At 31.7% G+C, this 288,358-nt stretch overlaps 2 protein-coding genes across 8 annotated transcripts; one reads left to right on the top strand and one right to left on the bottom strand.

The window, feature by feature from the left end:
• Positions 1 to 78,997: 78,997 nt before the first annotated feature.
• Positions 78,998 to 263,030, bottom strand: LOC129002360 (RING finger protein nhl-1-like). 7 transcript variants are annotated; one of them, XM_054430098.1, is made up of 20 exons: positions 262,862 to 263,030; positions 168,563 to 168,655; positions 115,950 to 116,094; positions 114,353 to 114,631; positions 112,452 to 113,780; positions 111,408 to 111,552; positions 102,629 to 102,920; positions 101,760 to 101,858; positions 100,306 to 100,410; positions 97,715 to 97,994; positions 91,028 to 91,229; positions 88,490 to 88,723; positions 87,553 to 87,719; positions 87,096 to 87,236; positions 85,605 to 85,745; positions 84,642 to 84,746; positions 83,646 to 83,758; positions 82,833 to 82,878; positions 81,320 to 81,534; positions 78,998 to 80,236 (listed from the first exon to the last, which is right to left on the bottom strand). In XM_054430098.1, the coding sequence occupies exons 3-20, from the start codon at positions 116,082 to 116,084 to the stop codon at positions 79,456 to 79,458; spliced, it is 4,809 nt and encodes a 1,602-aa protein (XP_054286073.1). In that variant the 5' UTR covers positions 116,085 to 116,094; positions 168,563 to 168,655; positions 262,862 to 263,030; the 3' UTR covers positions 78,998 to 79,455. The 7 variants fall into 7 exon arrangements, with proteins under 7 accessions (XP_054286073.1, XP_054286077.1, XP_054286076.1 ...); XM_054430102.1 differs by lacking the exon at positions 100,306 to 100,410; XM_054430101.1 differs by lacking the exon at positions 101,760 to 101,858.
• LOC129003729 (uncharacterized) lies at positions 220,728 to 221,375 on the top strand. The gene has a single exon (XM_054432025.1). The coding sequence runs from the start codon at positions 220,728 to 220,730 to the stop codon at positions 221,373 to 221,375; it is 648 nt and encodes a 215-aa protein (XP_054288000.1).
• Positions 263,031 to 288,358: the final 25,328 nt, after the last annotated feature.

Here is a 288,358-nt window from a genome sequence, read left to right as displayed (position 1 = left end):
CAACTTAAATAATAACATCTACCATGAGTCACTTTTTAACAACAAAACTAGCTCATGGTGGTATCCCTGTTTTTTATTTTACTTTATTGACGATCAGCTAATATGCATCATTAAAGTTATGAGGTTTAGTGTTATTGATAATTTATTGTAAATAAATCGTTATAGTTTTTCGTATGCTCAAACTGAGTTTGCAAAAGCACCATGTTGAAACATATTTACAATGACATACATAATAACATGAATGTTAATAACACTATAACTCATAAATAACTATGCAAGTATGCATATCAGCTGATTGGCAATTAAATAAGGAATTAAGGGATACCTTTTTGGTACTTTTTTTAATACAAGGATGTGAACCTTATGTATCAGTGTCTTAGGGTACCTGTAATTCAGGCTGCGTTAAAATAAATATGTATATTTACTGTCTAATAAATGTTTACAGTATAAATTTGCATATATCGTATAGTGTTAGAAGGCATATTTTAATTATTTTATTCATATAGCATTTTAATTTACCAATAAACATTTAATATGCACGGTGGATTGTATGACATGTGATCTGTACATTTTTAGTCTACTGTACCATTACACACCGTATACAATAACTGATATGGCATTTTGCTTTATAAGGGTACATTTTTCATTTTAATTTTTAAATGGTTGTAAACCTTAAATGCTAAACAAAATGTGAGTAAATGAAAAAGGATACCAATAGCTAATTGATGTTATCGTTCATTACAAAACTTTGTTAACGCTAAAGACTGAAAGATTCCCAGTTGTTTGTTTTTTATTCCTGCGGAATATTTTGCAGGTAATTAATCATCAGTTGTTTTATGTAATTAATAGCGATCATACAAGTAACTTTCATACAAGCCAAACAATGACACATTTTTGACAGTTTTTGCAGACACCATACATACCACTTCAATAAGAGCTTATTTACTAAATAGATATTTTACTAGAAACTAGACTAGTCCTATGTTTGCTAGTTGAGTTGTTCACACTTTCGAGTTTACTAACCAAAACTTAGTTTCAGAAGCATAATACGATAATACAATAACAATTGGATTAGGTCATTACTGAATTTGGAAAAATATAATTACAAGAATTGGAAAAAAGGGTTTAATTAATAGTTTTTATTCCACATATTCAATTTTCATTTTAAAAACCAAATACAGGGAAAAGATAAAACTCATATTAAATTTATATACAGCCAAACATAGAAACGTTTCTCAGAATGAAACAGCACCAGCTAGCCAGAGGTGAGGCTTGGGTTCTTTTATTTACACAGGAAACCCTTCACACGCAAAGCTGTCTCTCCTTCCTTCCCAATGTTCACCAGTCTTTCATCTGATGATCTTACTTGATTTATTTCCAAGAAATATTTACGTATCAATAATTATTCGTCTACTACATCGCTGCTTTAAAAGGCATACTAGTCATAAACCAAACCCACTCTTAGGACAAGGCATGCGTCAAAAGATTTATTATATCTGACAGTAGAGGATCATCTTGGAAAGTAGGTATGACACGAAAGTGAAACGAGGATCAGGCATCCTAGTTTTTTTCTGGAGTAGCAGAGGGTGTTGTGGTTATAGTAAATTACTAGCTGTTGCTTGGAAAAAGTAATTTCTCTAGGTTGTAACTGTAATGTGTCCGGAAATCACAAACAGAAGAATATATAAATTGAAGAATTAATGGCAATTAAAAATCAGAAAACACATTTTTACCACAGATAATTATATTCTTCTTTGTAATAATTGTAGTTGGCCTATATAGTTCTAGGATACTAACATACTCGGATTGCATACTATTGTATTATGTCACATATTCTGTAATGCATAGTGTGTCCATTGTACTCATTACAAGTTCAGGATTGAATAGTATACTAGTACAGACGTATACATTTGATAATTACACACTGAATAAACACACGCTGATGTTTTGCCAAAAATATCTTAAAATTATTTTGTTTCCATTTAAAACCGTTAACTTTATTCTAATGATATTTGATAGTGAATGATCTTTGTCATAGCCAAACATAAAATCCAAATAAAGTAGAATTATTATTAAAATATTATAATATAATGTTTTAAAATATATTGATATCAATCGTACAGCTCTTCTAATAATAGTTAAATAAATTTGGTTGTGTCGAAAAATCTGAATGTCAAGCACAAAAAAAAAACATAAAAAACTATCCATAGTCCAAATAACCCCTGCTGAACATTTTTATGTGGATTTCTCTCAAAGGCAATGTCTTTGTCTGTTAAGGAAAACTCAAAGCCTTTTACGTAATTGGCTTTTGTTAGTAAGCGCTTAGAAGTAAGGTCCGCATAAGCTTTGTTACTTCTGAACTCTGAGTTATTCAACGTATTGATCCCTTCCTTTGTATCAAAGCAAATCTTTATATAACTCAAACAGTGCTACCATCTTTAGAAATCTCAACCAAGACGTGTTATGATAGCATATATTTCAATTAAATTAATTAATTGATTTGTCTTAGATCAATGACTAGAGTCGACTAAAGACTAAAGTTTGTTTTGAAATCTGAAGATGGCTCAGTAAGAAAATGTTGCGAATAGTTATTTTTATTGTAATCAAATAATAACTTTTACCGAGGGAAACAAAGCAGCAAATTCCCGCTTTGCTACCAACTCAAGAAGATTAAACCGAAGTTCTTCAACAAGAAAGTTCCAAAAGCCGAACAAGCTAACCTTGGAATAGGCCAATTGACGTGTTTTAAATAAAACATTTCCACATAAAAGTTTCATTTTATAATATCCACTAAAAGAAAATTTTCAGAAGTCATTAGTCTTATTGGAAAACGTCTTAAAACCCAATTCTTTGAACAATATTATAGTTTTATTTTAACCATTCCAGTCTGAAAATTATTACAAAGCTGCTGAAGGATAGTTAAATAAAAAGGATAAAATACACCTGATTGTCACCTCGTGATCCAAGGTCTGTCCTACTGGATTAAGTCTGGTGTGCCTCCATGCCCGTGTACGAGTCGTAAAACCGGAAAACCATGATAAACAAAAATGTTGTGATTTTGTGTTGTGGACTTTCAATGCACCCTTCAGGGACGATAAGTTATTAGTTCTTATGCGTATCTGACGATGACGTTCGTACCAAAATCCGCATATTCTAGTAGGAAAAACCTTCGACCACAAGGCGAAAATCAGGTATTTCAAACTTTTAATTTAATTGTCAATCAATTGGTCCGGAAACACCACAAAAAAATCTCTTAAAATGATTTTCACACTAATCAGCAAATTTACAACAGTTTAAAAGTATTATATTGATTACTGTATTAAGAAATTTCAATGAAGTACTTGAAAAAAGAATAATTATTATTCACTGCCCCAAGATGTTTCAATAGATGATCGTAAATGTATGAAATTATATCAACTTAAAATGAAGTGTACAAAATAAAATCTCAGAAGTTGAGTACTTTTGGAAAAACATTTATTTTCTAACTACAATAAACCTACTAGCAGAAAAATTCGTAATCATAACCAAAGTGCATGCAGAAAAAGTGCTTACCCTACTACACGTGGAAGCACTAATTGCCATGAGGGGATTATTATAAAGTGCGCAATCTTAATGAGCTTATACTAAATTTGAATACAGGTTTACTTCCTACCTACCTAGGTTACGTATATCAACTCAAATCTTTGATGAGACACTTACAAAAGCTATGCTATTTAATTGCGAACATGTAACACATAGATGTAGTTTAAATTGACGGATAAAATGAATAAAGATTGAAAATGCAGAAATTAATAAGATTTTTGTATATATTCCATCGCTGTAGACCAATGGTTGTTGTACATTTGCACATACAAACTATAACTTATAAATAATCTTGGAAGAATCCGGTTAGTATGTAATATAATATTTTTTTAAGTTATCCTATAACAATGTTACAATAGAAAAATACTACAACAAGTTCAGTTATGTACCTGATGATTTATTTACATATCTATAATAGTTTTAAGTTGTTCAAAGAATACATAGTTAACGATTAACAAATATTAGTATTATTATGCATTTAATGTTCAAACATAATATTTGTTTAACATTATATGCATAATAATACTAATATTTGTAAATCGGTAAGTATGTATTTTTGGAACAACGTAAAACTATTATAGACATGTAAATTTATAATTAGGTCCATAACTGAAGTTTTTGTAGTATGTTTCTATTGTACCATTGATTCGACCACAATTTGAAAAGAATATTAACCAACCACTAATAAAAAAGAAATCAATATCCAAGTGTGGTTAAATACAAATTAACCTTAAAATTATATATTTTACTTAATACACTTATTTGTAAAAATACATTCAACTATAACAGAATGAGTAGACAAAATGTGTGTCATATTGATCGTATAAATTACCTAGAATTGTGTAAATGCAGACTACAAGTATTAACCTAGATATTATACAAATTATATTCCAAAGACAAAATCTACGCCTTGTTTACAAAACGGTTTACAAACAAAATCCGTTTTAGATAGCCTAGTTTAATATTACAAGAGTTATGTTTAACACAAGTAAAATGGGATACTTTCATCTTAAAGAAACCAAAACATTTTGATTAAAAACGTGTAATAAATACTGGCTGTGGGGAGAGGTGTTATTTAGATTATTTTGGCAGTATTTAAGTATTTATTCGGATATCAAAAATTTACTTATTTGGACATTCAAGTAAAACCCCTAATATTAGGCTTAAGATTTGTTGCGGGTTCTTTATAAGTGAAAATACAAATCTATTAATTTCCAAAAAGGCCCTTTTTAAATCTTCCTATTTACGTAGACTTGTGTTATGCAGTTGACGCAAATTTTTGCATTAAAACTTAACAACACGGGTAACGGACCAATGAGGTTAAAGGATTGAGATTGAAGAAATAAAATTGTAATGCTTCGAAAGTCAACCTAATCAGCTGTTCAGACCAATTTAATTAACTGTTAACGATCAGTGAAATTAGTGTTTGATACGATGAGTCGCTGCATCACTTCCCTTAAAGCTTAAATGAAACATACGTATGCATCATGTGGATGTATACAAATTAATTAAAACTGTTAACATACCTTGTGAATCTTCTTTCGATCATATAACAAAGAATGAAGGATTTAATACAAAGTAAATATCAGCATTGTATTAAGCTACACAGCATAGAGTTCACAAAGACTTAGACACAATAAGTCTTTGAAGGCAGCGGATTGTCAACTTCATGCAAATGTATCTCAAAGCAACACGGTATTGCAAAGCTAACTTATCTTTTGAATGTGGTGGCTTCATAACACAACCAGTATTGATCCAACTTTGCCCTTAAGTATCTGAGGAAAAATTGTACTAAAACTATACTAACAGTTGACTAATCCTTTCTCTTATATTGTAACTTTTGTTGTAGGACACTTACCTGTTGCTTTATGATATATGCAAATATATACAAGGCGATTGGTAGTCGTTGTCAAAGATTTTATGGCATTGTTATAACCAAAAATTGCGATATAAATGCCATAACAGTCATTATCAACTTTTTTCAAAAATACTTCGTATTGAAATCACCTCTTTTAAAATATAAGGCAATTTTCAACTGATGTTTACAATATGCAAAATATACGAGTATACCAATAATGAAAATTTATAATATTAGGAGGCATTAAGGCCCTTTACTTTTTTCTGAAATCAAGATAAATATAGCCACTCTCAAGTGTATGTTTTTTCGTACAATATAATTGAGTGAAGGAATTTAACGTGATCTTTGGTTCCAAGGAAATGTTTTATTTTACCAACTCGAATAATACATTAAACTCATTACCATTGCAATCCTTTAAGGGAACTTGAAAAACCAATATTTAATGTATAGCTAGGATACAGTATGATAAATCGAAGGTTCATTACTCATTTTAAATTAACAATACCTGCTACCCGTGCAATAATATATAAGCAGTATATAGCAAAAGAAATACGACAACATTAAAATCCACACTTAATAATTTAATTAATAAATAGCAACTATTGCAGGATTTAAATATAACTTTTGTAAAGAGTTGAAATTATTTTCTTAAAATCTTATGATTTGATAAAATTTAACATGGCTCTTGTAAAATAAAGGGTATTTAAAGAGAGAATTTATATTTGAAAACAATATTTATAAACGCAAATGTACTTTGCAAACAATTATTCTCTTGGTTCACAGGAAATATATTTTTCTAAGCCCAGAATGGATACACAAAATTGAAACAAGTTTAATTAATTTGTTCATACCTCTCTTGCACGGAATTTCCAGTTAGCTTATAAAGTGGGCCTCTACTTACATGTCGGAGTCGTTTATTTAAAATTGCTCGCCACTTTGAATGATTTGTGTCTCATACAATCTTGTACAAAAACAAATGCAATGTTAAAAGTAAATTATATAGCACTGAAATTATTTTATGTATAAAACCAGGTGTTTTTCTGATAAACTTAAACATCACTAATAAGAATAAAAATATCCCTGTGGAAAAACAAAATTTGATAAAGTAGTTATTTTAAAGTTAGAGCAATAGGTATAAAATACAATGTGGTTCTTTTAAAATCTCTGAATTGAAATTTCACTGCAATAAAATGTAAATAATGTGAAACCATAACACATACCCCCTTAGGGAGTATGTTTAATCCATGGTGAAACACTGTACAATTTTTCTTAAATACAGTCTTAGCAAAATGTATCAATTTTGTTGTTAACTGGGCTTACAGAGTTATTTGGAACACAGTGCACTCTTCATTTTAGTTGGATATTCCAGAAAACCATAACTTTGCATTAAAATGATTTAAGCTACAAAATCTATTGTTAGACGTATGATTATGATTTTTGTTAATAAAATGCTGTTAATACATTTCTCCAATGATTTTGCTGCCTGTCACTCTACCAATTAAACTACCGACTTAATAACTATATAAATATTATAAACATGTAATTAACTATATAATAAACGTTCTTCAATGAAACACAATCAGATAACTATTGGAGTTTATGGAAAAATTTACTGGTTTTTCATTGTATTATTTTAGTTCAAACATGCAAATGTTAAACTTTAACATGATATATTTATAATTATTAAATTACAATTTATTGATAAAGAAAATTAGTTTTTCCTATTTATCGGATGTTTTCAAATATGTTTTATTAAATCAAGCGTTTATTGCATCCTAACGGTAGTTATAATGCATACTCAAGTGTAAACTAAATAAGTAATACCATAGACTAACCAACACTAAGGGAGTATGTTTTATCTATGGTAATACATATTGTATTACATATTTTATTATTATTACCTACATATTTTATGTCTTATTACATATTTTAAGTAATACAAATCAGAGATGTTGATAACGAAGTGATGATGAATCTAAATAACAGTCTTCAAAGGGTTGAGATGTATATATATCTCCTTCTTAACATGTTTCCATAAAATATACTCTATCGCCATGGATCTTATGTAAACGATTTTGGGTACTCAAATCATTGATTTCTAAAAATCCATTTAATAAAGTCCACGAGTAAACAACTGATAAAATTATATTCATGGTTTCTTGTTAAACTGTGTCCTGTGGGTGTGTTTAGCATCAGTTTACTGTCCCCAATGTAACACATACATCAAACCGTCAAAAAAGTTTCCTCTCACAAGTGGGCTGTCATATCACACAACTCAAGTGCACTTAAAAGGCTCATTCAGATTTCCACGTATCTGTGGTTGGCAACATTTTACATTTTTAGTCTTTATGTAAACGTATATATAAAAGTTATCATAAAACGTTCCCCGTTATATATGGAAAATTTAATTTAAATTACTTAAAGGAAATTATTACTTGTGCAAACTGTTCTGCTTTTGGTAACAATGGAACAGTAAATATATTTAGCGAAGCGTGGCAAAAGAGGCAACGTAGTGAAACAAGGTTAATTAATATGTTCGTGTCTTCACTCTTGCACGGAATTTTCAGTTTTGCTATTAAAGGGTTCTCCATCTAAACTTTGAAGTAGTTTGGTTAAAACTCATTGCAACTTTAGATTGTTTGTTTTTTCTACTTTTACTCACATCAAACTGTCAGTATTTTTATATATTTTAAAATCAAACATATGTTGTTTTTTAAACATTCGTATATACGTTTTGATAGAATATAGCCAACAAAACTAAAGTTGCCCTTGTTACTGAACAGGGCACGCCTGTTCCTTTTGGACTTTTGATATGAAATGTAATTAATACGAGTATAATTATTCTTCACAATTTGTCTTGAAATTGCTCTGTTATCAAACTGTAAACTGTGTGATATAATAACAATGGTAAATAGCGTTGAAACCAAGCCAACAAATACAATAACTATATATAACAGCTATCTAGAAAAAGTCACACCCTTCATTTCAGCTGCAACTTTTGGCTAAATCCTTCTGAACTACAATAGTTCAATAACAATAATAACTGTACAAAACAGCACGTGTTTTAGTTATTAAAATAAAGTTCTAATAAATAATTATAGCACCTATCATAATGTAAACAGTGATGCCAAATCTACATAACCCCACCACACCAACCGTTAAGTTATGTGTATCGTACTTGGGTTTGCTGTTAAGTGGTAGGTCATAAAGTGATAATCGTTTAGAAAATGAATGTTTAAAGGTTTCATAGTATTTTCATCCTGATGTAAAGTGCATAAAAAACCTCTTTCCTATGCAAGGCTACGATCAATTATTTACTTGTCAATTAAATTTTAAAGCAAAATTATAAACTGAGTTTCTCGGACTTTAAGTTTGTTAACAATTGGATAAAAAAGGAATAACTAAAGCCAATGATATTTCCTGTCAACAATTGGAAAGCTTTAATTATTGAATGAACTATTCTTTAGAACACCCCATTATTAAAAAGAAAAATCTTTATGTATGTTGTTTAAATCTGATAAGGTAAATATGAATAACACAAAGGGACGTGACTACTGATAGGGACTGACGGATTTTGAATAAATCATCCCTTAGTCTGAGTGGCAGGTAAACAGCAAGTATATAATTCACGCTGCAGACTTTCCTATACAACCAATAAATAACTGAACATTCCTACTTACAAACATTGTCTTACTTACAATATTTACTGCCAAAAATATTATTTCATCTATTGGTAAAGAATTGATTATTCAGGCATTTATTCTAAAATATGGAGGTTATTTCATATTTTTTACAAGTATACCGATATCCAGGAAAGACACAATATATTAAATGTAAAGACATTTCATAGCTAGCTAAAATAAAATGCAATGAATAAAAAAGTTGTAAAAATACTATAAAAGCATCACGCAGAAGAAAAAAACTTGTTATACAGATTATTTATATTTTGTAGATTCAGGTTAGAAAATATCGGGGTTTCGTATCAGTTGGTCTATAAACAAGTGCGGATTATGATTTAGATTTATACACAAGGTTTTGTTTGTGTGATATAAAACACATAAAAGTGGTTTATTTTTTAAACAAGCGTGATTTTCCGTATGCCCAAAAAGATTGTAGCAATGTTAATCAATCACGATGTGACGAATATTTTCATCAGAATATTACAATAACAATGGTAGGATCATCATGAACAAATCAGATCGTTTATAAAACCAAAAATAAATATTAGACAAGAACATTTCCTGAAGTTATATTTATTTTACATTGTAATTAACTATTATCTGTAGAATACATTTCCACTTATAAATTTTTTGACTATTTGGAAGGGGTTTTTTTATATGGCGGTGAAATGTTTAGCTAAAATTTGCCAACAAAAACTATACAGATAGGTCGTGTTTGGTTCTCCATTGTGTATGCTCTACCATACTTATATGTGTACTAGCGGAAGAGGAAGAAAGAAGAGGTGAATTGTTAATGAGCAAATCAAGAGCTGGATTATCCCCTTTGCAGACTAACTCACTTACATTGTAATATTGTAAACATATCACAACGGTTTGTATAACCTAGAATTTATCTGTATACGCTATAAAATACAGAAAAATGAAATTTTGTAGCTAGATAAAGTGTTCTGCAAAAAATTTAGACCAGAAAAAAATATTTATTTATTTTCGTAAATTATTACGATAAAAAAAGTTGTGTAGTATTGTTACTTCAAAGGCACGAATACAGATTTCTACCGTTACCTATATTAAAGTTGATATAGTTAATAAATTGCAAAACCATACAACGGTTTGATATATATATTATAGGTAGGATATATATTAATAGCATATCTTCACATTTACACTATATGCAATAATTTTGTGCATATACAGATTTTTTGAAGGTTTAAAGGTTTATTATCGATATATAAGGGAAATATTCTTGATTGGCGTATCCAACTAAATATGGGACAGCTACCAAAAGTATTATCCAAAGTAGCGTTTAAAAGGAGTTGGAATAGGCCCTACCAAAGTCTTAGTAAAATTTCTCACCATCTGGCAAAGGCATTTAGATGAATTTGACAGAGTTAATTCAAATGAACACTATCTTGCTCGCTCGGACATGAATCTTTTCTGCCGGGAATTTGTTACCTATTGTTTTTTAATGGTAGCCTAGTACAGATTTAAGAAAATGTATAATTTCAAATAGAGTAAGACAGTGATCAGCACATCGATAAAAGGCATGCAGGAAAGCATATTTGACTGAATATGTATGATAAAGAGGGAGATTGTCATGAAAATGTAAATCTGATTTATAGTCGGTGAAAGATACGTAATTATTAGTAATTTATTTAATTAGTTTTGGAGTAAAAAATATACACAATGTATGAATTCCTACCCATTTCTCTTATCATGATGATTAATATTAGAATGCTGTCTCAAATGCCATATTATAATTTTATAATTATATTTCATTATACTTAAGTATTAGCGCTATTCATTTTGTTTACTTAAGTTTATTAAGCTATTTAAAACTTTGCTAAATATACACCAATTACTGACACAGCCAATAAAAAAATATTAAAATTCAATAATTAGCATTTTGAATACGGCATGCCAACAGAAATAGCTTATGATATAGCTGTCTTAAATTTTTTAAATAAATTGTTCCCATTTGGACGCATTTCTACGCCGAAAGCATCCAAATTACAAGCTATTAAAAATAATGAGAAAATTATTTAACGTTACACCATGGTTAATTATTGTGAAACCATATCCTCCATGTAAGATTGAAATAGCGTATCTTACATCAGTATTACAATCCCCAATGTAGCATATACGTCAAACCGTCTCAGTAAAAGGGTTTCTTCCAAGTGGGCTGTCATATCACACAACTCAAGTGCACTTATGTGGTTCTGCCAGCTTACTTGTAGTTGGCAGATAACATTTTGTGGGTGTTGGAGGCTACTTTTTACGTGATAATGTATGAGGGAGTCCCATGAAAAGGGTATGAAAGGGTTCGTTTGATTTCACTAACTGGTCCATTTTTGCGCTGAAAGCCTTGAAACTGTAGTGAATATATAAAATAGGTTATGAAAAATATTACGTCGATTGTTGAGGTTATTGGCTCCTTGCTAAACTGACTTGGAATCTAGGTTTCTTGCATTTGCAACGTACTTGTAATGTATACTACGGGAAATATTGTAAACTAACTAAAATACAACGAACATTACGTGTTAAAGTACAATTACCAGTGTAGTTTTTTACTTTTTTAATACTGTTAAGTTTTATCCAATAACTAAAGAGGTGGTGGGGACCACCGGCCATCTTTGATTTTCTTCCCATAACAGCAATGTTAATGGTTAAAGCATATTACGGCAATTGTTTATTAAGATGAATGTTGCAAAATATCTCATTTAAAGCTATTGAAACCGTGGATGTGATTTGGTATTTATTTTTTAATCTTAATTAATATTATTTTGTTAAACTACATAATATATACATTGACTTAAACTGAGCTTTTTAACCTCTAAAACAAAAGTTTAAAAAATCGGAAAAGCAATTCACACGGAAATATATTTAATAATCAAATAAAATGTTCTGCTCGGTAATCAAGCTTACAGTACATGATTAATATGCTTCAACGTGAACGTATGTTTTTGCTGATTGGCGCTAAGACAACCACTGTTTAATCTGGCATCTGACGGTCAACAACAATGCAAAACTATTGACTCCTGCCGAATCTTAATATTCATTACAATATTGTATAAGAACATCTATAGTTTTCCCTTTTTTGCTTATTTACATACATATTTTAATGCGATCGACGAACTTACTTATTAAGATAATTTAGGTAACATAAATGTGAAAAAAAGAAAATATTGCCAGTTTTTTCGCTAGGTAGAAAAAGAGAGGTAAAAATTTGGCCAGAGGAAACCTTGAATTCTGTTATTTATTCTTGAGACCCTTCATAAGCAAAGTAGCCCCCGCTCTTCATTCGATGTACGCCAATCTTTTATGGAACGATGCTACATTTTCTCTCAAATTGAAAACTTGTCTCATAATATTTTGTGGAAGTTTCCTTTGTCACGATTTTCATCCATTGTTTTATGCAGCAATTAAAAATTTAAATCATAACTAATACAGTTAATATTTTTCAAATACATTACAAATAATATCTCTTTTTATCTTGAGGTTTTTTATTATTTTATAATTTCAGCGTTTAGTCCTTAGCAAAGATTAAATTTAGTGGTATTTAAATAAGGATGCATTTTAGCCAAAGTGTATATGATGTACGATAACAGGTGTACAGCTGTAAAGTGCTTGTTTAAACAAAAAAATGTTGATAGTAGTAATCAAAATTCATGTTTGTAGTCGAAAGAATACGGTATTAAAAACGTAAAATGAATAATGTTTGCAAAAATCAATCAACATTAATACTTTGTCAGGTTTGAGTATTTTTGTATAACCAAGCATAGTTTTTTTTTTACTCCAATAGTTGACGTTTTTAACAATATATCAGTTAACATATCTCGGTTGTTGTTAATTTAATCGTCGATAGAGTGCAGGTAGGACACCAAAAGGTTTTGCACCCGAAATTTGTATTAATGTTTTTTTCAGTCTGTTTGATGCTATAAGTGAGTTTGTTAATGATTGCGATGCCAATCTGGGAAGAGAAAGAGCTCAAACTCAACACTATGCTCTTGAATTCAGTAAAATTCTTTGTACCTAGTCCCATATATCTATATTCTATCCATTGTAATTTGCAAATCATTCTCACTGCCTTTCCCTACAGTTAGAATACTCCTTCCAGTCTGTAGACTGAACAGTTGCCCACCATTTACAAATGTAGTGTATGTAAAAGGAAAATGTGGCATTGGAAGCCCTTTAGTATACTACCGTAATCCTAAAAACTGCTGACCAAAATATTTTAAAATACGTAACCTAAAAATGCCTACAGTTTAAAATAATAAAATGGCGAGCATATGTTGTTAAATATTATATGTATTGCAGCCTAGTTTATATTAAATTCATACACCCAAAAATTAAAACGTATTCTTAAAAAGTTTGTAGTATAAATTTATTTTTCTATAGATTAAGTAAATGTAAATTTAATTTAATTTAATTTTTAGCCAGTACTAAACATGGAAACCGTCGTAATTTTATATAGTGACAAATTTAAATTATTACTAAGCTTAGTATATAATTATCTAAATGAGGAATGCATAAAATTGTATCTAAACGTTAAATAGAGGTTTATAAATCAAAATATCTACTAAATATTTCCATTGAGGATAACTGTACTCATACCCGTAAAAATTCCAATAGAAATTTCCCAAAAGACTTGTAAATTTTATTAGTGATACAAAAAATACAAAAAACAAATACATATCAATGGGTCTTCAAGCAAACATTTTTTTGAATCATTTAATAGGTTAGTATTATATCATAAAGGTCTATTAATTCATAGCTTCAGCCTTAATTTGGTAATATTGGAAAATGTAAAATGTCCGCCTGTTAAGAGATTTAACACAAACATGATGTTGTTACTCAATGAATTATTAAAATGCAATCACTGCATGAATTGGATATAAGATAAATAAGTAATAATATAAGTGAGGTCTACTGTTGTATTTACTTCGGAAAATAAAGCCGTTTAGGCCCTTAGAGTTGGTTGGACCTTTAAGAACAACAGATCCGATTACGCAAATAACTTCCTGCTGCGAGCAAATCTTAGCTTATGACTCAAGATATAATCACAGCAAAAGCAAGTTCACTGAACTTTCTAGAGAAGGGTTTGAAATATCTCTTATGTAATAAGCTTGTAGCTTAATATAATCCTTTTAGTTATCAAATCACAGCAAAAGCAAGTTCACTGAACATTCTAGAGAAGGGTTTGAAATAACTCGTATGTAATAAGCTTGTAACTTAATATAATCCTTTTAGTTATCATTTAAAAAATATAAATTGTAAAAGATTGCATTTATATTTCATGTGTAAAAATATGTCGGATTGGATTGTTAATGTCTTTGAATCAATTACTTAGTCTTTATTTAAATCGCAGAGAGTAATTTTGTTTTGCAACTCCAACCACCATTAGTACAGTTATAATTGTAATGAATTGTAATTTTTTTTTTCTGAAAACTCTTTTACATTTTAATGCACGCCTCTGCTTTGGTCGAACAGGAACAAGAATGGTATCAAGATACTCAACATTCTTAGTTCAAGTAAAAAAGTAACATTTACCTCAAAATGATCAACGATAATGGAAGCAATCGTTTTACTTCGCCTTTTTAACAATTAAAAATGGTAGTTAAAATTTCAAATAATAATAGTTCATACGAAGTTCAAATATTGAGCGTCTAATTAATTGCACTATGGATTATAATATATTGAGACTTTATGACAAAACTCCCGTATGTATTTAAACCAAGACCATACTTAAATCATGTATTAGTTTTATTATCTATTTGTTTAAGTACCATTTAATATGTGGATGATTGATTAATTAATAAATGAAGATTATATCCACACTAAACACCCATAAGGCTTTTGCTTTGTTCAAATATGTCTTCGATACCTCGCAATTTAAAATATGAACAATATTTCATGCATATTACTTTTCCTACAAATGAATAAGCGGCATTTTAAACAATTAGAAATCTATTTAGGTAGCTTTAAAAGAATAAGTAATTACTTATATTTTTTATTTATTTGTTTTTGTGTGTTAAAAAAAAAAAAAAAAAAACATCTTCTACTGATATATTCAATTGTATTGATGCTAGAAATAACGCTATGTACATGGATCATTTAAGGGAATCAACTACCGAACATGCAACCTAAATCTTTAGTATACATGTATAAAAGATATCTACCGTAAAAGGACCCTAAGTCCATCAATCTATTTAGCTTTAAAAAGATAATTACTTATCGTTTTAATTTATTTGTTTTTGTATCTTTCAAATAAAAAATACATCTCCTACTGATATGTTCAAATTGTATTTATGCTAGAAATAACGCTATGTACATGGATCATTTAAGGGTAACTACTTAACATGCAACCTAAATCTTTAGTATACACGCATGAAATATATCTACCGTAAAAGGACTCTAATTTATCATTATATAGTCCAAGGTTTTCATAAATACATTCTTGATGATATTGCTTTAAAAATTAATGTCCAACCAATAAGATTAAGACTAAAGGACTACCATGTAAGAACCATACTAAGGACAACAGTGCTCAGGAATTGGTGAGCCTGTGGTTCAGCTGAATTGTGAAAGCTATTTATTTATTTATTTATTCATACCAACGGTCAAACCAATACATAAATATGACAAAAATTAATGAGACTTAAGTTAATAAGAGACATTTTTAGAAGCAATTTCAGCCAATTTGAAGTAATGCAGTATCAGCTATGCAGTGATGTCGGGGGTTCGTGGCACTTAACATTAAAATCTATTGCTGTTTTCTCTAGATAAACTATTGCTTTACGTGAATTGCTTACGTGATTCGACATACTTAAAAAAAAAATACCTCAGTCGCAACAAACCTGTAAGGGAAGATTATATTTTTTTATTTGATTTAAAATAAAATATTTTTGTGGACAAGTCACGGAGAAAAGTGCTCTTTGGTCAAAATGTTAATAGTAAAGATTAGAATAATTATTTTTTCCATTAATTTTAATCACCATAGCCACAGTCCACCACCACAGTCGAGATAATTTTAAAATACAATATGAGCCACGTTGAGAATGTTTGATGATAATTAGAAAATCTATTAGACGTTGATTAGGAAAACGATTACGAACTGTAATTGTGTCTCACAAAGCTATGTATTTATTTCTAAAGAAATATAAATATGAATAGTAAAACGTGTTTTGTATATATTTTTCGTTCATGCTTTTATATCCTAAAAATGTAATGGTTTACAATGAGTGACATACACTTGAAAAGGGTAGCAAAGCAGTAGACAGAATAACCTATAGGTAGAATTAATTATCACTGAACACCAACTACAATAGACGTTTAAACAGCCTGAGTTGACTCTAGTTGTGCAATTTAGTATTCACCAACTAGAAATCTAGCTTTGATGTTGTCTGAGTATTGCTATGGAACTAATTGTTTATAATTAAGTCTAGTTTTTAGTCAATTATACAGTATTTTATGTTTAATTTTCTCTTTAAAGTAGGAAAAAAAACACTCATAGTGTATGTCTAAGATAAACTTTTATAGATATTAAATTGTTCATAATTATTATACACACATGTATTTGACTTAATTATATTACCTTTTAAGAATTGTTTTTCATTACAAAAGATGAAGACGAGTGTGACCTGCGCCTGTACACAGTTATTGATGACCCTAGCTGTACTGTCATCTGCAGGTGTGGCTAGCCATATATTATGCTACCCGGAGTGAATATACTTATCGTTAAACAATATAACCCTTAAAGATTCCATACCCAAAAATATTTTACTTAGTAATCAGAATCAAGAGTAACACATTTTTTATTTTATTTGGAGACAATATTTACTAATTCACAAGTCAAAAGAATTTTTTCATCAAATATAAATGATTATACTGAGCCATGTCAGAGAATGACACCCGATCTTATGTATATTATTTGGATAGCAGCTAAGTGGATTCCGTTAACGTTTTTATAGATAAGTCAAAACAACAAAAAAAATGTAACCCTTCCCCTCTCTGTGCCAAGCTTCTGGTTTCTAATATTTCCTCTACGCTTGCGATTATAATCAAAGAATATCAAGGAGCATTCCTTAATTGTATTAGTTTAAATTTGTCTAGTTTTCACAATATGAAGACGAGAAGAGAAGCTTAAACGTTTAACACCAAATGCAGGTCCGGTTTGGAGGATTTATTTAGATAAAGAACTTTGTGAAATCAAATAAATATATATCTGCATGTCGTTCTACAGCAACAGATTGCAAACTAGAGAAAAGCTTTTAAAAAAATTATTTACTTGAGCATTTCAACATACTGTAAGCATTTCAGGGTTTCATTTGTAGGATATTTTTTGTTTATCGGTATAATTAGATTTATTTTAACGTTAATTGTACACTTTCTGCTCAAGTCCCAAAAATATATTCTCACTGATTTGGAATTGGAGTAATCAATGGTCCGTAAAGAGTACATTCCAATGTTAACTTTGGTTAAGTGTTTCAAATTGAGATTAATTAAACTGTCTTTTTTGATCCCAGGCTAACGTTCTAGTGTAATTTTCCAGCATAAAATTATTTTTATCTTGTCCATACAACTACTAAATAACTTCTTGATCAGCATTGTACGTGTTATTAAATTAACGGGAAGTAAATAAAAGATACGTCTAATAACACTTAACACATATATTTACGCTCATACTGTTAACTTACAAGACGGTAAATATACATAAAATATGATAAGGGGTAATCGATTTCGCCTATTGGGTCTGATGATGAATTATTGGGTGCAATCGAAATCAATCATTACTTACCATATATGTATATTTACCGTCTTGTGAGTTAACAGTATGAGCGTAAATATATGTGTTAAGTGTTATTAGACGTATCTTTTATTTACTTCCCGTTAATTTAATAACACGTACAATGCTGATCAAGAAGTTATTTAGTAGTTGTATGGACAAGATAAAAATAATTTTATGCTGGAAAATTACACTAGAACGTTAGCCTGTGATCAAAAAAGACAGTTTATAAGCGTAAATATATGTTTTCAGTGTTATATACGTATCCTTTATTTACTTTCCATAAATCTACCAAATAAGCCATACCTTGTGTCTGTTGGAAGGCTATTGGAACAAAATAAAACCTTGTGCAAAATCGAAATAGTCGTAGTGGAATAGTTTGTGGTGGTTTATTCGTGTCAACTTGTTATAAAAATAGGTTGATAGGTAAGGTAAGGTTAAGTTAATTCCTGGTTTGTGGATTGTGTATAAAGGCCTTTTCTGTACACTAATTGGCCAACTGGCCAAAATATCAGTGACTTGGAATTTTTTACCAACTAATTGACCAACTAAAAAAAAAAGTTTGGGAACAGTAAAAATTTACCTAGGCCTGGATCAGATTTTATCCTGATACTAAATTAGAAACTAAGACCGGCCTTTACCCGTCAAAAAGCTCCTAGCCTATGGCTCGAAAAACTGTCTCAATCTACTCCGAAATCACTCCTGTTAGGCTCGGCTTACATGAAATACCAAAACTTAGCATGACTTCCACTTTGCCTGATACTGTTACCAACAGCACCTATGAAAGGACCAATGGATGGATGGACAATGGATGGTATTTCAACTCTATAGTTTTCCGTAAAATTAAAATGACTCTCTTCACCATTAAAGTTTGATTTTTTGCACGTAAACAATTAATATTTTGTACATTTTTAGTTAGAGTCACGGTTGAATTTGACTGTTGTGTCAGTAACTATTGTATTAAATGGAAACAACTGACCAGCAATATATTAGGCTGCCAACAAGAAACACGTTTTGTGTCATTGTTTGAGATTTATAAACCAAAATCATAAGTTCAGTAATAAGGGACTTCATGTAAATTTTACATAATTTATTTCAGCCAAGATAGTCTTTCAAACATATTAGGCTATGTCCTCGTTGTTGTGATTTTTTGGGCAATTGATATAACTGGTCCTTTTCTGCAATCAATTTGTCCTGGTGCTGCATAGAATTTTTCTCAAACCTTAAAGAATATGCGTATTTGAAATAGAGTGGGAAATACACATTTACAGCATAACGAATCAAAATATTTGACTTACAAAAAAGTATTTATAAAACATTTCCAAATGCTGTATACAAGTGTAAAGGCTATTGGAAATATTAAAAACTCAATAAAGCTAATTAATTACCAATACAATTTACTAGCAGTTATTTAAGAAATTCAAAGCTTTCGAAAACACATGGAACTGTTAACTGATCATTTTACAACTACATTGAACAGGATATTTACCAATTTAAACAGCAGGATGATAAAATAACGGCAGGTGTTCTCACTGTAGGCCTATTGGTAGCAGGTGTTTAACTCAGTCACGTTTTGAGAGTTAATCTTAAATCATGAATAAACTGAGCGTATAGCTATTATTACCTTCTTGGATGATTAATCTGCCTGAAATATTTGTTCTACTAAATAAAACACTGACATATTAATGTATTACACTAGTTTGAAATTTTCCACTAGGACACAAATGCTTGCAAAAAGTATTTTTCATAAATATAAGTTGATGTGAAAGGTTTGAATTTTCTAACGGATTTATTTAAAAAAAATATTATTTCGTTTCTACACTTTTGGTCTTCCTGTATATATATATATATATACATATTAATTTTTTTTTACATAATCCTTTATATAAATATTTAGTAAGAAAAGAGAAAGTAGGATCTTTTGATATTTAACTGGTGAATATTGGGGAGAAAGGAGAACAGCTTTGCGTGTGAAGGGTTCCCGGGTAAATAATCTCCAAGCCTCACTTCTGGCTATCTGCTGTTGTTTTATTCTGAGAAACTTGTCTCTCCAATACCTAATTAAAATAAACAAAAATAATTTTAGATTCATAATTTGACGCAAAATATTACAACTGTCTGTGAACAACGGACGAAGAAAAATATAATAATTTTTAATTGACCAGTTTATTGTAGTTAGTCATGTAGTTTTATTATTTTTTACGTAGGTAAAACGTATTTCCTCCTGTTTAATAGCATAAAAAGGTTATGGATGTTTAAAAACCTTAACCACAACAAATATTCCGGTGTACAAATATTACTCAAATATTACAAGATTACATTAATTATTTTTACCCATTACAAGATTTCACGAGGAATGGGCACCACTCTTATGTTGCGGATATTTAGTTAATTTCAATAAAACGATATGTATATAAACACTTTTCCAACGAATTTAATTAATAATTAGGTCAAATATTTCATATTGAGTATCATTTTTAATGGATAATTGTTAGTATCTATGACTGTTTGGAGAACAATAAAACAGAACCATGTTTATTACTAAACAACACCCATTAAACACTTTATTATTCTTATTTTAAATTTGTTGTAGATAAATGAATATTTAGTCTGCATGGTTGATAATGTATTCTTAATTACCCGAAGTCAATTAATAACCGGTGATCCTTTTCAAAGACATAAAAACTGGATCAATTTTCATTGTTAGTGTCAACAAAGTTAGCTATTGAATGATAACATCAATTAGCCATTAGTTTCCGTTTCCGTTCACCTCTTTTTTTCTTTTTACGAGTTAAATCTATATCAAAAGCGTCGAAAATAGTTTTATAGCAACGTAAATCTAATTTTAATACAAATATACAATTTTATTACCACATTATTAGTTTAGTTAGTGTTATTCAAGAAACCAAACTGTATTATCGGATTTAATATCAGTTCAAATCACGATAGAATATTGATTGGATGTATCGATATATGAATATTTTAGGGCAAATGGTCCTTCAAGCAAGTTTTTGTGCTGTGCTATGGCGGTTAAAAATTAGGTTTAGTTCAGTTAGTTTAGTTAAAAAAGTGATAAAAAAAGTCTGATAACATTCATAAAAACAAAAGTTGATTAGCTGTGTAATTATTTAAGAGATACATTTACAGAAACATAAATTTATAGTCGTAACCTCCTGTTTAAAGTTTAGAAGAAGGTAAATTTGTAAATGGTACCTACCTTATTGGTATCATAAACTTAACTTATCTAAACTAACCTATCCTAAAAGCTGCTGCTCAATGTAAAATAGTGACGGACGCCTCTCTTCTCGATAAAACAAATAACAGATTTTTATATCTAATAAATGTTTTATCCAATAATATATCGTAGGGGTACTCCATCCAGTATGCAGCTCAATAGCGTATTAATTAACAATGATAAGCTTAAAACTGCAAGTGAAAACTTAAAATCTAACCGTTTGAAAACCTCTTGGATTGGCTTTGAACACCATGCAAATATATGAATATTTGAATAAACCAGCAAATATACTATTTCCTTGTATAGTATAAGTTAGTAGATTTATGTTTTTACCTACAACATGATAAGGAGAGCAAGACTCAACAGAAAATATTTGTTTACGTTTCTCTAAACAGGGTTCACTTCCATTACATTTTTTTGTTGTTCTTATACTTTTTTAAATATATAGAGATATGCAATTTGTATATCCACCTCAAAAAATGTCAATACGATAGCTGTGTTTTTAGTCACCATAAAAAATTATGTTTGGTAAACACATATTTTGAGGCTTACGAAACTAAGTTGTACCGGCAGTGAAAATATGTTTCCCCCTTAAGCTCTACAGCTATCACTTGTGAACAGGTACAAAACGGAGGGTCATCGTACAACCAAGCTGGAAATTTTAACTGTTAGACTCTTGGATTATTTAAGTAAATAAAGTGTTTTAACTGACTTTGTTCAAACGTTTACATTTAATAAAAATAAAATAATTTCATAACCAATAAATAAGCTTTTAAACCTTAGTAGACTTAAAAAAAAATTCCACTATCGTAGGCTCAGGTTATATTTAAGGACAGTACTGTAAGTGAGTGATGCCAATGTATATACACCTGCAAAGGGAAACCGAACGATGGTGAAGGCAAATAAAACAATCCTTTATATCCCGAGGCGCTGAACGCAGTTGTCACAACGTTTACCATTGTGAGTTTGTTCTTAAGGCCCGTTTTGCCAGAAGCGTCTCGTGCGTCTGACGCTCAGCGTCTATCGCTCCGCGTCAATCGCTGCCCACTGCTTTGCATTGTTTTAGGTTAGTCTATTTTGCCAGAAGCGTCTATCGCTACAGCCGCCAGCGTCTGTAACTGAGACGCAAGCGTCTGACGCGGACCACTGCTCCTGGAGCAGACGGAGACGCAGTCGCTAGCGATTATTACTGGAATAAGCACGTGTTTAGTTGTTGACTTAACTTTTGTTTCTTAAAAAAAGTTGGGTTTTCAAGTTTAGTGACATGTCACAAACAAAGTGGGGATTCAATAGTGAAGAAGATGAAAACCCGATTGAAGCCATTTCAGTACACGACTGTTAAGTCAATTGTTAATTGATTTTCAATTAACAATTTAAAATATCCTTCTTCAGGCCTCTTTAAAAACATAGTACGCACTTCTTCCCTAGGTTTACACAACATTTCTAATATCTCATCATCGTCTAATCCCTCAGCTAACCAATACTTTACTATTTGCTTTTTACAGGTCATTTTCAGAAACACTCCTTTTGCCACCAAAGTAAACCACTCACTGATCAAATAATCGCAAGGAACAGACGCTTCTGGCAAAATAGGCCTGAGCGATAGACGCTGAGCGATTATCGCTCTAGCGATCATCGCTGAGCGTCGGACGCACCAGACGCTTCTGGCAAAACGGGCCTTTATTCAACCTAAATAAACTAGGCCTACACTTTGCCACGTTAAAGTGACCAAGACCTTACGTTGGTTTAAGGGAGTAACTGTGAATATTGTGGGAGGAACAATGCCAGGGGGTGAGGAAATGTATGGTCAGGACTGATTATTTCTAAAAAGTATATGTGATTATTTTTAAACGTTTAATAGATTGTGAAAATTGTTAAAATATACGGATTTAGTAGTAAATCTCTTCAGACAAATCCCCATATGCTAAAAAAATTACGTACACAATTTGTACTACACGGTAAATGTATACAATTGATGTTAAAAGAGAGGGGCGATGTCTACTTGTACCGGCGTCTAGTTGTACCTGCTGCATTTTGGTGACAGACGTCTAGTTGTACCTCGTCAAAAGCTGTAGGTACTACTTGACGATGGTGCGTACGTCTAGTTGTACGTACGACTAGTTGTCTCTACGTCTAGTTGTATCTCTTAAAAATCTACAGGTACAACTAGTCGGGTACGCCACCGTCTACTTGTACCTCATACGTCTGCGTCTATTTGTACCTACGACTACTTATACCTACGACTACTTGTACCTACGACTACTTGTACCTACGATTAGTTGTACCTACGCCTACTTGTACCTACGTCTAGTTGTACCTACGGCTAGTTGTATCTTCCCTTTAACTTGTCACCAGTTTAAGGGATTTATTTTATTTCTTTAAAAATCATACAATCTTACAACAATTTTTTATAAACAACTTGCTACAAAAGCCAGGAAAATTTGGCTTGTCTGCAGCTCATTGAGAAAAAACCCCTGTTCTTGATAACAATGTAGGCTACTTGTGTCCCTTTGGTCAGTCCTTATCCATATTATACTTTGGCTCTCCTTATTTCTTGTCAAGATCTGCTATCACTGTTTTTTCCACTAAAACTCTACCTTTCTGTAGAAAACTAACCTTAACTAGCTTAAACAACAACTACTATTATCTTAAATAAATAAATTCAGAGTTTACAAAAACAAGTAATTGAGTATAATGAAGTGTTTTTGTATGGTATTAGTCACGAAGATAAAATCGACCCGTGGTACGATTGCTATTTTTCACCAAACTATACAAAACTGAGAAAATATATCCTACTAATATTGTAAATGAGAAAGTTTGGATGTATGTATGGATGGATGTATGTTTGTGACAAGTAAACGCGAAAAATACTGGTCGGATTGGGCCTGAAATTTGGTATGATGATAGCTCACATTCCCGATTAACATAGACGCATTCTTAAAGTCCTTTCGGGCTCCGCCCCAGTGGCTCTGGAGTTTCCCATGTTAACCTTATGAGTAATCGTATTTAAAAGGAATAACAGAATTTTGTCAGCTGTTTCAACCACACAAGTTGGTTCTATGATATTGAATAGCATTTAAAAGTTACAAGGTTTACCAACAGGGTGCAGTACTATTATTTCTTTACATTTATGACAACAGCTATCCTATTAAGGCCATAAAGGCATAATTTTGTTTTTAAAAGGCTTATGTGTAACTATTTTATCAACAGATGTAAAGATCAAAATGTTTCTATTTCGTGTTCTCTTCCCGTTACAAAGCACGGCACAATAGCTAGTCAATAATATAGGCAAGCATGTTTCTTTAAAACCTTTTTATCAGATCGTTAACATCACAGAGAAAAATATCCGCATATCGGTGGAAATGTATTTTCCTGTCGATCTACAGAATGCCTTTATAAATTAAAATAGGCTAAAAAGACATAAAAAAGAATTACAAATTTTTTAAAACTAACATGGGTTTAACGGGTTGCTATGCTGGTGACAAAATAACAACTAATTATGAAAATAAAATCAAAACAAATGGAAAATATTCCAATCACATGTATTATTTACAGTGTATGTTAAATAGAGAAGTCTGTACATTGCATAGTTTTTGTCGAGTTTTCAACCGCTGGACCTCAACTTCATTGTACACTTCATTGTTCATTGTTCACTGGGAAATCCATTGTAAACTATAAGAAATGCACACTAATCAATGCAAATACTTTAAGGTTATGTGAAAAAATATTTAAAGGAATCAGCAAAAATAGTAATACATAATTGCTAGGCAGCGGTCTATTGCAATTCATTAAGGATATACTGCTTGTATATTTAATGATATATATAAATATTTTAATTAAATAAGCGATTTTTGGTACTAGGGCTGGAAAATGTTAATTACAACTATAGCTGTCATTTCGACCCTGGACAGCAATGCGTAGCTTTCAGCCTCCAATTAACGTCTACTTAATTAAAACTACTAAAACATCGTAGTGCGGTGAAAAATATTTGCAAATCATACTCAATTGACTCGGAACACTGCAGTCCTGATTTAATTAAGGGTATTATTAAAAAGTACTCGTGCAGTAATCAATTAAACAGGGTAACGAATTGAAGGATAGATACAACTATACTATAAGGACGCAAAATACGCGTAGGTACAACTAGACGTAGGGACCACTAGTCGTAGGGACTACTAGTCGTAGGGACAACTGGTCGCATCCGTACAAGCTAGGTGATACTACTTGTCGGTGGGATACACGTCTAGTTGTACCTACGTCTACTTGTACCTACGTCTAGTTGTACCTCCTAAAAATCTGCAGGTACAACTAGTCGGGTGAGCCACCGTCTACTTGTACCTACGTCTAGTTGTACCTAGGCCTCGAGGTACAAGTAATGTTTGATTTTACTTTCAAATTTTGTTTTTATTATCCCTAGAGTGACTGGGTTTTACTCATGCCACATTGACTATTTATGTGAGCGATGTGCGCATAACATTGAACATGAAGCAGTAACTCATAATAGATAACCACTTATTGTGCCACTTACCTCCAGTTAGACGTAGGTACAACTAGACGGCGGGACAACGAGACGCGGTCCCAAAAGAGAGAGCGATGCGTCATGCCAATCTGTATGATTGGTTGAAAATATAAACTTTCGTGATTGTTTATTTTATGTGCTTACCATCTTGTTTTTTTTTACAACAAATAAATTAAGCTATTTATAAATACAGGGTGTTTTTAAAAGAATACCGGGATTTCAAACGGTCGTTGCTCAGGGACTATTTAAGATAATTACACGATTTTAACGTCAAATTGAAGGGAAAAGAATAATGTTTTTTCCTCATTCTTTCATACAATGCCGAATGATTTAACAACATTCAGATTTTCAACAATCTTATATGAGCGTAAAACTGGCAAAGTCTGTACGCTTAGGGCAATCGACATGTTTATCTGATGTCTTAACTGAATCTTTTTCGGCACAAAGACTCTATCTTTTACAGATAACAACATAAAGTGACCAATTTAGGCTTTTTAAACTGAAGACTTCGTCGGGCGATAGATTTTTTTGGGCTTATGATGCAGAAATGTCGGATTTCTTCGACTATGTCATTGTTTGTTTTTTAGCCGGCCGGGTGAATGTCTTTTCAAAACACTTCGGTGCCACGAAACTCATTAAACCAGCTTCAAGTTTCTTTATCATCAAGTTGATTTAAATTTAGTTTAATTTTGCAATGGATATAACCTCTGCGAACTACAGATTACAATCTGTACCTTCTGTTGCGCCGTAAACGTCGTACTGGCGACTGGCATCAGGCATATGAGCCACAATAGCGGCCTATCACGCCTAAACTGTTTTACGCATACCAAGGTCAAATGTTCCTCCCTTGCTGCACGGGAAACAAAACTTAGTTATTTTAACTTCAATTTGACGTATAAAACGTTAAGTTACCTTGAATAGTATCCAAGCAATTACCATTTAAAATCCCGGCATTCTTTTAAAAACACCCTGTAATATGAATAAATGAAGATAATTAGTTACTTTTTACAATCACACAATATTTAACCAGTTTTTTAAATCGGGTAAGGTTTTGAAAAAAAGGGGTTTATTTAAGATTTGCAAAGGATAAACTGAAGTAGAAACAGTTAACAAATCATTGCTAGTTTTAAAACAGGATGTAATTTGAAATTTATTTTCCATTCTAATAAAAAGGTTACAAAATGTTTTAAATAGTATACTTTACTAATGTACACCATTCTTTGATATTTTCGTTAACAAGAATGAAATCTAATCCTAAAGCTTGTTTACCTTAAGGATATGGTCGTTAAGGTACGTTAATGTAATCATGTCAATGTCATTAGTGTCTTAACATGCAGCGCTGTTAACCCATAAATTATATTCTGTCCCTTACCATCCCTTACCATATAATCAGAGTTTGTTGTTTAGTAAATTATATTTAAAAAGAATAATTAATCATTGTCACAATTGAATAAGCACGTGAAAAAATATCATAAATATACAATAGATCTTCAATAATTTATGATAATTTTTTATTTTCATATATTGTTGGATTATGATACGTAGTACATTTTGATATTGTTATATAAATTGATATAAAAGCAGTATTTCTCACTATACGTAATCATTTAACGTATAATAGCGCATTAACGTACTATTACAGTAATTGAGTTATTACAATTATATTATTTATATTTTATGTATACTATTCGTTATCTTAGGTTCTACAAGAATTGTTAGGAGAGAAATCGCAAAATTAAAACTTTTGAAGGAATAAAAAGAGAACCCCCAATTTTCACTTGTTAAAACCCTGTACTCGTAGTCCACCTATGCGGGTTGGAGATCTTGCTTGAATGAACGTAGGTTTACAAGTTCGATTAATAAAAATTGGACTATTTTACATGAGTCTTAGTGCAAACGGATTAACAAATAATATACATAAAATGAATTTGAACACTTGGGGTTTTTATCCTCTGGTATTATTAAAACGAGGGATAAAATTGGTCCCGGGTCCAGGCCTTAACATGAGACCTACGGTAATAGCTTATCTCATATATAGGAAATGTTCTAATAAACGATACAGATATGATGTTTAAGCCTATGAAAAACTGGTAACATCGTGTTTGGCCTCCCCCGCTGAGCCTTGAATTTGAAGATCAGGACTGGACAAACAAATAATAATCTTACCGTATGCGTGTTTGAAGATAACTTATCAGGAATGATAATTAAAAGTCTTTAGTATGTTATTTAGATTTACATAATTTATCAAATGTCTTGATATTCATTAAAATGTGTTAGCTGTTAGACAATGTATGTGTGTGAGAGAAGTGCGAAAACCTACTGATGCCTGCATGTGCCACCACTTAACGAAGTTTAATTAAGTTTCAACCAGTAAAACAGAACAGTGGAAATTTGCTAACTGCATCGGTTGATGGACATTGCGCTTGTTATTTTGAAGCAAATACGTTTTAAATCATTTCTTATAATATAGTTTTGTAAACCACTTACTATAGTTAAAGTAAAATATTAATGATAACACATTTGGTTCTTTTAATCGTCTATTAAATGCAGTTACAACAGCGTGGTTGGTCTTAAATTAGTAATAATATGCAGTCTATTGTAACCCCTGATGACCCTTATCTAGGTGAACCGGTGTCTAATATTTAAAAACCTTGTCGATTACAGTATCAACTTCTTATCATAACCTTGGTTTAAACACACATACATTATTGTTATTATGGTTGGCATATACATTTGATCTACAAGCTTATCATGTATGTAATGACAAAATAAAGACAAAATAAACAAACTAGTAAGAAACAACCATGAACGGTGGTCAGTTATAATATAGCCTCGAAAAGAGATATTTATCAAAACATTGTGAAAAATGTAGCAGTAAACGAAATTTAAGGTGATAAAGAGGCACAGCCCTGCAAATACCCTGAGGTAATAATCCAGCTAAGCCGATAACGGGCAAGTGGATTTGCTCATTAAGAATTAACTTTAAATCCCACTTCCCTTATCACCCACAATCTTTGACGTTTTTGCTTGACAGCATCTACCTTTGCATTTTGTGTATTGTTTGAAACTGGAGATAAGCTTGAAATATCGTAATTATATGTTACTACAGTTGCAATGAAGAATATTTTTTTTTTCAAACAACTAACAATTTTAAACTTATGTCTGTTTTTAGCACTAATACAATCTTTTTTCACCAATTATAAGTTTAACACATTCACATGGTAAAATGTGTTTTTTATTGCAAATTGTGTATAAGGTTAAATGAAATATAACACTTTAAGTCTGTATTTCGTTTTGGTAAAATTAAACCATCTCTTATTCCATTCAATGAATTAACAGTCATTAATTGGTTAATTTAAAATTGAACTCTCCTTACAGTTTAGATTTTTTGAATGATATTGCTCATATCATTATTGTAGCATACAGAAAGATTTGGGTCACAACAATTGGTATGTATACAACCTAATACGTAGTGTATGCGATTCAATCTACAAAACAAAAATTAAAAATGACTTAAACTGCTTTTAGTTGATTTGTATAGCAATAAAATTATCTATAATATTTTTTAGTACCATTCAATAATTCCATATATATTAAATCTTTTAATGTATATTTTTATAACTATTAAATAGAGCCTTGCAAAACTAAATAAATCTTGGCTTATTAATTTATTTCAAAGAGCATGAAGTAATATACAGTTCGGAAAAAACTTTCCTTTGACTGATTGATAGAGTGGTTTTTAAATATAACTTTTTAATTATCTCTTCATCAAGAAGTCCTTTCTCTTTCTAAATATGATTCCAAATAAGTTAAGCTAAAAATCACCATGCTGGAACTCTTGCCTTGAATGAATAGCGAATAATTAATGATTTATGTTACTATAAAATATCATAAATAGTTAGATCAATACAAATAAACTAAAAGCAGTTTAAGTTTTTTTTTTTTTTTTTTGCAATTTTATTCACGCAAGTACGTTTTACTTAACAAATAATCCAATTCAAACATGTCTTGGAAAATGTTGTAGAATTTTTTTAATAACGAATGAGAAAAAAATCTATAAATGCAATATAAACATCACACAATTATATTCTAATTCAATTTTAAATTTCCATAGTATAATGTGACCAGTTTGGCATAAATCCGATCTTAACACTACAATTATTTGTGTATAGGGCGGCTTGAAACTGGGCCCTTGATGAGAAAATGTTTACGCAGTTACCACTAGGCCAGATTCCGTTCATGTAAGGCTGAGTGAAACAAAGCTAGCTAAAATTTTAGGTTAGTTATTCCATCGTGCAAACAATATACCATGTTTGGATTTATGAACAAATTTCACCAGAACAGAGGATACTACTTTTAAAAGCTAATTTGTGTATGGTTAAATCTGATTGGCTTAGTATTCCTCATTATTAAGACCTTGCTGTAGAGAAACGTCCTAAAAACATGTAGATGATTTTACCAGCGAAACTACGAGTATATCAATGATGGACGGGTGACAGGTGAAATTTGTGGTTGAGTTTGATGGATGTGCTTAGAATTAATGAACCGCCCATCCACATACCTAGCAGTGATTTTAATTGTAATAAAACCCCATAAAACTTGGAAGCTAGGTAAATTACCTAATATTACATATTTTGGGTATGTTTCTAATTCAATTATTTTAGTTCAATAAGCACAATTGTTCTGAATATTTTAAAATTCGGTTGTTTTAAATGTCCCAATCTTTATGTGATAGGATGCTGGGTTTTAATCCCGAATCGTTTTTCACAGATTCATTTGATAATTGGTAATATTTGATCTCGAGACTTTGGGAACCGAGGTCCCTTTTGGTTTTAAAAGTGTAGGATTTATCCAACCAATTAAATAAATTCAATTTTTAAACGTTTTATGGCATTCTTTTTGTCCTCAAATTTTGAAAGTACGCCCACTTCTTACTTGGAGATTCATTTAAATTTTATTCTTCTCAATAACCAGTGGTATTACAATAACAGTATTTAAACACTTACAGATCACTCACTTTAAGTAATGTAAAGTCAAAAACGTTTTACTATTTAAGGTGACAGGGAATTGACACAAGAAGAGCCATTAAAACTAATGACATTATTACACTGGGAGAGGACTTGAGAGTCCCAGGCCAGTTTATTACTTAAAAGTGATAAGTTGTGGATGATGTTTTTGAGTTTGAATTTATTTTTTTATATGACAACAAATATTTATATATATATACAATTAACACTGACCTAAATACATTAGTGTGCACACCTTAGAACTTATAATTAAATCAAAATGTCAATATCAGAAATATCTAAAGGTTAAACGAAAATATACATAATACCCAGCGCATGCTTAGTTTTAGTTGGAGTATTAAATATTGGTATTTTACGCCTCTACATTACGTATAAATTGCAAACATTACATATCAGATTATTGTACTATGAGATCGATTTAAACACACAACATCAGGTCTGATAAGACAGCTTTTCACACATGTTATTACATTCAAAAGAGGACCAATGAAGTAACTTTCTCATAAATAAACTTCAATTTAAAAATATAAATAATAAATATTAGATACAACCATAAATGTTGATTAGTAAAATAAATAAATAAATAAATTGCTCATAAAACCCTTTGAATTTTAAAATATAAATAATAAATATTTGATACAACCATAATTGTTGATTAGTAAAATAATTAGGCCTAAACTTATTTCCATACAAAAATGCAAATTATGTAAAATGTTTCGGGATTCTGCATGTTTTAACGTACAACATAATATTGCGAACACAAGGTAATTATTTCGCAAAGTAGTGGCCTTATAGCCTTTTTTACAGCTTATCTGGCTAATAGTGAATAAGCCGTGTGCCACGAGTGCAGTGGTAGAAGAAACTTTAATGCATATTACAACTGACAGTCTCCCCTCCAGCCTGATATTAGCTCCATATTAGCTGACATCAGTATACAACTTGATCCTATGCTTTTGGTTTGAAAGTGTAGGATGATATTTTTGGACGACGACGAATTTTGTAACTGTAGAGTTTCATCCACTTGTGAATGAAGTGTCAATCCCTCCTGGGGTCATGACTTCTGGACATATTTTTGTAAATTATATATTTCATTAAAGTCAATATTTTGTAGCCCCAGAGCGGATCCTATGACTAAATCATTATGACCTTCGCCAACCAGCTCCAAATATGTGTAACTGGTGTAAATTACTTTTTACAAAACATACCAACCTAAAGCACATTCAGGGTATCATAGAACTATTAGTTCAACAACAAATATTTACCGTAATTAAAACCATGAAAGGCGTTTATAAAAAAATATTGTTTTTATAAATAAATATGTAAATCAAGTCATATAATTTTTCATTTCCGATTTACGATACATGATTGACTTTTAATAATCTCAGACAATTAAAAAGGGATGTTATAAACCAGGAAGAAGAATGGCCAAACTCTTTTGTCAGTGCCATCTTGTTTGTTTTTTTGTTTTTTTAAGAGGTTGACGGCCTCTTTTAACATTGCATTTGCCCGTCCAGCAAAGCAAGGGGTGAGCCGGTACAGTTCAAAGGTGAACTGTACTGATAAATGTTTGTGGCAGTGACCGGGATCCGAACCCACGACACTTCTGCCTTGGGCCCAAAGTCCGTGACGCTACCAACTGAGCCACCGACTCACCAGAAATAATCGTAATTGTAATTTTATAATTGTAATTATTATTGAAACCTACAAATAAACTAAATAAAATTCCGAAAAAAAAACAAAAATGGCATGCCAAAGTATAATAATAACAAGCAAAAGATTGCGAGCCAAATTAAAATATAATTTAAGAGGAAGCGTGTTACCGAAATGGAAGTGGTAGTGAGAGACAAAGCCCGGGCTGACAAAGGCTACATTATCTGTTTGAGGGAGTCTTTTGTCCCGCTCCTGTTGAAGTCAACTATGATATTTGGGCTGATGGTTTTGTTTTATGATTATTACACTCTTCCCAAAGAGAAATAGTTGTGAATGAGTATGACGTAAACCTTGAATTGATATTCAACTTAATTTTACAGGATTTACAAATATTGATTTTTTTTTACAAAGCCATGACTTGTTACTAAATAATGACAATGTTTGCCTTTTCTTACATTTACGATAACGCATAATTAATTGTCCTAAACATTAGGACTGACGTTTTGAGGTACTTTTAAAATGCCCTGCATCATTAATCAAATACGCACTTTTAATTACTATTCTACAATAAATTCAAAGCTTTATGTTTCTTCGTTTTTATGCAGCCTTTTAAACAATAGTTTACAAGTCACAACCGTAAACGACACTCGCACATACGTTACTCTTGTTTTCGTAAAATAACCATATTAAGTAATATAAGACTAAGTACGTGCACAGAGAAGTCTGTGGTACAGAAAACTGTTAAAATGATCAGTTTTTCTTTGAAATTTTTAAAAATATAATGCTGTTATAATATTATAGTATTTGTTATGTAGTCTACATATTAATAAGTGCCCAATGCAACTTAAAAATACAATCAACGAAATCTAAACTAAACGCCCTTCTTAAAACAAAAGGTATTGTGACAATCAACTAAACGCTTTCCAAATAATTTTAGTTAAGTAATGTTGTCGATAATGTTTTACTCATTAAGGAAAAGGGTATTTGACAATTCATTAGAAGTAAGGACATTGTAAACCTCATATATTTCATTAAGTAAAGCCTCAAGTGACAGTTTATTTTCTTTAAACTGACAGGTAGCGTCAGTTAACTGTTAGGCTTAAATATAAAGAATAATTCATATATTTTTATTCATATCATTTTCAATACTAACGATTATCGCATATTAAATTTCACGAAGCAAAAAATCATTAAAGGCTCATTTAGTTCCGATATAGTTAGTTGTTGTAAAACAAAATATAATCTATCTATCCTTCAATAACATAATTTTATTAGTCATTTAAGTACAAATATACTCTTATATTATTTTGATTGGTGCTTAATCTCAACCATTTAAACAAATTCACGGGAAAAGAGTATTCAAAAAAGAAAATGAAGTTAAAAAGTAAAAGTAGGTTAAGCACATAATCTATAGTTTGTGACCAAAAATGAAGCAAAATTAAAATTCAATTTTTTTATTTTGATTCGTTATGCAACGTACATTATGCATCGTATGGATGGAAAAATCGTAAAACTATGTAATAATTAAATGTTTGATATATTGTGACATTTGAATTTTCAAGGTTGTGACTAATATATTTTGTTGCATCAATTAAAGATTTCATTACAGATATGGTCAATTAAATATTACGAAGACAAATTAATTATTAATAAAAAAACTGTCAATGTTATTGGAACTGTTCTACACATTACCATAACATACAGTATAATTCATTGGTTAAACGCTACAACGCATTCAAAATATGGCTTCATTCGTTATTATATATAAAAGAAAGTATCTAGAGGAAGGATAATTTATTTTACACTCGTCCCAAAGCTGATGAAGACAGAATCAACACAAAAGACTCCCTACGATAGTGGCTATCCATTTTACGCAACAAATTGTTATTGATGACAGCTAATAACTCTACTGTAGTGCGACATCAACAATTGAATATCATTGTCAGTAATAGCATATCGATTTTTAAACAAATTTTAGCGAATCGTGTTTTATAATTCATCGAAGTCAAAACTGACTTGTGAATCTCAACACTTGTTGTCAAAACTTTTTACATTTTTTTACAAACGTGATAGGAAAGTTAACATCTTGACAATTTTGTCAATGCCATGTTTAAACATGTTGTTTTAGTAAATAATTTACAATTTTTTTGCAACTTAACAGAAAACGTTTGTGAGTAGGCCTACAATTATCTTTTATTTCTCTCAGGATAAATAATTTAATTGTGTAGAATCGTTGAAGTATTTGGTCTGTTTGACGTGCTCAAAGAAAGCTCTATTTCACTTCACTACATTCATTTTTCAAATAAAATAGATCAATTCAATTCAATTGATTTATTCAATACAAACACAAAGACAAAGGGCATTTTAACACTAACACTACATAAGCCTCATAAAGGCTTGTCCGTAGCATAATAAAACAACAAAATTGACGATAAAATTTAAAATAAATTGAATGGTACATTAAAAGATAGTAAACTAAGTTGTAGACTGTTTGTTCAGTATTTTGTATAAGTGATGTAATATTATTTGTCAGGCAACTTAGCGCTGCTTTATTTCAATTGTCTATTGTTATCCTTTCCACAGAGATAGAGAGATGTCCCGTTATTCTGTCACATTACTTGCTTAAAGGGGTCTAAGTATTCCCACTTAGGTGAACTAGAATATAGCAACAGTTGTATTGGTCGAGACGGTCATGTGACCACTGGACGCGTCCATTCCCGATACCCACAAGCGTCAGTCTTCGGCGAAGCTCCATCAAGTCTCTATTTTTAGTCAGTTAATTCGGGACAGTTCCCTATTAACAGTGTATTATCATTGGGCCCCCATATTCTTAATTTCTTATAGTGTATTTAACTGTGTATTAACTCTCTGAAAAGTAATAGCTCTTATTCAACGTGGACCTCTTGTGCGGCTTCCGCGAACGCCTGTGAATATTACATTAAAATGTTCTTCAGCCCATATAAACTAACACGTATCGTTTCGACATCAGAAAAGTGTTCAGGTTGGACATTGAAGCCCTGCACTTCCCTTCACACGTCTGGCCATTGTATCACCATCGTCTTCCCCAACAGCTAATGGCGTGGGTATCGGCCACGTTGTCTTCATTCAAACTTCCCGTCTCCACAACTCATGGTTGGTGAAGTCATATTATAAAGGCAGTTAAACTAATGCCTTTCCCAATAATTCATCGTATCTCATTTGCTAAGACACTCCAATTATCCATAAATATTTCACAGTTTATTTAATTTTTATTACAATTCGCTTACTAATTTTGAAGTGTTTAAAATACCATTTTCCCACAAAACACTGTGGATTTTGAATAAATGATTTGACGTATGTGGTATGAAAACAGCGCATGTATAATAGATGTATAATAGATGTCAGTTTTTCCTCTAGCCTGATAGTAGACTTAAATACATAAAATACAACCTTTTATTAAACTGATGAAACGAGATAGATTTGTTAATACATATGTTTAGTGTCTTTAGGTTAAGGTAAAAAAACAGCTTTTATTTAACAGTATACAGTACACAGTAGAGTACAGTATACAGTACAGTAAATATTGGAAGGAGAAATATCCTTCTTTAAAAAATTAAAAAAAAAAAACTATTTAATCTGAGAAAAGAGGGAAAAGTGTGAAATGATTGGCAATTTTAGAATTTTAAACAATACATTAATTGAAACTTAGATTGTGGACTCTTGAAATGGAGCTTTTATTGTTGATGTATCAACAATAATTATATATATATATTGTAATAATAAGTAATAAACAATACCCCTCTAGAATATAGGCCTATAAATTACTCAGCTTTTGTACATATCAAATTCTACAGTAATACTACAGCAGTACAGTGACTAATTTGATGATTAAAGAAGAAGGAACGAAAACTAAAGCCCAGCTGACGACAGCCGGATTTTGCCACCAATATTGCAGTCACGTGACCAATGCCCGCGCCAAAGTGGCCTACGTCAATATTAAACGTACGGCACGTGGAACACATTTCAAAGGAACTTTCTACAAACCACACAAATTATACTTGCCTGTAATAGTTTCTTTGCCATTTCTTCTGACACAAAAGATAGTAATGCGGTTCTGAATTGAGTCTAAAATCTGCCGTGGATAATAATTCTACCTCTGTCATTAATCATATAGGCTACAATAAATTTTTTACTCCTTGGTTTCAAAGGTAAACAAAATATTTATGTGAGATGGTGGAAAAATATTTAGATTGCTGTTGCACACAAGTAATGTTAATAGTGTTTTGAAGTATATTAAAGACGATATTGAACAAAATTTAAAGGTTATTAATTCAAATAAGTGACTTATTATCAAACAAATAAAATTTCTTCTCAGCAAATTTATTCACTCAAAACTCAATATATTCAATAGAGAAGAGGAAAACTTGCTTTGGGCACACTGGTGGTTAGCCTGCAGTATGATAATCATACATTGATCAGACTACATACTAAAAATAACCCTCGACTCTGCTGCACCCAAACCTTGATTTGTTTACCGTTAAGGAATTTAGGTGAGGTTAACATATGACCATATAGCTCGTTCCGTTTCTGGCTTTACATTCCTTTATGATCTAAAATGTATTACGGCCAAGGGCGAGCAAGGTTTTGTAAGAATGTAAGAATGCAGTAGACATGTTTTTTTCCAAAAATTTTCCAATTATATGGTGATGTTTGGTAAAATAAAAAAAAACATAAATTTGTTACAAATATCTAACATTATAGTGTTTCCTAGCCCAATTAGGATTGATTGGATTAGAAGTTGCTTATGAATGAAGACTAAAAGCATTGCTTACACACTTTTGAAACAACCCAAAGCTGATAAAGTGTGTTTTTATTCAATAGACCTTTAATTCTGAAAACTATTTTGGTGGGGTATTGATAGGGATCAAGTTCACTGTTTGGACCGTTTGTTAAATTACAGTTATGCTTTTACTTGATGATATAAAGATCCAAACTGGTTTTAAATCATTTTAGCGAATTTCCATATAGGGAATAAGCTATTACCGTAGGTATCATGGTAAGACCTGGGCTTGGGACCGATTTCCTTTTTTTGTTTTGAGGTTCCCATAGGCCAAAAACACCATTCGTTCAAATTAGTATATATACTCGTATAAGTGTGTGAGTTTGTTAGTGCGATAACTCGAGCAAAAATGATCCTATTTTTATGAAATTTTGGACAAAAGTGGTAAACCTTCAAACGATTTCACGAACCAGCATGGTCGTATTATGGGAACGGGGGTTTATGGGGGTTTTATGGGACAAACATAGTTTTGTTTTCATTCATGACCCCACAAACATAACAATTTGCATTTCCTATACAAGCTATTTTTAAAATCTAACAAAAATAAATAATCGAATAGTTTGAATAGTGAATAGTCACGGAGAAATTTAAAAAAAACTGAACATTTTAAATTCCTGTGTTAAAGGAGTAGAACTAGCTAATCCTCAGGTAACTCATTGATAATCGTAAGAATGAAATGTTATTAATACGACTCAAACATTAATAATCAATTTTAAGATGGTTCATAAAGAAGTATGTCTCGACATTTTGGAATGTCTATCTCATTTATCGCAGTAGCCAATCGTTTTAATATATTGGAACCTTTTCTCATTCTACATCGAGTTCTGGAAAAATTTAGTATCTTAAATTGTAATCGATCTTAATTTTATTTATTGCATAAGTACTTGCAATCATTGACGTGGAAACAGAATACCAAACTAAATTTAGTCGTTGTATAATAAGTTCTTATTTACAGTTTTTAGTAACAACAACATTTGTGGTGTATGATTTAATCATACAATTATCATTACATGAACTTTATTGTTGACATGATTAATTTGCTAACAGATGTAACTATGTTACTCAAACAGTCTCCTAGATGTATTGTCAGCCTTAGTAACATGTCCTGCGGATGGTGTTAACTAAGTGATGGCCGGTAAGGACAAACTAGTAGAAATGCAAAGAGATATATTAACTGACACCTTCGATTTAACTAAATTCATGGGATTACAAGGATATCTGTATGTGTGTTGGTATAGATTCCAATCCACGACTGTTTAACCTCCTGGGACTTATTTATGTCCATAAAACTCCCTAGGGTTTTGGTTGGGTTTAGAAGAATGTTTTAGAATTAGTTATTTATTGTACTCCACGTTTACGACAAAATACAAAAAAAACTTACACTTACACTTACAAAATACAATAATTTTCCAAACAGCTGATTGAATTTAACCGAAGTGATGAGGAATAAACTAATAGGTCTGTGTGAAACCAATGATAGACGTATCTATATCTTTCTACAACGGACTTAAGGTGCCACTTTTTTTCTATTCTGAAAATTCATAACGTTCCTAATGGTAGCTGTAATGAGTAATCATGATTATTAAAAATTGCTATTTATCAAAATACGAAATTGCTGCTCGAGAACAGTAGATGGCCGCACGAAGCAGCACAGTACGGCTTTACATTTCCAGAGCGGCAATGACCGATTGTGCTTGTAATACAAACATAGGTTTTCCGTTAGGTTATACCATTCAGGTCATGTTGGATTGTTTTATTTTATGTAATTTGCTTATCTGACGTTAGTGTTTAAAGAAGGGCCAAAAGTGAAATTGGCTGATTTAGCGAGGAGGACTGAATAAAGTGGAAATGAAATATTTAATAATGTGGATTTGTAATAATTTCCATGCAATGACTGGAAAAATGCATTTAACATAAACTGCATGTGTCTAAAGCTGCCACTGCATTATATCTACTGAATGACAACTTTTTATTTACCATGGAACATTAACACTTGTTATTCTCTTTTACCAACATCACCTCAATAGAATGCACTATTACAAAAAGTACTGTGCTATATCTTGTATAACAAAATGAAAATGTATATTTTCATAGTAGCAAAGTATGATACTTTTAGAAATTAACAATAGGTTAAACTTATCGCATTATTTGCTGCAATAACCGATCCATACCCCAACAATACACTATACATTATCTGCACAAAGTAGTTATCCATTATCTTACGTAATGGTACATTCACTGCAGGTGTCTCAATCAATTACGTATCTTTTGTTGAAGGCGCACTCAATTACTACACAAAAGCATCCCAGCGTTTCAAGACTAACAATCGTGTTTCGGATTAGGCTTTACGAAACCATGAATTCTAGTTTTATTGTTTATGTATCAAGTTTGTTTTTACCTGATAAATCAATAATACAGGTTTTAGCAGTAAGCATTACGATTTTGAAAAATCACAAATTGTTTATATAAAAAATATAATGTTAACTTATCTCTTACGTACCTGAGCGTGATGGTGAATAGCTACTTAAATGAGGCTATAATCGTTCGTAATAATTTAATTAACAAATACCACCAATAAATGGAGCTTAGTGTCTGAAATCAGACAGTTTTTTTATTAAATGGAGTAAGTGATATACACTAGAAAGACCTACACATGATTACGTACAGACATATTGAGACAGCGTTTATTTTGAACATTTCAAATAACGAGAGCGGCAGGTGAACATGCTATGTATAATTCAACTTCAGTCTTTCCTCTAGACTGAATATTTGCAATGGCTAGCCCCAGCGTTTGCACTTTTTATATTTAATAACTTTATGTTTGCATAAAATAACATTTAAAGTAATCAAAAAAATAAATACATTCTCTAGTAGTTTCACCACAAACGCCCGTCTCCCAGAACTAACGGTAGAAACAATGACAACGGTGTTTTGTTGAGAAAAAATATTTTCATCCTACCATTGCAAATTTTCTCTAAAATAAGATTTACTACCAATAACAACTTTTCAAATTAGAGAAATGTCTAAAATCCAAACTGTATTGGTTTAGGAACATAAATGCTACTAAACCAAACCGTTTGAAAATAATAAATTATCACAATACATACTTCAACGGAAAAAGTTGTTTGTTGAAACTCTAATGGACCAAAATGCAATAGAATTCTTGAAAATTATGCACTAAGACATACTTCTAATTTACTCTAAATCTATTAATCAATTGTATTTTAAATCAATTAAAATTGTTTCTAAATCCTTTAGGAATCCACCCTTTGATTAAATAATTTAGTTTGTAATAATAGTTATCTTACTTAAATTTACATACAAACTATACATCAAATATAAAAAAAATCTTTTAACGCAAGATACACTACCCACAACATTGTTGTATCTCGCCACTATAAGCCTAAAGTGTTATCTACTGAGATATTGAGCTTTTAGCCGTCATCAATATCACTAATCCTGAGACGGGAAATTGTATCATCCAGGAAATCTTGGGTCTCACTCAGCCAAGCTGTCTCAATCAAAACTGTCTTCGATCAGTCCTTCATCTTGTTTTTTTTCTGTCTCTCAATTTTACAACATCACAAATAAAATTTGTATTTGGTCTATAAGTTACTTCATTTCAAGCTATCTAAAATCTTACCATGATTTTGTATGCTTGATATATATTTACAACGCTATGATTACAAAGCACAATTATGTCTAATTACTTAACAAATAGCTTAGGCTAAGCAATGTTACATAGTATACTCATCATCATTCATACTTGGCTTAAAATACTAAAAATCGTATGGTCCCCATTTTAAACCACCAAAACATAAATAAATGCATGAGCAAACGCATGTAATGCAAACAAAGAGTAAATGCATTACTCTGTTTGCTGATTACAACACTCTTATGATAATTAGAATAAAATAATTTTAATGTTTGCAATATTAGTTGAGGAATTTTAAGCTGGGAACACAGATGGAACTGTTTGAAATAACGGAGGTTCCATTCTTATGGGTTTTTTAATGTGTTAAAAGATTTTTTTCCAATTTCAACCTTAAAAACAAAACATTTTGCAATTTTCTAGAAGCTATGTTGTAGAGCTCAAAAACTAATAACTTATTATTTTTAGGTTGTATGCCTACTGGGTGAAATTCCAAAACCCCCGTTTAATATTTCTATGTCATTCTAAGGTAGAATAAGTCAAATGTTGTCATCCTCTGGTTTGGATCACTGGCCCAGTATTGCGGGGTGTTTCACAACCCACACAAAATAATAAAGGATCACAAAATAAAATAAAATAACTCTTGTACTTTACATATATTGGATAATGTTGCAACGTTTTTTTGCGATTATAAAATTAATTAAAGTAGAAAAAAGTGTGTGAGACGAATTCAAACATAATTTAAGAGGAAGAGTGTTACCGAAATGGAAGTGGTAGTGAGAGACAAAGCCCGGGCTGACAATGGCTACATTATCTGTTTGAGGGAGTCTTTTGTCCCGGTCCTGTTGAAGTCAACGATGATATTTTGGCTGATGGTTTTGTTTTATGATTATCACACTCCTACGCAAACTGAGCTAACTATTTTTGCAGCCTAAAAAAAAACATGGGCGAATAAGTAGCGTAGGTCATAAGTGTGTAATTGCTAGTACATTTTAACATTACTAAATAAAACAAATTATTAAATGTGAGGTTAGTAATAATGAACATAAAAATAATGTAAATTTATTGTAAGTGCATTTTAAACTCATGTTCAAACTTTTAGTCATCAGTGTGATCATATGAAGTATGAAAACAATGCAAGGGATTTTTTAATTCAACTAATTTTTTTTACTATATGGTTTAGGCCTACAATAGACCAATAATTTATTTAATTCTATATTTTTTCTTATTTATTTTATAATACCATGAAAATATTTAAGGAAATAACTTCAATTTAAAAAATGCATAATTTGTTATTACTATGAAATATCATACATCGGCTGTTTTTGTGCCCTGTTACACGTATTTTTTCGGTCATAACCTCTGTTTTTAAAATTATAAAGTTAGTTTGATGAAATAAACAATACAAAGTTTTATGGATACTGCAATTTTACAATCCCTTCGAAGTAAAATTTGCCACACCCTAGCCATGGATTCCATTTGCATATATACAAAAAAGTCATTTTAGAGTATGTGAATGTTTTATAATATATTTGAAAGGGAAGTACAAATATGTTAACACAAAATAAATCATATTTTCAGGTTATTAATTTATAGTTATATAAGTTGTTTACAGTTTAAGAATAGATATATTCAAGTAAAATTCATAATCCACATGTTTTACTAAATATTTTTTTTTTATATGGGTATATACAATGTGAGCAATATAACAATACAGGAATCAACATTTAATATTAGTATGATAACTAAAATAATTAATTAGGAAATTGTGGCCGAATCTTAATCCATCAATATTACGAAATAACACCATACATATCATCTTGATATGATGTATCACATTTTAATAACATATAGAAATATTCTAGATTTGTTTGTGATGATTTTAAAGCGTTATAAAGTGTATAAAGAGTGTATATGTGTAGTATTAGCTGTTCACAATACTGACACTCATCTTACATAAGTAACCTGTCATACCTTAGACATCCAGATTTTAGCTGGTGAGATGGCAAACATTAATGCATACACAATATTTGTTTGTTTGAATTTAGTTTACTGATATACATAATAATTTCAATGTTCTTGTATCGTACTTTACAAAGGTCTTATATGCAGGTCTTAGTAAGGTAGTAAGGTCTTAGTTTATTACAGTTGAAATTGGTCTAAATACAAAAACTAAAAAAAATTCTAGGTTAATTTAATTATAAACAAACATCATTATATATGTTTTATAGAATCATTAGAATGAATTTAAATATAACCTAGCATTTTTATTGAGTATTATAATAAAAAGAAAACACCTTAAAATATTATTATGGAATATAAAACTATTTTAAATGTACAACAATCATAATGCGCACAGTTTAGGTTGTGGTATAACGAATAAAAAATGCTTGAAGATAACTTAAGATAGGATGTTCTGGTTTAAATTCACTTACTATTCCATAATCCATATTCCCATCGATAGCTACGCAGAGGTCTGTTCTGTTTCTCCGTTAAAACGTTTCAAATTATAATAATGGGTATTTTCTTGTCACAATTTTGAATTAAAATCCATGCATGTTTTAAAAATCTTAAAAATTCTAATATTATCGTTAAATTGAGGCAGAGACGGAGTGTACAATTAAATGATACCCAAAGTGTAGCTTTGTTACTAATAAAGATCAGCTGTTTCATTAGTTAGAACCATTTATCAAAAGCCCAAGGACCGAGGACAGCTGGGTTTAGAATCAAGCCCTCAAAATATACTTGATATTTTAGGATTGAATTCCCAACTGACTACTTGTCAATAATTATAACTAATGATGCAATAGCTCAATAAAAACTGCTTCACACTGAGAGTTGTCTTTTTACACGAATATTTAATTTACAACTTTTTTACTATACTTTTTGTAAGCTGTAAGAGTTAGCATAAATGCTAACTATTTTAAACCCCATAAATTATATTAACTTTGTCATTGGTGGCGATGGAAAGTTATTTAACAGGTTTACCAAGAAAGACCTACCTGAAATTGTCCTGCTAAATAAAACTCTTCAGTTTTAAATAAATTAAGATGTTGACTATTATAACCTGTAACAAAAAAAACCCTTTGTAGTAGGATACGCCTTTTTAAACTGGCATAAAAACTATTGGGTGCCAGATAAGTAAAACTATATTTTACAGTTCTTGGTATGCTGAATAGTAATACCAGAGAATGGTTTAAAATATGGTGTTTATTTATTCTACAGTAAGATAGTACTTTATGTAGCCTTAATGTATCAAAGTTAAAATTCTAACAACAATAAGAAAGTTGTGTTCCAAGTTCGTAGTTTTGTTCTATAATCTTGCTGTATTGTAAGTTATTATAATACTAATATTTTTTTTTTTACTGTAAATTATTGTATGATAAATATCATTATCCTGCCAAAAACCTTGGGGACCAGCTGGTCTAGTAGTAGAGCGCGGGATTCCGGTTCCCGATGCCAAAAGTTTAAATCCCACAATCACTTGTAGATTATATTTAAGTGATAATGTAAAAATTTTTATGCTAGGCCAAGAACGTGACCTTGAGAAGTTCCGTATTTCTCATCTTTCTTTTGAGCATCTTTTCATAGAAGAATGTCCCCCATACCGACTGAAGCGCTAACATCTAAAAAAGTGAATATCGGAATATAAGACAATTTTTGCAAAAAAATCCCCTATTCTCAAGTAAAACCATCCCCATACGTAAAGTTAATGAAACACGTACACATAACAAAACACAAACCTCATCATGCGTATACATTCATGTATGGTAATATAAACATTGCTACTCTGCATCCTCCAACATGTCTCTGACTGCGAGCGAGATTATTGTACAAGATATTCTAGAAGACGGTGAAACATGATTTGACAAATATCTGAACTTACCAACTTGTTCTCTCGAAACACCTATTATCGAATAAAGCATTAGATACAAAATTTAAACTTTTGCATTAGGAACTTTTTAAGAATTTAGTTTGCTTTCATTGATAGTTCTCATATTTTCAACAAAGTGTATAGGATTATAAAATAATTTGAACCAGTTTATAGATTTGATTGTAACGAAAAAAATTTACGAGAGTTGTTTTAGTAAAAATATTAATCCATTACCAAGAATTTGTGATACATCATAAATCACGTATATAGGATGGAAAAAGGTCCTAGGACATTAGTTATTTGTAATAATAATGAAAATAGACGTACACAACTTTGTACTAAAATAATTTTAACACATTATTCAGTGATGCGCTATAGGCTGATATGTACATCAAATTAAAGGCATTTAACATAATACAATTTCGCAAATTTGAACTCAAACGGAAACCCAGTAAAAAATGCAAGCCGTTCAAAGGTTCCTTGAATTAGTCATTTTCAGAATATGTTTATGTATTATGAGCTATTGAGGCTTTATAAAGATAATCTTATAGTTATAGTATCAACCAATTTACAAAATTGCAAGATACAATTAATTGATGTTATTGTTATACAAGATCTATATTCGAAATAATAATGTTACCAATATTTTGACTTATACCTCCTGTTATACTCCTGTTGGAGTAACCAATTCACAATTTTATGACCACCAAAATTTAGTTCATATTTAATTTGTATCGCATTCATACCACTCCGTGAATCAGGAATACCTGAGAACAACATAATATAAAGGGTTTTTGTATTTAACGCATAGGTATATTAAATTATAGCCTTTGTCTTTGTTGTGAAATGCCGTACATTTCCTAAGTATTACAATCCCCAATGTAATATATACGTCAAACCGTCTCAGTAAAAGGGTTTCTCCTACAAGTGTGCTGTCATATCACACAACTCAAGTGCACTTATGTGGTTCTGTCTGTTTACTTGTATCTGGCCGATAATATTTTTTCTAAGTCCTAAATTATTTCAATTATATAGGGACTGATATTATTGTTTGACCAAATTGGAGGGAAACTTGTTAACCCATAACTTTCCTAATTATTAAATATTTTTTGCCCTACTTTTGTAAAACATAGCCGATAAGATAAATATAATTTTCTATTTGTATTTTATTTCGGAAGTTTCTCCTCTTGATTCCAGTTGTTAGAGTAATTGTATTAGTTATATATACATAAGGTAGAATATAATAACCATATAAATATGGTACTTTGACATGAAGATTTTCTTCCATACCCAATAGCCTCATAGTTTGTGGATTTTAACGAAATTACATGTCACTTGTAAAAGGCTCTGGCAGTTTTATCAGTTTTAAGTCATACACCTGTGGAAAAAATGCAGCCTACTTGACCATAAATTATAAAAATAATAAATTATAGTAGAAACCAAAATTATTATTTAAGATTTATAGTTATTTTATATTTATATTACTCGTAATTTATATAGGCACAACATAAGCTATAATGTCTATTACTGAGATTGAAATCAAGTTAAGAATGCGTAAAATATTTCATTAACGGAATAGCTTAAGAGAATTATCGTTTGCGCTATTGTTTACGTAAACCGCACATATTTGACATGTCGCATACCATCCGCCACACTCTTATGTATAGGAGGTATTTTTCTCGCCATTTGCATTTTAAGTTGAAGCCAAGCTTGGTTCAATTTCAACTCTTTTAAGGAAAAGTGGTCCAAACCAATTAGAGTTTTGTGGATGTGCCAGGAATTGAACCCGTCCTTCCTCCAGCGAACTCCAAGACGCTAGTCACTAGGCTAGCAACACGCCATGCTCCCATTGGTATGACCACCATATTTGGTCTTCTGTCAACTGGTGGTGAACGGTCTAACACCATAGAACCTCATAGCATGTGCATGTACATGTGTGTACTAACAACAACATTTAACCCGTTATTTAATTTTCAAAAGTACCATTTAAACACGGCCATGTTTTGTTTAACGCATAGAGAAATTATAATAATATAACACCACAGAGTGGTCTGTGAGGGACAAGCTGTAGTGACGAAAATAAATGTTACCACTTTGTCTACGTCCAGCCTCCGTTAGTTTATACTGTAGATCATAAACTATATTGTTGTGTTATACAGACAAATAATATTTATGTTTTAGTTTTTTTTATTTGGCTTTGTTTAGTGCTGTATATGACATAACGTATATTTAATAACTAAGCACAAAATCAATAACCGAAACCACTCCACTCCGTATTATTTAACTTAAAAAATGTTAAATATATTTAATTTAGTATTACAATATTAAATTAAATATAGAATATATGTATATTTACAGGAAAATATAGCTAATCAATCGGCGTCACTGGTTCAATATTCAGTTATCAATATAACTTTCCACTGTATAATAACTTTCCAATATAAGCGTCACTGTGTTTCTTTTGACAAACCCTTCGAAATAAGGGGTCAATCAATAGGGGTTGATATTTAAAAAACAGAGTTCCCCCCAACCCTGTTAAGGGGGGTGAAAAATATTTTTTTTTTGTAAAAATTTGCGAAACCTTTGTTAAAAATCAATGCCACAAACAGAATATTTCTATCTACTTTGGTTTAAAAAATACAGATTTGTTTCCATATTTGTGAAATTGGTATTTTTCACATAGATCAATTTTTGGAATACCTGCCATTTTGGCTAGTGGTTACATATCCACCTTTGGTTTGCATCATTGTGTTTCTTTTGACAAACCCTCCGAAATAAGGGGTTGAGAATTGAAAGATAAGTCACTCCCTACCCCTAACCTGTTGGAGGGTAAAAAACAATTTTTGATGTAACAAAATTGCTTATTCTTTTTTAAAAGCAATTTCATAAACATAATATTTCAATCTATTTCGGTTTAAAAATACAAATTCGTTTTAATACTTAGTTTATACACTGTATATCCCTTCTAACAATAATTTAGAACTGAGTCGAAATAAAGTGAGGCATAGATATTAACACGAAAGGGATAATATGGAAATATCCATTATTGTATCTCTTAAAAAACAAATTTCAACATTATGACCTACTAACCATACATTTATAGAGAATGATTATATCAATTGCATGTGTCACGTTGTGAAAACTCTGAAGTTTAATTTATAACAGCATTCAGAAATATTAATTTTTAAAGTTATACACCTGATTATTGAATCCACTGAACTTCATTCGGTGTTTCAAATAATTTGGTATGCTTTAGAAAATGTCTTGATTTTAAATGGTAATTTTAGTGTGCTTTACTATGGTGGGATAAAAAACGTTTAAGTTAGGTATATTTTAATAACAACCGCTTCCTACGGTTATTCCCAAAATTAGTACTAAATTAGTTGCAACCAAGCTTATACGATTCTTGACGTTGCATCTACAAATTTTGTGAAATAGCTTTTATAATTAAGGAAATATAATCAGTGGTTAACTCAAACAGTAAAGGTTAAGCAGTATACAATAGAACGTTTATGTTTTAACAAAAATCAAGGAAAGTTCTTGAAGCTGACTTGTGTCAACGTACTAATTGACTTGAATTTGCTTTTAGTCAATTCTCACAAATACTTTACTGCTGGACCATTACCTAACTTTAACATTACTTGTATTTATTTGCATCTCAATAATTATTGGTTGCTGTATGTGCAATTACTGTATATCAGGTTTAACAGCTACCATCCCCAGTAAATTGTATTAATTTTAATTGTTTATCCCTAACGTTCCTCATAAGGCAAATATGACTTACTTCGTTATCAGTGACAGCATACTGAAGAAAATTCTGATTCATAGGAATAATTAAGTGAACAAATATCTTCATAGTATCATTATACAGAAGAACACTTGAACAAGATAAAGCCAGCAAAACTAAATAGGTAAACAATGTTCAGTTTTGTGATTCAGAAATTTATCTCTCTATTCTTCTTTGCATTGAGAACTACAATTTTTTTATTATTTAATTAGCATATGTATATAATTGAAAGTGTGGAAATGGTATAGTCATGTTCTTTTGAATAAAACCTGAGGGATCCAAGTTAGATTTATACTGAGCTATTGCGGATAATCATGAAATCAATTTAAACATCAATAGCACGAATTGATTTGAAATAGTAACATGGTAAACATTTTATCTAAATTTTATAAGATAGCATTAAATAAAACAATAATTTATTCGGAGACTCTAAAGCATAATGCTATTAAGACTTAAAGCTGATGATTTAAAGCGTTATTATGAATCTTAGTGTTAGTTCAACCAAATATAATTTCCAACTCAGAAACTTTTGAAATGGTATCAAGAAAGACCATTAATTCTTGGCTCATCCATCAAAACTAGCTCGCTCGCAATGCTTGATAGGTTTAAAATAGCAAACTACGATATCGAAACCATCATTAAAGTGTTATTTTTGGTCTTTTTAATATAAGATAAATATTTCAAAAAAAAAAAACATTGAATAATACAGTTAAAAAAAATTATAAAATTTATTCATCTTATTTCCTAAAGGAACACCTTCCCATACAGCATCTTTCAATCTGACTTTCAGTCAGAGATATGAAGAGTACATATTAACAATGTTTATATTTTACTAATTACCTTTTTTGTTGCCTTCGTTCTAAAACCAAAGGGTGTTTGTATTTATTTCACTATGTACATTTCGCCAGCTTATGTTGAACCTTCAAGGGTTTTCTATTTTCATATCATATACACTACGAATTGTCTTACAAAAATTATTTACGATCGTCACTGGCCTCGTTGTTGAGCCAAACGGGCGACGTACTGACAGACCCACAAAGAAGTCATTGGCATTTTCTCCTCCGTTTCATTTATTGCCCTCCTGAATCTCACCCTGAATTTATTGCCCTTCTGACTCTTTAGCTCCTAAATACCCTTGTACTCATAATTAATGTATATTCATGCTGTGGTTTGTGTTTAAAATCAAATTTTTAATAACTTACACCTAAGGAATGCGATGTTTAGGTAGGCTCGGGCTCAATAATGATCAGTACAACCCAATTAAGATGGCAGGGTCTAAAAACAAAACCATTTTTAATAAATGGTATGGTTATGGCAATTTAATCATATACCTGTGTTATGCAACTACTGTAAAAACATTTTTTAGTGAAGATTGGTATCTTGGCAAGCTAATAGGAAATGCATTCAGGAACTTATTTTTCATTGTTTTATTTAATTTTTAAGACCGCACTGCTTGGAAAAAGCCTTTTTGTTTACATTTTGATTGTGGGTAAATGAGAAACCAAATTTGCATCGTAATGGAATCCTTGCACGTGTAAAGAGTTGATTTTTTAATGGAATTCTGTGCAATCTTGTGAAATGGAATTGTTGGTAGTGAATTGTTTCTCAAAACAATAATCTTAAGACAATATCACAAATATCATATTATAATATTTCTTGCATAACAGGTCACACAGTTTAACTGCATAAATATTCAAAGAAATGTTTTCGTATATTTTTCATAGAATATAATTAATTTTTAATGGGTTTTATTAAATACCTCGTTACTCTATATAATAATTTTACCAATAAGTTTTACAAGTTTATTCAGAACCTTGTGGGGTTTCAAAAATAAATATGAAATAAAATATAGCTAAGTTCTAAACATTTTATTTTTTTTATTTATTGTTCACAAATATCACAAATGTTTTTTAAATAACCAAAATTAAGAGTTCATTTTGCTAGAAACTAATGCTTGGATGTAACATAGTCTAACCATTTATGCTTCCCACCCCGCCACTTAAGTGCTCTAGAGGTCCAGGATATGACAGGTTACTTATGAGAGGCGAGCATCAACGTTTTCAGTGGGTAGAACACCTTTCAACATTTTGTTATCATTTTAAAATAAGCCTCATATTTTCAAAGTTTTAACTTCACGCATTTAGGAAAAATACATAGCTAAAAGAAATGTAATATCTGTGTAAAATTGTATTTAACATATACCCATTCAGGGCTTTAATGCTTTAATAAGTTAAAACATAGTTAAAATATACTCGGTTATTTTTACGAGTTGTTGATATAAAAATAATAATTGTATGGACCCATTATATTTAACATATCATCCTTGTATGTATACAACCTTGTAGGACATTGTGTTTATACAAACGTATAGCAACAAACATATGGCTATTTATGATTTCCAAATGACGTTGACGTCTGTGTTTTAAATTTGCAGGAGACAGCTGTTTCACGGTGATATCCCATTTAATTAATACTTGAGTCATAGAATTTTGTTGATGTCTTGGATTTTTAAAATAAATTTATATACTAGTGTAATTTCATGCAGAAATATATTTTTGTTAAACCTAAGCATAGTGTTGTTAAAATGTTTGCTAAGTAATATTTAATTATTATGTATTTATTGTAAGGTGTTTCCATCTCGAGTTAAAACAAATGATTTTAACGTCTACAATTTAAAAAAGGGAGGGCATTACAATAGAGGTTATAAACTTTTGAAAAAACTTGTATTAAGTTTTGCCTTATTTGTTAGGCTTAATTGTAGTATGTTCAGATACGCTAAGAGCCCTTTAAGTGAAACTTTAGGACTAAAACATTACATTTTATTCTTTGTTAAAACACATCATGCTGCTAAATGAAATGTTGTAGCAACAAAGGTTTTCAAAACAATTAAATAGCTATATTACTTGCAGTCTTGTCAATTAAGTCTCATTAAACGCATCTTTAATATAATAACTTTGTCTTGTGGAAAAATAAGTTCTTAAGTTTTTAATACATTGATGCTGTGTGAGATTAGTTCACTGTAAACCTTACCGTATACACGTTTTTTATTTTTCTAAAAGACATAAAATGTACAAGAAGCGACTTTAAGATAAACTAGTTGTCATTCTTAAACGTTCTAGATTTCATGAATGTGAGTATTTATAATAATAAATAAGTAATTTATAATATAAAAGTGTTTTTCTGCAACAAAAGATCAGGTAAATATGTAATATGCTATCAAAATGTTGCTTAAATTTGAACCTACTTTATAAAACTATTAATATCATTCTCATTATTTTCACAAAACACACTATACGTCTAATGTAATTTTCTATTTATTAGAATTTATCCTGCATGATTTCTATGGACGGTAAAGGGGTTTTCTAAATGAGGTAAAACGTTGATTCAGTTATTTCCGTCTACTAACGAAAATACCAATAAAACCGTTTAGTACACTATCTATATCCATACATATAACACGATGGAAATGCAACCCATATTTTGCTAACATGGCAAATACAGATATTTTTTTGAGTTTTACTTACTGTTAAATCACAACAAGTTATTGACTGTAATCGTTGATTTCTTTATTTCTGAACACCTTTTAGCGTCAAATACAAACATGTGAAGCGCTAGATAACCTAGTAAGATACATGCACAAAGCGTTGTCTCTGACATAAATCTAGTAGAACAGATTGTAATGTCAGTAACAGTTGTCCCCTTCTGATCTGGAACACTCGCGTTAATTTCGCTTAAGGCAAGATATATTAAATTTGTAAATAAAATACTTTCATTACTGGATCATTTTTGTAAGTTACTGCGTTGAAATATATATAAAAAAAATATTTAAAATGAATCAAAAAGCTGAAAGGGAATCTAATATAATATTAATAATCAGATATTTCGTTGAATTTATTTGTTATTTACAAACACCATTAAAATGGTATAGAACTTTGTTATGTTTTTGTTATTGAAATCCTAATTGTTTTCCTCCAAGAAGCTACAATGATGGCATTTAACATAGTTGCTACTAAAAATCGCTATTATAATTGCGTAGAACAGCTGTAACTGTTATTACGGGTTTCAAACACTTATTTTTTGTCATTACTATCTTCATTGCTGTCCGCATACACGTAGGTGGTAATGTAGGTAATATAGAATATGTATTGGCCTGGATATATTTTTGGTTTTTTAGCGAATGTCCCATATAGGGAATAAGCTATTACCGTAGTACTCATGGTAAGACCTGGACCCGAGGCCGATTTAATTTTTCGTTTTAAGGTCCCTAGAGGCCAAAAACACCATCCGTTCAAATTCATATATATATATTGTTGTAAACTTGTTCACTTATGAGGGCTACTAAGTAATTAATAAATAATATATAGAATAACATGAGTACCCTTTTTTATATTCATTTTTATTTAAGGCTGCATTCCAGTAAAAAATGGAAGCTGATTGAAATCTTTAGAAATCAGAAATAACTTGCTATTTTATATTCAATTGGCTGCCATATTTTATTGTGTTAAGATAGAGACCTGTAGTTTGCGTTTTTAGTTTTCTTTTATTATGACCTTTAAAATGAGGGGCCACTCGATGGGGCTTATCTTTTAAAATTTTTGAGTTTCCCCCAAAATCCCCCATTTTGGGTTTGGGAACCAAAGTGCTATTAGGCTTAAATAGTACTTTATAACATGCCAAAAAGGTGTGTAGAGTTTAGTTTTCCTAGTGTGAGCAGTTACAAAATTTACAGGGGGTCTCCAGACTTGGAAAGCTGTAAGTTAAATTTAATTTCTGAGAAATTCAATTGGCTGCCATTTTTTACTGGATTGAGATAGAGACCTCTAGTTTGCGTTGTTGGTTTTCTTTTACCAGGACCTTTAAAATGAAGGGTCACTCGATGCGTCTTTGTGTTTGAAATCTTTGAGTTTCCACCAAAATCCCCCATTTTGGGGATGTACACCAAGTGGCGGTTATGATCAAAAATTTATTCATAACATGCCATAATGGTTTGCCGAGTTTAGTTTTTCTAGTATGGGCCGTTAAAAAATAACTAATGGGAACAAGGGAGGTTTTATGGGGTAAAAATAGGTTTTTCCAATTTTTGACCCTAAAATCCAAAATTTCACAATTTCTTTCCAAACCATTTTGTAGAGCTTAAAAAAACAAATAATTTAGTATATTGAAGCATTGTTGTGCGCCTAATGGTTATGGAGAAAATTCCAAGAAATTGTAAATTTAAAATTCTCATGTTATTTTTATGGAGAATAAGTCAACTGTTGTAGTTTGCTTATTTATGAACATGTTTTGATTGAATTTGGAAAATTCATTCATTTCTTACTAAACTATTAACATTTTACAACAAAAAGCACTTTTTTACCCTCCCTGTTGCAGCAAACCTAAGTACTTGTTGAAATAATTCTATTAAATAAGTATTAACTGTGATATTTTTTAAGGAGGTATTTTAGTGTAAATACAATCAGGCAAATGGAAATTCGCTTAGTCTGCAGGTTTGCTGAGGCGGGGGTATTTTTATTTTGTTTACATATATTTTGTCATCCCTGAAGATAGTAAATATATCGTTACGGTTTTATAATTTGTGTTTTTTTAATGGTGTTAAGTAATTTCATTTTAATCCGAATTTAAACAGGTCCTGTAGCCTGCAAACTCTTTTTTCTGAGTTTAAACTGTAAACCGTATGATGTGCATAGGACATATATTTACTATATACATTACTCAATATATTATGAATGACAGTCTTAGGAATGTAAAGGTATCGTAAATTGAGGATAGCTTAGTGATAGTACAACAATCTATCTTGTAGTGACTACATATGAATAGTCAATCTAAATAATAATAGCTGATTTAAATTCCAAATAGATTTATACTATTTATATCTGAATATTATTTGCTCAGTATCTCTTACCTAGTAGAATAAGAACATATTTCATACTAAGTCAATGCTGCTTGTTACTAACAGATTATAGAAGGTTTAAATTGAAGTATGAAATGTACTCTAAGTTTGTAAACACCACTATCAGAATAATAAAAATATTAGATATTCTTCAGTTTGTAAACACCACTATCAGAATAATAAAAATATTAGATATTCGTAAACTATTAAAGAAAAGATTTTATAACTCTAAAACGCAAGAAACTCACACTAGTTCATTGTTCAATATGCTGCATTGCATTTGTTAAAACATTGTAGACTACATTGCAAAGCACGCTGTAGGTTGACCAAACCGACACTAATATCTGCACCTGACAGAGTTGTGCAGAAAAACAACTATTACAAATACCTTTGACTGCAACTGAGTCATGTCAATACAATATATTATTGTACAATAAGTTGTTGTCTGAACACTTTCATGTATAGTTGTGTATGTGGGCCCTATACGTGAGCAGAATATGTGAATGTATCGGATCGGTTACGTTTATTACATCAGATGACAAAGAAGAAGAAACTAGTAAAGTAGCTATAGCCTATAACCAAGCGTCCTAGAATTTAAAGGTAGGACATTTAAAAGTATGTTTATGTACATTTTAGAATCCATTATTAATATTTAAAGATAAAACTACATTTTAAACCTGGGTGATGTAAGAAAATATAAGCTAATTACTGAACTGATTAATAGTACTTTAGGTTCTCTGCGAATTTATTAAACTCATTCTATGTCTTAACAATATTATTTTATAAGAGGTATAATCATGTTAGGTAATCAAGAGTATATTAGTTTTTATGTCTTTTCTAGTTCTAATCGTTACGTTTTATTAACGGTAAACAATGTTTTAGAAAAAAATTAAAACATATGTTTAAGTACTAGACATTTTTCTACAGGGATGATATCAAAGATATTCTGTTGTCTCCAAAGAAGGATTCAAAGACTATCAAAGGAAGGAATACAGTTAGTTTTGAACTGATTCAGTTATACTATTTATATCTTATTTTTACGACATAAATGGTATTGTAATATATAAATAATAAAGGTATTATATCATTATAATGCTGATGAGAAAAATATGTTTACTTTGTATTACATTGATACTGTTAAACAGCACGTGTTTTCATTTAATGTTTCTTTAAATATAACTAATAATAATGATTTAAATACCTGATTCTTACAATCCAAATGTTCTCTTCTACAACTAATTAAAACCTGCTAAGAGGTCAGCATCAGGTGAGTACAAGGATGATATTACTTCATATGAAGTTCGTCAGGATTAGCAGTTTTTTTCACACATACGTACACACCAACAAACACATAGCGCGCGCACACACATACGGCAATGAAACATTTAGTAATTTACTAGTTGTGGAAGACAACATTTGGACTACCATAATCAGGTATTTAAACCATTCTTATCATTTATTCTACGCAATCTGGAGGCTACTTACACTACAAGGAAATAAATATAACGATAACATACAAAATAGCTTATCTGTACTGTTTCACCTCAGTTGTAAATCATAGTTAGTTGGCTAAGTCCAGTATTCACGTAGGTATGGCCATGAACAAATTACCAGTAATTCTGAAAGCTATACTATGTATATATTTTACTTCATAACTATATCAACGTATGAACTAGAGATAGATATCATAAACAAACATGGAGGAAAACAAAGGGTAAGTGATAATATCAGAGTATATAACACTGAGAGAATCATAACAGCCAACAACAATGTGTCTATATTATACGCTCCAAGGATCTTATTCTTGCCATTTCTACCTCTTGCGTTATAATGTCAAGAGTATTATGTTTATTTGAAAATAAATACAGTACTGCAACTACTCATCATATGAATTAGAACTATACTAATTAACTAAAATATTGGATTATTTTAATGATTTGTTTTTGTATAATTGTTTACCTATGCATGTTTTTTTATATGATTTAGCTTGAAGTTTACTATTATATAATTCACTGGAAATTATTAGAAGAGAATAGTTTCGTATATTTATAATCAGAAAGTAATGTCTTTAACAATCTTTGTCCATAGTTTAGCAATATAACTTTGTTGCTATGATAACAATCTTATCTTACTAATATTATAAATCTGAAAGTTTGTGAGTTTGTGTGTTTGTGTGTTGCTCAATCACGCATTAACTACTGGACGGATTGGGCTGAAATTTGGCATGATGATAGCTCACATTCCCGATTAGCATTTAGGCATATTCTTATCTCAAAAATCCTTTCGGGCTCCACCCCAGTGGCTCTGTAGTTCCCCATGTTGAGTACTTATATTTAAATGGAATTAAAGAATCTTAACAGCTGGTTCAAATAAACAATTTGATTCTGTGATGTTTAATAGCATTAAAAAGTTACATTGGTTTACCAACAGAGTGCAGCACTATTACTTTTTAAATTTATGAAAACAGCTAATTTGCAACCAAAAGGTGAGTGAGCGTAGCGAACGAGCTAAGCCTGAAGGCAAGTGAGCGCAGCAAACGAGCTCCAACCTAAAGGTAAGTTAGCGTAGCAAACGAACTTCAACCAGGGCGTGATTGAGCGATGCGAATGAGCTCATCTTGAAAATGAACGAGCATTTGACATAAAACCACATTAGGACAGGACGACGTCTGTCGGTCCAAAAGGTTGTGTTTTTTCTATGGTTTATGTACAGTGGTAGAACATTAGGGCTATGGTAGATGTGTGCTACACTATAGGATACCTTATAAATTAAAAGACCAAATTTTCTTAAACCGCGTCCTCTCCCATAATTGTAATAAGTTTTTTATACATGCTAACCCCGTACAAAGGACGGGTACTCTGCTAGTATCATATACATCATATCATATACATAGTATCATAAATAATGTATACAAATCTGTTAGAAACATTGAAATTATTTCATTGTTTTATCTATAATGTCAATGAATAAACTAGAATCGTTAAGAAAATAATTATATCTTCCTTTCGCTATCACTTCAAATAAATAGAATTAAACTCTTCTAAGAGTATTGCAATAACGTTGAGCCAGAAGCGATGCTAATATTTTCTTATTTATTCTGGGAACTTTTCACACGCAAAGCTGTTCTTGATTCTCAGTAAATGTTCACCATTCTTTCACTGAACTATTTTAAATATAAACTTACCTTTACTTTTGTACCTCTAAGCCAATTTAAAATTTTAGTCTCTACACAAAGCTACGTTATATATGAAGTAAAAAGTTTTCTGATTTGTAAATATACTTGATATATTCATTAATTCGGTATTATCTATTTAATATTATTTTATGAATATAGGAAACATTTTTTGTATTATCTAAATTGATCGGGAATAATTCTTGTTTTTGTTTAATCCTAGAAATCCCTTCACAATCGTAGCCGTTTCACCATTTCATTTGATGAACTCTGCCTCATTATTCTTAATTTACTCTCACTTACTTTGATTCGCTAGTTACCATTTTACTGATCTCTATGTATGGGTTTAAGTTCCTTCTTAAAATCAAACTTACTTTTTATCTTTATTAAAATTTTAAATATTTTATATGAAGATAACATGTGGTTAATCTTATAGACCTTCGTTTCTTTTAAGGTAACATAGATTTAGATGACTTTTCTACATCATTCTTCAAAAAGATCTTGCAAGTAAGTACAGTTTCAAATTATACCCCGATTACTCAACAAATATAAAAACATTTACAAACACAGCATTTACTAGTGGAAACATCCACAATTCTGTTCTCTTATAACGCTTTTACAACCATTATGATTTTAGACTTAGACACTGAAACCAATATCGTAAACAAGTAAATCGTCGATGCCAAAACTGCACAAATCATAAAACAACTTCTGAAATCTGAAATCATCATATTACAGTGGCTTGAATATACTTAGTTTATTAAATTAAATATTTTTTTATTTATCATAAAACCTTTTATAAAATTTTAAACATACAAAATATTATCATTGCAATTTGTGCACTAGTTTGACGAGTATTTTTACAATCATTAACAATTATATAATAAAACCTTATTAATAAGTAATCTAAATTATTAGGAATTGCACTGTTTAAGTATTATGTAAATTAAGGAGTTTACTTTCTCATGTAAAGGTATATATATACCATACTGCAACATATTAGAAAAGTAAAATGATAACACTAGAACAAGAATTCATAATCTTATCCGTGAGTCGATTAAGTAACTTCCTTCCTTATATGAGCAAATCTTAGACCATTGATCCGAAATTTGAAATCAAAATTGCTAGTTTACAGAATATCATATTGTAAATAATTGCAAGAATTCAGCTTCCAATGTGGTGTTAATGGCCTGTTTTTAATTATCAATCCCCATGTGCATCTGGTGGTTCCGACTACAGCAATTATTTTAGGTTTGGTTGTATCGAGTTTTCAAGAAAATACAGACACGAAAATGGGTTTTTTAAGTAAGCAGCAATAATTATTATTTAAGCAGTTCAATTATTTGAAAGGTTTGTTTTGTTTGGTCTCTATGAATCATAAAAATCAAATAAACTTATAACATAAAACCAGAGGTAAGGTTATGCAGTTAGTTACAATATTATCAAATTATCAGAAAAATGCAAATCAAAGGGAAAAGTTGTAAAGCCATTTTTTTTTTAACGATGTAAGACGTTGGCTTAGGTTAATTGGCGTAACATGTTTTCATCGAAAAAAAACCTATAGGCCTATTTACACATCGTGCTACATAATATTTATAATTTATTATAATTACAAATATTTAATATTTGTAAATTTATAATAGCATTACGATCTTTCCAGACATGATGATATGATTTGATAACTAAAAATAAGATTAAATATGCCTATATATGTATCCCTAAACACTTTGTTATAGATTTTGTTACTTTTTGAATGAAAGTTATTTGAAATTGTAGGTACTTTTTTCGTATATTCCTCTACATATCGGAACCCTGAAATACACGTTTAAATTACTGTACGGATATTAAAATACGAGTTTTAAATTGTTAATACACACTTAACACTATTAAATCATCTTGAAATGTACGGTTTTAAATAAACATTTCCACATTAAAAAAAATGCCTTTACAAATTTTATTAAAAACTTTCTTATAAACTTATCAAACTTAGTATAATATCATTATAATACACAAGAAAGGTAGAGCACCAAAACCTTCTATCAGTGACCCTAAATGTATCTGGCTTGGCGTGAGCTTCAGTCCTGAAGACCAATAAAAAATAAATAAATAAAACTTATTTGTTTATAAAGCAAAATGTTATGTTTAGTTTTTGTCCGTCCAAGGGATTTATTTTACAAATAAATAAAACAACTCATCTGTAAGAAAAGAGTAAATCTTTATAATCATTTTAAAACAACATAGGCCTACTCTTTATTTTCAATGGAAAACTAGCTTTCAGTTTGTATTTATGTGTATTTTTCAAACAACTATAATAATGAACACTTCTGTAAATAATTGATAAATTACTACCATATATGAAAACACTTTGTTTCAGTAAAAAAAAAACAAAAACAATTTGATTTAATTTTAAAGACGTTTTAAAGACTATAGGCAGTTCTGTTGTGTCCACCGTGCAAACTGATGGTTTGTCCCATGTATTAATGGGGTCGGCCTATTGTCTTTTAAATGTATTTACATTGTGTTTTAGTTGTGAACTTTATGTGTTGAACTGTATTTACGTCTTCATCAAGACTTCCGTCGAATTGAAGACAAACTTTCAATTTGATGTTGACAAGATTTTTTTTATGGGTCTCAGACCCGAAACTAGTCATACCTTGACTAGTTTAATACTGAAGACGAACTAAGGTATGTAACCTATTACATACAAGTAATAAAACCAATCCACATTTATGTGAAGCTCGTACGGGTGGGAATTTGCATTATCCGCAGAAAACTTTAGGCATACAAGGCCTTTTAGGCTCCGGTAGATTTTAGTTTTTTTTTTATCCATGGTCACGACTAGAAAGTTAAATTATTTGATTATCTCAACAGTCAAATGCTACAAACGAATACTAAGATTAGTCTTACACCTAATACCTAACTAATTACAAGTTTCAACTTCACTCTCACCTTAATTAAGACTTGCTGACACCGTATCTGGAATGAGATCTGATACTTGCCAAGTTTGTAATTTTGCTTCTTGTTTGACATTTAACAACGGAAACTCCAAACTAATCTTAACATCCATGTTAGAACTCTTGTTCACTAATTACATACGCATATGTGTTTTTTAATATGTTGAAGACATGGAATGCTCGTTATGTATTTTAACTATGTAGTTACAATGACTACATGTACGAAGAATTATTGCTGCAGGAATCAGAAATTGGTTAGTTATTATCTGTATCCTTCTTCCGTCAGAGTAGTTTTATTGCGAGGTAGTACAGATATTTAATTGTTTGTTTATTTAATAATTTCCTTGATATTAAAGGCTTCGTTTTCCTGGTTCTCTCTTATTTTTAAATTTTTGTATTGACTCCTAAGAAATCGGTGACTATAACATGCTAAACTATTTAAAAACAATGTAAAAGTTATTAAAATGAATATTAATGTCATTTAAACCCACTTTTGCCGATAAAAAAACTTTATAAACATAGATTTAATTTATCAATATTTTATAAACACTTATGCATGACACTGTGGTTTTAAAATTTAAGTTTAGGTGTCAAAAATTTGAATTTAGAATTTTTTCATTACGCTGTCTTAGGGAATAAGAACCTACCACACCGTGTTTATTCCTTTATTGTTTATACGTTATGTAAAAAAGTACATTCACGTAAGAAGATAAATTATATTTTACTTTCTTTCTACCTTTGTAAACTATAATATTTTCAGAAACTTGATTATACTCTATACACTATTTTCAATGGTATTTATAAAAATAAACAATAGTAGTGAGCATTCTGGTATATTTTATGGAATGCCTTTAAAAAGGACTACTCGATGAAAAGTGAAGGCAGCAGGTGTCAAAGTAAAACGAATTAGAGTAAGAAAAATATATGACCAGAACTTTCAACCTCTGCTGGTTTTCCACTAACATAGACTTAAGGGATTGTAATCTGTTACTTACTAAATAAATAGAGCAGCAATGCTTTTCTCAAAGTTCTTACATATTATAATCAATCTTACTAATTATAATTTTTTCAGTTATTAAAGTTTATGATTTCGAATGTTATACAACCGATTAAAAATGTTTAACAACTCAATTGCCCAGTGAATTGCCAGTTAAACTAGTTATTAGAATTAGTCTACATTCATATTGTACGTAGTATCAGAATCACATTAATATGCAAAATAAAACTTATGTTTTCAATTTACTGTTGAATGATTGCAGTGATATGTATTGTGTTTCGTTCTTAATATCTACTCTAATCCCACAGTATTCAATTTAAAATCAAATTTAAAATACAAAAGCCCACTAAACTCGTACATCGGTTTATTCGGTGAATGGTTTATTTTAATGGAAACATAATTTCATTCAATATGCCTATTCCTTAAACCGGGCACAAAACTGTCATCCTGGATGATTCCAGATTTAAATTAGTTGTCAATAGCTAAAACTCATGTCGCATTCAACAAATAGCCACAATCGTTTATACGTCTGTTTATTTAAATTTTGTAAAACAAATTTGTGAATTAAATTAATTTTTCGTTCTAATGCTACTATTTATTTAAAGAATTCATACATTTTCTAAAATTGAATTTCAAGACTAAGTATCAGTGCTATATCTCCAGTGCTTATGTTGAAGAAGTAGAATAAAAGTTTACATCCAAAATAATTTATCATAAAGCATTAATATGTTTGTTATGCTTTATACAATGTTCGTAATAGGTGGTTCTAATCAATACAAGGCGCCTGATAAGCTCAAATATCAATTGTAGTTGGTTCTTATGAAATTTCATGTAATATGATTTAGTCCTAAAAAACTTGTCCCTTGGTGTTTTCTACAAAACTGAATAACCTTTTAATCATTTCCTATTAACTTAACCTTGGTTTTTAATGGGAAAATTTTCAAAGTATGATATTGTTTAAATTTGATTTGTCGTTACCATTACGTAAAAACAACTCATGTATGTTATCCAAAGATTTATTGAATGAATACTTAAAAATGTTAAATATTAAAAACGAACTTTGTGTCTTGCATTGATGGGATTGTTTGACTAGATTCAAAGAAATACTAATTCTAATTTCATTTTTAACTCGTTAATTAAAATTAATATTTCAATTAACAACTGTCACACTGTTATTTACCTGCTATTTATGAACGGAGCACACCTTCTTCCGCTGCCACAGGTCAGGAGGCTCAACAACATGTAGGACAGTTGTCGGTGGACACGGTCATTCCAGAGGGTGAGGATAATTGGACCTGTATGTCACATTTCGTCCAGGATATTCTAAGCGCAAAAAATATGGAGGTTGACCGCGATGCAGTCTAGGTCATAAAGAAATTAAATGCCAGCAACGGTGCGAGCCCTGAGGGCTTAGGTCACACGTTGACCTGACCTGAAGTAATGTGACAAACAATCCCAGGTCTGTGTCAAACGGAGGAGAGTAGAGGGGCTTTTTTTAGTGAAAAGTCTGATAAGCTCAGGAGTCTCACACTACAGGCTGGCTATCTGTGAGCGTAACAAAATTTTTACCTCATCTAAAAAAAAATAAAAAAAATAAAAAAAACTTGTATTTACCTATTACATATAAATCTTTACATTTATTGCATTACGTCTGAACAAAAAATATACGGAAAGGAAATGTTTAGGAAAGTAAAATTATTTTAATTGATACTGACCATGGATTACTAAAATAATAAATGCACAATTTTATGGTGTATATGATTTGTTCTAAATTGAATTGTATTTATGCACTTCAAAAACTTATTTTGTATGTTTAAAATTATTCGAATGATATAAAATTTAGCTGTTTAATAACAGCAATGAATCCCATACCTACTAAAATGATACATAAGGAATCGCTCTTCTTTTGAACTATTACAACTAAACTTAACATCTTTTGAACTTTTCTTTTCCTTTAAACTATTTGAATACCTTTAATACTTCATAAAATGTGCAAAACTTATTAGTTTTAATTTATTATGAAATGCATATATTGTCTTACGTAGTACAACCGTTATTTTCATATTCCCGAATATGTTGATGTATTAGCCTACTGAATATTGTATGGGTTCTATCTATGTTGTACGAACAACAATGTAGCAGTTAACTCTCGAAATTGTATTGATGTAATATTTTGAAACCCTGTACAAGATGCAGTGAGTATTACTGATTGTTTATTCATGTATGGTAGTCACGTGGTCACCCAGCTGATACTACTGTATTGACCTTGCACCGCGTGACATGAAACGTAAAACTGACGTGCGTCCATGGCTGAATAAAAACTGTTTGCTTACAGCTAGAGTATTTTTACAGTTATATGTTCTAAATCGTTTCATGTTGTATGTTTAACTACTAATATTATCGTTTTGATCAACTTGAATAAAGAATGTCCTAACATCTTTGCCTTATAGGTCAGCAATACAGGTTATGCAAAGGTTTTTATGAATGAATAATATATTTTAATAAAAAGTAAATAAGTGGGTATACGAGTGTTATTACAGTTATATGGCAAACAGTTATATCAGACTATTACATCGTTATAGATTTATAACGTTTCAATTGTGATTTTATTTTATTTTTTAATAAACATTTGATAAAACTATTATATTGACTAATAACATTTTACTGACACATTTATATATTAATAGTTTAACATTTTAAAGCGAAATTTATTGTACTAGTCTATAAGTCAAAAATGTTTTCAACCTAATAAATAACTGCATATAGGTTATCTATAAGTAATATTCTGAGAAAAAAATTAACACTGTATGTTGTGCTACCTAAAATTAAATGAAAATTTTCATCACTATTTTTACTATCAGGAAACACCGAAAACCTAGGATCTGTGCCAAAGAAATACAGTAAATTATTTAGTGAGGCGAAGAAAACCGTGAGTCAGGACTTCCTTATTGCCACAATTTCCGGAGATGGTTTTCTCTAGAACATCTGTACTGATATCACCAACTCTAATGTTGCTCCTAGGTCTACTTTTATTGAATTTGCTTTGTAATGCTATCACTGCTATGCTAATGAAAAACATCAATGACAATAAACGCTTGTTTTACGCTGTTTAAGCTTAATACTTGCTATGAGGGTGAATAATATTGGTACACGTGTTTTGAATGTAGCTAGTATAAATATGAAAATTCATCTATTAAGAAACTCTTAACAATTTGACATAGGACTACTGATGAACGATGCTTTTTAGCTAAATATAATTCAGAAAGTGTTTAAAAGTAACAATAAACCTTGGATTTTTAGCATATAAAACTAATTGATTTGTAATAACGAGTTAGTAATTATGAGAGACGTATCAAACATGACGGGTTTTATCATCGGTACAATCAGATCACTCTTATTGAGTACCTATATAAGTAAAAAGTGTTTTCCTACCACTGGATGGAAATGATCACATTGCAACACCTGTAAACAGTACGAAAATAGCTTATTTATGCTCTAGAGCAGGAATGTATCATTCCCAATCGCTGATCAGCTGGTTTCACTGTTAGCATTTCTTCACCAACCACAACAATGGATCAGTTAAGTTAACAACCTGTAAGCAAGTAAAAAAACATAAAATAAAAAATAACCTAAATAATATAACCTTAACATTTTTATCAACTAAATAGTTAATGCGCGTGTTATAACACTCGGCTAAAACTTAGTGTGATAATCTACAGTTCTCGAGCGGCAATGACGTACTTTGCGCTCTACAAAAATAGCTATTGAATCCACTCATGGGCAATCGGTACCCAGTCGTCGTTATTTTAGAAAACTCTCACGCAGTAATAAATAAACCTTAATACGCTGGAACAATCATAGTTAACATTGTGCCTGTCCAGACCATGAGTGTAGAGCGAGGACTTCGATAATTCCACCGTTGTGAATAAAGGTGGTACAATAATAAAGTACGAACATATTGACTTAGTAGATGTGGTATATTAGTAGATGGTTGTTCACAATGTGTATTTAGTTTAAACAAATTATGCAAGCCACAGTAAAAGAGCTGTCTATTACTTCAGATCAGAACTAACCGTTCGTATTGTGGATGTTGTTTTCAACGGCACATAAACATTTATTGTAGCTGTTTATGGCTTTTGTTGTGTGTCAGCAATAAAAGTTTGTGTTTATTTACATACCAGAAGGTTTTTTAAGACCTTCATTCACCGTTATAGCTTAGTTTGGTCAGTATGCGCATTTTAATAGTAATTACATGTTTATAGATGTGCATATAAATAAATTAAAATATCATGGACATATATGCAATGGAGGGTTATCAATACAATGCTTTGGTTTCCGAAAATACACATACATTGACAAAACATAAATCTAAAAATAATCAATTTCTGTTAAGTTCTATCACCTAATAATTTTATTTAGCCTTTACTTAGAACAGCTGATGATTTAAAAAATGATTCATACTGTACAAATAAACATAATTGATTTCTGTTCTTCTTGAAAACATGACTTTTATTTTCTCTCTCTTAATTTTTTCATTAATTTACTCAAACACTCCACATTATTATTGGAGGTCCTTATATCCAAGATATTACTTAAGCGATTTGGAATTACTTTCTTCCACTAAAACTCTTCATACATCAATATTTCCTCATTTTACCCATTGTTTTCTGTGCCTTTGAACTCTTACCTAACTGAACTTTTATTTCCATATTGAAACTGTTAACTCTCTCATTTACACTTTTTGAATTTTTTACATTTATCTCATCATCTTTGTACAATGGCATCTCCAAATAGTGATTTTAAAATTGAAACTCATACACGACTCACATCTTTTATTAAAGTTCGTATGAACAAAATAAAAAACATCATAGATCAACTTGTTGAACAAGAAGAAACATTAGCATTTGTGCAACACGAAGCCTTGAAGACTCTTATGCAAGAAGCCCAGAAGAAGAAAGAAGACTTTTATTCTTATTTTCAGCGAATTGTAAGTACATCAAGTGAAGATGATTTGGATAATGAAACTTTAAGTCAAGATGAAGATCAAATCAATGACCTATTCATCCACATTACAAGCTATATAAAATCACTGCTTCCTGAAAGTGGCTCTAGCCCGGATTCGCCCAAGGTTGGCTGCAGCCCAGCTCAGTCTCAGGTACGTTTACCTAAATTTGAACTTTCAAAATTTGATGGAGATCTAACTAATTGGACATCATTCATACATTTATATGACTCCACTATCCACACCAATGACTTTGTCTAGTGTAATAAAATTTCAATACCTTTTGAGTGTATTGGACAAAGAGCCACTAAATTTGATTCGAAGTCTCCAAATTACTGGACCCAATTATGCAGAAGCATACAATTTGTTGAGAGAAAGATACCACAATGACAGGCGTCTACAACTTTTACATTTAAATCAACTGCTAGATCTACCTAACATTTCTAGTTCAAACATCACTGGTGTAAGAGATTTTGTCAATCGTTTCAATGAAAACACTCAAGCTTTATCAGCACTGAACTATGATGTCCAAGACTCTAACTTGTTGTTGTCCGTAGTCTTATTAAGAAAGTTGGATCTTAATCTTCGTCACAAATTAGAATCAGTTTGTAACAAATTTAATACATCAGATCATTCACTGCCTACTTCAAAACAGATAATTACTTTCCTTAATAATAAATGCACTTATTTTGAGGATGCTATGCTGTCCCAAAACATGACCAGTAATGAACAACAAATGACACCCAAATATTCCTTGAACACTAACAAAAGGTTCCCACTTCAGAGAACTACTGCAATGAATGTAACCAAACCAAACTCATCAAGTCCAGCTCAACCTCCAAAAAAACTGTAATGAATGTAACCAACTCAAACTCATCAAGTCCAGCTCAACCTCCGAGAACAACTGTAATGAATGTAACCAACTCAAACTCATCAAGTCCAGCTCAACCTCCGAGAACAACTGTAATGAATGTAACCAACTCAAACTCATCAAGTCCAGCTCAACCTCCGAGAACCACTGCAATGAATGTAACCAACTCAAACTCATCAAGTCCAGCTCAACCTCCGAGAACAACTGTAATGAATGTAACCAACTCAAACTCATCAAGTCCAGCTCAACCTCCGAGAACAACTGTAATGAATGTAACCAACTCAAACTCATCAAGTCCAGCTCAACCTCCGAGAACCACTGCAATGAATGTAACCAACTCAAACTCATCAAGTCCAGCTCAACCTCCGAGAACCACTGCAATGAATGTAACCAACTCAAACTCATCAAGTCCAGCTCAACCTCCGAGAACAACTGTAATGAATGTAACCAACCCAAACTCATCAAGTCCAGCTCCACCTCCGAGAACAACTGTAATGAATGTAACCAACTCAAACTCATCAAGTCCAGCTCAACCTCCGAGAACCACTGCAATGAATGTAACCAACTCAAACTCATCAAGTCCAGCTCAACCTCCGAGAACCACTGCAATGAATGTAACCAACTCAAACTCATCAAGTCCAGCTCAACCTCCGAGAACAACTGTAATGAATGTAACCAACTCAAACTCATCAAGTCCAGCTCAACCTCCGAGAACCACTGCAATGAATGTGACCAAACCAAACCCATCAAGTGAGTTTCAAACCAAAGGCATCCAGCTTATACAACCTGAAACAAAACTCATCACGAGGTTGGTGGCAAACACTATGCCTAAGTTCGCAAACTCGAAAATTATAAATACCACAGTGACAGTGACAAAACCTCAACCGATGAATACAGACACAACAGTGAGCTCAACTACATTGACAAGTGACAGTGCTACTATCCATCCTACCAACACTGCTGTCATACCAAGTGACCGTGCTGTTATAAACCCCACTAATAAAACTGTCACCCATCCTACTGACCGGGTTGCTATCCAAACGATAGACAGTGCTGCCGTTAACCCAACCCACAGTGCAACCAATACAGTTAAGACAGTCAAGCAATCCAGTCAAGTGGTTGTATCTTCCGATGGAGCTCTGACCAATAGCTATTCTTCATCACAAACCACAGAGGAAGGGCTCATCCTCCAATCTCATCTTGTTGAGTTATTGAAACAAGAGTGCTTTGAATTGAAGAAATGTGTTATGAACTGTCAAGACTTGTTCAATTCTGTTACTCCTCATCTGTTCAATTCTGTTCAATTCGGCCTACAACAAATTTTGTGTTAATGTGTTTTGTTCTAAACTAGGCTAACTGTTGAAGTGAGGACATTTCAAGGCCGGGAGTATGTTAAGTTCTATCACCTAATAATTTTCTTTAGCCTTTATTTAGAACAGCTGATGATTTAAAAAATGATTCATACTGTACAAATAAACATAATTGATTTCTGTTCTTCTTGAAAACATGACTTTTATTTTCTCTCTCTTAATTTTTTCATTAATTTACTCAAACACTCCACAATTTCTTCAAAACAAGTCAAATTATGTTTATTTTAGTGCAAGTACGACGTTGTTTTAAGTTCAATTACATTGTTCCTATATCCATCAAACAAATTGTGCATTTTTGGAAACACACGGTAGTTTGACTAATTATGGTTCACAGCAAGTTTATATAAATATAGCTATATATTGTTTTCCACTTTATATATTCTTTTCTCAACATAAATTTTATTACAGACACATTATTATTATCAATTCGATAACATTTTAACTATCCACACATTTGTTATCCCTCAGTTCTGGCCAAACTACAGTGAAATACACTTATAGGCTAACTCACTTCTTGTATCAAAGCGTGTGCGTATTACATTGCATTAGTACAAACTATCAGTGGGTGGACGTAGACAAAGTGGTTACATTTATTTTCCTCACTTCAGTTACAGGTTCAGTTGTTCCTCACAGTTCACTCTTCACCGATATATGGTTGCGTTATGTGTTATTGTTAGTGCGTAAGTGGATGCACCAGTGACTTTTTGTACTAAAATTACAAACACTTTCAGCGATAGCGGTCCAAATCTTTTAAATTTTGTATAGATTAGCCAGAAATCTAACCCAGTCCTCTGATGCCATTTTAGTAAGGCATAGTAAGCCACATAGCTCTATCGTTAGTATTGTAAACTTGTAAGTTAATTTATGCATTTAATTATTCGTTGGCAATACTTATCTACTTACTACTACCTTTGACTATTAATACAACTTTCAGTATCCAATAGTCAATGCTACTACTGATTATTATTGATGATTATATTCAAAATTTCACTATTATTATCATAACAAAAATTCACGAGTCCCTCTCTCTTCCAATACAATCATGTGTGTCTCTGATACAAGTAAACAGACAGAACTACATGTGACATAAGTGACAGTGCACTCGAGCTGTGACATAACAGTTGTCTTGACAGGAGAAACCTTTTATTCAAACGGTTTTATGTGTAAGTTAAAATTTAAAATGTGAACCAATGAAATTACTTCAAGAATGCAATGGAACAAGCTGTTGTATCTATTTTTATAAGACCTACGAATAAAAATATCTATTCTACTTAAAATAAATATATGTTTTTGTTTTGTATGGATCCATATCAATTATATATTATTTTTCAACATAAAATACTAGAATGAAAACAGCATGTTTTACTACGTTTAGAGTTAAGCAAAGATAAAACATTCACTACCTAATCAATTATCGCTTGAGCCACCACTAAAACAAAAAAAATTCAATAAAAACTTTCTGGAACTAAAATTTTTATTGGATATGAGATTGAACTAGACATGGGCTGGAACTCATTGAAACAAACACCAGAAGTTGTTTCTCTTCCTCTTTCCATAAAATACAGTATTCCCTTAAAAAGTCATAACTGAATGACGTATCCATCAAGACTACGAACCTCCATTGAATATAGCAAATTTGACACTTAAACATATATACAAAAACTACAGCAATGCTTATAGTTATGTTATAGTGCCACATGACAAATTATATTATTTAAGAACTGTTTATCCATTTCAACACCGCCTCGGTCGATTCATAAGATTTGCTGAGCAGGGTTGATTTTCGTTGTGCTCGGGTAGTTCGATCCAGAGGACTCTTTGAGAGAGCTCATTGTTCGACACTGTACTCTTACCACAGTGCTCTGCCTCGCCTTCATCGTCTGGGAAACAGCCTGCCCAGTTACATCGACCTGCTTCAGTTCTCCGAGAATCGTCTTAGGAAAGAGCTAACCAACTTATCTACTCGTCAGAGGAGCATGTGCATGTTTGATTTTTTTGTATTAGCTTTTCGTTAGGAGTGTGGCGATGACTTAGTGTTGGGGCCGTCGACTCCCCTCACTTCCGAGCCAGTGAGTGCAATGTTTCTGTGTGGTTCAAGAGTGTGTGGTAGTGTTGGGGCCGTCGACTCCCCTCACTTCCGAGCCAGTGAGTGCAATGTTTCTGTGTGGTTCAAGAGTGTGTGGTAGTGTTGGGGCCGTCGACTCCCCTCACTTCTGTGCATTACTTTTTAATATTTATTAATATTTATGGTATATATTGTTGTTGCCTTTATTGTTAAGTTTTTTTTTCTTCAGAGTTTACCGTACCCTTTGTACATTGTTCGCTTCTGTAAATTTGCTGATTTTGCCGCCATACTATGTATTTATTTTGTAGTGTTTCATAATTTTGGGTTTGCTTACATTTAGTCTCTACTTCGTTAATATTTATAGTATTATTGTTCCTGCATGTTAACTAGTTTTTATTGCCACTTGCTGTGATATTTATCATATATTTATTTTCTCAAACTTTGTTTTGTTAATTGAGTGTAGGTATAGGAGATAGTTGTAATGGTCGCATGTATTATTATGTAATCTTTTTTTAGCCATCTGTAGTATATAATTGCAATGTAAAATGTAAAATGGTGTTTGCCGTATACAAAAATAAATAAATAAATAAACACCAATCCATTAATACTAAGTGTTGCTGGCTGCTTATTGCCCAGATGTCTTTTCAGTATTTCTCTAGATAATATTCAATACAAACGATGACCACCATTGAATCGCCCAAAAATTATTATTTAAATTGAAAAAATGCAGTGAAAGATTTAGTTCATTGTTACTCTAAAGATTAGTAAAACAACAAAAAACCTCCTTCAAAATATATGGAGTAAATTGTAAGTATTCATGGATTTAGTATCCTATACAATTTGTTGGGTAAAAATGTGTCTAGAACCCTGCAACTCAATTCTACGTTGATTATACTGATGTATTCTGAAATAATATTTTCAGAACCACAATAGCACGATTAGGCCGAATCAAATACAGACAAGATATTATATTTTATATGTTTAAGCAATTGTTATCAGGAGCATTGATACAATACATCGCGCAAATGCAAGTAGATCTAGAATCAACATCAGAGGCTGAGATGTCAGATGTTTAGGAGAAAACCATCTCCGGAAATTGTGGCAATAAAGAAGTTCTGACTCACGATTTTCTTTGCCTCAATAAATAATTTACTGTATTTCTTTGAGAAAGGTGTTAGTTTTTCTGTGTTTTCAACAAAAAAGGAAAATGGCAAAATAAAAAAAAATATAACATATTGGCGTTTAGGTATTATAATACTTCTTAGACCCGGATCATTACTTGAATATAATTTATGGCTTGTAATTAAAGGCATGCATTATGTGTCGGTGCTAGTCCCAAAAGTGACTACTGTAATACAGTACTACGAAACTAGGTAGGTTGGTGACTAGGAAGCCTCAAAATGATATTTTATACAAATAACTAACAAATAATTATTCATAGTAAACGTCATAAGGTCTAGTAATTATTTTAAATGTTTTCATAGCATTTATTACAATTGTGTTGTGAGTTTGCTGTTTGGACGATTAAATTTCAAAATAGAATACAGACTTACGTTTAGTGGAACAAAAACATTGTTGGTTTGAGGCAAGAAAACATTTATTTAAAACAAGTTAAGTATTGTTTTGGACGGATAAGTCCAATACAGGCTAAAACCACAAGTTGTTACGGATAGTCATTTACACTATTCGTATAAAGTTGAAAGATGAAAGCGAGCGTTCTTCTCTTAGCTCGTCATATTTGATTTAGAGAGCGGGTGTTAATTTTTAAGTTCAAATTATTCCAAAACTGTTTATTATGACCCCAAAAGCTATTGTCTGCACGTAACTTAAAGACACAGAAATACGTGTCGTCGCTTCAAATTAGTTACGTTACAAAAAAAATAAAAAATCCTTTATCAACAAAACAAGGTACCTTGAATAAAAAGAGTAAAAGCGAAAAAAACAAGAGAAAAATAAACAGAAGGAGAACATGATAATTTTAATCATTTTAGTTAAACTTTAGATATTATACCCTAATCTAAGAAAAAATTTTGGCATTCGACAAAGAACACGGCAAGTATATTGTGTTTTCATGTCACGTGATGGAAGGTCAATACAGTAGTATCAGCTGGGTGACCACGTGACTACAATACATGAAGATACAATCAGTAATACTCACTGAAACCTATTCAGTGAGTAAAAAAAAAAACCTCACTACACTACAGAACTCACTTCCGATGAAAGATTTATAACACTGCGAAATAGTTTAGTAATTTTAATTTATGCATATTTGTCGTAATGTTTATTTTAAGCTATGATCTACAGCATTTTGCATTAACTCCTCACTAAATAAACTGATGGAAGAGTTTGCTAGTCTGATAAAATTTTAGTTTGATTTTTAGTGTTTTGTAAAAGAATTTTTTAGCTATAAGAAAAATAAGTATCTCCAATCTTTTTCTCAACTGGTCAGTTAAAAATAAATAATTTTTCTTTTCTTATTTAACTTTTTTTAACTAGTAGATTACATAAATTTAGAAATCGAATATAATTACAATTGCATTGCTAATTCATTTGCTTGTTTGGAATGAAAGGTTTTTTTTGTTTATTTGGTGGATAGGATGATAGGATTATGAGCACCTATATCCTAATTATTTTAAAAAAAATCTATTCGAAAAAAGTTTTTCATATGGAAATGTAAACAAGCATTGCGTAGTTTGAAGAATTCTAAATTCTAAATAAAAGTATACAATTATTTAACTGATTGAAATTAGAATAATGGGAAGGAAAGATTTGATCGTAGCGTAGGACAACCAGTGCATGAATAATCAGTTCGGTCAAAACTACTATATATGGTCAAAGATATAGTACAAAAAAAATAGATCTCTTCTGTTGTACATCCTATGAACACTTTATAATCTCTAAATATGTGTTTGACTAGAATCATTAATATTAAATCAAATTAAGTGCCACTAAAACTATGTTGGAGCAATAATCACTTTAGTTTGTACAGCTTCCTAAGTCATGTACAGAACATTTGTATCTTCAAATGATTCAAAATGATAAAAGTTGCCTAGTATATCACCATAAATCTTGAACACCATATGGCTACCCTCTCTCATTATGATACGGTAGTAATTACTTTCATAAATCAAAAATATTTGTTTAACAGAAATTTACAGTGATAATATGACAATGTGATCCATGACTACTTTCCACCGACGAATGTCACTACTATTTTTTGTTTCTGTGTTCAAGTTGTTTTTGTATAGTATGTGTTTTGTCATGTCACTGTTCCGACGTCCCCAGTGAAACTGTTTGCCACGCACTGCTTCTAACTCCTACCGTGGAGAAATTTAGGTTCTGTGGTGTGACGGTAAACTTAGTAATCTGCTGGCGTTCAGTTTAATTTTCTTGGATGATTTTCTATGGATTTCCGTCGTCCAGGGTACAGGTGAGAGGGCGTGGTTAAAATGTAATCCATTTATTATAAAAGTACAACGTTCATAAGTAATATATGTCTAACAACAATAAATAAAAATGTGATATTAGCTCTTCATATAATTAAAACATAATTTAATATCGAAATAACTTATTAAACACTTTAATCCTAATTATAGTTGAATATTATTATTTTAGGCAAGAGACAGACCTTCGTCACCCATTACACGGCCACCAACCTGCAGAGTGACGGCTTCGGTCCAGAAAGAGCTTTTTATCACGGACACGAGTCCTGGATGGATCACTCTCAAGCAATCGGGTTGCAAGGTGGGAGGCCACGTTGACTAACCCTCCCATACCAGCCAGGGAGGAACTGGCTCCTGGCGGAGGCCTTCATTACACGGTGTGGAAGACCCTAAATCGAATCAGGGTCGAGGTACCAAAATGCAAGACAAACATGCAGAAATGGGGTCTCTTACCGGACGAAGAAAGCATCTTGTGTGCGTGTGGTGCTGTTCAGGATCCTGGCCATATGCTGATCTATCCACGGCTAGACCAGTCTTGTACATTAGATGATCTTTTACAAGCGAATGACAAATCCATATCGGTAGCTAATTTTTGGAAAAGCGAAGTCTGATTTCCGGACACCGAAAGTGAGTAAGTAAGTATTTTAGGTAAATCTCAGAAAATGTACTCATTGTTGGGTCGTTTGTAAACAAATTAATTAACTGAATAAAGATTGAGTTTTTGAAATTTTTATAAACACATTAAAATCTAACTTTCAAAATATTAGTTGCAGTAATAATCAAATGTATGGACTATATTGAGAAAAATAAGTGTAACTATTCATCATAGAATTCTTATATTCTATTACAAATTAAACTTTTAAAATTGCCTTTTCAAGTACGATAATCAAGCTTCAAAGTGTTTTAATCAAGCTTCAAGTACGATACGTGTACAATGGTTTTGAACATATATTATTTAGTTGCTATGCTCACAAAACACAAACAAATATTTTTAGAAAGTAAATGAAAGATGACAAGGACCTTAATCCTTAAAGTCAAAGTAATGGGAAAGACTTGCAGAGGTTGAAAGTTCAGGTCATATATTTTTCTTACTGTAATTCGTTTTTCTCTGACACCTGCTTTTCCCACTTCTCTTCTAGTAGTGTAATGTGAAAATATTGTGTGAAATCTACATAAAAATTCCCTGATATTTCTTTCAATACTTATTCTACCCTTTGGTACTTTCAACACTAGCCTAAAATAAAGTTTATTAATATCTGTAAACGCCTTACAGTAGTTATTGTATGAAGAAACACTGTTTGGCTACGTTATGAATGTTAATATTGCGAATTTATTCTTGTGAACAGGTTTTGCTTTGAACAGACCTATTTAATAATCAAATCAAAATATTTTTACTCGTCATCTGTACATGATTGGTAGGTGTACATCGAATAGTGTCAATATATTACATTTAAAATATTTGTAATATAAAGTTGTATAATCAAACAAAATTAATAATAATAATCTCGAAATACCAAACCATACTTAAGTTACGGAATTAATTTTTAAGCATTTAATAGTTTTAAGCTAAATAAATTCACTAAATTAAATCCACTAAATTAATTTACCAGCAGCTTTGGTAAGTCCTCAAGGGAGTAAATAGCCCTTTCAGTCAAGAAATTTTTAATTTACGTTTAAAGGAATTTAAATTGTTGTTATTCTTTATATCACTTTGTATGTATTTCATAAATATTGATCCATTGCAGGTTGTTTTCTTTTCAAAACATCTTTATCCATGTTGATCAGTCTGGACTTAATTCCCATTTCTTGTATTGTAAGAGTGCGTTTAAATGTTTAAAGTTACTTGCTGAGAAATAGATTTTACGTAGATGATTAAATAAAAAAAAATTGCCCATAAACTGTTCTTAATAGTTTATTAATTTTTGTATAATTTATGAATTTCCATTGAATATGAACATACAGAGTGTCCCACGAAGAATTTTGAGTGTATATACTGGCCCCTTCATGCACCGAAAGCTTTGAAAATATATGCTATTGTATCTAATATTTTTTTCATAAAATGGTGCAATTCAGTATTATTTTTTATAGATTTTCTTCCAACAATAAACCACTTTCTTGGATTGATACCTCATTTGTTTAATACTTTGCAGTTTTGACACTTATTGTTGTTGACCAACTGATTAGATGAAGAATACGGATCAAGTGATAATTTAACCTAACCCTTTCTGCTGGAGTTTTGTAGCAACCGAAGTTCGAAGAAGAATTTTAATGTTGTTAAAAGTCACATATGATAAAAAAGTGAAGTTTTATGCGTGGAATTGTTTTTGGTAACGTTACTGAAGCAGTTCACCGAATAAGGGTTGCATACTTAGGATTAGTTACATATTATAGTTATTCTGTATACATAGAATCTTATAATACAATAGAAAGAATCCCTTAAATTTTAACCAAACGGTCATGCAATAATGTATAAGTAAATGAACAGAGTACACCTAGGTATCTAAATAGTTACACTAACTTGTAGATAACTAAGTTAAGTTGATTTCACCGTATGTTTAAGTACATACATAAGCTGAGTAGATGTCACCATATGTTAAAGTAGATATCAAAATTTTAACCTAACGAGCATGTCATATCTTCACTTATTACAAAACATATGCGTATGTAATTAGTGAACAAGAGTTCTAACATGGATGTTAAGATTAGTTTGGAGTTTCCGTTGTTAAATGTCAAACAAGAACAAAATTACAAACTTGGCAAGTATCAGATCTCATTCCAGATACGGTGTCAGCAAGTCTTAATTAAGGTGTGAGTGAAGTTGAAACTTTTAATTAGTTAGGTATTAGGTGTAAGACTAATCTTAGTATTCGTTTGTAGCATTTGACTGTTGAGATACAGATATAATTCAAGTTTAAAGCCTTTTGTAAGCATTATACAAAAAGAAAGTCGTGAATAATAATACATAAGGAGAAAAAACATTATCCGGTGTAAAACCGCCATCGTGTTGTGAAATATGAGGACAAGCTATTATTTATAAAACATAGGCTATGCAAATTATGAATATATTATTTGTATAATAAAATCAGTTCAAGTCCGAGAAATATTCATTAAAAATATCGTGGAAGGTAATAATTTGGCACGTTTGTAATTACTTTAATTGCTACATAATCTGTAAAATTTATTTCAAGTTGTATTTTTCATAATCCCTTTACTGACTAGACTTACGTAATGGAGTAAGATGAAGTGGAGTTCAGGCTGGATGGACTGTTGTTAGAATAATTATTGCTGGATACACCATGAATGGAAACAAAACTTAACGATGTTCCAACTTTTAAAGCAGTGTTAACGTTGGTCAACGTGTAAAACACTGGTTAAGTAAAAGTACATCAGACTCGCTATGGTTCGTGGTCGTGGTCGTGGTCGTGTTCGAGGTCTTGTTCTTAGTCTGGTTGGTGGTCTTGTTATGGGTCTTGTACTTCGTCTTTTTCGTGGTCTTGTTTGGGGTCTTGTTCGGGGTCTTGGATTTATTTGAATTTATTAGGAAATTGAGTTTATTAGGTTAAACTGAGTTTTTTTTTGTTTTTAAATCTCAGCGCAAGGTCGCAAAATATTCTTGAAAAAATATTGTGGAAGGTAATATTTTGAAAATTTAACGATGTTTCAACTTTTTAGCAGTGTTAACGTTGGTTTAACGTGTAGATCACTGGTTAGGTAAACCTCCATCCACACGCTTTAGTTAGTATATCTTTGTAAGCAATCGAGATTATGTTTATGAATTGTTATTAAGATTGTTTGTTAATTGATTGTTGTAGTCCTGGTCTAAATATCGCGTGGCGAAAATAAATAATATAACAGTAGTTGGTTGAACAGTAATATGAAAGCAAATTGTAAACAGTACACATGGTGCGGTACTAAGGCACAATTTGGGGAGCCCATATTGACTCCTGGAGTAGGACGAACATATGTATACTACACCATTGGGGATGAGAAGCAACCTATGGCAGTGCCTACTTGTCGGGAGCGCACCCGAGTTCTCCTGCAAATAGCGTGTGATTTTGAAAACATATGTCGGGATTGATGTGGATTGGAAATGTTTATGGAGTTGGACAGTAGTATAGGAAATGTTTATAGGGATGTATAGGCAAAGGTCAGGATTTTTAAAAAAGTGGCTAAAAATGACCTTTGTGTTTTGGACGTTCTTTATACCAAGAAAAACTTTCGGGCATAGCAAAAAAAAAAACTGTAAAAGTAGAGTCTCTTTCTCCTATTGCCATAATATTAAAATTTGCATAGTTATCAGGTAGTGACATCAGTTTTGATAAAATTTCAAATCATATTATCAACCTTTATGTGGTTCGACGTGTCAATTATTCTAAATTATTTGAGTTTGTAGCTCGCAAACAATATCACGGAATGAAAAACAACTCGAAATATTAAAATGCCGCAGATTGAATAAAACGCTTTTTTCTTTCGTTAGAATGGAATGATTGTTGTAGGCAAAACCTACCATTATTGGATGTTGGTGGTTTTGTGATTAAATCTGGACAGTTAAAAACCACTGTGGAATCTGAATTCTTTTATTTAATCAGTGGTTTGCTTCATGTACAAATATTTTATTTAAAATACTTAGTTATATTCGGATCTTTTCCATGTAATTTTATTAAATTCCAATGGTTACCTGTGGTTTATTTCATTTTCAAAATAATATAAAGCATATCTATATCAACCTTTATCCTCAAATATCTGGGTGTAATAGAAGCAAACAATATCAACAGATTAAAACAATTTATTGTCAGTATCCAATACACGTGCTAACAACACATTCAATATCACTTAATTTCTATGTTATAAAATTATCAACAAAACAAATAGTATTTCGATTTCTGGTAACAATCATCTACCTATTTTAGAAAAAATAGTAAAGATGCTATAGAAACCTTTTGTAAATTGAAAACTCTACAATCATAGCGGTTCTGTTATTTAGTAACAAGATATGTTAAGTTTTCTAATGATTCTACATAGGCGTAGGGTTTTGTATCTTAAGGGGTTTACCAATTAGAATTAATAGTATAAATGCACAGAGTTTTGATAAATATCTATTACAGGCTTTACAGAAATTGAAGAGAACCAATCCAAGCTATCAATAAGTAGTGACCTATGGTCAACTATACATAACAAAAGAAAATACATTGTTTTGACTATAAAACAATATTTGAAAATGGTAACTTAAATTATAGACAAACGACGGGACAAAAGAGGTCGACGAGGGAGAAGACCACTGGAGCCGCTGGAGCTGGGTCTACGTCCGAAAACTGGAGCTGGAACACTAGTGATCGAACTTTGCTCGTAAGAAATAGTACGTCGAAGAACATCAGGTTTGCCAGTATTACCAGCTGATCTTTGTAAGAAACTTGTTGAAGGACTACTAGATCGTTTGAAAGATGGATTTTGATATTCTATATCACAAGGAACTCTTCCTTCGTAGGATATCGATCTTCCAAAATAAGGAGGACGCGAAGAAAATGTATGATCACGACTGGAACATGGCACAATAGAACCTAACGCAGATGGAGTAAAGGTAGATTGAGATGGTGTAATTAGTTTTCTATCAGATGCAGCTGGAAAATGAGATCCATACTCCACATTGTTTCTTGAGTACTCCTCAAAAGACGATGCTCTGGAAATGTACGCTGATCTTTCTAAGGAAGTGGAAGATGGAGTTTCCCTATTTAAAGGTCTTCTGAAGCTGATTTCGTGTTCGCTTGAATTTGAAATGGGTTCTTCTAAGGATGACGATCTAAAATAGTTGGTCAACAAACTCGAAGAGGAGTTTGGATCAATGGAAGAATATCTCGGTGATTGCTCACGGGACAGTTCAGGGGACACTAAGTTTTCTTCGAATGATATCGATCGAGTGAATCTTTTGGGGGAGTGAAAGTTAGATGTGGGTCTCTCTAGGTCTACCTCGTACTTTGATGATGATTGGTTTGGAGTGGAGATCTGCCTTCTGAAAACAAGACCAATAATAAATAAAACTGAAATTAAATAGTAGTTTTGTAACAAAAATCAGCAAGCCTGGACCATTAATACGTGGGTATTTAATGGTGGAAAGCTAAAAGTTACTTCTAAAAAGTAAAACGTTTTAATTAATTTATTTCAAATCATTTTACAATCTAAATACTAAACACACCAATTTGAACAACGTTTTGTGCGTTCTACTGTATATCACCTCAGGGCTCAAACAAATGTATTTAAAGTATTCGTATTCTAAAATATACTTTCTTACTATACTCTACTGTAACAAATTTCTTGCTTTCCATCTCTTTAGGTGGCATTGACTGAATATTTCAATGCATTCTTTCTATGAGAGGGGATTTATAGAGTTTTATTGAGAAATATATTTAATTGTTGTGTGCTCCTTGTCTTTGTCTTCTTTGGCCAGTGGTACTTTAAGGAGGTGGTTTGGTATGAAATTAAATGCTGCAGTTTTGTGGGAATGTGGGTGGTTTGAGTTAACATGAATAACTTGATCGGTGTGATTTGGTTTCTTGTAAATGTTAAATTAGTGGTGCTGGTTATGCTTCATGATGGTTATATCGAGATAATTTATTGTTCAATAATTACTATACTTGTCGCGAAATACAAGTAGGTCTACCAAAGTGTATGTTTTGTCTTTCGTGTTTTTACTTGTGTTTAAAATGTATCATAACAATTTTACAAGAACAAAGTTGTTCATATATCTATTATGAAACAACCTCTATGAAGAAGTGTTGAAGATGGCTTTATAAAGCCAAAACAGACGTACAATAAGTGCAATACTGGATTGCTTCAAGACAGTTAGTCTTATATTTAATATTTAAAAGCAAATCCTGGCCAGCTAACCACAAAGTATTTATTAAGATATTATGTTTTGGTATCTAAACAAATATTGCTTGAATTCGTATAGTTTTTTTTTTCAAATAGTTTCAAATATATTTTCTTATGTCTGTTTCCTTGTTCCTTATCTCGTGATGTTCAAATGCATCATAACATGACTAGGCGATGAAAAGATTTCCACGCCTAGGAGGAAAGCATTTTACTAATCAATTACCTTAGAAGACCTGAAGGCGGTGATTCTCGCGGTCGCACACCAGAATGTTCCCATTGGACATCACTGCGACTCCCTCCAGTCCCTTGAACTCCCCGTCTCCCGAGCCCCAACACCCGAACGCCCTCAGGAAGCTGCCGTCCGGGTTGAAGATCTGGATGCGGTTGTTGCCTGAGTCCCCGACGATTATGTACCCTTGGTCGTCGACCGCCACGCCTCTAAAAAAATCAAAATATTCAAAACATTAAGTTTTATCATTATAAAAGGATTCTTTTGATTTAAGGTACTTGTTTGTAACTTATCATTTAAACAAAATTTGTTTTATTATGTCTTACTTCTAGTTATGTTAAGTGAAAAGCTTAAACATTATAAGCGATTTTTTATATGAAAAGGTGGGTATTGGTACAGTTTTGTACCTCACAGTTTTTCATTTCTCTATTCCTATCCTCTATTTCATATAATTTCTCTATTTTTCATTTCAATGGAATATTGAAATTTAATTGAAGTAATTCTAAGATATATTATATATAGGTTGAAAACGATTCTGCGACAGTGGATTTTATGTGTAGAATATTTATAAAACTACACCTGAAATTTTTGATGTTGTAAAATAATACAATGATGTAATATATTATATTGATCATACGTTATGTGTTACGTTACGGCACACAACAGAACAAAAACTGTAAAAAGTTCTTAACAAAGCTAAGTTAGTAAATTTACATTGCCAACACATCATACGATTCAAAATTACAAAAAAAAGGGTAATATATACAAGTGTAGCATCACATATTTTTTAGTGGCGAACAAAGAGCAGATGAACAAATCGACGAAATGCAATTTAAGGTTTTATGAGCACCCTTAAGAGTTCTGGTGACGTATTAAAGTCTATTGTTATTCTTTTAAATCATAGTTTTACATAGACAAAATTGTATAACGACTTTATTAGCTAATAATAAACAAAACTACTAAGTGCACATTTTAGAGGAATGTTGGTATAAGGACTGACGAAACATATGATGAAAATCTGAAAGTAGGTACACACGAAACTTAAATATATACAGCGTAACTAAAATTTGAAATAAATAGTACATTTCTTTGTTTATGGAATTGACTTGTTACATATTTATTTATTTATTTTAACGGACATCCCAATTTTACCTTAAACCCAGGTTCATAAAAGGATTTCCAGGGAAAAAATAAAACATTATTTTTTTCAAACTACTATTTCATATATCGCATATGCCATATCAAACACCTTAATAATCCTAGTTTTTATTATAGATTAAAATTAAAAGGTGGTGTATTATCTTATATTTTCAATTGAACTGAGTAGGCCACACTAAAGGGTCGAACGCATTTTTAGTCTTAAATTAACTTGAAACCTTCGGTAATTCATTGGATAAACTTTTTCAGGGGAAATACCGGGCTCAAACCAAACAAAATTTTCATAATATCGCCAAACCATGGAAAGCGAAAGGATTGTTTCATTAAAAGCCCGACATTTCAGACTTACGGTCGGCTTGGCGGGTGTCGGGTCCTTGGAAGGAGGGAGTGCATTTCTGAAATAGGATTTTGGGTGAAGGTAAGTTAGTGACATGCAATCGTTTTCTATATATTCTAAGTAAAATAATATAATTGCAAAACAAATGTATAATAATATATTGTGGAAAATTACCTAACAGACTCGAATAATCTTTATCACTCTGATTTTACATAATGATAAATTATTTAGCTATTCTGAGTTATTATTCCATGTAAATAAAAAATTATAAAAAACGAGCACACACTATAAATGTGAATGTCGCTGGACCCATCTTGAGTACATAACAAGGCTATTTCGATTAAGTGGCAAACGAATAACACATATTTATAAAGCATAAATAATTTGCTTTCAATAAATAATCTAGGTCTTCGTAAAAAGTCATATCTCATAAAGCTTTTAAAGTAATATTAAACAGAATTTTTCATTATTTATGATATTTAAGATTATAGTTACTAAGCTAAATAGTGTTACAAGGATTTATGTTTTATCTATGGTGTTACTTAATCATAGTGTGTTGGTGCAAAAACTTTGAATTAAATAACATGTAGTATACTCCCATTGTAAATAGGGTATTTGATATGATTTGAAAAAAAAGCTCTACAAACTCAACCTCCTCAATTGCATAAGTAAACTTCTAAACTGATAAGAATTAAAATTAATACGTTAATCTAAGTAAATTAAATTAACATCTGTTTGTTAATTAATTATTTGATCAAACTAAATGCACTCTGGCAAACAATAGATGAACCCTTTAAAAGTAATTATAACGCGTTATCAACAAACCTTGGGAACTTGAACTGCCCATTTTCCGACCCTTCAGTGCCGAAAGAATTTAGAACTCGGCCGTTTACGTCGAAAACTTGAATGCGATGGTTGTTGGAATCACTTACAATCACCTGTTGACAAAAAACATCAAATTTGTTAGTTTATGTTGCTCTAACATACATAAGGGACTGGCTGATTTAATATCTTGGTCTCACTGGGTGGATTTGGATTTAGTTGCCTATAAGAATATGAGTTTTAACTATGCAAATGACGATTTCATGATTTAAGGCCTTTAGAAACTGCCTATATTTGTAGGCCTTCTTACCTACAAAACAGACTAATAATAGGCCCACATATTAGGGATTATACAGGTTTCTGCGCTAAATGTCATACAATAACTATAAGTTATACATCTCTTAAAATTATATAGCATTACGTCATGATCAAGATAGTATTTATTAGGTAACTGTTCACCTCTTTGAGTAAACACATTACAATGAAATGTTATCACGCAGTATTTGTCAACAGATGCCCCTAAAGCTAAACAAAAGTACTGCAGGTATATGGGGCAGAACATTAAACGAGTGTCCAATATTTCATTTGTGTATAAAGCACAAAACTCTATGGGTTGCGGATGTTGCTTTCAACAGCCAATGAACATTTGCCATGGCTTTATGGCTTTTATTGTAATGTGAGCAATAATATTTGGTGTTCATTTACATATCAGAGTAATGAAACGGTATAGCTCTTTTTTATTTGTTAGCTCTCAACAATTCCTTTTTGCTGAAAGTATTTATCTGCAAGAGAAATAAATAAAGAATTATTTTTGTGCAATGATTTTAGGAGGGCGATGCAATATTTAAGTTTTTGAAACCCAGCAGCCTGCTTTAATTTAAATTCTCAACCCAGTCTGACCCTGTCAACGAGGTCGGGTACATAACGGATTTTGATCTTATTTCATATTTTATTTATCTAACTGAATAATACGAGTACGTTATTTTAATGCTACTTTACCTTGTTAGTGTTGGAAACTGCGATGTAGTGAGGATGTTCTAGTTGTCCTTGTTTACTGCCATGAGAACCAAACTTGCCTACAAAAGTGCCATCAGACTGGAACACCTGAGCAGGGATCGGATGTCAACAGAAAAAGTGATGTAGGTAGGTACTTATTTATTGTTTAATGTAGAACAAATATTCTATTGCCATTGTAACAAATGTAACCACTCGTATCAAGCAAATATCGTGACAAATGATCAAGTTTTTTCGCACGTTACGAGAATACATAAATGTATATATGAACCTGATCAGGATTATACAAATTACCCAAACTGTGTCAGGATATGTGAAGCTATACTTGCAAAATACAAAATTAAAATATAGATCACAAGAAATGGAAAGAAAAATACGTATTCCCTTTCGAAAGCAATACAATACAATACAATACACGTTTTGAAGATATTTAATCTTAATAATATTTTTTCTTAAAACTTCAAACAATCCAGAATTAAGATATTTTAACTATTTTATTTTGTATCATCGAGAAATTTTTTTTTCGTTAATGTTTGTCAATTTTTATTGATTGTTTGAAATCTACTTAGGAGCTCTAGACTAACTAAAAAAGCATATAGATTGGGCTGAATTAGTAGATTCAACACCACAGCACAATATAGTTCTAATATAACTAATAATATTGCAATTTTTTATAGTTTTGTAAATTTTATGTATATACTTTGTGTTTCCAGCGTAATGTTGTGATGAAGCTTAACAAATAATAAATTTATAATGAAGCTTATACATCCAGACACTTTCTTACGTTTAACGTTTTTCTTAGTAGAGCATTAAAGGCATATAAGTCATGTGTTCTACATGAAAACCAGGTTAAAACTAAGAGTAATAAGCTTAATTCATTCATCATTATCACAAGAGTGCAAATTAACGAAAGTATTAAAATACAGATAAAAGGTTTGTGAATTTTACCTGTACTCTGTGGTTTTCTTTATCACAAACATAAATGAAGCCGAGAGCGTCTGTGGTGATGCCCCATGGATAGTTGAATCTCCCATCAGCTGTGCCTTGGGATCCGAATGATCTTAGAAATCTTCCTGACGGATCCATCACCTGAAAAATATAAAAGCTGTGTCAACTGAGTATAGAATAAGTTAATACTTGGACTAACGGCTATTAAATTTCAACGCTAGGAAATATTTTAGTTTGTTTATATGTGTTGCTAAAAAGTCTAAGATTAGCTATGTATTTTAGAATACTATATTACTTTTAGAGATTATTATATTTCAGGGCTTAGCAAATCACTTTTCTCCCTACATATACCCCAATAATTACCGGTTATTTATTAAAAACATTAAATCAATGTGGTAAGAAGTAATTCTAATCAACAAGGATTTAAAACGATTGTGTATCATCTTTCATCTTGTGTATCATTTTTGTAAAACCGATTTTCTGTTAGCTTACTATTTCCATTGCACTGTCTTTTCCAACGATAAAATATTATTGTTTGCTATGTACAAAATAGTTAAATTATTTACTTCGAGTTTTTTTTTTATTCTTAAAAGGCTAAGAGTTTAAAAGGATTCGCCTGGTATTACCAGGAGTATACCAGTACCATTTGAATAAAAAGAGTATATTATTTTTTTCTTTTAATTTTGAATCTTGTGAAAATTAATTTTATTTTAGGATAGTTTAAAATAAAACTGCATTGAACAATGAACAAATTACTGTTTCTTGCATTCTATTCGACTGTAACAACAAAAATGTATTTCTTAATTTATACACCCATAATAATCCGTGTATATCTATATATTAATAGGCAAGCATGTTTCTTTAAAACCTTTTTTCTCAGCTCGTGTGTATCGTAGGGAAAATCTACGCATACCGTTAGAAAGCTATTTTCCTGTAGGTGTGCAGAATCCCTTTATAAATTAAAATAGGCTCAAAAATAAGCACAAAAAATGAATTTGAAATTTTAAAAAATTAACATGGGTCTTATGGGTTGCTATGGTGATGACGAAATAACAACGAAATATAAATAGAAAATCAAAACAAATGGAAGACATTCCAATCACATGTTTTATTTACAGTGTGTGGTGAAAATAGAGAAGTTTGCACAAAACATACTTTTGGTCGATTTTTCGACCCCGGGGCGTGCTCTCGTATATTATTAATATATTATTAATATTATTAATATATATATATATATATATATATATATATATATATATATATATTAAAATATTTGAAATATTGCTCAATTGAAACACAGTAACCTAAATACACACGATATCAAAGCCAAACGAAATAAAGAGGCTTGCAAACGGTAACCACTGGGTGACAGGTTCAATGTGTTTGGTCGCTAGACCAGTTCCCGCCAAATAGTCTGGCTACCGCGGGTTATTGGATGCCAACCAGCTTGTCAACATCTGTTCTGGTTGAAATGTTTAATGATCAGCCCACCTGTATGCGGTGGTTGTATCGGTCTGCAATGATGAACTGGCCGATCCTATTGACCGCCACCCCAGCCAAGCAATCAAACTCTCCCTCTGCGTTCCCGTACGATCCAAACTCCTTGGAGAATATTCCGTTGGAGTCAAAAACCTGCAAAAAATCGTGTATTTTTGTATTGCATTTGTGCATTGTTTAAACAATCAATAAACAACATTTGTAATACCATGTAACACAAAGTCCAACTATGTAACAGAAACTAGCCATCACCAAAATGCTCCACAAAAAAGTTAAAAAATATATTTAATTGTAAATGTAATTTTTTTCAAAGTAGTGAAAACATGTGATTTTTTATTTTATTGGCTGGATTGGAAATGTGCATTTTGAAAACATAACACATTACCATAAATGTTATACATATATTACGTATGAAAGTTATTGTTGACTTGTGTTATACATTAGAGCTAACCTGAACTCTGTGGTTGGAAGAGTCCGCGACTACGATGGAGTTGTCTGGAGCCACGGCAATACCTCGTGGCCAAGTGAAACATCCAGGCTCGCTCCCCCGACTCCCTACCTTGAACAGCATCCGCCGCTTTTGCAGGTACTGGTTCTTAGTACCGACTGCTGCGAAACCTGCAAACATCACAATCCAAACATAACATGGCTCATCAAATATGCATTGAAATCTCCAGAAATCACTGGTGATAAATGTTTCGTTTCGTGTTTCCGTGCAATGCGTTTGTTATTTATTAGCTACCACGAATACTATACAAGGCTCAGTATGGATCATAAACATAAACAAATGACGTTATTGGCCCGAAAGGAAACAAAACCTACTAACCCAACCTAAACTAACCTAACCTATACTAATAGCATTAATTAACATATGTTTTTTTATTTCGGGCCAAACTAGTTAATTGTGTAACTAGTGGGCGAAGATGCACCTTGCTACACACTAGAGAAGTGTTTACGCATGAGTCCTAGGCGAGTATGGATATTTTTCCTACGGTTACTATAAATCATATAAATAATTTGTAGATAATTTCAAACACTGTACAGCACGTTTTTAAGTTGGGTTAATCCAAACATTGGACGAAATGGGAAATGCCGCACAAGCTGAGCGTAGTCGTAATATCTTCAAGTGTTGCCAACTCATTTGAAAGCGTCCATGTACTACTTGCATAATAAAAGTACGCTGTTTTATGTTGTTTGGTTGGAATACTGGTGTGCACCAACGTAAAACCTGTGCGCCAAAGTAAAAAAACGGTGTGCCAAAGTAAGGCTTTCTGTACTATCATCTGTGCAAGGAAGCCCACTTTGTCGGGTGACTGTAGTAGGAAAACGTAGTTTGCTTTTTGTTTATGATCCATATCAGTTCTTTTGAATTCAGTTTGAGATCTCACCGGCCGGAGCCATAACTTGAGTAGGAGAGGTGGGGGAGCCTGGCAGGTTTTTTTGATCGTCTGCAGAGCTGTCTTCTGAGTTGGTCCTGAGAGGGAGCCCAAGACTGAGTCGTCTAGAGGCTGTACCGCTGCTGGTGTCTTTGCCATCCTTGCCTCTGTTGCCGTACTTGTTCTTGAGGTACCTTGCCCATGAACTGAGGGCGGCGCCGTCCTTCTCACCACTGCTGGCTCCAGCTAAAACATACAGTAGATGATGTAAAAAATGAAAACTGACTCAAATAACAACCAATTTGAATATTATTCATTATTTTGTTCTTGCGAACATTAAGTATGAACTAACTAGAAAAATATTTTTGGAGTTTCAAGGTTCGGAATTTGGTTCTTTCGACACATGAGGCATTACAAGGTTTATATGGGCTTACAGGTACTTAAAGTAAAGTTTGTTTATCAATCTTTCTATTTACTGCCATACTTAGAAAACCAGGATATCGTTATCCAGATTCCGAGGAGTCATCACGTATGACAACACGTTCTTTTTATCTTTAAGACGCAATACAAATCCAAATCAATAAGTGTAAATATTAAGTCTAACAAATATATTCGTTTTAATATTGAAATTGAGCTAAGAATTCATAGTAGAGTTTGACGTCAGCCACGTGGCTAACTGAGACCTTCTAGTGCCTTTTGTAAGTAGGCCTAAGGGCGAACAATTTGGCTGCATTCTCCAATCGACAATGAGGTTCACACTGAAAGCTACTAAGGATTGTTAACAAAAAATTAATTAATAACGCCATTTGTGAATACTTACAAATTAATTTATGATCAAATTTAAGTTTTACGTATTTTTAGGAAATATTTTAAAACTTTTTTTAACGTAGGTTACAAATATACTTTTTACGTTATTTAATACCGAAAAGTCTCCGTGTCTCAACAATATTCAAAGTTATTGTGTTGATCTCTTGATAATTATTTTACAAGTTGTTTCATATTAAAAGTTAAAACTAATATGTAAACATGATGAAAATTGCCTTGTTGGTTAAATGGTCTTTGTAAAAAAAAATAATAATAAAATAATAAAAAATAAAAAAACTTTAATAAATAAATCATAGTGAATAATGTTTGGCAGAAAAAATAACAATTTCAACCAAGACAAATTTTGAGCAGAGAGGTTACATGTTTTAAAAGTGGTGCATTGCAGCCATGGTTTGAGGATCTTCCAGCATAACAGATAATTTTGAGACAAGCTAGAAGTTAACCTAGCTCAGCTAAGCTAGGAAATTAACCTAGTTTTTAATACTCTATTAGTAAAGATATTTTAAACTTTTTCAGACGAGATAGTTCTGGACCAAGGTAGGAAAATTGTAAAATTGAATTACTAATATAAAAAACAAGGTAAAAGAGGAAGCCCGTCCTCTTTGAAACACCCTTATAAAACTTTCATTAAAATTCGTAGTAATAAATCTATGGTAGTGTTTGCTTCAACAAAACCTCAAACTAACCTACACACAGTTTGTCACTTATACAGGGTGTCACACGAGAGGTGTCTCAAATTGATTACGGAAAAACGGCTTAACGTACAAGGATGAAATAAAATTATTTTCCGCTAAATCGACCCCAAAGGAATAACGTAAAAATATTTTTAACTTTTTCCCAATACAGGGTGTGCCGAAGACTGAGGGTCCCTAATTCGTATCTCGGAATTTTCAAATGTAAACATATGTCATGCTATACATAATTTTAAAGTTATTTGATAGACAAACATTTTGGCAAAAACAGAAATTAATTATCTTTTTCCGTTTCAAAATGGCAGCAGTTGTTTAAAAAAATATTTAACATTTTTTAATACTCTGTGTGTCCTATACCAATGCATTTAGCCCTTCTCCGGTTGAATTTTCTTACTCGTTATGAAATTAGCTTTACTTTGATATGCTACAAGTAACGGTTTTTTGAAATAATGAAAATAAAAATCAAATTATTTTAGAAAATTTGAAAATAATTATTGTTAAAAATTTTCAAATAGCAACATACATCAAGTGGCACATCATTTTATAGGGTTTTTATTTCCTAACAACTTTGTAATTTACACTTCGTATCTCTTTTAGTTTTTGCGTTAATAACAAAAAACCTAATTTTCCTATATCAAATGCATGTTATTTGGGTTTGGCGTGGTTTAACACTTAATGAAATGGGGCCTTTAGTGTTAAACCGAGTACTTAAGTTTACTGCGACAGGGGAGGGAAAAGGGTTTTTGATAGAATGTTATTAGTAGAGGGCGAAATAAATAAATTTGTCAAATCTTAATAAATCGGTCAATGAGACTCTCGGAATAGCTATTACCCTATAGGGAAATTTGCTAACAATAGATTTTGACTATCAAACAGCTATTGTATCTGTACTCATTTTCACAATTTCGGTTGTGTTTACCTAAAAAAAACACCTTTTCATTTATTTTTGAACTCCCACAGTCAAAATTATCGTCAAAACTCATATTCACTTCAGCTGGTCATATTTGCTTCAGCTGCTGTTGGCTTTACCTACCTGTGGAAGAAGGGCGTTCGGGCGAGTTCTCTCGTGACTTGAGAGTGTGAGTTGAACGACTCCTGGCCAGGTCACTTCCACTCTGGCCATATCCCTTGGCCGCCATGTATGCTGCAGGTGACGTCGTCTCGTCCGGGTCCTCGTCTTCGTCAGCTCCGAAGTTGTGAGAACTCTTGCTGCGAGCTAGACGGGTCTTGCGGTCCTGCCCAACAACGGGATGTTATACTAATGTAGTATATAAATATGCCGGGACACAAGAGAAAATAGATTTGATACAAAAGAAAACAATTTATTTAGCTCCATAACTTTGGTTATCAACTTACTAACGTTAAACCACATCAACAAAATGGAGAAACCACTTTTAACAAAGCTTAAGAAATGGTCTGTAAATTTTGTTATAGAAAATTACTTAATTCTGAACAAACACGCTTAATCATTGAAGCCCTACGGATTTGAAGGAAAAAATTAAACGAAAACTTATCTACTGTGACTTTAATAGCTATAAAAAGTTGACAGTGAAAATAAAACAATTCTACGTTAAACAAAGTATATCTGACTCTTCAGCAAAGAATACATCAATAGACATGGTTTAGCCCCTGAGCTGAATGATGACTATAATATAATTGTACAATTACCTCGTCACAGCTCCGTAGTTTCCGTATATATTTAGGCCGTTTCGGCATCAAAATGCCATCCTCAGATACATACATCCACCGGATTTGGCGTCGTCAAACTTGAAACACACACGTAACACGATAACAAACATTTAAAACATTTAAAACATAAAAAACGAAAGACAGGCCTGTCGCGCACATGATGAGTACGTGTACGGAAGCTGACTGGACAACTGCTAGTTCGTTCCAGCCGTTGTGGTATTATCTCTTGGACTTTGATCCCTTGGCTTGCTTCGTTTGATGATGTTATTGAAAATAGTGTGAGATTTAAATTGTAGTTGGTCATTTAGTATGGATTCATCGTTGTTTTTTATTTTATGGGCTTTATAAATCTCATATTCCTCAAGGGTGTCTAGTCTATTTCCATTAATACAGGCGTGCAGAATTTCTAAGCCATTGTCCAAATCAAGTAAGTCGTGATTATTGTCAACCAGGTGTTGTGCAAAAGTGGATTTTTGTTTGTCAGTTTTTCCGTTAGGGCGATGTTCTTTGTACCTGATGCTAAAGGAACGTCCTGTTTTTCCAATGTACGTACTCGGACAACTAGCGCATTTTATTTTATATACACCTGATTGGTCAGCTTTATTTTTATTAATCTTAGGTTTTAACTTATTTATAACTTTATTGCTGGTTCTGAAAGCTAGTTTAATTCCATGCTTTTTCAACTCATTCTTTAGGCAGTGTTGCAGGGGATGAGAATAATTTACGCAGACGAATTTCTTGTTTTGCTGGGTTAGATTCTGATTTGGAGTTTGTTTATTTTTGTACTTCTTTACTAAGCTATCGACCATTTTAATGTCATACCCATTAGATAGAGCGATTTGCTTGATGATTTTGAGTTCTCTATTGTAGTTCTGTTCTGTCATTGGGACATTTAATAGGCGATATAGGTACCATGCTATTGTAGGCGGCTAGTTTATGTGATACGGGGTGGTAAGAAGTGCTGTGGATGGTTTGGTTTGATGTAGTAGGCTTTCTATATATGCTAAAATCTAATCTGTTATCAATCTTTTCTATTGTGATGTCCAGGAAATTTATTTTACTTGATTGCTCAGTTTCCATAGTAAACTTCAAATTAGGCGCTATATTGTTGAGGAATTTGTGCAAAAGGTCGAGCTGTCTTGTGTTACCCTTGAAAATAAGGATGGTATCATCAACATAACGGTGATATTCCATTATCTTGTTTTTCTGCTTGTTTAGGTCTGAGAATATATACTTATTTTCAATATAGTTCAAATATACGTTGGCAAGTAAACTTGATAAAGGAGAGCCCATTGCTAGGCCAGTTGGTTGGTTGTAATATTTATCATTGAATTTGAAATAATTTTGTCTGAGTATTTCTTTTAACAAAGTTAGTAGTTCAGTAATCGCTTCAGGTAGTAAACTCGAATCTTTGTTGAGGTGGTCTTTGACTATGTCTAGAGTTTGGTCGACAGGGACATTAGTAAAGAGATTGACTATGTCGAATGAAACTAGTAAATCATGAGGGTTTACTTGTACATTTTGGCTTTGTTGATAAAATCATAGGTGTTGATTAGGCTGTAATTATTATGTAGAACTATTTGTTTGCTTAATATATATTCAAGTTTCTTAGTGAGTTTGTATGTTGGGGCTGACGTGTAATCGACCAGTGGTCTTATTGGGCTGCCTTCCTTATGCACTTTAGGCAACCCTCGTAACATTGGTGCATTGGGGTTCATTACACAAAGGCGTTTTATTTCCTCCTCGCTGAAAAGAACTTTGCTACTGTTTATAAGTTTCCTAATTGTCTTCTGGTAATTGTTAGTAGGGTCTTTTTTCAATTCCATTACACCATTACTCTGGATAAAATCGTTGACTTTGTTATTATAATCATCTATGTACATTAGTACAGCTGTATTGCCCTTATCAGCTTTGCATAACAAAGCATTGTTTAAACATAGCTTCTCCTTAATACTACTTAGAGCTAATGTCTCCTTCTTATGTAAATTAATTGAATGTGAGGTTGATTTTGAGTTCTCATGTATCCTATTTAATTTATTAGTCACTATTACACGAGCGGAATTGCGGTTATCTTCATCTTGGATGGCTTTAATTGCACATTCAGCATTAATAAAATCGTCAAACTGTGCTTTTTTGCCTACTTTGGGGAGGTTATACTTTAATCCTTTCTCTAACACAGAAACTTCATCATTGTCTAGTACTATATCGGTGTTATTTATTAATCTAGGGTAGAATTCAAACTCATGTAAGATTGCTGTTTCTTTGTGTTTTTGTTCATTTATTAAGCTTGAAAACTTTTTTTGTAGAGTGGACTTTTTAGACTTCATAATTTTAGTGATAGAAAGCTCAATTTTATCCAACATTTCTTCGAAAATAATGTTGTGTGTGCAGTTTGAAAACTCTAGGTATTTTCTAAGCATGAGCCTATTTAACATATCCTTCTTCCGATATAAAAACTTTATTTCATTTTTAATCCATAACTTTTCTGCCTGTTCTAAAGTTTTCTTGGCTGATAAGGATTTGTTTCTAACCTTTATTTGGACGTAGTTAGGTTTTAATCCATAACGAAGGCAGTCCTTATTAAACTTTATGTTCTGAACCGTGTTGTGTAGTTTCAGTTTGATGTTCTTGTATTGTGTGGCTAATGTTGCTTGACTAGCATATGAATCAATAGACATGGTTTAGCCCCTGAGCTGAATGATGACTATAATATAATTGTACAATTACCTCGTCACAGCTCCGTAGTTTCCGTATATATTACGGCCGTTTCGGCATCAAAATGCCATCCTCAGATACATACATCCACCGGATTTGGCGTCGTCAAACTTGAAACACACACGTAACACGATAACAAACATTTAAAACATTTAAAACATAAAAAACGAAAGACAGGCCTGTCGCGCACATGATGAGTACGTGTACGGAAGCTGACTGGACAACTGCTAGTTCGTTCCAGCCGTTGCGGTATTATCTCTTGGACTTTGATCCCTTGGCTTGCTTCGTTTGATGATGTTATTGAAAATAGTGTGAGATTTAAATTGTAGTTGGTCATTTAGTATGGATTCATCGTTGTTTTTTTATTTTATGGGCTTTATAAATCTCATATTCCTCAAGGGTGTCTAGTCTATTTCCATTAATACAGGCGTGCAGAATTTCTAAGCCATTGTCCAAATCAAGTAAGTCGTGATTATTGTCAACCAGGTGTTGTGCAAAAGTGGATTTTTGTTTGTCAGTTTTTCCGTTAGGGCGATGTTCTTTGTACCTGATGCTAAAGGAACGTCCTGTTTTTCCAATGTACGTACTCGGACAACTAGCGCATTTTATTTTATATACACCTGATTGGTCAGCTTTATTTTTATTAATCTTAGGTTTTAACTTATTTATAACTTTATTGCTGGTTCTGAAAGCTAGTTTAATTCCATGCTTTTTCAACTCATTCTTTAGGCAGTGTTGCAGGGGATGAGAATAATTTACGCAGACGAATTTCTTGTTTTGCTGGGTTAGATTCTGATTTGGAGTTTGTTTATTTTTGTACTTCTTTACTAAGCTATCGACCATTTTAATGTCATACCCATTAGATAGAGCGATTTGCTTGATGATTTTGAGTTCTCTATTGTAGTTCTGTTCTGTCAATTTACTGTGTTAGAGAAAGGATTAAAGTATAACCTCCCCAAAGTAGGCAAAAAAGCACAGTTTGACGATTTTATTAATGCTGAATGTGCAATTAAAGCCATCCAAGATGAAGATAACCGCAATTCCGCTCGTGTAATAGTGACTAATAAATTAAATAGGATACATGAGAACTCAAAATCAACCTCACATTCAATTAATTTACATAAGAAGGAGACATTAGCTCTAAGTAGTATTAAGGAGAAGCTATGTTTAAACAATGCTTTGTTATGCAAAGCTGATAAGGGCAATACAGCTGTACTAATGTACATAGATGATTATAATAACAAAGTCAACGATTTTATCCAGAGTAATGGTGTAATAGAATTGAAAAAAGACCCTACTAACAATTACCAGAAGACAATTAGGAAACTTATAAACAGTAGCAAAGTTCTTTTCAGCGAGGAGGAAATAAAACGCCTTCGTGTAATGAACCCCAATGCACCAATGTTACGAGGGTTGCCTAAAGTGCATAAGGAAGGCACCCCAATAAGACCACTGGTCGATTACACGTCAGCCCCAACATACAAACTCACTAAGAAACTTGAATATATATTAAGCAAACAAATAGTTCTACATAATAATTACAGCCTAATCAACACCTATGATTTTATCAACAAAGCCAAAAATGTACAAGTAAACCCTCATGATTTACTAGTTTCATTCGACATAGTCAATCTCTTTACTAATGTCCCTGTCGACCAAACTCTAGACATAGTCAAAGACCACCTCAACAAAGATTCGAGTTTACTACCTGAAGCGATTACTGAACTACTAACTTTGTTAAAAGAAATACTCAGACAAAATTATTTCAAATTCAATGATAAATATTACAACCAACCAACTGGCCTAGCAATGGGCTCTCCTTTATCAAGTTTACTTGCCAACGTATATTTGAACCATATTGAAAATAAGTATATATTCTCAGACCTAAACAAGCAGAAAAACAAGATAATGGAATATCACCCTTATGTTGATGATACCATCCTTATTTTCAAGGGTAACACAAGACAGCTCGACCTTTTGCACAAATTCCTCAACAATATAGCGCCTAATTTGAAGTTTACTATGGAAACTGAGCAATCAAGTAAAATAAATTTCCTGGACATCACAATAGAAAAGATTGATAACAGATTAGATTTTAGCATATATAGAAAGCCTACTACATCAAACCAAACCATCCACAGCACTTCTTACCACCCCGTATCACATAAACTAGCCGCCTACAATAGCATGGTACCTATATCGCCTATTAAATGTCCCAATGACAGAACAGAACTACAATAGAGAACTCAAAATCATCAAGCAAATCGCTCTATCTAATGGGTATGACATTAAAATGGTCGATAGCTTAGTAAAGAAGTACAAAAATAAACAAACTCCAAATCAGAATCTAACCCAGCAAAACAAGAAATTCGTCTGCGTAAATTATTCTCATCCCCTGCAACACTGCCTAAAGAATGAGTTGAAAAAGCATGGAATTAAACTAGCTTTCAGAACCAGCAATAAAGTTATAAATAAGTTAAAACCTAAGATTAATAAAAATAAAGCTGACCAATCAGGTGTATATAAAATAAAATGCGCTAGTTGTCCGAGTACGTACATTGGAAAAACAGGACGTTCCTTTAGCATCAGGTACAAAGAACATCGCCCTAACGGAAAAACTGACAAACAAAAATCCACTTTTGCACAACACCTGGTTGACAATAATCACGACTTACTTGATTTGGACAATGGCTTAGAAATTCTGCACGCCTGTATTAATGGAAATAGACTAGACACCCTTGAGGAATATGAGATTTATAAAGCCCATAAAATAAAAAACAACGATGAATCCATACTAAATGACCAACTACAATTTAAATCTCACACTATTTTCAATAACATCATCAAACGAAGCAAGCCAAGGGATCAAAGTCCAAGAGATAATACCGCAACGGCTGGAACGAACTAGCAGTTGTCCAGTCAGCTTCCGTACACGTACTCATCATGTGCGCGACAGGCCTGTCTTTCGTTTTTTATGTTTTAAATGTTTTAAATGTTTGTTATCGTGTTACGTGTGTTTTTCAAGTTTGACGACGCCAAATCCGGTGGATGTATGTATCTGAGGATGGCATTTTGATGCCGAAACGGCCGTAATATATACGGAAACTACGGAGCTGTGACGAGGTAATTGTACAATTATATTATAGTAAAGAATACATTCTTCGCAGAGTGATAAATCGATCAATTAAACATTTTCTCACAACCCCTTTTTACAACCTTTTGGATCCATTATGTACCTTTGAGCCAATTCGCTTTAATAGTTTGACAGGCAAACCTAACACAAAACAGACAATAAATCAACTCGGATCTTAATTACCTTGAGGGCGGAGTATCTGGACCTAGCCGTGCTTGGGTATCTGGAGTCATCGGTGCCAGCAGAAGAGAACTTCCTTTCTGGCGCTTCCTCCTCCGGACTGACGGCGGCCGTGCTCTTACTCTTGTTCAGGAATCGGCTCTGGAACCCCCCAGGACCGTACCTGGAGGAGGTAGGTTCCTCCTCGGCTGTGGTGGTGGACGTTCGGGAACGCCAGCTGGGAGTGGTACTGGAGGAGTCGTCCTTGTTACCGTATCTTGACTGATAAGAGCTATCCCCATACCTGGAAATACGATATGTATGTTTACCATGGTGAATTTCATACACATTTCACAGGCAGTACGTCGTACGGTTTTACTTAGCAGTTCATAAAGTATTTTTCTAACTAAATCACCTTTCATAGTTAGATCTCTTTTATAGAGCTAGTTTAGTACTCACCTTGGCGTAACTTAAAGGCATACACATTCCTTGAGCTCAAAGTAGGCTTGAAGCTTATTCTTTTACTACTTCCGTAGTTTCTTGACGTACAAAATTATTACAAAATTAGTACAAAATTAGCTTTATATTTTTCTGAGCAAAAATCTTTGAAGCTCTTAAATAAATATACTAGGCGTATTGAAAATTCAAAATATATATTTAGCTATCCTTTTTATTAACTATAAGAGGTCAAAAGGTTAAACTATCTTTCAATTTAGTAAATAAGCAAAACAAGGTATTACGGTTGTACAGTATTTGGAAAATTATTCATAAAATATTTAAAACTTTTAAAACCATTTTATACGCAAACATTTGTCACTAAATAATGCTCTTAAAGTAAACAAACCTGAATACCTAATAATAAATTGTTTGGTTTAATTCAATGTTTTTGAAAATACCGATGAGTACTGAAGGTTTAGTGACTAACATGAGGGTGTAAGGGTGATGCTAATATCTTATTTGTTGTAGGTTTGGGTTATCCGTAGGTGATTTATATGCAGATAGGGTAGCTGGCTGTCTGTTTATATGACTTCCAAGGAGTGATGCATGGTCTTGGAGCGTGTACTGCATAAACATCCCTTGGGGAACAATACACAAGACAAAGTAAGGCTCATCTTCTTGTGAGACTATCAAGGGCTGAAGAAACCATAAAACGGTGTTTTTACTACAAAGTTCCAGCTATATACTTAACGTGTCCCGTCAATTTAGGTATTTATTTGTTAACAATAGTGTATGAATCCCGTTTGAGATATGGAAGTTAAGGGCTTAAAAATGTAATGGAGTTGTCTATTAAAGTATAATCATATGTAAAAGGCCTATTACCAAAGTTTGTTATACTTTATGTTATAACCAGTGTCTATTCGAATGTTTAAGACTCATATGTTAAAACTCTTTATTGAAATAATTATATTATTAATTGAATACAAGTGATGTACACTGTCTTAAAATGTATTTAAATTTAATTTAAACCATCAACTAAATATTAATTCTAAAAGACAATTAAGTAAAACACAATTATTAGGGTTTGTTTATGTTTGTCAATAGGCCTACCAACAAAACTATATTTACTGATTCCCATGTTGATTAAATTATGTTACAATTCGGATTTAAAATATTAGTTTCACGATCTATTGATTAGTAGTATAAATCACCATTTACCAGTTTTATGGAAATTGAATAGAAAACATTTATTCTTTTACTTTTACTTTGTACATTTTGACGTGAGTGGAATTATAATCAACTGTTTCCAAACATGTCTGACATCATATGTAAAATAATAGAGGCGTAAATATAGCAAAAATGTATTTAAAGTCAATAATTAATGATTTTGGGAGAATACATGCTATGTTATACCAAGTTTAGGGACCAGACTCAAATTTACTGTTTTACTTTATCATTAAGAAAGTAATATTAATCCAATAGCAATAAACCTAGTATGTATCTAATGTCTTCTAAGCTGATAATTTAACAGTAAAACCTGTTTGGTTACGAGGGAAATGAACACATACACTTATACAAAAGTAAACTTGGGTTCGCTAAGGTGTAACATCTACCATACACCTTTTTAAGATTGTAGTGGTACAAATTATAACCCAATACAAACAATATTCAACATCAATTAGGTCATGAAACCAACCTAAAACACAACACATAACTACTTTACAAAACCAATTAGGTATATAAAATATATATTTTAAATGTTATTGATATTGTGTGAAATCGGACAGGTTTTTTTTAAATGACTTATCACACAAACGTAACAGTTTTCGAGTATACGACTATTTGAACAAAAGGTCACTTGCTTCTGGGGACACCAATAAAAACAACTACAATAAACCTGAACTAAACCTTTACGTGAACGCTACAGTAATGCAGTTGGAACATTCTTAACCAACATTCTTGGTTAATGTTAGGAGCATCAAAAATGCTTAGAATATATACTTATAGTAGAAGATTAATATAGGGGGTTACACTAGACAATAAAGATCTACATTTTTCAGTTTTTAACACATTGGGGAAAACTACCAAATAAATTTATTCAAAAGGGATCGTTGGTCACGATATCCACAAGGGTTTCAGAATCTACTAAATACACTTTACACAAGGGACTAAGTTACCTCGACCCGGTTGATTCAGGATCAGGGTCTCTGGATCTAGTAAGATAAGAATGAGGGTCGTCCCTATCTCTAGCGTAAGATGTTCTGTAGCTGGGCTGGCCATACCTAACAAGATATACTCACCTTAGACAAACTAAAACTTCCAAAAATTTTTTTCTTTGATTGAACAGTGTATACTAACACATATATAAATATAATTGATAAATTTAACCAATTGTTTCGTATTCATTTATATTATTTTTGACGTTACAAATGTTGACGTTTTTAGTTTTGTAACTGGGCATGTTTGCTGTGCACTGTGAAATGTGAATTCATAAAAATAATCATTATTGTTTACTCCACTTATATTTCTAAAAATTTTAGTGCTGCAATTAATGTTTGTTGCTATAATATCTATACTTAATCAAATGCAAATGTCGCTTAGTTGCACGTCCAAACAATCAACAAAGCAATTACCGACCAACCACTTTAATTTATTTTCTTGTTTTAATTGGATTCGCAGTGGGTTCGTAAAATGTGCAGTAACTCTTTTTTTGTAAATGGCTATGTTTCAATACATCTTAGCATGATTGTTTTTAGTATTTGGCTAAGCAAGAATATTCCGATCTTGGCTACATTGTAGAATGTTCGTTACAACTGTGTATCCCAAAACATCTACCTTTTACACTAGTCATATAAAATCTTAATAGTTATAAAGATCGACTGTGTAGAACTTAAACCATTATTTTTTTGGTTGGTAAACCATTGAGTGGAAGTTAAATATAGCTTTCCCTGTTTTGCAAGTAATATAAAAATAAATGGCATGTTTTTTCTTCTTCCTTTTTGTTTTCTCCTTGCGTATTTTCGTATAAGCAACGTGATGTTGGTATATACAAGCTGAGACATATAATTGCTACAGTATAACTCTCATGAAAACCTTATACATGACATTTAATTCGTGGTTTGTGAGAGGATGCGTCACATACTCCTCATGTTTCTTAAATTATGTTTTTACGTTTACATCTTTCTGTACGGTTTCAGTTATTAACATTTCTTTGTTAATGACACTTCCTGTTCATTAATGTAGGTCACATGTGCAAGTTTCATGTAGGTTCATACGCGGTAGAATGATGTAATGCTATAGGGAATATTTTGTCCATAGCACATAGTCTTGAAAGTGCCCCGACATGATGTCAGATGAAAGATCATTTTCTTGCAGTTTTAATGCGTATGTTTTATTCCTGCGTAATTGTCATCTTCCATGCTCCATTGTTCTTTGTTGTAAAATAATATCTTTCGTGTGGTTTACTTTTATGTATGCGTTTCAATATTTTTGAGTGGAAATATTGTCCTCAGGAATATTTTGTATCCAATAAAGCCATGTGAATAATATTTTTATGACGTTTCTTGGTACATGTGTTTATGAGTTTTTCTCCATGTAAACTGTTGCAAGAAGTCGACGTAATTAGAGGTACCTGTTTCCTGTAACCTCTTGCTCTTGACTTTCTCTTCTCTTTAGTATGCTCGCAGGAGCCTGGGACGATTCTCTCGTAAGATAAGACTGGTCTCCCCATCTGTAAATCCAAACTTATACGTTTAAAATGTCACTTACATCTCAGCTGACCCACGACTTTCATTAGGTGTGGTGTTGGTGGAAGCAATAAAGGTTTCTATGCATATATCAGTTCTTTACTTTGTGGAATCCATTTTTAGTGTATATCGTGCATTCTTATAGTATATTTTTGCTGTGTATAATTATATAAATTTTTGAATATTTTCGTCATGTAAATCACCAGTGAAGGCTTAATTTTCTTTTACATCTCTAGACAATAATAGATTGAATCCAACTAAATATCTTGTTTTGTTGTAAGACTAAAGCAAAGCCTTTAATACTGCTTAAAATGAGGCCTTGTTTTGCCCATTCCATTTCCTTATTTAAACCTGCATTTTCCAGTCAAGCATGGCCTTCGTTCTGTTTGTAGGACTTTTAATAAAGTAAGAGAAATGCACGCCTTCTCCCTTAGTGAAAATTACCGAAACATGGATTGTTGGCTTCAGCCTATGACATTGCAGCCTAGATCTGCACATGGTTGCTAAGATGATAAATAAAAAAAATGCTCAACCTAAATGTAAACATGCTTTTAATACCACATATTTTTTATGAAATATTTTTAAAGTTTGTAGTAGTCATTTAATATTTTCCCTATATTGGAGTAGCTTTACCTATGGCAAAACCAGTTGTTAAAATAAAGATCAATACATTATAATGGTAAGAATACCCTTTGGGAGGGAACACTATAATGTGGTAGAAACTATAAAAACTATGTACTCACTACGAGCCTACCTTGAAGTGTAACCTTCATCTTTGCTACTCCTCCTCGTGCTAGTACCGCTCCCGGAATCCCTTGCCTGTTGAGATCTTGCCAGAAGAGGACCAATGTCTGTCTTCTCCATGGGCTTAGCCACCGTCTTCGTCTTATCGTCTGATTCCTCTTCGGACTCTGACTCTTCACTTTCAGAACTCTCCTCGCTGCTTTCCTCTTCCTCATCCTCTTCTACCTTGGCTGCCGGAGTCGGAGCTGTAGGAGTTGTTGGGGTCGATGGAGTGCTGGAGGTCCCAACACTTGCCCTGTTAGCTGTTCAACATAACATAACTTGTAAAATTTGTTGTATAATAAGGTACAACACCCATTGGCCAAGGAGATAAGTGGACATTTCGTCCCGCCTTAAAGCTGGAGCAGTTTCAAAATGAAAACGGGCACTAAGCCAAAAAAATAATACCTTGATATCAAATACCGATTTCAATTTGATCCTTAAACCAAGTGGAGTTGACTGGACCTTTTGCAAACTATGAGTATTTCTACTATTATTAAAAATTTGAGTACCAAAAATTAGGGAAGGAAATATAATATCAGTTGTAAACTCTTCGAGTAACTCATTCAAATATTTGAGTAGAAATTGACTACTGCTAGCTGGTTCATGTAGATGACACGTCTACTACAGTATTCAATAGTAAATAGTGAACATAATGCTAATTATATTATAAAGATAAAGATATTCTTAATTATTTCAATTAATTTGTTCAATCACACACAAGTAATAAAATCGAATAGTTAATTATTTAAGACTGTATACAAGCACACAATAACCAACTAGAAAAATAATTGACTACAATTATCCTTGTTTTATTCCTCCATTGGTATAGGGGATCTAATTTCGTCCACATATGTTAAATCTCCCCTATTTAATTCCAACAATAATTGATTTTACGTTCCCTATCGGTTGATATAACATTCTTACACAACCAAATAGTATTATATTCTTTGCAACGTAACAAATAATAAAAACATATTTAAAATATTGTTAAATAAATACATCACGTTTTAAATAATAGCGAGACTCATAATATGAAAGCTTCAGGTGACTGTGACAACGATTATTTTCACCTTATGTAGGATTATTATACATTCACATAAATAATTTATAGTCTACTATTAATTTTGTTTATTAATGCCAGTTTTCTAGTTTTGCTAGTTGTTGTTATAGCAAAATAGGAATATGCCAATATTTATTCTATATCTTGGGGCTTTCATTTTCCCAGATATTTGCCCCCAAGACGCATTTGAACTTTCGGGGTGTATATATATTAGGCTACAACTCAACTATGGCACTTTCTGACCTCATAATACTAACAACGTTTTCTTCATCAACATTTTACAATAATTGCATGATGTTTAATTATTTAATCTTGCGTACGACATCACAGTTTCATGTATAAATTATATGTTTAATATTAATTTATTTTGATTGCTTAGTGATATTGAGCTCATTAGTTCATAAAAATAGTACTATTTTATAGGCCGTCACTCGTGATTATGAAATTTTATGTTTGGTTTTAATGTATTTACAAATTTTAAAATCATTATAAATATTATAATTTTGATTTTAAATCAATCTTAAAGCTTAATTTGTATTTAAACCTGAATCTAAATGATTTTACTAATTTAACATAAAAACATTGTAGATATAAGATTGAAATTTTTTTTTAATTGTCAAAAACTTTTCCCTTGTATTAGGTGTAACATGCAATTAACTTTTGCTTTGGCCCTGGCAATGTAAAGAACCTTTTTTGTTCACGTTTGGAAGTATAATTAGTAATATTGACGCTGAGGCAAAACTGAGACCTTATTTAGCATTTGCAATAAGAAATTGTATTGTATATACATTGTAGTTCAAAAGTACGTGATGGTTTAAAATATATTTATTACATGCATTGAAAATTGCAAGACTTAAACTCCTGGATAGGTGATAGATATTTATCACCTTTGTTTATGGATGTCACAACAATCTTATACATAGTTGTATAACTATATCGCTTTTAATAAATTTTCACTTTATATGATCTACTAATTAAAATTTTCCTTCATAGAATTAACATATTTCCTATGATTACCAATGAGAAATGTACATAGTTTGATGAAAATAATGGTAATATATGTATCTACTTAATTATATGTTCGAGGTCAACGTCTATGTCAAATAGGGCGTTGTTTAAATTTATGACCAAACAGTAATGTATATTTGTACAAAGTGAAATGTTAAATTGGGCATTAAATAATAAATGTTTTGAAAAAATCGTGTGGATACACACAAAAATGTATATATTTAAAAGATTATACTAATTCTCAAAAGTTGAATCATGTAAATATTCGTAAAAAATAAAATATAGTTAAACCTTAATGTTTTACTGCTATTTATATCCTATATCTAATATATTATATATTGTATATCGTTTAAATATGTTTTGCGTATACATAGTATAGTACCACAAATCACCTTTCAACAAACTGTAATTTTTTTAGAATACCTTTTTGGTAATGTTTGTGTGTGGGTGTACTAGAATTATTTCAAGAAAATATTGAAAAGTAGTAAAAAAAATACTTTTACTAAAGATTATAATTTAGACATGTAACTTGATACCTTAAGCTTAAAATTAAAAATACAAAACAAAAATTAGTAAATTAAACATTTTTTCTGCACGCTTTATGTACAATGAGTGTTTTATTCGGTAGTGAAATCAAACCCTGTAGTATGTAAAAAACGCAAAACCATAATTAATCATCTTCAAAAAACGCAGGGTTAAGTTGCGTTGTTACAAAAGTGCAGTAGTTTTTAAGCGTGTGCATGTTATTTTTTGTAAAATCTTTTACCACTTGTGGTGGGGGGATTTATTACCCCTAGGCTACCCCCCCTCAGTAGCCTGGAGCTTGGTTTGGTGGTGTTATAAGCGCCCCTCCTCGTCACCTAAGCCAAAATCCAAATTTTATTTACAAACTTACAAAATTATCTAGTCACTTATCGACAGTATGTAATTTAATCGAACTTTAACTAGTTTGTTCCATCAAATATCACTTAGAAATGGTACTTAGTATGCACATCAAGAGCTTGTTAATTAATTTAATTCCTAAATCAAATGTTACAACTGTACTGTAGATGACTAATATTTCAGTGATACTAAGCAAAATCTATTCTTAGCAATAAAAGATGTTAAAAAAATTAAGAAGTGAGTATAAAATCAAGTAACAGTTTAATGTATTAAATAAAACCGTTAACTTTGTTAGAACAGAATTTATGGTATGTTAGATTAATATCGGAATTTATTTATTTGATTAAACATCCATTTCTCCAAGTGGGTATCATTTTACGTTTCACTGGCTTCGGTTCCGCTTAACTAGAGATTAATTTTCCCTTTGTTTGACAAATCGTTTGTTTAATTTTTGTGACAACCGAACCAATCACCAATTAACGGGCTTACAAATATAACGAGTCGACACAGGGGTGGAGAACTAAAAACAGGCTGGATTAGTCGATAATTGCAGCTGGCTTAACCTGAGGCTGCGTGTGTTTGTACCACATTAATTATACCTTTACAAAGCTAACTTGCTGATTACGATGTATTGTGGAATTATACTAGTGTTATAAGTCATTTTGCTCTTACTGTATTAAAATGTGAGTTTACTTATTATTTGGCATTAATTCTTCCAACGAATTAATCACATTTCGTCTATAGTAGTGGGGGTTGTGCGCATATGGAAAAAACCCTTATCTACCTCATCATGGCAAACCTCATCTATGCTAATATTTTTGAGGAATTCTTTTAAGGTACCATCCCTTTCTCATGCAAGAAGGTGTCTGTAGGTTTAGTTTTCGTTTAACACTAAAGTTTTAAGCCCCATTCTGATGAATGTTATGACTAGTTCGGTACAAAACCTAAAATGCAGGTTTTGTTGAATATTCAACGGGGAAGTATCATAAAACCTCGGTAATTTGTAATGTTGAGTGCAGCTCAAAACTAATTATATCTATTAAAAAAACGATTGTAAAAATCAAATGGATTTTAACACAAATAAATATATATGATAGTTATAATAAATTTACAGTATTTCAAGACAACATATCGTTTGGTGTATGCTATCCTAGGGGATAGTGCTTTGTAGTTTAATTTGAAAGAAATACTATTCACGACAATGGTTTATTATTTCAAAATTTATAATATTTTTGTACACAAGCCCATTAATGAAACTATTAAAAAACACATGAATATGAAAGCATGTTAAATTGATTTTCATCAGTAATTTCACTCATTATAATAACTGTAGTCAGATAAAAAGACAAAGTTGTATTTTCTAGGGGCTTCCAGTTGTATGGTGACACTTTTATATTGCGCTCATTTGGCCTGGCTTGGCAAGTGTTGGGACCGAAATAAATGGGCAAAAACAGGTCAGAGAGTAGGTCAATTGGATTGTCAATATCACTGCCACAATAGCCAAGGTCCAGGGGAGAGATACATTTAGATCCCTCTTGACACTTCCATCAGGGCTGTGTAATGTGTTTTATTTGTCAGGAACGTTATTGGGCTGAATTTGTAGGTCGAATAAAACACTGACAAAAAGAATTTAGTTTTGGATTTTTGTTGTAGAATACTTACGTGTATCTCAACATAATAACAATTAGTTATTGTATTTTAATAGATTTTTCCCGGGAAGTGGTTAAAAACCATTCCCATATGTAAGTTAAGATTGATAATTTGGATGTAATGGTTTGTGATTTGTAGTGTACAAATCGAAATAGAAAAAAACAGAATTTGCTATTTTAATTTGTTTTAAATTTTGATGCTAGATTATGTTATTTGGAGGATTATTGAATAAAATTTCCTTAAACATTTTATAGAAAATTTCGAACTGACGTAAGCAAAATTTTTTCTCATTTTCCCTCAACATAATTCTATGAATAATTTTGCACTAATTTGTTATCTTCGGCTGACTTTGGGCACTAATAATGATTTCTTTTAGGAACTTGGATACGTAAGGACAGTATTGGATTCTAGATCTTAAAACGTTGTAAAAACCTATTGAACTGTACCAAAATAAGCAATGTACATACTCCATTAACTTTATTGTACTGATTGTTTGTGTTTACATGAAGATTAGTTATTCAATCTAAGAAATAGAATAAACATAAAAGTATATGTGTGAAAAAATTTGAATAACATTTGTGAATGATCATTCCAACTCAACAATACCTACTTTACCATTGGACAGTTATATTAGATTAGTGTTACAACAGATTATGATAACATTAACACTGTGTCAAGCAAGCTTTAAATCAAGCAGAATTCAGATGTGCTTCACTCTTACCTCAAACTTATATTTCCATAGCCACTAGATACAAAATTTTCCACAGTTATATGGTTACAATGTTAGTAAACACTTAAATCTTGAAGTTTATTTGCATTTCACACTTGTTAACAAAGGTTTGATTTCGACAAGAATTAGTTGGAACTTTCTCAAATAACTTCACCCAGTAGGTCTTTATGGCAATAAATTTACATGAAATAGAAAAAAAGGGTATCACACGATAATAGTTTTGAGAGGCTCGGTATAAGCTGTCATCCATGATAACTTATAAGTTCGTAGACATTTAATAACGAAAGGTTGGATCAAAGACTTATTGTAACCTCGATATCAATTTTTATGGCCTCAATATCACTCCTGCCGTTGGTACATGGGTCTGATTACTAATAAATTCTATATAGGTACTTCAGGGTTCCCACTGAAGAAAACCCGCAGATAATAAATAACTATACTTCAAAAGAGTAATTTACTTCATTCTTGTCTCAACAAAAAAATATTTTGGTTTACAGATACGAATTATCAAAATGTTAAAATAATTATTTCTGACAAAGAAAATATTGGTTTTTGATGGATGACCACATCGGAAATTTTGGCCAGCATCAGAGACTAATCCCGTTGATGTTGTAGATTGTCCCGAAGATGCAGAACATCCAAAACATTCGTCTGCACAGTTATTCATCACATACCATTACAGAACAGTATACTTTTACCTGTGGAGCCTACCTTCTAGGTTATTATTATTAATTTATTTACAATCAAACGTGAAGTTAACGAGAAAGTCCCGTTTCCGTACCTCGTTTGAGAAAACGGCTGACGAAAGGCTTTTTAGGTTCTGGCTCCTTCGGGTCGGAATGAAGGAGAAATCTCCTTTTCACCTCCTCAGTGGAGAAGACCGCGCCCGTGTGTTGGAGGCGAGGGCTGGCAGGGGCTGGAGCGGGGGTGGGTGCAGCGGGGGCAGCTCTGGAGGCGGCGAGGGGACACGTTACAAGAATCAGGGGCGGCTGGGGTCCTGAGCCAGGGCGAGGTTAAAGTTTGCAGGCAGAGGATAGCATACAGGGTTAGTGTGGCAAACCTCAGATGGGTTCAATTTTAAAGCTAAAAGTATTAGTTTACATTGTAGCGTTTATTTAGTGAAGTTTTTCGAATATTGGGAAAAATGTTGAAAAATGATAAGACCCCTACCATCGGATATTTTTTTTCAAAACGTTGTATTTTTCCAAGCAGGATACAAGAGAATGGTGTTTCTAAGCAATATTTTTTATAAAATTCTCTCTGAAAGACAAAATTTCAGAAATATAAAAATAAATACAGGGTTATTTAAAAAAAGTATCGGGTCTGGTTCACTGTAGCTTCAATCCCCTCCTCTGCCATTTTGAATGTAGGGTGTATTTTCCTAGCTGAATTTTAATAACAGTTTACGTTTACTTGGAGTTGTCTCCACTAAAATGGTTTTAAGACTTTGTTATGGAATCCAATCTTCATAATTTTTAATAAAATATAATTATTTTATAAAGGAAATTTAAATAAAAAACATAAATATAATAAATAATAAAACATAAATTTAATAAAATTTTCATAAATTCAATTTTCATAAATTTCCATAAATTAAATCCAATGATTTACGTGCGAAACTCTTTGTCATATAGCCTATCAAACTGTACTATTGACTTATGGATACAGAAGTAAATACCTCATTTGTATAAACCATTTTTAGGTAATTTTTAATTTAAAAAACGTGTGATATAATTATAAAAAAATATATATAACTCCAACTATTTTAAAGTTTTAAGTTGAATAATTGAATAATAATAAGTTATAGTTGAATAATAATAAGTTTTAGTTGAACAATTTCAAGCTCATAATATGACCTTGACCTGTCTAGGTTTGTTCTAGACAGGAGGTGGAATTTATTTCGGCTGTTGAAGCATGAAGTTGTACATAGTTGAATAAGCCACACAGAGTATGTAGGCTGTTAAATTGATATTTTCTGTTTTTGAGGATTGATTTAGGATAAAATATGTTGTAGTTCCCCCCTCACTCAGGTGTATATGGCAGTGGTCAGTGATTAATGATTTCGTTACTACTGCATTTGAAAATAATCGTACCAAGTTTTGTTCGGTTTTGATTGGACAGCACATTTAAAATAAAAAGAATACTCGTTGAGGTTTACCATGTAGGTTCTCACTTGCATGAACATTTCTACAAACCTTTCAAATTAATCCTGGTAAAACAGATATTTAACAGTGAAATTGTTGTAATTTTCAGTACGCAATTCAGAGGTTTCGCACTATTTAGTAATGTTTAAATTTTAATTTGCATCATAAAGCTGTAGGGAAACAATACATAAATGTTCTTGCAAGTGAATGATTCAAGTTACAAAAGCTATAACACGGGAGGTAGATGTTAGCTTTGGTACTTATGTGCTCCTACTCAAGTTAGTCAAAGTTACTAATGATTAGTAAAGTTTGCAAGGTAGATATTGTAGATAAAGGAAGTTCTGTATTTTGTAATACCTTAGTCTTGTGAGTTTAATGAGTTTTCGGTGTATTTGTTTTCTTTTAAGTATGTAAAATTTAAAAACGGACTTAAACCATGATTTGGATTAACAAATATGGTATCCAGTTCATAATTATTATCCTATAGTGATTTGTGTGTAAGAATTTTAGTTACATATTTATATACACATTGTTTTTGATAAAAATTACGTCAGCAAATAATATCGTATCATTAATGTTAGGAAATTGCAAGGCTTTGCTTTACTGAGTTCACTTAATTTACACATTATCCATTTACACTGTATAACGTGAAAGTGGCCTCATAATGACAGCCACTTTGACCATTAATGGTCTCATAGATTAAATCAACAACGCTCTTCATTTTTATTTCAATGGATTATTCCAACTCAAATGAAATGTAAAAAAATTAAATCGGTAGAAAAAGGTTAATTTGTTTAGTTTGGTAAAACTAAGACTACGTTATAATGCTCGGTCAAGTAAACAATCATCCAAATTTCAAGTGATATAATGTTATGTGGTATTTATGGATTCATTTTGTGCTTACACAATAGGTACCTAGAACAGTAAAATAACTGATCAATTTGTAAGTATATTTTAGAAATTTCAGTGTATTTTTTGTATAAAATGAATATAATTCAAATAATAAATCACAAGGCAAGGGTTCTAAAATTCAAATTTATAAAAACGAACACAATATACAAAACATCAAGGTGCAGACTGCACAGTACAATGCTTACGTAATTTGATCCTCTTACTTCCATGAGGTAACCGATTTTGTCAGGAAATCCCGACATGAGTCGCTTAACAAATGGATAACTCATAATGCAGAGTAACTACAACAGAATCATCAAAGGACATGCAGTTGCAATTTCTACTGCATAACCAGATGATAAGCTAAGCGCTTGCGTCATACCTGTAGTGGTGACTTCAGAGGAAGTGGAAGACCGCCTGGAACCGGAAGTAGGCGTGGTCTTGGCTGCAACAGAAGTCTTTCTTTGGGTTTGCTGTAAGGAGCTTACAGAGGATCCATCATCTGAGTCTGCTTCACTTGACATGACCTGTTGCAGAGGATAGCACATTACATTAACATAGCAGGTCGTGAATCAGGCAAATGTTTTATTAAATTTTATCCTCAATGTTGGTATTGAGGTAGTCTACATCTCAAACAATATTCAAACCACATGTTTACATTAAAAATCAGTATACTTCATGAAAATCTTTGCAAATATCTTGTACCTTGTTTATGAGGAGTTATCTTTAAATATAAGGAATTAAGTAAGCGTCTTTGTTGAAATCGAAACAAAAATACAGTGTGTACGATTGTACATAAATTGAAAGGTGTACAAAATGGTGGCTATCAATTTATATCAGTATATTATAAACATATCTTATGTGATTCATACATGTTTAGCACGTATTTTACAAATAAAAGGTTAAATACGTGTAGTACTGTCGGCCATGACTCATTTTTGCCGGCTAAACCACTCACTCTACCGTATCAGTATTATAATTGGCCAATTTAAAGTTTTTTAAATGTGGTTGTTTTGATTTGTGTATTTTACTACTCTTCTCAGTTATGAGGAGGATTTGGTGTATGTATGTGTTGTTAACTGGCGACAGCTTGAAAATGAACGTTTAGGCTCGAAACCTGGGTCGCTGACCTAAACACAGGTCACCAAATTGTACTAAAGGTATTTAATCTTTAATTTATGTAATTCAATTAATGTTTCATAAATTATATTTGTTAAATGGAAAATATATTTAATGATTTATTTCCAATAATAACAGAAATATGGTTCTCCGGGGAACATTTGACTTTAGGTATTTTTGTAAGTTTTAGTATAAAGTTTCTTTGAAGAGTGATAAATGTAAATGGTATTCTAAATATATTCCTTGAGTAGATTTTGTAAGCATTTCACTAACAAGATGTAGTCTAAACATCACTTTTCTGGCCTACCTCCTGTGATGGCTTCCTGGTGGTGGGTTCTGAAGACGGTGTAGACCTAGAAGACCCTGACGTCGGTGAAGACGCTTGTTGACGGTCCTCTCTCTCTTCTTCTGGCCGTCCCTTTAAGGCAGACACCCTATCTGCTGCAGGACGAACCGGTTCAGGGGCTGAAGATGCCGGTTCCCCAGGTGCGTTCTTCATCAACCTTTTGATCTTAGTCACTTCATCTTCCTCACTTATCTGTCGCTGAGCAGCAGCCACAGGTCTCTTTGGTGGTTGGAACTTTTGAACTGGTGGTGCGGCAGGTGGGGGAGGTTTGTCCTTTTTTGTCTCAGAGTCTTGCAGCCTCTTCATTACTCTAGGAGAGTCGTAGAGTCTGGTAATTCCACTGAGTGGTCCTTTGGCTACATCCTCGGTGTCAAGGACACGTTCTCTTTCTTTCTGTTGTGTGTGACTTCCTTCGGTGAATCTGACAGATCTTCCTCCAGACGTATCATCGTCTGAGTCACCGGCGGCATGGCGGTTCATCCTGGCCCTGATCCTAGATCTTGCTGTAGATCGGTTTCCTTCGTCATAGGGAGAATCGTAATCTCCACCATAGTCACCCCTGTCCCTATTTCTGCCGTATCTTCCACCTTCGTATTGGTCACCAGTATTTCTCGCTGCAGGTCTTTCCCCGAATTTTCTTCCACCCAAGGGAGACACTCTGCCTGATTCAGACCCCTCGTAGCCCCTGTCATACTGTTCTTGTTGTCTGTACTGCGAGGCCAACCTATGGTCACTCTTAGATCTCATCAGGCCTGGCCCAGGAGGTTGTAGCATACCCCCTCCACTCTGGTTGGAAGATTGGTTACCAGTAAATTGATGGGGCATGTTAATAGACAGGTCTCCATAACCAGCCACATGCAGGACTAGTTGGTTGGGGTCGTGTGCCATGATGAACCTTGCTTTTCTCGTGTAATCTCCAGTCTCAGCTTCGAAGTTTCTTACAAACTCGACAGTCTTTAGAAAAATCTCTTTGGCGTCCATCAATTCACAATCGTCCCACTCTATCTCCTCCGACTGCATATGCTTATCAGCTAGATCACAGTTTGCCTGTATGTTGGAAATTTCAGTTTCTAAATTGTCCTTTAACGTATTGAGGTTTTTCAGTTCTGTTGACAAATACCTGTCGATTTCTCCACGTAAAAACTCGGTTCGATCCTTGAGTGCTTTGTTCAGTCTTCTGTAGATTTCGTCTACTTCGTCTGACACAGAGGTACAGTTAGTTTGTAATGCAAGCATGTTCTTCTCTACGACTGCAAGTAGGTCTTGTAGTCGGTGAAGACCTCTCCGGACCTTTAAACATGATATTGTTGGATAGAAATTGAATTTAAGAACATAAACTTAAGTTATAAGCATATATTAATTAAGAAATCTGCATTATATGTGTTATAGATCAGCTTTCTACGTACATTTTAAATTATTATATTTATCAAACGGTTCATACAGCTATTCTACTGGTATCATTTAGAGAAAATAAACTGATATGTCAAGATTTGACGATGAACTGAAATCAGATTAATGTAAATAAAATGAAGGATGGTGAGTAAGATATTTCGATAAACCGTTAATTTTTTACCAATATGATACGATTGATTAATATGATTGAATAACTTTGCAGATGTGGTTACAGAAGGGTCGACAAATATATAAGTTGGAATATAGTGATGAGAATAGTTGTAGAATAGAAAGAAATAATCTTTTAACAATAGTATTAGAACGCGAGAGCCCATTCGAAACGAATGGCTTGGATAACAGTGGAAAACACGGTAAACGGTTTCAAATTTTGTTTTAGAAAAATGTTTGATATGCAAATTTTGAACCATTTATATGATATGATGTGTTAAACATCAACTTGTATCACTCACCTGATTGTTTATCCTGGAAATTTCTCTTCGCAGGATATCCATGTGGGCTCCTTTGCAGTCTGGACAAATGTCCTTCTCGCAGTGGACACACATGCTGCAGTATGCCTTCTCTGAGCATACTCCACACCGCTTCATCACCTGGCCACTGGTAGGGTCTGGCAGCTCTCCTGTGATCTCTATGTGCAGCTCTAGGAAGCGTTGGAGGGTAACGTTTGTAGGGAAGCCCTGGACTCCCTGGTAGGGGATACGGTGTTCTGCTCGACACTCCGGACATTTTACCTATGGCGCATTACAATGGTAAGAGAATGAAAACATATGCTTAATGCTTCATTTTTATATGTTTTTGTTTTCGCTATGGGATATTTTTGTACACTTTTATAATTTTTTTTTTCAGAAATATAATGCATTAATTTATTCAGTGACAATGGAAGTGATAGATGCGACCTGCCTCGAATATGCTATGTCTTGCCTCCGCCTAGGACACTACCGTATTCAGTTACAAACTACCATTTTGCTTAAGCAATTGTATTTTTTTTATTTGCTTAAAGAAATATTCATGCCAATCTAAGTAGGGCTACTCATATTTTTATATTTATAAACTGGAAAAAAAATATCAACATTCAGTATTCGCACCCCCTTAAATCGGCAAACTATTTCGGTTGAAGGGCAAAATAAAATTCGCAATTAAATTTGAGGAGTATATTTTGGAAAAACATTTACAATCTTTAATACTTAAAAATCTGTAACCTTGCTAATGATATGTTTGTCTTAAACACAAACATTGGACGAAACTTGAATAATGTACCACCTTAAAATCCTAAAAAAAATTTACGACAATTTAGCAACAATGAAAAAAAAACACTCCCGTTAGAAATATAAATTTTAGATACTATCATAGATAAAACATACTCCTTTTTTTTAGTTACTATTTTTAAATATCCTATAAAAATTTTAATATCAAAATCTTAAAAATTTAATATTAAGTTAACAGATGTTAACCAAACAAATAATTGAATAACCGATGTAAAACAAGAATGAAAAGATTCCAGAGACGCCGAAGTGAAACATAACTTTGAGGTTTTTATTGAATACTTTTACTTTCCAAGTGAACAGCCTCGAGGAAATGAAGTTTCTTTAAGACAAGGCAGATTTAATTTTAAAGCTTCCTTCGGCATTTTCTTTATGTTCCTTTTATACTTTTTCACGGGTAAAATATAATAAGTTTACAGTAAAACGGCAATTAATTATTTCTAGTAGGAACAAATATAAACTCTGTTTCAATCTAATATGTGACAACAATATTTTAAGAAGCTAGTTCTATAGGTTAGAAATGTATCTTTTAAAAAGACCAATAAATTCATAAATATATACATATCTACTATTTATCTACCTAGTTAACACAAAATAAACATCTTAAAACGTAATAGGCTTATCGTTGTTTTCATATTCTGTATTTAACAGTTAACTGAAAATGCTTAAATCGTCTGATCTGGCGTAATTTATTGTGTATTTAGAAACCTTGTAACTTCCAACTAATTGAGCTGTGTTAGAAATACATATAATTTTATAAAACGTAACTAGATTACTGAGAACCAACCTGTCTTCGGACATAGTCGACCAACCCGTCCATGCAGGGCTCCATACAGAAGGAGTGTTGGCATGGTAACAGCTTGGGGTTGCGGTACCGATCCAAGCAGATGGCACAAGTAAGCAATTGTTCAAACTGCTCCATTGCAGATTATCTAAAAATAAACCATCGATTAAGGATTATAATGTCCATAAAATAAAAAGAATAAAATTTTTTTTTGAAATTGTATTAATAGACAATTTTTATTCTTGGTACTAATTTGAAATAAGAAAGAAATATTGTAACAATAGTTTTACAGTATGAAAAAGAGGTACGGATATCAAACATTTGTTTAAGATTGTATTGCGATGTGATGATTATTGGGTGGGGGGAGGAGGGTAGTTGTCCAGAGTGAACATGTGAGTGTAGTGTAGTAGTGCAATGTCAATGATCAGGCCGGTATAGTACCATGCACATTCACACAACACGCTTTTTTAAAACAGAGGTAGATGGTGATTTACTTTTAGGTACTTTTCGCACATGAAAGTACCTTTCGAAGATCGAAGATCGAGGTACCTTTCGATCAATTATTTAGGTCATATCAAACAGTTGGTTTGAGAAAAAGATTTTGATATTAGTGGGATGGATATACCAACATTTCAAGAATAACGAGTATTATGGGTGTGAGTATTTTTTTTTCAAAATTGTATTCAAAGTGTTTGAAGATGTAAACTAAAATAAATTGTTTTAATCATTATCGGACTGTTAAAACTTTTACAAATAAATCGTCAGTTGGATACTTTTGTTTTCGTTGAATGCATCTAAGAATATATTTTTGAAATTTAAAAAGTGGTTGAAATATTGTTTTAAATTTACTTTCGAATGCTATAATACCGAAAAATAACAATGGCTGGACAGTTGCATTGTATACTGTTTTGATTTCATGCTCATCAAGAATGTTACTTCGTTGGTAAATGCAGTAACATTTTTTTGTAATCATGCTTTTTAAATATGTTGCATGTTCGGACGATTTCATATTTCAATAAAAAACTATACCGAGATATTTGAATGAAACTTTGTCACTTTGACTAAAAAAAAACACACGTTATTAATAGGACTACCACAGACGTGAATTTTATAATCATAGTTGGTTATCAGTAGATTTGCGTAATGATATTGTCATGAATTTATTTTTTTTATATTCAGAGATAATATGTTTTGGTCAAGTCATTTTTAGAAGGAAAAGGTCTGAGTTTATTTTTAACCTCCATATAGGAACTACCAGTAACAATATTGAGAGTGTCATCTGCAAATAAAGCTATTTTTTCATTGGTTGGAATTTTCAAAATGTTTTTAATGTATACTAAGAATGAGACAGGTATATATTTATAGTATTCAATAGGCATAACGAACATTATAAACTTATACACATTATAACATATAACATTATAAAATAAGCCGTTTTTTGAGTAACGTCAGATAGAAAAATGCAAATGGCCGCCATTTTGAAATTTACAATCGGAACAACTTAATTTTTTTCTACAATAGGTCTTGTGTATTGTTACATGGTTACCAAATTTAATTATCATCGAATAAAAAGTTCACCCATAAAAATATTTTTGTATAAAAAACTAAATGGCGGATAACTCGGAAAATATGCATTTTCGAACATAGTCACTCCAAATCAACAGCAAGGTCCAGGTTTCTAACAAAAAGCAAATTGACAAGGTACAATCGGTTTATCTATGACCGGTAGGGTATTTTGGGCTGAATCGTTCGATTTCAGTTCTACGGGAAGTAATAAATTGCCAGTAAAACGTAAGTTAAAAAAAAGTAACGTTTGCTTTCCATTCACCAGGCAGATAGGTAAACATTAAGTCTAAAATCAGTCCCTATGATCTTTTTTCACTTCCTAAATTGCTATTGTAATACAATAAGATAGTTACTTTTTGAAACCCCAATACTCAACAAACTAATCAATATCCAAATACTTTAGAACTCTTAAAACTATGTATTTTAATAAAGTTATTCGACAGATCTAGTTATGAATACTCGAGTCAGTGTAACTTAATAACAAGTCCTGGAGCAAGTTTGGCTAATGATGTTAACAAGGACTTGTAGCGTCTTGAACCATCGCTGACCACTTCTGTCGTCAATTCCAGATATAATTAGTATTATTTCAAAGCTTAAAATTTCTCTGTGGCATTCTTCAAATTCTTATACAACCAGCTCTGGTGACTTTCTCTGGTAATGGTTTTTTTAACTTATTTTCTACTCATTCCATTTTTTTTTTATTTTCATATAGGTAGTTCAACAGTCTAATATTTTTCAAAGAGCTAATCTAGAGAGTGTTATCTTCGAACCCCTTTTTCAAAGATATATTGATATAGAAAGCTAAGGTGAAGTTTTAAAATTGAACCATTAAAACAAATTTACTGGTCTCAGTTTTAGTTTTTTTTTAGAAGACTGTGGAAAAAAAATCTTATAGGTTTTAAGAGATGGTTTCCAATGGAAACCTCTTTTATATGGTTCTCCTCATCAATAACATACTATTATTGGTTATCTCCAAACTTTGGAATTGAGGACTGAAATTTTTAAACTTAGATTAAAAACTAACTACATTCACATACAAATATACAAGGATTTATGACACTTAATAAATTTATGCTATGGCCTGGAAAAACGTGTGTTCTCAAAATGAATCATTTATTAAAAGTCCTATTATTCACCTATACTAACAGACAACAGTGATAAGCCCTCAAACAACAGATGTTCCAGGGTTATATGATGTAGGTCGTGCACGTAAGCGCTTGCTGATATTCAGGACGTTAACTAGAGAATTCTCAGTAGCAGAAATAGATGGGCTAAATATAACGAGAGAGACTCCAATAGAAGAGTTAACAGATTCGTTGCAAGGGTTAAACAACTTTACTTCACTCTATCTAGATGATGCACAAACATTGGCAATCGATGATTTTTAAGTTACTAGGTATACTTGTTCTTGATGCATGCATATATTAAACATTGCATGTTGGAAGCGTTCACTTAGTAAAGAATAAGTTTTCTTGTCTAGTTTGGAGAAAAGTAGTGATGTGGTAATAAATTACAGAATTTCTCCTTAATTTAAAAATAGATATTTTTGAAAACTATTGTTTAAAATTAATAGTGCACGTAATTAAAAATTATCCTGATCCTCATTTTTTTATAATTTAAGAATAACTTAAAACGTAACTCTAACCGGTTTAACTCATATCAAACATTATAGTGGATTTTAAATTGCCTTGATATATACATTAATTAAAATTTTAAAATGTTGTTCGTAGTAATATTGAGAAAATAATAAAAAATATATATAGTTTCATTGCGATTACACCTGTATTAACACTATGTACGTTTATCAATGTTGGAAAGCCAAGGGAACGTTGAGCCTAATAATTTATATACTCTAGTATAACTTTTCATTGGTGCAATGTTTTTTAGTTTTATGGTAAATGAGATAACTATTGGCTAGAAAGCAAACTTTTTTGTAGGTCCAGGTTGAAACTGTGCTAATTTATCATTGGTAGATTGTTATGTGGCAATTTAATGCCAAATGGATTCAAATTTCTGCATATACATGCCTTTTCGAGAAATATGCCCATTAACAAGAGAAAATATTTTTTTTTTAAGTCAAATGATTTGTTTAATAAAATTGTGTTATTTTTTGTGTTAGTATTGTTAAGTAATGGCAAATTGTAAAGTATTGCCAAATTTACGTGTCTCTGTTTTGTAATCTAATTCCAATATACAACATTACTCATATTACGTATCCCTCAGTATGCACGACTACATGTAAACATTTCCAAACCAGACCATAATCAGAACATGTTAGCACCACTTATGGTGATATAACGAGTTGTTTTGGTGTAATTTGTATGGTAAACCAGGACCCATAAATCTCGCCTCATTAATTAAGCGTTCAGATGCAATGGGTTGCGGTCCCATCCTTCACAAAGATGTATTCCGTGGGTTCCCCTGATAACGGCGCAATCATGTCCAAGATAACGTGATAAATCGAGTTTACGCGTTTCTCCATTATAGCGTCGTAATTTTCGTTATCTCTATAGCCCAATATCCAACCCTTGTGTACTTTGTTTATTTTTAGGCTGTAAGAGTACGTTTTGCAATTATGTATTGCATTAAACCTAGTATAAGTTAGTTAAGTTAATTTATTTATTTTAACCCTAGCGTTTAAATATGGAGGCTATCTTATCAATTTTTAGCTATATCTCTGCTCTTATTAATAATTATATGAACTTATTGACTTTGATAGAAGTAACATCCTCTTGAAGATGGATGATGGAGAATGAAATGTCTTTCCCAGATGTTTGATAGAAGTAGTTAAAATTTCAGCCAGACTACTTTTAGAATACAATATAACCTAAGTTTATTAAAAGAACCAGCAGAAAATGCAACTATATATTACAAGAGTCTGCCAACTTTTAAATAAAGTAAGACTGAAAGGGGAATTTCTTGTGAACAGTGGCATCTTTTAAGTAATTTTAATCATCGTAGTAACAACTATGAGGTATAAAATAATTTCTATAGGCTTTCCAAGAGGCTTATTTAACTTTGAGTAATTTCCTACAGACAGTCTTTAGGGTAAATACCCCCTTCGCTCTCTAAAAGTCTATCATAAAATACAGACTTGAAGAAGTGAGATTAGTATCAAACACAATAGTACTTCCCCGAAAATTCAACTTCATATAGTAAGTCTTACTGTTTAGGGACTTTTGAAAGCTATTATTAGCGTAAATTTGTTAAAACAACTCTAATTAACAGGAAACTTCAAGAGACTCAACAGAGGTACGAGAAGTTGTACGAGTTTTTGCTTCAAGGGATGAGATCTTTAAGTTCCCTTTGTACAAAGGAAATTATTTAAAATTAGTTAACTCAGAAGTTTTAATGATCGACTTATTGAAGTTGTACAATTTATCTTGGATTTGCATAGTTGTAAACCATTAGCTTAGTACAAAAGTGTGTATCAACGCAACTTCCTTTGTAAATTAGTGTTTACTTCTTCCGTAACGTTAAAAATTAAACAACGTATTTTTTGTTATATTATATTTTCAATCCATGAGTATTGAGAATGAGTTAACACTTGGGCAATATTATAAAAGATATTTATCACCAATCTTTAATTTATTGTAAATGTTTATCCATGTTTAAGTGTATATCAATGTAGAGGAAAACGTAACAATAATTATTTCGTGGAAATCACTGAAAGACTGTCAATTACACGCATTGTTGTAAGTGAAGCATGCCACAATCACGTTTGTCACGGTATGTTTCCACGTGATTAACTTTCATTAAATATATTAATTTGTAATAAAAACCCCAAAAGATCGAAATAAATAATTAATTACCTTTAAAAAATGCAACAAACAAATCTTTTGATAAGCTACCTTTTGTTACCATCTTTTGATTATTGTGTTACATTACTGTTTTATTATAAAAAAATAATCTCCGATTGGTGAACTGTTTTTACCTGAGAGAGCGCAGAACTAGACAGGACTTGTTGCTTGACATACCAAGGGTTGTTCTTGATGCTGGTAGAAGGGGGTTTTCTTACTTCGGGCCGGCTCAGTACAATGCACTTCCTTGCAAGCTAAAAGCGCTGTCTTACAACAGTTTTAAGAATCGCCTAAAGAGTTTGTAACTAATCTTATTTTGTTTCGTAGGTATAAGAGGTTTTATTTAGTTTAAGTCCTGACTTGAGTCAATTTGTAAAACAGTTTTGTAACTGAAATTCACTCATGAATAAAGACCTTATTTATTTATTTATTTATTTATTTATTTTTACCTGTGAAAGTTTCAGTTTTCCTTGATATATAAGTTTAGATATTATCTGTTTGCTTCACCGCGTAAATAGTCTTATCTTTATCTTGGCACACAATTGTCTAACAAACGAAGGGACATTTTACTGTTCATCAGTTTTTATAATGTTGTCTAACATAACATACTAACTAGCCTACTTTGCATTCATCTATTTCGATGATACATTATTAACATTAATTCACATTTAACTTTTAAAGTTAAGAACTAGTTGTTTTTAATAGCTTGTGAATCAGTGGTTCAATTAAACCACGAATGTGTAAGTGTGATATCTTCGTTTATAGTCCCTGTGCTCACTGTAAATACTATCATTACAGTTTAGTGTGGTCTTAAACTGGCTCACACCTTGCTTTAATTTATCTAATTGTCTATAAAGAGACAAAGCAATAACCTCCGATCACGTGTTATACATTTCTTTCTCTTCGCGTCGTTGTTTAGCAAAAAAGATGCTTCGATCGTATCAATTAGGAATCCTTTTAATACATAAAGGGAAAGTTAGCTGCATGGCAAACCAATTAGACAAACTTAATTACAAAACAGGCATCTAAACTTGGGCAAGACAACAATTAATTGAATCATTAAAACCAATTAGTGACTATGGCCTCACTTAGAACTTCTACCTCTGCTGTACTTGTAACACTGTCCAAACACTCACAGTTGTTGAATAAATTATAAATAGGTACCAATATCTTACCAAAGCTAGTAATTGGTACGAAAGGTAACGATGTAAGGTACGATGTATGTTTTTCAATTACCTTTCTGATCAAATTAATGAGAAATACAAATAAAACATATGATCAATTGGAAACCAGAACAATCAAAGAAAGCCTACAAAATAGAAAAGAACATCGCCCTTAAATATTTAAAAGTATATCAGACAAATGTATTCCATTTACCTAAAAAAGTGTATATCTTGTGGAATATTAGTATTAAGTATTGTACGATTAATATTTCGATGTAAATTAATATTTAGCGTTTGTTTAGTGTTTTGTTAACATATTCAATACTGTTACAGTAGCATACGAGAAAATTTCAAACATACCGTGGTATAAGTGGCATCAACAAAAGTACCGTTTTCATTGCCTTAGCAATGGAAATAAATATTGTTCTATACATTTATACTGCACTGTATTAGTACTATTTTATCGTATATATAATATGTTAAAAATAGGTGTCCTATAAAGTATAGGATTATTTATTGTTAAATGTCAATAACGATTTATTAGTTTTAAAATTGAAAATAGTTGTTTATAACAATTTATTACAAAACTCTTGGAAATCAGCATAATGAGCATAATAAGTGCACTGGAGATACTGTTGTATGTTAATATTTGATCTCATATTGGATATATTGAATAGTATTTGTAGCTATGAACGGCTTAGAACAATGTTCAGAGGGTTATTTCTGCCACAAATGAACCAGAGAATATGTTCTAGTCGAGTTATTTACCATTGGCCAGTTCCCAACCCGTGGGTTTACATCGTCACTGGATGGTGATGAGATTCTCAAAATATACAGAATACTTGTTTTGTCGGTTTGCGTCATTTACTTCTCATCGGAGTATTTTAGTTCACCAATTACTTTCGCGATATTATTGGAACTTTCTATTCACTGGTTTCTGTCACATTTCACGACTTGTAGCCTGTTGCCAAAAAATAAATAGTTTACCTTTGATTTATGTTTAAAGATTAGTGGGAATCATCATGCCTGTGAAACTGTAAATAAATCGAAACTAAAATAGAGAAAGATATGTGTCTGTTTTACCTATGTTGAAGAAATTTATTTGTATAAAACCGACTTTGTACGTGATTTTAATCATTTAGAAAAATACATGATACTTTTTTATACTTGCATAGCCAGAAACTAGAATAAACTAGTCAGAATATTAAATGTGGCCAATAATGGAGTAGCAAAAAGACTTACTTGATACTATTAAAACCTAACTTCACATGCATTCCCTTCACCTTGAGTGTGATACTGGCGAAGGAACAAAAGGAATTTTGCTAAAACATATAGTCGGTTATGGAAAGTAAAATACCAATACCACAGATAAAAAGCAGGGAAAATAATTTTCCTCTTTCCCGGGACCCCTAGCCGCGCAATATCAGACGTTTTGATATCGCATGACTACTCTTATAATCCACTTTCGTAATTGTGATGGTTTCATGATTTCAAAAGTCCTCAAAATGTTGAAGCAGTTTTATTTACTTTTGCCAACTGTCCATCAGTCGTTTCGCGTACTGAAAATTTTAGTGATTGTACCTGCAGGAAGCTCAAAACAATTGTTAACAAACTCAGCAAAGTTGGGGACTAATTGTATGCTATGGAAAAAAACTTAAACACCATTATCTCATCTGAATACATGGTGAAACTACTTAAAATACGATTTATTTGCTTCTTTTCATCTGTTTACTAGAATAAATCAATGTCCAATTTTAATGTTTGTGCTCTAAAATAAACAATGAAAGCTTAACTGTCGAAACAAAAACTTTCCACTCGTTATCATTAGAGGTATTCAGCTAGTTGAAAGGACCGGGAAGTTCACTTCCATGTGTCTGCTTCATCAAGCCCTATTCTGTCAAGTACCTACTTGTAAGTGACGATTTTATCTACTCCATCCAAAAATGTATTTTAATATATACCTGGATTAAATTCTTTATTTACTTCATACTAACCTGTTAAGTAAATAAATTAGTTTTAATTTTTAAGATGCTATCAATTCGTTAGAAATCAATTATGCTAATCGATTCTTTAGAAGGGTATGTTTACTCTATTTTCTCTTACTTACGTAAAAACCAAAAAATGTTAAGGAAAGATAAACAAAAGCCATAAAAAATATTTTCGGATTGGAAGAGAAGAATTTTTTAAATATAAATTAACACAGAATGTCCCTGTAAGTACCTGCACAACATTTTTTAATAAGGTTTAAGGTTAAAATCTAAACGAAAACCAATTAAAATTTGTCTCCAGAAAGCATCACTGACGAGGTGGCTACAATTTGGTTTCTCGTATTTTTAATTTATATTTTAAAACAATTTAATATATAATCAAGAAATTTCGAGTAGAATTTGTATTGGCAATAAATATTTGGAAACAATTATCGTAACGAAATATTTATAGTTTTAATATAGCGAATATTTGAATTTGTACAACTTAAATTACAGAAAAAAAAGAGTTAAAAAAATTCAAAAACTACTTTATTTTGCATTAAGGTGTCCTTTAAAAACATCAGGTTCAAAAATATCGAATGGTAAATAGCAGGAAAATCTAGTTTTTTAGTTGTACAGGCCAGAAAAAATAAGGCTAAGGTGTCAGAATAAGCTTGATTTTCCGGCAAAATTTCAAATACAAAAATAAATTACTGATATCACGATTATGAGGTAATTTTGAAAAAGCTTTATTATTGATTTTCCTTTCATTTTTACCTACTAACCATATTCCCAAAATGTGTTGTACTTTACATGGCACCCTGTATGCGTTCAAGACATGTATAAACGTGTATAATTTATTGTGCAATTCTAGATCATGCAGAAGTGTAACCCATGCTAGCTAATATTACCGATATTTATTTTTATTGATAATACTACGATTACAAAACTCTTGATGAAAAAGATGAAAATTATTCAAAATTGTAAATATGAAGTATTTTTTGTTATAGACAAACGAGAATTTAATATTGAACCCTTTTTTATCATGATTAAATCAAAGACACGCTTTTAGTGTGCTAATTAAGAAAATATGTAGGTTTAAATGCATGCTATTACGTTTATTGAAAATAGCTATCCACATACCACTTTGACAACACTTTGATTAGGTTAGTGTCATAGTTACAGGTGTTGAATCATCACAATTTATGAATAAATAATTTCCCTTCGAATCTGAGTGTTAGATATTTAATGGATTACATTAATGAAAGCATTTGAAAACTATCCATGTTACCATTGATATGGTTGAGAGCATTTCATAATGGTAAAGTATGTAAAAAAGACATAAAAAATAATAACTTTGTGGGACGACAATTCCTTAAGTAAATAAATTACTTCTAAAATATGTATATTTAAAACATTTTTGTTAAAAACAGATAGAACAAAATACACCCTCAAAACATTTTTTATACATCATCATGCAATGGTCATACTATAGGTTTTGATTTTTATCATTATTATGCAATATTTTATGTATTTTCATACTGTTATTTATATTAATTCATTTATGTATAATGTATACTCGCCAGCATATAATTTACTCTATCTCTTGGTATCAATAATAATTACGTAAACTTGAAGCCATACAGATAAAAATGTTACCTATGATCATTAAAGCAGATAATAATCATACCATTTACAAATAGACTAGTATTTATAAAAACTATTTAATTATTATTTTACACTGACTTAGAAGTTAATCGAAGTATAGATCTACGTTTGACTTCAACACTAAAAACTGTAATATAATCTTCCCATTTAGCAAAAACATATAAGAATATTATACTATGATCAGTGGGAACGAATAATTATGTATTTTCCAGGTAATCTATCATTTTCATTTTAGCTGTTAATAACACAGGCACAACTGTATGTCATTGCAGGACTAAAACAATATTATAAACGAACGATCAAAAAACTTGCTAAAGGTGAACTATAATTAAAGAACAACAACATTAACATGCTTGGAGTGAATCAGCGTATTCCACAACTTTTGCTTTGATATTTTATTAGTTAAAGAAATAAGAAAATATGTATGAAAGTTCTTTTATATCACTACTGCATGATTAGAAAAGTAACATATCAATTACTGTGTTGCAACATAATACTGATCAACTTATAGAAACGACAAACTTCAAAGTTTTAATTGCTACAAAAAGATCCAAACGAGTATTGATACCAATTATTCTTGATGAAACCAATGAAACTTGATCCCAAAGTGCAGTATAATTAGCCATGTTACTCGTCGGAAGTCCCACTAAGCCAGTGGATCCGCGCCAAAAACCTACTCTCCCGCCGAGCAAGATCGAACCTAATGTAGAAAGATTAACCTTTTATCCTTACCATCTCATAATACATCAATTAATTTTCTGTTGTCTAATTTTATAGTATAAACTTACTATAGTATTATTTAAACGTCTAGACTTCTATTTCTTCTTAACCTGAGGTTAGTTAAGAAACGTCAGATTATGATTTTTGCATTAGCTGATCTTATAATTACATGCATTTTTGAATTCACTGCATATTTTTGTGAATCTAAGTATGGTTTGGTTATTTGTCACATCGCTGTACTCTAGCGTTGGTGAAATAAAAATAGAGGAGTACTATTTTTTGTCAGCATACTATAACAAAATACTTAACATTCCGGTTATCCTTAAAAGAGTTTAAGCTAATAAAAATTCAATATACGAAGCTTCATAATTGTTTTGGTTAATCAGTCTTCATGTATACTGTTAATAAATGTTGGTTTGGTTATTTGTCACATCGCTGTACTCTATCGTTCGTTAAATAAAAATAGAGGAGTACTATTTTATGTCAGCATACTATTACAAAATACTAAACATTCCGGGTTTCTTTAAACAAGTTTAAGCTAATAAAAATTCAATATACGGAGTGGAATGCAGCCAAGATTTTATGTTGGATATTCCACAGGTAGAATCCACTGAAAGCAACAAGCTTTGGGTTTAAGGACATTGTACAATGTAGCAAAGGTTATTAAACCTAAGTGTAGTTGTACCTGGCTACTGTCTCTTAATGTGTGAAGAAAATGTGGTGAATTCGTATCGTGTCGGTCTGGTATCTGTTTTCTGTAAAGAGAAACATGTTACGTTATAAAAACTAATAGATTATTTGGTAATATGAAAAGTAAATCTGGATATATGTACAAATTTGATGGTTTTTTGTTTAATTTTTCACATTATTTGTAGCTTGTTGCAATGCAACATGGCACGGATTAGTTTGAGAATCAGTTTACTTGGATATAATTATATCAATGTTCCCGATGCAGCAAACCTGCTAATCAAATATTAAGGCAAATTGATAAGTTTGATATTAATTGGTTCATCTTCATGAAGAAACTTGAACGGACAACGTCTTTGAAATTTAAATGCAAAGCAAGGAAGATATTTCGCAGGGATTTGTCTTGTCAATATGAGTAAAGTGATAGATACTTCATTAAGGCGGAATCATTAAAAGAAGTCGTTAGCTCAAATATGATTTATACAAAATATAATTAAGTTTATATATCATAAAAATATATTTTAAGACATTTTCCATCACCAAATAAAGAAATAGTCAGTATTGGTATTAAGTTATTGAATGATTTTGAAATTATATGAAAGTAATAATTCTAGCTATTGATCTAAACCCTTTGATATTATTGAATCCGGCCCTGTTTATAATTTTGAAATATAAGAAAAACATGAACTAAAATAACTTAAATTCTTTTTATTGGTTATAGATTTTCGGAAATTAAAGCTGTTTTGTGTCGCTCTAAAATTATTTTAAAGTAAACTCACTTAATTTCGTTTCCTGTTTAGGTTTTAAAGGTTTTCCCACTTTTAAAAAGTTTTTCAATTTGTCTGATGATTTAGTATTTCTAGATTGTATAATTAATGGTTACATCACTCACTTGTATAGGCTGTTTTTTTACCTAAATTTACGCTTTACATAATATTTGTTGCTTACAATTAATTTCAACCTAAATAGTAGATTTACCTCTTGGTTAAAATGTATATTTACTTTCTAATTTATTATAATCATAACAAAGTCCATTAAAAAGTATAAGAGTGGTTAATATATTTGACATGCTGAAAAATATAAGTACTTTGACCAAAAACTGCGAGGCAGAGGCAAAAATTTGTTTTGTTGAAACGGAAAAACAGACTAATAGCCAATAATGGACAGCAGGGAACGCTTTGGGCTGGATTATTCTATACCAGACCAAAGCCTTCGCTCCTTTAAGCCTGGGATGCTGCCGCCATTATACTCGGTATAATTCAAATGAACAGGACTCCCTACTATATTAGCGAATATCCCTTCTAATCTTAAATTTATCGTCTTCATCCAATCTCCCTTTACATACAGTGAAACGGTTTGGAAAACCAATCACGTTTCTGTTTAAACTAGAAAGTTTTAACTTTTATTTAGTGACTATTTACATAGATTTGCTAAAAGGTTTTAATGTTTAGAAGAAATTATTTTTCTATATTCTACTCTATTTAAATTTACAAAAATCACATTTATCTTGTAATTTTTTCAAATAATATGACGTATGTTATGTTATAGTGCCTCTTTATGTAAGTGTTGTGTTTATTTGTAAACCTAGAAATGTTAAAATTATTTTACTTGCTTTTCAAAGCAACATTTAAATTCTCTATTGCTGTTTATACTAAACCTAAATCACTGAAGCACGCATTATAAACTGAATTCAAACGTTTGGTTATAAAATAAATACAAAAGTTTTAATGTAAAACCTTGGTTATAGTAAACATTGAAGTGACGGGTAAATTAATGCAAGTACTGTACTGTCCTTCACAACTATGATGGCAACTGCACACTACTAACGAGTATCAAATTTCTAATATTTTGTGTCACAATCACCTAACAGGACAACCTTGTGGTATTTGTACTTTTAAATATGTATTACCGTCATTGAAAGCCGTTACGTGAGGGTAAACTGTATGTTACGATTTAGACAAGTTTCCCTTATGGATTTACAAGAAATTAAAAATATAAAGAGATTCAAAGAAAGTAATCTTTTAGGTAACCAAACTATTAATAATTATTATCCTGATGAAAGTTTAAAAACCCTTTTTAAGGCTGTATTGGATACTTCTTCTCAAAAAATAAATAACACGAAAGATAGGTTGATATTTAAATTTATTTGAACTCCTTTGGACCCGAATTTTTTTCTTAACAATCATGTCACTTTCATTCCTTCTATACAAACTGAGTTCCTTCTATAGGAACTTTCATTCCTGATTTCCTGATACAGCTGAATCTTGTAATGTTTAGTAACAAAATGTCATTTCGTCAACTGTGATTTTCCATGCTGTAGGGTATGCAAACCTTAAATTAAATTTATTATATTTATTTATTACCTAAGTTCATACGACTAAATCAACAATAGTAAATTGAAAATTTATATTACTCGTCAATATAAATTTACAATGGTTTGGTTAAGGAGGGGAGATGGGGTAGCGTTCTTTTTTATTCAATTGAGTTATGTTTTATAACACTTATGGTGAATGCCACTTTGCAAAAAAAATCAGCTCTTTAAGAACTATACAGTTAACAACAACAACAACAACAACAACAATCTCAACCGAATTGTAAATATTCAACTAGACTTTAATGATATACATCGAACGTAAAATTCTGGATAGAGCAATAGTACTAACCATTCAAATTCATCTTGTACGTCGTATTAATTATCGATACAATCTGGATAGAAAAAGGAAGACATAGAGGCCAAAATATGTACATCTACGTGATGATCCACAGATAAACAATATCCTTCTAGGAACAATTGTTCAGTCAACAAGGAGGTTACGAGAAAATATTCTCCTGAATACAAAATGTATATTAGAAAGTATTTTCAGCATTTGGTTTGATAAAAAAAACTTAATTTAAGAAATATTATATAAAGTGCTATATTTGGATACCTTTAATCGCAATAATCCAATATAAGAAGCAGGCTAGTGCCGGCGCACATGTCCCCTGCTAACACTCGACACTCACTGAGGCAGACGGAGTTGGGGCTATTTTGGGCCCAATGCAGCTCTGAGGCCTCCAGTAATTCGTATTTCCGGCAGTTTAGACCTTCGTGCGAAACGGTGATATTTTATTATCCATCGCTAACATTTTAAACATACTGAACAAGGTTACTTGCAATGTCCACTGTTAAGACACGCGGCCATGTCACTTAAAGACAAAGAATTCGACCAAAAAATGTCAAACTCTATTATAAACTTTGAGGAATACGGTTAAAATAAGGTTTTAACGTAATTAGAGTTGTTTAAGTCTTTTTTTAGGAAACCGTCTACATCACGGGTAAGTCATTATCTTGTGTGAATCTTTGTTAGAAAATGCCAAAAAATTATAGCCCGATCACAATGTCTTCTCCACAATTGATTCTGCTTGGGATTGGACCAGCTTTTACAACGAAAAAGGCAATACATGTATTTGATCACAAGGTTATTTAAAGTTTCTTGGCAATACATTGTAGTGTAATTCTTAACTAACTTTGGATGCAAAATAAAAGTTTGTAAATTGAGCTACTGACAAAATGTACTGCTTACTAATACCTATCTTATGTCATAAAATGTTAATAATTCTCGAAAAATATACCTGTTCCTTAACTACTTTGTTCCTCCTAAACTTTCTTGTTAAGAGTGAAGAGGGATAAGAGTTTCCTTAAACATTTAAATTGCCAGTCGTTCATCAAACTCTGTTCCTACCAATGAAACTTTTTTATATAATAAATGTAATAAAGTGTATATAATATATATATATATAATAAATATATAAATATAATATAATAAAATAAAATAAAATATAATATAATTATAAAATATAAATATAATAAATAATATATACAGTGTGTAAATTAAGTATGGAAACAAATCTGTATTTTTAAAACCGAAATAGATAGAAATATTCTATTTGTGGCAATAATAGTTAACAAAGATTCCACAATTTTTCACATGAAAAATATTTTTTTACCCCCCTAACAGGGTAGGTGGTAGGGGGTGACTTATTTTTTTCAAATAGCAACCCCTATTGAGTGACCCCTCATTTTGAAGAGATTGTCAAAAGAAACACAATGACGCAAATCCGAGGTGAATATCTCACTCCTAGCCCAAATGGCGGATATTCCAAAATTTGATTTATTGTACGTGAAAAGCACCAATTTCACAAATAATGGAAAGAAATCTGTATTTTTAAAACCGAAATAGATAGAAATATTCTGTTTGTGGAATTGATTGTTGACATAGGTTCCGCAATTTTTTTAATCAACAATATTTGTTCAACCCCTTTAACAGGGTAGGGGGTGGGAGTGACTTATTTTTTTCAACAACAACCCCTATTGAGTGACCCCTCATTTTGAAGGGTTTGTCAAAAGAAACACAATGACGCAAATCCGAGGTGAATATCTCACTCCTAGCTAACATGGCGGATATTCCAAAATGGGCTTTTTTTACAAAAATTAAATTTTTCATTACCCACCATTTAGGCTAGGGGTGAAATATCTACCTCGGGTTTGCGTCATTCTTTTTCTTTTAACAAACCCTTCAAAATGAGGGGTCACTCAATAGGGGTTGTTGTTGAAAAAAATAAGTCACTCCCACCCCCTACCCTGTTAAAGGGGTTGAACAAATATTGTTGATTACAAAAATTGCGGAACCTATGTCAACAATCAATTCCACAAACAGAATATTTCTATCTATTTCGGTTTTAAAAATACAGATTTCTTTCCATTATTTGTGAAATTGGTGCTTTTCACGTACAATAAATCAAATTTTGGAATATCCGCCATTTGGGCTAGGAGTGAGATATTCACCTCGGATTTGCGTCATTGTGTTTCTTTTGACAAACTCTTCAAAATGAGGGGTCACTCAATAGGGGTTGCTATTTGAAAAAAATAAGTCACCCCCTACCACCTACCCTGTTAGGGGGGTAAAAAAATATTTTTCATGTGAAAAATTGCGGAATCTTTGTTAACTATTATTGCCACAAATAGAATATTTCTATCTATTTCGGTTTTAAAAATACAGATTTGTTTCCATACTTAATTTACACACTGTATATATAAATATATTATAATGTAATAAAGAATATAATAAATGTTACCATTGATTTAAAAATAGGTTGCATTCAAGGATCATGCACAGTTTATCTACGTTGAACACGTAAAAAAGATGTGGATCTTCGGTTGCCTTGAAGAAAACGTTACCTACTTTTATAGTTCTTACAAAGTAAAACAAGACGATCCAAGCCATGCTATTTTGCTTTGCTCATAAACAACATTTTAACACCCATCCTTATTTTATTTTATAGTCACGAAATTGAGCTTTCAGCAAATTAGCTTGAGTTGTTACGTTGCGATACGAACAAAATGTAATCTTCGTTGTATTCTTAGCAGCATTTTACGTTTATTTACTTGTCGTATGTGAAAAACAATAACTTGACAGATATACTACCCTATGGCCATAGTACAAAAATCCAAAGGAGAAATAAATAGTATATGATTGATACGACTCATAAATATTTGACCTTTGATTTAATTTATTAATTGTAATCAAGGGTTTTTTTTTATATTGCAGTATAGTTTTTGTTTCATAAGCTTGATTGGATTTAAGGTTTCACAAACAACTTGCAAGGTTCGCATCAAAAGAAAATGCCTTCCGTTTTATAAAGTTTAATTCAATTTCAAACCATCATTTTTTTATCTAATGTTACGCATGCATAAAATAAAATGGACTGCATTGCAATTGCAAAGGGAAAAAAATTTATAAAGTGATCATTTAATTTGAAATGAAATTGTAATCAAAATTTGTTTACACAAAATAATATCCTTAGGTATTTACAAGCAACTGACATCAGTAAGTAGATTTTTAAAAGTATTTAATGCATCTTAAGTATTTTATTTAGTAAATCCTCTAATGAACTGTATCTTGTTGCAACGCTATGCATGACAATAAATATAAATTACGTTTATAGTGTGAATATGTATCATTGTGTATGCTTGATTCAAAATACAATGATACAATACGTTTTATTACTCTACATCCTATATCCCTTATGTGTATTAACAGCTTTGTGAGGAGAACACATAAGCTGCAGCTAATGTTGCCTAAGGGATATGTTACAGGCTACATTGATATTGGAAAGCAATTTGGCGCTGACCCAAAATACCTGTCACCTAAATCTGAAGATGAATTTACATATGACGTAGCAAACCTATTAATACACGTATTATAGGGGTATATACGTATTATTACATAGCCAGTGTTCTGCTGTTAACTGATTATCAAGTTTACACACCTTCTCACAGCAGAAATAAATATTATAAACTACTAGTGGCGAAAGTGAATGTGACATCGACTCATAGAAATAAAAACATATCGTGTATAATGTAAATATGTATTGATGGTAAACTTAAAATATTTAACAGTCTACAGATAAATAAAGTATACTCTTATGCGATAAGGGGCCACATTTAAATTTCAAAGTTTCAACCAACAAAGCAATATGGTATTAAAATACTCGAAATTAAAAAAGCCTACAACATTATAATTTGCATATACAGGGTTTTTTTAACGACCCAAATTAAAATTACTGTAAAACACATTTTAATGAAAGAACAATCTTATATTTTGGTATCCCTGTTTTCTTTACATCACTGTTAATCAGCTGATATTCATTGTTGCATAGTTATCTATGAGGTGTAGTGATTGGGGAATTAATTTTAAATTAGACACAACAAGGCATTTCCCCAACCTCAAAGAGTTAGTTTAAATAAGTTTAAAGTAAATCATTGGTTTTATGCCAAAAGAGGTTTGAAATTGAGTTTCCAGGTGTGTATCCAGTACCTAATAAATCAACTATTACTGACATTTTAAGGTAACATATACGAATTTGAGGAAAGTTAAATCTCTAGATTTAAGGGTAAATTTAATCAGGAAATGGGAATTCGCTTAGTCTGCAAGTTTGCTGCGACGGGGGTATTTGTTCTTTTTTACGGACTTTGTTTCCTTGCATTACTACTACCTTGCATTATGTGTACTATAATCGACACATAATCATTCAAGGGAGCCGAATTTCAAACCTCTCTTGGCATAAAACCCAGGGTGAACTTTCCACGAGTATTATTCTAACAATTCGAGATGGGGAAATGCCGTGTTTTTTCTTATTTGCAATAAATTTCCTATAACACCAAACATCATTGGTAAGTTTGCAACAACGCATATAACCTGAATGACAATGAAGTAAAGGAAACAGGGATACCAAAATGTCAGGTTGTGTTGTGTTAAAAATGTGTCTCGAAGTACTTTTTATTTGAGTTTTGCGTAAAAGAAAAACACTCTGTACTTCAAACAAAAACATGAAACTTTTACGAAGATTTTCTTTCACTACTTACTCAGGGATAAATTTAATTAACACTCGAATCAATAATAAACGGAACATCAATAACTCCCACCACAGATAACCTGCATACTAAGCACATTTCTATTAGTCCAATTTGATTTTCACTAAAATATTACCGAAGAACTTGTCAGTTTTATTCCCTATTTAAATAACTTAAGCTTTAACTAGAAGTTATGTTTGTTATTTCAGGGAAAATGTGTGTTATGAAAATGAATAGTAGTATAAATATGATTTATTTAAATTTGCCAAAATTTTAAAAATATTTTGATGAGAAAGCAAACTACAGCCGTTAGGTAATGTTAAATGTACAGTAAACGTTGTATTACGTTAAGTATAGTTTAGATTACAACTATACAACTTTATTAACTCTTTATTAACTTACATAACAATATTTATAAATAATTTATTTATAATGTACTAATACATAACTTAAACATAATAACCCCTTTAAACCCACCTGGAATTTCAAACAGAACGTTTTTCAATATAATATAGTTTCATAAGCTGTCCAGTCCACAATTACTAAAAGCATTACCAAGTTAGACCGTATAATTGGCGTTCGTTGCAATTTAATATAAGTAAACATTGTTACATAGGTTGTATGCCAACAGTAACTATCACAGCAGAGGTTTAAGATGGATTGATTATTTAAAACAATTCAAATAAAACTCGTTTTGATGGCCTAATGCTTTTGTTAGTGAATTTATTTATTTCTTTACCTTTTTAAAATAAGTTAAGTCTCACAATAGGACAGTATAATACTTACCAAGTGTTAACCAAGTATATAATGACGGAAGTCCGGAAGTGTGTAAGCCTCCGGCCCGGACTTCCTTGCAAGAGGCACTGATTCGATGGCCGCTATTTGGGCAAAGCTTCGAGTTTTACTGCATTTCACTATAAGCATTAGGTAGTCGTAGGAAATTATGATAACTGGAGTAAGTCTTTTCCAGTTAACATTCCTGGTATCGTTCAATTAACCTTAACGCAATGTAAGCAACTCAAATAATTACGCATGGTAAGGAATGTGATGAACGCGAATCCTCCGAAGACATTCGCTAGTGGTCAGAGGAGACAATGACTCCACACTATATGTGGATGGCTGACTATTCTTGGACCAGGCTCCAAGCCAAGGCCGCGAGGCAGCAGTGTAATATGTCAATCTAGCACAGTTCCGTCGTTCTACCATGTAAAACTGTTCAAGTAAAGCAAACTGTGTCTTTCATCCAGGCTGTTAAATAAATAAAAATGCCTTCCATCACCAAACGGTCAGTACATACTTTTGCACAGGATAACTATAGTCATTCAACTTATGCCAACTTACAACTAATAACAGAAATAACATGCAGCTTATTGAATTACAGGGGCTAAGAGGTTAAGAGATTGGTTAAGAGGTAAGTCATAAATGCTCATACAGTTTTATAAATCCTAGATCCATCGTTTGAACCACTGACAAACTAACCGCAAACAACCCCCCCCCCCCCCACTAATAGCGTTGCTAGTTTTTGGACACCCAACTGTTGGGGGGGGGGGGTCAGAAGAGCTAATGAATATAATAAACCTTTGAAAACGTTTATCCTTGTTCATTGTTTATATCTAGAAGTCAAAGTGTGTCAGTTTGAATATATTTTCTTCATACATACATACTCTTATGTACCCAGCAAAGTGTAAATAATATTAAAATAATCGTTAACAGTTAAAACAATTTTTTCAGAACTTTATAAAAATCATGACAAATATCAGTTTACTACGAAATAATACTTCTCAAGCGAATATGGGCCGTGTATTTGTGAAAATGTTAGTGAAAACTTTTATCCTTTTCCGACTCAAAAAAGGTCATCAGTTAAATGATTACCATTAGATATGAGGTTTTTTTAATGCTAAGTTAACCAAACTACAACTGCTACTAGAATTACAACTTTTTTTAATCAACTTAGAGAAAATACGAGAGTATGAATAAAATCAATTAATAATAAAATATGTTAATACCTTGCGTACATATAATTTTAGCATTTTCCCGAAATGAAAAAATATAAATTTCATAGTTTTATAATAATTCTCCTGAAATTTGAATGAAGATATAGTCCTTCAATAGCTTCCAATACTAGAACGGTTCAATTAATTTGGCCAGTTCAGAGTCAATAGACTTGTTCAGCTGATTAGTTTGCAGTGACTGGTGAAATGCGTATCTTTGTCAGCTAATATTTGTGGTGCCGTCCCGGTGTTTAACCAATCGATTGTATGACGCAAATTGACAATTTCGGCCAGAAACAGGCGTTATCTAACATGCATCATTCTAACATTCATTTGTGATCCTAGTTTTTTGATAGTGATTGATTATCGTTAGCTCGACACTGTAACTCAAAGATCACATTGCTTCAGCGCCCCAAAATATTTTACTGTTATGTGTATCTCACTACGTAAAAAGAATTATTTTCTAATTAAGAAAATGATATATTATTATCTACTCGCATTTGTCCATAATAATTTATTTAGAACATGCATTAAAGACCGTTTTATTAGGTTCAGATTTAAATTAAACTTGTTCGTCTACAAAACATAATGAGAAAACAAATGGAATGCCGAGTGGATATAGGACTTTCCTTCGAATCTTGATTATGCTAGTTCGGGCAAAAGAAAATTTGATTTATTACAATGATGCCATTTGTTGTTTTCACATATATTTTTAATAATGGTAGTTAATAATTATGTAACCAAATGTCATAGTCAGATTGAATAGCGTTGGATGGCTTCCTTTCAACACTACAATACTTTTGAAAAAGGACATTTTGAGAAGTGGAATTGGATGTATTTCTCATTATACGCTCTGATGAGGAATGATTTATAATAATCTAATAAATTTTTCAAAAAAATCCAACTATTTCATCATTTCATCAGTAGCTCTGGTCAAAGCTTAAACAGTTTTTTATATATAGCAGAGGTTAATTAATTATGCATAAGATAAAATTGTATATGAATATCAAATATTAAACTTTAATAGTGGTTCAGCAACGATCGCGTGAAGATAATCTTTACGACACAAGTAGAAAATGTAAGGCACGTCACAGCTTTGGCAACTACATTAAAACTTCTAAATGTGTGATAAAACGTGTCTTAAAAACTTCATGCATCAATAAATAGCTTCAGTATGGATAAATATAAACTTATAACAAAACTTAATTCATAAAAAACGCTATCTGAAGCTATAAACACAATTACACTAACTTAAGGAATAGCTAGACCCAAGTAAGTGATGTATGTAGTTAACCCATTTCGAACACATTGCTCCGCATTACTATACTCATGGCTTATTTCACAGAACCCCATGACATTTGTTAAGATTTATTAACAGATTGTGTGCATTACAAAGTATATCATGTTTTTTTTTTGTCACGGCAATTGAATACCTAAGTTTATTATACGCCCCAAACCTTGAGACACAGTCAGTCCTTATGCTATAAGAATTGTTGATTTAATTTTTCAACAATTAAATGTTTATAAACACTCTTCTGTTACATTTTTGTTGAAAAGTGAAAACAACAAAAACAAGTTAAACACCCCCCCCCTCTACAGATGTAGCCTATTTTGTTTCCTGTATTTCATTTTTCCTAAACTTGCGTGAATCGATTCCATTACCTTAAATGAACGATTAACTTCAGTAACTTAATTAAATAAACACATCGATGCTGAACTCAGATTTCAAAATTAAAATTTGCTTAGGGTTAAGGCTACTTTAGTCTTACAGTTTTATGATGTTGTCTTTTATTATTCGAGAAATTACACATGCTATACCTAAGCTTTATTACTGAAATTCAATATATTGATATCTGGAAAATCAGACAAATATTATTATAATTTATAACAGGTACTAAGTTTTTAGATGTTTAAGTGTTGGTGCTCATTGAAAATACGAAGGAACAAATAAGAAGAGAAATCTTTATAAAAAAAGTAACATAGATTGAACCCTGGTCTGTTTGACCTGTATGCTGGTAATGAGCCTAAAATCGAATGTGGTGGAGAGCATTTTGTTTCAGCGTGCCTACAGCTTTAACATTACAGAAATTAAGTAGAGAGAATCATTAACAACCATATGGAAAGGGTTTTCTTTCAGTAACAGCCTGTAAACCTATCAAAAAACTAAAGGACACCTCTTTACCTCATGCAGTTTCATCTCGGACAAAGTGAGCTTGCAATAGTCAGTAAAATCATAAAAGTTTATATATGTATTCAGATCCATTATTTTCCCAATAGAGTATATTGGAAGGGAAAATAAGTTTCTCAAAGAATCTATAAGCTTATTCAAAGATGGTAGGCTCAAGTCTATATCTGAATCATAAAATGCCTGTAAGATGTAAGATGAAAGTCTGAAATTACAGTAAGGTATCTCAGAATTTTATAACTTGGTGTAGTATTCTCGATGGCACATCAGTTTCATCATGAAATCGTTTTCAAACCATGAATATAAATACAACTGTAAATTATCGATGGACCAGACTCTTGAGTTGTACCATTATCAATTAAGCTGTTCAGAAATTAATTATTCAGTGCAAAAAAAGCAAAAGTTTAATCATGAATAGAAACCACTTACCAAAATAGTTACCATGTGTATTGTCATTTGGACGATTGAATCAATACATGCAAATGACTGTCTAATCTCTTCAAACTGTGTCTGGCATGGTTCAATCATCAATTGCTGCAGTACAATTGGCCATTTCTACTGGTTTAGTCGGTTCTGGTTTAGTGTGCTCTTTATTACCTAATACAACTGAACTACCCCTGAACCTATTATATGCCAAACATTAAGGAACATTATTGTGTACTTTTCTAAACATTGGAAATTTCAATATGGAATGAATTTAATTTTGTGAGGTACTATTTTCACCTACACTCAATATATTAAAACACTGGATGAATGCTGATTATATTTTACCTACGCAATATTAAAAGCATTTACTATGGCATAACACCATCGTTTATAGACGTTATAAGCATAATACATTGTTCCGAATAGGGCACCGATATTCAAGCTAAGTTCCCCACAAATATGATAATAGCTTCAGTGATTTATTTAACGGATATTACATACTACTGCGCTCATTCTATATGAGTAGGCACGTCTGCAACCGGCATTGATTTAACATATCTAAAATACATTTTTATTCCAATTAACTTATTTTAAACATTTCATTAAAAAAGTTTTATTTAGCAAAGGCTGTTTGCAAAAGATAGACAGGAAAACCTGTTTTGATACTATTTGTTTCTTTGCCATAAATGGAATTAATTTTTTTATGACTTTGATAGAGAGGATTCTTCAGTGCAAGATGGTTCACCTTACCTAAGAAATATTTAGTTTTCTAGTCTGAAAATCTTACAGAACATCTTTAGCTCCTAACCACTGGTATAGGTTAATATTTATGTAACAAAAGTTAATTGGTTGTATAGGAGATTCGAATCGAGACCCCTAAGAAACAAACTTTACGCTTTCACCCATTTGCCATCAGCTTCATTCTTTGACTAACCTTGCTATTTATAACATTTTATTTCGTCTATTAAAAGGTTTTAATACAACTTTAAAGGACAATTTTCCTTGCATGATCACATAGAAACGACGCAAAATAATGCATTAAACAAAATTATAATTTAATTTATTTAATTGTGATATATTGTGCACAAATTAGTTCTCTGTATTTAACACGTGGACGTTAGGGCACTATTCCTAATTTACGCGGGGAAGGAAAAGGTATAAAATGTTGTTTGTTTATTTTACGGTACCGAGTGATTTCACACACGGTAAGGAATGAAAAGTAAGAAGCTGAAAGTCAATAGAAACATGTGGCATAAATGTGTTCGTATTTGGAGATTTTCCGGATGGTTAGGATGGAAATAGTTATTTGTGCAACTAGTGAGAAAAGTGAGCAATTGACTCACTCGAGAGAAATCCTTACTCACGAGCCGTAGGCGGGTTAGGAATGGTTTCTCGAGTGAGGCAATTGCACTTTGAACTCGAGTTGCACATTATACTTTTCCTACAGTTACCATAAAACAAATAAATTTGTGAAGAAACATAACCTATTTTTACACAGAAGTGAACTTTTAATATAACATTTAATGTGAAGTGACAATTACAACAGTACAACAGCTGACCAGCTGATTTACAGCCAGTGCTGCCAACGTATTTCGCGCGCATACGGCGTTGCCTGCATGTTAAGCGCTCACTATTTCGTGCCTTCACGTTGCAAATCTGGAGTGAGACAAAGTAATTAGAGTGAGACAATGTTAACATTGTCTCACTGATGAGCGAATTGGCCACTTTGCTTTCTTAAATCAGTGAGAGAACGTGTACATTGTTAGGTAACTGTAGGAAAAATATTTAGTGAGTTAGGTTAAAAAAAAATTATTAAGCTAAAACCTACGATGGCAAATAATTCATCAGTAGTTGGGCGTATGTTTTTTGGAAATTACTACTGTTATTATTTTTTTTTTAATTACCGAACTACAATCGGCTTATCAGAAAGTTTTACATTATAAAACGGAAAATCTAATTTATGTTTGATTACAACATACTTAGGACTGCTAAAGGTAAGATAGGAGTGGCGCAAACTGTGTTTTCTGAACCACCCTTCTCAAGTCATTGTTAAAATGTAACCTTTTTATATTTCGATGTAAGAAGAAGGTGTTTTGTTTTTATATAACAAAATAATGAACTACAAAGCAGAAAACACTCAATTTGCCAATTATTTTGGGATACCACAACTCGTAACCCACCTTGTTTTTAATGCCAACACGTGAAAAATATCAAAAGTTTTTGTAATATTTTCCTTATTTTATGATAAAATTACGGTACAGTGGAGCAGAAATGCAAATGATCTTTCAGCTAATGTCCCTTGACGGGCTGTTGACATTGAGCCTTGCATTTGGACCCTAATCTTCCCAAAAGCGTTTTCTTGTTTAAATATATTTACTAAACTAGTTAAACTAACAGCTACTTCTCTTTATTGTTTATAAAAAATAATATTACTTTGATAATTATTTGTGAATTTAGGCCAACCAATTAAAAACAATAGGGAGCGAACATTGTGTGGTAAAATGCGTGAAAAATACGATAACTAATCCTTTCCATATAGAAAAGTTGAAAACTATTTTTTATTAGGTTTTCCACATTTACTAAAACCATAAGAAAGAAAAATCATCGGGATCTTTTTCAGATAAGAATAGCTTCCTGATATCAGGAAGCAGTATAGTAATTCTAACTATAATACGTTGTTTCTGGGACATGCGAGAAGTTGGGAATAATGGCAAGTCGTTTTGTACACCAATGACATGTTTTTCTAACTGATCTACAATTACAGTCTAATTTGAAAATACCTTTCTTTAACCTTAAAAATGCACATTCTACTGAACAATCATTAGCTCAATTTAATAATAGTACCGAGGGACCAATCCATGGCTCGGTATGTTTATTTCGATTGTAAAAGCAATATAAAGGAAACTCGCGCTTTCTTTATACATAACTAATTTCGGTTTTTATTTTCAAGTTTCAGTAGAGTTTAAATTTATTATGATGGAAATTTTAAATTGGCAATCCAACAATTTAATTTATTTCAATCTCACACAATTCTTACATTGTAAATAGAAAACAAATGTTAATAAAAGTAGTATTGTTTGATTTTAGTTCCTCTTGTAGGAATGAATATACAATCATATGATAATACAGAAGCAATGAGCTACGGCATTAATACAGCATAGTACAGCGTATGTTAAGGGGTGTGATTTATTTATTGGTACTAAATTACATCTTTCTTTAAGTATAAGTAAAACTTCAGCATGAACATACTCTCTAAAATAATATCATAATATGGATTAGCTGAAGCCAGAAAAGTCTTATTCAAGCATGTATTGCTTACTATAAAGATTATTGTAATAGCCTACAATTACTTATGCAACTGAATTCTGCTGCCCAAATTGTGTTAACAATAAAGGAGTAAATGAAAATTATAAAATGTAACCTTAGAGTGAAACATTAAGTTGACGCCAGTGCACTCGAACGTCACCGATACGAAACAATCCCTCTATTTTCCCCTATTCTAGTAATCTTCAGTGTAATCTTTGCTCAATAGTTACAACTAACTGATGTTTATTCCCTCTGTACTGTATTTTTTTCTAGTATACTGTGGATGTGGATGGCTTGTTGCAAACACATGTTACAAGTATTTTGTTTGTCTTTTCATTGCTATTTTGTTCAAGCAATATAGTTACTTAGCAATTCATAAGGCCAATGTTAAATTTTATAATTTCCAAATGATTTGTGTAGCGATATACAAATTTTCTTGAGGTAGTGGCTGTCACCAATCACGTTTTGATGGCTATAAGTACCCAATTCAAAAATTAAGTAAAAGTCCCTCCGCTGGATTTTGAGATGTATATTACAGACAGACTTAGCTCGTACTAGTATTGTATAGGATTATTATTTTACTATTTATATTAAGAATATAAAGTACGGTTTAAGTCAAAATATTCTGGGAGTCATCAGAATCAGCACATGAAAAGCACAACTGTTTGGAACTCTTCCAAACACAGACGGGTGGTAGCTGTGGGTTTGAATTTGTAATTAGCCAACTAACCACAGGCAAGTGGAACCCTTACTTTGTTGACAAAAGGGGATGATAATTTGTGTGAATTACACCACTTATATAACGTATGACGATGCCCAAAGCTATTTTGTTTGAATATTACAGTAGTGTACTAATATCGACCTACAAAACGGTACGACACCTTTTGATTGAACTTCTTAATGGAAGGCTCAGAAATTTGTATATCTTTTTACGTAAAATCGTATTCATTTTAAAATCAAAAACTGAGATCAAAGTTACCACACATAGGCTATATAAATATTAGTTGTGCATAAAAACCAAACGATACATAAAACAACAATAGTAGCTTTGGTTTTGTTTTTGGAAAAGATTTTAAAATATTATTTTACATTTATGTCTGCACGATTATTATTTGGTATTGAAGTGTGATCCATGGGAAAGTGGACAATATCCTGGGAATCAACCCCATTCTTGCTTTAGCATTCAAACGCTTGTCTCTAGGCTTGCAATACAACACTTAATGTAAAAGCGAATCCCACATTTCCTATTTTTTTAGGTGTTGTTACATTTTACTTTACAAGGCTTGCAATACAATTCTTAATAGTGTAGCAAATCCCATACTTTTGTTTAGAAATATTGGATTGTATGTATTTTACATTGCTAACTAATTAATAAATTATTTGGTTTATATTTAGCTTTATTTAAACATGTGAAATGAAAAGGGAATCGTCACCATGTTTGTGATATACACGATTAAACTGAGTTAGAACAGTGGAAGATCAATGGTGGCAGAGTGTGAAAGCTTTAGCCCCTAACTCTATTAACATGACATTAATGTAACACAGATTATGGCTGGGCTGCAACCACTAAGCCTTTACCCTCATTGTTATATCATACACTATATTTTAACAATGTGTTTCAAAATGTTCATACAAATCGTGTTCTGCTGGTAGTTTATTTTCATGAATATGGATATTATAAATAGTATGATATGGATATGTTATAAATATTGGTGTTTTGTGCAAGAGTAAAAATTTGTATGGTGCTTTATGATTGATCATCATGGACATAATTCGGAGCAATAATTTATACGAAGATGTAAGAAAGCAGCTAGAGTATTGATTTAAGTGCAGGAATTCTCTTTCAAAGGCCAGCTAACCATTAAAGGACTATGTCTCACCCCTTTGAACTATGACATGATCGTGTGGTTCAGATGATTTAGCTGTAGGGTACAGGGTGATAAACTCAAGGAGGCCATCATTGGGATATTGGAAACGGTCAGAATTAAAGACAACTTTAAATGGGGGACATTCCTTTATTTTTGTGCCAGTTATACATTTTGTTTTTCTATAATATCAAATAAAACTTGCTCGTTAAGAAGCCACAAGATGCAAAATGTTCAACGGAAGTAATATTTTCTTATGCTGTTGCTCCTAAACGAATAGCTTTATAGAAAAAATTTCAAGAATAAAAACAATTTCAAATTGCATATTCTATCCAAACACATTATAAAATATAGGGTGTTCCATAAGAAATTTCAAAGTTGACCACCACGCTGGAAGATGATGGCTGGATTCCAAAAAACTAAACTCCAATTTTTACTGCCACGGATAATAAAGGAATGTCCTCCATTAAACTTCTCTCTAATTCTTACTGTATCCGATATCCAATGGTGGCCTCCTTGATTTGATCACCCTGTATTTAACCAATTTAGTGTTCATTGATAAAACACTCACATTTTAGGGGTATCTTGGACAAGGGGGGGTTTATCTGTATTAGACAAATCCCTTTACAAAGTTACGATTTTTGAGTTGACTATGTTGTGGGATGTACTGCTATATTTAGCCATATCTACTGTGATTCTTAGGGTTATAACTATCTGTTGAACGTCATAACAACCTACACATTTCTTTAAGTAAACAAGTATCAAATAGATTTTTTTTATATTACATTGATTATTCTACACTGTAACAAATATATACTACTATGAAGGATTGGGGCATGCAAGAATAAATGTCATTTACGTTTGAAGGATCTATATTTGAAATAGGAACAGTTTCGTAAATGGCGCAAGAGAAAATCTTAGGGAGATTGGCGTTTTATGTAAGTGGTTTGGACAGGTCCTTCTGATAGAGCGTCCCTGTGAATAACTCGATTTTACATGATATAAGAAAAGCACTTTCTAAAGCGGATTGCAACTCAATTTTCGTTCAACCCAAAATGCTCAGTAAGCCTTGACCTCCCTTGTAAGTAAAACACTTTACTTATTTAAAGGAAAACATTTTGCATTTCATTTTAAAGCTGTAATCACATGCATAAGATAATAACTTACCTTTTAATGACAAAAGACATTCTAATTTAAATGTAATATTATGATAATAAGTGTAGGCATTGACTAAGGAAATCCTTGTCTGTGGTGTAGGCTATGTCAAATTTGAAATTGTATTTATTTCTGTCAATGGCCTTGACTTTTTATTTTCATGGTGTAACAGTCTTAGGACATTCCTCTTACGTCAAGAAACCTTCGGAAAGAAGCTTTCTAAATCCTTAAGAAGTTTGTGAGCGTACAGAGAATTGAATTCGTGGGTGCACCAAAACTCCCCCTTAGATTCCAGATAGGCACCGAAACTCCCCCTTAGATTCCAGATAGGCAACGAAACTCCCCCTTAGATTCCAGATAGGCAACGAAACTCCCCCATAGATTCCAGATAGGCAACGAAACTCCCCCTTAGATTTCAGGTAGGCACCGAAACTCCCCTTTAGATTCCAGGTAGGCACCGAAACTCCCCCTTAGATTCCAGGTAGGCACAGTATAAATCCAACCCCGTGGGCACAACGAAACTCCTGCGCAAGTATAAATCGAACCCAACTGGCAAATCTTTTAGAGCAGGGCTGAGAGAGCTATATTACTGTATCTACTATACTGTATTAAGTATTGTATTTTAAAACATGTTGCTTTTCAAGCACAAATTGCATAATCAGGGTGTGATTAGTATAATTAGACTTGAACTTAAATATAAACATCTTCTTTTAAAGGCAAATCTTAAATTAAGATATGTTATAGTTTGTTTACAGAGCAAAGGGGATGATGTTTTTTTATAAACGTGAAACTGACTTCAAAATCGTGTACACAATTTGCCTCCTTTAATTTCTAGGAAAAAAGGAAGAACACCTTACGTCGAGTTAGGTAAGAAACTGGAGGCACTGTGTTGTGTATAAGAAACCCGTAATATTAAAGCATGTTTAGAGAGGAGATTAATTGATCAAAACTGTTTAGGCCTTATTATAAGGTTGTAAATATCTTTTAAAAGCTAATATTGACGAATCCTTGATGAATACTCCTGCAAGTTTTAAGTTCGCTAACACGCCTAAACAATTAAATACAGATTTGAAAATAAATAATTCTACTTTTTTTGTTGTTTATGTATTTTTTATTATTTATAAGGAGGATAGTCGTTACTTGGTATGATGGTTCTCAAGTATGAGGATAATTAAACACATCTTTCATTAATTACGTGGTATGGCGGTCCTGCATGCTTCAGATGCATGCCAGGTTCGCGGGGGAGTTTCGGTTTGGGGATTGGGACCTTATCAGGTAATTTAAGAATGCGGGGAAGTTTTGGCACACCAGAATCTAATGCACGATCTCTAAGCTAGCAATAAACTAAAATATAATATTGTTAAATTACATTTTTAGCCCCTAAACTGCTTAGTACGGACTAAAAAAACATACCTCGTCTTGCAGTTCAGTGTAGTGGATAAAAAAAACACACTATTTAAACTGCAAGACGAGGTATGTTTTATTTTAGTCTATAATATTGTTGTCAAACATCTAGGGTTTTAATACAAGATATTTTTCTGTTCAATATTAAGATCAAAATTAAAGAATACAAACAACTATTCTGAATCTTCTGTGTGTTTTCAAGGTAGTATTAAACTTTATAAACAAAGTTTAACTACAATACAAGTAAATATTGAAAAACACTCTACTTTTAAATATTTGTTGAAATGTGTAAACAACAAGAACAAGTGAGGAATCTTACAGTTGTAGCCTACTGTGTTTGCTATATATTAAATGTTTGTTGTGTAAGTTTGTATATTTCAAAAAATTTTTTGGAAGACACACTGTAATTGCTTATATATTTGTTTTGAATCTTACTTGATGATTACCACGTAAATTATAGCAGTCTTCTTGATTTTAATTAGGGCCTCCGAGACAAGCGTCTTCTAACCCCTTGTGACCATGAAATAAATTACAAATACAATATATGATTAATTCTTTCAATGACCCGCCTTCACATTGTAGGATGCTAGGCTTTAGTCCTGCATCAATTATACATTAGGACTAGAAGGTCACGTCATTGTCATTTAGATAGAATCCATTGGTGATTAACGGGATTTGAACCCGCAACCTCGGAGACTTCTCGTCCTCGACCACTTGACCATATCACTCACTACCCATGACATAATGGTAACCGACATAGGCAGTAGATTAGAATTGAAATACAACCGAACTATATAATTGGCACAAATGTGTAAACACTCTGAAGTGTTTTGGTAGAAAACACCATTCTTAACATTAATAAAAGGAGGCCTTGAAGATTATAAATACACACATAAGTCCCTGTTAATATTTAGATGTACGTTCGTTACGTTAGTTATGTTCGAAATCGTATTTATTCCCAATTTTATCTGTGCACTGATTGACTCAGTAAATGACTCAGTACAATGCTTTGTAAATATTCCATACATTTTATGAGAAAGCTAAACATAACATGAATGTAAAGTTGTACTTAAGGATTAAGCGTATTAAACAATATTTTTGAGCAAACATACAAGTACAAGTACAAACAACAGTACTATTGATTTTACGAACGCCTACAGTAAGTGACGATAAAAGTAGTACACGAGTATCAGCCGGTTGTGTTGGTTTGGCTGAAGGCGTTTCTTCAATAATTCGCTATGTTTTTTACTATTATCTTTCTCTATGTATTAAAGGGTCACTAATGGTATAATGTTTTAATGTAAGAATATGTAAATATTTTAATTTCATTAATAATAACCCTTACTGTATGTTACAGCCTATAATCACAATTAATTATTGTTGACTTTGCAAACATATTATTAATACCGTACTTATGGCCTAATAGCATTGACTATTGGGTTCTTGTATTAATAGTCAAAGCTAATAGTCAATATTTATCAAGATTTATGTATTTATTCATGGATTTTGTAGAGCTAGTGTACCTGTTTCTCGAAATCGAGAAATTGCTAAGTATTACAGGCGTTATTTTAAAACGAATAACAGTCATAATTTCTGATAACTTTAAAAGATTCGACTCAAAGATTATGATAATACTCAAGATGTACATAACAGATTGATACAATCAACATTTCGTGAAAATATCTTATCATTTTTCACTTTAATGTAAAAGCTCTGATATATGTGTAGGTATTAAAATAGTAGACAGGTGTCTTTTCACTGGTATAAAACGTCAGTGTGTAAAACAGCATACTCGTCAATTTTACATTACTATGATTTTGTCCGTCTAATGCCTGTTATGCCAAAGGCTTTTACTTAATAAGCAATACTTTAAATGAAACTTTTAAAACTGAAATTATTCTGATTAAACATACTGGGTGCAATCTTTTTGTGGAGAAAAACATACTACCCTTTCTTTGACGATTATACAAATTTTAAATCCTGACTTTTTATAAATACAATGAATTTATATCAGTTGACTTATCTTTTATTAATATAATAGAAAACACATTAAACAGTAAATTAAATAAAACTTGGCTTATTGATTAAAATATCAAATAAGTTTAAAGACCAACATCATCATTATTAAGTAATAGTGTTTTATTTTTTACATATTCATTGCATTGTTTATGAACAGCATAATTATTTAAGGTGATTAACTAGTATCTTGAACTCGGATGGTATCTTAACTCAAGCTATTTTGTGATACATTTATGCAGATTAAACTAAATAAACACTACTGCTCGCTTCCTCACCCAGTTTAGAATGCATTGTAGTAGACGATATTAGTAAGTTTCCACCCATTTCAAAAACGTTTATATGTTATGTGTAATAATTTTTTAATCAGTGATTAAGTATTTTTATTTAATAATATGGTACTATGACATAAGGCTAAAAAGTCGGTTTTATTTCATTCATAGCTTATCAAATAGTAAAGAGTTTTAAACATATTTAGTTGTTATATCATTTGACATTACTTGTTAAATTAAAAAGTAAATGTAACATTGTAGATAAAGTAACTACTAATAGAACGCAATTACAAAAAACCTAAAGTTACAAAACTGAGAAATCAGATTGTGAATGTTGTTTGAATGCCATCATAGAACGTGTCTATTTTACCATTTCATTGTTTACTATTGCTTCATGATTACCAATTCAGGAACGTCTTTCCGTCGTCGTGATAGATACTTCAAGTATCAATAGTTCAAAAACGTAATCCATGAATTTATACAAACCCGCAGGCATTTTTGGACTAATAATCATACAACGGAGCTTGTGTTTACAGTTTCGTGTTGAAATCCTATAAATCACTGGTATAATGTATACATAAATATTTAATGCTGAGATCGCTGGTTTGAACCAATAAACTACATAAATACTATATAAAAAGGGTATCGCAGTTTATGGCTGGGTATTTTAAAACTTACTAACTTTATTTCGGTTAAATGTTTATGACAATATTGATTATGCTTGCTGTAACATACAATAATAAACCATACTAAGAGTAATTATTGGCACAATTATTGCTAAGAATTATCGTCTCAAATTTACGAAGGAAATTTACTTGGAGAGATATTCAAGATCATTGGAATAACAAAGATATCACAGAGGGGTTGTAATGCAAATGTCCTCTTAGCTAATGTCCCAGGACGAGCTATTGGCATTAGCCCTAGCTTGAAGTGTAAACTATGCTAAGCTGCTGGAGTTTCACATAAATTATCATAAAAATATTTTTAATCTTGTTTAGATTCACAAATCACAATAATACTCATCCTTCATGTTCTGCTTGGTTTCCCTGAATATTTATGTATAGTATATTCAAATGATTTTTAATTTTGTGTACAAACACCTTACCTTTGACCTATGTACAAATAAGTCGTTGGATTAACCATGTAGTATTAATTGTTAACAACATAAGTAAAAGTCTAGATTAATTTTGAAAATGATATCCTATATTTAATGATACTTTTAATGAAACTCCTTCTACGACTTCATCAATAAACCTTTGAAAAGTTTGACCAGCATTCCTCAACCCAAAAGACATGAACGGGAACTCAAAGAGACCGAATGGGGTCGTTATTGCAGTCTTGGGCACGTCTTCTTTATTAACTGGGATTTGCGTGTATGCCTTTACAAGATCTATCACAGTGAAAACTTTACTACCGTGTAAACAGTTTGAGAAATCATGGATATGTCGAACAGGGTAAGAATCTGGAATGGTGCGGGCATTCAATGCTCGGTAATCGCCACATGGTCGCCACTCATCATTCTTTTTAGGTACCATATGAAGTGGTGATGACCATGGGCTTTTGGAACGACACGCAGTTCCATTTGCTACCATGGATTCAAACTCTAATTTGGCAATTTTATATTTATCCGGAGCTAACCTTCTTGGTCTTGATGAGACTGGTGGGCCAGGAGTCGTATTTATGTAATGTACTGTGTTATGAGGAATAAATCTTGGTACTCCTAAAGGTTTTGTGATTTCTGGAAATTCCAATAACAGTGGATAGTTTGATGGGTCGGAAGTAATTAATTTAATACTAAATTGCTGAGTATTCATGAACTGACATTTACTTTTTAATTGTGTAATGTTGTCAATTAAGAAACCGTTACTACAATCAGGTAATAAAGAATAGTGAGCTAGGAAGTCAGAACCAATAATTGGAGTGCTTACTTTAGCTATTATGAAATTCCAGACTAGAGTTCTTTGTAGACCAATATTTAAGTTGAGACATAAACTACCATAAGTGGGTATTTCAGAGTTATTTGCAGCTCTGAGTTCTATCCCAGATGGTTTTAAGGGTCTTTTGACTAAATTTATTGGTATACAACTCACGTCTGAACCTGTGTCTATCAGAAACTTATAGCCAGAATTGTTATCAATTACTTGTAACCTGTTGCTGTGGTTGCTGTCAACTCCGGGTGATTCATGAGTTTGGCGTCTAGGCACATGACAACTAGTCGACACCGCATCTAGTTGCCTAGTTCGTTTTTTGTAGAAGGGTAAGAGCAAGGAGTCACGCATTTGGTGGCACGTGATCCATAACGGTTATGATACCAGCAGTAGATGTCATTGTGGGGTGAGTTACTATGCTGTTTACTGGACTGGCTTTGACTTTGTGATCTGAACTTACTATTTTTATATGTCATCAAGTCATCTGAGAGACAGTTAACTTTCTCCTCCAGCATTGAAAGTTTCTCCAAAATTGCCTCAAAACCTCCTCCTTGATTGAGATTGTTGATACTATGTGGGGTCTGAGAAAAGGTATTCGTTGGCTTACCTCGGTTTGACAAAATAGCGTCACAGCTTATTGCAGGTGAACTCAAAGGTTGAACCTCCTGAATCTTGTCCGCTGTAACTGCCAATGATTCGGTACTGACCCCAGCGCCTAACTGGGTTTGCAGGATGCCTTGAATATGCACAGGAAGTCGTTGCATCCAGATGATCCTCAGCAAGTCATCTTGTACGCTGCTGCCGGCTAACGATTTCAGTCTTCTGAGAAAGTGGGATGGTGTATCTGTCCCAAGTTCTTCTTCTACGAGTAACTGCTTAATCCTCTAATGTTCTGATACTGATAATCTTCTTATCAGTTCTTCTTTCAGGCTCGTGTAAGGGTTTTCCAGATTTGGGTTTGAGAGTAAATCCTCTATTTCGGAAGCAGTCATCTCATCTAAGTGTGTCACAACGTGTGTGAAACGAAGGCTCTCATCGAAAATGTTCCATAAAGAGAAAATCGCCTCAATCTGTATGAACCAAAGTGCTGGTTTCTCACGCCAAAAATTGGGAAATTTTAATTGTGGAGATTGCATTGAAGTTGTGTTGTCAGACGGTCTTGGATTTACTGAATTGTTTCTTTCTTGAGTTTTCTGATTCATTGGATTAACCAAAAAATCTTCTTCTGAATCACCATTTTGTCTTGAATATTCAGAGTCAACTCCAATGACATCATTAAGTTGTTTTCTGAGATCTTGGTTTTGCTCTTCCATCAGTTTTAGTCTAGCCAATACTTCTTCATTGATTTCCATTATGTGTTCTTGATGTGTTCAATTCGGGGTCACCAATTTTAGTGAAAAGAACCTCATTTTAATGGGATAAATACTTTAAATAAAAGTCTAGAGGTTTCCACTAAATATTATTGTTTAATTTATCATACTTTTACAAGTAATTAACAATTAATTGTTTAGAGCAAATAAAAATGAACCACTTTGGTTGAAAAGCCTAAAAGAATGTCACTTTGTTTATTTTTCTCTTCATAGTAACCAAAATTCAATAAGACTATTTAAAACATCTGTCAGCTGATAAATCTGTCAGCCACTACAATACCTTTTACACGGCTTTAAGAGAAATTAATATGCATTTCCAATAATATGGATCTTTCAAATTGGTAAAGTTCATAAACACCATGCTCCTAAAAAAAAAAAAAACAGTGTATAAAAAAATATTTTTGAAGTAAAGTGGAGATAATTCCCGACAAAAGGATCTTCTAGTCTGAATGAAAAAATCCTTTAGATTTTGTTTTATATCATATTTATAGATTAAAATGGATAACCGCTTAATGGCAAGAGAAGATAGATAATTATGATCCATTGATGATATGGCAGGATTTCAAAACAAGCTTAGGTTCCATGTTTTAACCTCAAAGTTTGTAACGCAACATTGCACGGAAAGAATGTGTAACCCTTAATAAGTAGTATGAGTTCACTACGATCATCAGAGTATATTTTAAACTTTTTATATATAAATTTTTAAAACATACTTCACTCCTAAGTCTTCCGTACTTTCACATTTCTTAAACTTCTACCTGAATTATCTATACAAATTACAACTTTGAACTTATTAAGGCACAGACCGACTGTATTTACACATTTCCCGTATAATAATGTAGAATATACATAGCTATATTAAAAAAAAAATTAGTTTCTATTAACACCATTATTGTTAATTATGATTATTAATAAATACACAAAAGAATCTATTTTTTATTTGCATGCCAATATGTCATCCAAAATATTTTAGTTTCCCTTTCATTTTCAGTTTTGCATTAAGACTAGTTTTTAAATATTTTCCTTAACATAGCTTTTAAACCAGATTATAATTCATATTTAGATTTAGGTTAGCTTGCAGTTTTAGAAAACTACATAATTACTTACCTTAAAGCTGTATAAATAAATATACATCACATTGATAATGAGTTTATGTTAGTAGTACAATGGGGAGTATAATTACCGAATAAGGAAGCCCTCTGACAAAGTTCGAAATGAAGGTAATTGTGCCAATTTTATGACGTCGTTCGTTGCCAAATAGGTATACCTACTACGAAAAATATCATAAAAATATTTGACCCTTTGTTTCTAGTGATAGTATAAATCAAAAATACTAATTTTAAATTTCATTACTACGTTTCTTTATTACAATCCTAGTTAGCTAAAATTAATCAATCCTACTTCTTGTTCGGAAGCTTAAATAAATATAGATAAAGTGATTACGAAAATATTTTAACCATTACTCTTACTTTAATGAAGTTATTATTTATGAAATACCGATTAAATGTTTAGTGTTAAACTGAATTATACAATCATTAATTCTTATATTTTGTATTTTTTTATGTTAACGAGTTTATTTAACGATAATTGTTGTATAGTTGTTACTGTTACGAAATAACAAATATATGCATACTATGGCTAACTATTACTAAATCTAGTTTTCATTGAATAATTACATATCAGGAAAAGCTACAATTACTCAAATGTTAAAGGCAAAATCTTCATACATTCATTTATAGGATTTTCTCTATTGCTACAGTGTCTATAGATAGGTTAATTTTGTTACATTAGTTATTTGATTATTATATTAGACTACTATTATCAATGTAGGGGAGCAGCTCCTGTGACAACCCAGTAGCTATTGGAAAGTAATTTGGCCAAATGCCCGGTCTGCCACCTCCCTCACCTTTGTGGGGGGAATCCACGGGAACGTGACAGTTTTGAATAACTTTGATAATTTATAGTTTAACGTCACGGAATGAAGTATCATATATTTTTTAATATTTTTAATCTTTGTCACCGAAAAAAATCTAAACAAAATGTTTTAACTATGCATCTTTTAATGTTCAAATATAATGACTGAGAATATTAAAATATTAATATTAATATAAAAATAAATTATTAAAGTTTCATGTTTTGTTTGAGATGGAGTTGTAAATCGTGATTGCATATAAGAAGAGTCACATTATTCTTATCAGAAAACGGACACAGTGTAGGCCTATGAAAGTTATTTCCATAAAAAACCACACAGAGGAGGCAAGGGCCGGCAATGTTGTGGATAATTTTCTGAAATTCACAGGCCACTATCACAACAATTTGCCTTTATAACAATAAAAAAACTTTAAAACAAATGTGTACGTATAGTGATTTTCCAATTAAATATTAACTTTTAAGAATGTTCAATTTAAACTTTTGCAGCAATCTTCACTTTAGCAGGATTACGAAGAAGAACATTCTTGTTTCTAAGTATTGTTGATTTCTTTGTATATATCGTATTTTGCACCAATCCGCGCTTACCGAAAGCCCCCTTAATCCCACTAAACCCGATGTTCAAAATAGCAAAGTGACTTCTTACATAAAACATAGGTGGACTATATTGAACAGTTTGGATTTGGTAAGGAAAATGTACACATTAAATGTTGGGGCCAGGATACTTTGTCACCACATTAGACTATTTGTCAATACGAAAAATATTTCAATTGGGTTTTAAATCTATAAAATGCAAGAACATCCAAGCGTAGTTTTCTGTAGCTTAAAACAAGCGAGTATGGAGTATTGCATCTAACCTTTGAAATTACCTCAAATTAATGTCATATGGCCAAACGATGTTGATTGACGATCTATAAAATGAGTTAAAAATGTGCCTGTGTAACATAATATTTACTCTACAAAAAAACTTGATTGTGTTCCGATAAAAAAAAGCCCGTCCATAGAAACAAGAAGCAATTTTGGAAGTCGAATTTGGACGGACAACCTCCGTTAAAAAGGTTTTCATGTGAATAACTAGATTTTACTATGACATAAGAAAACTCTTACGAAGGAGGATTGCAATTCAATTTTGTCCCTAGTAAAATGCATGACCCTTTTCTTCGTGGAGCGCAAAAAAGTTCAATATAAATGTATTCACTTTTCTCTAGCATATCAATTATTGCTAACAAAGAAACTCATATTAATTTTCAAAGATTTTCTAAAGGTAAATTAAAGTAAATGTCTAATTGTAAATTTTGTGAAAATAAATTAAAATGACATTGTGCTGTATGTGCGTATAACCTTAGTAGCATTTAGAACCTTGGTATGTTCTGCGTATCTGTTAAATCATATAAGTTTGTGAACAGGATTATTTCAATTTGTGCTCCTTGTACGAACCTAAACCAATTTTGTAAATGAATAGATTGTAGTCAAAGGGTCATCATTATTGTTTCAAGCAAAACTACGCATTCAAATAATACAATCAAAAGAATACTAAATACGTGTCAGGAGAAAAGGTGTCAGCTATGATTCACTGTAAATATGTTTTAACATAAAAAGTAAGGGTTTAAAAAAGCAAGAGTAATTTAATCTAACTTTTAAGTTGTATATTAGGTTTTGGTTCTGAGCCGTCAATGTACGTAAACAAAATTGGAATAATAACTTAAAGAGACTGGATTTAACACGAGTCCTGTAATGTTTGCCTATATTTTTATGGGATTGCTTTATTAAAGCTAAAACTTAATCCACTTAGCATAGTTTACCCTCTAAATGCAAGGCCTAACGTCAATAGCTCGTCTTGGGACATTAGCTTGGAGTACATTTGCATTACAGCTCTTCAGTAATCTTTGTTACGTTAATGATCTCTAATGCCTCTCAAAGGGAATATCTTTTCTTATATTTGTGGTAGTCATTCAAATGTAATTGTTCCTGTAAGCCTAGTATTTCAAGTTAAAACAATAATATTATACAGAATATGTGTAACACGGTAGAATTTCGAAGTTTGGATACATTCTTCTTGCCTTTGAGAGCTATTTATTTGTGTTTTATTGATAGGCAAACCTACTCCTTAAGATGGTTTTCATACTTTTGGGTAATCGCAAAATTCCCCGTTTGGTTGGAGGATATATGGCCCGGGATTTCAGCACAAAAGTACCACGCCCAAAAAGTAGTATTAAACATTCAAATAGTTAATAATTATTATTTCTGATTTATGTGATTTATGTGGAAGTCTAAACTACCATCCAGACTAATAGGTGGTTATGTTAACTTACATCAACTATTTGGTAATTATAAGGCTAACCAATTATTTATATAGTAAAATTTACGCATTAGATTATGGGATACAAACTTCATTCTCCAATGCTAGAGAAATAGATTTTCGATTGTCTTAACTTAGCTTTGGGGTCATCATGTTCTTTCAGTGGCCTATTAATTTTGTGGCAAATTTTCTCTGAAATCTCAACGAAATGAGTTAAAAATTACACGAAACCAACGATAAACCTTTGTTGAAGTCTTGTAGTATTTGTGACCATTTCTAGTCATTCTTACACGTTTAGTGATAAAGTATTAATATAAACTTTTTTAATTGTGACGATTAACGCTCTTCAAAATGGTTAAATAGTCTGAAGAAAAGTATTTTTAGATATTATTTACATGACAATATTTGGTAAGACCGTGAAATTTGATAAAATACCGTTTAGCATTTGAAATAATTATACGATGAAAACCTTTAGTTAGGTGAATACAATATAAACCCTATAATTTTTCATATAAAAAATTAAATATTTCCTAAAAAAACTGCATTTTAATCACCTGTATAATGTCTCTGCTAAAAAATATAAATGTATTAACTGGCATTAACTTAGATTTTTGTAATCATTGAAATTGATGTCCGAATATTAGTAGTGGTATTAATTTACTGTAAATACTTGTATATTCAAGTTACGCTTGTAGGTTAGTTTACATTATTGTGTACTACCTTCATAAACAAATATAGCTTTAATTTTAAAATAATGCAATCGTGATATTTTTAATTCTTATTACTAAAACTAATGTTTTTTTCATATAAATGGTAAAATAAAATACGACCAAATTTCAAAACAAGGTAATAACAATACTCTGATAAACTTAACAACATTTTAGGTATCGTGTGTTCTTATTGTACTTTTGTTTTTATTCCAAATCATACATTGACCTATACAATTTCTTGAGGTCTGTAAATAGTGGACATTTATATGTAATTCACCATAGACCAGATGATTGAAACACATTTAATACCCAACACCTCGAGGAACATATTTCAAACGTTTTCGTTGGTTAGCTAAAACCATAGATGAATGCTAAAACATAGCGGTTTGTTTACATACATTACACTTGAAGTACATGGAATGTTGTATAAAGGAGGGGCGTCGATTGAAAACCACACAGTTGTGTTGACAATGTTTACACAGTCACTTTGCGTACCAAAGACACCATTATTGGACATCGCGGTTGGGAAGCTACGTCGCCGCAACATGGCTACTTACTAGTTCCTCTGTTTACTTTCCTCCCCTTGGCTTTCTTATCTTTTTATGATTATGTCGATGGTTTAGTCAGCACAGTATTAGTAAGTTATTGCAGAAGATGACGTACACGTTCAAGAGGTTAACTTTAATTTTAATCTTAGTAGACATTTGATAGTCAAAAACATATTTTCTGTCTATTTCATTCTGAAAAATGTCACACTTTATCAAAATGGTTTTATAATTATATACTAAGTGTGTTTTAATGTAAAAACTACCGTTAAGAGGATCTAGCAGCTTATATTTGTAATCACTCAAATTTTCATAAAAACTGGTTTGATATCAACATCACTCTTAATTGAGTGTTATGTAATAGTCCCTCAGCAATTCTTTATTTTCTATGCTAGTAGGATGAGGATGAAAAATAAATGTACAGCTTTTTACTTAATGGAAATAATCTATTTAGTAACTCCGTAGACCAACAATCTTTCATAAGGACTTTCAAATACTCCTATAACCGGACTCATTTAAATCGCATAGTTGACTTGAAAAATGTGTCTTTTGCAAGACAGCAAATTGATGCAAGAATTGAAAATGCTGGACTGTACTTGAACATTCTGTAGGTTACTTTGTGAGTTGTGAATCTTGACAAAATTACTATGGTCCTGCGATCAATGCTAATTTACTGCTTCGTTATATAATAAACAATTAAATGGAGTGACTTTAAGTGCTCAAACTTACTCTTTTCTGACTTATCTGATAACAATAGAGCAGTCTCTGAAATGCTGAAACGATCTCTAGACAGTTGTAGGGGGTTAAATGGTTCAGGGTTAAAATAAAGCTATGAAGTTTGAATGAAACGTATACATTTGAGATTTGAACAATACACATAAATAATATTTAGCATCCAATTACATTGATATGACTTCATAAAATTAAGTCTTACGATTATAGTTTGTAATAAAAAAATATCGTTAAGTAAGAAGCTTATATATTTCAGTACAATTTCTCCGTACTTTTGTGTTATTTTGTATGTGTCTATAGGAAACAAGCCAAAACAGCACTCTCCCCAATTTCAGTAGACTACAATAAACTTACTACCCCAGTCAAGTTTCAATATTTAATACATCTCATCGGAGCATAGTAATCTAAAATAACTACTGTATTAAGATACTCCACAGATGAATTTAGTAAAAATAATACATGTTAATGCTTTAGAATAAAATAAAAATTTGTATTGTAAAGAGACATGAAAGGTTATAAGTAGTGGAAACATCTTATTTAATATTCTAAATTGCAAATAATATATAAAAATAATTTTTACCATACACAATGTAATCAAACACAAATGGTAATTAACTGTAAAGTTATATAGTCCGTTCATGTATCAATAGCAAAGTCAATCATTGTTCAGCTTCAATCATGACTTAACGCCATTGTCAATTTACATGTTGATTGCATCATAGCCTCATCACCATATAAACTAAGACAATGTCATCACACTATTTCTCACTGTAACATGTAACTTGTATGATAAAAAAATCTATTAAAAACAATAAAGGTTACAAGTCCTGCTAAAGACAAATTGCAAATATCTTTTTTACAATAAACTACAACTAAATAATTAATAAAAACTGTACTGCTTCAGGCAATTTTGGAATTTTACAATTGGTCCTTGTTATGACGTGTGTGAGAATGAATAGTTAGCACATTGCTGTAGTTTAGTTACTTTGAATTCCCTAACAAAGATTTAAACTCATAATTAGAGGGATACCAAATGCTTTTAAATAAGAACCCAAAGTTGTTTAGCTGCCACGACAGTTAATTGTAGCTTAATCTAGAGCCTAACCACAATCTTAAGCTCTTCAAGGTTCATTAATGCAGCTATTGTAGTTCAACGACGCTTTAATTTAGCCCTGCTTAGCTTTGGTTAAGTCAGCATCAGTTGCAACAAAACTTGCCAACTGCTGACTCTTGCAAAGGCAAGTGACAACTACTTCGTACTATGTAATGCTGTAACATTGTGCTATTCAATAACTATTGTACCATAATTACACGTGTTTGTTCAATATGTTGTAAGGTATGTAAGTAATTGACTTGCCAAATCCAGCCTCGTTCAAATTGTAATTACAAATTGCATTGCTTACTTTGCTATTATAAAACTAAATAGTAGGTAACAAGATTTATCAGGCTTTGCTCAGAAGGCGTCACAATATCACTGTATTTCTGCATTTCACACTTTTCTATACATATTCTATACATATTTAAAAACATTGCAAACAAGGCTTATTATATTAAGGTGAAGATAAGTGAAGGATAAGTGTTTAATGTGGGCAAACAGCGTTGATATTGGCTGCAATCAGCTCGTTCTTAAGTTAGTACCAATTATTGAAAGATCAAGTTAGCATAGTTCAGTTTTGAATCGTTATAAATGTTTTTATATTTTCTCGGGATTTAACTGGTACCCTTCTGATAGGTAGGCGAACACAATAAGCTACAAACCTGGATTTAATTTTCAAAGCTCTTAAAATTGACAAGATTTACTTCTAAGATGGCCGGAGGGCTGTTAGCTGCTATACAAAACATGTTATTCAAGAAATGACTTATAAAGTACGGTAATACGTATTTTCTTTGTCCTATAAAGTAAAAGAAATGCAGTGCCTAATTTTACCTACTGAAATATTTATCTAAATATATCAAAATATTTTTCACCGCCAACATTTATGTCTTTTTTGTGTTAACTACGTTTAACCAAGAACTGCCGATTAAGTAAATACGCCGCATTTAATTATTGCTAATGAAGGAAAAAAATCCACACTCTACGAAGGGTCGGGAGGAAATTGAATTGCAATCTTCCTTCGAAAGTGCTTTCTTATATCATGGTAAAATTGAGTTATTCACAAGAAGACTTTGTTAGCGGAGGTTGTCCGTTAAAATTCGATTTCCAATATTGTATATCGTTGCTCTGAAAGATTCTCCTCTCAAATGCTTTAAAATTAATTTCCATGTTCAACTGCAAAAATATACCATATATTCTACCTGTATGTTATTTAGATCTTAATTATTCTTATGAATTTTGCCTTAATATCACTGTATACTCAATCTTGGATCCCTAATAAATTAGTTTTGTGATGCGTCTAAACAACATTTTCTTTCATTATCCTTAACAAATAATTATAATAATTATTTTACAAATAACCTCGTGAAAAGAAGTTTATTCGTTTTACACATGAAGAAACAATTTAAAAATGATTTGTTAAGTGTTAAAAAATAAAGGGACTGTGTTATATTATTTTATAAATTATTTTAAAAGACTGTTAGTCTACATGTATAAACTTAAAAAAAAAACATCCAATTAGATAAACCCGTCAAACACTACTATCCCTACCATCGAGGTTGCTAAAAATATAAAATAAAATTAGAAAAAAAACAAATTAATGTCTAACTATTAAAATCATTGTTAGAAGTTTTGGATTTAATTTATGTGGTAAGGGCTAAAGACGTTTAGTTGCAATAATATATGTTTTGCGGTAGAGCATGTTGGTAACCGTGCGGAACCTGCCGAGGAGGTAACGTCATATATTTCTCGCAGAAAAGGCACTGATCTGTAAGTGTTTTCACCACACTACAATGTTTTAGCTCTTTTACATACGTTAATAAGTTACGTTTTGCTGTCAATGCCAGCTGTCATCGTCATTTAGGGACCAAGCAGGTTATTACACCCCTAGGGCTGAAAAATCAACTGTTCGCTTATTTACTTAAACATTGATTTATATTAAATACTGTACACATGCTGTATCCATAGCATTGCAATAGACTTGTGTTTTTGTCACCGCTTCCTAGGCAAATATTTATTTAATTTTTTTCAGATTCCTCAAAATATTTCACATAAAGTTATTTCCTTAAAGTTGTAGTTGTTTAGACTGTTAGTTTGAATTATTATTGTGGTTAATCACGGTAGTAGAGAATAGTGTGATCGTTCGTACCGTGGGCCGAAATGGGTTTGCAGCTCTCGATCGTTTCACGTTCTCGACTTCTTTTCGAATTCAAAACCCGATCTCGAGCTGGCAAAACCTAATTTTTGGCCCTAGGTACAAAATATACTATTACATCACAAAATAAAACTATTTAACTATTAAACTCCATTAAAAACGTCACCTTTCAATTTAGGATTTCACAAAGGTGATGAAGGTGGCAGGCCGGGCATTTGGCCAAATTACTTTCCAATAGCTATCGGGTTGTCACAAGGGGCCGTTCACCTTCTCAACCAAAACGTACATTCGTTTATAAACTTTTAATTAGCAATCGGACGGATACGTATATGATCTTAACATAAAGAATATTTTGGGCTAGATGTAAGATAAGATAAGATAAAAGATAAGTCAGTAGCTTTTCAATGAATCAAAACTGGGATTTAGTATTCTAAATTATTGGAGTTTTAAGAATTGTAATAGTTTTTATAGTTCCATATCTTATAGTTTTTTAGTCGGCTGTGTTGGTTAGCGTCTCGGACTTCGGTGCGGATGGGACGGGTTCAATTGCCTACCAAAACTATTCACTAAACATTTAATATGGGTTTGGAATGCTTTGTTGGTACTCATTTGACTTCTAGTAAAAATGCCACTGGCTTAGGAAAGACGAATAGAGAAACCAACCATCTTACATGTAAGCAAAGGCACTTAACACTCCATTCCACAATAATCGTTTATTCGTATTTAGGTTGAAAAATTCCCAGTTTTCATTCTAGTCTTAATAAGTAAATTTACTAATCAGTCGTAATAATTGAAAGATGAGTGGACAATTAACACAATACCTTTGATCGGAGATAATGTCCTTGCCCCATTAAAGGTAATCGCATAAGTACTATTTTACCTCCCTCACCATGGCCACACCATTCACCATGGTATAAATACTGATACTATGGAAAAAGGTAGAAAAACTATTCGGTAACTGAATGGTTGTAAATGCATGAATTTAATAGTAGTAATAATAATATCTGACTGAGTTTAACCATTGTTTAACATACAAATAGTAACACATTTAAAGTAGAATAATAAAAGATTTTGAGAATATTTTGGAATTGTATTTCACAATACCACAGTTTTATTAAACCAAGTGGTGGATTACCATTGCTTGCATGACTTAAGCAGTGTAGTCAGTTAATATTCATATAGAATCCGACAAGATGTTAAAGGTTTAACAGTCAAACCTTGGCCATCCTCGAACTATTGTAACTTTATGTCTTGCGAAGAAACGTGCAAGCACATGATAATGTACAAATGAAATATTCATGTATGTAGGAAACTAATTTCTATAAACTATTTTATAGACTGATAAAATTTGGCTTTCTTCTTTTAGTAAGATCGCCAATAAAATTAAATGTATCATGCAGACCAAATAGGTACTGATTGAGTAAATAAGATTTTTACCCACTATTATAGTTTATACGTACTCAGTTAGTCTATGCCATTATGCATCTAAATGTGAAATTGCTTAATATTTGCCTAAAGAAACAAATAATCGAGCAGGTAGAACTTGATCAGTAGGCAAGTCTGCTTCAGCGGGTATTTACACATTAAAAAGTGCTTATATAATTCAATAAAACTTTAACAATCTGTTATTCTTAAAGGTGTTTGAGAACAAACTCGATTCATAAATTATTTACCTAAGTAAAATTGTAAGTAAGTTCAGAATATCACTTTAAGTATATATTTTACCAAGCTACATAAAAATAGGTAAAACAACTGTTTTGTAATTATATTTAAAGAGAACAAAGGCAATGGTAGTTCAAGTAGGTTTAAACACACTAGCTCGTAAGTGGCCATGTTACGGTGTAGTGGCTTTTAAACCACACTATGTCCTATAATGGTGTCTTTGGTACACAAAGTGACAATGTAAACATTGTCAGCACAACTGTGTGGTTTTCACGCGACACCAACCCTTTGTACAACAAATCGTGCAAACTTCAAGTATAATATGTGTTAACATGCCACTATCATGTTGGGCGCTGAAAGATTTTCACAACGGTTTGGTTTTTGTAAACGAACACAGTAGTGAAACTATTTTCCACGTTAAAAATGGTACATTAACTACTATAAACTTTCTTGTTAATTTACACTTTGTGATTACTAAAGTAACCACTGTATTCTTCTATCCCGATTAATGGAGGCTGCCTTTAATTGGTTTCATAGAATGAGTATAATTTATATGTAAGCCATTTCTTACAGAACATGTATAACCTGTAAATTTGTTAAGCTGTTAGTTATAAATGCAGTACTATTTGACTAAATGAATAATTAAATTGCGTACAGAAAATGATCCTGTTGATAATTGTAAAACTTTTATAACTCTCAAATCGGTCTTAAACGTTGAATTTTGACTTATTGACATAATGTTTTGAAAAATATTGTTTACTACTCTCTCAGATTAATAAAGAAATTACTTTCTAAAAAAAATTAACATTTCTATCGTCAAGCAAGTAAAAAAATAATTATGAAAAACGTCGAGTGGCAGGTGTAGTCCACTCTTTTATAGGCATATTCCACGTGTTTATTAGTAGTAAACTCAAGTCAACTAACTATGATAATGTTCGTTGTTATTTTTTCATAATGAGATATTAAAATACTAAAAATACATAAAGGAAAGGTTGTGGAATATTTCATTGACATACATCCCATAATTGTATTAAAAATGTTCACAAAATATTAATATTGCCTCAATGTTTCTATCCACTAAAGAAACGCTGGTTTCCTCACTGACTCAAATATTTGCAACCGTCACATGTCAAAAGTTCCATCCGGGCACCGTTCCTCCAATAGTAAAGTTAGTCGATGTTGGGCTTTAATTGGTTGACAGACTTTTGGTTCACTTAGTTTTTATAAATACAAAGAAATCTACATCCATATGAAGAAACTCTTTTAGTAAAACATACTAATAATCTATGATTGCAACTATCAGGGAAAATTTTACTTAACTACAATTCATTCTTTTTACCTTTAACATACATCTTTAACATACATCTAATAATGCATTATTTCCTGACAAAATGTTAAGAACACATATATGGAACATTCAGTGTGTAATCAACTAACCCTATACTAAGTCTACACGATTGAGTACATGATTTTTAAGTACCTGTAAGGGAAATTAGTTTATAGCCTCATAAATCCGTATAACCTAAAAAGTAAAAAATTTCGATACAATTTTTATATTATAGTTTACCATAACTACCATTTTGTTTAGTTTTAATACAGTTGCCTTCATTTAAAAATATTTTTTGAGGCATAAATGTTTACTTGTTTTGGTTTTGCAAAGGTTCTCAAACAGGTGATGCAAAACAAAATGTTCCTTTAAATATTACAGTTTACTTTGATAAATTACAACAATATCCATCTATGTTGATTATACAGTTTGTTGACAATTGTGCCCCCCGTAGACAAGGTAATGGATTAGGCGGACAGGATCAATAGCGTATGTTGACATTGTGCATGTCAATTTACATACTGATCACTAAACGGTCACCAGACCAAACAGTGCCCGAGAGCATGGATAGACTAACAATAAGGAGGTTGTAGGTACACAGTGCAGTACACCTAGGAGAGGAAATGGAAATATATTAAACGTAATACTGTAAGCAAAAATATAAAAAATAATACAAATGTATATGTTAACAGCTGCTGAATAATAATTTTGAAAGGTACTTTCTCAAGTAGTAATATTAATTTATAAAACAATGTTTTATGAACATCTAGTATTATATAGAGTGTTGAAGCAATTTTCAAGAATTCCAATTAATAGGTTAGGAATCCGCCTGATATAGGCCTGAGGTTGTTCAACTTTAGATTCTAGATACAAATTTGTGGTTTATATAGCTTAAGAGTATTTAACAAATTATTTAATGATACATGAAATCGATAAATATGTATATAACTGCCTCTCACTTTATCTGACTACATTGGTTATTGTTATTAATGGACCATTTAGGATATATTAGAGTTAAATGTTTTAACTCGTACATTTATGATTTTATTTTTTGCATACATTTGACCGTTTGTAATTTAAATTGTAATAAAAAAAATAATTTAAATTGACTATTTAAAATAGTTTCCACTTCTTACAAATAAGTATTACTTAGGATGTAAGTTTCAAACCAATTAATCAATTTTATAAATTTTACAAATTAGGCCTATTAAATTATAAGGGTTTCAACTGCAATGTTCTTAAACATGCAGCCTTAGTAATATAACGTCAGTTGGCAAAATATATACATAATATATATATCCAAGCATTTACCAATTAGTGCATTAGTTAGATATAAGAATTGGGTTCATACTGACAACTCGGAGAGTGTTTGAGGTATGTCAGTGTAAAATCAGTGATTCAATAGACTACCAATCAATGGCAGTGATGAAGTGGGTTCGTGTCCTTTTATCCACCAGAAAGTTTTATCAATACAAAGTAAAAGGTTACTCTTTGCTAGACGCATCCGACCAACTTGCAAGACATAAATGTGAACGGGAAATGCAAGATTTAAAAAAAACTGCCAACCAAAAAGGTTTCTGTTAAGGCGGGGATAAAAGTAGTAAAGAATAGTGCTTGAGTCCCATGGTAAGAAATATCTTCCCAATACAAACGAGCTAAAAAAGAACGTTGTCTTTCAAAAAAGGTGAAAAATGGCTTGTTTGAAAAAAAAATCTTTGACATACTGGAATAATGTTACTCATACCTCACATGATTTGCGATCTATTGGTATTTGATAATCTGTAGGGAGGAATAGCGAAGCTCGGATAATTGAATAGTGAAACTCATACAGCATTTTAAGTAACTAAGTAAACATCCCTGGTTAATAATTCCCAGTTTAAAATCCTAGTTAATAATCGATTGGTGACTGAAAAGCCGGGAAGTAATTTGCTCCTGAGGATGAAACAATGAGGCAGGATCATAAACAAATCCAACGGCAGCGATAAAAGATACCATTAGTGAAAGGAACAAAGGGCGATTTACAGTAAAGTGTTCCAAGACTGAACGTCTTGAAATTCTCTAACAAACTTTATTACTCTTCAGATAAAGGTCCGGAATTTAGCGGAATTCGCAAATACTTTCTTAATAATAAGTTATCTTAGCGCCTCATTATATATTTCGTCGAATTCATACTAAGGATTCCAATAACTTTTTTTAAATCTAGGAATGTTATCTTATCTTCTATTAAATGTTATAAGTGTTGTGTGACACTCCATCGTAACCAAACTGATTAAATTCAGTTTTACCCAAACTTTTGGGCTTTACTTTCCATTCACCTATAAGAATTAACCGAATATCTAATTAATGTTTTAGAAAACAAAATCAAATATTGAGCTAAAGATTTTGAAATTGACTTAAATTTCTAAACATTATAAAACCTTTTGGCAGTGCTTAACAATGCAAAGGATTTCAAACACCAGTATGTAACGAGGGTGGTGATCTTTGTCGCAGACGTAACTTTACAATATTTGGTTCTTGTAGTAGTAAAATATGAAAACTATGACGCATGAAACAGCTCACACCTCTAGTTTAGACATTTTATCACTGTAACACTATCTTTGAACATTGAAAATACGTAAAAATCTCACAATGAAATCATCCGTAGGCTCTCTACTAATGCCTGTATGAAGACACAGAGATACAATCGAATCTACTGAAGTTAGAAGGGTACATCAGAGAAACGACGGAGGTACAAACGCAAATGTTCCCTTTATGTCCCATTGTAATTAAGGGAAGGTTAGAGAGGTGAAGTGCGTATTAATTAGTACACTCCTTGCTTTTAACTCTACACAATGCTCGTTTCTTTTCTTTTTCCTGGATAATAACTGTGTGCATATGATGTTTAACATAATGTTGAAGTACTTGACAATTTACCATATTTATTATTATATCACGTCTGAATTACAATATGTTGCATATCAGGTAAAAAAATACGTAATTTAAAGATTAGAATTAAATATAGGTTTTAATCACTGCAATGGCTAAAATATACAATTTATTGTATAGAAAGAGCAGTTTAGATTAGCGTTACTTATAAAAATGTGAGTGAAATCTTTGGCAAACTAGTATACGTTTCGGTTACATAAGTTTTGCTTTCCATAGAGATCAAGTAATTTTCTTTCGATAAATAATCTATTAAAACCCACTACATCTGAAGAGGATCATAAAAGCTGAAGATAATTATACAATCTAAGGCTATACTCCTTTTATCTATGATAGAATTTAATGCAGTATTGAACTTACCTTTGGTTTTTATGTAATTCCCACTTAGAGTGAGTTAATGTCATCCGAGGCCCTTCTTAGGACGACTTTAAGAACTACGCCGTGTCACCTCTCCTGAAAAAGGCAAAAATATAGACCCCTTATTTTTTCCTTTTGTAAATGAAATTAAATATTCATTCACTTAACAACAATTAGAAAGACTTTTCACTTTCCTATTTAAGGCAATGCATTACAGTATATTGATTGGACACTGGTCCTAGGACTCAGATTTTGTATTAAGGGACTCGCGCGCAACAGACTAAACGCACGGTCACGCTTACACACGCTTATATGATTCACGCAATATCTCTTCAACCCCTCTGCATACCATATCATTATTATAGTTTAAACTAAATAATATATTATTGAGATGGTTAGTAATACAGTTAATGTTTTGTTTTTTGTTTTTTTTTTGTTTACTTGTTTTTTATACATTGTCATCTTGATCGTCCATGGAATTGTCAGGCACTCTTTTATTTTTTGTCTTCTTCTTTAATGAGTTGCCCACTTAGCAGGAAATATACCTATAAATATGATATTTTTTCAATAGTGATGTCTACCAAGTTCTACATCATCCAACTCAGCGTATAGCAGTTCACAGTATTCGTACTAAATGCAGTAACTTTATATCATATAAAACTCGTCAGATAAAATATAAAAACGTAGAGCATTATAAATTGGACTCTACCGTTTCCGAAAGAAGGAAAAATTAAATTTAAGGTAGAAAGAAATAAAAGAGTTGATGTTTGTAACGCAAGCACGTTCTCTTACGGCTGAAATGCTCACATTTGTCATTCCGTTATTATTCCGCTGATTGGGATTTAATACCGTGGAAACTGGTTTCCGTGCGGTGTTTTCTAATAACCTTTTGTCTCTCGGGTAGTTGGATTCACTTTTCTTTTTGCCATCGATAAAATTCAGGTAACTTCGCTAGAGCTTACAAATGTTATTTAATCCCTAGCTCTAGTAATGGTATCTGCAATATTCCATAATATCACACTATGTTATTTTTCAAGTAATTAATGTCAAGCTTAAACTGTGATGGTCATTTGATTATTAAATAGTACGGTTGTAAAATGTGTAGGCTGATGCATTCCTCTTCATTTTATGTGTGTGTTTTACACCAATGACATTTATCCATCTTCGTAAGGCAATTAATTGTCCATTCTACCTTTACTTTCTAACATTGGCTTTTTGTTAGATTGCATTATTAATTAAGGGCCTAATAAAAGAATCCCCTTGGTATAGAATTGATCCCACTCGGGATTGGACGAACAACCTTGAGATTTGAAGATGAGCTGTGTTCACTGGAATACTCAGTCAAGAAACTACCTCTGTTTAAAAGGTTACGAATTCGGTCAGTAAAACTTAAAGACTGTAAATGGTATATGAAACCAATACGTTTTTGTATGTTTCATCGTTCTATTGATCTTCGTTGTGCCTCAAATAAACTATGATTTGCCACAGTATTATATTATATTGGTCTATAGTTGTTTACACCTTAACCATATGTATTATTTATGTAGAATATATCATCAGAGATTCGGGAAACTAAATAAAATCCAATAGGTATGAAATTAATTATTTTGATTTACGAATATCAAGGCAGTTTATCAAACTTAAATTGGACCCAAGCTCGATAACACAAGAAGAGGAAAAAATATTTCCCCCTAAGTGATATAATACTTTCAACAATGTCTTTTATCAGAGAAATGCCAGCCTTATGAAATCTGTAGGAATAGATGGTACTAAGAGGGACGTAAAACGCAGATAAATTCTGTTGAAAGCTCATGGAAACCCTTGTACTTGTTTGATGGTTAAGGAAACCATCTGCCTGTGAGTTATGCGGCTCTGCCATCTGACTGGACAATGGGACTCTAAATTTACGACGAGAATTTATTTCAATTGGCGAGAACGTGGTGGTATTTCCTAAATTTATAACCATAGAACTTCTAAAGTTATTTGGTCAGTAGTTATATGAAACAAAGTATCGTATTGAGGTAATGTTTTATAATAAATTTGTTACCATTGTGATTCTTATTACGAGGTCACAAGGTCAATGTCAAACCATTAAATAGTTGATTTATTCAAGGAATTTAAAACATCTAAAATAAAATGGCTAATATAGGACCAATTTTATCTTATATACAACAAAAAGGTAGTACGCTAATAAATTGATACCTACAGCAAATGTACTCATAGTATATAATTTCTTAATCTTATAAAAGAGTAGCTATAAGATTAAGCTACTACAAAATTACCACGATATTTCCTATCAAACTGGAATAAAGTGGTAGCAAGAATTAGATCGCAGGTCCAGCGAATATCCTGTGTCTTAATTTAGTAAAGTAAATCATTTTTGGTAAAAGCTTAATGGTTACGAAGGAAATTCCGAGAATCTGGGAATTGAAAATCGCCATGTTATTCATATGGAGAATGAGTAGACTTTTGTAATTTTAATGTTTATATGTTAGTACACTTGATTTATATCATTATAAGCTTTTGCTATGAAAAAATCTAACTCTTATGTAGCGGATAACCTAAAAACTCGTTAAGCCTAATGTTATTTAAATAAAGAATAGATCTGACACGTTTAACGAAATATTTGAGAGGAAATCCATTTTGTCCGCAGTTTTGCTGTAGGGGGTGTACTGAAGTTGTACGTTTTTTGTGTGCTCTTACTTACTTACTTACGTTGAAACAGATTACACTTTAAACGTGTTATCGTTCTAATAGGAATTGTATGTATATGTAATGCGTTTTGATTACAAATGAATAATAATAGTCTACAGCATATAGAATTAAAATAAAATAATAATTATTGATCTAAACTAAACATAAACACCTGAGGGAAAATTTTAAACTAAACTCTTTAAAAATAAATTTTAACAATCAGAAACAAAGAAAAGTTAATTGATTCTTTATAAAATATTGTGTAATTACAAGTGGTAAAGAAGGCATTTTCGACTAAGCAGTATTAAAATGAAGCATCCATTCGTAAATCGCTTATTTTACCAGAGAGATATGTGAGTATGTGTGTATTTGACTGTCAGATAATATATGACCAATAAGCTTGATTGATGTTTGGTAAACTCCCAATATGAAGCATATGTGTGTTTTGTTTGGTCCTAGATTTATTGAGTTTGGTTTATAAACTGAAAAGTTAACTATGCAATCATATATTTCGTTACAAATTCAAATGCTCCATTACATTTTCCAAGTAGTATTATTGTATTTTAATACAACAAGTTAATTTCTTACGTATGAAAAACCGAACCTTATATTTTAATGTAATCTTTCTAAGTTTTTAATGTGATGTCAAGCACATTTCTGTCTAAGTAAAGAATAAACTAATTGGTGTGGATTTTTCTAATGACTATTGAGGAAGAGCAGTGGATACTTTATAACGTAATCATTTTAAACTAGTGGTCGTCCAGTGGTCAAAAACTCGACCAAAAACATGCAATGTACACGTATTGGCTATTGGATGCTGAAGTAGACATCCCATCTAAATGGGCCAGCTGTCACAATTTTTTAAATTGTAGCTGTGTGAGCTATTCACCGAAAGCGTGTCTTAAATTCGATTTTCCACCTTATTTTTTGTTGCTGATAAAGTTGATGGGTCATAACAGTTGCTATAGCTCATCCAAAAAGTTTTACTTGGTAAAAAAAACTTCATTTATTCGACAGTCATTTAGGTAAGCGCAGTCTGGTGGTGGCTCACATCAACTACGACAAATTTAATTAAAAAACGTGTGACAACTTTAACATGGGGATGGAATGTAAAGGTGCAGGCTTCTCTATTTTCATCCCACGCTGTAAATAAAACATGTGATTGTAATTTCTTGTAATTTGTTTTGATTTTCTGTTTATATTTCGTTGTTATTCCGTCACCAGCCTGGCAACCCATAAAAACCATGTTAATTTTTTAAAATTTCAAATTAATTTTTTGTGCCTATATTTTTGAGCCTATTTTAATTTTTAAAGGGATTCTGCACATCTACAGGAAAATACCTATCTAACATGCGTAGACTTTCCCTGCGATGTACACGAGCTGAGAAAAAAGGTTTAAAAGAAAAATGCTTGCCTATTAATATATAGATGGATAGATTGTGTAAAATATTATGTAAAAAACTTGTACATTCCTGTACTCCAGTGATACCGTTAAATTATACTCGAATTCCACTTTCAGGCGAACCGTAAGGGTGATAAATCTATAAGGGATTGTTATTTTAATCTGATATAGGTAATATAATATATACAAATTACAATAATTATATTTATTTAGTAGACTCTCATGATGACTGGAAATCCGTGGGCCAAGCCAAAAAATTATAATTATCACGAAGTTCGATTTCTTGGGATTAAATGACACAGTTCGAATTACAAACACCTCATTTTCGTTAGGATTGGACATATTTATCGAAGTAACTCAAATCCCATTGCTCATTGTAACATATTGTCGAATAATCCCCCTAAGCGGTATCTAGGATTGAATCAACCATAATAGTCGTAATATGAAACTACATGGTTGACCTGCTTTCCTGGAGTTTTACGGAAGTGTCTCTATGGGTTGAATAGATTTGTTTGGGTCTCGCACTAAAAGGAATCTTCCATTTGGAAAGGGAAAGGAAAGGGCTCCATTTGGTCCATTTGGATAAATCTAGAAATCATGCAGTCAAAAATAAAGTAAAAATCTAACTAAGAATCGCAGCGGATGACACCCACCACGTCAGGTCACAGAGAGGGCAACCACTCACGTTCATCTCGTGATTCGTTCAAAGCTTGCCGAGGGCTGGCTTCGTGGATTATGGATGCCATAAAGTCATTTTTTGGAATTCAAAAATAGCTGGTACAGTACAGAACAAAAACTATCTGATGAGAATTCCGCTCTGGTGTTCCGAGGCGTAATAAGATTTAAACGGTTACAAAATCCGACATTGTATTCTTATGTTCGTGTGATACTCATTTTTCATTCTTTTTAATCATTTCAAAGTAACAAGCACACGCACAAAATAGGTTTCTTATTAGTGTACATTAAAATGAAACTTAATAGACGTAAATGAGTCATATTTAACTTCAACATAATGTTAATCTCATATGGTTTTTTTAGAAACACGTATATATCATTTTAATGAAAAATTATACTAGTATGTTAATTTATAATTCTTCAACCTAATACCACGCCTAAATGTGCAATTTACGTTTTAACTAATGTCATTTGTTAGCAGCTTTTATATCAAAAACATATTTTGAAAGGAAAAGTGGAAAATTTGCAAAAGAAACTTACCCAAATGCCAATGGTTAAAATTTACTTAATGCTTAAGCAATTATTTAAAGAACATATTTTTCCCCCTGTAAGATATATTTCCGTCAATTAATTCATGTCAATGTCAATTAATTCCAAATTAACTCACTCCAATTTTCTTCAAACATCTACCTAATGTCAAATCTACAACACGTGTTGATAAAATAAAAAGGACACTTACTCGCATTATTTTTGCCAAAGCCTAACGTTATTCTTAATTTTAATTATAAACGTAATGCACGATATACTTTTCCTCAAAGTAAATGTGTTTATAAAATGCAAAGGAAGCTTCTGTGATATATGGGAGAAAGGGTGAAACTTTAGCAGAACGTGCTTTCAGATAGATTGTTGTTTGACATCCGTGTCTGAGTCTAGGCTTGCATTTAAACCATACGATCTCTCTGTCTATAATTCTCCAAAGGTAAACTATTAGCAACATCACAAACGTGCTCAGACATTGGTACAATAAACTTTACCTTTAAGCTGGGTAATCATTTTCTCTATAGAGTTTGTTCAATATGCATTTAACACCTGTTCCATTAAAACATCTATGTATCACTATGTGTATCTGCAGTTTTGTATACAGTAAATTTAAAATAACGTACGTATATACTTAACTTGTGGTTAAGATTTTTACAACCTAAAAAGTCTAAAAAGGAATGACTGTCTATTTCAGTAGCATTACCTTTTAAGGCAATGAGGCTAGATAATTTTGTTGAAATGATTTTAAAAGTTGTAATTTTAAATGTTATTATTAAATTAAATTTTTAACAAGATATACTTTTATATTTTTTGGTGATCAGGCCTAATTCAAAATTGTCTGTAGTCTGCAACTTACACTTTTTTCAGATCTTACAAGTCGAATGCTTTGTTTCGTGAGCCTACTAAGGTTCACCGAAATACTTTAAATTTTTGTTTAAAACAATACAGAATTTACTTTTTCTGTGTAAACTTTTACATGATTTCATAATTTTTTTTTTCTTTCTACCGGTATTTCTTTTGGTACATAAAAAAAATTTACTGGTATTTAAATAGTACTTATACATCTTGCCCTGTATACATCTTGTATCTTGCCCAGTACTAAGAACCACGTGAACACCACGGTACGGTATATAAAATCATTATTAAAATGAAAATAAACTGTTAAGTTGCTACAAAGTAAATCTTACAAGTACTAGAATCAGGAACCGATCGCCAGAGGCGATCCTTATAACCTTCTTAAAAAAAAGACAAAAAAAACATGAGTCGCATAGGAGTTCTGACTCTGCAATAGATTTTTTGTATAAATAAGGAGTTTATAAATAGTCGGAATAAATATTCGAATTTAAATCAAATATACACCTAATGTGTTTGTCAGAAATACCACCGAGTATTTCGTGTTGTTTAGCATTCCAAATATTAATGACTCGCCTTAATGTCGTCCTGGCGGTGACGTGTGTGACATATCATGTGTCGCAATGTACATTGCACATATCGTTAAACCTGAAGCCGCATAATTGCACATGACAGTGGTATGATAGATAAGGCCATGTTTGTTTGTAGTAAACAAGCAAATCATAGGAAAAAAACAAAGCGTTCTTGTAAACCTTGATAGAAAGTTGTAAATACTAAATACTTATCTAATCGACATTTTAATAGCGTATATAGTGTAAAGTTATTAATAGTTTGTATTTTTAACTGAACCGGATTTGGAACAACTACTATCGAATTTAGAAAATGATTTTTCAGACATTCGTTTTGACTAGAACTAGATACAGTACTTGGCTAGTTATCAAAAGGTCGCAAGCCTGAGAAAGTATGTAGCTTTCCGATTTTTCAAAACTGGATCCGGCTGTCCTTGATCATTGGGTTTTAAAAACCGGACTAATGAAATAACTGGTCTTAGTTAGTAACAAAGCTACGCTAGACATAACACTCCATTCTATACTCACCCTTAAGTAAAAATTTGCACATATATGGCATCCCCATCTTAAATGGTAATAAAAAAATGAAATTAAATCATACATGAATATAAGTTATAAAATGATACTATTTCTTTTACTATCACAATTTTTTATTATTGTTCTTTTTATCTAAAAAAAATAGATTAAAAGAAAACATATAATACATTTGGTCCTCCAATTAAAGTGAGGAGTTGGTATAGACTAATCAATTAATTCCTTATAAAGTTAAAATGATTTACATCTAATAAAACATAGTAGAATATATTTCAATAGTCCGGTAAGCAGTAACGCTAATTTTCTACGTTACGACAAATAGTACTATTAACTACAATGATAAATGATCATTAGGCAAGCGTTACGTACGGTTGCAATTTGTTTGGCACAACCCCAAACATATGTTCTCGTGTTTCGTTCATCAGTGTAATGAGTTAATCATTTTAAACCTGCGGAGTAGACTGTAGTAAAGATTTACAATATTAATCATTGCGTTTGATGGTGAAGGTGTAACTCTTTATTTATAAATAACAAGCATATTTATGCTAACATTATGACACTCCCTTAAATTGAATATTAAGTTTTAGTTCAAATGATTGGTTTTTCGTAAATTCGGTTTAAAAACAATGGTGATGTTCAACAAGTTTCAAGTTTGTTTAAAAGCTCATTTCTAAGGAAATATGAGGAAAGAAGGAAATATGCTTGTCACAGCAAACCTGCTGACTAAGTGAATATTTACTCTTCTGATTACATTCTGACTATAATTATTTCCCTAAATAGGGGAACTTGATTAAACTATGTACATCCATGAACAAGTGATTTGCAACAGCCCACTTTTTCTTTATAAGAATATGACCATTTGAATTTACAATTTTTTTTACTTTCTTCGTAACCATTAATTTTACAGCTTTCCTTATGGATACAAATAATTTATTTGTTGTTGATATCCAACGAATGTTATGAGGAAAATTTGTCATTTTAATGTTTTTAGGGTAAAATAAAAGAAAAACTGTTTAAACATTGCAAAACTACTCATTTCCAAAATACGGTATTGATGGTCCGCGAATTTCATGAATTTAAATATGGCCCTAGACGTTTATGCCAAACAGTGTATGTTTTCTGTGGCCAAACTTGATCAAGCCAAACCCAAATATATCGGTTTCACTGGAAAACACACTCACATGCGTATTACCACACCAAATACTGTAATATACTGTAAATACTGTCCTTACCTGTATTGGAAGTTTACCAAAACTAAATATTATAATGCTTAATATGTTATAAAAGCAATATTAAAAACTGCATTAACATCGAAAAAGATACACACAAAAGTAAGGATTTTACTTGACATCGTAAATAGATTTAATCTTGTATTTGGAAATAACGTCGAGCTCCCATTCATCCTTCAGCTATTGTTGGGTGTAAAATCACCATATACAGCTGTAATTCCCTTTTGTGCCAATTGTGAATAAAACACTGAACAATCTAGTGTACAAAAGGGACGAAGATTGCTGTTCACTTGAATCGCATTTTGAAGCGAAGCTTGGATTGATTGCTTCTATTGATACTGAATTCGGCGTAGCATTCAGTGTGGAAATAGTGTTTTAAATTGTTAAATTACCTCACCGTTTCAATAGTCCTTACATAATGGAAGTATCAGTTCAGGATTTTGTTGAGTATGAGCATTGAAATATTTCATTACATTTTGTTGAGTATAAAACGTGTAATGTACACTATGTATACTCGTAATAAGCCAAGTATATGAGAGGTTTTTAAAATTATCACACAAAATAATATAATAACGAAACAACTTTTAAAGGAATAGTGTTAAGTGATCAAATGAGCTTGTACAAGTGGTTTCGTTACGGTCGAAGCGTAAAATAAATCTTATCTTCCTAGGGCCTACTTTATTGTACAATAGATACAGTATATCTTTGGCTTTGAACAAAATCTAAGCCTTATCAATGATGAGTGAGTAAAAAAAAATATCAACGGTAAAATACTTTTATACGACTTTTCTTCGAATGTTGTCACCTCGATAAAATAAATATCATGGTTAAAGTTTACAAAATAGTGCCAATAATTGACTTTTACATTTTTATTGTAATGCTTTGTGTTATTTTACTTATCTTAATGAATTTAAATCAAAACTACAACAATTAAAAAAAATAGTGTGACTGTTGTTTGTAAAACTAGATTATTATTAATATACAGAGTGACTATGTAAAAGAATTATTCCTAAATACGTAACCAAGGGGTTCACTACTACAAAATATTTTCTTACCAAATATTTCAATTTGATTTGAATCCAATAACATATAATATTCTTTAAATGCTACAGAACTGAACTCTCCCTACTTACACAACATGCCTTGATTAGTAACTATTGAGAGAAGAAAATATTAACATAACACTCTGATAGAAGGATAGAGTGTTTGATGTTGTGATTTTTAATGATTTCCTTGTTTTAGATGAGCCGAGACTTCATAACATAGGCAGCAATTAATCATGGCGTTGCGTCACTCAATGTCATATCGGCCTCGACTAAGTCTCTCAGATTCAGTTTTAAGCTAAGTTTGTTTTTTTTTGTGTTCTAGTTTGTTTACCCCCCCCCCCCCTTAATACGTTATAAAGTTGGTTTTAAGTTTTCACCATTAGATAAAGTTAGAGTTCGATACAATGCTATTATTTCTTACTTAGGAGCACTCATCAGACACGGAAAAGAGGTGTTTTTCATAAATGTTAAATTCCAGTGAGATGGACTTGGATTGTGGAGTGCGTTTGGTTAACGCGGAATCGAAAGGAATTTCAATAAGCTTGGAATGCTTTATTCTTGCAGAAAATCCTCAGCAAAACTCTTTTCAACAACTTCCCAGCGTATTCCCTGGCAACTTTGCTATAATTCGTAATTTTACGCTTTTTACAAAGTTTCTAGTTTTATATGTTTTATCTCAAACTGTATAAGCAGTTTATAATTTAGAAACATTATAAAAAAAGCTAACAACTATAATACTTTTCAATTTAAACCTATGTATTATCACATATAAGAGTATTTATATATTTGTATCTAATAAAAATAAATTTGCATAAAGCAGATCACAATTAATTATTGATAAAAAGTTTGGTTAAAGAAAAAATTATGAAACGCGATGGAAAGAGAAGTTGAAGACAATGTGGAAGAAAAGTAGAAGACAAAATGGAATAAAAGTGGAAGACAAAGTGGAAGAAAAGAGGAAGACAAAGTGGAAGAAAAGAGGAAGACAAAGTGGAAGAAAATGGAAGAAAAGTAGAAGACGAAGTAAAAGAAAAGTGGATGACAAAGTGGAAGTAAATCGGAAGAAAGTTGAAGACAAAGTGGAAGAAAAAAAGAAGACGAAGTGGGTGAAAAGTACACTTTTCTTCTTGAAAGTGGATGACGGAGTAGAAGACAAAGTGAAAGACAAAGTGGAATTAAAGTGGAAGTCAGAGTTGAACACAAAGTTGAAGAAAAGTGGAAGACAAAGTGGAAGAAAAGTAGAAGTCAAAATGGAAGAAAAGTGGAAGAAAAGTAGAAGTCAAAATGAAAGAAAAGTAGAATAAAAGTAGAAGTCAAAATGAAAGAAAAGTAGAAAGCGAAGTGGAAGAAAAGTAGAAGAAAAGTGAAATAAAAAGTTGAAGACAAATTAGAAGACGAAGTTGAACAAAAAGTGGAAGACAGATGGAAGACAAAGTAGAAGACGAAGTTGAACGAAAGTGGAACACAGAGTAGAAGGCAAAATAGAAGACGATGTGGAAGAAAAGTAGAAGAAAAGTGGAAGACAAAGTGGAAGAAAATTTGAAGAAAATTGAAAGCAAAGTGGAAGACAAAGTGAAAGACAACGTGTAAGAAAACGAAGTGGAAGATAAAGTGAAAGAAAAATTAAATAAAAGTAGAAGACATAATGAAAGACAAGTAGAAGACAAAGTGAAAGAAAAGTAGAAGACAAAATGGAGTAAAAGTGGAAGTTAAAGTGGAAGACAGAGTGGAACACAAAGTGGAAGAAAAGTAGAAGACGAAATTGAAGAAAAGTGGAAGACAAAGTGGAAGAAAATAAAAGTGGAAGATAATGGAATAAAATGGAGTACAAGACGAAGTGGAAGACAAAGTGGAAGAAAAGTGGAAGACGAAGTGAAAGAAAAGTAGAAGATAATGTAGAAGAAAAGTGGAAGACAAAGTGGAAGACTGAGTAGAAGAAAAGTGGAAGACAAAGTAGAAGAAAGTGGAAAAAAGTGAAAGACAGAGTGGAAAAAAGTGGAAGACAGAATGAAAGACAAAGTGGAAGAAAAGTGAAAGACGGAGTGGAAGACAAAGTGGAAGAAAAGAGAAAGAAAAGTTGGAAACAGAATGGACGACAAAGTGGAAGACAAATGGAAGAAAAGTGGAAGACAGAATGGAAGACAAAGTGGTAGAAGAGTGGAAGAAAGTAGTAGACGAAGTGGAAGAAAAGTGGAAGACAAAAGTGGAAGAAAAGTGGAAGACAAAGTGGAAGACAAAGTGGAAGAAAAGTGGAAGACAAATTGGAAAATAAAGTGGAAGAAGACAAAGTGGAATAAAAGTGGAAGACAGAGTGGAAGACAAGGTGGAAGAAAAGTGGAAGACAGAGTGGAAGACAAAGTGGAAGAAAAGTGGAAGACAAATTGGAAAATAAAGTGGAAGAAAAGTAGAAGACAAAGTGGAATAAAAGTGGAAGACAAAGTGGAAGAAAAGTAGTAGACGAAGTGGAAGAAAAGTGAATGAAAAGTTGAAGACAGATTGGAAGACAAAGTGGAAGAAAATCAGAAGACAAAATGGAAGAAAAGTAGAAGACATAGTGGAAGACAAAGTGGAAGACAAATGGAAGAAAAGTGGAAGTCGAAGTGGGAGAAAAGTGGAAGACAGAGTGGAAGACAAAGTGGAAGACAGAGTGGAAGACAAAGTGGAAGAAAAGTGGAAGACAAATTGGAAAATAAAGTGGAAGAAAAGTAGAAGACAAATTGGAATAAAAGTGGAAGACAAAGTGGAAGAAAAGTAGTAGACGAAGTGGAAGAAAAGTGAAAGAAAAGTTGAAGACAGATTGGAAGACAAAGTGGAAGAAAATCAGAAGACAAAATGGAAGAAAAGTAGAAGACATAGTAGAAGAAAAGAAGAAGGCGAAGTGGAAGAAAAGTGAAAGAAAAGTTGAAGACAGAGTGGAAGACAAAGTGGAAGACAAATGGAAGAAAAGTGGAAGTCGAAGTGGGAGAAAAGTGGAGGACAGAGTGGAAGACAAAGTGGAAGACAAAGTGGAAGAACAGTAGAAGATGAAGTGGAAGAAAAATAAAGACAAAGTGGAAGAAAAGTAGATGACGAAGTGGAGGAAAGTGGAAGACAAAAGTGGAAGAAAAGTGGAAGACAAAGTGGAAGACAGAGTGGAAGATAGAGTGGAAGAAAAGTGGAAGACATAGTGGAAGACAAAGTGGAAGAAAAGTAGAAGACGAAATTGAAGAAAAGTGGAAGACAAAGTGGAAGAAAATAAAAGTGGAAGATAATGGAATAAGATGGAGTACAAGACGAAGTGGAAGACAAAGTGGAAGACAAATGGAAGAACAAATTAAAAATTAAATATTAATTTTTCAAAAAAAAAAGTAAAAAAAAGTGGAAAAGTATTTTGTACATAATATTACGGTTGGGTAATATTATTGATCTTGAAAAGTGGAAGTCGAAGTAGGAGAAAAGTGGAAGACAGAGTGGAAGACAAAGTGGAAGAAAGGTGGAAGACAGAGTGGAAGACAAAGTGGAATACAAATTGGAAAATAAAGTGGAAGAACAGTAGAAGATGAAGTGGAAGAAAAATAAAGACAAATTGGAAGAAAAGTAGAAGACAAAGTAGAAGAAAAGTAGAAGACGAAGTGGAAGAAAAGTGGAAGACAAAGTGGAAGAAAAGTAGTAGATGAAGTGGAAGAAAAGTGAAAGAAAAGTTGAAGACAGATTGGAAGACAAAGTGAAAGAAAATCAGAAGACAAAATGGAAGAAAAGTAGAAGACATAGTGGAAGAAAAGAAGAAGGCGAAGCGGAAGAAAAATGAAAGAAAAGTTGAAGACAGAGTGGAAGACAAAGTGGAGGACAAATGGAAGAATAGTGGAAGACGAATTGGAGGATAAAGTGGAAGAAAAGTTAAATAAAAGTAGAAGACAAAATGGAAGAAAAGCAGAAGACAAAATGGAAAAAAAGTTTAAGAAAAGTAGGAGATGAACTGGAAGAAAAGTGAAAGACAAAAAGGAAGACAGAGTGGAAGTCAAACTGGAAGAAAAGTGGAAGACAGAGTGGAAGACAAAGTGGAATAAAAGTGGAACACAGAGTGGAAGACAAAGTGAAAGACAAAGTGGAAGACAAGTGGAAGAAAAGTGGAAGACAAATTGGAAGATAAAGTGGAAGAAAAGTTAAATAAAAGTAGGGGAGAGTTGGACAAAACGGGACGGTTGGGCAAAACGAGATACCCTACGTTTTAGCGATACTAGTGCTACAATATAGCGGGAAAGCATAGGTTTTAGCTCTTGACCGCCATCTTGGCATTCTCAGTTGAACACGGAAGGCCAGAATTCAGTTTGCTTGAGTTATGATGTTTCAAAATTTTTTTACTGAGTTTTCGGCCCAAATCGTTGGTTTTTGATTGACAATCTTCTTGATATAGTGTCTGTGTGTGAAGGAATACAATTTAGGTAGCATTATGTTTTGTTTGCTGTTCATTTCCGAATATCTTTATGTGATCACCATATAGTTTTGCTGTTTAGTTCTGGCAGCAGCCATATTTGATTCCAATGTGTCAGGGTTGGACAAAACGGGATGGTTTTGAGTTGGACAAAACGGGATAGGCATTTTTAGAGTTGGAGCTAGAAGAAAGAGAAAGGAATGAAAAATAAAATGCCAGAATAGTTTAAATGAGAGAAAAGGCTAATATAAAGGGGCTGTTTGATATAAAAAAATAAAATTTGAAAAACAAATGGATAAAAAAGGAAAGAACCAAAAAAATCTTACCAAACCATCCCTGTTCAACAAATACAAAGGTCCATTGCACGGGAAAAATCCTCCTCATCTGTAGATGAAGAAGATCAAGGAAAATCAACTTCGTTTGGTTTTTAAACGATAACCGCTTATTTTTTTTTAAATATTTTTTTTTTGATTTGATGATAAACATATAACGTAGAAATTCCTATCCCGTTTTAGCCAACCATGGTTGGGTAAAACGGGATGTGTAAGGGTTTAGGAAATGTATATATATACATGTATAACGTATCGTAAATTTCAAAACAGTGTCTATATGATGAAATATAACAAATATACTACACTTTCATCTACCATTTTCAGATTTTTCATTAATCCCTTTTTTTATAAAATAAAAAAATAATGGTATCCCGTTTTGCCCTACTTTACATACATACAAAAATACAAAAAAAATATAAAATAACAAATAAATAAATAAATAATGAAATTATTTTAAAATTTGTTTACTCTTAAAACTTAACTTTTATATCCTAACCAAAGCAACCAAATTTGCTGATAATCGAATTACATTGAAATTTGGGTAGGTTCCTTATCAAATTTGTAAACTTTTCATTGAGGGAAAGATTTGTTGTTGATATGGAAATTGCTAATACATTATGTTAAATTGAAAGGTATATTGCGCATTTCGGTGTGACGATAGGTTGAAAAATTATACCAATGAAACACACGATTTTCCTGTAAAAATAGTTAAAGGAAAAATGTATTTTGGTTTTGTTCAACGCACGAAATCTTAAGAGGGAAAGCATTTTTAAGTGAATATGAAAACCAAAATTCGTACGAATTATTGTATTTTTCATAATTTAACTGACAGTTTGAATTTAAGCTTAAATGTAAAGCAATGTTATCATTGGTTAAATCGTCCACATATTCTCGTCTAAACCGATTATACAGATGACGGGTCGTTGTGACATGAGAATATAATACTCAACAGACGTGAAAGAAAAATCCTCTGCAACGTATATTTCTATATTTTGGAAAATGTTTCATCGAGAATAAATACATTAGTTAAAGCTGTACAACTGAAGTTTGTGTATACACAAGTAATTAAAATAAATAACGAATAGGCTTTAAACACCATTATTACACTTTAACTTTCGAATATATTGATGGTCCTAAAACTAAAACTAATATGTCATTTTGTTTTAAAATGTGAATAGTAGGTGATAATACTACTTCAATCGTCATGCTTAATTGTAGTATATTTTTACTGTTATGTTTTTTTGAAAAAGAAATTTAATAATACTATATGCTTCCAATATGTATATTAACTGAAATTAATTACTCATATTGATTAGGGATCTCAAGAAATTTCATTTTATGTTGTTTGTTGTTGTTCCGGATCGGTATGACATTCAATAAAAGGTTAAATTACCTGTGTCCGCCGGTCGATCCTAATATTGCTGTGTCCTATTACAGGAGATGCATTTCGGCAGAATAAATTGCCATCATCAGTCCTAATATAAGTACTTGATCTTCCCCATTGGGTGCGTCAGTTAGTTTTTACAATATTAAAGTCAAGTTTCATTTTACTAAGTTGTGCTTTTTAATTGTATAAGTGAATATACGTCAAGAACTTGTTTGTTGAAATGGGTATATTATTATCTGATCATTTACGTTTACCGACATAATTCAGTTAATTTTATGACACATTTATTTACGACTCATCCCTTTGAATATTTCTAACTTTTACTTAATAGCTGGTAGCTTTAAATGTTTCCCCCACCATTTTAAATTTAATCCAACTTTGATAAAAGAAAACATCGAAGTTTTGGAACACTTTGTTACTTTTAAAGTTCGTGTCATTGAATATTTTCACTGAACACACATGTTTTAATTTTAATTCGAAATATGAGAGAAACATTAAGAACATGTTTATTTAAATCTGGTCAGGCTCGGATATGTTATGACTAACATAAACTTATGTTATATAATGTTATGTTTATGTTTATCACACTTGTATTGTATGACTTAAAGTCATACAATACTGTTCGTTAATCAGTGCTCTACCTAAATCAATTTTTCAATTTTAACTTCGATGTCAAAAATCTATTACAATATCTATTTAATCCAATTTTATCTATCAAAATCTATTTACATTCTATTTACAAAAAGAAATACATTGACAATTTTAAAAAGTCAATAGTCTTAGAATCTGTTAAGTTAGTTTGGGTTTCAATAAAAGGGAAATCGACTTTTAAAATATTTAACTTAAGTTTTGAGACGTCGGTTGATGATAAAATATCTTTAAACTTTGCCAAGAATTTCCTTTCTTAGGAAATTAAAATTCTTACTACATCACTTTTCAATGTTATTGGTATAGTTGAAATGTAACTAAAACTTTATAATGTAAAATTAAAATTAATCTAGAGAACATGTGAAATATGTTCGCAATGTAGGGTTCGAAATGTATATTTCTTTAAAAGCGAGTAATAATGGCAAGCGTCTACAGCCAGACTGATAACTTATTGCAAACGAAAAAAACTAGCCACTGATAAAGAAGAACTAGTTTTACTTGATGACGTATGCGATCTGTCGTCTGTTTTGCTTAGCTCGTCCGCTCCAATCCTGTCCCGAGTCTCGTTTCAGTTCACTTAGCTGTTTGATTAGACCTAGCTTAGCTTTCTTTACTATTTTGTTTTTGGAATATTTTAAAAAGAAGTTATGAATTTCTTGTGGTAAATTACATTAATTGTATCAATGATGTGTCTTGTAGGAAATGAAAAAAGGATCAAAAGGACTTTGGTTTCTACTGTGAACAGTGTGGTAAACACACTGCTATGCTGTGAACAGTTACAAGCACAATTTATTGACTGTCTATGTAAAAAAAAAATCAAGAAACATGACCATGATAGTCATTTGGATAATAATGGCAATAGCAAAACTATTTTGTTGATGTTTCGCTGTTATATTTTAATTTGTTGTAGTCTTTTGAAAATACTTATCATGGAAGGTTTAGTTCATAGGTAGGGCCTTACTTTTTTGTATGGCTGTACACTTTACATTCACATATTGTAGTTGTTTAATTATGCTTGGTTATAACTCAGTTAGGTTGGTTATGCCTATAGCCAATCCCCATCGTTTGGCTAGACTCATCAAATCACAATGTAAATTTATTGTATAAATTAATCAACGTTTTCTATGAATGTTCAGTTCGGTTTAATGTTCAGCCATAAATTAATAAACCCGAAAGTTAAGTTAGGTCTGATGGACCCCTGGCCTAGAAGAATAGCTCGATTCCCAACCCATGTTTCCTATAAAATCCTTTCCCTTAGAATTATCCCTCTTTAAAAGCATACATGAGATTTTGAGGTTATTGGGATTACGTCTCTTTATGTTTATACTATGATGTAGGAGACGAAAGGCCGCAGTCATCCAAACAGTAAGGTTATATTTGTCCAGTGGTCAGGTTTTTTCGTTTGCAATAAGAGACCAGTCAGGCTTTAGACGCTTGTATAATAAAATGGACTTTAGTGTTTTCATTCCCTATCAATTTACATAAGGTATTTGTCTAAAACAAGTTTGCATCTTAGTTTCTGAAGTGTTAAAAAATATATTTAGACAGCATACAATTTTCGTTCGGACTTTGGCGTATGTTTTTAAGCTCATATGAACCCTCATAAATATTACAACATTTTAAAATCAAATAGAGTTAGGTTTCTCACAAAGTTATACTTTTGTCACTTCGGATATTCACTTCCTAAGGGGAGGCATATTGCGTTATTCAATTCAGAAGTTCTACTTAACAGTAAATTATCCTTTTATTTTTGCGGGATAAAAGAACGCATTAGAAGTGAAAAACTATATATCAGCATCTAATGGCATGTAAACAGTTTACTTTCATTAAAAACTAGGTGGTGATATGGAGCTAATGTGCCATTAGAATAGTGTAGCTGAAGTCATATATGAGTCGTCTTGTATTTGATGCATGTACTATATCCGTGCAGTTAATCTACTAACTTCTCAGGCTCTAATTCGCCCATTTTAATCTAATTCAGGACAGTATATTGAAACAATCAGTCAAGTGGAGTTTACGCATACTGTATACTGTAGTAGCAATACCAATGCGTATATAATCAGTATAACCGTTATATCACTACAAATTACGCATATTGCACACATAAGATACACATATCAAATATATTTATTAGTACACAAATAAAATATATATGTCATTTATTAGTAAATTAAGAGAATACGTATATATACAGGGTGATTACCGAGAAACGCATGTTTTTCAAATAACGAGTACTCAGGTAATTCTGAGCAAAAAATGTATTTATGAGTGGAAAAACAGTGTACACAATATGCAATTTCAGAATAAAATTACTTGCAATTTAGCATTTAAAAATTACATTTCTAACGTGGTAGTTAGAGAACATTGATAATTTTACGGGTCGCCTTTTGCTTTGATACAGCGTTGAAGGCGTTCCTTAAAACTTTCTACGGAATTTGCTAACATGTCTCTAGGAATGGCGTTATGATTTCCTGGCGAATAGCTTCTTTAAGTTCCTGTATTGTTTTTGGTTTGTTTATGTAAACTCTAGATTTAAAAAATCCCCATAGAAAGAAATCTGGAATTTTAAGACCTGGTGAGCGCTCGGCCAAGTGACACCACCAAAACATGGGATACCGGTAACTCTTTTAGGGAATGATCGCCGAAGGAATTCCATTCTAATGCGAGCTGTATGCGGACTGTTGCCCCATCTTGTTGGAACCATACGTCATTACGTATCTCGACACGTTGATTGCGCAGTTCCGACAAGAAATATTCTTCCAACATGTCTAGGTACCGTTGTGGATTCACTGCACTGCTTTGCCGTCGCGGCTAGGACTCTGAGCGGTTGCAAGGCGCACTCTTTCAACTGTCTCAGGGGTACTAACTGTCCTTGCCAGTCCAGGAGGTTTTCTCTTCAGCAGAGATCTAATTGAGTTTTACATTATGTATCCAACGCAATATCGTGTTACGATCAGGGGTAGCACCATGCCGTGCAATGTTAATTATGAAAGTCTCGCTGAGTCTGAGTGACTGATTCACCATTTGTGTAATATCGTCGCATGACAAACATACGATGCTCAAGGTCCCACATCTTGGCAAAAATTGAAACTGCACACTTCCCCCTACACATCGCAACAACTTCCGGCCGTCGCCGAACGATATTCCTTGTGTACTCCGAATGTCAAAAACATGCGTTTCCCAGTAATCACCCTGTATATTAAATTAAATATAAATTAAATATGTATCCAATCAATACCAGTATCTCATTATTTAAACCAAACTTAATTTACGAAATCAATCACAAGAATGAGAGGCAAAGATAAACATTCATTGCAATGTTTGGACAATCACCACTGTTAGCCCACAATCACATCCTATTTAGTGCGACAACAAATTACTGTTGAACCACATTTGGTCTAGATTGACTTTGCTGTAGGTTTGCGTTCTCAGTTAGATATTCATTATGAAAATAAACACATTTGAATTTTCTGTCCAACCGCTGCTTGAAAAGCGTTAGGAAGATTGAGTAGGACATATGTGCCCAGCTTTTTTGTTATTGTTTCATGTAAGTTAACACTTCGGTGTGATTAATTGTTTTGACATCGCATGCAGTAACAGATAAAGTCCAGAAAATCTTTCGTTTACCTTTAGTTTTGATTTTTTTTACCTAATTTTATGTTGAGACAAATTGAAATGCGAATTGAAAGAGTAAAATGTTTTAAGCCTAAGAACGTTTATTAAAATCCGTTATATTCATATTAATGTTTTAAAGGTTGAAATACCGTGCATATTAATATGCAAGCTAATAATCGCTAAATCTATAAATATCTTCATTTTAGTAATAAAAGGGATTAGGTAAAATGATAAAATAGTAAGTTCAGTAATAAAGGCGTGATACGTAAAATACTGGACATTTCTGTTGGTGGATTCTGGTCCTAACATGTTTGGTAAAGACTACAAATTTCTTACATTAGTGAATAAGTTTGAAAGTATAAGTAAAATAGTTCCAAACTATTTGTCAGTATTTCGGAAGTTTAATGAATTTTCGCGAAGGCGAAGGTCGTTAAAACTTTGGACATTTGGTTCTAAGAAAACTTATGATTCCCTATCTTAAACTTGACTTTTCTTACAGTAAGGGATGGAATTAAATTTAAATTTCATAGTAATACAGTTCCCTTATATAAAAACAGGTAGTCTTAAAACTTTTTATTTTTTTTTTATCAATTAAATTAATTTAAAGTAAACGTAAAAAATTTAGTTATCTACTGCTCTTTATTTTAGTATTATTCATAAAAAAAAAAAAACAGTGGCATTCTTTCATATCTACGTCACACTTAGTCAACATAGTAATAAACAGTTGATAAATATAAAAAATGAAGAATTAGCTAATAAAATTTATCTTTACTTAAATGACATTGTATATAAAGCTATGTTTTTTACGTATCGAATAGTTTTTTTTTTTTATTAGTAGATCATTTTTTATATTTTCTCACCATCAGGCCTAGTTACCACAGTTGAGGAAAATACATTGGGCTCAAGTTTAAACAAGTGGTATATAACAGCATCTTTTTATATACTTCCATAGTCATCTAATACGACATATCTGTTGATATTTATTGATGAATACAACGTTAAATTATACTTTAAGACCCTCTTATCAAAATATTTTCAAACCTATTCTCTACAGGGTGTCCCGGAAATCTCTACCAATATTTTAGGGCATTGCTCCCGGGTAAGAAACATACCTAAATATCATATTTAAATTGTCCGGAAGTCCTTAGTTACTCACACAGCCACCATTTTGTTTTTTTCAGTTATTAATTTTTTTCTAAAGAATGGTTAAACATACAAAATGGAAACTTTGCACAAACATTTATGACAACTAGACAAAGCCACCAAAAATGTTTGAAGATTTTTCAAATTCATAAAACAAAATGACGGCCGTTTAACATTTTGTTTCTTAAATAACTCGAAAACCATTGATTAAAAACAAAATTTTAAACGGCCACCATTTTGTTTTATGAATTTGAAAAATCATCATAATTTTTTTGAAGCTTTGTCTTGTTGTCATAAATGTTTGTGCAAAGTTTCCATTTCGTATGTTTAACCATTCTTAAAAAAAAAATAATAACTGAAAAAAACAAAATGGCGGCTGTGTGAGTAACTAAGGACTTCCGGACAATTAAAATATGATATTCAGGTATGTTTCTTACCCAGGAGCAATGCCCTAAAATATTGGTAGAGAGTTCCGGGACACCCTGTATATCAGTTACCAAATCTAGATTTTAACTTTAATTGGTAATAATACTTAATTTTTTTATATTTATTAGATAATACCTGGGCGTTTTACTTGGCCTATAAAGTTCAATCGGTTGACTATTACACCAAAAATTCATAATCTTAACCAACACGAATGAAAAACCAAAGTAAAGGTTTGATTCTTAGGTAGGGAACAAAAACTTCCCTGAGCATCTGTCAAAAGAACTGTTAAAAGCCAACGAGGAAGACAAATGTCTCTTGAAGCTTATCCGTTGCCATAATCTGCCTTTACTCAGTGTCTCTCTCTGCTGTCACCACCTTGCGCAATGTTCCATCTCAAGGAAACCATAACAACTGTCATCACAACGTAAAACAATCAGATGAGTATTTATCATAATTGATTGGTTAAAGTTATTACTAATTGAATTCATTTAAATAAATTTCATATATATACGTTTGCTGTATCGATAAAATAAAAGTTTTAAACGTCAGTTGATCACTCAAATTACATTTTACTAACCTAATTACTGTACTTACAAGTTAGCTTACACAAAACGGAACTTTATATTACCTTTGTCAAACAACATGAATATCAAATTCATCACAATAATGCATTAGGTGGTCAAATTTGGATTCTCTATCATACCTGAAAGCGTTTTGTAGTATTTAAAATAATAAAAAGATTTTATTTGTATGCAAATAAGCCATTTCTTTTTTTACAGGAGTTGTAGGTGTAGCTGGTCAAACACATGTACAATGTTTCTTCTACAGGGAAATTTTTTATTCTGAATAAATACAATCGAGTAGCAAGAGCAATTATTGCAATTAATTGTTACATAAGCACTCATTCTAAAATACAATTAGCCAAAATAAACACGATACTTGGCTCTTGTAGTTTTACATTTCTATAATTAGTTTTGCACCTGAAGAGTAATTTAAAAATGTAATCATATGTCTTGTAATCATAACATTGTCTTGTAATATTTGGGCTATCAACGAGATAAACAAAATTTTTTCGGTTAATTCGGCTAAATTATTTTCTGCTAAACGAATAGTGCCGTTGGAGTTAAGTTTATCTTTCTGTTTTAAGTTGAAGATACGGGCCACACTAACTAAGCGTCACGTTAATTTCCCTTTGCGTAATGTTTCATATCCAATAGTGTTCCTGAAATATTTTACCTACTGTATCCGCATATTCCCTTTCCATTACAATCCTCAGTATTGCAAGTTAAGAATATGTACTATGAAGTATGGAAACATGTACGTGACTTAAACAGCGTTCAATCAAATTCTACATACGCTAAAATCTATTTAATTAGGGCACTATTTGATATATTTTGTCTACAAACAAAGTTTTATTTATAAAATTTAAAACAAAAGAGTAAAACGCTAGTTCGAAAGTTCATGTTAGTCTAATGCAGTTGCATTACTTTCTGGTTTCATTAAATTTCTGAGCTTTCAACTAATTGAGAGTAGAACATATAAAAGTATCGCTTGACAGGTGATTTAAAGGAGTTTTTTTTCCTTGAGAACTCCATAATAATTTATCTTGGTTACACCAAAATAAATGTATTTATTTATCAAGCTGTCTATTTATGATTTTGACATTTTCTCACATTTATATATATTTCGTACGTTTCTGTGTTTTGACGTTGCAACCATTCACGTTTGCCTCTTTTAAAGCTGTAGTAGAATAGCAAAATCAAAACATATGTCCTTGGATATAAACTAACACGTTAAAATTGTGATTATCCATGAATAACAGTTAGTGACAACCACTTCATTAGCAATCTAACAACTTCAACTGAACTCGCAAAAGTAATCAATGTTTCATTTATTTAGTTCACCCGCGGCAGTAAAGCTGTAAACACCTTTTTGATTAAAATCCCGGATAACAGGAATAAAATAAGTTATTTTACTGTTTTTCTCACCTAGAAAAAATATTGTGTAAAACCGAACGGTCTTAAAAGTCCCCATGAATCAGGTAAAAATCGGCTGTAAAAAGAACGTGTTCCTAAAGTTTACACACTTAATAAAATAGTTACTCGTATAATTATAACGTATACTATTTTGGGGGGGTTGACACTCTTAAAATTGTGCTTATCAACATTTTTTTATGATATACCTACCCTTAACTTTGTGCCAATACATCATGTATGGCACACTATTGGTCAAGAAAATGATACTAGATACTTTTGCCAAAGGTAGTTACTAAGCACGCCACGCCGTTTGTTGGTCTTCAATCTTTTTGCCACTTTCAATAAATGTTATGGGCTTTGACTCACATATTTACTTAGTATAAAATTCAATAGTCCTGATAGTTGTGATTGAAAACAAATGCTGAAACAATCGTTACAAGAATAACTATATAATACTTCGTAACCAACACTACTTCGTAATAATTATGACTTCAAACAAATTTATAGTCAATAATAATCTTTCATATTATCCAGATGCACATAGAACTGTTATAACTATAACGACCACTTTTATTTTGCATGCCACATTTCATCTCCTAGGGCGGACGCTAGTAGGTGTTTAGTCGCGGGTTAACATTGCCTCAGGGTAGGCCTAGCCTAGAGCCGGGTTTGCTGAGTCATGACATTATTTCACACTGTCAGTCTTTAGGGAGATTTGACTTGGGACCTCGATAACGGCAGTTCTCAGACGGACGAATATTGAAAGTAATCTTATCTATAAAATACATTTTTCATTAGGCTATGTAAAGTATGAACAAGCATACTAAAACGATCCAGTGGAATCAATACATGACTCAATTATACGGATTACAACCAAACATTGTAGATTAGTGAGATAATGGAGGGACTGGAATCTGATTAACACTAACAATAAAGTCAAATGCCCAATAGGACTGTAACAACGATGAAATTACTTTCCATAGTAATGTTGCGATTGTGATTTATTTTCCATGATTTGATTTCCAAATTATTATAGTACCGAAACGGAGCCTAAACTTTACATTTATCACTATTTGAATAAGCACCGTTAATTATATTTTTACAAAACCTCAAATCTTTAACAAATAAAACTGTAACGTTTGATGATTCAATCTCAACAGTTTTTTCTTTTTTTTTTCTTATGGTTGATTGTGATAAAAACTTATTTAAAGAATATATATCTTTTAGTAACAGTTTGGTTTATTCAGTTTATTAAAATATATTTAAGAGAGTTTTATGTGTTGGACGGAATTAGGTATGCCCTGTTTGTAAAATCTTCTAAGGAATTTAATTGTGTTTGTTTCAATACCAATGGTATTTTGGTTTTTATAAGATGATTTGGCTTTAGTAAGACCTAAAACAACTTTCCTCTTCAGAGACCAAAATTATTTAAACTACTATAATGCAGGTATTTAAACATTTTCAACATAGTATGTAATGTTAATCTGGAGGTCAATGAACTTTTGATTTGCATAAAAGTACGAATAGCCAGTAAAGTTATGTCAAACTACTTTTGTTTGACAACTAGTCACGTTCAGGTAGGTTGTAATTCACGTAGTTGTACAACATGAGTACGTGACCCCTGAAGAATGTTCTGACCTTGAAGTTTACTTGGCATATAATACTGACCTGGCACAGTGACCTTGTTTTGTGGTGTTATTTACTTAATGATAACATTATTTCTCACTTTTGTCACTGGACCTTTTAAAATAATTGAGTAAGCTAACTATGATGGATTATCCAGGGGGATATACAAATACTCTTTTACTTTTATTAAGGGTTTAACTGTTACCCGTATGAAATTTTACAAATTCTTCAAAAGTTAACCTGTCAAAGTGAATGTATCCATTATCTTGTGCATACGGGTAGTTGTTACGGTGAGCGACACAATCTTTTGAAACCTTGTTCTGATTGAGTTGAATGTTGTTTACCACCAATGTTAAATGTTGATTTATTAACGATTTATTGAAGTAGTACAAAGCAAAATACCTTAATAACATTTTCACCAAGGTGGGAATGAAATGCTCTAGTTTATAATTTGCTGGTGGAAAAGGACGGATACCAGGCTAAGTAAAAATATATCCTGCCTCTATTGCCTTTCTGTTGTTCACAACAAGAAGTTTTGTTGTTTACTGTTCTGTTAGCTTACACCGTCCTAACTTCCTAATGTTACACTTCACGTTTAATTTATTCACTATATTGCTATTTTAGTTTAAGTACTTTGAAACGCTGCAATTATGGCTTTTAACCAACTGTGAAAAATGAGTTGTAGTGAATTTCGGAATACAATCGATATTATGGGTTTATTTCTGGCCAAATTTAAGTATTTTTTTTTTCAGTGATCTAACTTACTAAAACAATACGTACCTTTGGCTTGATTGTTTGATGTGATAATCCATAACGATAGCAAGATTAATCTTTCAGTAAAAGTGGCATTGCATGTTTAGTCTTATTTAGATTGGCCTAAACATTTAAAGCTGATGTCACATCATGTCGAGAGTTTTAAGGTAGATACAAAAACATTCAAAGTCTAGATTACTTGAGTCGAATGCCAGAGTATGCAGAGTGGAAAAGATGTTTTAAGCTGAGGCTAACTTTTTCATTAACACAACCAGAATTTCTTAAAATTACATTTTCTACTGCTAAGTATTTACTTAAGCTTACTCATAGTTCTATGTTGAAGGGCGTTGAAACTTTTATACCTGAAACATAAAAATATAAATTAAAAACTTAAATCATTTAGCTTCTTCATACTTACCACCAAACTGTAACTTAATGAGGAGGTAAGCTCAACCAATAGTAAAATATAGTAGATCATTCTTCAATGGACTAATTGATAATAACTATAGAGTAATTGTTTTGTAACTGAGAATATTTTCTCATGTTTCCACCCCGATGTAAAAAACAGTTTTGGATATAAGTTTACAATTTCTGCCGAAATTGTATTAAGTTTGTGTGCAGCTTTACAATAGATGTAATTTAAAAATGTAAATGTATACATTATTACAAAATTTATTACATTAAATAACATTATGTTTTGCTGAATATTATTCATTTATTTTACGTACGTTTCTCCAACAAATATACTGAGGATTGTTAATAGCAGTATTCTGTCCACGTATGGACTCACTTTATCAGACCGATGTACTCTAATGTTCACCATGCGTGTAGATAAGAGTTTCCTTTCCATGTACATGTATGTTGCTTAATAAATTTATCATGCACTGAAATTTTGTAGATAATAATTTTAATAAGTTTGCAATATTGTGTTAAAGCCACACTGATTCATATGTTATAAAACTAAAATTATAACAAACTGGTTTAAAGTGTGACCCAATATTCGTACAACAAGTTGAAAATTATTTTTTAAATCTTTTGGTCAAGTTTTGTGTTAATATACTGCATTTTTGTCAACATTAAATTGTGTCTGTTCAATATCTAAGGAATGCATATTTTTGAAATCCTAGAACGATAAATTTAATCTAACTTTGAAAGAAATTATTTTTACTAAGATTAGAGTATATTAAGTTCATACGACCATTCTATCAGTTATACTTTTGCATTGAAAATAACGAATGTGTTAAATGTAACATAAAAAATCGTCGTTATTATGATCTGCATTGTATACTTGTTAGATCAAAATAGTAGTTCAAACTTTATAGCTGGGTTTTTGTAAATAATTTGGATTCAATAAAAAATTCAAGGACTAAATGTTATTTTCGAAAAACTTTAAAGATTTTGTTAGAAGTCTAAAGTAAGAGTTCTTAAAGTTCAGTAAAAGTTTGAGAATGTTTTCTTTGCAAAAAGAATTGGATTTCTGTTATCGTTTACATGTTTTCTTGTTATACTTCATTGTTATATTGTTTGAGTTTAAAATTAATTTGTTTTGTACTGTTAAATAACTTAAATGGTGTTATTAATTAGCTTCATGGTGCTTATATCTTATTACTGTAGTAACATTATACATTATTACTATGCCTGGTAGGTTTAACAGAATTGCACCTAAGGATGCAATTTGTTACAGGTTCAAAAATTCGATATAATATTTAGGGTTGTATGAAATGAAATTAAGAATAAAAATGGATTTGGAGCCAATGACAATAAATATTTGTTTAAAATACATGCAACAATACGATATCAGGTCGATCGTAATGTTTGCTGCTTATTTGTTAAACAAGCGTGAAACTCGCTTGGGAGTCAGCTTGTTTATCATAAACAACACTCGGTGCTTAATGGTTAAAAATGTTTATAGTTCAAAAGTATTGTAAATTTAATCCTATGAAAAACAGGCAATTTTACACAATAACAGTTTTGTCAAAGTGTTCTCTCAATAATTACAAACTATACTATTCTGTAATAACGTATCCCTGCATAACAGTTCAAAGAATTTTACATTATTGACTAGTAACAATTATGATGTTTGACCTTAATTAATGATTGCGAGGATTTTAAAAGTCAAACAATACTCCAATGTCCATTTACTTTCAACAATACATTGTACTCATAAGAATTCCACAAATACTATGACAATAATACAACTAACTTAATATAATTTCTTTGCAACTTTATACGCCCTAATTTGACCAAATACTCGTGGTGTTGCTGAATTGGGACAGTTCATCGAAATTAGGTATAGTCAAAGGTATTTATAATCTATATGATAAATTTAAAAACTCTTAAATCGCGGTTCCACTTACACAACAGCTAACAGTTAACAAACAGCTATATAATTTATTTGGTTTAAATTTAAAACTAGTTAGTAAGATGTCCATCATTATTACTAATTATAAATCATATTATGTTATTATCATTACTAATTATGAATAATGAAATGATTGGAAATATTTATAAAATATAAAAATGAATATCAACTAAAAAGTGTATAAATATTTCCAAGCATTTCAGGTACCAAATGAATTAATAAAGTATTAATAAGTTTTCTAATTTATTCTCATAATTTACTCTACGTTTATTTATTTAAATCCTTCTTTATCAATTAGGCAAGTAGAGATTTCAAATACAAGAAAATAGATAATGACTCCATTTAGCTTGATATCATAAGTTTTCTCAAAATAAAACACTTGCTGGCAATTCATAAATCACCTTAGTCTTTTAAAATACGAGATCAGATTATTGGCTTATACCTCACTATAATTGCTTCTATAACTTTCCTGTTATAACCGTGCTTACTTACTTACTCTTACTCCTGTGGCCATTGGAAACCTAGGGGGTTTTTGGCCTCGCCAACCATGTGCCTCCAAGCTCTTCTATCCTCTGCCAGCTCCAAGTCTGCTCCCATTCCTCTCAAGTCCTTCGTCACCTCATCAACCCATCGCATTCTTGGTCTACATAATGGTCTCCTCCCTTCTGGTATACCTCTGAGTACCATCTTTACCATCTCTCTCTCACTTCTACGGTTAATATGACCCATCAATCTCAACCTCCTACTCTTAACTATTCCCACAATATCTGGTTCACCATATAATTCTTTTAACTCTCTATTTTCCTTATCCTCCATGCATTTCCTTCTTTTACTGGTCCAAAAATTCTTCTCAAAGTTTTGTTTTCAAAAGTAATAAGGCGCTTCTGGGATTTTTTGGTAAAAGACCAAGTTTCTGACCCGTATACCAATACAGATTGCACTATAGTTTTATACATTCTTATTTTAGTGGTTTTTGGGGTTATAACCCTCCTAGTTGTCTAAATTGTTATAAAAATGTAGGTCGCTGAGACTGCTGAGAGTCATCAGAAATATGTTACTTGCAGGGACATGGTTGCTTGGTGTGCAATAGATTGCTGAATTTCCTTACCCCCTTCCTGTGAAAATTAAGTAAAACAGGTGTAGTCTGTTTTCAGAATTTTGATCATTTTGCCATTTGACTCACTGACTATGTTTTATTTATGTTTTCGATATCATAAGCTACCAATTTCTATTTATTTTACAAAATAAAAATACTCCCAGATTATTTTAATAACATGACATATAAAAAGAAAGAAAAAACCGAAGCTATATGTTTGGCAATTGTAGGTTGCAACTCTTGTACCAGTGTCTTGCACATCAGGGTCATACATGTCAGTGCAATCTATATCAGTGTCTGTACTTATATTTGTAACATTTTCCTTTTAGTTTTTTTTAGGTAAATTATTTATTTGTTCGTAAACTGTTTATTTATTTAAATTACATACATGAAACTGATCATCGGGTACCTTGATTGTTATTCCCAAGTAGGGTAGCTACCCACCTGAAATTGTACCATTAAATTTATTTATAGACAACCTATGGTTGTGATAGTAATTAATTAACTATTTTTACTTTCTCTCCCTATATATTTGAATGAAAAATGTAATTTTTCAAAGTAGTTATTGTGTGTTGATTTCAAAAGAGCTTCATACCTGTAGTCACAATTGAATGACATTTGGTTTGTGGGTACTTATTTATGGTATCCCCAGGAGATTTTTATTTGTGTTTGTGATTTATTATAAAACCCATAAAGAAGGTAAATATTTGATATTCAGAACGATTTTTTGAAAGATTTATAATATTTTTTTTTATTTTAAGGCATTTGTAACATTAAACAAAATTATTTATCCCCCAATATTGTATAAACTGCAGTTAAAAAAATATCGGAACATTTGTTCTATTCCCCATAAAATACCGTATTATAGTTTTGCCCAAGATAAAAATTGAGAAGCTATTAGAGAAAGTATGTATCATATAACTGAAGCCGTTTCTTTCATATTAAGGTACTCCTAACACTTAGGTTAATTAATTAGTTCAACTATATGAATAATGTCCTGGTAATTTTTAACTAACATAAAAGTACGAATTTCTTCATCTTAATCACATTTTTTGTGTACTTTAACTTTGTAATAATGTTGCACCCAGTATAATATAAATTTTTATCCAGCTTGGGTTTTTTCCACTTGATAGATATAAAATCCAGCCAGTATAAATGTTTAAGAGATAGTGTCGATTACTTGATTAAATATCCGATTACTCGCTAATGTAATCAAAGTTTCATTACGTTACTTCGGTTGCAGCAGTGAAATTGTTAATATTAACAGCTTTTTGATTAAAACATCTCCGAACGATTTAAAACATCAGTTACTCTCAAAAAGTTCACCTTAGAGCAATGGGTTTCCTAATATAAGTACCTCCAGTTGTATTACAACGCGTATACAGGGTGTTTGTGAACTCTCTCGAAAAAAATCACAGGATTATTCCTTGGGTTAATACATGAATATTTTACATCATAAACATGGGTCGCCGGAGCCTCGTTTTCCGTCTGTCTGTCTGTATGTGTTTTTTATAAATAACCTTATAACTCGAGTTTGAATCGAGGTACAAACATTAAATTTGACACACTTGTGTTTTTTAACGTGGTACACAAACATGCAAATTTTCATTTCGTTGACTATAGCCGTTTCAAAATGGTGGCCATCTAAAATCTTTGACCTCAAATTACATGAAAATCACTAGAGTTACAAAAAAACACAAGAATAATAAAATGTAGGAAATTTTATGCCAAATCAAATTACACCTAGATCTTAAGGATCAGACAACAAAAAGCTGAGCTATTAGTTTCTTAAATGACTGACAATTTCTTTACTGGCTTTTAATTGTTATTGTTTATTCTTTAAAATCATCTGATCCTTTCTAAATTGTTACAACAATGTAAGACAGCTGGTTTGCCCTAACAACAACATTTAGTTTTTTACTATTTAGTTTTAATGGTTTAAATGTTCTAATGTATCAAGAATGTGTATTTTATAATCACCAAGATACAGTTTTTAATTGTTTCCTAGTAATAAAATGATCATTATTAATTATTAAAAAAATTAATAACTCAGCTTTTTGTTGTCTGATCTTTAAGATCTAGGTGTAATTTAATTTGGCATAAAGTTTCCTACATGTTGTTATTATTGTGTTTTTTTTTTTTTTTTTTTGTAACTCTAGTGGTTTTCATGTTATTTGAGGTCAAAGATTTTCGATGGACGCCATTTTGAAACTGCTATAGTCAACGAAATGAAATTTTGCATGTTTGTGAACCACGTTAAAATACACAAGTGTGTCAAATTTAAAGTGTGTATCTCGATGCAAACTCGAGTTATAAGGTTATTTATAAAAAACACATACAGACAGACAGACGGAAAACGAGGCTTCGGCGACCCATGTTTATAATGTAAAATATTCATGTATTAACCCAAGGAATAATCCTGTGACTTTTTTCGAGACAGTTCACAAACACCCTGTATTTCATCCACTCAATAATTTTACATCTAAATTTTCCACTACTTCATTCTGTGTCATTTAAATCCACACTAAAAATGTTCATTTTAAAAGAATCAAATCAATTCAATTATATGGAAAAGATACATGCAATAGTCCAGTATTACGTACAAGAAGTTTGACATAAGTTTACGTATTAGATTGGTTAGAGTGTGCTGAACTAGGTTACTTAAATAAAAAAAATCACTTAAAAGTCTAAAATACGTTGATTAATCAGGTGGTGTGAGTCCAACTTATAGTTTCATATATTTTTTAACAGACTTGAAAAGTGTATGCTGGATGACAAATGCCTGTTCAAGCTTATCCCATGGCGTAATCTCCTTCTCCCCAAAGCTTTAGAGCTGTCACCAGATTGAGGGTGAATAAAAACTCTTTTTTATATGTCCCACCCTTATATCTCGCTTTTCAACGGTTAACCACGGAAATCGGCTAAACAAACAAAACCTACCTAAGTTGTTTATTGATTGACTAAAGCCTTTTCTCTGTTTTAAGTGTAAAACGCCGGAGATGGTTCAACATCTCTTGAATCGCTCATCAGACTTGACAGATAGGGGTTGGAAACCTCTGTCGCAGTATTACGTAGTCTGGATTCAACTTAGACTAAAGTTACAGTGCATTTATTTAAAACTCTGCACCAGGCCCAATTAGTTTACTTTTTAAATAATATTTTGATAACCGTAAAAAACTGATATATTGGACTCAGGGCGTAAAGTGTTGAGGACAAAGAAGTAAATTTAAATTAAATTCCATTTTATTGATCCAAAATCCACTGTAAAGTTAAAATACGCCGATAAAAATTACTAATCTCTTTACCGAGAAAACCATAAATGTCGGCCTACAAGATTTAGGAATTGTAATTGGTAAGAGTGGATATATATGTTCTGTTTACTTTACAGTAATAATTTGACTAGTGTGATCTTTAAAGATATGTAAAGGTTACAGCCTAAAGCCATTTTGAATTAAATTTCAAAAAAACTGCAAACATTATGCCATTCATTGTTTTACAAAAACTTTTATGCTAAACATTTTGTCATAAAATTTTTATAATTATGTTTGGGTACGGTAATCTTAATAGCGAAAATAGAAAATGCTAAAAGTTTTAATTTAGGAAAAAGTGCACTGTATTTTGTATTGATAAATGTTTTGTACACAAAAAAGGATGGATCAAGTTAATAATTGTCACATCAATAATAAGAATTTAATATCTTTATAATAAAAGGAATATAACTTGCTGTTGGTTCTTCTTGAATCTTGATAAGTATAAATGTTGCTTAGTAATTTTCATAGTAACATTTTCTTCATTGATAAAATAATTTACTAGCATGCATCTTCTTCCAGTTCAAGCGGACTTCTTTCTCATCTTCACAGTCACATGTCACAGATGTTGTTTTCAAATAGTTCAAATAGTTCAAATAGTTTCAAATAGTTGATTAAGTCCGAGCTTGAAACTGTAATGAAAAAGTGTGTAATTGGTGCCTTCTTGTCCGTACAGGTTTTAGTATCGATAAACTTTAACTTCAACTAAACTTCTTATTATTTTCAATACCTTTTATAACCTCAAGCAGATTTTCCAAGATCCCAGATAGGTTGCTACCACAAATACCAATGGTATTAATCTACTAAATGGAGGGGTTTTACCCATTTTACGGAGTTAAAACAAAGGAATACCTAAATTTAAGACAATTCACCAGTAAGCAATTCACAACGTTAACCCCGACTAGCTTTGTTTGACAACTAGTCACGTACAATTTTAGGCTATGTAACTCACGTAGTTCTACAACAGGATCTACGTGACCCTGAAGATACTTTCCGTCGTGAAGTTCGCTTGGTAACAAATACTTATGTTGCATATCGGATATTGTTTACTTAATGATAGCATTATTTTACACGTTTAGCACTAAATATTTCAATCGATTTGAGTATGGACAAAAACCAGATTTCTGACGCATTCATTCTTTGATTATTTATAAAAGTGTTACTGTCAATCGACATAGCAATTCAAAGCTTTATTATTATTTCTTAAGTAAAGAAGTATTATGTTGCTTTATAGGGATTTGCTGAAGACACATACGTCCGTAATAACCCAACAAAGATATTACAGCATAGTCCATTTAGAGTCTTCATCGAGTTTTTTTTTCACCATGAGGGATGTGTCCCTAACAATATGTTTTTAGACTATTATACCCATAAGACATCTTAAAGAGAGAAACAAAACCACCTTTACCTACGACCGTTTTTTTCAGTTCATAGAATAGAAAAGTTTTACATAACAGCATTGTATACTTACGTTACGGCATAGTTTTACTTAACAACACGGGTTTAACGGACCAATTATGTTCAAGGATTGAGAGAAAAGAATTAAAATTGTAATGCTTCGAATTTTAACTAATCAGCTGATTACCAATTTTATTGATAATGATTCGTGCAATTAGTAATTGGTTAAATTAGTCGTTGCACCAATGTCAGTGGCAATGAGAGGTTATAAATGAAAACATAACCTCTTTTAGAAGTTTTGAGTAGTAATTATTATTGATTAAAAACTAGTTGTAGGTAAAATAGTGTACGCAACTCGCGTAAATGGTAAGACACTATTGTAATGCACGCGTAGAAGTTTTTAAGACGCTTGCCAAGACTCGTACATTACATTTTCTACTCGTGTCGTTAACATTATCTTTACGCAATTTTTGCGTAAACTACTATTACGTTACTTGTAAGATGCATAGCTTGTGTAGCTACTGAAAATGTACAATTACTTTGTAACTCAATAAATAAACCAAAGCATGTATTAATTTATTGTATAAAAATGCATGTACTTTTACATTTTACTTATTACAAGTTTAGATATAAACCTTCACTACGAAGTATAGCCGTGAAAATATTTACAATAATAGGTTTAGCAATGAAAATTAAAAGAATTTTTTCGAGGGAACGTTTGATGTATTGTCTAAAAATTGAATTGAGATATTATAACAAAATCAAAACTGATAGATGGTATGCTTTATTTTCCATCAAGATAGGATGAACCGTATTTTGTCTTTTATTAAATTAGTGTTAAGGTTCTACTAGAAACAAAGGTAACAAAGGTAACAAAATAGTCATAACGTACCAAAACTTTTAATAGTTGCATTACTCGTATTATAAACGTCCTCTCTACGAATCATACCAAACATTTGCTACGTAATTAGATCATCATTTTGCAATGCTTAATAAAACTATGTCTCCTGCACTTTACTGTTTATCATCGTAATTAAAAAGGCATTAGGGTTCTATTCTATAAAGTAATTATTTACACAAAACACCTAATCAAGGTTTTTGGATTTTTTGGGTACACATTTTAGTACTGTAATTGGCAAAATTATTTATTTTAATTATAAAATCTTTGTAATTGCACTCTCGATGCTGCGTTGAACTAAAGAGAAATGATTTTTACCACAATGTGCTGTCCACTCAAATGGTTATTTAGATTCTCTAAATGTTACGCCATTTACCAAATCTGTATACACAATTTCATAAAGTATATTTTTAGGAACACATTTGTTCTTTCATATGAATTTGTGTATATGATTTGTTAAATGCCTCGAGTCTTTTACAAATTTTAAATGCCTTGAGCGTAGAAACACAATAGTTTTTTAACTACATTTTACTACATTACAGTACCAAGAGTTAAGACTCTCTTCTTCCGTTTGCTTATTCTTCCTTTTCCTGTCCTTCTTCTTGTATCATATCAGTAATTTCAAAATATCTTCAGCAAAAAATAAATAACACTTAAATAAAAAAAAACAGTGACAGTAAAATTTATTACATGAGGTATAATTTTAATTTCAAGAAATGTCTTCGGATAAAAATAATCAGAGCTTTGAAATGGTTCCGGATAATAAACGATCCAAGTCTGGATACTTGAGCCGAGTGCCAGAGAGAGAAATGGAGCAGAACTCTCCATGTTGACTTGCCCTGAGCTTCTATCACATTTAACAGAAAACACTGACGGGCAAACTGTTTACCAGCTTAACTATTTTATTAATACATACACAATAATGTCAACTAAGATTTTAAAACTTAGGTAATTTAATTTAAGTGTTTCATATTTGTTCGTACTTACTCACAGTTCTGTACGAAATAGTCTCGAACATTTTCATACCTGAAACATAAAAATACGAGCAATGAATTTAATGGAATCAGTTATTACATTTGTGAGGAAACAATCTACATAATCAATTCTATCATTAGACCGAATGATGTTTTAGAACAATTAAATATTAACTTCTTTATCAGCATTGTACGTGTAATTAAATTGTCTGAAAGAAAAACAAAATAGATGAAATAACCCTTGTAGTTATGAATTTACACTTACACTGTTTGCTCACAAGACGGTAAATACAAAATTTGGTATGTGGTGATCGATTTCGATTGGACAGTCCTATCATCGTCAGACCAAATAGGAGAAATTACCGTCTTGTGAGTAAACAGTATAAGTGTAAATAAATCAATAAATAATTAAATATATTATTACATTATATATTAGTTGACGTATTATTTTTGCTTTCAGGTAATGTAATCCATTTATCTATTTATTTAATTATTTATTTTTATTTGTATGAATTTATTTTAACCTTGCTATCTACCAAGACTTGTGTGCATTACGATATTGTTTTTTATTTACTGAAATATATACTTAATATTACTTTAACACTCTCTCATGTTTATTATAATTTAGGATATGATAAGTATATTGTGATTACCTGCTTACATAATTATGACAAGTTAAAACAAATATACGCCCCAATTTAAAACAAAATGATCTTACTGAAAATGTATCATGTTTATTGTGGTTTATACTGCTTATTAATTCACAAATTACGAGTATTTTACAAACATATTGTTACTTTGATTATCTGTGAGTTATACGATAAATATTAGTTAAAAAAGATCAAGCAGCAAAAAAATAAATAGAATAACTAAATTGGTACATATAAAGATAGTTCAACAACAATGGTTGAAACTGGGCAAGACGAACACGAGTTTCAATATTTGCTCAACAGGTTTATTCATCTCCAACAAGGGCGAGCCAGTAGCAAGAACTGAGGTTAGGAAGTTGTAATCCTGCACCTTGCTGCAGGAAGTTACGGTGGTGAGATTAGATAGTTTATCTTATATTCTAATATGAACAATATTTGCTTGTATGCATGCTTGCAAAAAGATCTCGTAAACGGCGTTGACGTTCCCTTTAAATGTCGTAAATAACTATTTTCCGGCTAAAAAACGTGTTTAAAGCAGTTACAACTGCCAACAAAAATCTAATTACGTAAAAAATTAAAATTTAAAGTGAAAATGTTTAACATTGGCCTTACGGGTTGCCAAGTAACCACGTTGGTTGACCAAAATAACAATGAAAAGGTAAAAAAAAGAACTTGAAACATGTGAGTATAACAATTCATCCGTAGTCTAATAGCAAATTATAAAATACAGTACAAAGGGGAAAACATCAGTTGTTACTATTGAGAAATGATTGCACTGAAGATTTCTCGATATAGGTGGAAATAGTTCCAATCAAAAACTTATTATTTTATCGACTACAGTACTCCCAAATATATATTTTTTATGTAGGTCAGTGCATTTAGTGTTGACATACGTAGTAATATTCCTGGAAATATTTTCATAGTTTACTGTATGTAAAAGCTGAAACTTAACAGAACGTGATAAGTATTTATCCTAAACTGACAGCTTATCACTTGTTTGCCAAACTCAAAAAATTTAAACAATATATTATAAGTCTCAGTTCCCACTTCTTTCTTGATAAATATGATTATGCAAGAAGATAATATAGTAAGAGAGTGGAGAGCGTAACACAACCTCACGTATAAACTCCATTTATCAGACCGTTGTATGCTTCAATGTCTATTACGCGTAGAGAATGCTTCCCAACCCCTAAACAATTTCGTACACTCAAGATTGCAGCCTAGATTATGAAAAAGACCTATCATTCGAAAAAAAAACACTTTTTTATGACATTAAGTTGAACGTGTAATAGCTTTTTCAAAATATCTCACTGTATATTTCATACATCATTTCTTTAAGATTTCTTTTTTAATATTTTTTCATTTAAAATATGCATCCAACTTGATTTCCTAAAAAATATGAGTCTGTATCCTGTATCCTAAAGTATTATGTGGTAATTATTATTTGGTTTCTGTGTTTTTTTATTTTTTATGAATTTTGTACGTATTTCAAAATAGGTTTTTAATTATGTTAAATAAATGTATGCTAGACAAAAGATCATAAACAATTGTACTTTCTTTTAAAAGAATGCTTACGGATCCTTTCCCTAAGTTAACATATTGTTTACATTAACTGGTGAAATTAAATTGTTTGAGCTAGCATACACAACTTATAAACTTCTTTATAAGTTTTTTAAACTCGCATATCGCTCATCATTTACTAACTGCTTATTATTACAACCCTTAAACAGTAAAGTTAACTTATTGCAATCAATGAACAGTACTTATATGGTACTACTAAAGGGACTAAGGGTGGTATTATAAAAAAGTAAATTGATTGTTTTTACTGAATGTCAAAAGTTTAAAGTGTAATCTTACCTCCGGGGAACCTATTGAACTGTCTTCAGTTACAAAGGAAAATATAATATTCCCCCAAAGAAGGAATTAATAAATAAATGAAATTACATCAACACACTAAACAATTTAAAAAAAAATTAATGGTTACTGTTTTAGGTTATACATTTTATTGTTAGCCTATTTATTATGCGTCAACAATTTTCCTTGGTTAGGTAAAGTTTATATTCTTGGTCACAATCCTTGTTTTGTAGGATTCAAGTACAGAAAAACAACTTTGCGTATTATATACTTAATTATTGTTATTGTGAACAGGATAATGAGTAATATAGCCGACAAACTAAACCTGTAGCTATTTAAAATTTGTCTTCAAATAAACTAGAACATTATTAATCAATCTGTAGCTGTGTTAGATTCATAATATAAGATATGGTCAGATTGGTACTAGGGCACAAAAAAGTACACCTGTTGAATTTTGAATTTAAATACACTTTAAAACTATAAATAATATCCTAGGGAAAGCAATTATACTCAAAATATGATTACATTTACTGCCTTATTGGTGTGTTTGTGAGTCATTTTTATTTTTCCACCATTTAAAAACCATTGTTTCAGCCACAACTCAAATCAATGTTACATTCATACTTGCGAACAGATAGTATCGATAATATTTCAGACAACCTAATCAGTTTTTAGCGAATTTCCCTATAGGGAAGTAGCTATTACCGTAGGTGGCTCGGTAAGACCTAGACCCGGAACCGATTTACTTTTTCATTTTGATGTCCCCAGAGGCCAAAAACACTATTCGTTCAAATGTTTATATATGTATATATATATATATATATATATATATATATATATATATATACGTCCGTGAACGCGATAACTTGAGTAATTTTTGTCCGATTTTGATGAAATTTGGTTTAAAGGTGTAAAGCGGGATAAACTTGAATGAGTTCGCGAACCAGCACGATCCGACCATGGGAACGGGGCTTTACGGGGGGTTTTATGGGGTAAAAATTGGTTTTTCTCACTTTTGACTCTCAAAACACAAAATTTCCCAATTTCTCTTTAGACCTTTTTAAAGAGCTTAAAAAAACAAATAATTTAGTATATAAAAGTATTTTTGTTCGATTATTAGTAACGGAGAAAATAAAAAAAAATTGTAAATTTAAAATTCCCATGTTATTCTTATGGAGAATATTGTCAAATGTTGTAGTTTGCTTGTTTATGAATATATTTTGATCAAACTTGGCAAATTTATTTATTTTGTACTAAGCTATCAATATTTTACTCAAAAACACACTTTATTAGTTTCCTTGTAGCAGCAAACCTAGGTACTCGTTAAACCTAATGTTATTAAAATATATTTAACTGAAAATCAATTCAGACGAATGGAAATTCGCTTAGTCGGCAGGTTTGCTGCGGCGGGGGTATTTTTAGGATAAGGTATTAGCAACAACTTCATAACTTTTTGTACTCGTTATGTTGTACAAGATTCTCCCATGATATAGTATATCACAAGAATTTTATTTTTGGCGTTGCACACGATATACTTGTTACAATTAATGCCTGCTCAATTGTGTGTCAACAAAGTTAGGGCCTAATAGTTCATTAAAACAACTAATAGTAATTTTAGGGTGGCAAATCATATGTTTATTTTTTAAGGCTACTTGAAGTTTAGTTCCCTATTAAAAACATCAAAAACTGCAAAATCCTACACCTAAATAATATCAAGTAGCGAAACACAATTATGATCCATAAAATAATTTCTAAAAAAAAAAAAACAAATAACAATTTCATAAATACTGTATATTTGAATATTAATTACACAATATTATAACCAGTTAGTATAAATATTTACCCGCAGTGACAACAGCTTCATCAAATATCTGATTACTCGAAAAGTCAATCAAAGTTTCATTCCCAGCAGTGATGTAATGAATTTGAAAGCTTTTTAACTAACCTTCTAGAGACGATTTTAAAGTTAATCTTTCTTCTAAGCCTAGTGTTTTAAGGGATTGGAAAGGTTTATGAATAGTTATAGCAATTATGTTAAGGATAAATATATTTATAATGCAACAAGATAGGTAGTAAGTAGTAGTAGTAGTAGTAGTAAGTAAGTGGTAGTAAGTAGTAGTAAGTGTGAATATAGTTTTTTTTCAATTCCTGTATTGATTGTATGACCTTTGTTTTTGTTTCTTCTAAGTGCTATTAATTTATGTAAGAACCCATGAACACATACATTTGATCTGAGATCCCAATTAAAAAGTTAATAATGATTTATTATAACTTTTATTTTGCTAATAATAATCAACGTGTTTGGTGTACCAGTCTGGTGATAAAAATGGCACTGCACATTATTTAACGACTTTATTGAAAGAGAGTTTGTGATATATCGTGATACATTTTTGAACTATGGTTAAAGTTACAGACAATTGCTAAACATTTATAAATAGTACTTAACATTATTATTAAACATTTTGATATGTAGTGAACATAAACAGTTCATAGAATGGAATCTAATGTAGTAGTATCAATCGTCACAAGTTCAAACCTCCTTTGTTGAAACCTTTTTGTAACTCAGACAACTACTAAGTATTCCTATATAGTAAAATATGGGAAGACATTAGAAAGCTCAAATCATGTGACAAATGTCACTTTGAGCTTACCTTTTACTTCTTTCTGCCACAGTGTTGCCTGGTTGTCAACATATTCTAACATCCTCAACACATTTAAGTCATTTGAAGTATAAGAAATACGCTTAACATTCTCAGCTTTACAATGTCTTTTGTTGAAATGAATTTTTCATTCAACGTTTATCGTTACGTACAAACTAAAAGCTGATTACCGTAGAAAATAAATAAGCAATTTTCAACGAAACTATTTTTTTATATAGGGTGTCCTGTCACTCTCTGGACACTTGTATAAAGCGTTATTCCTTAGGTCAAGACAAACACATTTCACCATAGGAACATGGGTCTGTGGTGTCTAGTTTACCGACTGTCGGTATTTATGTGTTTTTTACAAAAAAAAAACTAATAACTCCTAAGCGGTTTGAGATACAGCTTTGATATTTTGCAAAAATGTTAATCTTATTAAGACCTATTATCGTTAGAAATTATACTAAAAAATCGTTAACCGTTTCAAAATGGTGGCCAATTAAATTATTTTATGAAAATTTCACGAAAGCCGTTAACTTTACAAAAAAATTGCAAGAGACAAAATAGTTTGTAAATTTAAAGTTTAGCTGGCGATTACAAAATTTCACTGATTACAACCTAAAGTTATTGAAAACTGAAACAACAAAGAGCAGAATTCTTATTATTGCCAAACAATACAAATACCGTTTAATCAGGACCCTACAACTTTGAAATTACTCCATAATTTTATACAGTTTCAATAGTTGTTATTTATTACTCTGTTCACACCCAAGGTCAGCATTAGTTAGTTATCAAGCAATCTTCAGTGATGGGAACGTTCTTGGGGGGCCACGTAGCTCGTGTAGTAATACTACGTGACTTGCACTATCTCGTTGTAACCATGACTAAATATTAGTTTAAGGTTCAATTAGATAAATTGTGAATATCTCCACGAGCAGTACACTAAATCCATTAAATAACTTTAAATACATTTTTCGTAACTTTAAGCAGTTTGTTTACAAATCAAAAACAGCCCACATTTTGACCTAATAGAAAATAGCTAGTAACTGTTCTTTTGATTTGCCACTAAACGAATTTTGTTTAGATTAAATAAAAAAAAAAAATAAAAAATCTAAATAATTATAAGAGTGACCCCATATTATATTCAAACATACCGTTTGTCAAATAGAAATTTTTTACTATAATTTATGTAGTATGTACTATAAATATGTACTGTGTATGTACTATTATTTACGTTAGGTTCGTTACATTAACTATTAGTATATTACTTAGGGTAAATACCCTGGATTTTATGAAAAATGTAATTCTTCCAAGTGGTTAATGATATAAAAAAGTTACAGTTAATCTGAGATTGTCAAATACTACTTTTCTTTTCTTAAACATTGTTAGTGGTCATAAAAAAATTATTTTTCCACATCCATAGTGTAAAATTGACGCTTAAGCATCAACTGTATAGGAAAAAACAATTACTAGAATAGTTTTAAATGTTATGTTCAAAGTTCCTAATGTGCAGCATAACTACCATTATCAAAGAAAGTAATTTCATCGTTGATTCGATTCAACAATAATTTTATTATCTGATAATAATGGGATTATACCGCTGTATGCCTGGTCTAATCTATAATTTACAGTTTTTAATCATTATAATTTGGTCAACTGTAATTTAAGTGGTAAAAACTCATAGAAATTAGTTATGTAAAACATTATTTTAACTATGATCAAATAAAGTATGTTTAACATTTTTTTTTTCTTCGTCTGTGCAAAATATTTAATGCTGTTCGTTGTTTATAACAGTGAAACATTCACTAACTTGCACAACTAATAGACCACGTTGATAAGACTTTACTTTACATACATATAGTTATAAATATCTTACGTGCATGAACAATATACAGGGTGTCCCGTAACTCTCTGGACACTTGTATATAGCGTTATTCCTTAGGTCAAGACAAACACATTTCACCATAGGAACATGGGTCTGTGGTGTCTAGTTTACCGACTGTCAGTATTTATGTGTTTTTTACAAAAAAAACTAATAACTCATAAACGGTTTGAGATACAGCTTTGATATATTGCAAAATGTTAATCTTATTAAGACCTATTATCGTAAGAAATTATACTAAAAAAGTCATTAACTGTTTCAAAATAGCGGCAATTTTAAATATTTGATGCCAAATTTCACGAAAATCAATACCTTTTCAAAAAAGATTGCCTGAGACAAAAGAGTTTGTAATTTTCAATGATACCTTATTTGTTAAGATTGGATTAATAATAACAGAGAAACGTGTTGTTTTCGTAATTTATGACCACTTTTCTCCATAAAAAATGCTAAAAACGTAAAAGGAGTATTAGCATTGTAGGATCCCGATTGAACGTTATTTTTATTGTTTGGCAATAATTAGAATTCTGCTCTTTGTTGTTTCAGTTTTCAATAATTTTAGGTTGTAATCAGTGACATTTTGTAATCGCCATTCGTCGTTATACAAACTTTTATTTTACAGTGGATATTGCTTATATCTTTTCTGTTCTGGAGGGTGATAGATCAGCGTTTAATTCAATGATTTATCGCCTCTTAAATACCCCACTATCCCAAGAAATTTATAATAAAGAGCTTAACTACATAAAAGACGTGGCTAAGTATAATGGATATGAAAAAAAAATTGTAGACAATATGTTGACCAAAGCTTTAAAAAGAAATGAGAAATAGAAAAGATCTATACTGGAACCAATCAAAGTAATGACGAAATGGGTAAGCACTACTTATACTAAACAATATAAAGACGTCAAGAAAACTTTTCAGAAAAATACTGAATTAATGGTTTCATTAAAGGCGAAAAACAAAATTTAAAACATTCTTGGAAATCCAAAAAGTAAATTAGAAAATACAACAAAATCCGGCATTTATCAAATTCAGTGTGACAGTTGTGAGATGAAGTATGTTAGAAAACAAAAAGAAATATAAAAACTAGATTCAAAGAACACACTTATCACTTAACACACATCAGACCTGAAATATTAGCAATAGCAAAACATTGCTTAGAAACGGACCACACGATATCAATCAATATAAATTACTAAAAAATATAACAAAATCCAATGAACTAAATGCATGGTAATCATTAATTATAAATAAAATGGATGATTTGGTAAATAATGATAACGGTCTAATTCAAAATGTTACATTACTAAATTCTAAATTTACAAAGTTATAAGTTACTTTATATTTAATTTTTATACATATATAATTTATTCAATTCCATTTAAATATGAGTTCTCATAAGGTTAACATGGTAAACTCCAGAGCCATTGGGGCGGAGCCCTTTTGACGGATCTGCACCAAACTTTACACAAACCATCCTTGAATAATGCTTAATAATTCCTGAAAGTTTCATTACAATCTGTCGAGCGGTTTCGGTGTCCATAAAGGACAAACAAACATACATTGGATTTTATATACAGGGTGTTCATTTGAAAACTTTCCATATCTGTTGTGTGCAAAGGTAAGGCTTTTAACACTTGTTCGTTCTCATTTCCCCCTAATTTGGACATGCCAAATCCAATAAAATTATTTTCAATTTTGAAAAATGCCCCAAAAGGGCCCAATTTGGGGGGTAGGGGTGCTTTTTGAGAAATTTTCAAATGTAAACATGGGTTGTGTGATACATCAATTTAAAGGTCTAATCACCCCGATCATTTTGGTGCAAAAAAAGTTTAATTATCTTTAACCGTATTTACAGGGTGGGTCAAAACGTTTTAAAAAAGGACTTTGAAGTTAAGTACCGTATTACCCTAAATACTGAACGGAACAGCGCCAAATTTCTTTCCAAGCTTATTCTTGAGCTACTCTTTAAGATAACTTGTAGTAAGGGCATTTTCCATGTTATTTTCTAATCAAAAAAAAATCTCAAATTTTAAGAATAAAAGAAAGCTGAAAACTCAAAATTCTTAAATAGCAAGGTATGACAAATTTCATACCACGTGAAAGGTCCTTTTTTAACAAACATTTTACGTATTTAAGTTTTCTTTCTATCTCTTACCGTTTAAAAATTGCAGTGGAAAAACATAATTTTCTATGGTAAAATTATAACTAGTTTTCTAATAAAACACATTGCACTTTGTACAACGATGTAGTAGGATTCATAACAAATTGATCGACTACTTTAACTTGTGTCAGAATTCATCTTGGACTCTTCATCCTGTTCTTTTCTCATTGGTAACTGAGCCAGTTTCAGAAAACTTCCTAACTAAATCATTTACAGCCATATGACTCAAGGTTATACCTGGATATCTATTGTTAAACACTTTGCAGTTATCCTGGAACACTTTTGTTATGACCAATAAGTAAAAATAAAGTCTATTTTTTTAAGTTTACACCATATTTGATTAGGTACTACAGAAAATGGTACTTTTGAAATTAGTACTACCATTGACTAGTCAATGGTACAACAGAAAGCGGCCCACGCTTGGGGTTTTCTCATCAGCTATAAAACTTGTTTTACACAAAGTAAAACGTAATGACTTGTTTGCCTATCTGCCTAAAAATAATTATGAATTGTTTCCTTCAGTTATTGCACCATTTAATGTGTCTAGAGACGAATTTTGGCTGTTTTATTAGAAAACTAGTTACAATTTTACCATAGAAAATTATGTTTCTCTACTGCAATTTTTAAACGGTAAGAGATAGAAAGAAAACTTAAATACGTAAAATGTTTGTTAAAAAAGGACCTTTCACGTGGTATGAAATTTGTCATACCTTGCTATTTAAGAATTTTGAGTTTTCAGCTTTCTTTTATTCTTAAAATTTGAGATTTTTTTTTTGATTAGAAAATAACATGGAAAATGCCCTTACTACAAGTTATCTTAAAGAGTAGCTCAAGAATAAGCTTGGAAAGAAATTTGGCGCTGTTCCGTTCAGTATTTAGGGTAATACGGTACTTAACTTCAAAGTCCTTTTTTAAAACGTTTTGACCCACCCTGTAAATACAGTTAAAGATAATTAATCTTTTTTTGCACCAAAATGATCGGGGTGATTAGACCTTTAAATTGATGTATCACACAACCCATGTTTACATTTGAAAATTTCTCAAAAAGCACCCCTACCCCCCAAATTGGGCCCTTTTGGGGCATTTTTCAAAATTGAAAATAATTTTATTGGATTTGGCATGTCCAAATTAGGGGGAATTGAGAACAAACAAGTGTTAAAAGCCTTACCTTTGCACACAACAGATATGGAAAGTTTTCAAATGAACACCCTGTATATAGATAATTTATTTTTGTAATTTTATCTGAATTTACTTAACAGAATAATTTGTTTTTTTAACTACCCATATGTTACATTCTTTAAAATCTATAATTGTATTTTTAAACATAAACATCAGTTCAGTTTCGTGATGTGTCTGTTGATGCCAGCATAGCTGGCGAAAGGTCTCATGAAATAAAAAATTCAGAAATATTGGTGAAGTTTTTATTTCAAATTTATACCCTCTACTTGTCTTAAATTTCATAACGAAGAGTTTGGAATTTGATTTTGTATCCATGGTTTATAATTTATATATAATAATTCTCCTCCACTCTTGAAAATCTATTTAATTTTATTAAAATCCAACTTTCAAAAAGTGTAACTATTATTATTCAAATCCAAACTTAGTGCTGTATAAATTGCATGATAGCAAGCATTCAAGGTTGCCTGAAGGACAACCTGTCGATTGTTATTATGGACTACATTCAACAGCTGACCTACTGATATCTTGTTTCGCTAATATAATTTTGTTCTACTGACAATTGAAATGATAAAGTTTTTGCTTAACTCTTCCATTCCCTATACCAAAATACCTGTTTTCTTATAACTTAATTAGGTAACAATTTGGGCAAACGTGATACGGGTATATTTATAATTTCAAAACGTAGTCAAAGTGAAGTTTCAACGTATGAATGAAACTTGGGTCTTGGTCTGTTTCTAAGTATATGGTGTAATTAGGTGTGCATTGTGGCAAACACAACAAATTTTTGACAAAAAATCATTTTGACAAACAATTTTAAAAGTTGTTTAACTTCATAAAAAGGTTTATGCCCCAAACTTGTGCGGCAGAACATATTATCGATCTTACTACGAAGTAAAAACACTCTAATTTTTACAATACTGAAAAATATTAATTTGTTAAAACCTTCCACCATAAGGAAATACTGAATTTTTCGAGGATGTTAGCTTTTGTTCAAAGTTGTTTTTGCAGAGAAAACTTTGACGAGTAGACTATCCTAAGATACTTGTAATTGTTTACACACTTTATTAAGTTTTCTTTAAAGCGCCACTGCTCGTTTGCCCGTAAGCCATTTGATAAATCTTTATTTCTCAAGATTTACTGCACTTTAATTATATTGAATAATAGTTTTATAATTATAAAACTATATTATATAGATATTCTTTCAATTATCTTACATGTTGTCTTCGTTAAACTATTTTAATAATGCTAAAAGTAAAATAATTAATGATAAATTCTTTTTAAACTAAGCATACGGCAAGACAGTGAATCTGCATTGTATTTTCTTTAGCTTAAAACTACAGGGTTGAATATAAAATGTGAGGACGATTCTTTGCCGCTCTGTGTTGAGAATGGTTAAGGGTTTAAGCTGTTGACAGCCTGGCAAGACGATTGCAGGAAGAAATAAAGCTGAAGTGACTTTTTATTTTAAGTTTGACCTTTCTAATGTATTTCCATATTTAAATGAAAACTCTCCAAGAAAGAATGAATGAATGAATTATCTCTTTATTCCAACAAATTATTTACAGAATATGTACACTAATATTTAAAGGAAGAAAAAAAACGTAAGTGAATTTAAAAGAATAAAATAAAATTAACCTTTACAATACATCTATGTTAAAAAAGCGTACATGTTAATAGGGAATAAGCCGACATGGGCAGCGAGCCTGTGCGTCGACTGTAGTTGTGTCCAAACATAACATTATTTATCAAAATGCAATAAATAAATAAATGACAGGAGATATGATGAGGTGAAAATATGATGTAAGTGGACTTAGTCAAATATATGTTTTAATTTATGATCATAATACACACCAAAAACATACTACGAACAGCTTATTAGTGTTTGCATTATGTTTGTAATATTAAAGGCTTATAATATTTACTGATCTACTAAAACTCTTACTATGGTTAGAATATAAAACGGAATACAATTTGTTGATTATAGTTAATTGGTGTTTTTCAAAGGGTCAACTAGATCAACATTAGGTATAAAGTGGTTCTTTAACTAAATAAAAAGGATTTAGAAGCGTCAAACACTAAGATGAAACAAAAGTAAAAACAGTTAATATCGAAATTCATTTAATATTAATGGAAATTTAAAATATTTATCTGAATATAATTTGAAAATGATAAGATTTTCTTAGTAATAAACCTCACGGCGAATAAATTGACTAATTATAACTATGTTATAAACTATCAAAATAATTAGATATGCACGTCTAGCATAGACGAGACATTAACATATTATGCTAATATCTCGAAGGTTTAAATTGTTACATGGATATTTATTAAAAAGCTGTCAATTTTATTACATTACTGCTGGGAATGAAGTAGCTTAATTATACCTTGATTAAGTTTGGTTAATTAACCTTGATTGAAAAAGAAGTGGCACTGTTTATTCATCTACTAAAAACTTACTCTAATACATACTGATTGGGCCCTTGTACAAATAAACCACATTAGTATAAGCAGCTAAAAGGATTTGATTTTTTTAAGCCTTTATCCTCCATTATGTGTACAATTTTGAATTATATAATTAATTATAAAAAAATAATCATTAAAAAGTCTTTTTGTGTTCAAAACTACAACCATTTATATTTTTGGAGAGTTGCAAACAGATTTACAAACATATTGGCTGGTTTCATCAAAAATATCCAGAACAAATTTTATTTAGCACTTCCTATCAAACGACGCCATGTTAATAACATCCCCGCTGCAGCAAACCTGTAGACTAAGGGAATTTACATTTCTCTGATAATATTTTAATAACTCCTTAAATTATTTATTTTTAGATTTAGTACCTATTTAAATAACATTAGTTGTCAAAATGGCAGAGCATATTTATATTTTAAGATGAAATCCTTAGTTGACGCAATTGTTTAAGAATTGGGAACTACCCTCTCTATGCTTGCTAATTATAAGAGAATACAACGGTCTGATTAATGAAGTTCGTACGTAAGGTTTTGTATGTTACCCTCATCAGTACCTCTTAGTCTATTATCTCTCCTCGGGCAAATATAAAAAAACAATGACAGAAATTCTTTAGATTTTACTTTCAGAACTGGACGAAACTGTCATAAGAGGTTGTAGTGTAGCTTTTAGGGATACGTCACAGATTTTGTAAAGACTCTGAAAATATCATGAGAAACGTTAGTGGGTCAACACTAAATGCGTAAATTACGATAACAATTATTTAATCTGACCATTAACTCATAGATGCGTTTTCTTAATTAATATTCTCTATTGAAAAAATATTTAAATATTCGTGAATTCAATAGAATATCAGTAGTTATTTTAATTGATTAATTCATTAGAGAGGAATCTGTAACACACACACATAACAATAATGTAAAGTTTATTACTATTTATGATCTTAGAATATCAATCAACAAAAGGCTGGTCCATGTATACAAGTTATATAACAAATAAATCATTATTGAAGATGTTAAATAACACCAATGGACAATTAATTATTGTTTAACATATAGTTTATTTTAATCAGATTAATGACATTAAAATCATTACTCAAGTATCTCTAAGGTTTTACTGAAACACAACTCTTCAATACTATTTATTATTATTATTCCTAATTATGTTTTAATGATCGTTGTTTGGTTGTAAAAAAACTATCATGTTTCACTTAACTTATGCAGTAACAAATTATCTTCTTTATACATTTTATAAATATGTAATATTGCAAGATAATTTTGTAGCTTGTATAGGGACCGCGTCTCGTTGTCCCGCCGTCTAGTTGTACCTACGTCTACTTGTACCTCGAGGCCTAGGGACAACTAGTCGTAGGTACAACTAGACGTAGGTACAAGTAGACGGTGGCACACCCGACTAGTTGTACCTGCAGATTTTTAGGAGGTACTACTAGACGTAGGTACAAGTAGGCGTAGGTACAACTAGACGTGTATCCCACCGACAAGTAGTATCACCTAGCTTGTACGGATGCGACCAGTTGTCCCTACGACTAGTAGTCCCTACGACTAGTGGTCCCTCCGTGTAGTGGTCCCTACGTCTAGTTGCACCTACGACTAATTGTACCTACGAATAGTTGTACCTACGCGTATTTTGCGTCCTTATAGTCTAGTTGTATCTATCCTTCAATTCGTTACCCGTTTTAATTGATTACTGCAGGAGTAGGTAATATTAATTAAATCAGAAATTGCAGTGTTCCGAGCATTCTGTGCTCCCTGGTTTCGAGTCAATTGAGTATGATTGGCAAATATTTTTTCACCGCACTACGATGTTTTATAGTAGTTTTACAGACGTTAATTGGAGGCTGAAAGCTACGCATTGCTGTCCAGGGTCGAAATGGCAGCTATAGATGTAATTAAAATTGTCCAGCCCTAGTACCGAAAATCGCTTATTTAATTAAAACATTTATATATATCATTTAATATACAAGCAGTATATTCTTAATGAATTGCAATAGACCACTGCCTAGCAATTATGTATTACTATTTTTGCTTAAAAATTCCTTTAAATATTTATTGGTGAAAAATACCAATCGTACCACGGGCCGATTTCATCTTCGTCTCGAACTTAAAAATGATCCCGAGCTGACAAAAAAGTCATTTTCGGCCCTAGGTACGAAATATACTCTTAAATTATCATAGGATCGGTGAATACTAAACTCTATCTTGGAATTGCATACACTCGCTCCTATCTTTAAGTTTACGTTGTTGTCCTACTATCTTAATACCCCCGCCGCAGCAAACCTGCAGACTAAGCGAATTTCCATTTGCCTGATTGGATTTACACTAAAACGTCTCCTTAAAAATATCACATTCCTTATTTAAATAGAATCAGTTTAACACATACTTAGGTTTGCTGCAACAGGGAGGGTAAAAGTGTTTTTTATGTAAAATGTTAATAGTTAGTAAGAAATAAAAACATTTTCCAAATTTGGGCAAAATATGTTAATAAACAAGCAAACTACAACAGTTTACTTATTCTCCATAAGAACAACATGGGAATTTTAAATTTACAATTTTTTGGAATTTTCTCCGTAACGATTAGGTGCATTATAACGCTTCAATATACTAAATTATTTGTTTTTTTAAGCTCTACAAAATAGTTTGGAAAGAAATTGCAAAATTTTATGTATTTTGAGTCAAAAATGGGAAAAACCCATTTTTACCCCATAAAACCCCCCATAAACCCCCGATCCCATGGTCCGATCATGCTGGTTCGCGAACTCGTTCGAATAAACGTAGGTTTACACGTTTGTACCGAATTTCATCAAAATCGGATCGTTTTTGCTCGAGTTATCGCGATAACGGACACATGTATAAATATATATATATATATATATATATATATATATGAATTTGAACGGATGGTGTTTTTGGCCTCTAGGGACCTCAAAACGAAAAAAAAATCGGTCCCGGGTCCAGGTCTTACCATGAGTACCACTGTAATAGCTTATTCCCTATATGGGAAATTCGCTAAAAAACATCATTATACTATAGATGAAGTACTTCATCTATGATTATACTCAATTACTTGTTTTTGTAAACTCTGAATTTATTTATTTAAGATAATTGTTTCAAGTTGTTTGTTGTGAGTGCTTCAATACTGTTGAAAACCAGCTGGACAGTTATTTGTTTTTTTATAAAAGTATAACTTTGGTTTTGTTTAAATGAGTTGCTAGGGTTACCTCATAGTTCATTCCTGGTTTTTATAATTCATACACTTAAGGCCTATGTTTTTGTCATGCTTATTAAATTCTATTTTCTATCAGTTTCTTGAATAATTTTATCATAAAAGTAACAAAAATAGTTAAAGAAGAACCTACTTCTTCAGTGGTGACCCCGACGTGATCATTTTTTACCAAAATTTAGCAAAATTGCAATACAATGTCTACTACTCAAGAAGGTAACTCCCTAGAACGAATTACTGTGAAGATTCCACAATTTTGGCCAGCAGATCCTGAGCTGTGGTTTGCGCAGGTCGAGACCCAATTCTCCTTGGCTCGGATCACATCTGATGAAACAAAATTCTTTTATGTTTGTGGAAACCTTGATGCTAAATACGCTGCTGAAGTGAGAGACATCCTCACAAGACCACCAACCGAGGTAAAATACGAAAAACTGAAAACAGAATTGATACAACGCCTAAGCTCTTCACAGGAACAGAAGACCAGACGTCTCCTGGAACATGAAGAAATGGGAGATCGAAAGCCCTCGCAGTTCCTCAGACATCTTCGTGCTTTGGCTGGTACCGTTGTGCCCGACACTGTGCTGAAAACTCTGTGGTTGAGTCGTCTGCCTTCATCAACTCAAGCCATTTTAGCAACACAAAAGTCGTCTGAGCTTGATGCACTAGCCGAGTTGGCTGACGCCGTGCTTGAAATTAGCCCGCGTCATCAAGTTACAGAAGCAACTGTCCCTACTAACAGTCCCAACTCTATGGAAGTAATGATGGAGCGACTGACGATCCTGATGACATCTAAAATGGGCGAAATCGTAAGCAATCTTCAGCACGACATTTCAACTATCAAATAAGATCTGCGGAGTAATCAAAATCGTCGTCCAACATGGAGTTCAAGTCCGGTTCGGCGATCAAGATCACGCTCCAAGAGCACGACAAGAGACGATGTTTGCTGGTACCACAAGCGATTCGGTAATGCAGCAACTAAGTGCACCAGGCCTTGCAGTTTCCAAGCCAACAACTCGGGAAACGATCTCGGGAGTCTCTAATGGCGGCCAGCGACTCCTCCGATCTACAGACATCTCGCCGCCTCTTCGTCACAGACAAGGTAACAAAACAACAGTTCCTCATTGACACTGGAGCAGATGTTTGCGTCTATCCACGAAAAATGCTTTCAGGTAAAATACTAAAATCTGACTATACACTATACGCAGCAAACTACACCGAAATTGCCACTTACGGGTTGCATACCTTATCTTTGGACCTAGGCCTACGCCGAGCATTTTTGTGGCGTTTTATCATAGCTGATGTTGCCAAACCGATCATTGGAGTTGACTTTCTTCATCATTATGATTTATTAGTGGATGTTCGACGTCAGTGTTTGATTGATCAGGTAACCTCTCTCGTTTCCACTGGTCGCGCAACATGCTCCAATTTGGTAAGTGGTATTAAAGCAATAAATGCAAACCAAAATGTCTACATGCAGCTCCTCCAATCATATGCGTCCCTTATTCGACCGGCAGGTAAACCTTCTGTCCCTGTCAAACACCAAACATAACACCATATCCAGACAACCCCAGGACCACCAGTCTTTAGCAAACCCCGTCGTCTAGCCCCGGACAAGTTAAAGTTATCCAAAAAAGAATTTGAGGTTATGGTCCAGTTAGGTATAGCTAGACCTTCTTCTAGCAGCTGGTCATCCCCTCTTCATATGGTTCCCAAAAAAGGAGACGAATGGAGACCATGTGGAGACTACAGAGCCCTAAATGCCAGAACCATTCCTGATCGCTACCCTATTCCTCACATTCAGGACTTTTTTTCTAAATTTGCATGGTAAAAAATTTTTCTCTACTATAGATCTTGTTCGTGCTTACCATCAGATCCCTGTAGTTCCTGATGACTGCGTTCATAAGACTGCTATAACAACACCTTTTGGTCTTTTCGAATTTCCTTTCATGTCTTTTGGACTTTGCAATGCTGCCCAAACCTTTCAACGTTTTATTGATGGTGTACTCAATGGCCTAGACTTCTGTTACGCTTACATTGATGACATTCTCGTAGCTTCAGAATCCGAAGAACAACACCTCATTCACTTACGAAATTGTTTGACCGCCTATCCTCTTTCGGAGTCTTTGTCAACCCAAGTAAGTGCAACCTAGGAGTTCCCATGGTTAGTTTTCTCGGATATCAAGTTTCCGGAGAAGGGATAAAACCCTTACCTGAAAAAGTGAAAGCTCTTGACTGTTACCCCAAACCAAAGACTGCAAAGGAATTAAGAAGATTCACTGGTATGCTAAACTTTTATCGTAGATTCCTACCCCATTCAGCGTCCCAGCAGAGCACACTAAACGACCTTCTGAAAGCCAATCTAAAAGGTAATATGCCTATTAATTGGACTACAGAAAGTGAACAAGCTTTTGAAACTTGTAAAAAAGCCTCAGTGAAGCCGTTATGTTGTCTCACCCTGTACCGAATGCCTCACTTGCAATCTTCTGCGATTCATCAGACTATGCTGTAGGAAGTGTATTGCAACAAAAGGTAGGACAAAACTGGCAACCACTATCTTTCTTTTCCAAAAAGTTAAGTCTAACTCAACAGAAATACAGTACTTATGACAGAGAACTAACAGCAATTTATCTTGCCATTAAGTATTTCAAACATATGCTAGAAGGAAGACAATTCATAATTTTTACAGATCACAAGCCTCTGACCTTTGCTTTCCGTCAAAAACCTGATAAGTGTTCTCCAAGACAGTTCCGTCACTTGGAATATATTGGACAGTTCTCAACTGACATTCGCCACGTTTCTGGACAAGAAAACGCAGTTGCAGATACCTTCTCTAGGATAGAGGAAGCCACTGCCTCCTTAAACTTCCAGGCTTTGGCAGAGTCTCAAGCTCAGGATGAAGAACTACAACACTATTTAGAAACAGAATCCAACCTAAAGCTCAAGCAAGTGCTGCTACCAGGAACGGAAATCTCACTTTATTGTGATGTATCTACTTCAAACCCCCGTCCTTTTGTCACAAAACAATTTCGAAAAAATGTTTTTTTACAGCTTGCACAACCTGTCTCATCCCGGGATAAAGGCATCCACAAAACTGGTTAGCCAACGTTTTGTTTGGCCTTCAATGAAATCGGACTGTCGTTCTATGGCTCGCTCCTGCCTCTCCTGCCAGAAGTCAAAGATAACACGTCACAGTTCAACCCCAGTTGGTACGTTTGTTCCACCATCTTCTAGATTCGAACACATCCATATTGATCTAGTTGGCCCATTACCTGTTTCGGAAGGTTACAGGTATTGTTTGACTTGTGTTGACAGATTTACACGTTGGCCTGAAGCAGTTCCACTTGAGAACATAGAAGCGGAAACTGTAGCTCGTGCATTATTCACCAACTGGATTTCAAGGTTTGGAACGCCACTGCGCATAACCACAGATCAAGGTCGACAATTTGAATCCTCTCTTTTCCAGCAGCTAACACAGTTAACTGGATCAACACGTCTGCGAACGACTGCCTATCACCCTGCTGCCAATGGACTCGTTGAACGCCTTCATCGACAACTCAAGGCAGCCATAAGGTGTCACACAACAGATCGTTGGACCGAAGTATTGCCAGTGATACTGATGGGGATCAGAGCTGCGTGGCGCGAAGATATGCAAGCTTCCTCTGCAGAACTCGTTTACGGTCAACCTCTACGACTTCCTGGAGAGTTTATGACGCCCAGCCAAGATGGACATCAATTGGATCCACCAAACTTCGTAAAGAGCTTACGTCAGCACTTCAACAACCTGCGTCCAGTCAGTGGAACTAGACATGGTGCGAAGACGCCATTCGTTTTTAAGGACCTCGCTACATGCACACATGTCTTTGTGCGGACTGACATCCCCAAGGGAGCTCTCAAACCCCCATACTCTGGCCCTTACCCTATTATCAGCAGAACCACCAAGACTGCCGTTGTGGTGATTAAAGGCTGTAATGTCACGGTATCCATGGATCGACTCAAACCGGCATACTTTTGGTCCGAATACAAGAACGATGGATATGCACCAAATAGGACAGAAAGCAACAAATCCACACAAGCACAAAGCAAGACACAAAGCATGGATGATCCTAATTATACCAAGACAAGTTCAAGCGAATTAAAACCTGCGATTAAGACAAAATCTGGGAGACATGTACGCTTTCCTGTACGATTTCAAGTATCATGATTTACTTAAATTAAATCATTAGCAGGGGGGTACTGTGGTGAGTGCTTCAATACTGTTGAAAACCAGCTGGACAGTTATTTGTTTTTTATAAAAGTATAACTTTGGTTTTGTTTAAATGAGTTGCTAGGGTTACCTAACAGTTCATTCCTGGTTTTTATAATTCATACACTTATGTTTTTGTCATGCTTATTAAATTCTATTTTCTATCAGTTTCTTGAATAATTTTATCATAAAAGTAACAAAAATAGTTAAAGAAGAACCTACTTCTTCATTGTTGTTTAAGCTAGTTAATGTTAGTTTTCTATAGAAAGGTAGAGTTTAAGTGGAAAAAAGCAATGATAGCAGATCTTGACAAGAAATAAGGAAAACCAAAGTGTAACATGGATAAGGACTGACCAAGGGACACAAGTACATTGTTATCAAGAACAGGGGTTTCTCAATGAGCTGCAGACAAGCCACATTTTCCTGGCTTTTGTAGCAAGTTGTTTATAAACAATTGTTGTAAGATTGTATGATTTTTAAAGAAATAAAATAAATCCCTTAAACTGGTGACAAGTTGACGGGGAGATACAACTATAGTTCGGCCGCTTATAAAACGACCTGCGCGCTAATGCTAAACCAATGCTGGAGGAGGTCGCTTTCTAAGCGGCCGAACTATAGCCGTAGGTACAACTAGTCGTAGGTACAAGTAGTCGTAGGTACAAGTAGTCGTTGGTACAAGTAGTCGTAGGTACAAGTAGTCGTAGGTACAAGTAGTCGTTGGTACAAGTAGTCGTAGGTACAAGTAGTCGTAGGTACAAGTAGTCGTAGGTACAAGTAGACGCAGACGTATGAGGTACAAGTAGACGGTGGCGTACCCGACTAGTTGTACCTGTAGATTTTTAAGAGGTACAACTAGACGTAGAGACAACTAGACGTAGGTACAACTAGACGTCCGCACCATCGTCAAGTTGTACCTACAGCTTTGGACGAGGTACAACTAGACGCCTGTCACCAAAATGCAGCAGGTACAACTAGACGCCGGTACAAGTAGTCATCGCCCCCTTGTATAACTTTAATCTGTTCACCCTCACGAAACCTTCATGTTGCGGTATTGGAAGCAATACTAGCAAACCTCAGTTCTTGCTACTGGCTCACCCTTGTTCAACATGATTGAACCTTGTACAAACATTGAAACTCGTGTTTGACTTGTCCATTATTGTAGTAACATTGCCTTTATGTATACAAACATGTGTTTGATTTAAAATTTAAATTGAACACAGGACGAACACTTAGTTATTACCTTTGGTTTTTTACGTGGTAGTCAGTTTTACTAATAACTCGCAGTTTTTCACTTACATAACTCAGTTGGTTTACTCGCATTTGGAGTAACAGTATGTAATTATATTAATCCTTTTAATCTTAGGAAATAAATTATGTACAGTGTACATCATTTATTAGATTTTCATATTATATGCAGGATTAGTCATTCCCCTGATCATGTGAAAACAAAAAGTTACGGTATACTTGCTGAATGATGAAAGACCTCCAATAATGGTTAATATTGAACAACGTCCAAAAGTATTCTAAAAGTTAGATTGAGGAATTCATTTTTTGTGGTTAATATTTAAATCATGTACCCATACTGAAAAAATTAAAAAAATCAGTTCATCCTTAATTTTTATATAATTTTTCAGGTATGAAAATGTAAAACAACCTTTAGTAAAAGATATTTGTGTAAGTGCCAGTTAATGCCTCAAGTATACCATGAATAAAACAAGTTTATCGGCTCGTAAAGGCTTTCACTCGTCAACTATTTTTTTTTTATTTCCAACTAGGTTAAAATTTTGAAAATTGTTTGTATTAAAACTTCAGACTAAAATCTTTTTTGAGTTTTAGAAATGCGTACAATGCAGGCCTATTAGTGAAACTGTTATGTTGGAAACTTTTTTCATGGGATTGTGTGTTAAAAGCGATGAAAGCTTGGAGCAAGTCGACACTGAAAGTTCTGCTCCATTTCTCTCTCTTTCACGCTCGGCTCAAGTACACTAGACTTGGATCGCTTACTATCTGGTAGCCACTCAAATAAGCCCTGCCAGCACGTAAAATACACAATGTTCCCCAAGAAATTTCATAGTTAGTTGCCATATTAGAAAATGGCAGCCATTTTTTTTTATTTAACTACATTTTATTGTGGAAAGAATATCGTCTAGGTTCTCCGTTTGATTAAATAAATTACAATCTTAAGTTTCTTAAGGGGAGAATTTTTAAACAAAAACAAAAATCTTATCCAAAATGGCCTAAATTTATTTTTTTAACAATTAGCACACTACAGTACAGCGAAGTACAAGAGAACAAAACGAAAACCAGAAACATATTTACGCTAGAGACATTGTCTATCTAAAAATACCAAATGTTCATTTGTCCAACCCAAACATAGGATAGTGATGTCATTCAATCTGACCTCTTGGCAAGCAATTCTATTTTTGAATTGGACATTCAATGTTTTCTTGTTCAGTTTTCATTCCGCTGTTTAAGACCTAGGTCTGACCCTTCAGCTTTGACCAATTGATCTCTCCTGTGAATGTACATGAGATGATAGATAAACAATATACAGTTCACTTAAATATGAGGGTCGCCGGAATTTTATCCCCCTGGAATTTTACCCCCTGGGCAAAGCTGACGTCACTATGACGTAGTAACCAGAGTGGCCAAAAGTTTGTTCGCGGCCGGAGTTTTACCCCCGCGGATTTGGAAGTCTAATGAAAATAGTCAGAGCGTGATTAATTAGATTAGCGATAAAAACCGGAATTTTACCCCCTGTCCATATAACTAGCGTTTAGGCAACTGAAGATGTACGGGCCGGATTTTTACCCCGGGAATTTTACCCCCCGGAATTTTACCCCCGGAATTTTACCCCCCGGAATTTTACCCCCCGGAATTTTACCCCTCGGAATTTTACCCCCCGGAATTTTACCAACCGGAATTTTACCCCCTGGCTGATTTTAGAAATTGAATGATTGATTTTCTTATTTCTGTTTTTAATTAATTGTAAACATTTCATTATTTAGTAGCCTATCTTTATTTATTTATTTTGTAATCTCAATTAAGTAAACAGAATTTGCTGTTTTATTTTGATCATATTAACCAACAGTTGGCTTCAAAGATCGAATCCTGACACTCGAATCTCAAAATTAATATTAAAACCCTGTTCGATTAGTTAATGTTACATATAAATTAAGATAGGCTACTTAATAATCAAATGTTTACCATTAAATTAAAACTGAATGACGATAATTAATCATTCTCACTAATTTATATCTGGCCAGGGGGTAAAATTCCGGGGGTTAAATTTCCCGGGGGTAAAATTCCAGGGGGATAAAAATCCACTACCCCAAATATGCATGTTAAACTTTTTAAACATTCTTTGCTATGAATTGAATAATTATTCTTAGAATAAAACTCTTGACTCCATTTATTGTTACGAAATCTATTACAAATTTAAAATTAATTTTTTTCTCACGAAGTATGAGTGAAATACACTTTCCTAAATGAACGTGGACCATTTGTTAAAGTCAAGGTTTGACGTATTGTCTTTAAAAGAGACTTGGACAGTGGAATGAAAGGGAGACTAATGGATGTAAAATCTTAATTTTCTCATCAATCCAAGCACCAAATTTCATCCTTTCCCTTTTTCACGTTTTATTATTGAAACTGAAATGTTCTCATCGTGTCCTCTGCATATTTTACTCATAACATTAAGGCTGAACTAAAACTCTTTAGTAAAACAATAGGAAAGTGATCGTTAATAAAGCGAAAGATATTATCTCAGTTATAATCAGTTAAAAGAGAATTCATTAATTTAATTTTCAAGTGCAATGTATTTTTTTTTTCGTATAAAGGCCCCGTTTATGCACCATGAGCGGTAGCGGGGCGATAGCGGGCCCACTCCCGCTGTAAAATTTTTGTCAAAACTGTGAAAGCGATAGCGACAGCGGTTGGTCAACGGAGAATGGAAGGGGGACACAGTCTTGCCAACTCAAACTCTGCCAAATAATTAACACAACTATTTGTCCTAAGTGCACGTGCGCGTGGGTCAGGTTGGCAACCCTGGCTGCAGCCGCTCCCGCTCCCGCCGTGCATAAACAGTCCCATTTGACTCAATGTAGTTTTAAACCACTCTATTCCAAGCAACCTCTGCGATTTCTAACTACACAGCGGACGAATTAGAAACCGCAGCGGGAGGTCAACCGCTACCGCTATCGCTCTTCGTGCATAAACAGCCCCATTTAACTCAATGGTGTTAGAAATCGCTCCCGCTGTCGCTACCGCTCCCGCTCTTGGTGCATAAACGGGGCCTAAGATGTCCTTATACATAGCTAATTGTACAGTATGTTTTATTGTTAAATATTGTTTTCTAATGAGTCAGTTGTTATGAGCAAAGATACTTCGTTTTATTTAGAGAGTTACACAAGTAAAGGTCAACAGTCCAGTCATTCGACTTTATAAGAAGCTATTCCCAGCACTCTGAACTGATTAGATGGCGAAATATATCTTCATTCCCTCAATGAAATAGTAGGCCTATAATAAATAAAAAAAAGAATTATCATATTTTGTCAATTGTTTTAGTATTTTAAGAATCCATACAGTCTTACTTAATCCTTATTTAATCCTAAGAAAATATTATTATTTTTTTTTTTTACTTGCATGATTTACTGTGTAATGGATTTTAAAATATGTGTAATTACACGAAAGTAAAAAACAGGAATACCCAATACATTTATGAGCAGTTTATAAATACATGTCCGAAAGGGCCGTTTAGATGCTATTTTGATAAATCCTCTGCTTTACCTTCCGTACAGCGAAAACCATCAAATGATGGTCTGACATGATATGTGTATTTCATAATGTGTCGTTATCAGTTTGTTGGTCGGAAGTTCCTTGAAATTGGCAGGATGTGTTGGACTACCGAAAAGCCAAACAACATTTGTCACATGTGGCGTTTATATGTTGACAATTTTTTTGCCACAGTAGCCTCAGCAAAATACTATTCAGGTTTTATGATTAAAAATGTATAACACTTTTTTCAGTGTTTCAAAAGATCAAACTAACTTGTTTAACATTTAAAATGCAAACGCAAGCTATTAAGCACGTATTATTTAAAGATGTTTCTTGTTCATTCAACCTCACCAAGGAATGGTCATCTTTCAGTAGTAAATACAATGCTTCAAATTCAAATTCTGTATTAACTCTTAACAAATTTTTTTGTAGTACATTAAAAAAACAACTATAAGGTTAGTACATAGACGGGAGTTTTTTCATTATTCATGATAATAAAACTAATTACAATTATTAAAACTTTAAAAATCTAAAAGTAAATACTGTACGAAAAAATACATACGTAAATTCTTAGGTCTTTATCAAGACAAGCTTGGTATCAACCATCAGCCCTTAAAAATCATTTCAAGTAGTCAAAATTTGTGATGTAGAAACTACAAAAGCTTAGTACTGCAAAAAAATTATTATCATTTTAATTAATTTACAAAAATCCATTCCTTTGTTATGGTTTGGCATAACATGGTAACTAAGAGTACAATGAAAAGGGGTCACAGTAACAGTATATAACGGTTAAATACTTCAAACACCCTGGTAATAAAAAACTTTGGTACAATCTAATTTGTAGGATATAATAAATATAAAATTACTTTTGCAGTATAAATATTATGGTTAGGCCTACATATTTTATCTCAAATATAATTTAACAAAATTTATATATATTACCAATCAAAGGAGCGTGTAGTCGTATTATTTAATTATTCTGAATAATCAAAGTGTGGGCTGGTATTTGTATAGTATACATCTTACAGATAAAGACAACTCACTATAAACAATTTATAATCAACTTGTTTAAGAGCTGGGCACAAAATAACTAGTATGACGGTCAACTAGTTTAAACTAACTATAGACACGTTTGAAATTAGATTTTGCAAGTCACGTAGTATTACTACACGAGCTACGTGACCCTTGAAGAACGGCTTAAACGTCATTGAAGTATACTTGATAACTTACTAAAGCTAACCTTGCACTAGAACAGTGTATATAAGAGTGTATTTTAGTGGACTTACCGGTATTTATTTTATTTCATGCAATCAACGACTGTACCACAAACGAAAATCTGTAATTTTTGTTGATAAAAGGATACTTTATGTTTTTTACTCAAATTTGATAACATCAACAGTATTAATAGTTTCAATAACATGTTTATAAACGAATAGAAATACTACTAATATTTTGTTAAATAAATAAATGTAAACAATGCCATTAATTTAGTGCCAAACTTGTGTAGCTTCCTAGGTTTTTTTTAATTTGGTAAAAAAATTGACCCAAAGAACTTAAAAAGCTGAAATTGAGAGCTGATTGTGGAAATCGATAATTCTCTTGTCACTTGAAGATGCACAGTAGGTGTAAGGCGAATAAACTACTAATAAATTCTTTGAACTATACGTACTCGGAAATGTAAGATGTGAAAAGAGATTTTTCATTTTGGTTTAACTTAGCCTCCAAATCACTGGTAAAATGTTAACTTATTTGTATCACCTTACTTAAAATACTAATACCAAGACTAGTGAAACAATTGTACATAATAAACATCACACAGAGTACTTATGTTTTGACGCATCCTTAAAATGTCCAAAAACCTTCGGCCACCAAACTGGTGACAATAGATTATGATGTGTACTTACCATGCCTGACAAACGTTTTTATTTTTGCAATGAATGGAGGGAAATCAGAGGTTTAGAACATCCTGCGTCCTATGGAATTCTTACTTGTCTATGAACCTATCATGAGCGAATTGTGCAGATTTATTTATTATTTGTGCTTGATTATACAAATCGATTTTCTAACGCAAAGACATATGTTTTAACATAAATTTTGATTTCTCCACCTATAAACATGGTTATGGGACAGTATATTTGTCTTAAACATTTTTAAGTTTGAGCTTTGGGTGGAACCTTTTGTTTTATTTTCTTCTGAACCCAAAAAGAAATATTTTCGGAGTGGTGTCTGTGTGAGTGGGTGTGGATGTGCAAAAATCTACTACTACCTACCTGTGGTCCAATTGAGATTACGTTTAGTAAGAGGGTATGAATAAAGGGTATATTTTAAGGGCTTTTAACCATTTTTTTTATTTAAATTATTTTTGATGATTTTCTCATAAAACCCCATAAAATAACGAACAATATTATTTTCACAAAGATGATCTAAACAATTTCAATTTCAATTAAAATTCACTATGTTATGGTAATTTTAAAATAACTCTAAAAAATTATAAAGCTCTTAAATTTTAAAATGTATGACTTGGAAGATCTTACAAATTCAATGTTTTTTGTCATAGAAATGATTTTTAGATATGAATATTTAAATACAGTACAATCATTCAAAAACCCCCAAAAATAAAGAAAATATGAGTGAGACATACGAATTAAACATTATAGTTTGAGTACTCATGAAACGTTTATAGTTAAATATCAAGAATTTGTAAAGTAAATTGATAAAGAATTGATAAAGTATTATACTTTTGGACTATTTCACTCAACTAAATAACTGTGGATTTCTCCATCCAATCAGTTCAGAGTGCTGGGAGTAGCCTGTTTGAAAGTCGAATTACCCTTTATTTGGACTGTTGAGCATTACCTTATGAGACTTTACCACCAAATAAATCTTAGAAACCCTGTTCTAAAACGCTGACACATATCGGTTAATCAAATATTATTGCTGTAAAGTTTTAACTTACAATTCGTTTCAATATCGTTATGTGTACAACAAAGAAAAATTCACAAATGATGCTCGCAAAATGTTGACGCAAGCTTTTTTTTATAACACAGTTAGTAGCCATAATTATCAAGATGGTTGATCCGAGAACCATTTTTGTTCTCCACCACTAGTTGACGATTACGCGTATACTGTAAATACCATGGTCCTTTTATAAATACCCCTTAAACAATATTCACATTTTTAAACAGTTGTGGCCAGTAATTAATTGTGTTCATTTCATTTCATCACTTAGGAGAGTTGGTATATAAGATTAAACGAGATATTTCCAAAAAATCTACAGCACCGATATTTAGATGCGAAAGGAAAAAATAATATAGAAGCAAAAATTAATACTCAGAATTTAACCCTCTCTTAATTTTAAAGAGACTCTAAAATATAGAAAGTAGTAATATTGAACCTAAGTAAGAGATAATAAAATTATAAACCAATAAAGCCTTTACCGCTCAAGCAATTTCATGTCCTGACTTCAAATAACCCCAAAACCCCGTGTTTGAGAAACACTGTGGTGTATGTGTTGTGGTGGGGATGGCGAACTGAGTAGGGCTCGAGTACCTTTGAAACACACCACCATCAGGAGAAAATGATATTAAATACGACTGCTGCGGGAAACCTGCACACTAATCGACTTCCAAATTGCCTGATTGATTTCCACTTAAATGAGACCTTAAACATAGCAAATAGATTCCCTAACTCTAAACGGTGGATGTATAGAAAATTGGGTGTTTTAATGTTTTAAACGCAAGACTTTGAAAATGACAACTTTTGAAAAAAAATCAAAGTCCCATCTTACCACTTGATCTTGATGGTTTGTGAACTCGTTTATTTAGCCATACGCTTTTATGCTGACAATCGTCAAAATAAGGAAAAAAGCAAGTTGACCCACAATCTTGTTTTCGTCTTTATGGACATAAGTAAATAGGCTAGGGGCCTGTGTCACACATGCACGTACTACAGAAATATCTTCTGAACGAAAAGTTCACTAAATTAGAATTTTTTATGTTCATAATTTTTTATCAATTCAAGAAGAGATAATCTAGCTTTCATAGTTTAAAAGTAGGTAACCACGAGTTCGTAATAAAACATTTCTAAGAGTCCCCGTATTACATTCTATTAGTAACCCTAATATTGCTCTTGACTTATGTAACTTACTTAAAAATATGTTGCATTTCAAAATCAAATATTAAAACGTGCCTAAAAAAACAATTATTTTCCTATTATTTTGAAGAAAATAGATAACTTTGACGAAAGATAAAGTATCTTAACAAAGTATCTTGTGGGATAGATACTTTGTTAATGAGAATTTAAGAGCTTGTTATTATTTTTTTAACGAATAACTTTAAATTAAATGACTTAACATCCTATATTACAAAGTACTACCGTATAAAATGAGGATTATTTGTTAGTAAAATGTTAATACTCGGAATGTTTTAAGAGTAACATTTTGAAAGTTTGAATCGAGATACTAAAGCCTGGAGATCTGAGACGTAGCGAAGGTGAATTCTTCTGAAAATTCAATGATGTGAATAAATGACCGCTCACCTGTGATCGACAAACACTAGTCTTTCTTATCCGACACTGTAAAGAATATATACTGTTGCCAGGTTCAGTTGGCAAAGTTTAAATCAAAAGAACTTTACTAACAGTTATAGGTTGTACAAAAATGGAACAATGCCAATTTGGAAAAAATCAATAGTGAGTCTCGCCCATAGTTAAGAATAACAATTTCATCGTTGTTAATTGCCGATGGAGTAAATTTTTCTGCCCATAGCTTGTAATCTTCTTACAGACTTCTTTTTGTATCGGGACTGTAAATTTGAAGTAGATATTAATAACTATCGTATGGTTTTGTAATTGAAGCCTTTCAACAATAGAAAAGTTTATTCTCGCCCAAGAGACTTCTCCGACGGACTAGGCTCCGAATTAAAGAGTCACGGCGTTATTATATTATTTATCAATTATCAATCATTGAGATAGGGACGCCACCTAGGTGCGTATTTTAACCCAATATAGTAATGGATGAGTGTAGCAAAATGACAAAATAAGATATACAGTAATACAAATTTAACAAAATATAAGCATATGATAAATTAACAAACCCAGAAAATATTCGTCTTTGTGAACCTTTGAACCTTGAACGTTGAACTTTTGATTTTTTTCTCAGAAATCCAATGATGTTAAAATACCTTATGTGACGCAATTCAAACATGAACTAACACTTAAGCCTGTTTATTAAAATTTATCATCCCATTCTTCCACAACTTTTTGGCAATAAGGTTCAACATGCTGAGAAAAGAGCAGTAAACGTTTCCTTATCCTAATTCAATAAGTGCTCCCAAACTATGTATACTAAAACTTAGTCATTTTATTTTAGTGACAACTATAAAAACGCAAATCCTACAATATATTGATACGCCTAAATGTGTGCAAATATTTGTCGTTAAAGGCATTTTCCTTTTTTTGAAATGTATTTTAAATATCAAATAGAGAAATCCATGTTAAGAAGGAAGCACTTGTTTGTTTCTTAAGGGTTAAGGCATTGTGAGAAGATAAATAATAAAGTGGGCAGCAATAAAGGGGTGTGAATCTCAACCCGATGGATATTAATAACAAGGAAAGCAGGGATTGTCTGAACGATCATCGCTTTAGTGTTTAATGACAAGCGGGTTAATTATGAACAACGCCGTCATTAATATCTATCTCAGTCAAGGGTCGTCAAGTAGGCGAACTTGAATAAACAAGTATTTATAAAAACTTGTAAGAAATGCATAGTATTTGTATGTATGTACAGGGTTCCCCGTAAGTAAACTGCCAAACTCCGGGAAATGGTTCTATGGGTGAGAATAAAGAGAAATTCAGGAAACATATTTTATCCAAAACTGCCTTGTTGGTTTTGTTTGCATTTCCACAATTTTGTTTTTTACAAGAACATTGTTTTCTTAAAATTAATAAAACTAATTTTTATAAAGATTTGTGTGTATGTTAAGATATATGATACCTACGTTAGAAAATTAATTTACTTGGATAACTAAACATTCCAAAATAGCAGATCCTCCAATTTTTATAATTAAAATTACGAGAAAAGTTTATTTTAGAAATATTTTAGGCACCTTTTTATTAAGCATCCAATTCCCCATCAAAGAATACCAAGTACAGAAAGATTGAATGAAAATAGTTGAAATATCACGGTCTTAAGTAGTAAAATTAGGTAGAATAAGGTACGTAATTTTCAGTGTAGGAATGTCTTAACCATAGCTAATGCATCTCTCTGGTCTTAAATAATTCTATAGTCTATGTATATTTATAATCCGAAAAAATACACACTTAAAAACGTGTTTCATATCTTTATTTGTACTTTATACATTACTTCTAAAATAATAGAAAGTATTATAATATAAATTATAAATACTTATTAAATTACTTTAATAAATTTAAAATTTAAATTACTTATTATAAATTATAAATTATTATTAGGATATAAATTCTTGATCCATGTAGACTTTAAAGCACAGCGAATTGTTATTGTGTTGTCAAAAGTAGAAAATGTTTGTAATATGAGTAGAGCTTCGTTACAGTATGGCATTGATCATAAACGTGGGGTTTTCTGTTATGAGAAGAAAAAGAAATTTAAACCTAGGCCTAATTGTTATAGTCTAGTTATTATCAACAATACAGAAGATAGCCTTGTGATTTAGAAAAAGTCGACTGCCGGTAGATCTAATTAATTTACAAGCCGGTTAGGTGGTTATTTGCTTTCAAGTTATCGAAGTCTACCATCTTGGCTTTCAACACCACATCACAGTAACCACAATGTAGCTTGAACCCAGGGGTTTCAGGTTATTTGAAGGCAGGTCATGAAATTTCCCACAAAAGCTGTAAATATTTTAGTGGTTCATAACTAGCATATGTTGCGGTATGGTTTTCAATGCATAGATCAAATAACTTTAGCCATTTAAATAAATGGTGATCAAAACCCAGTTCATCGATAGAGTTGTTTATAAAATGTAGGTATTGGCATGGTTCAACATGTAAATAAGTAGTTGTGTATCTAAATGTTTAACATAGGGCTGGTTGCCAACTATAGTGTATAGGACACTGCCAACTTACTTTGAGGAACTTTATTTTATATATTTTATTTTATTTGGCACGCTACAAAACAGAATCACAAAGTTCAAACAACACAAGAACAAAGTTCATTTACATTTCAGCACTATCGTAATTTACACTCAATTAGTAATTTACAATAGAATACATGCTGTGACTTTATGAAATTAAATATATCCTAAAGTGAAACATTCATAGACTACGAATAATAATAAATATTAATTAGCAAATAAAAACAACAATAAATAATAGTAACAATAAATAAAAGTGATATAGGATAAAAAAAAGTTGTAAAATATTAGAAACACAATAACTGAAAAAGGACAGAGAAATAAATGACATTAACTATTATGTGATACTAAAGATGTTTTATTAAAGGCTAATCTCTAGTTAAAAATATCAATTTTGTTCGATAATGAATTATACAGTCTCATCAACGTGGTGTTAGGAGATTGAGCCCCTAGGCATGTCCGTGAGAAGGACGGACTGAACAACACGTGACCTCTGGACGAGGGTCGGCGAACAAGGAACGCTAAACGAGATAAGGGGGCTTGATATCATCAACCTTATCATTGACTAGTTTGTATAGAAAGAAGCATCCCCATATCTTGACGTCACTTTAAACTGACCATTTCAAACAAGTTTAAAAGAGTGTGGTAAAATACATCAAATTTGAGAAGCATCCGAACTTTTTTGAAGAATACATATCTAATGAATTTTATTTGTATTTGCTTAATCATGTCGGCAAGATAGGTTTCATGTGGATACAACACAGTTGCTTCAAACTCGAGTTTAGGTCGTAACAGAGTGCAATATAAACTTTTTAGGCTGTAAATACTGGTTAATAAACTTTCTGATCTGAATATGAAGCCAAGAATTAGATACGCTGATCTACAAGACTCGATTAAGTGATCAGTAAAAGACAGTTTGCTATCAATTATAACACCAAGATTGTAAACAATAGACGGCCAAGCTGCGAACCCTGGGGAACCCCTGAAGATACAACAAATTCAGAAGATAAACTACCCTGAAAATAGATCTAAATAAACATTCTATTAAGATCTTCAAACAAAGATGTTCATCAACTAGTTTGTATTTAAACTGTATCTACCACTTTTTACTTTGGAATAGCTTCTTCGATACGAAACTGTGTTTATTATTAATAGTATATTTCGTACCTAGGGCCGAAAATGGGGTTTTGCCGGCTCGAGATAGTTTTTAAGTTCGAGACGAAGTCGAGAACTTAAATCGATCGAGAGCTGCAAAACCATTTCGGTCCGTGGTACGAACGCTATTTTTCACCACACTATACCCTATTACCACTATTCACCACTATAATAATGCACACTGATCGTCAACACAACTACAACTTTAAGGTTATGTGAAGAAATAATTTGAGGAATCAGCAAAAATATAAATAAATAGTTGCTAGGCAACGGTGACAATAACACAATTCTATATTGCAATGCTATGGATTTTGATTGTGTATTTAAAACGCATTCATGTTTTAAGTAAGTAAGCGGGCAACTGATTTTGCGGCCCCGGCCTGTAAAAACCTGCTCGGTCCCCAAATTGGCGACAGCTGGCATGGCCAGCAAAACGTAACTTTCAGCCACCAATTAACGTATGTAATACAGCCAAAAACATCATAGTGTGGTGAAAACTATTTTAATTAAGTGCAGTCTCTTGAATTGTAAAGGGGTTTGAGCAAGATTACTATCTTAAAAGGTAAAGATACAAAGGGCAATGCTCAACAGTCCGAATAAAGGGTCGTTTGACTTTCAAAAAAGCTGTTTCTAGCACACCGTAAGAGTGCAGGGATAAATCCATATTTTCCTAGCTGGAAGAAATAGTTCAATTACCGTATGGATTGAAAGTAAAAAAAAGCACACACACACACAGTTTTTGATACACTGAAAACAATAAGATATTACTTTTAAAAAGTGTTGAAAATTACTTTTCCTAATGTTTGAAGGGTTTTTTATTAATTTGGCTGACACTTTAGTACTGTACAACTTCAAAACTGTATAAGAGATAGCATCAAATTACTATTCACCAAAGACTTAACTAATTCTAACACTGGTGTTGAATTTAAATTCAGTTTATTACTAGGAAATGTATTGAAATTTAATTTTGGGTGGGGCAGCTAGAAACATTATAGTTCATAATTGTAAGGTTTTTTTACAGTTAATTGGGCAGAATCCCCATAAAAAATTCCCATAAAAATATAAACTACCGGAAAGGAGTATTGCTTTGTGAATTAACTTTTGCTTTACCTTCCGTACAGCGTAAAACAGCAAATGATGGTCTGACGTGATATGTATATGTATTTATCAAATTGTGTCGTTATCAGTTTGATGGCCGGAGTTCATTGACATTGTCAGGATGTGTTAGACTATCACGAAACTCCAACACATTTGTCATGTGTGGCGTTCATGTTTGGGTTGGTGTTTAAAATTGTGTCATAACTCAAATATTTGTTAAATTGATTAATATGAACGTAGTTTATTATAATAGATCTCCAAATTTCATTCAAACATTTTATCGTCCTATTTTTAAGCTAGACCTAGGATCGCAGATTCAATAGAAACCCCTCCAGGAAGATGAATGTATTAAGTCAGCTATGTTGAAATTAATTAATCATGCAAATTGTACTGTCCAAAAATAAATTTTTGTAATCGTTTCACTTCACAATGTTTTTTTCTCTTTTTCGTTTTAGTACTCTTATATTTACAATAAATAAACAGTTTGTTATTCATTGAATTTATTAATCAGTTTAATGGTCCTCGTTCAAGAGGTAATTAGTGATTACGGAAAGTAAATAAAATAAACGTCTTATAACACTTAAAACATATATTTACGACGAATAGTCATTCGCCTATTGGGTCTGATGATGATTGGAGTGTCCAATCGAAATCGATCACCACTTACCATCGTTTTTGTATATTTACCGTCTTGTGAGTAACAGTATAAGCGTAAATATATGTTTTAAGTGTTATAAGACGTTTCTTTTATTTACTTTCCGTAAATTTAATAACACGTACAATGCTGATCAAGAAGTTATTTAATTAGTGATTAGCAAACTTTTAAGCTTAACTTAAATCATGTTGTTGAGTTTAAAATACAGTATGTTATTTTAGTCTAAGGTTTTGATTGATTGATTCCTATTTTACTCGGATGTTAACACATTTTATCCTGATCGACTATAACTAAATCCAGCCTGTTATCTAAAGATTTTAACCATGTAACTATTTTATATTACAACTGCTATGAAGAATACAATACAACAGAAGTATTTATGACCTTAAAACAGTGTTCTAGGCATTACGTTGTCTTTATATTTTTCTATTTTTAATAGGACGATTATGATGGATAAGTTTACGTACACAAATTATCATATTTAAGAGCACGGATTTTAATAAACTAATAATATAAAGTGGAGGAGGAAGAAAAGAGAAGATAATATATTTCACTGTAGACAGATATCTCTCCACTTCCCCTCAGCAATTGTGAAAAACGTGAGTATTGCGGTGCTTGGTTGACTAATGAAAAAAGAGCATTGAATTGAAGGAAATTTAATAGTTGTTGTTACCATTAAGAAACTATGAAAAAAGGGTTTGTATTTATAGTTTTAAGTAACTATTAAACCCACTTAACGACAACGAAAAATTACTGACACGATCCTTTTCATCGGCTATTTATTTGAATAAGATAAAAAAAGTCTTATAAAGTATCTATAAACGCTGAATAACTAACTACTGTTCATTAATATTCATTCATTGTTATTTAACTGCATTTTTACCATTATGTACATACAGATCTATTGACAAATAAAGCATCAATATTCATCTAGTTTTACAATACAAGAGCTCAGCGTACTTGACCAAATTTACTCAAAAAAGTATTTCATTATGTTTCCCTCACCCCCTACCACAGGGTGCGGCAAAAACCGATCTATTCTTCGCAGTTCACTGTACAGAGACAGGTCGTCTGAGGAGGGTGGGGGTAGGCCGTTGGAAAGCACACTTGATTCCATCCGTAGTCATAAAAGTTGATAGAGAGATCCGGGACACTCTGTATATACATAGAAGATGATTTACCTTTGACCGACAATCATTAGTGGTCCTTTAATGACAGTGTAGTGACATGAATACTAATGATGCTTTTTTCATTCAAGTAATCAAAAAATATAGTTTTTAAATATGATTTTATAAAAAATAAGGTATTAGAACAATCAGAACATGTACTGTAAATTATTGAGCAAATCATATTATCTGGAACGAGTCATAAACATTGTTATGGAGAGTAATTTTGCCGTTGTTAGTTTCCGATTGGACATTAGTTTTACCATTAGTGATAATCAGATCCCAGCATTCTATTGTATCACCAATCTACAATGTTAAGTCCAATCAGTATAATCATTTTACCATTGATTTCAGTGCAAACGATAATTTTGTTTTTACTGTAGACTTTGCAAAGTTTAGACTGTAAAGAAATTATTGAAAACATGTTTTATTTGTTTATTTAAAGCAAATATTATGTCAAAATTTTAATACAAAAAGGCAGTGAGAGATTACATGGGTAAACGTTCTTCACATCATATTAAAAATGCTAAGAATCAAAACCATTGGCATCTGATAGCAAGACACACAGAAAGTATCACTGACAACAGATAAACTAAAAGTGATGTTTTTATTTTAGTACGCAGTTTGAACTTTGTTCATAGTACGTAATTAAGTTAAATATTTGTAAACAAACACATCTTAAAAACAAGAAATGCTCAACACGAACAATTAATTTAACCCAAAAGAATGAATTCTGGTGAAAACCAAACGAATCTCGAAATATATGTCGAACTAAGAACGATTCAGTTTTGAAAAAGAAGACAGAATTCCAAGTTTATTGGAATTCTTTCTGTTACCACGAAAACCAAACCGTAACTTTCATTTTAAACTGTTTCTTTTCAGTTTACATTATAAATTACCTTCTTTTGCGTCTACTTTTGCTTTATATTATATTATTTAACTGTAGGCATACGTATATTTAATGTATAAAATCTTTTTCGGTATATTATAATAGCATAGGCCCTCATGCTGAAGCAATAGGCATACTTATTTCTGTATTAATCACTGCCATTAAAACGATGACAAGTTTGAAAACACTAACAGAAATGAAAAAAAATAATAAAAATAGAAAAAAGTCCCCCATGTGTTAAAGAGTTTTTCAAGGAACTGTAGGGTTTTACTTAATTTTGATGTAATGTATGTTAACCTTAGCATAGTGTGACATCTTTTTCATACCAAAGAACGTGATTGGGAAATAGATGGACAGAGAAGTCAGTTGACAAGGGAGATAAATGTCAGGCACATTGCGAGATAAACATCGATCATAAAGTAAACTATAGTATGCAATAAGCGGGAAGAGTTACAGGGTGTAGTTTTCAAAGTAATGTGAAGTTTCGCTTAATAAAGGAGAGCATGGTTCGTCTAAGGGCTATATTAATGTTGACCTTCCTATTTTGTATAAATACCCTACCTACACTACCTACCCTAACAAGTTATCCGATATACGATAAACGAGCACTTGGTTTACAAGACCATTTAAATAAAACGATAGGAAAGGTTTTATGTATGGTTGACATACAAGTCATTATGTAATTTATTGGTTTTGCAAACAAATTAAGAGTAAATTGAAGTGAGTGCATACGCAATAGCATACTGTTTTGGTATTGTAGTATAAGTCAAAAACTTTATTGTTTATGCTCACTTAGAATAATTATATTTATTTCAATTTGAGACATATTTTCTCGAAAGTGTAGAGCTGAGATATTATAAAGGAAATTCTTCTGAAAGTGCAATGATGTGAATAAATGACCGTTCACCTGCGATCGACAAAAACTAGTCAGACGTATCCAACATAGTCTATCTTATCTTAAAAAGTTTATTTACTCTTATTGGGTCTTTATTTCTTAAAAAAATTACGTTATTTTCTAAATTTTGAAATGTCCATTTTACATGGAAAAATTGCTTTTCCAACAATACATGAAAATAAAACCAACAGCGATAAAGATAAAACATTGTAGAGCATAATTTTACGGTTGTTAATATCTGGTTGGGCATTAGTTTTATTACTGGAAATAATTAGATCCCGTCCTCATATTTGATCAATTTTCCACTGAGTTTAATCAAGTAAGTGATATTATAGGGACTAATGATTTTTAGTCAACAGAATTTCAATTAATTTTGTATAATTTATTTACACAGTTATCATTAAATATGTTTCAAGTATGTTTTTTTGTAAAATTATTCAAGACTTAAAATTATTTACAAATGATTTAGACTCAGAGTGGAAGCTGTACCAATGTATCTTTATTACTATGTTTTAGGAATTGTAATTATAGCACCAACCTGTGACAGTTAGTAAGGAAGATTATAACTAAGGATAAGCTTGAAATGAGATCTATATTCGAAATGTATAATAATCTGTAAGGTGGAAAATATATTTTTAACTAACTTAGATTTTATGAAGCGTCTAGGACAAATAATGTGCAAGGTCCTAACAAAAAGATTAATCGTTTTATGTGTTATGTTTTTTTTTCGTACATTTAATATCAAATGTTTACCACAGACTTGCTCACCTACATCAAAACAAAATGAATTGACATACTTTTTATTCTTAATAGACAAAACATGATTGTATGAGCATAAAAGGAGTACTTGCTGCGTAGGAGATATATCTTGGTGGAAATAATATTGGATGATCCAACATACCTTGTAAAAATTCATTTATACATGAGTATTATTAGAGTTTATTGCCCTTGCAATTTTTATTAACTCAAGAGGATATAATTAAATATGTTTGTAGAAAAATCTATATCAAATTTTATCACAAACGCTGAATATATGGGAAAGGTTTTCGTGAATTGAAACCAATCGAAATTTCTTCTGTTAGTGTTGACTCTTAAATGTATCACAGTCTCTCTGCACAGTTTTGCTGTTTGCTAGAGGGTTGGGCATCCAGTAAAAATGGAGTTAAGATGGTAATTTAATGTATTTGTTTTTCTGTGAAATTTATTCTTTCACTTTAGCTATTAATATCATGGGCCAATACTAAATCCAGGTTCAAATTTGAGGTTTGAATGTATATTTCCCAGAACGCTCACTAAAATGCAATTTATGTAAACAATTATGTTTTACAACATTCTTCGTCAAGTTCTATCATGGAGGCAGATTTTTCTTTAATAAAAAAGGGATAGAACGAAAGAATTAAAACGTGTATAAGAAAGGGGGTTGGGTGGAAGTATTTTAAAAGTAATTAGAGTACTTTATGATAAAGTTACCGGTCTAAAAGAAGAAAAGGAAATGTGCAAAGGGTAATAGGAAGGGACGGAAGACGTGCTTAGATATAAAAGCGATATAAATTTTAATAACATCAAAGACAATCGTCAGATGGCTCATCACTTTGGAGTATGATGACAAACAGATTGATGATAGACAGTCTTTATTAGCATCTATCTTCATCGAAAGTTGTCAAGCAGTCTAATGTTGCCATTCACAGAGTTTAAAAAACAACAAAACCAGTAGACCTTATAAACTATTGTCATTAGAATATACGTTAAACAATATGTGATTATGTAACTATACGTGTTACCATAGACTAAGGAGAATAAAAATACTTTTATACTCCTTAGTCTATGGTTTTACTGATCAAATTCATGAATAGTGTTTAATTTCACGCTAATTGTACTAACAGAATGAGTTCACTTTTAATGTATTATTTATATGAAAGGCGGAAATTATACCGTTACACTTAACAGTTAATGCAATAATTATTTATTAATTTAAATAATAAAATGAATGAAACGATATGAAACCAGACGATATGAACGATATGAACAATATGAATGTTGTATGAAACGATTAAATAGTGTTGATTCATTTTGTCAGAAATTGAGAATTAAACTAATTCCAAATGGTGATTCAAACATTTTAATATTTCTGTTTACATTAACAAGCTCTATGTTACAGTTTGTTATTGTGTTATTATAAGGTACGTGTAAAAAAAACACCAATAGGTTCAACATTTATTATTTATATTTTAAGACTGGAGTAGTTTTTAAAAAAAATTTTAAATTTCAGTTAAATGAAAATAATTAATTTCAATTCATCGAAAAAAATCCTTTATATTCTATGTTATATTAATTGCACTTTTTGAATTAGAAAGACAGCCGACTATTAAGATATTTCAATAAAAATGTGTAAATTATAAAAAGTGACAGCTGTGAAAATACAATACAGTACTACAACTATAAATTGACGTGCTAATGACAAATGCAACTGGTGTTTGATTTCAAAGAGGAAACATAGCAGATATCTCAACAACGTTTCGTCTGTCAAAGCTTTTTCCGGCAGTCATTCCAAACAAAACAAACTTTGAAAAATGTTCAAATGAGACTGATAATTTGTGTCAACGTTTGATTGTATCAAATATGTGATGATTTAAGCTAATCAAACATAGTGTGTTCTAACATTTCTTATTCATGAATTATTTATCATAGAGAAGTAAACACATTGGGTTAATGAGGAATTATTGGAATTATTTTGAAGGAATTATTTATGCGTAATCGTAAACTTGAAAAATATTAAGACCTTAAACCTGGAGATTAAAGATAGAAGAAAATCTAATATTATTCCACAACTTATTTTGTGGAAGTTATTTGGACCAACTTACGATAGGGTAATGGGATTGGGAATTAGCATAACTAGGATATTAGAGACAATATTGCAGACATTTAGGTGAGGTAAAGAGTAGACAAAAAAAGGTAGGCTAGGTAATAAATTACCTACCCATTGCTAAACAGGGATAATTAATCTCTATAAAACAATAACTAAATTTAATTTTGAGAATACCTATTAAGAGATAACGGAATCTGGTTAAGTCCGCCATAGATATAGGTAACGCCACAGAATATGATGCAGTGGACGAATCATAATGAAAAATTTGCATAAGCTTGCGGTAAAATTATAGCTTTGACATGTACCTTCTCCCTAGAGTAGGAGGAATAGTAAATTAGAAAAATACGATTCGAGCAGTTTGTTTTATTGTTTTGTAGATAAATGGAAAAAATAACAGCTTCTTATGAGGGTTCTGTACAACCTGATCATTAGGTCGGTGCTCAATGTCATTTGGTCATTGGCCATTGGTGGGAAACCCTGACCTCGAGAACAAGTCCCAGACACGAGACCAATCTCATCCTCGGCATACATTTTCACATTTATTTTTTTACCTCACCGTAATTCTCGTTTTCAGACCAAAAATATAATGTTTTATAATTTTTACCGTACTGTTTTAAATATTACTTTTCATACGGTTGCATATCGAAATGAAATTAAATGAAAAATGTCTTTATTGAAGAGGCGAAGTTAGGACTTTTAAGTCCTCTCTACCACTTAACCTCTAAAATATTGTGGTTTACAATAAAAACACTAAAAATTAAAGATAATAAAATGCATCTTTAACGCAAATTAAGTTATGGCTAATTGAATAAGTCTTCAGGGTCTTCTGGTACTTGTTGGAGTGAATATAGTCTACAACAGTCTGATAAATGGACCTATTACGTGATGTTTTCTACATCACACTTTTAGGCTACACTCCAAGAGTCTTTATCTTGTCTTGCTAAGGATAGGATTCTGTAGATTATTAATATTGTTATAGTCATTGTAACAGTTTTATTAGTAACGAGGATTACATTTTTAATCACTTGCTTGGCATGTATTATGGAAATGTTCTTTTAAAAAACCGTAAGTTGAATAAAGAATATACCATGCTTAAGCTGTGCATTATTTACGGTTTTGTTAATTTTATATTTACAGTGCTGAGATATAATTTTGTTGAAAATATGCTTGGTAACGCTTACTTAAAGTAGTTGTATGGTATTTAACTATGACTTGAATATGATGGAGGAAAATTATGATATAAGAGTTGTATAAAATTATGAAGATTAAATGTTATTTTAGTAAATATAAGTTTTGGAAAAACTCTGTTGAATGGCTGTCGTTACTGATCTACTAACACCTTGTTAATTTTTGAATTTTTTTTCATACCCAAATAGAAAGAATTTTCTTATTTACAATTAGAGGTAAAATGTGATGTAGGCTACCTTTACTTTGTCTCATCCTTTAGTATCATTTTCCAGCCAAACCTTTTTCTTTCATGACTGATCACTCATAAGTTATACTATTATTTATTTTTAATCTTAAGAATAAAACTACATTACACGCACACGATACAATTAAATAACGAAAAAGTCATATTTCGTATGGTAGTATAGTCCTACCGATATTACCAAAATACAGTTTTTTGCTAAAATGTTTCATACAGTGTTTTAAATTAAAACTCGAGATGGTAAGATGTTTTCGTCAGTGTAGTCTGTTAAATGTGATGAAAGCTCAGAAAAAGTCACACGGAGAGTTCTGCTCCATTTCTCTCTCTGGCACTCGGCTCAAGTACTCCAGACTTGGATCGTTTATTATCTGGAACCATTTCAAAGCTCTGAATATTATTTAGCTTAAGACGTCTCTAACATTGAAATATTATTTTAGGTATATCATAACTTAAACTTTTCCCCTGTTGTTAGGTTACTAGGTTTGTTAGCTGTAAACTTTACTCTATTCTACAATCAAATAAAGTTTGGCTTTGCTTTTCACATACTATTTGCTGAGATCTCACATGAGATGTTGAAAAAGATGGCTTTGTAGTTAAAGTCCGGGTAAAAGCGGGAATGGCGTACAGGCATTCGAGTAAAATAATGGTTCTATCACACTTTTTTCCTTTTTTTTCCTAGGACGCTAGGGACGAGCCCGGAATTGTTTTGCACATTACTTTTTGGCTCTAGCCACTCAACTCGCTACCCAGATTCGATCACACTAAATGGAAAGTAAATGAAAAGGCAAATTTGTTTTGTGCATTGTCAATCTTGCCGCGGTACAGTTTACATGACGACCCACATTTTGAATTTTGTGAGTAAGATTTGTAGTAACTTTCGCTGTTTTGTGTGTAACAGAATGATTTATTACTGTCCAAAAATCCTATTATGAAAGTGTACATTGAATGTGGCTTGAAATAATTTCCGACAATTAATAGAGGGATTTATTAAAAATACTTATTTGTATTTTTTACATATAATAATGCTGAAAAATGTGTATAATTTATTAATTAATAACATAATAGAATACAAATAATGATTGAATGTAGTTGTATTCACAATTTTGTGGTTACAAATTAATTTTGTGTTGTTCTTAATTTCTTTTGTGTGTATATTGAATTTTTACTATTAACCCAGGGGGGTGGGGTTACTCAATACTTGGATAGGCAAATTTTAATGAGGTTCATTGTAAATGAAGATAGTTCAAATATTGACCCAACAGGATTATAATGTCAAAACATTTTCAAACCGTGTAATATTTTTATATGCAAAAACTAATACTGGTCATTTTTTTTACCTCGCATTCATCCATAGTCCGAAACTGTTGGATAAAAAAGTATTAACTGTTTGAAATGGGTTTGACAACTTTTATAAGTAAATACTAACAACCACAAACTTAATTTCAAGTAAAATCCATTGAAGCGGGTCAAAGATAAACAGGTAAAGATGAGAGTTTCTCTTTAGTCGTGTAGCTCATGTTCTACGCATGTATTAACAATTTTATTTCGATATATTATTCAATCTGTATAAGTAGCTTAAGCACAGTTACACGGGAATGTGTTTGAAATAAGAGGATTATAAACCAGGGCCAAAGAGGATCTATAATCCGTATGTTTCAAAGGGTGATTGCTTTAACAAAACGAATATTTTTTTCATATCATACTGTCTTTTAGACATGATATCAGATCATAACATAAAGGTTTCAGTAGTTGTTTCAGTGATTCACTTTGTTCTGTACTAGATGCATGACACAAACGTTCATTGAAACTGGCTTTTGAATACTTATTTTTTACATATGTGTGTAGTAATTAACACGAAATAAAAATATGTTTGAGTTATAAAATTCTGTTTAAGTTTAAAGTATAGTAAAAGATATAATGCTGAATATGATATGTAACATTTTAAAACGCTTTTGCAATTCTCTTAGAGTTGCCTATGTTTACCAATTGCTTAAACTATGGCTAGAGATACGTACGAGTACAGCTTAGCCTATTGAGAGGGAAAAGTAGAACATGTGTACTACCTATGTATATCTTTATATGTTCCTGTGAGTTTTGTATTGCAACATTAATATTAAACCTGTTAGTATTGACAAGCTAAATTAGTACTTTAGAAAAACAACGTAAGTAATATTTTTTGAAGCCTTTTTTATTATTTCAATTTAAGATAAATTTTCATTTCAATTTAAGATAAATTATAAATACGAAAACCCCCCAAATTCTTTATTAAATATTTTTGAAATGTAGACAAGACCAAAAATATCCCATGTTATTTATTTTACACTACGTATTGGGTCTTTGGTGACAGAAACATAGAAACATGGGAAACACGTTTTTGATCGGAAAATAAATCACATTAGAACCGAGTAGATTAAAATATTGGAAGAATTCCAGCTGGCCGTGTTGGATTTACATTTAGTTGGTTACGGATGTTGTTGTGATGGTTTTTGTTGCCGAAAATTTTTTTAATAGGTATGCACGTTAATAAAACCACCCATTACAACCTAATTAACCTAATTCAATAAAAATGAATGTTTGCACTATACCAAAATATATACTGTATTTAAAATTATATACATGAGTTTAGCCGTTTATTATAAGTTAATTGCCCTTTCTATCCGGCTTTTAGATACGTGGTTTGTGGCAAAAGATAGGAAGGTCTTTTGTATCCAGGTAAAGAAGTTACAGTACTTGAACTTTCTATTAGAAGCCACTTGAAAATATAATAAATAAAAGCAACATAATGTTGAATCTGTTATTGTGTTTTTAGCACCATTGCAAGAATTTGTCTGAACTATTCATAAAACATAGAAGTTATACGTAATCAAAAACTGATCCCCCCATAACATTTAATAGTTAAAGTAAACTTCTTGTTTTATTGATAATTTGACATAGAGCACATGCGTTTCGTAACATTCAAGTGCATTTAAATCAACGAGGAAAACCAAGGTCACCAAAATCTGTTGGTGGTCAAAACCAATACGACAAGGATTCTAGATTTATTGCTATATTTAGTTAAAACTGTTTTATAATAAACCAGTCAAATTACTAAACAAAATATTAAACAACACCATACCCTCTACATGAGCCATTCAAAACCAACTCTAAAATCGTATTCCTTAATTGTATTATCTATGAAGATGAATAATCCATAAAGTAGCAAATTCAGATAATGTTTTATTATTTTGAAAAATGTGAAATTTAAACTTCGTTTAAAGTAAAGCCAACATAAAAATAAATTAGCAACTTACAAAACATAAAAGTTTGACATGTTATATTTAACTACATATACATAGGGATCTTACAATCAGAACTGCAAACCTATCAAAATATCTCCTTTACAAAACAATCTCCCCCTGACACGTCCACATTGCTTACAGACCCTCACTGTTCCTCATGTACTATGCCATCAACTACTTATCCCGAACGAATTAACCAGGATATTCGTATGACACATGGTGCACCACATTGCTGTGCGTCAGCTCCATCATGGCTCCGGGATTATAGGGGAATATCATGCGGGAGTATCGTAAATTGTTTCAATCATTCAAACGAGTAATGCAAAATACTTTAAGTAGGTAAATTATTAACTTTACCAACCTTACTTAACCTCAAGATTGAGTCGAAAATATTCACTTTATGCTCTTGTAAAAATCTAGAACCATACCATTATTATTTAGCATAGACAGCAGTTGAAAGTTCGTTACTGTCGTTCCAAGTTACGTGTAGACTAATAATCACCGACTCACAAATGTTTATTGCCCCTCAATATATACGAAGATTTTAATTCCAAAGTAATAACTGTTTACTAAAGTAAATGGCGATTATATAACCACTCTCGCATAGAAACCTTTTCAACAAGTTTGCAATACATATGGAATTTACATTCTGAAAGACCAGATTAAAAGCAGATACAACTTCAAAGCTGCGTCTGATTTAAATACTCTTATGAATACACGAGTTTACTGCATAATATTCTGGCTTTGGAGTTTTGCGGTCACTCTATTGAAGTGGTTTTATTCAAAATGCTAAACGTATATTTAACCAAATTAATTTATGAAACTCGTTGAAAAAAACGCTTTAATAACAATTTTCATTAATTAATGATAGATTTTAATTAGTGAAAGTTGTGCATCTATACCGTTTAAATATGAAGAAATTAAGAAATTGAAGAAAACCTTAAAATGACTTTTGTATTATTTTATATTTAACGATTAAAAATAATTTTAAAAGATATATTTAAAAGGACATTTGTATTGTTTCGTTCTAGAACTTTATTCCAGCTTAATACTGAAATAATTCTTGTTTTAGGCAACTAAATAATTTAACAACTATGCTAACAATATATTTTTACATTAGTATTTTCATTAATGATGCGGTTACTTCTTAATAAAAAAATATGTAAAAAAATATTTCAGCCTTTTTTGCCAGAAACGATTAAGATTATAACAAATCATCATAAAAGTTGCATAATCCAATTTAATATAATTCAAGCCATACTAGTTGGAATATTTCCAGCCGGTTGTCCCACGCAATCAGTGTAATGTATTTAATTTCCTATCCAAAACCTGTTGCTTATGTTATTTCTGTTAAGTGATCAGTTAATAATAATAATATTTAGTTCACCGAACCATTAATCATTTGATTTTTAAAACATTGTAATATTTTATTATGACCAAATGATGTAATGCAATACATATATACAAGATTTAAAGAAATAAATATATTAAAATAAGGTAAATCAATATATATGTCATGTCCCATACTGTGAATTAATTACTATATTATGATAAAACAAGCATACATGTACTAAAACTTATGTTATTTGTTAATTTTCAAAAATAGTGTAGCCTTCGAGCTCATAACAAAATTAACATTTATAAAAGGTATTGTAAATGTAATAAAAGTGTAAGATTTTAAAATCTAAGTTAACGATTTTTAACAATTTCAAATATTAATATTGAAGAATGGAAGTTCCATCCATCGGATACTACGTTAAATACGAGAACTTGAAGTTAAATGGTCCGAAAGAATAACACTTACTTTTATCTCCAAACATAAATCGGTTGCATCTATAAAAGGATAATGTCACTCCGTTTGAAGTGACATTTAATTTATAATCGCATGTTTATGTAAACCATACTATGACAAATTACGTAAACGAGACCGTAACCGCATTAAGATTCATCTTTAAATACGTACCAGTAGTACTGGGCTGTCTAGTAAACTGCTAATTAATTTAATTTAATACAATAGTGATGTTTCTGTTACAAAACAAATTCTCAGCTAGTTCTTTGTTTTGATTGAATATATTTTAGTTAATAAGAAGCTTAAGGCCCAGTTACATGAAAGGTGTTCTCTATAAGAGGATTATTCGCCGAACATCAGGGACAGTGAGGTTCTGTAAGCCAGGTGAACGTGTCAAGGGAAGATTGTTTTGACAAGGATTTATACGATTAAGTAAAGCTCATATGGATTTCATACTTCATTTATGTGTTAATTTATTTCATAATTCCTCAAACCCAGTGATAAAATAATATGTATTTGTCTGACGTAAGCTTAAAAAAAGTACTGTAATATGTTTATCACTAAATCGTGTAAAATTAGTGGTTTTGGTTTTTCTGACAAGCAATGATAAAAAACACTTTGAAGGCTCTTGATCACGTTTCATATTTCAAATGTGTTTAGACATTTTAAAATTGCCAGTTAGGGTACATGAAACGTTTTCTCAAAGTTGGAACACATTTACAAGTTCAATCTTTGATAAGAAATAAAACCCCAGTACACATACGGTGATAGATAAATGTTTTAGATTTTGCTGATATAGTTGCTAAAAAAACTTCACAGCAGAATAGAGCATGAACTGACTATTTTTTCTGTTCAAACCTATTTACGTGTCTAGTAAATGTTGAACAAATTTTTCAAAAATTATTAACTATACTGCTAGTTGAGTTTTTGCCCGCAACATCTTACTTTGTATGAGAACTGTAGGCAAACGATATTTTATCTATAAATTATACGCTTTAGTTTAACTGCTGTAGCTTTTTCTGGAGCTTAAAAGAGCTGGAAACGTTATCAGTTGTGAGTAAAAAACATAGTTATCTAGCAGAATAGAATGTAGAGTATAACGTAAGGTTAGGAAACACGGTTGTTAATAAATTATTAAAAAACTAGCCAATGATCATAAAATGTTTATATTTTTTAAATTGCATTAGAAGTAAGAGTCAATGTACACAGAATAACAGTTGCGAATAGTTTTGAGATGTTTTAAGGTTCAGTGTCATTTTTTTAGAGTTCTAAACGGTTTAATGGAGTGGAACTCTGTCGCTCTGGGAGACGTTATTTACGTTTAAAAACACCAAAAATATTTCTTTTAAATCAAATATTTGAATACAAGTCTCTTGATCATTTTTTATAGTTTCAACAGTTAAGCATTGCATAGCCAATCATATCTTTATCAGCAATTATCACCTTGATAAATGGTACCATGTACTTAACAGTATATTAGTAATATGGTTTGTTGATAATAACTATCATATTTTTTTATTGTTATGCCATGTATTGTGCCTCGCAGAATTGCATTAACTAACATTTATAGTATACACATAGTACCTTAAAATATATAATATTAATGCCCAACCTAATATGGAAAAACATCAAATGAACAAACGTATTACAAACTATCCCCAAAAGCGTATTATTTGTATAAAAATAAACAGTTACACCTGTAATTTGTATCACAATTTAAAATTTTAGCGAATTTCCCATTTAGGGTTAAGTTATTGCCATAAGTGTTATGGTAAGACCTAAACCCAGGACCGATTTACTTTTTCTTTTTGATGTCCAGATCGCAAACACACAACCCGTTCAATTTGTTGTATATTAGGGTGTTCTAAGTAAATAGCCAAACACCGGAAAATTGTTCTATTTAAGAGAAAATCTACTTTTTTGAAATCACTTCGTTAACCGGTATTCTGATATTTTGAATTTTTTACAATAAAGATTTTATCTTTGAATTGTTTTAACCGATCTTTATGAAACTTTGTATGTATGATAAGGTTCACAAGCTTTATATCAAACAACATCAAATTTTGACGAGAAAAAAATCTGAAATATCATGAATTCATCTGTAGAATAAACCTAAGCAGTCAGGTCGCACCTCATTTTGCCTTATTTTAAAACTAAAACTCGTAATATTTGAGCTATTTACTATTCAATGTTTTAGAACTTAGCGTCATTTGATACGACAACTTCAATGTTAAACAAAAGTGTTTTTGACATTTTTTATCATAAAATGAGCCATGTATTTGTAAATTAAATTATGAAAATGGCCACCGAGATTAGTTACCAGACACGGTAAATTCATTAAACCGCAAAGATCAGTGTAAACTAGGTGCTGAACCGCCGCCAATCGACGAGAGATTGTTAGAACGACGCCAGCTGGAAACCGTCCAATGATATAATCCACTAGATATTTATTCAACTCGTTTTACATTACGAACTTGTAGCCAATGTGGCAATCGTTCCACTGATTCATTTAATCCAAGATCAAATTAAAGTAATGTACCTTAATTAAGCGTTAGCCATCATTTGAATGACTTTGTCTAGCAAATGGAATCCGTCCAAGATTTTTGTGATTGTCCGTAGCAATATTTGAAAAGAAAAGGTACAGTTTTATGTATTCCGAAGAAAATGTTTAATATCATGAAGTCTGAAAAGTGTAACTGTAATTTAAATAACTAAACCATATGATTGAACGAAGCCTTGTATTCAACAATAGCTTATTAAAGTATCAGCCGGAAATAAAACTGTTGGTTGAATTTAATACATACATTATAACTCCAGTTTTAATAAATAATAAAGAGACTATTAAGTGAACAAAATGAACCTATTTGTATGTCTCGGATAATATGAATTTTAAATAATGAAAGTCAAAAGGTTGTATATTTTTAGTTTTTAACTATTTGTGATGATTTTTACATACTCTTTCGTTTGACGGTTATATTGAAAATTCGTTAGGTAAAACCTAAAATAGCAAACCGTCTCAATTAAAAGTTTGTAACATTTTAATTTATACAACGCATATAGTAAATTTAAATTCAGCCTTAGATGTACTAAGCTCGGTAAAAACTACTCAGCTATACAGTACGTACTAGGAGGTACGTTGTGTTGTAATGTTTGTTCTATAAATAAGTTAGTATATGAATGTGCGTATACTGATTTTCAACAACAGGCGCACAGTATAAATATGAAGGTTTAATAAATACATAAACTATTAATGTTACTGCAGCAGTATGACAAGATCGTTAAATAGTTTGCTAAACATTTTTTATCTTAAAAATGTATTAAAATGTTAAACATTTTTGTAAAGAGAACATCCAACCAATAAAAAATCACATAAGGTTACAAGATGTTATGGAATTCCTCCAATGTTAACAACGTTTAGAGAACCAAACAGTTAATGGCCAAGACAAGATTTTATTAATCTAAAAGACATTCTCTCCCATTCTGTAATTGAAGTTACTATTGGTAGACCCAGGCTATCCTCGTATAACAGGGGTATAATGATACCCAATTATATCAAGGATATTGCGAACCTAATGACCAGTACGTGTATAGCCCACATCGTTCAAAATACAGGTATATCTGCTAAAACACTACTGTTCACATATTCTTTCTCAGTAATTGAGCTTACTATTAGTAGACCCAGGCTATCTATGTATAACAGGGGTATAATTATACCCAATTATACCCAGGGTATGAATTATTGGGTAATGATACCCAATTATACCCAGGATATTGCAAACTTAATGACCACTACGGGTATAGCATACAATTATCAAAATACAGGTACATCTGCTAAAACACTACTGTTCACATTCTCTCTCAGTAATTGAGGTAACCATTAGTTGACCCAGGCTATCCTCGTATAACAGGGGTATAATGATACCCAATTATACCCAGGATATTGCAAACCCAATAACCGGTACGTGTATAGTTACCTCGTTCAAAATACTGGTATATCTGTTAAAACACCACTGTTTACATTCTCTCTCAGTAATTAAGGTTACTATTATTAGACCCAGGCTATCCTCGTATAACAGGAATACCTATCGTATCTATTAGTAGCTATCCTCGTATACCAGGGTATAATGATACCCAATTACACCCAGGACATTGCAAACCTAACAACCTCTACAATTATAGCATACAATTATTAAAATACAGGTATTTCTGCTATAACAATTTTTGATATATAAAAAGATTGTAAATAAAAATGCGTTTTGTATTTAAACAAAAATCTTTATAATATTTTTAAAGTTTTATTGATCTAAATTAATGTTATTATTATCGTTATATTATTGTTAATTTAATGTTATTGCAGGCATGCCCTGTTGTATTAAGACGATAATTAGAATCAGATAGCTCTTATATATTATGAGGTGTTTACCTTATAAACCACGATTAAAGACTAAGATAATATAAATATTCGATACATTTACTTATGTCAATCGGTTACATATTTATTTATTTGCGCTTTTCACATAAAAATATTAATTTCCTGTTTCTTTTCAATCGTTCTGTCATTCCTAAAAGATACGACAAGGTAACAGAATTTGTTTGTTACATAGTAAATACAAAAAAAAGGTAATTAATTTTGCAATGAAATATTTTAATGGTACATATATATTAATGTATTAATGGTATATATACGATATAGATATAAAATTAGTTTATTTTCTTTTCCTAATTTTATCCAAATCATTTAAATAGCTCATGGCACATTATCATAAAGACAATCATGAACACAGTAGACACCTTAACACGACAGGATGCTGAGCGAATGACTAAAGTATATTAACAATGTGTGTTTTGTCTTTGTTCTTATCTCTAGTTCGCCCGCATTCTCTTCTTTGATAAGTATGTTTTCACTTTAGTCAGCAAGAAACTCAAACGTACCTGAAATATTGAGATGGTTGTGCAGCTGATAATAAGGCTAAAATCAAAAAACATTCTTGACAAGTACAAAACTTGATAAGTGAGTTTAACAAGTTTTTGATGGATTTTACCCTATCGACTGAGACCAGAAAACAGACAAAAGTAAAACAAAATTTTTAATGTGTAATTGGAAAATGTTTTAAATTTAAATCTATAATTCAACTATTAGATAATATGATGAACTTTACCTAACACTACGTTTTTTAAATAGCTTTTAAAAGACTAGTTTCAAATTTGTTGACTACGAATAATATAACACTGATAGTTTGTAAATAGTTTTGTAAATTTGTTTCCTTAAGTAAGCCAGTCAAAATAAACAAGAAATATAATCATTATATAATTATCAAACTGTTGACTTTTATACTATAGAAATACGCATTTCAATACCGAATAAGTAGTCTTCTTTGCTTTTGGTTTAAGCTTAGATTTGTTATGAACGGAAAACTACTATTTTAAACCCTTTTTTTGTTATACGATCACATTTTAAAATTATATAAGGTCAAATACTCTTTAGGAGTTCTAGTGTTGATATAAAGAAATATTTGGACAAGTCATTTTTCTATTCCGGTAAGTCAGTTGGCATGATGACACCCAAGTGTAAAATGTCGGTCAGTCTCAAAATACGCGATGAGTCGGTCCAGCAGGTGCCAATATTATATTTGGTGATCCCGGTGGTCTTTGTTTTCGTTTGCAACACTTAATGTGTATTCACAACAAACTGAAGCATATCTCATTGATAAAATTTACTGCATTTATTACCTAAAGTATTTAAGGTTACATTTTGGTTAAAATAACATAAAACATCTACTTGGGGCTCGAATTAATTCATTCTATTGATTTATTTCTTATCACAATCTACAGATAAACATTTTTACAGGTTGTATACTATCCTATTTAACACAATCACATGGATCCTATTTAACACGGTGTTTATAAAGTAACTGAGCGCTGTGAAAAATGAATTTATAGGAGCTAATATAATCGCAAAACAATATTTTTCCTGAATGCTGATTAATCGTATCCAGGAACAGAACCTTCAATTACAAAGGACATGATTTTAATAGATTAAACTATGAACCTTGCATTTGCATAAAATTAACCGTTACTCAAAAATTGAGTTACCCCAATAATGTACTTACTACACAGACACAATAACAAAAATATAAATGTTGACAAAAACGATCACATAAATATAAATAAATGTAATATGTAAACAAATAAAAATTAAAAACTAAATTACAATTTGATATAATACATACACATAAAAAATTATATTAAGGTTTTGATAGAGGACGATCTCATCATACAGCCCTTTAGCCCTGTATGCAGTAGAAGACTAAATAATTTGTTCCCCATATTGGTATAACATATTGGTATAAAATATTTCTGGTGTTAGATGTTGATTCACGTTCACTGTATTATTACCAAAAATTAATGCTGAATTTTTTTTTTATTTTATCCCATGAGAAAATAAATTCACATTCTAACTTTGGGTATATCAAGCAACCCGATATTTAGTTATAGAGAAAATATTAGTGTGACATTAATTTAATAGCATATATTTAAAAATACAATTTTACTTAACAACATTTTGATTATTCATGAGTATTTTATTGAATACCTTTTCAAATAATAAAAATCCCTACCTACTACAAGCATTGTACATTATTAAAATTATAATGGTGCTTACTACCTTAATAAATTGTTTGGAACTTTAATTTCATAAAAACGTTAATATTTAAAAATATATATATAAAATTACATGCGCACAGTTACCAGTGGACGTCCGATACAGAGGTCAGGCTATACCTAATCAGTTACGTAATCACGAATCTCCCTTAGGCTAGTAATTATACCGATTATTACTCCATGGACAAACACAATTGTATATTTTCATCCCAATCAGCGTCACTTATTTAATGTTAATCTTGTTTCTACTGCGATGATTTGTTTTGACATGTTGTTATGAATATTTAAGGTTCTAATCAATACAACTGCCCCAACTCTTAAATGTTATAACATGCTTTGTTTTAAAATTAAATTTTGAAAACGCTGATGTCTATTTTCACTGTTTGATTTATTACTATTGGTAAATTTATTCCCACATCATTAATAAATGTATGGCAAAGATTTTTTGTAATCACTGAATCTCTGGTAAAAAAAAAAACTCTGATTAATATTAAACTTTTAAATCCATTGAGTAAACCAAAAGTCTTAGAAGCACATGTAAGACGAGTGACCTCATAGTCTAATTTTTGTGTTTATTAACAAATAGTATCTCAGAAGAATATTTATCATTCACTGACATAAAAATAACAAAAAAACTCAAATAAAGGATCAAAAAACGGTAAAAATCAAACCGTGTTTGGGTGGATCGGCAATACTCTCACCGGACCTAAATACACTGTAAACGGACAAATATTGGAAAAGATTCCATAAGATGACAGGGAAAAGCAAAAACTTAACTTTAATTTGCTTATAAAGACATAGGCCTACAAGAGTAAATACAGAGCGATAGTTCTCCTAGTAATCCTACAACCATCAGAAAATCCTTTTTCAGCGAATGTGTGGTATTGTTGCCCTAAATTCCTAAAAGGAATACAGAAACAAGGAGGTATAAGTAAGTCAGGCAGGTTAAGTATGTCAACTCATAAATTATGTACTTTATATATATTATTATGTTTGTAAGAAACAATTTACAAAATAAAACAAAACTATTGTACCCTTCACGAGGTTAAACCTAAGATGCTAAATCTCCTATAAAGACTTAGAGTTCATTAGGAAAAGCCATCGAGGGAAAATAATTTACCACGCACAATACCTTGCCATCAGGCATCGCAAAAATATTTAATGCTATAAAATAAATAAACGAAAAGTTATAGTAGTTTAGTAGCTCTGTTGGTAGCGAACAGAGAGCACAGAATTTTATATTCTGTGCTCTCTGATAGCGAAATGGCCTGAGAAGACAGTGATTCCTGGGTTTGTGTCCAGATGACACACCCCGTATATGTATTTATCAGTAGGTACTATTTGTTTCTGGTACTAAATCAGTTCACTTTTTTTTCCTTGATACTTCAAGCACTGAAACCCATGTTAACGGACAATAATGTAAAGTTAAAAGAGACTGGCGACCAATTAAAAAAGTTATTCAACATATCTTACGAAGTGAACGATTTTTAATTTACTTCTGTATTTTAACTACGTTTCATAATGTAGTTGTTTTCGAATACGGCAGCTCATTTCCTATGTCTCTCAAACATGAAATAAAAAAACATGGCAAAGTATTAGCATTTAGGACAAGCAATAAATTAGGGAAAATGTTAAACACTAGAAAAAATGTTAAGGAATTACAAGAGAAAACCGGAATTTATCAAGTTTCATGTAATGACTGCGATAAAATTTACATAGGTCAAACAGGGCGATCCTTTGGAAAAAGGTTTAAAGAACATCTTCCCAGAGCTACTAAGTCACAAAAGTCAAATTTCGCAGAACATCTTGTGAACGAAAATCATAATTACACTGATTTAGGTAACAATTTAAAAGCGTTACATATCTGCTGTAAAGGAACAACTATGACAACTCTGGAAAATTACGAAATTTACAAGGCCACAAAAACCCGCCCTCAGGACCTACTCAATGATAAAAGTACACTTCAATCAAATTTATTATTTGAAACTTTAATACAACTGGACAGAGACCGACACTTATGATACAGGATGCCTTGGGGTCAGAGTCCAGTTCACAGGACCTGACGACTACCAGTCGAGACTCGGCAAGAGAGATGCGTGCATCATATTACATCCTGTTCGGTTTTTTAATAGTAGGCCTACATGTATTTAATGTTCGTTTTGTGTATGTGTTCTATTTTAAACTTTGACGTGACCATGTGTGTCGAAAAATCAAGATTTTAACCTTCAAGTTCTGGGATCTGATGATGGCAATATATTTGCCGAAACGTACGTAATCCTACTGGATTAACAAAACCCACAAGGCAGTCTGCAGGTAATGTAACCTTTTATTAACTACGTTTGTTCATAAAAGTTCAAACACAGCATAATTGAACCAATATTTCTCTAGAAAAACTTCTCATCACGTATAAAGTACTTTTGACACGAGGTCTTGAGATCGCAAATAATAATTCAAAGCTACGAGAAATTTAATAAGATTTATATTCACCATTAGTTACAAGTCTACACGGCCACCAAGCAGCACCGCGTTAAATGGTCCATAAATTACGATCCACATTCAAACCTGGCGTGGCAGTATCATCGCGAGTGTTGGTACTTACCCCTCGATGTCATTAGCTAAACAGTCGAGGCAGTAAAAGACATCACCCGTGACTCTTACAGTACGTTTACCCACGTTGAATTTATGTTGAAAATACTTTCTAATTGTCTGAAGAATAAATCAAATATAAATGTATCCAAAAAGACTGTAAAAAAATTAAGGATGACTTGAAACTATATATTTATTCTGGAGAGATTACAGGAAAATCAAGGGGGAACTAGGATCATAATGTTATTAGATCAAATTTTCTAGATTGAGCAAGAGTAGCTTGTATATTAATGGAAGAAATTGCCACACCATTGGTCATAGACTCAATGAATAAACAAACAACGCGTAAGATGGAGATACTACTTGTAAAGGAACGATATGGAAAGGAACTCGCAAAAAAAATAGAGTAAGTGCTATATTTATCATGTACTGAGTTGAAATAAAATACTTACTAAAATACAACAAGGTCTAATGTGTGGATAACAAATAAAATAGTACAATATAATAATTTCTCTAAATCATACCATTGGATCATACCTAACTATGATGTTTGATTATTAAATTGTGTTGTGATTGTATTAACTCTCTTAGTAGGACCATTGACTATTGGATACTGAAGTACACTTCCCATCTATATGGACCAGCTGTAGCGAATGTTTAATGAATGTTTAATGTTAAATGTCTAGTGTCTAAAATGATATTTCATACCTTATTTTTTGTTGCTGACTTCTAACCTTGGGAATAAAATATCGTGTTATAAAAAAATCATTTGTATATGGTGTTTTCATGTTCCAAGTGATTAGTATTGGTTATATTAAAAATCTATCTCGTCAAATAAACCCATATAAAGTTATTTTTTACATGTCTTTTCGTCCACATCAGTTTATATTTGCTAGTCTGTCCACGATCTAATCTATTTCTATTAACAGTTCTCGCACAGTTAAGTATTTTTACTTTTCCACATAAATTAACCAGTAGCCTATGAACCTTTTTAGCCATGTTCTTTAATCGACACTGTGTTTATAAAATTTACTTACTTTTAAACTTCTAAAATCCATAGTTTTCATCCATTTTCTCAGACGTCTGTAAACTACTACTCATATGCGATTGGTTATAATATATAAACAGTTAACGCCATATTGATAATTACTTTTGAAATCTAATCTAATTTATTTTAAGCTATTTATTGTTCCTAGTTTATTTTAGACTTCCACAGTTTGTTAAGCAATAAAATAATCCCTCTGTGTACAAATGGACCCATGAGTGGAGAACGAAAGTGGGAAAGTGGCAGTCATAAATCTGTCAAGCACAAACGAAAAGGGATAACAATACATTCAACTGCTCGTGTCAGTAAACTGGTATAACTTTTTTATCTCTCGATGCATGTTTTAGTGGACAAATGAAAAATGTGTTGTACATTTTATTCAGGGAGACACTGACAGATTGAATAGCACTGTAAGAAATGTCTGACCCTACCAAAACTGTATATGTTATGGGCTGTTTCATTTCACATCGGTATTCAATATATATGGACAACAGAATCATTAGTTTACATCAGAGAAATTTGTCAGTGACTGAATTCAACAATGTTCTTTTATTTTAAAATTGTCTTAAGACAGCTTAAAAGCACTTTGATAGGATAATGACATTGATAGAAGAATGTATTGTCTAGTAATATATTCATGGCAAAGATTTCACTTAATTTTAATTTAATACTTTTTAAACAGATAAAATTACCTTGACACAAAAATCACATAATCCAAAGGCTCCATGTTGGAAAAGAACAGTCAATGAAACAAAACTAGGCACTGGTAAAGTAACACTTTAAGCACTCATAGTTGCAACTTAATCCCCGAAAGAACACCATTCCGCATGGACGGCCCGCGATGAAGACTGTAGAAAGGGTGGAGGGATCCGAGGTGTGCTTGGCCCTAGGCCAGCCATGTAGACTGGCCTAGGGCCAGCGGTGGGCAGGTAGCAGAAATAGCGACGGATCACCTAGGCATGCGGTGAGGCGGCAAGGGAAGATGACAACATTTACTGTGTTGACTTTTAGAGGCCAACCTACTAATTTGTCAAGAGGATGAAGTCAGATGCCATTTGTAATTTAGACAGTTAAATCCCACGTGCATTTCAGGAAACAGGTAAAATCGTCGTCTTGGTTGAAGAGTCATGTAAGAACCTCATGTCTGTTTTGTTACTTGATGTAATTAATAAAATAAATAAATAAACCATTTTTTTTTCAAACAAACTATTGTACGGTTATTTTCAGGTACCCATAAATAATAGCATACATAGTTTTCAAATGTGAAGAAATTGAATAAAATAACAGAAATCAGAAAATAAATATAGCTTAACTCATTTATGTTGCTCAAATAGTTAACATTTAAACTGTAGAACGCATTGAATATGAGCAGCACATTGACATCAGTAAGATTAATCGGTAAATAATGCGAACATTGTTTAACCGAATAACAGTTAGTTTTCTGTGTGTTTAAAACTACTTCAGGTAACTTTTAGATTATATACAGGGTGGAACGAAGTTAGTGTTAAAAAATTTTATGTGTTAAACTACTAAGTATTGGTGACAAAATGGCACCAATTTAAGTTTCCATACCCTCACAGGTAGGGAATAACAGACAATTTAAGATTTTTTCAAAATATTTGTACTTACTTACATAAAATGGCCATAAGTGCATTAAACATGGTTTTTATTCCGAATTCATTGTCATTTTCAGAATCCTCGTTAGATTTCTAATAGTAATAGTACAAATTCATTGAGATTAAACATCTGCATAAACCCTTATTTGACCATGTAAGTTTGAATTTGTGATTTTTTATAAAAAATTAAAAACTTTTTCCAAAGTTTTTCTATACTACACTGGACTGTAGAGAGTGTCAAATATCACTAAAAACTTCAGCAGTTAATAACCTTTACAATGATGTATAAACATCTACTGTTCCTTTGATTTGCCGTTCTCAAATTTAAGAGTTTCTCATGAAAAACACGGAACGGCTAATGTTTAATTTCCTATAAAAAAATATGTATTGGCTGTTATGATACGGCAGCAGCTGCTTTAAAAATCATGTTTAAATGGGTATTATTGCAATTCTCAGAATCCTTGTAAAATTCCTAACAAGAATATTGAGGAATTGTTAGGATTAACACTTTATGAAACTATGTTTTGTGATGAATTTTCATTTTGGGGGTTATCTACTTATTTATTGGAATAAATTAAATATCTGTACGGTGTTAGTTCTATGGCACATTCAACCGATGTGCGAGATTGACTTAAAGCAAAATACACAACTTGAATGATAAGAATTATAATGATGGTGTGGTTTGCTGGCATGCCAGGTCGCCAGACCTAAGTCCACTAGATTTGCTTTGTGTGTTATGTGGAGTACTTGGTCTACTCATCTTTAGTAGAAGATATTTAGGAAATTAACTACTGGATAATGAATGCAGATGTGCTAGTCAGAGGAACGTTGTATTTTAATGTTACTGTTGGTGCCACGTGCAAAAAAAGCTTGGCTGTGTATCTGGGAAAATGGAGGAGATTTTGAAAAAAAAACTCAAGTAGTTGGCATTAAATAGAAGGCAACTATTAAAACGTCAAGGAAGTAAGGAACAGTTATTTAAGTTTCGAATATTGTGTGTTTTAGAATTAACTTTTAGTTTTTGTATAAATAACTAAAACTAAGTATTTTTGAGGTGTTAACAATTATTTTAGTTAAGAAATATGTCACTTGACTGAGTTATTTCCATAAGCATGTGTCTAAGCACTACAATCAATTAATTGGTATAATATTACATAAAATGTAATATATGAAATGTATAAATGTATTATTTGTGAACTAGGTTAATTTTTGGTTTTCGGTGAACATATTGACAAGATTGTAAAGTGTAGTATCTACATAATTTTATAGGCTACTCCATTGGAAGTATTTGAATGAAATGAAATGAAATGAAATGAAATGAAAAAGTGCTTTATTAACACAAAAATAAACTGCATAAATACATATGAACTTATAACTAAACATAATCTTCTGCATAACAACAACAAAATTACTAAAAACAGCACATTACAGCAATGGTCATAAGACCGTCTGCCGGGTTGACAACATTTTATTTTATACTAATTTCACATGTTTATTTTATAACTAAACATGTGAAATATTTGTAATAAGCTATAATATGTATATTGTTTTGCTGCTAGACATTGAATTCTAAAACCAAATCCCACCTATACTTCCAAGCCTCTTTAAGAAAATTTGCCAGCGAACGCCAATCCTTACCATTAAGAAAATCTATAAACTCTGAGCGAGTTAAAATAGGTTTCAATAGCCATTTATTTCTAATTTGTGTTAAAATTGGACAACGAGCAACAAAATGATAAGTGTCCTCATTCTCATTTAGATTACACAAAGAGCATATAAAATTAGCGTCTGTCATCCAAGGTTTAAAATTTAAGGAAATAGTCTCTGTCCTTACTTTGAATACCCATCGTCTAACAATATCAGGAACGTTATCTGATAGATATCCATTATCTCCAAGGTCAAGATTCAGTGAAGCATAAGTTGTGTGGTATCGTGAGGCCAATGCCGCCTGGACTAACCCCCGCCTGCTCGCCCCCCTTACTGCCTCTACTACTGATAACAGGTGTCGCTGGGTATCCTCAATGGAATTCACATCAAAGGATAATTCAATTCCATGTTTACTTCCAAGACCCTTCCAATCTCTGCTCCAATAAATATTTTCGCTGATTATTTTCTTTGCTAATTTATTTGGTAGACGGTTCGGCGGCAGTGACAGAGCATGTATGATGTAACGAGCATGCATGCTGAGTGTATAAATGTACACTTTTTCTAGTCCAGTTTCGAGATACAATGCATAGTTGGGAGTATTTTTTGCCAATCCTAAAATTTTCTTTACAAAATAACAAAGAGTCCCATCTACATAATCACTTTCCCATAAACCCCATATTTGACACCCATAACAAAGAGTTGATCTGACAATTGAAAAATAAATAGTGAATTTTTTACTTAAAGGTACATTTTTGTTATTTAGAAATGTATTCCAAATACTGTTAATTGCTAATTTTGAAGAGCTGCACTTGTGTTTTAAATGCAAACCCCAGGATAGTTTAGAATTTAAGTTTATTCCCAAATATTTATAATCATTAACCACATCGATTCTTTCACCTCGAAAATACCATTTGTCATTTTTCCTCAGTTTCCCTCCTTTCCTAAAAACCATAATCTTTGACTTACTTAAATTCACAGTCAAGTTCCATTGTTGACAATATCTCTCAAGGTCATTTATCATTAACTGCAGACTGGTTCCCGTCGGAGCCATCAACACAATGTCGTCAGCATATAACAAAGCCTTAATTTGAACATCTCCAAAAATGCAGCCTCCACTTAATGAATCTATAATGTCATTTACAAATAAGTTAAAACATAAAGGACTCAAAACATCTCCTTGTTTTAGACCGAGGCCTGTTTCAAAGTAGTCTGTTATTCCATCTTTACACCAGACAGCTGACGAAGTACCATTATATAAATCCATTAAAACGCGTAACATATGCGTAGAAATACCAAGACATGATAACTTATAAAACAAAGCATTTCTATCTATTGTATCGAAAGCTGCAGTAAAATCTACAAAAAAAGTATATAATTTACCCTTTTTTTTACTGAGACACAATTTTGCAGCATTTGAAAGAATAAAAACATTATCAATTGTCGAATAGCCACTCCTGAAACCAGCCTGATATTCACACAGCTTATCATGATCTGTTATCCAAAGATTTAATCTGTTGTGCAGTAAACTTGTGTATAACTTAGCTACGCAATCTATAAATGATAAACCCCTATAATTTTGTGCAATGTTTTTATCACCTTTCTTAAACAGAGGATAGATAATTGATTGTTTAAAACTTTTCGGTACTTTATTAGTTTTGAAAATATTGTTATAAAAATTCAGCAACTTAACTAAAAATGACTCTGAACCATTTTTAAAGAACTCGTAGGGTATTCCGTCAGCTCCTGGTGCCTTACCATTCTTTACTTTCAATAAAACTGTTTTTAATTCATTCAAATTAAATTCTTTATCTAGAAAGTCGTCTTGAATAAGAGGAAGCGCATAACAGACATTGGCTGACAGCAGGGGCGGGTTCAAGAGACTCTTAAAGTGTTCTAACCATTCGTTTGGGCTGACTTGACCACCTGTATTAGGACTTTGAATCTTAAAACTATTTATAAGTTTCCATAAACATTTACTGTCTTTAGCCTGAGTCAAAGATAAATACATATTGGAAGTATTTGCTTAGGCTTAAACAAATCTTAAGTTAAATGTACCATGTGTAACTTTAAACAATATTCAATGTATTCAAAAAATAAAAATAAAACTAATTTAACATGTTTTCACAAAACATACGTTTATATGGATGTTAATCCTAATAGATTCTTAATATTCTTATAATAAATCTAACAAGGATTCTAAAAATTACAATAGACCCTATTCAAATATAACTGTTATTGCAGCTATTGCCATATTATTTAAGCAAATACATGCTATTTTAAAGGAAATTTAATATTAGCCGTTCCGTGTTTTGCATGAGAAACTCTTAAATTTGAGAACGACAAATCAAAGGAACAGTAGATGTTTATACATCATTTTAAAGGTTATTAACTGCTGAAGTTTTTAGTGATATTTGACACTCTCTACAGTCCAGTGTAGTATAGAAAAACTTTGGAAAAAGTTATTAATTTTTTATAAAAAATCACAAATTCAAACTTCCATGGTCAAATAAGGGCTTATGCAGATGTTTAATCTCAATGAATTGGTACTATTACTATTGGAAATTTAACGAAGATTCTGAAAATGACAATGAGTTTGGAATAAAAACAATGTTTAATGCACTTATGGCCATTTTATGTAAGTAAGTACAAATATTTTGAAAAAATCTTAAATTGTCTGTTATTCCCTACCTGTGAGGGTATGGAAACTTAAATTGGTGCCATTTTGTCACCAATACTTAGTAATTTAACACATCAAATTTTTTAACACTAACTTTGTTCCACCCTAACTGATTAGTTTTTGGTTAAATACTTTATTCCAATTGCAGTTTGAACAAAGGTCATACAGACGGTTATAAGGAAAGTGGTCCAAAACCAATATTTAGTGGAGATGTCAAGAATTGAACCCGTCCCTCTCGCACCTAATTCCGAAACGATAACCACGACACTAGAAGCACACGCTATGATATAGTGAGTCAAAATTACTGATTTATTGTTTGTTTGATTAACAACTTAACAAGTGGCCTACAGAGTTACCTATGATTTTACCTTACAACAAAGAGGTTTATATAGAATTCTAATAAAGAAGGGTATGCAAATGCTCACTTTGTTTATTCAATCTAATAAAAAATAAAAACCATTATTTGAGTGACCTCAACATCTAGGATTGGGAGATAACAATTTATTTAAATTATACTGGTGAATACGTTCAGTATTCTGAGGGGAAATGTATAGGAAAACAGTCCAACGTTTTCAGCGTTAATAGCTCTCTGCATAACATTCACGCTTTTAACTGAAAAATAAATCATTGCCACTTTTGTAACACTGCATACATTTACATACTTCGTTGGTTCGTCGCTTTCAATTAAACATGTTTGAAAAATTATGACAATGAATAATGCATGTTTGGTTTAAATCAAGCTATTGCTTGGACATGGAATACTTCATATAAACTAATAATATCATATTTTGTTAAAAATAATATTGTAGACATTCCTCTTTAGTTTTCAATGTTTTAAATTCAAGAAATTATTAATCAATTTAATAAATATTAAAAAAAAACTAACTAGTAAGCCAAGCAGGTTATGATTTTTGAAAGTGTTTTGGAGCATCCAAAAAAGATTTAAGAGCTAGAACAAAAACGTTGTATAGAAACAAAGAAAAAATGTTTAAAAAATAGCCAAGGGCAGTCAAAACGTAAAATTTTATCCAAATTGAGATGAAACTGAGATCAATTGTCAACATGTCTAAATATATCTGATGAATAATAAACAGTGATTTTGTGTTCTCTTTAAATCCTTGAATGTAGGCCTACTAAAAATATCGCTGCGATGTTGTGAGGGTTGTGTGTATACTCGTTTTTCACGTGGAAATTCTTACCACATGGCGACAAGTTCTTCATCGTATCAACGAGTCATTTAAAAAGTCTGAATATCATTGAACCATCATAAACTAGCGAATTTAACAAATAATATATGTAATTTCAAGGCGGATAAATTACCGAGAAAAGTCAATATTGCCTTACCCTAATAATACTACCTACTTAAACCCCCGCCACAGCACACCTGCCGTCTAAGCGAATTCCCATTTGCCTGAATAGATTTTCAATTAAATCTATTTATATAACACTAGATTTATCGAGTATCTAGGTTTGCTACTACAAGGAAACTAATAAAGTGTGTTTTTTAGAAAATATAAATAGCTTAGTATAAATAAATACATTTCTGAAGTTTGATCAAAATATATCCATCAACAAGCAAACTACAACATTTTATAAAATTCTCCATAAATATTACATGGAAATTTTAAAAATATTTTCTTTTAAATTTTCTCCACTACCAATAACCGTACAAAAACACTTTGATATTGTGAATTATTAGTTTTTTTAAGTTCTTTAAAAAGGTCTAGAAATAAATTGGGAAACTTTGTGTTTTGAGGGTGAAAAATGAGAAAAACCTTTATCCCATAAAACCTTGTTCCCACGGTCATATCATGCTGGTTCGCGAACTAATTCAAGTTTATCCCTTCTTACACCTTAAAACCAAATTTCATCAAAATCGGATAAAAATTACTCAAGTTATCGTGTTCCCGGCCACATATATATACATGTTTAAATATTTGAATGAATTGTGAAAATGAAATCGGTCCCGGGCCTAGATCTTACCGTGCCACCTACGGTAATAGCTACTTCCCTATAGTGAAATTCGCTAAAACTAGAGTTCTGGATTCGAAGCGGATAAGTTTATAAGAAAAACAGTGGGAAATGATATATTCGAATCCATAGATATTTAAATACATTTTAAAAAGAAACCATTGTATTATATGCCAGACTCTTGGTGTGTGGAAACGATACATTAATAGTCAGACGGGGTAAAAACTGAACAATGTAAAAACATTCTAAACATAATGGAGTTTGATTAAATAATAATCGCTATTGTTTGACGATCTACTAATAGCACAGAAAGAAGTGTTAGACGGTAATCCTTTAAATAGCCTGGTACGTAACCAAGACTTTAAATGCGGCTGGATAGTTCGCGGCTATTTAGTTTTTGTTTTATTAGGTTGGCCATCCTACTGGACAGCCGTGCCAACATTCCACGGTGTAACTTTTGTCTTTATCTGTTGACAACCCCTTTGTGTTTGCAATCACGCCTTAGCTACTTTGTGGTTTTGATAATTTTCTACAATTTAAATTAAACTTGTAAATGTAAATTAGACATAGATAATCAAATTAATCAAATGTATCAAATGAATAAAGAATAAATCAACTACATGGGATGTGGATTAAGTTCTTGATAGCAATCAAGGACTTATTAGATCTAGTAAGAAAACTAAATAGATTTTTTCTATTTGATTTCACTAGAGCTATTCATTAAATCACACGAGACCTGCTACTGACAGGACCAAGTTAAGGAGAAAGAATCGTCTTTGTTCATTGTCCTGTGAGATGGATAGGCTAAGGGTCATCAGTCTGTGTCTGCGGGCTTAGGCATTCTTTGTTCTTTTCTAGTTTTGAAGAAGAAGAAAACAAATTATTATTAATAATTATGATTTTCGATGAGCTTATTAGACTTAACTCAAATATAATGGATATAATATAAATATGTATAATGTAACCAAAATTCTATACAACATTTTTTTGAAAATATTTTACTGTTTTCAAAAGAATTACCTTGATTTTATTGTTTTCCATCAGTATTCTCTACCCTCCAAAAGGACATTGCCTGACTTACCCGTAGCTAAATGAAGCTATGTTTGTGATTTTTTCATTGATGATGTAGACTACATGGTACTATTTATGTTGCTGTTTACAAGATATTTTAAGTATTTTTTTATAGCGAACCAAGTAAACAACATTACTCACAGTAATAGTAGCCACCAATTTCGTCCATTGGCCGCCTGTCACTACTAGATTTACTTAAATTGGCATTCTTTTGGAACCACTATAATAGACCTAAAATAGAATATACTTACCTGAGCAAATTTAGAGTTGTAGGGCCTGATGTTTTTTGTTTACCTTATCTAACTGTGAATTGATCCATTCAATAAAAGTGTTTAAAACAGTTTTTTTGGGTGTGTAAAAATCTCTTCTCTGTAACTGTAACAAAAAAGATTTTAAAGTATTAAATTATTAAGGATTGAAGTATAACTTTATCTTAATGGCAAAACTAATTTAATGTCCTTGACGGAACAGTTTGATTTCCCCTGAAAAAGTGTTACCCTGTAATGATGATAAAGGTCCGTATTTTGGTATCACTTCGGAAGACATTCTAGTTCACAGTTTGTAGAAATGAATGTTGTGTTCTTAGTTATATATTACAGTAAGCACAATACAATCCTAAAATATATTATCTCTATTTCTCTTATTTTATATTTGCATAGTTATTGTATAGTATATTGTATAGTTATACCGATTTGTATAGTTTTAGTTACATGATATGACTATTTATTTTTCCAAGATCTTTCACTGGGAGATACTTGGTCAAGTCACTTACTTATATTATGTCTTTTACTAATTGTTCACAGTTGTACTGAACAGATTGTAAAATAAAATAAATTAAAAAAAAATTCTCTTATTTGGTGTCGTACTTTCCTACGTTTCCATTATTTTCAAATAGGTTCTTTCAATGATTGTTCAAACAATTCAGTACTGTATTATAAGTGTTATACTATTTTATTTGGTTTCCTTAACTTAGCCAACAATTTTTAATAATAACAGCTGTTTCAATAAGTAATAGCTTTGACTATTATAGTCACTCGTAATAGTATAACATTATCCAGCTGATCATAATGTGAGCAAATCTGATCTCCATGAGGATAACATGGGAGTTTTTTTTAGGAACAGAGGCACATGGGAATAAACCTTGTTTCTCTTTTAATAGTAAATCCGCGTGTCCCGACCTATTCAACGGCACCTAGGACATGGTGATCGGTTGCTAGACCGCTTCAAAACAATCATCGCATAATTACATGTTGGCCTGTTTCACATATAAATAGATGGATGGATAAATTATATTTTAACCAAACAAAGAAATTGAGACCTACAATAAGTATGCCTGTGTAAATATAAACAATTTAATACTCTATTATTTAACGATCATTTTGAGGGCTATCCTGATGTTTAACAAGGCACTCTCATTTATATTCCAATGGCATTTTTACAAAGATATAAGATGTATATTCTGAAAATATCGTGACAAGTTACACTTTCGTACTCAACGAAGAGAAAATACACCATATATTTGTTCAACGGCAGGAAATAAGCGAGAAATGTGTTACATTATCGTGGTCACTGAAACAGAAAGATTCGGCTATTTTGCTTTTTACAAAGTGACATTTATCTAATATATTTCATTGTATGAATATGCAATGCGAATTTTTATGTTTCCATTTAACTATTTTTGAGTTTTACTTTTATCACCGTCATCACGTAATTGACGTATATTAAGCTGTGTGATTTATAAGGTTCGAGTTGTTGTTAAATAAGGATTTATTATTTATAATATTAGCACTGTATGTAGATTGTAATGTAAGAAGTATTATTTACTATAAATATATTAGTAATATTTATTCATAGTATATTAGTAATATTAATAGTATTAAATATATTAGTAGTATATTATAGTAGTATTATTTACTATAAGCATTATAAGATACTAGTTACATGGGACAAAAGAAGTAAAAGTGACGTTGCGTAAATTTAAATAAGTATTTTAATAAATGACCTCAATATACAATATAAACAATAATTTTGACAAAATACAAAATTATAGATATTAGAGTAGGTGAATGATCATATTAGAGAATACTAATTTTAAAGGTATGCCAAAGCCAGTTGTTCTTTTATTGGGCAAATTAACTATAGGCTAGTTTAAGGAAAGGGTTAAAGACACAAAGCATTTTTTTGTTTATTGCTTTTATGATTTGTGTACAAATTGCTGGTTTAGTTCGATTATATTCTAAACGTGGCTATTGTTCTTTACTCTAGTGCAATTTAGGTCTAAAACAAAAACATTACGTATAAATATGTTCATACAACTTTCTAATGGCAACACATTTTTAAGTACCTAAGCCATAAAGTCTGTAAAGAAACACTAGAACCGCCTCACGCTTTAAGCAAGTATATAGGTTACTTTTAAGTATGATATATCTAATTCTATATTTTAAAATATTGCTACAATGTCTTTCATACACTTCAAAGCTGTCTTATATTAAAAAAGGTTTTTTTTATGCGCTGCAAATCTAAAGCCGGTTATCGTTCAAGGACAAGTCAGAGGTTACCGCAGTGTTAAGGTTGTGCAAGACACTGGTCTCGAACCCGCCATCTCTGGGTCATAGGACCAAACCATCCCACTGAGCTACGATACCATGTAACACTTAATATCTCTCGGTACATTTAATTTGTATACCACAACAGGTCCCCCTTTGCTTTACTTGAAATATTTCTGGCACAGCTTGAGAGGCACATGCTCGGTTGAATAAGACCACCAACCTGCTCAAAAGTTTAAAATGTTGTGGGTGGGTGGATGGAAGTGGTCAAGTGTAAAAATAAATAAATAAAACTATTAGAGGAGTCAAACTTTATTTAGTTGTACTTTTAAAACTAAAGCCTTGTATTATATCAGATTCAATGCGAGTGGAAATGCAATTTAACTTAGGATACGATAACCTTCATAAGAAAATTGTGTTTGACTAACAAATAATTGCTGTTGTTTGACGAACTACTAATAGCATGGTAAAAGTGTTAAAAAGCAGTTTTTTTAAATGACCTGGTACGTAGCCAATACTAAAATCTCAACTGGAGGGATCGTCATTTAATTTTTGTTTTATTGGATTGGCCATCCTACAGCCATACCAGCATTCCACGCTGTAATGTTTTCTTTATCTGTTGAAGTTTCTCCTATCTTTCTTTATACACGTTATAATTTTTTAAATTGTTTTGTATTTATTTATAACTTTCTTTTTACAATAGCACTTTTTTATAGCATTTTACAAGCTAAGGTGAATATAGATTTTCCCATGGAAAAAGAAATAAACGTTGTCAGCAATCTGACACATACTTTCTCCCATAAGCTTGTCAACAACCTTTATCATGGGTAAGCGGTAGGAGTGACAACAATAATATTTTATGATCACAAAAGTTGCAATACCTTTTGAACCGTAATTGTTACAGCAATGGGGAGTTGCACTATTTTGTTTCGAATTGTAAGGACCACAACACATTAATTTTAATCAAACCAGTTTTTTTACATAAATCTGATTTTTTGTTATTTTATGGGTTTTTATGGGAAAATAAAAAAAGTTGCAATAACCTTTGAACCATAATTTTTACGTACGGAAGACAACGTATGTAAAAACAAGTTTTTACATACGTATACAAGTTTTACTTAGAGGAAGACAAATTTATGTTTTAAGAAGAGAATAAAATAGAATGAGTTAAAAGTATAATACATACAACGTTTTTGAACAAACAAATAGGTAAGAGAACGCTTTTCGATTGTTTTTATTGAATTACTAGGAAGGTTCGATTAAATTATATTCCTTAGCTATTAGATTGCCTTAGAGCTATTTGTTAAGTCGCATAGTATTTTCTTCTGACAGGACCAAGTTTAGGAGAAAGAATCGTCTTTGTTCATTGTCCTGTGAGATGGATAGGCTAAGGGTCATCAGTCCATGTCTGAGGGCTTAGGTATTCTTTGTTCTTCTACAATATTTTTAAAAGATGACGAATGATTGTTAAAAAAGAATGTTTAATCTCTGCAAATCTAATAGATTTCTTTCAAGTTCTAGCATAGGTTCATTGATCCACCTCTTTTAGAAAAATAATTTCAATCGTGTTATTCTTATATCCAGGTAGAACTTTATGAAATCAGGTCCTGTTAATTTTTTTGCAATAGCCAAATAATATAATCATGCCATTTTATTGTCATTTAACACAATATACATTTAATTGAATTTATTTCTAGCTCTAGACAAAAAAACAGTACTTATTTATGATTTGGTTGACCATAATATTATTTTAGTAAAAAGATTTGTAAAAATATATAAGGTAGAACGGAACCGGTGAACGGAAGGTATTTTATATCAGTTGTAACATAATTACCACGTCAGATACTATTATGTCATTCAACCAGCCTTTTGAAAATGCCATATTTCAGAAAATCTGCGACTAAATGCATATTAAAGGTTACATTGAACTTTAATTTTAACTTAATTATAGGTTTAAACAAAACCTATAATTAGCGTTTAACCAATATTGCGTAAAGTACACGCAAATATTATTAGACTCCATTAATGACATTTAGAGACCAATTTTTTGCTACGGGCCTGCTTATTTATATTCCTATAGCATTGTTAAAGACATTTATATATTTAATAAGTCGTGTGACAAGTCGTGTTTTCAGTCAACGAAGAAAACACACACCATATATTTGTTCAACGGCAGGAAATAAGCGACAAATGTGTTACATTATCGTGGTCACTGAAACAGAAAGATTCGGCTATTTTGCTTTTTACGATCTAAACTCTTTCTTATCCATTCCAATATACGTAGGAATATATCATTTAAATCATATGGCTCCTTTTAAACTCATATTTACACCCACACGTTTGAGCATACAGGTTGTCCGAAATATTGAATAAGTGCTAATTTATAACTGCTCCGAAAAGGATCTTAAAACAGTCAAAGTTATATAATGATTGAGCAAAATAAGTAGTATTTTTGAAAAAAAAATAATAGCAGCCCCCTCTGTCAGAGGTTAAACTGGAAAAGTTCCATTCCGTCTTTTATGTCGTTATAAACTTGAACATGTTCATTGTAAAGTTCTATGTCTCTTAGTAAAGGTATTATTTATAAATTTGTCTTAAAAATGTTTAACCTACCTCATATTTTTTTCTCAAACATATATGTTGTTTTGCTAAAATATATTATAACTGCATATTTGAAACTGGTTATAATATGAATGTTTTACACCTCGAGACTCTATAATGGTCAAAACTATTCTACGAGCTGAAAAACTGTTAGATAAATTTACATTTAATCATCATGTTCAGCCTGAACGATCAATAAAAACTTTCAAAAATTAATTAAACAACTTAACAATTCTCAAGTGAAGCAATACTGTAAGGATATTTCTTAGCCCGATTGTTAAAGTAAAGCATGCGTTTATACTTAAAATTTCATATAGGCTAGACACAGTATTATATTAGCGAATTTCCCATATAGGGAATAAGCTATTACCGTAGTACTCATGGTAAGACCTTGACGAGGGACCGATTTTTTTTCGTTTTGAGGTCCCTAGAGGCCAAAAACACCATCCGTTAAAATTCATATATATATATATATATATATATATATTTATATGTTTATATATTTATATATATATATATATATATATATATATATATATATGTGTGTGTGTCCGTTAGCACGATAACTCGAGCAAAAATGATCCGATTTTGATGAAATTTGGTACAAACGTGTAAACCTACGTTTATTCGAACGAGTTCGCGATCCAGCTTGATCGGACCATGGGAACGGGGGTTTACGGGGCGTTTTATGGGGTAAAAATAGGTTTTTCCCATTTTTGACCCAAAAAAACATAAAATTTAGCAATTTCTTTCCAAACCATTTTGTAGAGCTTAAAAAAACAAATAATTTAGTATATTGAAGCGTTATTATGCGCCTAATGGTTACGGAGAAAATTCCAAAAAATTGTAAATTTAAAATTCCTATGTTATTCTTATGGAGGATAAGTAAACTGTTGTAGTTTGCTTGTTTATGAACCTATTTTGATCAAATTTGGAAAATGTTTTTATTTCTTACTAACTATTAACATTTAAAAAAAAAAAAAAACAGTTTTACCCTCCCTGATGCAGCAAACCTAAGTACTTGTTAAACTAATTCTATTTAAATAGGTAATTAATGTTATATTTTTTAGTAGACATTTCAGTGTAAATACAATCAGTCAAATGGAAATTCGCTTAGTCTGCAGGTTTGCTGCGGCGGGGGTATTTTATCTGTTGATCGTTGATTTTTACGATCTCCAATATATTGCTTATACAATATTGAATAACAAATCAGCTAAAAACTATGGCCAAGTGGTGAGACTGAGATAGGCCTAGGTTTACAAACATCAAACATTGACATTCGAGATCTTACCACCGTATCTTATATTATTCTTTACCAATGTTATTAATGTGATAGTTAAGATTCCAAAAGGTTTAAGATCCTTTTAAGAAGAATTTTTTTTATATTAAGATCCTTTGGAACTAAAAAAATATAATGTAAAACCAAATGTTTTATATATTACAGTTCCAGGGCTACAACAATGAATTTTAATATATCATGGATGGACATAGGATACTTTTTTACAGTTTCTTAAGTTTCTATATTATTCTGAAGGCTTACATTTACTATTGAAATCAGTAAATAGATCAGACGTTTGAAAATGAGTTTGTTGGTATTTCATTTACATTTTGGAAATTTGGAAATAGTTTAGTAATATGATGTTTAATTAAAGAAAGATAGTAGTTTTGTCTGAAATTTTGCTTTTGATTTTTGGTGAAATATATATAATTAAATAAGTATGGATGAGGTAAAATGCTTAGCTAAAATTGAAGAATTAGGGTAAAGAATCTTTAACTCAAGAAATATCAATACCACGTGATTGCTATTTAAAAGGATTTAAGCACAGGTGTAACAGCTAGTCATTTATATAACGCTTAATTTGAAGGTACAGTATAACGTTACGTCATGTAATAGTGTAGTTTAAGTTATGAATTAGAACATAATAATAAAGAAATCATCTGACACACAAGTAGTTTTTACGGGCATAATCTTCAAACTAGGTTTCAGGTAGTGTATACAAATTTACATTTAAGCGTGCTCTAGTTTGTTTTACATATTTTTTTTTTACCACATTACCTATGAATATTGGATCTGCACAAGAGCTGACTGATGCAACATCAATTTGTTAAATTTGATTAAATAAAGTAGTTTGATATTAGGTGTGTGCCCTCATGAGAGGGTTTATTATAAAACTGATAATTTTCATGGAGGTTTCACATCAAGGCACTTTATTCAAGTATGCGATTTATTATCGGTGAGCGTGTTATCTGAAGGGTTCGTGGATAAGCTCTCGAGCTAATAAGGATATTAGCTTTAATTAAATATAGATTGAGTGCTACTTTCAATCCGTGTAGACCATTCGTGAAGATATTTCCTTATTTCATAGTATACCTCGAAACAATAAATTGAAATACACATACAATTGTTGTATTTGTTGATTAACCTCCAAAAAATAAAATTAGCAAATTCCGTCTCCCAAACTTAAAATAACTTCGAACAACTAATGTGTAACGAGGAGAAGAATACAAGTTTTATAAAATATCGATCGATTTGAAAAACTTTAAAAAGGTTTTGACAGACAGCTGTTGTTAACACAGTAGTTAGTCTTTGAATGCTAAGTGTTCTCTATATTTTAAAAGTATAGTCTTACACAATGTTTACCTTTGATCTCGGCACGCCAGTTAAAAACACTGATATAAAATCAGGTTACAAGAAGCAAAGAACCTTTGCAAACGAAGTGACTATAATATCCCATGAGGTTGGCTGGCAACGTCTCTTTACCTTTTCGATGTAATATCTTTGTTATTTTCCCAACCTTATTCAGTACTTTAGATATACAGTGTTTACTACGATACCATCCATCACAAAAAAGGCTACCAAAACAGTTTAAGCGTTGGTAATAGTTGCGAACTTGATTACAGTCACTTTGATTTTTACTGTAACCTATTTTGGTTAACTTAAACATTACGTAGTATATGAATAGCGTCGATTAACAATAACACTTCGTACTTGGCGTCAAAGAGGCTATAATGCTGCCCTAGATTTCCAGTTACTAGTTAGAGGTTTTGCTAATCGCCCTAAAATCATATTATTGTCTCGATGTTTTGCTAAGGTTTAGGACGTGTCTCAATGGAATCTCTTTATATTTATCTCTCTTCTTTATATTTATTTACATAAATTTACAAATAAGACGTAGCAAAATCGGCAAAGTCATTGACTTACAAATTGTTTGATCCGTCGTATCGGTATTGGGCAATCCGACCTTTCTTTTAGTAAGTGTCTTCTTAAAGTGAAGTGTCAATTTTATACCAAACTAGTTTTAAATTAATTTAAAATCTTTAAATCACTAACGACTATAATTTATTATGAGGAGGTTATTTGTCAAAATTAGTTCACAGCAAGATAGTAAATGATTAAATTTGTTATAAAAACTCTGGCTAACTATTGTAAATGTTTTGTAAGTACAATTAATTGTGTGGGCATAAACTGAATATATTTTAATTCATCCTAAATTAAGTCACAACTCTATAATTATCAGTGACTTCAAAAAGACAGACATTATTGGAACTGATTGTAACAAAAGCAATCACAGAATCAATGAATATCTCTACAAACGTATCTTATCACTGATGAAATGGGCTGAACCGTCTCGTGGATTGTGGATATGGCATCAGAAGGAATATGCTTTGGGCTGTGTCAGTTTAGTATTTTAGTCGTGGCAGCCGGACGGACAGACAGAGGACCACCTAAATTTTATAACAGTTCAGATTGATGTAAACTATTACATTTGTTATACATACAACTGATTTCAACCAGACCGAAAACACTAAAGAAGACTTTTCATTAACCATCTACTATCCTTCTTTGTTAACATTGATCAAGTATTCCTTAGTATTCCTTCAAGTCAGACCTTTTTGGTTACGTATACTTGAATGTTTTATACTACGTTTAGGCCTATATCTGTTTTATATCAAAGGGCGAGCTACCAATTTTACTGCTGTTGTATGGATTTTTTTAAGCTTTGGACAAATTACATTCAACAGCCGTGTGCAGATAGAATGACCTCTCAAAAAGCGATGAAATGGCTTTACGATACTCAGTGGAGCACTTGTCTAAGGTTCCTCCCATTCCTTCATACCTTAACTGAAGTATAGTTACGATGTATACTGTTTAAATATTAACAGCACATAATATTAATTTTAATACATAGCAAAGTAAGGTATTCTGAAATTTATATCCTAAATTTTTGTCTTCTAAAGTATTGCCTATGTATATATTTTTCTTTTGTCCTAGGACGTTGAGCACGAGCCCGGAATTTGTTTTCACATTACTTCAAGCTAGACGGTATTATCGCTTGGATAAAATCCATTGGTGTTTTGGCGGGATTTGAACCCAGGACCCCAGGATCCGGAGTCCCGCGCTCTAACCACTAGACCAGATCTCTCCCCATTGCCTCTCTAATAGAACAAACATATACCAGAATCACTGTATCTGACATTCAAATATTTATTTTAAATATGGATAATGTTGTTTTCTGTCCAAAAGTAAAACTTCCCCGGATAATAGCTCAACCAATATCAGTACGCTTTTGCGTGGAGTGAAACCTTTGGTCGAATCACACTATAGTTGCTTCTGGCGGGAAAAGGCTAAGGGAAAATAATCGTCTTTGGTCTCTATCCTGTGAGATGGATGGACCAAGTTCATTCCATGTCCAGTGTTAAATTTTAAAAACTACTTAGATTAAAAACTACTTTGTTTATCTCTAAATTTAAAGAAAGGATCAATCAATACTCTAATTGCTTCATTGAAATTATATAAAACATGTTCAGACTCTAAACTATCTTTAAAATAGTATCATCGTCTTCAAACTACATAAACTATTGATCGATTAAAATATTTGATAAAGGAACTAATAACCCATCATAAATCACATTGCATTAATAATATCAATTCAATACGCAAAAGAATACCTTTTTTTATTTTATATCATTGCATGCTCAAGATTTGTGCTATTTATGTGATATTTTGGAAACGAACATTTATAATTATTGTCTTATTACTAATGATCAATACAGTAGTAAATATTTTACATTAAGCATATGCTACATATCATTGCCTTGTCTTCATACATAGATTATGATATTTCGTAGTTTCTTTATTTTTTTAGCATAAACTTATTGTTTTGATATATTTTTGGTGTTCTCTTTGTATATTTATTGTTTATATAGTCAATGATTATACGCTACACGCTTTGAATTTTGTAACCTTTACCGTCATATTTATTTGAATTTATAAAACACCTCAACGTTGTATAAAATAACAATTAACATTTAAAAAGCTGTTAACAAGTTGTGTTATAGGTAATAGTTAAAAATGGATTAATCGTGTATGATGATTCATTGGACGCAAATCAGTATTATTTTGCTTTTAATGCCATATGTTATGATTTTGTATGTATGATTTTCATAAGTTAAAACTTATACTAATAAAATAACTTAACAAAAACAAAGCATAAAATAAACTGAAAAACGCAACAAATATCTGCTATTTGTTCGGAATGTATCTTACCTTATTGATTGCACAAGTATAGTTAAATATTTAAAATACTAAATTATAATTGTCTCTATGCACATCATTTATTGTGAAGATTCATAGTGTACTATTAATAAGTAATTTGTTTAAGTAAGATTGTTTGATTGATTAGAATATAAAATACATTCAAATATAAAACTTATTTAGATTTTAAATGTCTTGTCACTTCTATTTGCACTTTTTGTGTGCATGATTCAATAACGTGATCAATCAACTACTAATTATTTTATATTCATAACAATTTATTTACGGCCCAGTGTAAAACCGTATATTTGTGTAATAATCTATACGATTCAATATTTATTCGTTTGAAATAATAAGGAAATTATCGCTGAAATAAATTTCAAACAAAATGCTACAAAATATGATATATTGCATGAATGGAAGGCTTTATGCGACAAATGTGTTACAATATTGTGTGGTCACTGAAAGAGGATGTTTTGTTATTCACATTTTACGAACTAACATTTACCTTATCTATGCTATTACAGGAATATGGTTTGCATATGCAAACTACTACATTTTATTTCTTAGTTATACACATAATGCTATAGACATCAAGAAATGTTAAAAGAGTAATTAAAATGTAGAATAAGCCTAATTTTGTAACGTACATTTTTTTCTACATACTTTTTCCCATTTTAATATTCCTCTTGGATATTGTTTACAACACAAATGCTAGGGAATAAATTAATATCCAATAAGCTGCAGTTCTGGACGATAAACACATTCTTTTTTTACGTTTTATGTAAGAAAATTAAAAGATTTTTTATTATATGAAAACCCTTTACGCTTTACGCTAACACAACTTCCCTGACGTATTAACCACACCCACCTATGATTTATTTAAATTACAGGATCTATGGTTATTGATACTTTAACTACACATTTTATTGTACTCCATGAAACATTATTTCCGATAAGACTTATTAAGACTTAATTTGGTCCGTTCCTCACTACTTATCTAAACAAAATATGTACATAGGAGCTGAAATATACGAAAAACATAAAACGTTGAATATTTAGTTCAATGATATGTTCCGGTAAGAAACTAGCCTAATACACTTTTACTCCTTCATCCTTGTATTATAATTATTATTAACTGTCAATGACTAAAAAGGACTATACCAATGACTGTAATTTTTTTTATAAATAGTAAAGGAAAATAGTCAATATAAAAATTGAAATTAGCTATCAGGTCATTAATAAAACTAATCTGGGAGTTTTCCCCTTTTCAGACATTACAGACTCAACATAAAAAGTTTCCGCAACATACTATCAACCATAGTTACCTCCAAGTCGACATTAAAATTGTGTTTGCTTGGAACTTAAAACAATGATTTCTTCAATGAACAAATGTCAAAGAGCGTTACATAACGTCTTTAAGTTTTCACTAAAATGTAAATGAATGCAGCAAGGTCTGTGTTTCAAACCTCTACTGTTTGTATTTTATGTTTAGAGGCAAACCTAGGAATCGCAAATCAGGAACCACACATTGCTTCCCGTTTTATGACTTGGAGTTAAAGACGCTATAAAGTTGTGAACTTGCCCCACATCTCCAGTAAACTGCATACTTCATTTGTAAGCAGTTGGAAATCTTCTGAGACAGTATTTTATGCATTTGCGATGCCATTAAAGATGCATTCAGGAGAGATTAACGGGTTTCTGGTTTCGCTCAGTACGTTTTCAAATTAATCACATTTAGTTAACCTCGTGTGTGTCTACAATTTTCGCATCTCGGTATAGTAAAAACTGAAAGGATGTTTTTCTGTTTTAAATTTGTTAAATTGTTTCCACGATGCCAATTGCGGTGCAAAACCCATCTTTTAAGTTGTTATGTGCCTCGAGCTAGAATGGGTCTTAATTATAATTGAATTATCTTAGTCTTAATCTTTCAAGTTAGAAATGCTATACTATGTTTATGAGAAGAAGTACAGTATATTATTTTTCCTACAGTTACCTAACAATGTACATGTTTTCTCACTGATTTGAGAAAGCAAAGTGGCCAATTCGCTCATCAGTATTTCTCTCGAGTGAGTCAATTGCTCACTAGTTGCACAAGTAACTAGAGTGTTCACAAGCCTTTGGCATTATTTTGTTTGCTTGAAGTGGAGACAGCCTTGTAGGAGCTCATTCATCTTTGATTCGTACTACTTCGATGTAGGGTATCTTGAAGGGGTAAAAGTGACGATATGCATGCTTACTCTCATTAAACGTGTTGTCCCATTTATCTGCAGTTACAAACCGACTTAACTTCATTTCATCATTCAAAAAGAGGGATGTATTAACGTTAAAACTACTTTAGAAAATTACTCGTACATCTCTAAACATGCCTCACACTTTTAAGCATGCAGGATTATTTTCAAGACTATTTGGTCAACCACCAACCATCTTTTATATGTATTTACCATCTTTTGAGTAAACAGTAAAAGAGTAAATGTATTATTATAAGTGTTATTTGACTTTTTTTGTGCTTTCAGGTAATTTAACAACACGTACGATGCTAGTCAAGAAGTTATTTACTGTAATAAAATTTAGTTTCTTTAGGTTACATACTAGTTTGAAAACTGGTAGAAAATCGAGCTACAAAAAGCAAAGACGTTTACAAACGAAGTGACTGTGGTATCCCGGAGGTCATTTGGAGTCTCCTCTGTTTCTTTTTTTCTGTAAATCCTTTGTTCAATCAAATTTCATACTGGATCTTGGCTGAATCGTACTGACACCAAATAAATATGTTTATTTTTCCGTAAACACGGAGTTTTGATCACACATATTGATCAGGTTCAAAATAATATCCGAATAAATAAATGTTTTCAGGTAGTTACACATAACACTCATTAAGACGGAAATAGCACTCCGTTAAAGTCCTTGAATTTTATAACATTACAAGACAACAGTTGTTAGATTTTATTATATATATATATATATGTCCGTTAGCACGATAACTCGAGCAAAATTGATCCAATTTTGATTAAATTTGGTACAAACGTGTAAACCTACATTTATTCGAACGAGTTCGTGAACCAGCATAATCGGACCATGGGATCAGGGGTTTATGGGGGGTTTTACGGGGTAAAAATGGGTTTTTCTCATTTTTGACCCTAAAAACTTTAAATTTCTAAATTTCTCTCTAAACCATTTTGAAGAGCTTAATAAAACAAATAATTTAGTATATTGAAGTGTTTTTAATGTTCATTGACTACGGAGAAAAATTAAGAAATTGTAAATTTAAAACTCCCGTGTTATTCTTATGGAGAATAAATAAACTGTTCTAGTTTGCTTGTTTATGGATATATTTTAATCAAATTTAGCAATTTGGTTTATTTCATACTAAGCTATCAATATTTCAATTGATAAAACACGCCTCAACATCTTCCCCGTAGCAGCAAACCTAACTATACAGTACTCACTAAAATTAATGTTATTTTAATAGGAAACAAATCTGAAAATTTATAGGGAATATTTTAGTAGAAATCAAGCCAGGTAAATGGAAATTCGCTTAGTATGCAGGTTTGCTGCGAGGGGGTATTATATTTATGCTTATTACTCTCGTAATGTTTGAATACATCTAGAAATAGAGTTTTAAAACACTAGAATTATAATATTATATTGACGATATATCCGACCCCAAAACCTAGTTTCTATAGCAGTTTTTGCTGTAGACAATATTATTTTTGGCATCTCAATCGTCTTATTTTAAATTTCTAATAGTATAATATTAGTGAACTAGATTTTATATTTATATTTAAATACTTAATTACATCATCAGAAAAGGTATAAAATATATTCAATGAGGACTTTTTGTTGGATCGTTAATGCTATATTGTCCTACGACTCATCGTTGGTAAGATTTAATAAATATAAATTACACTTAAGCTGATTACTCATGGATATTCCCAGTACTTCCTTAGTATGGACTTATCAATAAAAACAACCCTCTTGTGAAAATAGAGCTAGATTGAGAGGTTAAAAGAAATGCTGACTGGATATAATCAATCTCAACACTATCCTTCGGCTTACAAGAAATTCGAGGGATATAACAAATATTTTTTCTAAACGATTTCTATCTTATTGCTTGGAGATTGGATTCTTTCCGGAACCTGTAAAGTTTTTTGAAGTGATAATGTGTACTATGTTGAGGGTGCCTCATGAAGAGTTTTAAACACACTGTATAACTTTATATTGCTAGCCCATTTAAGCACCGATATCTTTTAGCTTAAACTAAATCTATAAAGTAGGATTTTAACATATTTTATAAAATGTCAGCATTCTAACATTTGTCGAAACAAAGTTTAAGTCAAGGTGATAGTTGGTCCATTTACTTACTACGACCACACAAATGCTTTCTTCGACGATTATCAGACGGAAGGGCTTATCTTCTTTTAAAATCTTATTTCTTTATAATGAAATTGCTCGGCATCGAATGCCAATGCTTAAGTAAAGTCAGCAAACCATTGTACATTTTTGTTATTTAAATAAAATTAACCATTTATTTATTAAAATTAAAATTATTTTAAGAGTTGTGGACTTACTTGGGTATAAATTATCATGCCAGTAAGTAAGTTAGTGTGTAATGTAAGTAACTTGTTATAAGTCGTCCTGTAATCCAGGTACTAGGAGGTCACAAATTGTTGATATTTATTTATAGGCATGCACTGTGGATAAAATACTCCCTGGTGTGTATTAACGTCTGCACTAGCGAGTACTACAACTATCCGCAGTTCTATCCTGATAATTAGACCAATTCGTTATACGAAGGCTAAAATGGGGTTCGGATTCCACTATAAACTAAAGGTCCCTCAGTTGATATGGGCTGTATGGGCTATTAATTAACAGCTGTGTCTAAAAGAATATGTCGGCCTTAGTCACTAACATAACTACAAGATCGCGCCACTCATCTCCATTCATACTAGGCTTAAAATACCTACTTTGTATGATCACCATTTCAATGAGAAGTATTAAAGTATTAAGCACACACATAAAATGATATGGTAATTAAATGAATATGATATTTTATAACTATAGTCTTTACCATTATAAACTTCAAAAAAACTAAAGCCACCTAAGATTTTTACCTAACCGAATTCAATAAATAAAGGGTAAACTTTATTTTAAAACTATAAAGTGTTTGTGCCTCAGTTGGCACAAACCATGGTTTCGACTTATTTACGTTCATATGTTTAATAATACACTTTTTTACTTTATAAGGTTGTTTTTTTTTATATAACACATATTTTTCATATCTCACTGACCAAACACCGTTCTTCACATACAAGAAGTAAATATACAGTGCAATATAGACGTGTATATTAATTAAATATAATGATTAAATTCACCCAAACTTATAAAAATAATTACATCCTACAGCTTCTCCAGTTAGCAGATCGTTAATTAAGATACTGGCTAGTTCTTTTTGTGCCGCAAAAGGTTTTTGTGAAAATACTACAAAAGTAGTTTAAGGGAAGATGAAATTAGTATGAGTGTGAACTGTCTGTGACCCAACATTCCCTTGTTCTCCCTCTTGCCACTATAAATTAAGGTTAACTGTGACGGCAGCGCTGCACGTGACCATATTGCTGACTACCTCCCCCCCCTCCAGCAAGCACCCTTAATCACCCCAGCTCTCTTTTTTGGACAAAACAAACATTGAAACAGTCATTCTTTCACCTTTTGACAAAATGGCGTTTACATAAAGGAAAAGGACATCCTTATTTATACGATATAATTTTAATTTCCTTTAAAGTTTAATTTCATATTATATTTGTATGGAACAATTAGTTACTACAGATTCATTAATTATTTAATAATTTGGCTTACAGTTATAGTAATAATATTATTATTACTTTAAGGGTATTGTTGTTTTGTACGAATCATTATCTTCAATAACTAAATTTAGCCTTCACACAAGTTAAAGTTTATAATTATTTTTAGGAAAAACTTTGTAGCTATAATTAGGGTGTGGTGCCACAGTTAGCCAATTCATAGTAAAAGAACTTTCATATTTTCTATAAAACTCCAAAATATCCTTAGCATATTCAGGGTAGTAAATATATTTTAGTATTTAAAAGCGTTCTCTTTTATTTGTTAGGGTTACTGACTCATTTGATTACGTATTTTGTAATGATACATGCAATAATACAATGTGGTATTAACAAATAAATGTTATTCTTAATTTCTTCCCAAAGTAGTACTAATGATAAAAGGTATATATTTACAAACAAATACTTTTATTGTAGTATATAATCATATATATTTATAGTTTAGTGTGTAACCAGATTTCTTAACGATATTGATAATCCAGTACTTCCTAAAAACCATTATACGCGTAGCACCTACTATATTCATTTTATATTATCTTGTTATTATTAAATGCAACATGTTTTAATTGATAAAATAAACATGGTATTATTTAACATCCAATATTAGATTTGTATGTCTTATCTATACATTAGAAAAGATCTTATCTCCTTCAAAACAACTGGAAGCTG

Source organism: Macrosteles quadrilineatus, unplaced genomic scaffold, assembly GCF_028750875.1.
Source record: "Macrosteles quadrilineatus isolate MER2022 unplaced genomic scaffold, UCM_ALF_1.0 Scaffold_9__3_contigs__length_116548681, whole genome shotgun sequence".
NCBI lineage: Eukaryota > Metazoa > Arthropoda > Insecta > Hemiptera > Cicadellidae > Macrosteles > Macrosteles quadrilineatus.
The sequence above is the reverse complement of the archived record's forward strand: the minus strand, read 5'-3'. Positions and strand labels throughout refer to the sequence as shown.

Coding starts and splice junctions, on each gene's coding strand:
- LOC129003729 (XM_054432025.1), top strand. CDS start 220,728: ATGTCTACTACTCAAGAAGGTAACTCCCTAGAACGAATTACTGTGAAG.
- LOC129002360 (XM_054430098.1), bottom strand. CDS start 116,084: ATGGAGCAGTTTGAACAATTGCTTACTTGTGCCATCTGCTTGGATCGG. Junction 111,553..112,451: donor CCAGGAAGCCATCACAGGAG/GTAGGCCAGAAA, acceptor CCTCTGCAACAG/GTCATGTCAAGTGAAGCAGA. Junction 91,230..97,714: donor CCAGATACTCCGCCCTCAAG/GTAATTAAGATC, acceptor GTTGTTGGGCAG/GACCGCAAGACCCGTCTAGC.